The following is a 251,572-nucleotide window of genomic DNA, read 5'->3' on the forward strand; positions in this document are numbered from 1 at the left end:
ATTTTGATCCATGAACACAAAGGCTGCTAAAGACAATTATAAGAAACGGTTCTTGAACTTTGACACAGTCACCTGTTCCCCCATTCATTTATTCATTCCTGGGATAATGATTGAGAACTTACTGGACTTGGGATGTATTGATTAGCAAGATTCACACTTCACTGCCTCATAAATCTGTCGTATGGTGAGCAGACAATTAGAAAATGTAGATATAAGGGCTGTGTTGGGGATGGTTTGTGGTGCCATGCAATGCCAAGGAGGAGCACCAAGCCCAGGCATGGAGTGAGGTAGTGTTTGGGGAACAGCTTCCTGGAGAAGGAGGAACTTAGTGATGAGTTCATACTCAAGTGAAGGGAGGTCTCTAGTGGGCTGAAAGATGGAGAAGGAAGGAGGGGGATGAAAAGGTTTTCAGGCAGAGAGAACAGCATGCATACAGGCCCTGAGGACAGAGAGATTTGGCATAGCTGGGGAATTTGCCAGTGCGGTAGTGGGGGAGAATGCAAAGGATAGCAGATCACTTGTGGCTAGAGAAGGAGACCCATTTGGAGCCCAAACCAGGCAAGAAATAGCAGTGATCTGAATTAAGGAAGTGGGAATGAAGATGCCAGACCATCAGACTTGAGAGAACTTCCAACCACCATATTGTAGTCTTTATGTTAGGTAGGATCAAAGAGAATATTGGTTCCCAAGTGCCCAGATCTTTTAAACCAGACAGTTCTGCCTGGAGTTCTAATGTGTGTCCGGCTGCAATGGCAAGTGTCTCTTGGCCATAGCACTGACAGATGACACCTAACACTCACAGCCAGCGAGGAGAAGCTGGTTCTCCTCCTCTGTACCTGAGCACCTCACAGAGGGCTCATCCCCAATCCCCAGTGCAGGGTTGTAGGAAGGTTTCAGTTGTTGATTTCCTACCTCTGCCTTTTGTATTGCATTTTAAAAGAAAAGTAAATTTTGTTTAAAAGCAAACAAAATTACTGTCCTGGGATATCTAAAACTCCCTTGGGAAGTTGAAGCCCTGGGGCAGGTGGACCACTGTGAAGTTATCCAGGACGTGTTCTGTGATTATGACTGGGCTTTGGAAATAGATGCATGAAATGGAATATTAATCAGTTCCACGAATGAACGCTTCACTAGAAGGCCAGTACTATGTGCAGACTGAAACCACAAGAATCCTGTGAGTTGCCAACTCTTCTCTCAATGACAGGCAGCTGAGGACAGTGACACAGCTCCTCTCTTCCTCATTCTCCTTTCAGCTACTCCTCTTTTCCCACGTGGCATTGAGACCCTTCCTTTTTCTTTCATGCACTGGCCCAATCCTCTGCCTTCCGTCTATCACTCTCTCATTCTATATGGTCAAATGGCAACTGGGGAATTAAAAAAAATATTGGTCAAAATCATTAGCTACTGAGTCTTTTTAAACTAAATTTGTCTCAGTGGGTTTGGTTCTGGCAACACAGAAAGCAAAACATTTCATAGATTTAATCCTATTTCTTTCACAAGAAATGCGTATCTCTATACTTACTATAGTTCAGTTAAGAACCAAAACTTTCATTGATCATTTACTGTGTGGGGGGCCCTCTGCTAGACACTGGGGTTCAAAGGACAGTACTATTCCATTCTTGTCCTTTGGGAACTCACAACCTGGTAGGGGGATTACAACAACAAGTCGTCAGATCATGCACAGGGTAGGGAAGGCATTAGATGATGTTCTGCAGAAGATTCAGAAAAACCCTTTCTTATTAAATTGAAAATACTTCTGCTGAATTTTTTAGTATCAATTCCTCTTTCATTGGCATAGATAGAAGTATGTGTGTGCATGCACACATAGTTAAAAATATGATGGGGATTTTCTGAAGAAATGAAAAAAATTTGTGATAAAATAGTACTTGGGCTCCAAAGAATCCCTAATTTTCCATGATGCCCTGAAGCCCATCAGCTGCTGCCTCCATCTTGGTCTGGGAGGAGGTTCGCAGGCCCCTCTAATCAATAATGAAATCATATTTATAGACCAGTGGTGCTTCCTTTGTTTGGCATTAGTGGCCCCACAATCATCTGATGAAGCTGGAAATCCTCTCCTCAGAAAAAAGAAAATTCTCATCCAAATTCTTGCACAGGATTGGAGGAAAATTTTTCTCCTCCAAAAGTCTACATAGAATTTGTGGACTTCGTGACATCCATCCATAAAATCCTATTTAAGAACCCCTGTTCTACACTGAACTCCCAGAAGGTAGAGAACAGTTGGGGGATTATCATCATATTCACATTTTATTCCCCCCTTCTGGCAGAGGGTCTGACAAAAAAAATTGGAAAAGTATCAAATAGTAATAATAAAACTGAAATTTATCATCTGGCATTGATTAAGTGCTTACTAATTGCAAAAATTTTTCTAAGCAAAGTATAGCTAATTTAATCTTTATAGCAACCTTTGAGGTAGATTTTATTATCTCCCTTTTACAGATGAGAAAGCAGGTCAGAGAAGTTGTATAACTTCTTCATAGTATGAGCTTTGAAGTGATAAAGCAAGGTTCAGACCCTAACATTCTGACACCAAAGCTGGTGCTCTTATCAACTGTGTTAGGGAAGAAGTTAATGAATGAGTTAAAACCTTTTCCAGGTGCCTTAAACCTAGCAGACCAAGGTTTAAGTTGTATCTTTCTTTAAGTTACTTCTTAAGTACTTGCCTAAACTTAGCTAGGAAATAGTAACTCAGATTTCCTATAGTTCAAATTCACAAGAAAGGGACTTGTGCCATTCTACAGCTAAGAGAAAAACAAAAAGAAAGAATGTCATGAAATCCTAGCTTTCCCTATTCTATAGATTATGAATACCAGTAAGTTTCCTACAGGTTTTCTCATTCATCCCTTGTTATGCAGAGCAAAAAGTCTGTCCTGTGATTACCAAGGCAAAAGTTCCAAACACCTAAGATAGGAAAGTCTCACCACGGAGTTATTTGTAAAGGTGGATCTCAGATCCTTCCAAATAGACTAACATTTTCCAACAGAGAGATGCACACTATTGTTAGATTTTTGACTCCATCTTCCATCTCGATTGGTATTTTATTATGATTTGTTGCTGCCCTATTTTCCCATTTTTAGTTCTCTAACACTTTCATTTAAGTTCTCCCTAACCTATAAGCTTGATGAGCTTTCTATAAAGAAAGCAGGAATGATATTAAAAATAAGAGGATTTTCCAGGTGGTTTCTCCCAAGCTCTCGACTCTCTCGTTAGAATAAAGATTTTACAGTTACATCTGCATGGTTCTTAAAAAAAAGAAAAAGGTACGTAAAGGGAAAAGATAGAAAAGAGTCCGAGATATGTCATCACTCTTCGCCCAGCATTATCCAGATGTGCAATGGCATTAGAGAATGGTACAAACACCCATGAGGAGATCAAGGATCACTGCCCTAGAGCAGAACACTCCAACTCCCTTTATAAAAGCATCAAAAGCACCTGTCCTTCCAAAACTGATGTCCTTACAATTACCTTGTTAATTAGTTAACAAGAATTAAGGAAAGCACACAACTAATCGTTTGTCTCTAAAGAACAAACCTCTAGCTGAAATAAGACAGGAAGACAAAGCAGAAAAGTCTGTTGCATTTCATGTTGTTTTACAATTGTTCTGGGAGTTATATTTTTATTAAATTCTCTAATTTTTTATATTTGCTAATTAGATACATGCTGTCCAGTGTTTATCTATCTGTAAGTATGAACATCTGTATAGAATTGTTAAATAAATGGGCAAGTGACTAAGATTATGACACGGGCTCTGAGTGACTTCTGCTTTCAGAATAGCATTTCACATTATTTTTGGACTAAGAAAAATTAACCATGTAAAATCAGCCCAGAATGTTTTAAAATCATCTTTCTTTTGACCTCTTGTCTTGACCCACTTGCTATGGAATAGGAAAGACAGAAAATAAAATGATGCCAAAAAAAAGCTAAATATTTAAAATTGAAAAAGTACTCATAGATTAGAAAATTGATATTTAAATTACACCCATATTGATTAACCCAAGGTGCAGTTCAAAGGCAAATAATGTATCTGGGAGAAGGCATCCTGGTTCCTGAATTAGTGTCATTATTTTATATATGGAAAGATAATAAATCAATATCCTGAAGAAAAGAGGATAGTTTTCTATTTATTAGCTTTCCCATGGGAATGAATTGAACCATTCAAAGGAAATTTTGTGTCGTGCTTATACCATTAAAAGACATGCTTACCTAATTAGAGAAATCCTTCCCTAGAAGACCTATGTTACTAAGAGTGGAAACTAAATAACTAGCTCTCAGAGTAAGGCCCTCAGCAGCAAACCCACCATGTATTCATCCATCCAGAAGTGGATACCCAGATGATCTGGGCACCAGGTGCCCCTCCATGTATGAGCGATAGAGCCAGAGCAAGACAGGCGAGCCCCAGTGGGGCTGAGGTACACGTCAGGGAGATGCTTGGTAAGCAGGTCACCAGGTAAGCAAGGGAATTTCAGTAGGTGACAGGTTCTACTTGGAAAATGACACAAGATACCGGCGTAGAGTATCTAGAGGCGGATAAACTGAATTGGGCAGTAAGAGAAAAGAGGTCTCAGAAATGGGATTTGAGCTGCACCTCCAGGGTAAGGAGTCAGCTATGCAAAGATCTGGAGGAAGAACACTCCAGGCAGAAGGCAGAGCAGGTACCCAGACAATGAGGTGGGAGTGGGCAGCAGGTTAGAGGAAAATCGGAAGGACCCAACGAGTAAGCAAAGGTGAGAAGTGATGTCAGAAAGGGAGGGAAGAAACGAGAGCAAATCTCTCCAGCATGACATAGATTTTATTGATCGGCGGCTCTGAGAGAGACGACACTTGGATGTGTGGAGTCTGCCATCAGGCTCCCTGTCTCTCTCTGGGGCTCTTTAGGTTGCATTCGGCCCACCCCATACACAAACAGCCTGACAATAAGCCCTGCCCCAATGTCTCTCATACTTGCCAAGACAATGATGCTACTCACTTTTTCTACATGCTCCTCCTCTAATTTGTCCAGCTGGCTCCCTAGGCTCTGGGTCCACCACCCTGTAATTCACCCCCAGACTCTGTGGCATATCTAGCTTCAACCAACAGTGCTTTCTCAGGCACTATTTTGTCCTGGGTCTTTGATTCCAAACACCATCTGCTGGAAAAAAACACCTCTGCCATTAGCCTGGGCAAGAAGGAACCAGGATAGCCAACCCTGTCACTCAGCTCTCTGCCAAGGGAAGGTAACTGGACAGAAGGAAGACACCCCCACTTCTCCCCCACACACACACTGTAGCCTGGTGATTGCTGGATGGATGAAGGAGCTGTGGGGAGGAGGAATGACCCCCATGGAATAGAATCCAGAGCCACACGGGAGCCCAGAGAGGACAACAAATGCTAGTAGAGGCAAAGACCACGGCTGGGCCTGGTATCATCACCCTGTTCCTCTCCCCATCTGGCAGAGGATGGCACCTTCGCTGAGTGTATGAAGTCTTGTATTTTCTCTGGTAAGGCTGCTGTGGGAAGCTGTCTCCACCATTAGACTATAACTCGCAGGCACTATGCCGTACTCATCTTTGTGTCTTAAGTGGGTGGCACATAGTAGTCACTCAAGTAATATTTATTAAATAATTAGAGATATGCAATGATTTGTGCTCAACGATGTTCATCACAACATTGTAATGGATAAATCAGAAATTGCCTAAATGTTAAACATCCAAAGATAAGGTCAATTTTGGTACAACCATAATACAGAGTATTATACAATTAAAATTCTGTTTGAGAAAAACATGGATTACATAGAAAATGATTCATAATAGACATCTAAATTTAAAAGAGGATATAAAATTTACATACTAAGATAAAATTATGCAGGTGTGTGTGTGCGTGTGTGGGTGTGAGAGTAAGTGTCATATCTTCCATTTCCCCTCCAGATTTACTTATAGGGTGATGATATAGCCTGGTTTGCCTGGGACAGTCCCAGTTTATGCTTATTGTCTTGGCATTATGAGTAATTCACTCCTTCTCACTCTCAGAAGTGTCCTTATTCTCTCAGCAGATTTTTTTTTTTTTAAAGGTTTTATTTATTTATTTTTCCCCCAAAGCCCCAGTACATAGTTGTCTGTCATAGCTGCACATCCTTCTAGTTGCTGTATGTGGGACGCGGCCTCAGCATGGCTGGAGGAGTGGTGCCTCAGTGCGCACCCGGGATCCGAACCCGGGCCGCCGGCAGCGGAGCGCACGCACTTAACCGCTAAGCCACGGGGCCGGCCCCTCTCAGCAGATTTTAAAGTCATCCTTTAGCTCTGCATCCATCCGGGACGCAGAGTTGTATGGATGGTGATAGCCTGGTCTCTTGCCCTCTGGCTTCTAGCTGGGTTGGTCCAGGAGGAGCACTAGCAGGCGATTGAGACAGGGGGGAGACTGGGGAGGTGCAAGAGTTTATTCCCCCCGCTTCTTCCCTGCAAAGCCATTCTGGGCCTGTTGGATCTCTCCGCCAAAAGGCCGGGCAGCCATCTTCACACAGTTTCTCCATCTCCAGGTCCCAGGAACCTCTCTCTCTCATTACCCTCTTAGGCATCTAGATACTAACAGGCTTCCTGCTGTTTGCACTGTCTCTTCTAGTTTCCCTATAACCAACCCACATCCTTATAAATAGTCTCTTTATGAAACTCTCCTCAAATTGTCCCAATGTGAGTGTCCCATCTGTACCTGGTTGGTTGATAGAGACAGCAGCCAAGAGATGCACAAACACAGAGAGAAAGAGAGAAGAGGTCACCAAAATATTCCCAGTGGTTATTTCTATTGGGCAAAAATATAGGTGGTATTTGTAAGAAGGACTTCGTGTTTTTGTTTTGAACGTTTTCTCATTTTTCTCCACTTAGCATGTATTTAGTATCTAGAGAAATGGCACAAAATAAGGTGCAAATTAGTTGAACTAATAAATTACTGAAATACCCTTTTTCCTACCTCTAGAATCAGAGTTCATATTCCAATTTGATTCGTATTCAAATGAAAATGGGCTGCTTATGAGCATACGTTTAGCTTAAAGAGTATTGCTATTGGGCCGGCCCTGTGGCTTAGCGGTTAAGTGCGCACGCTCGGTTACTGGCGGCCCGGGTTCGGATCCTGGGCGCGCACCGATGCACCGCTTCTCTGGCCATGCTGAGGCGGCGTCCCACATACAGCAACTAGAAGGATGTGCAACTATGACATACAACTATCTACTGGGGCTTTGGGGAAAAAGAAAAAAAAGGAGGAGGATTGGCAATAGATGTTAGCTCAGAGCCGGTCTTCCTCAGCAAAAAGAGGAGAATGGCATGGATGTTAGCTCAGGGCTGATTTTCATCACAAAAAAAAAAAAAAAAAGAGTATTGTTATTATGCTTGCCACTTATTGAACCATCACTATGACATTCTTTCTATGTACATTATTTTATTTAATCCTTACAATAACTAAAAGGTAGATGTTGTTAATCCCATATTATGGAAAAGAAAATGAAAGCGCAGAGAAATTATGCCACTTGCCTAAGGCCGTGTAGGTAAGAAGAGGCAAAGCCAAAATTTAAACCCACACTCTCAGCCATCACACTGCACTTCCTCCCATAAATAATATAGACATGAACATAGACAAGTTAAAGCATGGCATAAAATGCCTTTGAGAACATACTGCTCTTTTGTTCTAAGAAAAAAGATTAATTGGCCTTTTGATTATACAAATATAAGATAAGAAAATATTCTATTCTCCTTGTCTTTAGAGATGGGCCCTGGATAGGAGAGCTATGCTCAAGGGTATACCTATTAACAATGACCTCAGAGTTTAGAGACATGGTGATAGCCAAGATTAAGGAGAAAGCCTACCATCAGGCTACCCCTGGGAGAGAACCCAGGCCTCTGAATTCCTAGAGTCCTATCTACTAGGTAATATGTTCATGGTTTCTGCGTTGTAATACACATTTGTTATTCGCAGTCTTCAGTTTATCTAGTTAAGTAGTATAGTTTGTTCTCATCTAGCCTGAGGTGAGTTAACTGTAATCTGTTTCCTCACTTAGAATAATTGGCTTAAAAGGACCAAGAGAAGGCCAGCAGGGGTGTGGAGCAATGGTCCAGAGAAGACCACTGGCTGAGGGCGGGTGACCTCCAGAACCAATCTTTGGAGCATGTACACGTTCCCTGGGGATTCCCAAGGACACATGGGGTGACAACACTGACGTAAGACTGGATTTCCTGTAGTCACGCAAGATGGCAGCTCTTGCCACGTAAATCTGGGTATGAAAAAGGAAATGTGACGTTAGTTTGTGATCAGTTTTGTGAGTATATGAATACAAGATATATATTTTTAATCTGCGCCAACCTCCTAAATCAAAAATTATGTGTCAATTTAGATTCTTTGATAATTGAGGATGGTAATGAGGCTGGACCTTTATTCAAATACTTATTGGCAGTATATATTCACCTCAGTGTCTTCTGCTACTTTTATGGCTTTAGGTTGTAAATTTGAATGTTAACATATCTGAAATTTATTTCCAAATTTTACCCACTCATCTAAATTCCATTTATTGAATCTATCTTTTCCCAAATGAATTGAGGTATCCCCTTTGTAGAACTTTAAAGTATTGTACAAATGTGTGTCTGTTTCTCTCCCAGCTTTCCTCAAATTTGTAAGAAGATTTATCTTGCAAGATGCATTTTAAAAAGAACTGTGAAGTCAGATAAGCCTGACGACTATTGTGTATAATAACTTAGAAGTTCACAATGTATATCAGTAAATTAAACATCCTGAGCTGTCCTAACAACTTTACACAGCCTATAGTCCTAGAGTTCCTCGATACGTACCTATAGACACTGCTCTAGTCTGTTCTGTTGGTTTGCCTCACTGTTGCAATACCAGTAAGAAAAAAAATATGCGGAATTATCATTGCTTTGTAGTAAATGCTACTATCTTTTAGGGAGAGTATTCCTGTTCCTTCTTATTTTCAAAATTGCTTTGGTAATTTTGAGCATGTTTTCGCTTACCAAAAAATTTAGAATAATTGTGTTACATTCTAAAATCTCCCCCATTAGTATCCTCATTATGTTCATATGACTTTATGATTAATTTGGGGTAAAATTCACATATTTAAAATAGTAAACCCTCTAATTCAGAAACTTTGTATTTCACTCAATTTATTCAACTCTGTTTTTACCATGCATAGTAAGAAATTTCAATTTTCCTCAATAAGTTCTACACATTTTTGTTATCTTAATACTAAATATTTTACATTTTAATTATTGTTATGAATGGAATTGTTTCCCATTATTTTTAGGTGATTATTGCTAACATACAGTAAATTCAATATTTTTATAACTACTTCATAACCTGGCACATTATTGAACATCCATATTATTTCTAATAGTTCTTAAAGTTGATTCCCTTAGCTTTAACAAAAGGAAAAATAATAAAGATATTTATCAGCTAATTTCCAGTATCCATGTCCATTACATATTTTTTTCTTGTCTTATTATATTGGATAGAATTTCCTGAGCAAACTTGAACAGTAATGTTGATAGTCAACACATTTGCCTTATTCTTAATTTATAGCAAGTGAATTTAGTGATAATCTATAAGCAGGGAACAAGAGGATACGATAATGATGCAGAGCTAATCTGCCAAAGAGTATGGTCCGTTTCCTTAGACTGCATGCTAATTGAATTTGCTTTACAAAGCAGCAACATTACCACTGTCGGGCAAGAAAGAACTCAACATGAGATGATTGGAAAGAACCTGAAGAGATCAAATTTTCTGATTCCTCCAGCTGCTCCCAGATATCCTCCATTGCAATTGCAAGATCCTGCATATTCAAATCTGGGCATTAAACATAAACAAAATCACTATGGTTTTTCCAATCTTACAAATAGTGCTGTAATACCTAAAAGTGCATGTACTTCTTTTCATGTGTGTCATGTATGTGTGAGGGTATGTTGGTAGGATACTAACTTGCCACTGTCGTAATTCAAGTCTTTATTTTTCCTTAACTAAGGTCAACACACAAGATCCCTTGCATATCTTATCCTCAAAATCCTTGTTAAATTTGGCCTCCACACAAATGTCAGTGTTTTATGTTAAATACAAATCTGACTGATCAGATTGCCTGAGGAAACCATTAAATACTCATCTGTCTATCGAGTTAACTTAAGCTCCTTGACTTGGCATATAGAGCTCTACATGATCTGATCCCATGTCTTGCTTTTGCTCTCAGTGTCATGCTCTGCCTCCCACCTATACGTGTAGTTCCCTGCACACATCCCACTGTTGCACACACCAGCCTCTGCTCAAGCCTCTGCTGTGCCGGGAATGCCTTCCACATCTTTGCCTACTTCTCCTATGAGACTCAGCAGAGGTGGTACCTGGTTTACGAAGCCTCTCTCACCCGTTAGTCTCCTGCCTTGGTCAAGTCAGATTAACTTTATCTGTGGTCCAGTAAGACTAGTGCCTATTTCTATCACTGCATTTAGATTGTTTTTATAAATAGGTGCTATTACATCTGTCAATTTGAGGTCAGTGACTGTCTTATTTTGTATTTGTATTCTCTGTTTCTAGCACAGTGCTTGGTGTATAGGAAGAACTCAATGCACTTCTTTTAAACTAAAAAAAGAAACAGAAACGAAAGTGTCTTACTAATAAATTATCTAGACTTATCATCTCTTTTTAGGAGTTCTCTTGCTATTTATGCACCAGGAGTCACATCTGAAGTTTTAAGATTTTATTTTTTTACAACATATGTTCCTGAAGTTTTTTCCTCTAAATAAGGTCTTAAAATGTTTCCTTGTTGACTAAATTCTTCGGGGAAATATTACGTTTGCTCTAAGTCGCAATCAAATTGCTTTACATAAAACAGAAAACTTTTTAAAGCGCTTACTTAAATAAAAAGGAATCTTTTGAATTCAGTATTCATAATATTTCATCTTAGATAGTGATAATCATTCAATTTACTGCAACCATGTTAATATAGAAAGAGTTACATCTAATTTGGGCACTAACATTCAATGGATTCTAGGAAAATAGGAGTCTATAAACTTAAAATTTATAAAGTATTTATTATGCATCATGTTTAGTGCCTTACATAACAAACTTAATCCTCAGAAAACCTCTATTCGTTGAGGGCCATTATTCTAATTTTACAAAGGAGGAAATTGAGTCTCAAAGAGGTTAAATAACTCTCTTAATGTGTATTATTCCGCTTCTTTTCAGGAGTTAGATTTGCCAAAATAAATGAGCTTGTTCATAAACATCTTCTACTTCCTCATTCTTACCTCTGAAGCCATACATCCTGCACTCTAAGTACTTACTTCCCTCTTTTTCTTTCCATTAGGACCCTTGTTATAGAGATGAAAAGGGCTAGTTTATGCAAGCAGCTACTAAGAAATCAGAAAGGAAATAGCGTTCTCCTGACTCCTTTAGCGGCAGTCACTGAAACAGTCAGTCTCAGATAATGCACTCCTTGATCCTTCCTTCAATACATGAAAGGTCTTTCTTTACCGGAAATATTCCATCTCCCCTATACAAAGCTCCAATATCGGCAAGCTTCATCCACCTGAAACATAGTGAAGAAACAGAAAGCAACCAAAAGTGCTCCGAATCTCTTTAGGGACTTGTCAAACAGAAGAAGGCACGTTGGAGTTCATTCACTTTGCTGATCTGGAAACCTCCCTCCCTCCCTCAGAGCACAGTTAGTCCTAGGTAGCATTTGCTTTTAGCAAATATCCTTATACTGTTTCAAAGTCCACTACAAATAAATAGCAGAAAATCACCACAGAGAAAAGCAGCAAGTCCTCTCAGATATACTGATAATCACAAGAAATGGCAGTGGAGAGAAAGGGAAGATGCCAGAAAACTGCAGAAGCATGTAAAATGTTAATATCTATCAGTGTAATATTTAATGAGTTTGTTTAGGATCACCACACTAGATAGTCTTTCAACTTGAAATGCTCAAATAAGGATGCTGTAAGAACAAGAACTTCTGACCAATGCTTACTGCTTGAGCTCAGGATTCTTCACACTGGTCATCCACTGGTAATGACATGTTAAAATTACAGTGACGCTGTTTAAGACCAAGTATAAAGCAGATCTTGAACAGTCCTGCAGTATTACAGGCAAGGAGCTACAGCAGATGACAAATACGTTTTAATTAAACAGGAAAGCAAATGGTCTCAAACTGAAGCTTGCAGTGAACCAAGCCATAGACATTAACTTCACAGGCAAGGTCTTCTCGAACATGGTTTACTTTTCTCCTTTCTCAAGTTTGCTGAAGGCCAAATAGCTTCCCTCATCTGTTACTGTATGCATTAAGTGTATTGTGTTGTTTTAAAATAGCTGTTTGATAGGGTGTGTACACGAGTATTTAAGTGTGTGTGTGGTGAACTAATTTTTTTGTGGCAAGGAACTACTATTGCTGATGAATTGATTTCATTTAACCAAATTAACTCTGTTACTTACATGAAAGATTAGGCACTATTATCTTCTATTGGTACGCAGAGAGTTACACAGAAGCACAGAACATACATTGAGGGCCAATTACACATGAAGAACTACCGATAATTATGAGAGCTGGTTAATATTTCTGAATTATTAAGTCTGACAGCATAATCCTGCTTTCTGTGTTGTTTAGTCTATTGATACCAGATGCTTAATGCATAGCAAAATGTGACAATGCAGCAGAAGTTAATGCTATTCTGCAAAATAAAGAAAACTACTGTGTGGAATATGAAATACAGCAGGCAGAAGCCGAAAGTTAGAATTGGTTTTAAACAAAAGGATGGCGGCAAGTCTGAAACCATATTAAACTTCAAATATTGTTTTTCTTATTTCTTTTAGCAGTGGAGTTTAGAGGGCTGCAGTTGTCGTTCACCATGACAGCTGGTTAGAGATTGCCCCTTCGCTGATCACTGTTACTGTTTCACAAAGGCCACTAATACAGTGACATAATAATACACCTTCCTGGGGCCAGTCCAGTGGTGTAGTGGTTGAGCGCACGTGCTCCGCTTCGGCAGCCCAGGGGTCGTGGGTTTGGATCCCGGGCGGGGACTTAGGCACCGCTCATCAAGCCATGCTGTGGCAGCGTTCCATACACAAAACAGAGGAAGATAGGTACAGATGTTAGCTCAGGGCTAATCTTCCTCACAAATAATAATAATAATAATAATAATAATAATAATAATAATACGCCTTCCTTCAAGTGCTGAAACTGCTGTGTATCCCTCCTGACAATTCATGTCCCCATGTCAATGGAACTTTCCCACCTGCGAGGACATTATTTTGGGGTCATGGTTCATTTTCCATCAAGCTGATGCTCAACACTCGTTCAGTGAGGGTGATGATAAGCTTTTTCTCTTAAGTACTCAAAACCAGTTTCTACAAAGCAGCATCAGAGATAACTATGCACCTGACTAAATGTTTCGTTTGGTTTTTATTTTTTAAAAATTCTAGTTATAAAATTTACTAAGTGACACAAGGGAGAAAAATTCACAAGGGCCAATTATGCCTGATATACTATATATGATTCAAAGAGCGGGTTAATATTCCTGAATTATTAACTCTGACAGTACAATCATGTTTTTTTCTTGTTTCTTCTGTTGATACCAGATGTTTAACGCTGAGTAAAATGTGACTAACATTATCTGCTGTATTTGTGGCTAGAAAACACAAAAAGTACATGGCATCATTGTGAATAAAAAGACTGACATAACATATAAGACAAAACAGTGATCTTCTTCAGGATTTTCACTCTCATTTAAAGTAGGCAAATCCTCTACAGAAAGTATGGGTAAGAGGAATTTTCTGTGACCAATGGGATTGCATTTCACCTCTTGGATAATGAAATGTGCCACTTTTGTTAATTGGTATTATTAGTCACAGAGGTGATGGGATATGATGCATCAGAGTCTGCCCACATAAACTGAAATTTCAGTTGCTATCAACCCTGATCAGTGAAATTTCTTAATGATAATAGCTAAGTAATGACATAAAATATGCTAAGTGTACTACGTGTGCTAACTTAATCTTCATAATACCCTTGTGAGGTGGGAACTATCATTATCCTCGCTTTATAGATAAAGAATAGACATAAATAGGTTAAGCAAGTTGCCCAAGACCATACAGATATTAAGTGGCAGAACTGAGATTTGAACCCAGGGGATCTGGTTTCTGAGGCCACACTCTTAAAAAACACATTAACACCATACCGCCAGTCTGCCCCCAACACCCTCATTCTCCCCTTTCCCTTACCTTCCGCTTAACTGTTGTTTAGGATGTGAAGTCATGGCTCTAGCTGGTGGGGAGAGGTAGAAAGCCTCTATCTTCTTGCTAATAGAATATGGAGATAAAAAAGATGCAACCATTATCACAGGCATACATTTTTGTATGCTCTAATTCTTTAACAATGGTTTATACCTCATGGCATAAATGAGCTCTTTCAGGTAAAACAGGATCTCTTATTTACCAGACCACTCAATTCTACTGTCATTCAATAGCTAGAAGCTTACTCAGTGATCAGATTTCAATTTTAAAAGAACCTAAGCAATCATGGAATCAGAAAATGCTGAGACCAGAGACGTCTGTAACTCGTGCCAGGCCATAGTAGATATTCCTGCATAAGTGGCAACACTGGTTATATCAGCATTTGTTTACCTTGAAATAAGAAAAACATAAAACTCCAAAGAATTCTAGGTGGCTTATATAAAAGACAGTCAAATTCCATGTTTTTTATCACTGAATATTCTATTTTCAAATTCTGAAAGATATTTTTAGACAGAAAAATAAGATTTTATCTTAGCAAAATATTCTAAAGAAAATAATTGCTTGGTAATTATAAAGGGATAATATATATATCAATTCTTGTTCAAATTTCTTTCTATGTAGTTTATAGTATTACAATGACTGTCATCAGAATTTCTTTTAGGAATAGGAATATCTTTCCAAATAGACATTCTTTGAGGGGAGGCGAGTGTTGAATTACTAAAAAGAAGGAAGAGAGAATGTATATTGAAGGACAATTAGCAGTTCCTCTCAAAATGACGCTTCTTACTCTCTCCCTTTGTTGCCAAAACGGTCCGCAAAGTTTAATAAAACTCAAGAATACTGCACGCAAGGGATTGTTTAGTGGATGTGAGCACCAAAGAAGAACTGGATTTTAGGCCACAATCCACATGATTCAGGCAGAGGTAACAAGAGCCAAGAAGCTGAAGCAGCTCCGAGGATGAATGCATCTGAGAATTTGCAGAAATCTTGAAGATGGCTTTGGATTCCTGCAGGCCAGAGAATTGAGATGGTGGAGGCAATTTCCACTGGACCGTAAGTGGTAGATGGAATCTGGGTCCCCTCATTAACATTTGGAAGACACTGCAGTTTGCATAGACAGAAGTTTTTTAGATTTGGAAGTTTTAGGGAACACAGAGAGAAAGAGCAAGAAGGGTAAACTAATTATTAAAGGTCAATGAGAAAAAGGCAAAGAAGAAAAGACTCAGGATTTTTGAGAATTGCTTCTCCATGAGAACCATTTTATTTCCAATATGTCTAATCACATCGTACACTGGGAAGCACCATTGAATTTGGGGGAGTGGTATTTTGGAATTCAGTAGAGCAGTGGTTCTTAATCCTAGATGAACATTGCATTCACCTATGGAGCTTTTTAAAAAATATTAAGGCCTGGGCCCATCCGAAACCAATTGAATCAGAATTTTCAGGACTAGGGCCTGGCATTAGTATTCTTTGTGCTGCATTCCAAGCATTGGGTGACTCTATTGTCTGTCTAGTCAGTACTGAGAACAGCAAAGTGAAGGAATGCTCTATCAGTACCACAAGTTTCCGGGGAGAGTATTAATTAGGCTTTCTCCTGATGATACTCTTGCAGTTTGAGCTGTAATTATTCCTTATTGATTACGTACAATTGTAATAGAGAGAACTAAAAACTTACCCAGATTGAGAAACTAATTTAAGAAGTTCAAACACACTTTAGTTTGCTGAAATGTTGCTTACAGCAATTTGAATATTATTTTAATTATCTGTGTCATATAAAGAAGGAAGGTGCATTGTATAACAAGTTTATACATTTGATTCTCTGATAAATTAAGACTTTTCCTGATAATGCAAATATTATCTTGTAAATTTGAATGCTTGAATCTCTGGTAAAATTAAAGAAGGGTATAATTGAAAATTTGTACAAATGCAAAACAGTTTGAAAGTAGATATCTTCTATAAGATAATAGCACAAGTAGTAGAATTTGCAACAAGAAAATAATGTTTTCTTTAGTTAAAAAATTAAATTATAATTTATCTACTTTTTATAAGCTATATTATCTAGTGCATTATCATACTAGTTGACAACTTTGGATAAGGTAAAATATTCAGATGTTTAATCTGTTCTTTCTTCTGAGGATCTTCAAGCATGTTTATGCATGTTCAAGCATGACTTCTGGCTATATTATTTTGAAGTCTAAAGTTGGATAGGGTGAGGTATATTCAGTATACTGGAAGTGATTATAAGGTACTCCCAATACATGCAGATAAAATTGTTCTCAAACAAGATAAACTAATAAAATTTCATCATTTAGAAAAATATCCTGCAAATCAAAGTCCCGAGAAACTCTTAACTTTATCTTAAAAAATATGTCCAGAATTGGACTACTTCTCAGGTCAACCTGCCACGCAACCCACCTGAGAGTCCTTGTACATTCTTACCAAGCATGCCGAGAATGCAGGGCCCTGACCACTCCTCACTCAAGATGCTTAGGATTGTATTTGCAGTGAGCAACCTGAAGGGATGGAGAAATATCACCCTCCAGGACACAGAGCAGGTTTGCTTACCGCCTACTACTATAAAAGAAAGAAATTTCCTAAGCTCAGTGTTCCTCAGCTGCAGCACATGCCCACCAATTATATAGCATTCATCTGGGCCCATCCACATTGCTTCCAAGGGACTTGGCAGGACAAGGGGAACCAACATAAACATGAAGCTCATGCTGCTTGTTATGCCATGAGTAATAAAGTCCTTTGTCTCTGACCCAAGAGTCTCATGTCTTCCGCCAGACTCTATGAAATAGTTACAGTTTAATATATTACCTTAGAAGTAGAGTAAAATCAAATCCCAGACCCCTGACACTCATCAAATACCACCCTAAACCAAGACACCATCATCTCTTACCTAGATGATTGCAATAGTTTCCTCATTGGTCTCCCTGCCTGCGGCCCTTTGTTGTCTGTTCTCATCACAATACTCGCAATGATTCTGTTAAACTTAAGTCTGATTATGTCAGTCCTTTGTGTAAAACTCTTTAGTGGATTCTTATCTTACTCAGAATGAAAGTCAAAGTCTTTACTATGAGCCAAAGGCCCAACATTATTCCTCTTGACTTCATCTCTTATTACTTTCACCCTTGTTCTATCTGAACTGTCCTCTTCTCCACCAGGCACACTCCACTGTCCCTCAGCTGTTCCCTAGGTTAGCTCCTTCACTTCCTGCAGGTATTTGCTCACTTTCTCAGGAAAGCCTTCCCTGCTCATCCTACATAAAATTCCCACAATTCTACTCATCCCTCAACATTTCATGTTCTCCTTCTTTGTTTTATTTTTTATTTCTTAGCCCTTATAACTTATTTATTTTGTTTATTGTCTGTCTCCCTCACTAAGGTAAGATATAAGATCTGTGAATGAAGGGAATTTTTAACTTCTGTATCTCCAGCATCTAGAACAGTACCTGATACATAGCAGCAATACACATACATTGTATGAATGAATGAAGAGGGCTTGTGAAAGTAATTAATGAATATATCCTAACCTAGTTGAAGCAAAAGATGAACAGAAGGATGGTAATTTATTGTTTCTAGGATCTATTGCTGCACAACAGACCATGCCAAAACTTAGTGGCTTAAAACAATGATTATTTCTCACAGTTCTGTGAATTGACTGTACTCAGCTGGACAGCTCTTGATTGGGGTCTCTCATGCGCTTGTGGTCAAGTGGAACATGGGCTACAGTTATCTAACATGGGCTGGACATTCAAGGTGGCTGACTCACAGGACTGGCAGTTGATGCTGGCTTTTGGCTGGGAGCTCAGCTGAGACTGCAACTAGAGTGCTTATCCATGGTAGCCAGGGTCTGAGAGGAGCATCATAAAAGCCAGTGTTCCAAAAGTCAAGAGGAAGAAACTGCCAGGCCTGTGAAGGGCTACATCCAGAACTAGCTCAACATCACTTCTGCTATATTCCGTTGACTGCAGTAGTCACAGGGCTCATCCAGACTGAAGGAGATAGAGATTCAGACTTCACCTCTTAACGGCAAACTGGCAAGAATAGCATGTGAGATGGAGAGATTGTTGCAGCTATCTTTGAAAAATGTAGTCTGCCACAATGATCTTCAAAGGAGAGTGAAGTATGACATTGGGGAGCACAAATTTAGCAATCTTCACATAGCCTGAGTAAGGGAAAAAGACTCTGATTTTAGCAGGAAAGAGTGTTCCATTAACTAGAAAGTTAGACTTTGTTACAGGAAAAGTTTGTGAGGTTTTTTTTCCTGGTCTAAGCGATATCCCTCCTCAAAACTATTCATTTTCCTAGTGGCTTTTCTTGTCCTCTCACGAAATCACACTTTGATTCACTATTGATAACCTCAATAGAGAGTTAAAGTATTCCTGCTTGAGAAGGAAAATTAACATATTGGCATTTTGATTCACATATCCATCTCTTGTCACTTTATTCAGTGTGAATCTACTCTAGACAATCTGATCTATTCTGATCTGAATTGCAAAATCAAATTTCTCCACTTATGAAACGAGAACCCAGTGACCCCACTAAAGAACTACCACTTTGTGAGGTGCCATATCAGCAGCCAACTTGATCTTCTATGTCATATTTATCTTACTCCAACCTAAGATTCTAGGAGTTTCAACATGTAAGTATCATTTTTCTTACAAAGTAGAGGACAATTCTATGGAAAACTGTCTATTTAGACTATAAAAAACTCTTACTGCCCTAAGCCATCTATTCATCATAGGATGTAGTCACAGTCTGCTTATATTCCACAAATCTGGTAATAGGATTTGATTTATTTAAAATTTACTTTTATTGAGTTCTTACTATGTGTAAGGCATTGTATTAAATGCTTCATATGCATTATCTGACAAGTGCATGTGTTCTATTATTCTCAATTTTTTATAGATAAAAACCAAAGCTATAGAAAAACCAAAGAACTTGTTAAAAGCCACTTGGCTAGTGGTAGATGCTAAATGGCCCTATTTATTTAATTATTTTTCCACAGACTACCTCACTTTATATTTTTTCTTATTGGCAAACCCAATGTGCAATGCTCAAGAAAATAAGAATTGATCACAAAACTATTTCACATCTATAATGCCAGTGTCCGCATTTAGTGTGATTTTATTTTACATACATATTAAAAGTAAATATATAATTTGTATATATAAATATATAACATATATTATATAGAGTATATAATTATTTATAAAATACCTATAATTATAGTATATTTAAAAAACTTAAAAATAGTCCCTAAAAACCCCAAATTAAAGTTAGCTAACTAGAAATTCAGCTTTATTTGTTGATGTTGTTTATAAAAAAGATTGAAAGAAAAAAATTCTGCTATTCTTTCATCAGAAGTAACCTATGCTTTTGGGAAGATTAGCCTGCCTAATCTATTTGATTTATATTCTACTAATTTAGGGATAAAAAACAGTTGTTTTATAGCAGTTAATTGAGCAAAGATTTGCTTCAACTACTTACTTATTAGTAGTAAAAATATAAAAGCTGTTGGAATTAATGTTATCAGTGTTCTTATAAGTCTTGACTTCCATATGTTTGGATGGGATGGGATCTGAGAAGCAAATCTGTTTGATATTTGGAAGCTCCTAGAATTCTTCCCCCGGCCAAAATGCTCTGATATTAGGTTGGTGAAGGTAGGGGGTTTCCCTTGACACAATGTACCCAACCATTAAAGATTTATTATTCATAATGCTATTTGGGGTATGTCCTTCTTCAAAAAAATGAAAGTTTTAGTAAGTTACTGCAGGTCATTAAACTTTTAACTTTCATTAAACATTTTTAACCACTTAACTTTCATTAAAACTAAGTGGAAAAGCACAAGGAATCCTAATGATCGGCTGAAGATCTACACAGTTATCCCCTGTGCCAATTCCTTGTTAGGTATCTCACTTAAACCTATAGGAACACTCTAGTAGCCCATTCTACCTCTCAACTTTGAATGAGACCCATTATTTCTGATGCATTTCCATTGATATAACTACTTCAAATAGCACTGTTTTAGTAGGATTTCTGCCTCCACATAGCTGAGATTAAAAATGAATGCCACCACCCATTTATTAGCTGCAACTCAGTTTTCAATGAGGCCTCAGAATGTTGTTACATTTCTCTTTGCTTGTTTTGCTATGTGGCATCACTTCTCTTATGAGCTCAGTAAACTGGCCGTTTTTCTTTCTTCTTCTCTATTTTCTTTCATTGATTTCCATTAATCTTTCAAAATCTAATACATCCTTCATGCCCTGAGGCATGTGACATGTATAAATATGCATTGTCATTTACCACCTTCCCCCTTTCCATTGCCTCAAAGTAAGCACTGTTTACAAATCTGACCACTTTTCAGTTATTAGGTGAAAAAATTACTTAATGATACTCAGAACACAAATATAAAAATAAGAATCCACAGAGAGATCTCATATGTATTCCATTTTATCCAGAAATGTACAAAGTGTGTTTAAACAAGTGATTCTACAAGCATTTCAAATATACAGTACATAAAGGCATGTAAACACACCACATTTGGTCAAGACTATATAGAATGATTGTGACTCAAAAATCACATTGGAAAGGTTTTAAATCTCCTTGCTCAGAAAAGTCTTCCTCCACTGATCAGCCAGTGCTTTGTGGAAATCTGGGAAAACCCAAGGAAGAGATAATGAAAATCAACAGGCGTTCTTGCGCAATCACATAAGTCCCTTTGCATCATCATCAACAACATGATACAAACAGTCTTTACATCTTCCTCTCATTGACCTTACTTGGCAGGGATCTACATTCCAACTGATGAGGATCAGTCAGCCGAAAAATATGCTTATTTTATTCCGCAGTGACCACCACTGGAAGACTTGCATGAAGATAACTTTCATCATTTTCTTGATTGCTAGTCACGCCCTGGAAGACTGAAGGAATGACTGTTTCCGGAATTCATAAGAGATGTGCTACGTGATGCTTATTTAAATTCAGGTAACTTTGTTCATCTTACAGAGAATTTACTGTGGCTATTTCACTTTGTATTTTAGGTTTTGGGCCAACCTTTTCCCCAGTCACACTGACCATGCTCTTTCCTTCTTAACTTCTTACCATGCTTAACTTATAAATTTACTTTTCCTTAAATAGCAAGAGAGGGCACCAAAGTTATACTAGTAATTGTTCTTAGTAAATATTCTTGCCTTGTGGTTCTTCATATACATATCAGCAAAATTTTGGGCAGAGCAGGAGGATTTTGGTTGCTTTTGTGGAAGACACAGAGGAACATGACCCAGATTCCCCTTCAAGGGGGATCTGCTGCCCAGCTGTGGGAAGTACGGTCAGCAACACCTTCCAGGTCTCAGCTCCTTCAGGGTCTGCCTCAGCTGCAGAGAGGTCCTCACCCAAGAGCACCCCCTTCCCAAACTGTCCAGACTCAGTGACCATGTGAGGTTGGTATATAAAGGCCTGGACAATTTGACCCAACAAAGGAAACTCTGACGGTTGATCTGTGATCCAGAGTTTCCAACAGGTTGACCAAGATTTTGTCAGTCTTATATCGCAGTTGGACTTCTTCTGCCCAAATCTGCTCGTTTCCTTTATGGGTGTTGATCCCTAATAAACACCTTGCACCCCAAACTATATTTCAGCATTTGCTTGTAGAGAGCCCAACCTGTGACAGTTATTTTAGCTGCTTCTGTCTTCATGTAACAGACACTGAAGGGACTTTTCCTGTGCCCTGAAATTGAAGATTGGGAGCAAAAGCTGAGGACTAAGATGCCAACAATCCAGTATCAAAGAATTGGGGGACCAGGCTCCTATCTTTCCAGTCTTGTTTAGAGTGACCAAACTGGCCTTGTCACATCTAGCTGTCAACCCAGGACCCTCTCTACACTAAGCCCTGTAAAATAACGGCCAGCAGGACAGGGGGAAGCATCTGGCAGGACTACTGCTTCATTAGCATCCCCTCTATTGTGAGAGAGGGGAGTATGCCCCCTACTCTAAACAGGGCACCAAGAAAATCAATCATGGAGATTTGGGATACTGGCAAAGGAAAGACTCACATCTCATTGCCCAACTGATTTGCCATTGTGCTTCTTTAATAGGGCAGGGCCACAGGAAGAGAGAGAACTGGAAAGAGGACAAAATGAAACAGGTTGCACTAACATGACTTGGTATGGCAAGGGTGTATGAGTTTCTTGTTAGTCAAATGGACACAGCTCAGGTGTCCTGCTTGGGCTATCTTCTGAGTCCCATGTCCCATCTAAGAGGGCCAGTCACCTGGAGAAAGACCTACAGGAGCAAAATCTGTGGGGCAGACCACCAGGGAAGGGGGCTGAGAGGGCAGAGTTTCTCCCAGAATATATCTTCTGCCCCAGGAGCAAGGCAGCAGGGAAACCTTGTCCAGCCCCCCAGAGGGACGCACACAAGAGCCCCACAGGAGGATCAGCATTTACACATGTTCCACACAGATGGTTCTGGTGGCCCCTCTGTGCTTACCTGATTGAACGTAAGAAGGCGATACCAGGGCCGGCCCTGTGGCTTGGCGGTTAAGTGCGCGCGCTGCGATGCTGGCGGCCCGGGTTCGGATCCCGGGTGCGCATCGAGGCACCACTTCTCCGTTCATCCTGAGGCCGAGTCCCACATCCCACATACAGCAACTAGAAGGATGTGCAGCTACGACACACAACTATCCACTGGGGCTTTGGGGGGAAAAAATAAAATAAATAAAAAAATCTTAAAAAAAAAAAAAAAAAAAAAGAAGGCGATACCAGAGTTGCATGATACGTGTGTGCTTTCCACTAGTCCTGCCCTTTTCCTGTCTCAACACTGGGGAGAAGTACAGAACTTGAGGTGGGAGTGGAGTGGGGGAAGAGTGGAGAAGAGATGTCCCAGGAACAGGCTTGTACCTCCCCGTTCATGTCCCTCAGTGGATGCCTGGTGGACCCCAGGGAGAAGGGACGAACGGAGCATAAAATCATATGTAAGAACAAAGGCTTAAATCTGATTAAACTGGTTTGGAATTTTCATGCCTTAAAGTGACACACAAACTATAAAGTTAGTGGCAGATGCCATTAAAAGACCTGAAAGAGTTTCACAGCAGCACTGCTGAAGGCAGTGACTGGAGAAAATTTAGACCATTTTCTGTTTGCACCTCATTGAGTTACCACTCTTCCATAAGCTGGGTATATTTGTTTCCAAATGATTGTTTCAAAATGTTTGCATGCCAGATGGAGATAAGTTTTCTTTGTATTGATCTACTTTCAAAGGGTTGGATTCCCTATCTTAGTCATAACTTCCTTATTATATGAAGATAGGCAACGTTGAGACATAAAAAAGAAAATACCTTGGGACACAATTACAATATATTATGGGCACTTAGAGTCACTGAAATGATTTCACGCAACTGACTGAGAGGTGTGAGAAAGAGGCCATCAAGAACTGGCTAAAATCAAAATTAATTGTCCTTCAGTGTATGGGCTAACTGTTGCCCCATAATCTTGCTTCACAGCAGCCTCAAACATTAGAACTCTGGTAAACTTTATTACTCTTACACATAACTTGCCCTCTACACTGGCCACATCTGTGACCGGAACATCTCTTAGACTACTTAACCTTTGAGAGCTCAGATTTTTTTTTGTGTGTGTGTGTGAGGAAGATTGGCCCTGAACTTCCATCTGTTGCCAATCTTCCTCTTTTTTTGCTGAGGAAGATTGGCCCTGAGCTAACATCCCTGCCCATCTTCCTCTATTTTGTATGTGGGATGCTGCCACAGCATGGGTTGATGAGTGGTGATGAGCGCACCCGGGACCTGAACCTGTGAACCCCTGGCCACCGAAGCAGAGCATGCGAACTTAACCACTACACCACCGAGCTGGCCCCCCAGAGCTCAAATTTTTTAAATGCCTTCTCTGTTTACTCTTTCTTTGCCCACTACTTCCCAGACTCTAATTTCTTTGAGTCTGCCCTTCTTCACAAGGCTTCTAATCTCCCAACATCCCTTCTTCTGGCTCAAATGCCTTGCCATCCTGTCTAGACCCAGTGGCCATTTCAGTACCTGCCCAGGTTCATGCATGGAGGTGATGACAGAACAAAGACTAAAGTTGTCCTGATTAACAAATGTAATGCCCCAAAGGAAATCCAGGTCGTGGTTAAGGCCTGGCTTTTCAAGCATGAGTATCCCCAAAGAAATTCACGTGCTATGCTAGAAGGAAAGGAAGGTCCGAGATGAACAGACACACCTTCACAGAGCATCAGTTTTACTAATAAGGGCAGGTGGAGGCAGAAAATCATTTGAGCTGAGATATTTAGAACATTATTTTCATATTAATGGTGTGAAAATTTTTCTTGATTTTGAAGTTAAAGCATGAAAAAAGCTGTCACCATTTCAGCCGGCAGGTTCAAGGCCAGCAGAAGACCACACACAGAGTAAACTTTCTTCTCTGTGTGAGAGGTGCTTTGGCAGGAAAGATTTGAGGAGGAAGATGAGGACAGATTATGTGTGTGAGGGAGAAGAGGAAAAGGCACTTGTACATGAGAACGTGGAGGATTCCATAGGGCAGTATGGGAAGGACTCACAGAGGAATCTGGGTCTAAGGAATGAGAATCTAAGGTAAAGAGAACCTGCGATCAAGATGGAAAAAGAGCAACAGTGCAAATGACACAAACTTGTATCAGTTTCCTATTGCTGCTTTAACAAATGAACACAAGTTCAGAGGATTAAAACAATACAAATTTATTATCTTACCATTATCTCACTGAGCTAAAATCGGGAAGTCAGCAGGCCTGAGTTCCTTCTGGAGACTCTCAGAGAGAATCCTTTTTAGCCTTTTCCAGCTTCTAGAGGCTGCTCACATTCCTTGGCTTGTGGCCCTCTTCCATCTTCAAAGCCAGTGATGACAATACCCTGACCTATGCTTCTGTTGTCACATCTTCTCTGACTCTCCCATGCCCCTCTTTCCCTTATAAGGACCCATGTGGTTACATTGGGCCCATCTGAATAATCCAGGATAATCTCCTCATCTCAAAACCCTTAATTACATCTGCAGAGTCCCTTTTGCCGTGTAAGGTAACATATTCACAGGTTCCAAGGAATAGGACGTGGACATCTTCGAGGGGCCATTTTTCTGCCTATCACATACAGAGAGTTGGAAGGTAATCTGGAAATACACGAATTTTGATATCGTAAAACTTTGAAGCACTAGTGCATGTCAACACTGCAGTAAGGGCTGGCAGGTGCAGAAATGTGAGGTCAATTTTCCAAGGACACATATGTAATGAAGGAGCCAGGCCCTGGGCCACTTTTAGACAGACTGCCTGTGCCTCAGGATTACAGTCTTATAAAAAGCCTAGGAAAATGTTTGAGGCCCCCTCAAAAAATATGGGCTCCAGTGTATGAAAAGAAAGTCTAAGATAAAAATTAAGATATTTTGATTAAATGTCAATAAAACATAACATCACATCAATCTCATTATTTGTTAAATTTACAATTCATAATAGTATAGTAACATTTTAAGTAATTTGTGTTTGATTTTGTCACTTCTCAAGAATTCCTAAGAGGAAACAATGATGGCTGATAAATTATATCCAATAAAAATGTAAATAAATTTCTTAAAGCAAATAATTTCTAAAACAAAATTATAAAACTTTCCATTTTTACAGCAAAAAAACACATTTTTTTAGTGGGCTGTGAGTATATTTTAATATATTTAATATGATGTGGGGTGGGTACCCCAAAAGGAAGAGTGCCTAGGACCTAGCATGGTCTTCCAGCACACACATGAGACAAAACCAGCGCTCATGGCCAGACAAATGCATCATGGAAATTCTATCACTGGGTGAACTCCCCTTAATGAAAGCTTTGATGCAATACATCTGAGGGAACTCCAGCTCCATCAACTTCCTCCAAGCCATGGAATTGTGAAAAAGGAAGTCACTCCAGCTGTCTAAATAAAGGAGGTTTGTCTTTATTTGTTTCCAAATGTTTTGACTTAGAACTAGGCATAATTAGAGAAAATGAGCAGTTCCCCCTCAATTCAATTTATAGATTAAAATAATTTACAATGACACAGCCCTGGATGTTCACAGAGCAATATAAAATGCATCATCTCATGCAACCTTCACAATAATCCAGTAAGGTAAATATTATTAGTTCCACTGTACACATGGGAAAACAGCCTCTGAAAGGCTCCTGAGTTGCCCAAGATGAAACATCTGGGAAGTTATCAGAAGCAGAATTAAATACGAGGTGTTTTTCTGCTCTCCCACAATTGGTTGATCATGTAAGTTTTTATAACCATCTCAAATTAGGGAAACACTTTTAGAGATTTAGAATTAAAGGTTATGGAAATGTACAGGAAGGCAAGAAAGAGAAATAATTAAACTTTTGAGTAATGATTCTAGACGAGTTGTTTTTGTCACTATATCAAAAATCCCAACAAAACACACATGTACACAGAAACCAAGAACAATGTATATTTCCTCACATTCCAAATCTTCTAGTCCAAATACGTGGATAAATGTGATGTGAAATAGAATACTAAGACAGATTTGTACAAACTTAATTCGATGTGTGACTGTGCCAAGATTCTTAAAACAACAGTTATGAAATCCTAATCACTATATTTCCATAGTCGTTAAAGCAGAAAGAGAAGGTTTGCAGAGAAGGCATTTCCATAGACATAATACTTAAAAAATACACACACATACACACATACGTTTATATGCCCTAAGGAATAACAGGATGTCAATCTTGTTTTTTGTATGTAGATGCAAAGAAAGGTAGAGAAAATAGCTCTTTCCCTGTAGGCACTACAGCAACTGGAGAAGGCCAAACATGGAGAAGCCACTTTGAGATCACACACGAGGAGAAAGTTCAGGGAATGGCTAGTAAGTGGCTAATTTAGGAACTAACATGAGGAGATTGGCTCTAGCATTCTAAATAACTGGCTAAAAAGGGAAAAGACCCTGGTGCATTTGTAAAGTGCCAGACGGCATATGAGTTAGTTTTTCCTCCCCTTCACCATTAGAACAAAATTATTAAAGGAAGTTGTGACAGTTTGTGTTGATGTTCAGCAAATAGTGACTTCTCTCGTTTCCCGCTGTGTGCAGGGTGCACGTCCCTGCCTCACTGGTATTGGACTTGGCCATGTGATTTCCTTTGGGCAAAGGAATGTTAGCAAACAAGACGCAAGCAGAAGGCTTGAATGTCCTGTGGGATTTGGTGACCCGATGATCTTCCACGAAAAGAAAGTTCCTAAGATTGTTTCTGCTCTCTCAGCCTGAACTTCAGAATGAGACACATGAAGAAGTTCACATGCCCTCAGAGCTGCTGGTTCAAGGAGAGCGCAAGACACATCTCTAACAGGAATCCAAAGAGCAGCCTAGGACCTAGAATCTGGAGTCCAGCTCAGCCCAGCCAACCTGAAGACCTATGAACATGAGAATAAGTTTTGCCACAGAGTTTTGGGAGGGAGTTTTTATATAGTATTATTGTAGCAAAGCTGATTAAAACAGAGTAAATATATCACTGTCAAATACTGGAATCTACTAGGAAAGAAAAATCTTATTTTCATCGTTACTCTATAGCATTGTGTGTGTGTGTCTGTGTGTGTGTGTATGCTTTGTTTATTAAAGAACACTTGCACACGTTCAATAATCTAGCATCATAAATGTGTTGAAGCAAGCTTGATGCATTGCTATTTTTAAGTCATAGAGTTGGTAAGTAAGTTTTTTAAGAACTTACCTTTAACAAGATAAACACGAGGAAAAGTAAATGTGCTTTTAAAAGTAAAGAACAACGCCCCCCACCCCCCCAAAAAGAACCCTATGCAGAGACTTCCACTTGCAGGAAGATGGAGTAGACATACTTTTCCCTCTTCCTACTGCTACATACAAGGAGGGTAAAAGATAGTAGACTAGCTAGGGATTTGGGGACCCGAAAAATGACATGCTGGTGAGTTTCCTGAGTTTTTTCTTCTTGACAGCAACCTGGAAATGTCAACAGGCACAGACCAAAAAAGCACCAAAAATGTCTGCTGTCTCTTGCTGAAGGACCAAGAAAGGGGCAGTCTAGCAAGACAGACACTTTTACACAATAAGTATTCTACCCCAGGCAAACAACACAGAAAAAATGATGGCTCTACACTATTCATGTCACCAAAGGCTGAGTGAAGAGCCTGGACTACACCCTTACCAGGCTCTAGTGAGGTGCCTCAATGTTGTCACCAGGGTGGTGTCAGAAAAAGTTGAGTAGGGAGCCAGAATTTTCATCTCCCTTAGGTAGTAACAGGGACCCTGCTCTCCCTGTGGAATCAGGAGAGATCATTAAGTATCCTAGACTTCTGTTTCCTGTCCGCATTAGGATGGTGTCAGTAGAGGTCATGGGGGGAGCAGTAACAAGGCACTTCTACCTCTTCTAGCCAGGAAGGTTTCAGTGGAGGCTCAGTGGTGAACCAGAAGTCCCACCCCTGACCAGCAGTAATAAGAAGCCATTACACCTCGAGCGTCAATGGAGGCCAAGTGAGAAACTTAGGCTTCTACTCTCAAGTGGCAGTAATAAAGCAGCACCCCCTTCTTCCTCTACTGGAGCAGTGACAAAGGAAGCAAGCTAAAACAGAAAGTTTCAATGAAATCCAGAGTCTCAAAACATAATACCCAAAATGCCCAGGTATTAATTGGAAATCATTCATCATAACAAGAACAAAGATGATCCCAGACTGAATGGAAAACACAATCAATAAATGCCAACATCAAGATGACAGAGATGTTAGAACTATCAACCATCATACAAATGATCAGTGAGCAATTAAAAACATACTTGAAATAAATGAAAAAATAGAATCAGAGCAAAGAAATCAAAGATATAAGGAGGAACCAAATGAAAATTTTAGAACTGAAAAACACCCTAAGCAAAAATTTTAAAAAACTCAATGGATGGGCTCAACAGCAAATTAGAGGGAATGGGGGAAAATCAGAGACCTGGAAGATAAAACACTAAAAAATTATGCAATATGAACAACAGAGAAAAAAGACAGGAAAAAAAAACATATCTTATTAGACCTGTGAGGCTATAACAAAAGATTCAACAATCATGTCACCAAAGTCCTAGAAGGAGAGAGGAAAGAGTGTGGAACTGAAGAAGTACTTAACGAAATAAGGGCTGAAAACTTTCCAAATTTGGCAAGAGACATAAACCTACAGATTCAAGAAACTGAACGAAGCTCAAATAGTGAATCTAAAGAAATTCACATCAGGACACATCATAATGATACTCCTGAGAAAATAAAGATAAAGAAAAAATCTTAAAAGCAGCAAGAGAGAAATGATACTTTACTTATCAGTGAAAAACAATCTGAATGACAGTATATTTCTCATCAGAAAATGCTGAGTTAGGAGGAAGTGGCAAATGCTTTTCAAGGTTTGAAAGGAAAGAATTTTCATAGTCAGCACAATGGCAGAATAGCAGTTTTATACTATCTTCCCTACAAAAGAACACCAATATTGGCAGTCATCCACAGACAAAGGGACTTTGTGTAAGGCTGGGAGTCCAGCAGAGAAGTTCCACCACACGTTTGTTGGAGAAACAAATATCCGAGACAGGACGCATTAAAGAGAGTAAGAGACGGGCGGCTCGGTGGCGCAGCGGTTAAGTGTGCGTGCTCTGCTGCGGTGGCCTGGGGTTCGCAGGTTCGGATCCCGAGTGCTCACCAAGGCACCGCTTGTCAAGCCACGCTGTGGCAGCATCCCATGTAAAGTAGAGGAAGATGGGCACAGATGTTAGCCCAGGGCCAATTTTCCTCAGCAAAAAGAGAGGAGGATTGGCAATGGATGCTAGCTCAGGGCTGGTCTTCCTCACAAAAATAAAAAAATGAGAGAGTAAGAGGAACAGTTTTATTTACCTGCATCACTCCTCCCCCCAGGGCAGCACAGCTCAGTGCCAGGAGAGACATTCTTGGCCCATGTTTTCTCCCATGGGGGAAAGTGAGAGTGTGTTAGTGAGTGCCCAGCTTCTCCAGCTGTGCAGGATGCTGCCAAAGAGGTCCACTCTTTTCTTGCCCCATCCAGAATGCCTAGCTGTCTTGCACGCCTGGGGGATGAGGAGGAGTTGGGAGAAGACCACACCAGGGCTCTTAGAGGGCATCAAAGAAATGTGGATCCTACTAATCACTTCACAGACTCCATCAGGAAGCCCACCCACAAGCCAGTGGGGATGCCTTGATTGCAGGTCCCCCTAACTGGCCCATAGGCTCCCCCAATAATCCATGTGCCTTAGCCACTCACCAACCCTGCCACACACCATAGCTGGCTCCTTGTGTGCACCCTCGAGGGCAGTGTATGGGCCTTTGCAGATGGTTAGTGAGCACGTTCAGAAAGCTGGCTCATCTCTGTGGGACTGTGAAAAAGCACACAAACTTGAGCATTCAGCACCACCCTAGGGAAAGCAAATGGGAGGCTGTCAGCACCTGGCCTGGCTTTGCAGGATCAATAAAGGGCATACAATCTTAAGAATTCCCTCCCAAAGGGAAGAAGAGGTGTGGAGCAGTCATAACCATATAAAAAGCCTCAGAATGCTTAGCAAGACTGACAGAAGACAGTTCTCTCCCTTGACCAGTAAGTAAAGACTTGAAATGCAAAGACAGCAACACATGACTCCAAAAACATGAAAAATCAAGGAAATATGACACCACCAAAGGAACACAATAACTTTCCAGTAACCACTCCCAAAGAAATGGAGATCTGAGAATTTTTCAATAAGGAATTCAAAATAGTTGTTTTAAAGGTCAGTGAGCTACAAGGAAACACAGACAGACGATTCAACAAAATCATCAAAACAATATACAAACAAAATGAGAAGTTTAACAGAGAGGTAGAAATCATAAAAAAGAACTAAACAGAAAATCTGCAGTTTAAAAATACAATGAATGAAAAAAAAAATGCAACAGAGACATAAACATAAAATGTTGGAGGAGGAAAAGGGTGAAATTTTTTATGCAATTGAAGTTGGTATCAGCTTAAAATAAACTATTATAACTATAATTATGTTTTATATAAACCTCATGGTAACCACAAAGCAAAAACCTATAGTAAATACACAAAAGATAAAGAGAAAATAATCAAAGCACACTGCTTCAGAAAATCATCAATTCACCAATTCACAAAGGATGACAACAAGAGAGGAAGAAAGCAACAAAAGAACTACAAAACAGATAGAAAATAATTAATAAGATGGCATTGTAAGTCCTTACCTATCAATCATTACTTTAAATATAAATGGATTGAATTCCCCAATCAAAAGTCATAGAGTGGCTGAATGGATGAAAAATCAATATCGAACTATACACTACCTCTAAGAGATTCACTTCAGCTTTAAGAACACACATAGATTGAAATTGAAGGGATAGAAAAAGATTTTCCATGCAAATGGAAATCAAAAGAGAGCAGAGGTAGCTATACTTACATGAAAAATAGACTTCAAGTCAAAAATTGTAACAAGAAACATAGAAGGTCCTTATATAATGATGAAGAGGTGAATTTATCAGGAGGATATAACTGTAAATATATATGTACTCAACATTGGATCACCTAAATATATTTAGCATATATTAACAGACCTGAGGGAGAAATAAACAACAATACAATAATAGTAGGCAACTCCAATACCCCACTCTCAACAATGGAAAGATTATCCAGATAGAAAATCAATAAGGAAACACTGGACTTGAACTATACTGTAGACCAAATAGACCTAACAGATATGTAAAGAACATTCTATCTAACAGCAGCAGAATACACATTCTCAAGCACACACAGAACATTCTCCAGGATAGATCATGTGTTAGATAACCAAACAAATCTTAGTAAATTTAAGAAGATTGAAATCATACCAAGCATCTTTTCTTACCACAATGGTCTGAAACTAGAAACCAAAAACAGGAGGAAAACTGGAAGATTTTCAAATATGTGGAAATTAACAAAATACTCCTGAACAACCAATGGATCAAGAGGAAATCAAAAAATATCTTAAGGAGCCAGCCCTGTGGCATAGTGGTTAAGTCCAGTGCATTCCACTTCAGTGGCCCGGGTTCGCAAGTTTGGATCTTGGGCGCAGACCTATACCACTAGTCAGTCATGGTGTGGTGGCGACCCACATACAAAATAGAGGAGGATTGGCACAGATGTTAGCTCAGAGAGAATCTTCTTTACAAAAAAAAAAAATCTTAAAACAAATGAAAATGAGAACACAACATACCAAAACTTATGGGATGCAGCAAAGCAGTTCTAACAGGGAAATTTATAGTGATAAACACCTACATTAAGAAACAAGAAAGACCCCAAATAAACAAGCTAATTTTACATCTCAAGGAACTAGAAAAAGTAGAACAAGATAGAAGCCCAAAGATAGAAGTAGAAATGATATAACAAAGATCAGAGCAGAAATAGAGACCAGAAAAACAACAGAAAAGATAAATAAAACTAAGAGCTTCTTTTTAAAAGATAAACAAAATTGACAAGTCATTAGCTAGTTTAAGGCAAAAAAGAGAAGACTCAAATAAAGAAATAAAGAATCAGAGAAAATAAATAAATAAATAAAGATAAAGAAATAAATCAGAGATGAAAAAGGAGGCATTACAACTGATAACACAGAAATACGAAGTATCATAAAAGCCTGAATAATTATATGACAACAAATTAGATGACCTAGAAGAAATAGATAAATTCCCAGAAACATACAAGCTACCAAGACTGAATCATGAAGAAATAGAAAATCTTAACAGATCAATAATGAGTAAGGAGATTGAATCAGTAATCTAAAACCTCTCAAGAAATAAAAGCCCAGAACTTAATGGCTATGTTGGTGAATTCTTCCAAACCTTCACAAAAACATTAAGACCAATACTTTTCAAACTCTTCCAAAAAATTCAAAGAAGAGGGAAATCTTTCAAACTCATTTTATGAGGTGAGCATAAGCCTGATACAAAAGCTAGACAGGGTATCACAAGAAAAGAAAATTATGGGCAAATATCCCTGATAAATATAGATGCAGAAATCCTCAAAAAATACTAGCAAACAAAATTCAACATCACATTTAAAGGACCATACAACATGATCAAGTTGGATTTATCCCTGAGGTGCAAGGATGGCTCAACATACACAAATTAATAAATGTGATACATTGCATTAACAGAATAAAAGATAAAAAATCATATGATCATCTAAATAGATGCAGAAAAAGCATTTGACAAATTTCAACATCCTTAAAACTCTCAATAAATCAGATGTAGAAGGAACACACTTCAATATAATAAAGGCTATATATGACATGGCCACACCTAACATCATAATCAATGGCAAAAAGCTAAAAGCTTTTCCTTTAAGATCAGGAGCAAGACAAGGAGGCCCACTCTCACCATTTCTAATCAACATAGTAATGAAAGTTCTAGCCGGAGCAATTAGGCAAGAAAAAGAAATAAAAGTTACCCAAATTGGAAAGGAAGAAGTAAAATTGTCTCTATTTGCAAATGACATAATCATATATATAGAAATCCAGAAGACTCCACCTAAAACTGTTAGAAACAATAAATGAATTCAGTAAAGTTGCAGGATACAAAACCATATACAAAAATCAGTTGAATTTCTATACGCTAACAACAAAATATCATAAAGAGAGATTAAGAAAACAGTCACATTTCCAACAGCATCAAAAACAATAAAACACTTAGGAATAAATTTAATCAAGGAAGTGAAAGATCTGTACACAGAAAACTATAAGACTGTGATGAAAAACACTGAGGAAGATACAAATAAAAGGAAAAATATCCCTAATTCACAGATTGGAAGTATCATTAAAATATCCATACTACCCAAAGCCATCTACAAATTCAGTGCAATTCCTAACCAAATCTTACTGGCTTTTTTCACTGAAATAGAAAAAACAATCCTAAAACTTTATGGAAGCACAAAAGATGCCAATAGCCTAAGCAGTCTTGGAAAGAGGAACAAAGCTGGAGGCATCACATTTCTTGACTTCAAACTATGTCACAAAGCTATAGTAATCAAAACAGTATGATATTGGCATAAAAATAGACAGATAGACCAATGTAACAGAATAGAGAGTCCAGATAAACACCCACATATATACTTATCAACTAATCTTTGACAAGGTTTCCAAGAAGACATAATGGGGAAAGGATAGTCTCTTCAATAAATGATGTTGGGAAAACCAGATAGCCATATGCAAAAGAATGACACTGGACCCCTATCCTATGCCACTCACAAAAATTAACTCGAAATGTATGAAAGACTTAAATATAATACCTGAAACCATAAAACTCTTATAAAAAAATATAAGGAAAAACCTGTTTGACATTGGTCTTGGCAAGGGGTTTTGGGGTACGAGCAACAAAAGCAAAAATAAAAAAGTGAGACTACATCAAACTAAAAAGCTTCTGCACAGCAAAGAAAACAGTCAAGAAAATGTAAAGACAATCTATAGAATGGGAGAAAAGATTTGTCAACTGTATATCTGATAAGGAGTTAATATCCAAAATATATAAGGAACTTATATAACTCAATAGCAAAAACGCACAAAGATTCCAATTAAAAAATGAACAAAGGAATGGAATAGATATTTTTCCAAAGACATACAGATGGCCAACAGCTACACGAAAAGATGCTCAACATCACTAATCATCAGGGAAATGCAAATCAAAACCATAATGAGATATCACCTGTCACCTGTTAGAATGGCTTTTATAAAAAAGACAACATATAACAAGTGCTGGTGAAGATGTGAAAACAAGGGAACCCTTGTACACTGTTGGTGAGAATGTAAATTGGTGCAGCCATTATGGAAAATAGTATGGAGGTTCCTCAAAGAATTAAAAATAGAACTACCATATAATCAAGCCATAACACTTCTGGGTATATATCCAGAGGAAATGAAATTACTCTCTCAAAGACATATCTGTACTCCCATGTTCATGGCAACATTATTCAAAATAGTCAAAATATGGAAACAACTTTATGTGTCTATTGATGGTTGAATGGATAAAGAATATCTATCTATCTATGCCTATCTATCTATATATATCTTAGAATAATTGAACGGAATAATATTCAGCCATGAGAAGGAGGGAAATTTTGCCATTTGCAACAACATGGATGAATCTAGAGGACATTATACTACGTGAAATTAACCAGAGAAAGATAAATACTGTATGATATCACTTTACGCGGAATAAAAAAAAAACTTGAACTCATAAAAACAAAGAGTAGAATGGTGGTTACCAAGGGCTGGGGAGGTGAGGAGATGGGGAGATGCTCATCAAAGGATATAAGCCTTCAGTTATAAGATGAATAAGCCCTGGGGATTTAATGTATAGTTTGATGACTATAGTTAATAATACTGTGCTGTGTACTTGAAATTTGCTAAAAGAATAGACCTTAAGCATTCTCAACAGATACACACACACAACGTGGAGTAATGGAAGTGCTAATTAACCTGATTGTAGTAACAATTTAACAAAGTATACATATTTTAAATTTTCACATTGTACACATTATATATATACAATTTATTTGCCAATGATACCTCAGTAAAGCTGAAAAAAGAAAAGAACTTTTAACCCAGAATCCTATAATCACTAAGAATATATTTAAAAAATGAAGGGGAAATCAAGAAATTCTCAGAAGAAGAAAAGCTAAAATAATTTACTGTCAGCAGTCCCATCCTAAAAGAATTGCTAAAAGAAGTTCTCTAAACAGAAGAAATCTTATAAAGAAGAAAACTTGGAACATAAGGAAGGGAGAAAGAACACAGTAAGCCAAAATGTGGGTAAATACAATATAATTTCCTTCTGCTCTTGAGTTTTCAAAACCATGATTGATGGTTAAAGTAAAAATTATAACACTGATGTGGTTCTAAATGTATGTATATCTAATATATAAGACAATAACATTGTGAATTATGGAGAGTAAAGGGACATAAAAGAACATAAAATTTCTGCACTTCACTCAAACTGGAATAATGACTACACCATTAGACTGTGTTAAATTATTTCTACATAATGCAATACCTAGAGCAGCCACTAAAAAAGCTATACAAAGAGGTGCAATCAAAAAATTATAGATAAATCACAATGGAATTCTAAAAGATGTTTAAGTTACCCACAGAATCGCAGGAAAAAGAAAACAGAAAAATGAAAAACATAGAGAAAGACCAGAAAACAAAAATAAACAGGCAGACTTAAGCCCTAACACATGAATACTTACATTAAATGTAAAAGGTCTAAATACACCAATTAAAGGGCAAACATTGGCAGAGTGACCCATTCCAATGGTTTATGAAAAAACCTGACTCTATTGCATGCTGTGTACAAAAAAATGACTTCAAATATAATGGTATAGAGAGGTTGACAGTAAAATGATGAAAAGATATACCATGCAAACATTAATCAAAAGAAAGCAAAAGTGGCTGTATTAGCAGCAGGTAAAGTAAATTTCAGAGCAAAGAAGATTGCCAGAGACAGAGACGGACGTTATATAGGGACAAAAGAGTCAGTCTCCCAGGAAAACATCAATCTTAAATGTGTATCCACCAAACAACAGAGCTTTAAATATGTGAACCAAAAACTGATATAATTGAAAGGACAAGTAGACAAATCCACCATTGTAGTTGGAGACTTCAACACCCCTCTCTCAACAATTGATAGGACATCAAGGCTGACTATCAACTAGGATATAGAAGAACTTAACAACTCCATTAACCAACAGGATCTAGCTGATGCTTATAGAACATTTCACTGAATAAATGGCAGATTACATTTTCAAGGGTCCAGGGATATATGCTAAGACAATATTTTGAACCATAAAACAAACTTCAACAAGTTTTTCACAATTGAAATCATATAAAACATGTTTTTAAACCACAATGGAATCAAACTGGAAATCAGTAACAGAAAAATAACAGAAAAATCCCAAACACTGTGAAACTAAACAACACACTGATAAATAATATGTGAGTCAAAGAGGAAGTCTCAGGGAAATAAAAAAAAAAATACACTGAACTGAATAAAAATGAAAATATGACATGTTAAAAATTTTTTGGGCCCAGCAAGTGTTGAGAGTAAAATTTTTGCACTAAATTCATACATTAGAAAAGAGGAAATGTCTCAAATTGATAATCTAAGTCTCCACCTCAAAAAACTAGAAAGAGAAGAGCTGGAAAACCCCTAAGCAAGGAAAATAAAATAATAAAAAGCATAAATCAATAAAATTGAAAACAGAAAAATAATAGAGAAAATCAATAAAACAAAAGGAAATAAAACTGGCCAACTACTGGTAAGATTAACAAAGAAAAAAGAGAGAAGACACAAATGAGCAGTATCAGGAACAAAATTGGGAATGTCACTACAGACTCTGAAAAAAGGATAGTAGTGAAATATTACAATCAATGCTATACACATAAATTTGGCAACTTAGGTGAAAGGGACCAATTCCTCAAAAAATGCAAACTACCACAGTTCAGTCAATATGAATTAGATAATTCAAAATGCTCTATAACTGTTAAGAAAATGGAATTCAGAATTTTAAAACTCCCAAAAGAAATCTTCAGGTCCAGAATTTTCACTGAGTAATTCTATCAAACATTCAAAGAAGAACTAACTATAATTCTACACAATCTCTTCCAGAAAATAAAACAGAATACTTCCCAATTCATTTTATAAAATTAGTATTACCTTGATACCAATACCCAGTAAAGACAGTACAATAAAGAAAACTGAAGAACTGGGGCCAGTCCCATGGCTTAGCAGTTAAGTGTGTGTGCTCCACTACTGGCGGCCTGGGTTCGGATCCCAGGCGGGCACCGACGCACCGCTTCTCTGGCCATGCTGAGGCCACGTCCCACATACAGCAACTAGAAGGATGTGCAACTATGACATACAACTATCTATTGGGGCTTTGGGAGAAAAAAAAAAAGGAGGAGGATTGGCAATAGATGTTAGCTCAGAGCCGGTCTTCCTCAGCAAAAAGAGGAGGATTAGCATGGATGTTAGCTCAGGGCTGATCTTCCTCACAAAAAAACAAAACAAAACAAAAAAACTGAAGACCTACAATCCTCGTGAATATAGTAATAAAAATTATTAACAAAATAGTAGCAACTAGAATTCAGCAATATATAAAAAGAATTATGCACCATGACCAAATGAGTTTTATTCCCATGCATGGCTGGTTTAATATTCAAAAATCGATCAATGTAATCCATATACTAATAGGCTAAAGAAGGAAAATACGTAATTATATCAATAGATGTAGAAAAAGCATTTATCAAAACCAGTACACTTGCATGACAAATCTCTCAGAAAAACAGCAATAAAAAGGAGCTTCCTTAACTTGATAAAGAGTATTTGCAAAAACCTACATTATGCTTCGTGGTGAATAATTAAATGTTTTTCTCCTAAGATCAGAAACAAGGCAAAGATAGCCATTTCACCACCCTTACTAAACACAGAGCTGCAAGTTCTAGCCGGTGCATAGGCTAAAAAAGGAAATAAAAGATGTACGGATTGGAAAGGAATAAATAAAACTGCTTCTATTTGCAGATGATATGACTGTCTATGTACAAAATTCCAAGGAATCACATGAAAAAAAAAAACCCTCCTAGAATTAACAAGAGTTTAGCAAGGACAGAGAATGCAAGATAAACATTTAAAAACCTATTATATTTCTATATAGTAGCAATAAACTTGGACACTGACGTTAAAAATGTAATACCATTTACATTCACTCAAAAAAATAAGATTCTTGAGTATAAATCTAATAGAACATGTACAGGACTTGTATGCTGAAAACTACAAAATGCTATGAGAGAAATCAATGAAAATCTAAAGCAATGGAAAGACATGTGTTCATGTACTGGAAGACAGAACATAGTAAAGATGTCAGTTTTCCCCAAATTGATATACAGGTTTAACATAATACCTATAAAAATCCCAGCAAGACTTTTTTAGATATAGGCAGAATTATTTTAAAATTATACTAAAAAGCAAAGAACTAGAATAGCTAAAACAATTTTGAAAAAGAAGAACAAAGTGTAAGGAATCAGTCTGCTTGATTTCAAAACTATTTTTACAGCTACAGTAATCAAGATGATGTGGTATTGGTGGAGGGAGCGACACACTGATCAACAGAACAGATTTAGATCCACATAAAAATGCCCAACTGATTTTTGACAAAGATTCAAAAGCAATTCAATGGAGAAAAGACAGCCCTTTCAACAAATACTGCTGGAGTAACTGGACATTTATAAGCAACAAAAGAAGAAGAAGAACTCCAACCTAAATCTCGCACCTTATGAAAAGATTATCTCAAAATGGACCAAGAATTTTAATTTATAATGTTAAACCATAAAACTTTTGGAAAAAGTCATGAAAGTAGATCTTAAGGATCTAGCACTAGGTAAAGACTTCCTAGATTTGACAGCATAAACACAATCTATAAAAGGAAAAATTGGACTTCATCAAAATTTTTAAATTTTTCTCTGAGAAAAACGTTAAAAGAATGACAAGACACACTACAGGCTGAGAAAAATTATTTTCAAAGTACATATCCAACAAGAAGCTAGTAGCTAGAATATAGAAAGAGCTCTCAAAACTCAAGAGATAAAAACAAGTAATCCAATTAAAAAACAGGCAAAAGACAAATTTTAGTGAGTTGGGGTTGCCATGACAAAGTACCATAGACTTTGTGGCTTATAAACAATGAAAATTTATTTCTCAGTTCTAGAGGCTAGGAAGTCAAGATCAAGGTGCAGGCAGATTCAGTGTCTGGTGAGACTCCTCTTCCTGGTCATAGACAGCCATCTTGCTGTGTCCTCATGTGGTTGAAAGCAGAGAGAATGTATTGCCCTCATGACCCTTATAAGTGCACTAATCCCATTCATGACGGCTCCACTTTCATGACCTCATCTAATCCTAATTACCTCCCAAATACCCTATCTCCTAATACCATCACCTGGGGCGGCTGGGGATAGGGTTTCAACATATGAACTTTGGGAGGAAACAGACATTCAGTCCATAATAAGACATGAAGAGACATTTCACCAAAGTAGACATACAGATAGCAAATAAGCACATGAAAAGATGTTCAACATCATTAGCTATCATGGAAACACATTAAAACAACAATAAGATATCACTGCACACTTATCAGAATGGATAAAATAAAAAATAAGGATTGTGATACCTCACACCTTGTTCTTTTTTCTCAGGCTTGCTTTGGCTATTCTGGGTCTCTTGTTCTTCCATATAAATTTTAGGATTCATTGTTCTATTTCCGTGAAGAATGTCATTGGGATTCTGATAGGGATTGCATTGAATCTGTAGATTGCTTCAGGTAATATGGACATTTACTATGTTTATTCTTCCAATCTATGATCATGGAATATCTTTCCATTTCTTTATATCTTCTTTGATTTGTTTCAATGTTTTATAGTTTTCAGTGTATAGGTCTTTCACCTCCGTGGTTAAATTAATTCCTAGGTATTTTATTCTTTTTGTTGCAATTGTAAATGGGATTGTACTCTTGACTTCTCTTTCTGCTAGTTCATTATTAGTGTATAGAAATGCAACTGATTTTCGTATGTTGATTTTGTACCCTGCAACTTTGGTGTAGTTGTTGATTATTTCTAATAGTTTTCTGGCGGATGCTTTAGGGTTTTCTATATATAGAATAATGTCATCTGCAAACAGTGAGAGTTTTACTTCTTCCTTTCCAATTTGGATCCCTTTTATTTCTTTTTCTTGCCTAATTTTTCTGGCTAAAACTCCCAGTACTATGTGGAATAAGAGTGGTGAGAGTGGTCACCCTTGTCTTGTTCCTGTTCTCAGAGGGATGGCTTTCAGTTTTTCACCATTAAGTATGATGTTGGCTGTGGGTTTGTCATATACGGCCCTTATCATGTTGAGGTACTTTCCTTCTAGTCCCATTTTATTGAGAGTTTTTATCATAAATGGATGTTGGATCTTGTCAAATGCTTTCTTTGCATCTATTGAGACGATCATGTGTTTTTTATTCCTCATTTTGTTAATGTGGTGTATCACATTGATAGATTTGCAGATCTTGAACCATCCCTGCATCCCTGGAATAAATCCCACTTGACCATGATGTATGATCCTTTCAGTGTATTGTTGTATTCAATTTCTTAATATTTTGTTGAGGATTTTTGCATCTACATTCATCAGCGATATTGGCCTGTAATTTTCCTTTTTTGTGTTGTCCTTGTCTGGTTTTGGTATCAGGGTAATGTTGGCTTCATAGAAGGAGTTAGGAAGCGTCCCATACTCTTCAGTATTTTGGAATAGTTTGAGAAGGATAGGTATTAAATCTTTGAATGTTTGGTAGAATTCACCAGAGAAGCCATCTGGTCCTGGAGTTTTGTTTTTTGGGAGATTTTTGATTGCTGTTTCAGTCTCTTTACTACAGATGACCAATAGGCACATGAAAAGATGTTCAAAATCATTAAGTATTAGGGAAATGCAAATCAAAACTACACTGAGATAGCACTTCATGCCCCTCAGAATGGCTATAATTAACAAGACAAGAAATAACAAGTATTGGAGAGGATATGGAGAAATGGGAACCCTCATACACTGCTGGTGGAAATGCAAACTGGTGCAGCCACTAGGGAAAACAGTGTGGCGACTTCTCAGAAGATTAAAAATAGAAATACCATATGATCCAGCTATCCCACTACTTTGGGTATTTATCCAAAGAACATGAAATCAACAATTCAAAGAGATTTATGCATCCCTATGTTCATTGCAGAATTATTCACAACAGTCAACACGTGGAAGCAATGCAAGTGCCCATCAATGGATGAATGGATAAAGAAGGTGTGGTATATATATATACAATGGAATACTACTCAGCCATAAAAAACACAAAATTGTGCCATTTGTGACAACATGGATGGACCTTGAAGGTATTAAGCTGAGTAAAATAAGCCAGACAGAGGAAGACAAACACTGCAAACAAACATGTGGATGAGGAAAGCAGATTAGTGGTTACCAGAGGGGAAGAGGGTGGGAGGAGGGTGAAAGGGGTAAAGGGGCACATATGTATGGAGATGAATGAAAACTAGACTATTGTGGTGAAGACAATGCAGTCCATACAGAAATTGATATATAATAAGGTACGCCTGAAATTTACACAATGTTATAAGCCAATATGACCTCAATAAAATAATTTTTAAAAAATAGGGACAAAACCAAATGCTGGTGAGGATATGGAGAAACTGGAACACATATATTTCTTGTGGGAATCTAACATGGTACAGCCATCCTGGAAAACAGTTTGGCACTTTCTTTAAAAAAAACTAAAAGTGTAACTACCTTATGACTCAGCAATTGCACTACTGAGCATTTATCACAGAGAAATTAAAATTTGTGTTCACACAAAAACTCATACATGAATGTGTACAGCAGTTTTACTCTTAACAGCCAAAACCTGGAAACAATCCAGATGTCTTTCAATGGCTGAATGGTTAAGCAAACTGTGGTACATCCATACCATGAAAAACTACTCAGCAATAAAAAGGAATGAACTATTGATACACACAATCAGAATAAACATCTGGAGCATTATGCTGAGTACAAAAAGCCAATCCCAAAAAGTTACATAATGTATGATTCCATTTACCTTTCTTGCAAGGAGAAAATTATAAAAATGAATGACAGATTAATGGTTGTCCAGGGTTAAGAAGGGTTAGAAGGGGGTTGGAAGGAAGTGGGTGAGGCTAGAAAAGGGTAACACAGAGATCCTGCGGCAATGGAATTGTTCTAGATCATAACTGTGTCAATGTCAATATCTTAGATGTAATATTGTACTGTAGTTTGCAATGTTACCACTGAGGGAAACTGGGTAAAGGAAACAGAGGATCTCTCTATATTATTTCTTACAACTCCATGTGAATTTATAATTATCACAAAATTAAAGTTTAATTTTTAAAAATATACGAATTTATTTAGCTATTTTTAGTCATATCTGAAACACATATTTCAGAGCCTCAAAATAGTTTTTATTTCCGCTGAAGCCCATAATGAATGAACGAGAGATCATTTAATAAATACATATCTTATACCAACTATGTGCCACGAATTGTCTTAAGCAAAATCAGAGTTCCTGCTTTTATGAATATATATATACATACATAATACACATATATATGTGTATATATATATACACTCACAAATATAAACAATCTTTCAGCATATATTGATGTTCATTTAAAACGTGTATATAATTATTTTTAATAATGATCTCTCATTTCCTCAAATACACCAGTGTTATTAATTTACTCATGTAATTAAGTTATAGCTTTTTTAAAAATTTCAAACAATACTCTTGAATTGATATTTTAAAAGCTGAGGGCAAAGTCAATGACCTTGCAAATACATAAATATTAAGACTTTAGCTTTCTAAGGAGACTAAAAAGTTACCCCAAAGAGCATTAGCATGCCCAACCTTTTAGCTGTCACACTGGTCACCAGATATTATAGGATTCTACAGTCATTACTGCTCAGGGCCATTAGGTACTATACTGGTAGGGAATTTTGTGCAAAAGATCTAGAAAGATAGATGAAGATGGAGAACAATGAATGCTAAAATTAATAAAAATATACACTCCACTTTCTACATATCTATTATTTAATCTTTAAAATATTTTATTTTGTAAAACATGAGCATGTTAACATAAAAATATTTGAAATTTTATACAAGTAACAAGTTAAAAACCTCTTATTTTCTTATTTAAACAATTAAGTCTTGGAAAAAGATATAGTGAATTGTTCTTGTGAAATATGTGTGAGACAAAAAAATAGCATTAGGCCGGCCCTGTGGCTTGGCAGTTAAGTGCGCGCACTCCGCTACTGGCGGCCTGGGTTTGGATCCCGGGCGCGCACCGACGCACTGCTTCTCCTGCCATGCTGAGGCCGCGTCCCACATACAGCAACTAGAAGGATGTGCAACTATGACATACAGCTATCTACTGGGGCTTTGGGGGAAAAATAAATAAATAAAATTATAAAAAAAAAACAGCATGGCAAAAAGTAAAAATTCTACAACAAAAAAAATTAAAGAAAGGAACAAAATAAGCAAAAATTATAGATTTTTAATTAGTTCAGAAATAATACATAAATTCAGAAAAGGAAAGTTACCTGCAATTAATACTTGCCAAAGAGAACATTAATTCTATGAAGCAAGAAGTCAAATATTAAATTATAAAACACCAGATCGATACAAAAAGAGACTCCAAAGTTAAATAAACATAAAGAATTAAGGACCAAAACATCTCCATCCAAAACTAAAATAGTAACAAGTAAATAAAACTAAAATAGTAACAACAGAAAAAAGAAAATTGATTGCTAAAAGCTTTTTGTTTTATTTTTATTAAGAGGAAAAGAAACCACTATCAGATGGGTTAAAAAAATCTATAAGATATATGCAAGTTAGTTATCTGGAGTGTTTTGATTCTGAAATGAATCCTTTCACTACACAGGACATTACTGGGACAATTGGCAAACTTTAAAGAGGTGTGGGGATTAGATGTCAGTAGTGTATCTATGTTAACTTCCTGATTTTGATAGTTGTATTGAGGTTGCATAGAAGCATGTCATTGTTTGTAGGAAATAGACACTCAAGCGTTCAGATGTGATGTGGCATAAAGTTGTTAAGTTTCTCTCAAATTATTCAGGAACAAAACATGTTTTTTGTACTGTAATTGTAATTTTCTATTAAACTGAGATTGTTTCAAAAATACTATATATATGAATGTGTATGTACAGATACATACACACATATAAACTCATTATGCATACACATACATACACATACACACATACACACACACAAACAGCAGGAAAAATAAAAAGCATTAAGATTGCCAGTAAACTTCTGAAAGAAAAGACTACTCACCTACCAGGTAGCAGGATATATTATGCAGCCATAGGAATTAGTACACTTGATAACGGCTCAGGGATAGACAAATTAACCAATGAAATAGGAATGAATGCCCAGAAAAGGACTCTTGCATATACTGAACTTTGACATGTGGCAGAATTGCCTAGGCAGATAGGGGAGGTAGGAAAGTTTATTCAATGAACGGTTCTGGGACAATTGGATGTTCAGATGGGAATTCTGGAAATGCTCCTCTGCTCTTCAAACCATCCTCTCAACTCCTCCACCAGTCCAGGTGCTTAGCCCCAGGTTTGAGGACAGCCGTGTGACCTTTCCAGAATTCCCAACCAAGTGTTTTTTGACTTGTGGTTTTCTAATTTGTTTGATTTCTTAACTGGCTGCCAACAATCAAAAATAAGATGCTATGACATAAAACTCTAGATGGCCATTTTTTTTCCTCAAAAAATCTGCAACAAAAATGAGCCTGCACTCTCACATGATGATAATGATCTGCAGCTGAACAGTGCTGCCCCATTTAGAGGGAGCATACCTGCTCCAGTTCACCAGAGAAAGAACTCCTGCACACATTTACCTTACCTGCCAGGGCCCTCTAGACACGGGAGTTTTCCATGCAGGTCTAGTCTGAAGTGTTCCATTGCCCCATATGGCAGCCATCACGTCTTTCTCGGTTTTGTCATGGTGGGTGGAAGTCAAGTGTCAGTCATCATTGCTGACTAGTATTTCAACTTTGTCCCTTTGAGAATTCTCCTTTCTGTCTTCCAACCGGATGCTCAAACTGCTTTCTTTCTTGAACTCTGCTATTAATCTATTTATTCTCCCTAAAACTTAAATGACTGATTGTATCATTCAGGGGGTGGGGGAAGGGAAGGGCATTTTTTAATAATAGTTTCATTGAGGTATAATTCATACATCAAAAATTCACCTTTTAAAGTGTACAATTCAGTGATTTTTAATATACTCACAGAGTTGTGCAAACATCACCATCATCTAATTTGAGAACATTTGTGTCACCCCGAAAAGAAATCTCACACCTATTAGCAGTCACTCCCCATTCCCTAGTTTTAAGCATTACTCCTGCTGAAGGTATTATTCTTTGGCAAGTATTAAAGTCATACAATTCAAGTATCAGACAACAGGCTCTAAAGAACTTTGGAGAGGGGGTGTTTGTTTATCTGGACGGTCTTGGTACGTATTCCTGAAATAAGACCTGTAGCATACAATTCATCTATCCCTTTCTGCCTCCAAGGCTATATCACCTAGCAGATTAATTGTAAATCAGTGAGGTTTACTTCTGATATGTGCCTTCTTCATTCCATACATCTCTTGGACTTTTCCTGGCCTTCACCTTCACGTCTGGGTACCTAGAGCACACTCCCTGACCCGCAGCCGTCCAGGGCCCTCCACTGCAGGGCTCTATTCAGATTTGTCTTCCTTCCTTGGATTATTCCACGCTCCAACACGATGACATCATCCCCACCCCCATGCCCGTGTCATTAGTGTCTCTGTGAACTGAAATAATTTAAGTGTTAAGAGAAAAGCAACAATGATTAATTTAACCATATTAAAGAAATGACAGCTAGTTGCACTTTTTAAATAGGAGTTTGAGATGTGAAATTTTAGGCTTTAGGGGCAGAATTTTATTTCTAATGAGGAAGGCATGAATAGGCAGGTTGCCAAGATCTTTCCAGGCATGAGGGACTTAACACAAGTGTTTTTTCTACCTTCTGAAGTGCTATCTAAAAAGCTAATATTTTTATGCATTTTCCTTTAGTATAGCAACATGGTATGGTAAGTTCCAAACTTTTTATTTGTTTCTGTTGTGCAAAGAGAAAGGAACCATAGGGTTGATAAAAGCAGAATTGGAGACCAAGAGATGCAGAAAGTCCTCAGCAGTGCCTTATAGGACATCTTTCTCTAATTATAAAAGTTATACTTACTCAAGAGAGAAATTTTGGATAATACAGACAAGTGTAAAAATATTTTAACCCCTTTAAGCCCCACCAGCCACTGTTAATATTTTGGCATGTTTCCTTTTAATCTTTCTTACTCTGAATATGCCAAATCCTAAAACATTTTCTCCTCCTTAACTCATATGAGCTAAATTAAACTATTAACCTTTGATATAAATACAGACCACTCACCTTAAAATTATTTATCTTAATTTTTTAATTACTTTTGATGATTTTTAAAACAAATTCAAGCTCATTGAGGATATTTGCAAAATGTAAAAATTTATAAAGAAGAAAATAACAGTCACTTGTAATTCTACTATCAAGCGATAACCACTGGCTCTCATAATTTTAATAAGTTTTTACTTTCAGCAAAGAAAATCTGTGTAGTTCCCACCCCGTTGCCTAGTGTTCTGGCTGCGCCCCCTTGGTGGCCTCTCCCAGATCACAAGTGACGAGGGCCACTCCATTCATCCAAGGCATTGGTAAGCTCCTGCCAAGGACTTTTCTCTTAACAGAATTTGGGTAAATTTTCTCAAAAGCTTGAACAAAAGAGTAAAGGGATAAGATGAAGGCATATACCTTCCTGACAACCAGAAAGCCACAGTCACATTGAATATGACTGACTTTGTTAATTCCTCTTGAAAATTGAAGTACAGACACAGACATCCTATCATTAATCCTTTGAAATAACAACTCATAAATCAACTAGGGATCAAGAACATGGCACTGTGAGAACCAATCACCTGGAGACAACAGTTACATGTCATGTCACTTTTTTTTTTTTTTTTGGTGAGGAAGATTGGCCCTGGGTTAACATCTGTTACCAGCCTTCCTCTTTTTGTTTGAGGAAGATTGTCCCTGAGCTAACATCTGTGCCCATCTTCCTCTACTTTGTATATGGGATGCCTCCACAGCATGGCTTGACGAGCGGTGTGTAGGTCCATGCCCAGGATCCAAACCCACGAAACCTGTGCCGCCAAAGCAGAGTGCGCAAACTTAACCACTATGCCACCAGGCTGGCCCCCACTTCTTTTTTTTTTTAATTGACAAAAGTGCAGAATTTCACAAAAAAGAGGGGAAAACCAAAACATCCTTTAAGAATGATGGCTTTTACAAAGTCCTAACAAAAAACATTTGGGCAAAATCCAGAAAAGCCAAGCAATTTCCTTGGCACATTTCACTTTTCACACTCCTTTTCCACAGTAATCAAGCATTCCCTCAGCTACACTCTGCCCTTAAAGCAGAATAACTTCCAGGTACCCCTTTGTCACTATAACCACGTTAACAATTATGCTCTAAGCCTGTAGCTCCCCTGGGCTCCCCTGGGAATGTTGGGTAATAGACAGTTGGGGAGAGAGGTTGATTTTACCAAGGAAATATTCAGCAATACACTATCAGTTCTGGTGCACAGAGAACTCATGGAGTTCAGCAAGAACCTGGAAGTTTTGTCTTATTTGTCATCAGTGAGATGTTAATTTCTATAAATAAAGGTGCTGTCTGTTTGACTCTTCTAAACCGTAACCTATGAAAACAAATAGATGGATTTTTCACCAAATTTTGAGAGTATATTCGGACTGGTCTGACTTAAAATATAGACTATATACTATGCACAATCACGCAAATTACATATGGGGGTTAAGAGAGCATAATTTTAAAGATTGCAATTAGTTATATTGTATACCTTTTGAAAAAATGCTTTATGTTTTAAATGAAGAGGGCTCCTAGTGTCCATTAATTCTCGAATGTGATTAATTTCAATATTCTTTAGGCCGCAGTCATGAGAAATTATACCAGACAAAAGGCAAGCTCAAAAATTAGCAAATCTTAGTTCCATATCATCAAAAGCCTGAAAACATAAATGAGAATTCTAAGGGAGTCCAAAGGTCATCTGGAAAGGATAACCTCTTGAGGGCACTCAGGAGGGGCATGTTCTATCAAGGACACTTGAGACTGATGTCCAGTGTGAGGACTGGCCGACCAGCAAGAGACAGGCGTCTTCTAGAGCAGCTGGAACTGAGGCACGACCAGATGCCCATGTGACTACACATCCGGACAGGCTTGCCACAGGTAGTTAAAAGTCCAGCCTGAGGGAGATTTGGCCGCCGCTCAGGAGAGACACGCCATGCATATTAAGATCCCACGGACAGAGAAAACAAACAATGGTTTTAAATATGAGCCTTGAATCAAGGAATATAATATCAGTTCAATGTCTGAAATTTGTCATTATTGATCAATATTAAAAGTAAAAGATTAGTGCAAAGGTTCAATGTTGAGGCCAATTAATGACCTCAGAACTACTGAAATGGTTGTTAATAGGGCAAAAAAAAACTACAACAAAATTTTTTAAATGACTCCAAGGACAAAAACATTCTATGACCATAGAGTGCAGTAAAAGGAAACCAGTGTTTTATATGCTGAATCTCACTGCTTTCCTTGGATCACTCTTCCTTTCTTAAACCTCTACAGTTCCCACAGAGCATTTCTTTCATCCTAGACATTAGTAGGCCACAAGTGTAGATGCTGCAAATTGCAGGCACTGGTTGCAAATTGATTGAGCTGTTTCTCTTTGTCATGTGCTTCAAAAGGAGAATGGCATTCACATGTGCATCATATAGCAAATGTATGTATATCTGAAAAAGATTTTTACAAAGCTGTAAATTATTAAAGCTTTATTTTAATTATTATAATTATAGAAAAATATTACAACATTGACTTTTAAATAAATTTTATATAAAGATGATTAAGGGTCTTCTCAAGGAAAGCTGGACAATATGGCTACATCTAAAAGAAATAGAGAGAGAGAGAAACAGGAGAGTATACGAGAAGAAAAGAACACAGGAGGAGAGGGGAGGGCAGGAAAGGAACAGCATTGTAGGTGCTGAATCGGAGTTTAAAAACGTAAGCTAATAGAAACTAAAAAGCTTTTATATAAGAACATCAAAGAGATACAGATTTTGGTTCATGGTTGAAAACTGGAGTGGACATTCCTACCCCCAATATACTATCTCTTTCTTCTAGTAGAAACCCGCCTCCCACTTTTTTTTTTTTTACCTTTAAGGAACTTAATTCTTTGTAATTACGGTGGTACTACCAATTACAGCCACACAACTATTCCCGGAGGCAGAAACACGACCCAAGCTACATCAACCATATTCACCCCATGAGAGATTTAAATTAGAGCAAAGATCCAAGGCATAGAAGGTGTTTGTGGCTGGATGATCCAACAGAGTCACCTCAAAAAGAAGGTTCTCAGGTGCCTGAAGCCTGAAAGCCACAGAGACACTCCGGATCTTGTCTTTCATTTTGGCAAGCTAATCTATATTCTCCAAGTGGATCTCATTTTCTTTCTTAAGTTATGGTTCCTTTTGCTTTCAGTCAAAGAGTTCTAGACCATATCTCCATGGATATAGGGACCATACCTAATTTCACTCACTATTACTTCCCCTGTACTTGGCTCTGCACTGAGCTCTTGGTAAGCATTCAGCTATTCGCCAAATGATGAAAAAACATGGGTGAATAAGTATACCCCAACTCCTAAAAACACTTCCGCCTTTATGATTTAAAGGATAATTTACACCTTAAACCCAAATACTTGAGGTAATTTCCATTAAACATCCAAAATAATATAACAGAGATGAGTTAAGTACTAATATGAAAAGTTGAATTTAAAGAGGCAAAAAACTTAGAAATAAATTTTTAAAAATGCCTTTTGTAGTTTCCACTACATGTTCTATTTTACAGAAGTAAAGTGTAATTTATGCCCAATTCCTACTTATTCTCATTGATGAAATAGCATTTTAACATATTTCTTTTCATTCTCACCTGTGCACATTATTGGATTAGCTGCATGAATTATTTTGTTTTTTCACAGCCATCAATTGACTAAGATTTATAGCTACTTTTAATTTTTTTGAGCACTGTTGTGGACTGAATGTTTGTGTTTCCCCCAAAATTCATATGTTGAAATATAATCCCCAATATGATGGTATTTGGGGGTAGGGTCTTTGGGAGGTAATTAGGTCATGAGGATACAGCCCTCATGAATGCGATTAGTGACCTTATAAGAGGCCAGAGAGCCTCTTTCCACCATGTGGGGATGCAATGAGAACTGGGCAGACTGCAACCCAGGAGGAGGCTCTCACCAGAATCTGACCATGCTGGTACCCTGATCTCAGACTTTCAGCCTGCGAGAAATAAATTTCTATTGTTTACAAGCCACCCAGTCTATACCTTGTAATAGCAGACCAAATTGACTAAGAGAAACATATAGGCCAATAATTACAAATTGGGTACATGTGTTTTGAGGCTCTGTGAAGGTTTTCTAAGAACTTTGCAGGCAGTGAGAGATTTAAGAAAATCCATTTTCATATTCTCAACTTCTACTTTTGCTAAAATTGATCTGCCTGAGAATAGGCCTGCGGTCAAGCTGTCATTTGGTTTATCTTTTCCATCTCCCCTTCTCACAACAAAACTTCCCTCATATTACGAAAGAAAAGATTGTGTTTCACCCATCCCAACTCTTATCAAAAAGTGTCCAAAGCCTTCTTCAACCAAGTCACCATAAACTTTTGGTAAAGCTTTTGTCTTTTCCTTTCTCATACATTTTTCTATTCTGGACAAAGTGGGACATTAGAAATGGAATATTTTGCCTGTGTTGGCATATTGTGAAATCAGATATATTTGTAGAGTTGGACTAAAAGAGTAGTGACAATTTTCTTTTAAAGACCTGTCTTCTTTTATCTCCCAAATTCTTCTCAAGGAAATTGTTGATGCTGAGGAAGACCCTGAGAAGAAAGCAACAAAAGTGTGTCAGTCGCAATTATTGAAGGGCACTGTAGGTTATTTCATCAGGTGAGAAACTCATAGAAAGGCTGTGTTCAATTTATCTATCTATCTATTTCAGAATTAAAAGAGTTAAGACTTGTAAAAACGCATGCTATCTTTCCCCTCGCTATCTTGTTTCCTTTCAGAATAATTTAGTCCATAAGCCAGTAGCTAGGGCAGAAGAAGATAACACAAAGAGGGAAGCAGAAGTGCAAGCCCAGTGCCGAGTATCTCAGGGGGGTGAAGAGGCATCTGCACGGGGGCCACGTGTGGAGTGCCAGAGCCACGAGGTGTGAGGAGGTTGTGGAATGGGGCAATGGCGGTGGTGGGGATGGGAGGTTGTTTACATATAGGTGGGACTGATCAATAAGTAAATATATTGAGGATGATGAGATCCAAGTTTCTCACTGTCAGAGAAGAGAGTTACATATGCACATACATTCATATGTATCATACATATTAAAATGTGCATTTCTAATTAAATTTTACTTTTCAGGTTTATCTATAAATTTCTGCAATATATTTAAGTTTCTTTGATCAATAATGTGCCAGTCATAGTTATAATGATAACAATCCAGATGAAGGAAAAATAACACTTAGGTCTTCTGGTCACAGAGAATAGAAAAAAATTAATTTCAATTTATATACATATTTTTATAGCAGAAAGATATAAAATGTGATCAATAAAAGACCTTCAAGCATAAAAATATATTATGTTAGGATAAAATTCTGTGGAAGAAATGGAATGGAAATATGAGTTCAAGGAGAAAATAGAACAATGTAAAATTTCTGGTTGTTAAAGAAGAGCTTATTCATGGAATTTTTAAATTGATGATGGTGGGCATAAAGTCACGACAGTATTTAAATTATATCAAATAGATACATTGAAAAGAACACTACAATTTTTATATCAAGTGTCAATAATTAAAATATGCCAAAAGGCACATCTTTCGAAACTATTTTAACCTATGATGAAAAAATTTCACAGTCAATTTAAAAATGAACAAAAAGGTAAAACAGTTTCCAAAATATGTTAGAGACATGCAAGCAACCCCTAAAGGTAAATATTTCATCTATGTTCTACAACTAGAAAAATAGAAATTCACAAAAATTAATGTTCCCAAGTTCACAATAGTAAGTGATGAAACTGGAGGGTCTGTTTGACTCTGATCCTCTAAATTTCTCACTGCAACTTCACTTTCCCAGATTTTCCTCACTCCACTTCATTTCCTGCCCAGCTCATCTTTCCAACTATTGGCCCAGCTGACCCATGGAGGCCCCAAGATCACCACAAGCTGCTTGGCTGCAGACTCACAAAGGCAGTAGCTGCACAGAGGCCACAGCTTCCCACAGACCTCTCCATGAGCTCTTCCTTCTTAGAGTGCACGTTGGCAGATGTGCTTGGCTTCATGGTTTCTGCAAGCTCCAACATGCCGCCTGCCACAGTACTTCAGGAGGCCTGGTTAGTGCTTCTTTCTCTGGTCCTCCAACTTTGCCTTCTGCACTTTCACTTCTCTAGCTCCTCCTACAATTGTGTAAAGTGTAATTCCTATAATAAATCTCTTAGTCTCATAATACGCATGATGACTCTGCTTCTTGACTAATGCAATTATTGTTAGCTAAAGTAATTCCAAAGTAACAGAATCTTAGTATAGGAATCTGGAATTGATTCTCTGATCTGGCTAGATTTAAAGACAACTATGATCCTGTTGCCAGCAGCAAATGGGGCAATGGTAGTCCATGACATGCAGTGGAAAAACGCTCCTTAAAGTATCACCTATAGCCACTTGGAGAGACATTGCATGTCCAAGTAGTTGCTGCCATAGAAGAATTTCGTGGAAGTAAGAGTAAAATTATCATGGATTGATTTGGTTGTTTCTAAATGTGCTGGAGAACACGGAGGGAAAAAATGAGATTAAGTCTTTAAAGTCCCAGTTCAAGATCTTAGTAGGGAACCAAAAAGCTCCTATAATGGCCCTGAAAGTGACTTTGATCTTCAGTAGCCACAGAATTGAAACTTCTAAAAACTAAATCCAAAATTTAATCCTGTGGATGGCTGAATTGCAATGCAAATTTCATTCATAACTTCTCAAGGTCTCTTAGGGAATTACTTGGAAAAGAGTGAGATCCTGAAAAGGGGGAGGAGGGCATATATGCAAATTCCAGTAAAGCTAAGGATTTTGAACACCAAAATTCTGCAGTTTCTTTTGACAATCAAAGGATGATTTCAACCATTCTCTGAGATTAGTCTCCTCTTGTCTGAAGCAACTGTAAGAGATCTCTTACTTTCAAGAGACTGCGGATCCTCCTCAAGACCTACTCCCATTACCTCTCATTGCTTCCAGCTCTATAAACAGATTCAAATCTCAGATGGCTTTAGGGGTTCAGCTACAAAGTACTATACACACCAAGGGATGGGAGGGAGAATTAGGATTATTTTGTTTTTATAAAGTATTTGCACTACCTGTAAAGCAGTCGAGTGTTATTTGCAAGTGGACTTGAATTAGTTGTAAATATATGTTGCAAATTCTAGGGCAACAACTAAACAAAGTAAAAAAAAAAAGTATAATTGATATCCTAAGAGACGACAGAAAGTGAAATCATATAAAATGATCAATTAAAATCTCAAAAGTCAGAAAAAGAGTGGAGAACAAAACAGAAACAAAGAACAAGGTCAACAAATAGAAAACAGTAACAAATATAGCAGATATTAATCCAACTATAGCAATAATCACTTTAGACCACTACAATAATGGTTGTAGCAATTAACGCACCAATTAAAAGACAGAGGTTGTCAGGGTGATTAGAAAACAAGACTCAACTCTTTGTTGTCTACAAGAAACCCACTTTAAAGATAAAGACAGATATAAATTAAAAGTAAATAAATGGAGAGAGATATATCATGCTAACACTAATCAAAAGAAAGCAGGAGTAGTTATAATAATTTCTGAGAGTGGACTTCAGAGCAAGGAAATTTATCAGGGATAAACAGGGGTATTACATAATGATCAAGGGGTCAATTCTCGAAGAAGACATAACAATCCTTAACATGTATGCACCTAACAACAGAGCATCAAAACAAATGAGGCAAAAATTGACGGAACTGCAAGCAGAATTAGATGAATCCACTATTAGAGTTGGAGACTTCAACACCCCTCTATCAGAAATGGACAGATACAGCAAGCAGGAAATCAGTAAAAACACAGTTGACCTCAAAGACACTGTCAATCAACTGGATATAATAGACATTCATAGACTAGTTTATCCAACAACAGCAGAATATACATTCTTCCCAAGCTCATATGGAATATTCACCATGATAGGCCACATTCTGAACCATAAAATATACCTTAATAAATTTAAAAAAAAAATCTTACAATGTCAGCTCTCAGACCACAATGGAATTAAACCAGAAACCAATAACAGAAAGATGGCTGGAAAATCCCCAAATACTTGGAGATTAAACAACACACTTCTAAATAACTCATAGGTCAAAGAAGAAATCTCAAGATAAATTTAAAAATGTTTTGAAGTAAATGAAAATGAAAACACAGCTATCAAAATTGTGGGATGTGGCAAAAGCTATGTTTACAGGGAAATTTAAAGCATTGAATGCATATATTAGAAAAGAAAAAAGATCTAAAATCAATCATCTAAGCTTCCACTTTAGGAAACTAGAAAAGGGAGAGAAAATTAAATCCAAAATAAGCAGAAGAAAATAAATAATAAGAATTAGAGTATAAATCAATGAAATTGAAAACAGAAAATCAATAGAGCAAATCAATGCAATCAAAAGCTGGTTCTTTGCAGAAATCAATAAAATTTATAAGCCTCTAGCCAGGTTAACTAAATAAAAAAAGATAGGATGCAAATTATTAATATCAAAAGTGAAAGAGGGGACATCACTACAGATCTCATGGACATTAAAAGAACAATCAAGAAATACTATGAACAACTGTATGCCCACAAGCTTGATAACCTAGACAAATAGATCAATTCTTTGCAAGACACAACCTGCCAAAACTCATACAAGAAGAAATAAATAATCTGATAGGAGTATATTTATTAGAGAAATTGAATCAATAATTAATAACCTTCCAAAACAGACAGCACCAGGCCCTGATGGGTTCACTGGTGAATTCTACCAAACATTTATGGAAGAAATTATACCAATTCTCTACAGTGTCTTTCAAAATATAGAAGCAGAGGGAATACCTCCTAATTCATTCTATGAGGTCAGCATTACCCTAATACCAAACACCAGAATATTTTAATGCATAGAGATCTTTGGTGTTGGGTAAGGGATCACAGTGTCCCTGGAACTAAGACAGATGGGAAACCTACTAAAGTTTTAGTTGATTTTTATAAGAAGGAAAGCTCTCAATCTGGGCAATAAAAGTTTGACTTGACTCACCATGAATTATAGTTCCTCAGCCAATTCTTTATTTGAGCCAGTTCACAGATCCAAAACTCACTGAATGACAGAAAGGGCAAGTCTCCTGAAGGAAAGATCCTGCTATATTGCCAAAAATTTATATTATAAATCTTCTTCCCAGCCTTTTTTCAAAGAGACCTACAGCCGCTGTGCTTGGTGAAAAAGAAATAACTAGACAATTATAGAAATCAAAGATTAATGGAGTTTGGCTTCCATCTCACAGTGGGCTCCCTGAATGAATGCACCCAATGGTTGTTTCCTCGTTTACAGAATGCATAATTAGGATAAACATATGCAGCAATTGGCAGAATCTCCACATTGGTTCCTTGACATGGAGAACGAGGGCTGTTATGGTAGGAAAGGCTAAATGGAAATCTCTGGAACTGCCTCTACCTAACAAAAGAATAAACCAAAAGCAATGCCATGTTTATTGAGGCATGTTAGCAGATGTTAATGCCTCATCAAAAACATAAAGAAGGCAGGAGTGGTAATTCTCACCATATCCTCATTTAATGTGCCTATGCAGACTGTGCAGAAGACAGGTCAATCTTAAGCAATGACAACAGTGTACTGTAAGCTTAATATGGTGATGATCTGAATCGCAGCTTCTGTTCCACATGTGTTTTATTTATTTTAGCACATCAACACATCCCCTGGCACACTGCAGCTATTAATCTGGCAAAGGCAGTTTGCTTTCACCTAGAAGAGCCAGCAATAAATATTCACTGTCGTGCCTATATAAGATCTCCAGCCCTTGTCATAATCACAATCCAGTCAAAAGAGACCTTTATTGTTTCTTCATTCGGAAGATAACACATTGGTCCACCACACTGTTGTTATCATGTTGATTGAACCTTGTGAGGAGGAAATTAAACTTCTCTAGACATCTCATTAGACACATGTACACCACCTTAATAGAATTTGTAGGGGTCTGGTGACCAGGGGTCAAGAAGGACAAGTTGCTATATCTGACTCCTCCTACTTCAAGAAAGAGGCACAAGACATAGCGGGCCTTTTTGGATTTTTGAGGAAACATATACTTAATTTGGGCCTGATATTCCAATCTATTTACTGAGTAACCCAGAAGGCTTCCAGTATTGAATAGGGTCCAGAGCAAGGGAAGGTTTTGAACAGGTTCAGGTTGTTATGCAAGCAGCTCTTCTTCTATGTTCATTAGACTCAACGCATCTGATGGTGTCTGAAGTGTCTATGGAAGATGGAGATGCTGTATGGAGCCACTGGCAGGTCTCTGAAGGTGAATCACGGAGCAAATCTTTAAGATTTCAGAGCAAAGCCACCATTCTCTGCATATAACTATTCTGCTTTCAAGAAACAATTGTGGCTTGACTCAGAGCCCTCAAGGAAACAAAACACTTCCATCTTGGCCACCAAATTACCATACAACCTGAGCTGCCCATCATGAACTGGATCTGACTCACCATAAAGAAATAAAATGAAATTAATATTTATTGAGTACCTACTATGTGGTGATCATCAAGCTAAATATTTTCATTTACATTTTATCTGTACAATATTCTCATGAGCTTGATCAAGTTCAAGAGCCAGATAGTACAAGCAGATGGATTCTCATTTATTAATCTGAATATTAGTGGTACTTTTTCTACTGTGTGGGTTTGCTTCACATCAGTTTTCTAATTTTCATTGATTCAACAAATATATATTGAGAATCTAATAAGTGCCACATACTCTATCAAGCATTGTGTGTACATTGGTGAAATGGACAGTCAAACACAGTGCTTGTTATCAGGGAGGTTACCAGGTATGTGTGTAAAGTGAAGATAATATTTAGCTCACTAGATTGTCAAGTAGTCATATGAAATAATGTTTGAAAATGCCTTATTGACTTGAAAGAATTATGCTGGTTCATTCTCAGACTTCTAATTACAAAACAATTATGTTCTGATTCCTGACGCAGAAATGCAGAGAAAAGTAGGCAGGTAGAATTCTCAAACATGCCTTCACTTCTGTGTGAGCATTAGAACGTTCCTTAAAGCATTACATTATGTTTGTCTTGGCATGGGGGTTGTGAAAATGCTAGAGGACAAAGAGTTTTGCTGAGACTGGCAGTGAGAATCTAGATAAGGAATAGATTTCCAGATTGCTGGGAACTGATAAAGGAGAAGCAAAAAAAAGACGGAAAAGATTTTGAGTACTGGAACACCCAAAAGCAGGAGGAAACTCTAAAAAGCGTGATTAGTCCTTGCACCTTTCTAGACCAAGAATCTAGCCTGTAAATGGTGAAGGGACAAGTGGAGAAAAGACATAGTATGTCCATAAATGGGACTCTCTGAGGCACCTATGAATGCAGAGGGGACACGTTGATATTTGTCGGTCCATATACACTCTGATTGACCAGTTACTGTCATTAGAGCATCTCTAAGAGTGAGAGAGAGGGGACACCATTCTTCTCTAATTTCCCTAACATCTACATACATTCCTGAAAAAGAAAATAATACATTTCACTTTAAAAAAATTTTAAAGTGTTGTTGATGATGATATTTTGAAAATATTACATGCTTATTGTTCAGAAGAATTTTTTCCGTAGCTTCTTGACATGGGAGACCCCAGTGGCTTGCTCAAATAAAAGATGCAAATTGAATTGCTTTGCATTACGAAAGCAGAAGCTATTTGGTATTTGAAGAGGAAAAGTCTGGAGGGAGAGTAGAATCAGAGAGACTTGACTCTGTCAAGGGAAAGAGAAAGAAATTTCCTATTGCAATGTGGTCCAGGAAGATGGGAGAACATAAAATGTCAAGGATTTTTTGTGTGGAATCCTCTGTGCTGTACAATGTGACTTCTCACAAATTTGCAGCAAAGACTTCAGTGCCAGCTGTGTTTGGGTTTGTTGCAGAAACAAGTGAAGGTACAGAGTTCTGCTTTCTGGTTACCAGTTGCTAGTCAAAACAGATCCCCTACATGCAGGTATAGAAGTTAGGAAGACCCTGGCTGATGGTGGATTATCTGTGTCTATACCCATCTTAGTTATACTTTAACCCTGGCAAGCAGACAATTAGACTGTTTTTCAGAATCATTACAAAACAATTAATTTCTTCTTGCATTAGTGCAATGCTTGCTCATAAATCAGAATATTCAAAACTTCCAGCATATGTATAGTTGCTATTAGTAATTGCTTTTACAAATGTCAAAATTTTGCAATCTTTCTTGGTGGAAAAAATGCCAGACTTCAGAGAAGAAAGGAGAAAGGAATGATCAACTATGGGAATGTTAATGATCAGAAAGCTAGAGGAGAAAATGAAAAAAAAGATTCAGAAAACCTTAGAGGAATGAATTGGACCATTTTCTGGTTGAATCTTGGACAAGAAAGAGGAGGGTGGGCAGAAAGCTGGGAACAGAGTTCACACAATGAGGAGTCAGATAGGAATGGAGAATAAAGAGTGAATGGTGTTTTTTCTAGTCTTTAAAGAAAGGTGTGGGTATGGAAGGGCCTACAGTGAATCCAAATTGCAACTAGCCTGATAAGAGGAGTGGGAGTCTGTGAAGGAAGGGGCACCGTGATAGACTGAGTAAATAAAATGTAACTTGTTAGTGTAAAAGAAAAATTGTCCCAAATCTTGTCTGCAGCAGAAACTTTTTGCCTAATGAAAGGGAAGAGCTTAGCATTCCCGAAAAATGCTCTAGTGATTTTCTGATAAAATTTCCTGAGATTTAGACTCATTTAGGGAAACTCATCTTCATTGACTGTCACCTATCAGCCAAGAGTTGAATGATTTTAAGCCACTCTTTTCCTTTTGTAGCCAATCTAACAATGGTTAACTCACGTTCTCTTTCTATAATGTTCCTAATCAGAAAACTGTCTGAATTGACCTAGAGACTTTCCTTGTTGCAATATTCTAATAAAGCTTTGACTCATAAATAGTCTAAAGTTTTTTTCTTTAACATTAGAATCGTTTGATAAACATGATTACTGTATCATCTCAGAAGCTGAAAGGCTAGTGTTACTATAACTGTGCTAGTGAGAGAAGAACTCCAGAACAAATGGAAGCAAGGATCACCACCATCTATGTGCCCTCTGCCTCTCATATAGTTCTGTGGCACTGTAGTGGACACGGCCTATTTAGTAAACACTGGGTTGTATCACCCAGGTTCTCTGTCAGGATGGGAGGACCTATGCTCCCAGCTTCTGGGAGTGTCACCAGCTGCCTCAGGAATTGCCATCAGATAAAGAGAACTCCCTTACCCAAGGTCACCCTCCCTCCCTTTCCTGAGCGCAGTCCACAACCAATGACAGGTCAATATTGGGCTCTAAAGGCCTGAACCTTCCCCCAATCTTGGGACAGTTCTGAAGAGCCATCTGAGTTCTAGATACCCTCATGGGCTGAGTCTTTTGTTGAGACTGCATCTCTGCCCAACTTCTTCCTCTGTCTGTTTCCTTCACTTTCCCACTCCTGGTGCTGGCCCCAAGAGCCTATCTTAATAAACCCCTGCACTGATCTCTCTCTCTGAGTCTGTTTCCCAGGACTTCTCCCATAATTGGCAGAAAAAGCAGAGGTGAGAGAGGTGGTGTGGGTAGATTTTATTTATGACCAGGCTCTTTGTTGCTTCTCCGAGAACCAGCCTGGCCCAATCCAAAAAAGATGTTTTTGAGTCTATAAAACTTTCCCTTAGTGAATAGGGGTAATTGCGGGGGTGAGGGTGGAGGGAATGGTTCTTATGTAAAGGAACGCTCTGAGAGATCCTTGTGCTTTCTGTCCTCAGAAATCTGCATTCAAAGGCTAATCAAGAAATGAAATGTTGGAAAAGCCAGTGAGTCAGAGACAGAGAGAAAGAGAGTCTTGAATCTTGGCATTGTTAAGTAGGGTCAGATCGTGAGAATGAACTAAGGTTTAGCATGGGATTGTGAATTTATAAGCCGGAGACTTCAAAACTCAAGTGTATATAAGTAATGCCAAGACCATTAAACAAGAAATGACAAAACTCTTGAATCTTTTCCTCCCTCTTGGAGATAATCAGAGCCATCTGTTCTACCATTTTTATAGCTGCTTCAAAATAATTATATTCAGGTCTTACCTAAAATTGTACTTTATGGGAAAAAAAAGATTTAAATGTAACAACTCTCTCTATTGTTGGGTCACTCTGTTCATTCAACAGCACTTTTTTTAATAAGCATTTTTGCCTGCCTTGTCTATATGTGTAAGCTGAGTGTTAGGTCGACACTATAAACTGGCTTTTTAGGAGAAAGGAAAACTAAGAGAAAATAAGTGCAATTGTTTAAATTGTAAAGAAAGACAGAATAAAAGGAAGCATTTGTGACTGAAGATATTTTTAGTTGGGTCCAGGGCCAGCATCTAAGGTGCCTCACTATTTACTATGTGTCAATTAAACAATAACTTTCAGGCTCACAGCAGTCTTGGGTCTCAGAATATACTATTATCACTATCTCAGCTACAATCAGAACAGCCGCCTTAAGAAAACAACAAAGTGGCACATTGTACATTTTAATCGGGCAGAAGCAATATATCAACAAGCTAAGACCTCAGCTGGGCTGAGTTTGTCTGATAAACTTACTTCTCCTTATACCCTATGCCAGTGGAGCAGAAGGTGTTCAAAAGTGAAAAAAGGGAGAAGCTCCAGATATGCTGATTGTTGTATATTTGCTCCTCACAATTTCATCCTCATAAACCTAAAGGCAAGGTAGTCCTCTACCATTTTTCAGATGGAAAACCTGAGATTAGCCTCAGAGCTAGACAAGGGCTGAGGTCGGCCAAGGTACAAAGCAGAGCCCCAACTGTGTTCATGGGCTACCTTGGTGATGGGCAGCCCATGGTAAAAACAGGATCCATAAAAATGGAGGCAAGAATGATTGAACAGATATAGTAAAGGGCTGGTGAAAGAAATCTCTAAGGCAGGCAAGATGGCAGAGTGAAAGAAGGGGTGACTTCACAGTGGAAGGTAGGAGTTGAATAATCATGGGGACCCTGAAACTCTTTGAGTCTTGGTTTTCTTTCGTATAAAAGGGAACAATAATACTTACATCAGAGATGGGTTTTGAAGATTAGATGAAACAATGTATGTAAAACATGAAGCAGTACCTGGTGCATAGCAGATCCTTTCCGTCCATGTTCCTTTCTTCTCCCATTTTCTTCTCCTCCTCTGCGTCACAGTTTTGCCCAGGGGTGGTCTTAATTCTAACAGAAAAGGATAGGAAATCAAAGTTAGTTGAGACAAAGCTCATGAGGAAGGGGGGAGAGAGAGCTGCAGTCTTTCTTTTTAGTTACAGATATGACTCAAAACGTAATCTATATTTTACGTCAAAAGTTGGTAGAACCTTTCAGGCTTGAGTACTCCAATCTGATTTTAAGAAATTCCCGATACTGGAAATAAGGATGTGTGGAATTCCACTTTGATGTGTTCCACAGTGGTACTTTCAAATGTTTCCCAACAACTGAACCCTACAATTGACCTTTTCCCCAGCACATTATTTGCCTCCCAGGAGCTCACAAGATTGAAGCCATATGGATGCACGTCCTTAAGTCCCCCCATCATTACTCCACAATCTCATGTTGACTAGCCTCTTTTCTTTCTCCTTTCAAAAGTCAATTCTTTTTAAAGTCTTCTTAGTCCCAGCTCTTTGAAGGAAGGGCCATCTCATTCATTTTTATAGCTCCAGCAGGTCAGGTCTAGTGCCATGGATGTAATATGCCCTTAGCAAAAGTTGTTGACCAAGTAGGTGGTCTTGGAGGTCTCAATCCACTGTGTTAGTTTTTTCAAAGTCGGGGCAGGAGAATTTGGACATAGATGTAAAAATGCAGGGGAAATAGTCATTATCAAAGTTTTGGTAACTTCCAAATAGGCTGTTTAGAATAAAAAGAGAAGCCCTCGAGGGAAGCAGGGCCAGAATTCAAGCCCTAGTCATAGATTAGAAAGAGGCTGACAGCTCCAACAACCTCGTGGATGAAGGTCACCTAGGCTGATAGGGGAGACTGGATTTTCATGGCTCTTACTTAGAGACTCCAACGTATTACCCTCTCCCTTTACTGCCTCTGCTTTCACTTCTGTTTTTGCTTGTATTTCTCTCTGTCCATTTGTCGCACAATCAATATTTTCTGAAGAAAAATGATTAGGGCAGTTGCTACCTATGCTGAACATACTTCCCCATCTGGATACTTCAAAGTCTAAGGGCCACCCATAACTCTTTTGGATATGACTGTTGACCCCGGTTTAATTAGTGTGGCCAAGGTACTCAACACACTAACAGTGGTAACCGATGTTGAAGGAACAATTTGTGGCTTGTTTCTAAAGGGGACTGTTGGGCAGCTAAAATTTTACAGTTGCCTTACCTGTATGTCTTATGAACTCTTGTATTGGAATTAAGCTAGAGTTGCCAGATTCAGCAAATAAAAATATAGAATCCTCAGTTAAATTAGAATGTCATATAAACAGCAAATAATATTGAATGCAATATTTGAGACATACTTATATGTGCTAAGATGGCTGCTTAAGTTCCAAGCATGGTATCCACATTCTAACCAGCAGAAAAGGGGAAAGAGGCAAAGGGCCTGTCCATTCCTGTTAAGGGCACTTTCCTGAAGCAGTACCTTATACTCAGCCTACTGGTGAGAATTTAGTCATATGGTCACGTCTAACTACAAGGAAGGCTGGAAAAGCAGTCTTTATAATGGACAGCCACATGCTCTGTTAAAAATTGAGGACTGTTTACAGAGGAGGAAGCAGGAAGTAGATATGGACAGTCAACTAGTCATCTCTGTCAGAGAAGTGATAGGGATAAAGGCATGTTTTGGAGGTAAAATAAACTGAACTGGATTGAATATAATAAGGCTGATATTGGGTTACAAAAGCAAAAGAGGAATAAAAGATGTCTTTAGATTTTTATTTCAACCAGGTCAGTTTACAGAATGGAGGTCCCTTTTAACAGAAATGGAAAACACAAGAGAAACATAAGTTCAAAACTTATTAAGTGTATACCATAAAGTGTTCTATGTAAGGTACCACACAGACAGCATTAGAATATGACACAGCTGCCAACCAAATCTAGTAGGTAATAGCAGTCTTCCTCCTTCCACTTTCTTAAGTGTGATTAACTGCAGATGTTTGCCGTTATTCACATCATGAAGTAAACTGTTTAGCATGGTGCCAGGTACATAGGAAATGTTCAATAAATTGATTAATGTTTAATATTTTTACCTATATTTTCAAACAGAAGAGTCATCCAGGAGATCAAATAGAAAATAAAAGTATAAAAGTTGAGGCTTCTTGTGAAAATTAGTGAGAGGGACTTTCTGCAGTGATTACAGAAATGCAGGCCACGGAAACCATCCTGTAAACTGGCTCTGCTGGCCAGGCAGTGATGGAAACCAATTTGCTTTCCCTTGAAGGAGACAGAGGAGCTGTGGGCTCAGCGTACCCTTTTGGATCTTCTGGAAAATTGAATCTACAACGGGAGGAAGGAGAGGCAGTAGAAAGATCCTAGAATAAAAGTCAAAGATGAAGATATTCATAAACATTAGGGTTCTAATGCTAGCTCAGCCATTCCCAGTTTTAAGGCCACGGACAGCAATGCAGTAGTAATTCAGTTATGGAGCACTGACTGAGCCAGGCACACGGAAAGTACTTTCAGCTATATTATCTCAACTGCAGGTTGGGGGTCAGGGGGATGAGGGGTAGAGAGTGGGCGCAGACAAGGTTGTCTAAGATATGGTTCCCGCCTTCTATAGCAGGAAAGACAGACTCAGAGAAAAATAACTCAGATACAGTGGAAAAATGTGATGGGGTGAAAAACAGAGAGAGTACTGAAAGTGTGGAGGAATGAGAGATCACAAAAAACGAGGTAGGGATAATTTCTAGAAGGAAGTAGGATTTGACCTGGGCCTTGAGAGGTAGGTAGAATTTCAGTGTTTAGAGGAGAGAGTAAAATTTTCAGGCCGAGGGAATATCATTAAACAAAGGTGTGAAAGGACTGACTGGGAGGGATGCACTGGCTCAAGCTATAGTGTATACAGAACTGTACTAGCCATGGGAGTTGTATGATGTAGACAAATTGAGGAGAGCTTCTTATGGCAGGTGGAAGATCTATAACTTTATCACAAAGGCAACCATTAAGAGCTTTGAACAGGGTAAATGCAGGATAGATTTGTGTTGGGAGGTGGCAAAGTGGAGGATGGGCTGGAAAGGTTAAGGGTCAGAGAGTTCTGAAGCTGTTGTAATAGTCCAGAGGACAGTGGAAATCAACTCTCGCATAAAGGAAAGAATACAGTGGTCTTGGAACAGCCTTGGTTAGAACGGTTATTAGTTATTTATCAACTGACAACCAGGTAAGTTACTTAACCTGAGTCTCATTATATGTTCTCTAAAATACTGCTAAAAACGATAAGTTTGATGTGGAGAGTAAATAAACGTGTGAAGTCCCTGGTGAACCGTCATTCCTCAGGAAAAGGTATTTTAAAAGTTTCTCTCTTATTCTTTCTAAGGACAACCTGTGGGACTTGTACCACTTCTAGCGTTGTTCTGCAATAGCTTGCTCCATCTGTCTTCCCTCTTCCTGGGCTGCGAGTCTCATCAGGACTTCTGAAGTGTCACGACCCTGGTCTCTGTATTCCGGGCCTCTGGGACGACCCTGTGCATACAGCAGGCTCTCAACAAAAGCGCGTGAGCAAAGTGCACGCGCAGGGTGAGAGAGGCGGGCGCGGAACAGGCTGGGGGCACTGCACTCCACAGGTAGCCGCCGCCCGCCGGCTCTCTGGGTCGTGCCTCAGGGAGCACCGGGCCAGAGCGCAGCGGGCACACCCCAACCCTGCTCAGGGGCAAGCGGGGTCCCTCCTCCCGAGGGGCGCGGGCGAAGGGATGAGGAACCCAAGCGACTCACTCCCAACTCAGAACAGAAACCCCCCTCCTGCAGGCCTCCAGAGCCTCGTTCTCGGGAAAGCCTAACCCCTTCCCCCCCTCCTCTGGCCCTTCTTCCTGCCCGGAGCAGCCAGGGCGCCGCTTTCCAGAAGCAGCCCGGCCGGAGGCGGTCGCGGCGCGGGGCGGTGCGCGGGGGTGGGGGCTGGGCCGGGGGAGGGGTGTCCAGGAACTTTGAGACTCGGCCTCCGGGGCCCGCGGTGACATTCCGGGCAGCGCCGCGGGCAGCCGGCCACTGGGGCCCTGACGGAGGGAGCGCAGCCGAGAGAAGCCGCCGAGAGAGAGACCCCGGGCTGCCCATCGCGGCCGCGCGCGAAGCGGACGGCAGAAGACGTGTCCGCGGGCATGGGCCGCTTCTCGCCGGAGCCGTGCCTGCTGCAGCTCCTCAGCCTCCCGGGCCTGGCCCTCGCCGCGGCCCTGCTGCTCCTGGTCCTGTGTCTGCGCGCCCAGCGGACCAGGTAAGCGCCCCGGCGGCCTCCCCGCGAGGCGCAGCGGCCCGGGCCACGCATGCGCCCTGGCCCCGCAGACCGCGCGCGACCCAGATGGCCGAGGGAGTCCCTCCGTAGGTTCGGGCGCATAGTCAAAACTTGCTGCGGGGCACCGGCGTCTTTTGGGATCGTGTGTAATGACAAAGGCTTCTGCCTCTTTCCCATACACACGCACACATATTCAAGCATTGGGACCGAATTTGGTTTGCTGCTCCAGAGTAGGTTGTACTAAGCCCTAGGTTTGCCTTACATATTATGCATCGCGCGTGGCTTCCAAGCAGACACATTTTGGTGCCTTGCTACAGTGCGTTGATGCTTTATGGCCTAGAATTCATAGAGCATTTTGAGAGGGGAATTTTCTTACATTTCGTTCAGTTAAAAGTGAGATTTTTCAGGAAAATGCCAATGTATAGTATGAACAATAACTCTGGGTGCCTCTCTGTGCCTCAGTTTACCTCACTGTACCTTATCTGGAAAAACAAAATAATAGTATCTCATGGGATTTTTGTGAATACTAAATAAGTTTACAGTGTGATTTATGCATTTGCTCTATTATTTTTATTAGAACAAAACAAAAAAATCAATAACAACAAAACCCAGAAGTGTGTCACTTCTTTGTCTGATTTGAACTGTGGAAGTAGAAACAGAAAAGTTCAAAATAAAAGCATTTACTTTGAAATCACTCTATTTTCCCTTTCTTGTGGGGTCATTTTTTCATATTACCAGGCTCTTCAGAGCTTTTGAAAAACAAGCAGGTAAGTTTTATTGAGTGGTAATTGCTATTCTGTGATGAGATCTCACATACACTCACATGCACACACACGTGTGTGTAAGTATATATACACACACATATATATGTTTATATATGTATAGAGGTGTTTGTGATATAGGTTATGTCTTAATAGTTTTGGGAAAATGGCACCATTGTACTGCATTCAAATACCTATAGACATTTCTAGAATGCCCGTGGATGAATATTCTAGAAGGGAGCTTTTGCTTTTTTTCCCATGTTAGTTTTCAGTGATCTTCCTGGAATGTGCCATGCCCTCTCCCAGGTTGCCTTTTCCAATGGCTATGCTCTTGCTTTAGAGCCCAAGATGAGGATTTAGGAGACCTTAACTTCAGTGTTATTTGATTCTGTGTAGGTTCCAGCTTCTTGTCTATCAGCAGTGTCAGCCAAAGCCAGTTAAGATGTTCTGCTAGGTATGCCTTTAAAGAAAGGTGGTAGATAAGAAGGTTATTTGTTCTACTCCCGTTTTACATGCAGAGCAGGAGTGAGAAAGCAAGCTGACTAAGGCATTCTGGATCATTGATGGTAAATGGGGGTGAGAATGTGGAACTTGTGGGGACAGTTGGGAAGGCAAAAGGGCAAGGTAAGCTTTCTCTTCCAGCATTCTGAGACCAGGCTTATCTTTTTCTCTGTACCACTAAAAATTTTTTGCTGAGATATCCATGTCATTAATTACCAATTCCTTCCAAACAGGAAGACTCTATTTAATGTTGCAAATCTACAGGGCATTGAATTCTAAAGAAGTTTTATTGGACTTTATTTTAGTGTATAAAAGCTTCATTTGTCCCAGTACCAAGAAGGTCGTGTTCTTTATTGTTACTATTTCTTATGTTTGGACATTTCACTCAGATGTTCTAGGAAAATGCTTTCTATGATACCACCAAGAGGGGAAACTATAGTTGAGTTCCTTATATATTTGTACAGATTTGTTTATGCTTACACTAATATGTTTGAATGTATGTTAGTAAAAATGTAGGAAAATGCATTCTGTGTTGCAAGCTTCTTTTTCCACTTTCCAATATATTTTAGACATCTTTCTATGTCATGTTATTGAAATCATTATTTGTAGTGATTGTATAGAGATATGCCACACACTCACAAATGCACACACATACATGGATGTCTTTGGGCTTTTGTGGAAATATTTATGCAGGATCGTGGAGTTGTTAAAATGTATGTATGCTCTTTACACTTGAATAGATGTTGCCAAAGTACTCTAAGTCCCAATTTATGTTGCTACTAATGATCTATGTAAGTACCAATTTCCCCACATCCTGTCAGTTCTGGTATAAATTATTTTAATTTCACCAATCTGATACGTAAAGAAAATAAAACTTCATTTTTATCTCAATTTCTGTTTATTTACTTTTGAGGGAGTTTGGGCATCTTTAAAGGAGATAATCGTCTCTTTGTTTCTGGGTCATTAATAATAAATGATGATTAACTATTTGTTTTTTGATCATTTTGTTGTTAGTGCGGTGGAGTGGATTGCGACTCCTAGCAACCCTGTGTACAACAGAGGGGAACCCTGCACCGTCTGTTTTCGCGCCATCCTCTCACCTTCCAGGCACTGTATCAGACAATGCTCTGCTGCTATTCATAGGGTTTTCATGACCAATTTTTTCAGAAGTGGGTGGCCAGGTCCTTCTTCCTAGTCTGTCTTAGTCTGAAAACTCTGCTGAAACCTGTCCACCATGGGAGACCCTGCTGGAATTTGAAATGCCGGTGGCATAGCTGTCAGCATCACAGCAACACGCAGCTGCCACAGTATGACAGTCCACAGCCGGTGGTGTGGTTCCCTGACTGGGAAATGAACCCAGGCCCTGGTGGGGAGAGTGCTGTACTTAACCGCTGGACCACCAGGGCTAATTTCTTGATCATTAATAGCTCTTATATAATAGGAATTGTCGCACTCTTTCGTACCTGCTGCAATTATTTTACTATTCTTAGTATTTAAGAGTTTCCGTATATACATCTTCCTTAGAAAACCCTTCTACTCTCCAATGTGATAAAAAATATTCACCACTGTTTTCCATCATCACTAATTTATTTTAAAAGGATTTTACACATACATATATTACATTTTAATTCTCATTGCATTTCTATCCTTTGAAAAATTATGTCTGAAAAGTTTGTAATATAGCACATTATAGGAATGCTGGATGTTCCAAGGTAAACATTTAAATTTTACCTACAAAATTGGTAAAATTAAAAAAAAAAAATAGGTAAAAGCCAGCTCAGAGGTCACCTGTTGCCTTTGGGCAGCTGTCATCCCATTCCACGTCTTTTGACTACAGCACTTTGATTTCCTTTTGTGAAATTGTGTTTTTCGTTATTGGATATGATCTGGTGAGACTGTCAACCACAGAAGCCAGTGCAGTACTCCTCAGGAGAGATTACAGTGGCTTGGCCTAGGGTTGTCACTGCAAGGTTGATGGGAAATGGTTAGAATCGGGATATATTCTTGGTGGTAGAGTCAACAGGACTCACTAACAGATTGAACGTGGTGCTCAGGGGAGAAGTTCAGGCAAGATATGTAATTGTGAAAGTCATAAATATGGAAAAGGCATGTAAAGTCACCTGTGTAGATTAGATCACCTGGTGAGAGAGTTTGATGGAGAAGCGGAAGGACTGGGCCACTTTCCTTACTGAAGAGTCTGGCAGAGGAAGAGGAACCAACAAAGGAGACTGAGAAGGAGAAGCCAATGACGGGGGAAGAAAACCAAGTGAATATAGTGTCCTGGAATCTAGATAGGGACATATTTCAACAAGTAGAGGGCGTTATCTGTGTCAAATGCTTCTGAGAAGTCTAGTTTGTTGAAGACAAAGGAAGGACCCCATTAGAGTTGACATGATGCAGAGTCGGTAAGATCTATACAGAGAGTTGTTGGGAGTGAAAGCCTGTTTGAAGCAGGTTGAAATGCTGTCTTACAATATATTCTAAGATTTTATATTCAGACAGGAGTGTAATTTAGTATTATGTTTCATATCCCTTAAGCCAATAATTCCAGTAATTTTATTTAAAAGAATTTCTCCTGGTGAAGTAATCACGGAGGCCCTTAAAGATTTAACCACAGCAGTGCTCATTAGGGCTGCTTAAAATAGTGAAACATTAGGAAAAAACTAGATTTCCAAAAAATATTGGTTTAGTTAAAGAAATTCTAGCATATTCCAATAATAGAAAATTATACACCCATAAAAATATAATGTAGAATGTATGAAGACATGGAAAGCCATATTCAAGATATATTAAATGAAAAGAATTATAAAACAGAATATGTTCATGTACAGGGTGTCAATGGCCTTCAGCCAAAGGCCACTAAGAACACGCCTATAGTTGAACAAGTTGAGTTAGTGCTGATTGTTATGAGAAAGAACACACACCATTACTTCTCAGTAAAAAGGACCTATTCATAGGATTTGGGCTTATGTTATATGATTTTGGGGAAAGTTCAAGGAAGGAAGCTTTTGCCCTGTTGGTAAGATACTGTGAGAAAGCAGGGGCTCTTCTATGATTGGACATCTTAATAAATCTCATCTATAAGGCAGGAGGAATGGATGAAGGCTAAATCTGTAATTGGTAAATAAGCAACAGGCACATTAGTCTTAATTAATTAATATTAATTAGCAAGGTTTGGGGATGTTTGGCCATTTTATTGATTTGGACAGTGTTCATGATTTTGAATGGATGTTTAGATATCATTATGGATTGATCTTGTTTTTGTCTTTACCCATGATGGTCACAGAGTGACTTTGTTTGATGTCAATGTTTGTGCAATTATTGTGTTCAACAGAAGAGCACAGTGTCCTGGCTTTGACTGTCAAACAAGGTCCTTGATGTCAGGGGCTGCTTTTATCTTTCTTAAAAGTATAAAAGGCTATAAGGATATACCTCATATATTTTGAGGGTAAAATTTATATGCAATGAAATATACAGATTTTAAGTGTACAATTTGATTAGTTTTCATAAATGTATATACTCGTGTAGCTGTCACCCCAGTGAAGATATGGAGTATTTTCATTTCCCTAAAAAGTTTTTTCACACCTCTTTCTAGTCAGTCCCCACCCCTGATCTGACTTAGTTTTCCTTGTTCTTGAACTTTGTATAAATGGGATTATAGAGTTTTTACTTTTGTGTATGGCTTCTTTCTTTCAACATAAAGCTTTTGAGATTCTGCCATGTTGTTGCATGTATCAATAATTCATTCATTCAGTTTCATTGCAGAGTAGTTTATATTTTATATGTATAAATTGTGGTATATATGTATTTATGTACATAATGTAGAATATATACTACATTTATTTTGTGTGTGTTTGTGTATACCACAATTTGGTTATCTGTTGTTTGTTAATGGAAATTTAGTTGTTTCCAGTTTGGAACTATTATGAATAAAGCTGATGTAACATTCTTTTATAAGACTTTTTGTGAACATGTATTTAGCTTTTTCTTGGATTAAAACCTTAAAACCTAGGAAAAAGGTTGGTGGGTCCTATGGTAAAGACTTTTATACTCACAACCACTTAGGAAAATTGCCACTTTTCCAAAGTAATTGTACCATTTTTTACACTTCACCAGTACTGTATGAGAGTTCCATTTGCTCCCCATCCTCACCCACATTCGATGTGGCCGGTCTATTGGTTATAAGCACTGTCTTTCTAGATTCTGTATCTTGTTGTCTTCCCCTGAAGAGTGTTGAGTTTTGTTTTAGTATGCAGATACATTTCTGGCTGATTATCTTGAATTTGTGGAAGCTTAATTTCATCCTTAATAATTTGAGTCTAGAGAAAGCTCAAGATATTTACCAAGCTTCTCTTCTTTGATAGGATTATTCAAACTCTCAACTCTTGCCTCCTCAAAGGTAAGCAGCAGCTGAAATCTCTGCTCTGTTCTTTAATCTTCCAGCTGATTCCTTCCACAGGGCTTGTTGAAATCTCCCCTGCAGACGCGCTCTTCCAGGGTTGGCCAAGAATTTGAGGGGTGTTTATGTGCATATTTTTTTTTAGATTTCTTTCCTTGATCTCCAGCCACTTCAGTAGCCCCCAACTCTGACCCTCAATCAGTAATATTGTAGCTTTTTGCTTGAGTTCCAGCTGTCTCCACCATGCTGACAGGGAGGGCCCTCATGCTGTCTACCATGGACTTAATTCATCATGGGTCTCTTCTTTAAGGGGTGCCTCTCCTCCAGTATCTGCCTTCTTTTTCTTGTTCTTCAGTGCCTTTAAATCGTTTTTTGTTTGTTTCTTTTATATTTTGTTACCTGTGCAAATGTTAGGTTAATTCAAGCTACTTCACCATTTCTGGAACTCAAACCCAGACTTCTGACAGTGCTTATATCTGGGTAATGTATTTTTGTGGCATGATTTTTATTTTCTTTTTTATGCTTTTGTGTATTTTTAGATTGTCATTAAGAAATGTGTTTTTCTTTTATAATGAAAAATAAATACAAAAAATACAAAAAGAATGATACATTTAAAATGAAACTTGGGGAAATTCTTTTTAAATGTTTTTAATCTTTGTTTCCTTTGGAAGAACCAGCATTTTGGGTCAGTGATAGTAGTGAGATTCTAACTTAGAAGATAGGATTTGGGTGGTGCTAGGAAACCCAGTTCATTTCCAGGAAGTCATTAATAATATGAGACGTGTTTTTTGTCCAATAATTAGATACATATGTTTTTTAAATTCATTGTTTGCTTATAACAGAATTAATATAGATACTTTCCAAATTATTGTAGAAGACAACATATAAAGGCAGAGTCTGTGTGTAGCAAGGCAGACTTGAAAGCAAACATGTCTCTATTCTTTTTTTTTTTTAATTGTGGTAACATTGGTTTGTAACATTGTATAAATTTCAGGTGTACATCATTATACTTCTATTTCTGCATAGATTACATCATGTTCACCACCCAAATACTAATTACAATCCATCACCACACACGTGCCTAATCACATTATTCTTTCCCTATCTTCCCATCCCCTGTAAAAAGGACAAAAATTAGTCCTACCATAGCAATTTAAAATAATATAAAATGGTTAAATTCTTCTAAATAAATGAAGTAAGAAGTGACACTAAATAATATATTTCTAAGAGGGAACACTTAAAACAGAATTAAAAGTTTTGTAATGAAGAGGGGAAAGTGTTTACAGAAATTATGAGGAGGAGGGGACAATAATACAGATTTTTTAATCTTACAGTTCTGGACATCAGAAGTCTGGAATGGACTTTACTGGCCTCAATCAAGGTCTTGGCAGGGCTGCCTTCCTTTTGGTGGATCTAGGAGGAATCCATTTCCTTGCCACTTCTAGCTTCTAGATGCCACCAGAATTCAAAACTCTTTTTCATACTCTGACACTCCTGCCTCTTTCTTACAAGGACCCTGTGATTATATTGAACCCACTGAGATAACTGAGAATAATCTTCCCATCTCAAGGTACTTAATTTAGTCACATCTGCAAAGTCCCTTTTGCTATATAAGGTAATATATTCACAGGTTTTGGGGATTAAGACATGGACATTTTGGGGGGATGTTATTCTTCCATACTCCTTCTGACCTCTAAAGATTTATGTCCATTTTACATCCAAAATATATTCACCCTATCCCAACATCTACAAAAGTCTCAACCCATTACAGCATCAACTCAGAGTCTAAAATCTTATCTAAAACTTGTCAGCTCAAAAGCCCCATCTCATCATGTGGGAATCTGGGTATGATCTGTTCTGGGACAAAAATTCCCAAGATCCTTGTGGGTCTCCTACGTGTGTCCCAGAGATTCACTCTATCTGACAGGAGGCTCCTCCACAGATATTTCTTGGATAGTCCTATTTATATTCCTGGCTTCTTTTGAGATGGCTCAGGTGAAACATGAGTTACATGCCTAATATTTTCAATGACTACCTAGTACTCTGTATATATGAATGAGTGTGGATGACTGAATACTCCAGCCTTTTGATTCTTCCTAGGCACTAGCAAAAACTGTTCAGCTACATCCTTGGCTTTCTCTCCAGAACACTCTTTTCTGACGGTGAATCTTCTAGTTTTAGTGTCTTTTGCAGTGGGAATGGGCTGAGAATTTCCTAAATCGTCAGTTCCTGATTTCTTTATGCTTCATAGTTCTTGCTTCCTCTGTATCTTTCACATTTTACTATAAGCAGCAAGAAAAATCTTGGCTGCTCCTTCAACACTGTGCTTAGAAATCTCCTCAGCTAAATATCCAAGTTTATTGTTTACAAACTTTGCTTTCCACATAACTGCAGGACACAATGCAGCTAAGCTTTCTGCAACTATATGGCAAGTATCCCTTTTCTCCATTTTCCAATAACATGTCCCTCATTTCGTCTGAGCCCTCACCAGCAGTGCCTTTGATGTTAATATTTCTACTTACAGTCTATGATGATGTAAGTATTCTTTACGATGATATATATGTTCTTTACCATACTTCTCATCTCCTTTGGAGTCCTCACTCGGGGAGTTAACATCCATATTTCTACTCACCATCTGTTCAAGGCAATCTAGAGTTTTTCTATCATCCTCCTCAAAATTCTCTACCCATTGCCAAATTCCAAAGTCACTTCGCATTTTTAGGTGCTTTACAGCAACATGCCACTTCCAGGTACCAAAATCTGTATTACTTTCCTATTGCTGCTGTGATAAGTTACCACAAATTTAGTGGCATAAAACAACACAGACTTATCCTCTTATGGTTCTGGAGGTCAGAGTCTTACTGGGCTAGTATCAGGGTACCAGGAGGGCTGAGACCCTTTTGGAAGCTCTAGTGGAGAACACTAGATTCTGAGAACACAACTGAACTTGCACTGGATGAAAAAAATCTTCAACTAGAAAAAGACTTCAAAGATTGAGCCCCGAAGAGGACGCCTCACCAAGTGACATTTTCTGTACTATCTCAGAGAGAATCCCCTTCTTCAGTAGGGGATTCAAAGGGTCCACAAACTCTGTGTCACTGACCAGTCTGACTAACCCATCTGAGTCATCTTCCTTAACTAGAAAATGGAAATCACAGCTACCACACAAGGTAGATGTGAGAAGCAGAGCGCATGAGAAATGTGAACACATTTTGTACAGCGAGTAGTCACTTAGAAGACAGCTGGCTTGCACCATTAGGTTTCCTTGGTACTTCTCAGAGACCCTTTTCTCCTAATTGCTGTTGAGGGTGGGGAGGGTAAGTGGCCTGGGTTTCTTCTCTCTCTTATCCGTCTCCTCCAACACACATATCCCCACACCCCAAAATGCTGTAATTGGTGGAAAATAAGATTTAAATGCTAAGATAAATTTTAGTCAAAGTAAAAATTGGATAAATTTTTTCAGTTGTAAGATATCAAGGTTATGTAGATAATGAGTTGTTTTGAAATGTTGATTGGTTGACGTGATCACTGTATCACATAAGTCAATTGTTTCCTCTTTCTAATTGCTTAATTACTCCCAAACAAGAGCCCTGGTGCTCTAGATCCCTCACATTGTTACCACTACCTAGCGAATGAGAAGAACTAGGTTGCCATCATTAGTGGATGTTTTTACTTGTTTCTTCCTCTTTTCTCGTAACAAAATATAGGAAAAGGATGTGAGCAGCTGTAAGCAGAGTCATTTTGTGCTCTAGGGTATGCTGAATTTAACAGGTGGATTTTTGTGTTATATAGAAGGTGATAGGGAGATTTCCAGACACATTTGTGGCTCTTGATTAAAGGTCTAATGGGTTACTGTGTGGTACTACACTTCCCTCATTAAGCTGCAGAGTTTGGATTGGTCTTGTTACCATTGGAACAGATTTCAGGCTTGCTTCACTGTTTTATTTTGTTAATTTATGACAAAAAAGTCCTGAAGAGAGAGAATATTCCTGTTGTGTAATTAGAGGAACATATAAGCTCTGAAAAACAAACACTTGGCTGTTTGTTTTGTGTGTCATTCAAAGTGGTCATTTAACGGGTCATGGGGAGTTCAGAACTGCTAATAGGGTCCACATTGAGGATTGCTCAATGCCGTAATCACGTTCTGCTGGTAAATCCTGGGTATCTCTTTAAATATATCATCTGTTTGCAGAAGAGAAATCAATTCAGAGTTTATGCTGGATCAGCATAAATCTCTTACCTCTATTGGAATAAAATCTTGGAGCACTGATCTTAGTAATGTGGGACCATTTATGTATGTAAAGTCACCCATGGCTCAGTGTTTCCCAACAATGGGACCTTCTTGTAGAAGGCAGTATAGTGGAAGGCGAAGAGCATGGCTACGGAGCCAGATGGACCTGGATCCAAAATCCAGCTCCACTTCACTTGGAAGGTAAAGGAAGATGGAAATGAACAATCCTGAGGCCCTGCTTTATACCAGGTTCTGTGCTTAGATGTTTTGCATGTATTATCTCATTTAATCTTCACTGCGGTTCATGAGATAAGTGTTATTAAGCTATTTTTCAGAAGAAGAGACTAACACAATCTAATTTGCCTAAGGCTGCAGAGCTACTCAGGAGCAGAACTGGGTTTTTGATTCCAGGTCCATTATAGCCATGGTAGGCAGAATAAAGCCCCTCACCCCCAAAGTTGTTCACACCTTAATCCCACAACCCGTGAATATGTTAGGTTACTTGGCAGAGGGGGATTCAGATTGCAGATGGAATGAAGGTTGCTAATCAGCTAACCTTAAAATCGGGGATTATCCTCAACTATTCGGGTGGGCCCAATATAATCACAAATTAAAACTGGAAGAGGGAGGCAGGAGAGGAGGTTGACCGACTACTGCTGGCTTTGGAGATGAATAAAGGAATCCAAAACTAAAGAACATGGGGAGCATATCAAAACTGGAATGACAAGGAAATAGATACCCCTCTAGAGCCCCCAGAAAGGAACCTAGTTCTGCTAACACCTTCATTTTAGCCCAGGGAGACCCATTTTGGACTTCTGGCCTATAGAACCATAAAATAATAAATTTGTATTGTTTAAGCCACAAATTTGGGGTAATTTGTTACAGTGGCCATAGAAAATTAACAAAATAGCCATGTCCCCCGTGCTCTTTGCATCAAACTATACTGCCTCTTACAAGAAGGTTCAGATTGGGAAAGTCTGGGACTTGGATGACTTTGCTAGTTGCCCATGAGGAGCAGGATAGAAAGTAAACATTTCTAAATACTCAGTGCCTTCATCACTGTGCTAATACATAATAATTTGAGAATTTTTGGTCCCAAACTTCACAGATTATCATGGGCTATTCAACAATGTCTCCCTTCCTTACCCATCAATTCACAAGTAAGTTTTGAATGTTTGTTATGTATCTCGTAACTCCATGAATCTTTAAAATCTTTTTGAAAATAAGACATAGGCTGTAGGCATTGAGACCCAGATATGATTTGGTCAGAAGACTTCTTGTTTCCCAGACTTAGTGCTATCTCCCCATTGCTGCTTACAGCCTGGAGGAGAAAGCTGAGGGTGACTCTGAGGGTTTGAAGGGATCTAGGGGAACCGGACACTGTACTTCACTGATTTCCCAAAAATAGTAGAGCAGAGAGAGCTGTCAGCTACAGAGGAAGGATTAACAGCTTCTTGTAGAGAGTGTTTTTGTACTTTACCCAAAGTAAAATCCCATTGAAACTACTTCAGGTTACTGTTCTGTGAAAGGCAAAGGACAAAATTATAGAAAGCTACTGTTCTGAATAAGAGAAGGTGACATCTGTTAGATAATGCATTTTTATAGCTGAAGTGCTTGTTTTTATGGCTTTGGCATTTTTTTTTCCAACACAGAAGTATTTGGGAGGGGATCATTTTTTGTCTATAGGAAAGTAGAAAGGATTAATTAAGTCTATAGTTGCTTAATACAAAAATTAATAGAAATTTTAATGAAAGTGCAACCATAATAGGATTTAAATCTATTGTCATTTCTCCTCATAATTTGATCCTAAATAGTTGATAATAATGAAGAAGAAACTTTGGAAGATTTGCTTTAGTTTAAGCACCCAGCACAGTGTCTGGCAATGCATAAGATCTGTGAATATTTTTTATAAGAATGAAGGATAAATGAGTGAATCAACAGTTTGGTATAGTAATTGTTATCAATTTCCAACATGAATATTTTAGAGTTACAGATATTGATATCAAAATATACAAATTGCATACAAAAATGATAAATCAAATGTCATACATATCAAGTTTTCTGCTGCTTTAATTAAAAAGTGAAGATTTCATAAGCAAGTGCTTTCCTATCATGAATATTTATAAATGGAGAACATATTGGTGCAATGATTATTCTTTAGTGTAAACGTAACTGAAAACATAGCAATTGGAGTGCAGTCAATTTCTAAAATTCCTGCTTCTGAGAATTCAGAGTTTAAAAATATGTATTGTTAACTTTCAGGTCTAGCTACTGGACAGGGTGCTTTGTTTAACAGATCGGAGCTCCCTTGTGAAAGAGCTCATCCTGGTTTTGGTTCATCACGTAGAATCGTACACATTCTGGTCCTTAGTACACTTAAAACGAATAAAAGTAGGATGATTATGCATAAATATTAGATCAGGTTTTCTGTTTGAAAATCCAAATTGCCCTTGTGAAAGCGTTGCTTTGTATAAGCTGTGCCTTAGAACTATGAACACGCAGACCATTTTATCCCAGGAAGACAAGTGGCTTGGTGTTCAGTCATGTCCAGTGAGGATTTAGTGCGTGACACTGTATTTTGGTGGTGCTGTCCTTCTGAGGCAGGATGTGAAGGGATTAACATCTTTGGAGGATGGAATAGCTAAACCTAAAGTTGAGCTATTCCAATATTGTTGACTATTCTATCTATTTTTGTGTATTGAGTATATAGTACTATAGAATTGTTTTGGACTTGTTATGATAATGACAGCCAACACTTCTGAGCACTTCCTATGTTCTACTAGACAGAGAGGCAAGTCCTTTATATTCTTTATTATATTGAATCCTCCCTCACAATAACTTTCCTCATTTTATTTAGGTAAAAAGTAAGTCTTATTTAAATAACAGTCTCAAAGTCATATAACCAGAATATAGTGCAGTTAGAGTTCCAATCCACAGTGTCTGACTTCAAGTCCAACCATTTAACATGGTTTTTTCTTTTTTCCTTACTCTTTTAAAATTTTCTTGAAATAATGTTCTGACATATGCACTTAACCCTTTACTAAAAATGAAAGTATTAATATCTAATACAACTTTTAAGCATTTCTATTAGGAATTTAACTGATATGAATATATACATTTGGATTTTAAAAGAAGACTATGTTAAGTCTAAAAAAAGCAGGCAATAATAGTTTGCTATCTGCCTCTGACACTAGATTGTATAAAAGTCACATTTGATGGACAATGTGAGAAAATACCTCTTTTTCCTTATCTAATTTACTGGCTTTTGCACTCACTCACTTAATGGTTCAGCAGAGGATTTGGGGTTCATTGTGTGCCCAGACTGCCCTTTGTTCAGATAAAGTAGAGAACAGGGTAGATGATGCAGGATCCTGCTTCTTATTCACCCCCCACCGGCCTTCTTTTGACGTACATGAAGCTGTGCATATTTAATGTAGACAACTTGATGAGCTGGAGATAAGTATACATCTGTGAAGCCATCACCACAGTCTATGCCATGACCATATTCATCACCTGCAAAAGTTTCCTCCCACACTTTTTATTTATGATGATGATGAGAATGCTTAACACAATATCTACCCTCTTGGCAAATTTTTAAGTATGCAATAAAGTATTGTTAACTGTAGGCACTATGCTGTTCAGTATCTCTAGGACTTACTTGTCTTGCGTAACTGAAACTTTCTACCCTTTGGCTAATACCACTCTGACCACCCCTCCCCCGCACCCCCACCAGCCACGCAGCTCCTGTTAATCATCATTCTACTTCCTTATTCTATGAGTTTGACTATTTTAGATTCTTCATATAAGTGGTATGATGTATATTTGTCCTTCTGTGTCTGGCTTATTTTACTTAGCATAATGTCTTCCAGGCTCATCCATGTTTCACGGATGGTAGGATTTCCTTCTTTTTTTAAGGCTGAATAATATTTCATTGTGTGTATATACCACATTTTCTTTATCCATTTGTCCGTCGATGAACATTTAGCTTGCTTCCATGCCTTGGCTATTGTGAATAATGCTTCAGTGAACATGGAAGTGTGGGTATTTCTTTAGGATCCGGATTTCAATGTTTTTTGGATATATACCCAGAAGTGGGATTGCTGGATCATATAGTAGTTCCATTTTTAACTTTTTGAGGAACTTCCATACTGTTTTCCATAGTGGCTGCACCAATTTACATTCCCACCAGTAGTGCACAAGGGTTCCCTTTTCTCCGCATCCTCATCAACACTTACTATCTTTTGTTTTTTTGATAATAGCCATCCAAACAGGTGTGAGGTAACATTTCATTGTGGTTGTGATTTGCATTTCTCTGACGATTAGTGATGTTGAGCACCTTTTCATATACCTATTGGCCATTTGTATGATTTCTTTGGAAAATTGTTCAGTTCCTTTGCTCGTTTTTTAATTGGATTATTTGTTTTTTTGCTGTTGAGTTGTAGGAGTTCCCTATAGATTTTGGATATTAATGCTTTATCAGATATATGGCTTGCAGATATTTTCTCCCATTCCATAGGTTGCTTTTTCATCTTATTGATTATTTCCTTTTTTGTGCAGAAGCTTTTTAGTTTGGTGTAGTTTGATTAGTTTTTATTTTTGCTTTTCTTACCTGTGCTTTTGGTGTCACATCCAAGAAATCATTGTCAAGAAGCTTTTCCTCTGTGTTTTCTTATAGAGCACCCTGCCTCTTGACACAAAGAATAGTGAGCAGACTGAGAGTCACGCCTTAATCTTTCTGAAAACTTGTAAAATTTGATTCAAGACCCCTGTTTTCAAAAGGAAAACCATGTTGAAGCAACCTGGAATTAAAGGGAAAGGATATTTTCACCCTCTGGAATCAATTAAAGACAGTTTAGTGTGTTTACCATTTTAACAATCCTTCCTCAATGGATTATACAAGCTGTTGCACGTGTCATTGCTAAAGTTACTATTGCACTTAGAGAAGCAGCGTTAAATATTGTGTGAGAAAGTATTACAGACAGTTCAAATATTACTCGATGTAGCAAAGCCTAGTGGTTCCTGATATGTCTCTTGAATGCTTCTGGGTCTATAGTGAACTTTTAATCTTGTTTTGGAGTTTGAATAACCTTTTTCACATGGACAAAGAATCTCAGATTCTTTGTATGCAGAATGTGTAACTTTGCCCTTATTTCTTTGCGGGCATACGTGCAAACTTCTTTCACTATACATGCAGTGTATGTGTGTGTGAATATATAAATGTATAAATATATGTGTGTATATATGTGTATATATTTCAAACTAGTTCTACCCTTTTTGCTTGTCAGTGTGTTGTACCATATGGTGTAGAGCACCATGCCAAAAGATAAAAATATTCCTAGAACATATGAAATCACCAGTCAACTAAAGAAGGGTAAAGACTTTTGACCACAGCATTTGTGACTCTAATGCATTTGTGGGCAACAGTACCTGGCTGAATACCCCAATTCTAAAAACAGGACATATTTTGAAGTTAAACTGGCTTTTACTCTTTAAGGGAAGGAATCCAAAAGTAGTCTTTGAAATTTTATTTTTCTAGAGGAATTGATTCAAATCAGGGTTTTCTTTCTATATTGAAATTCTCCATATTTACTTATGGAATTTTCCTCTCTTATTTTAATCTCTAGAGTTACCTTATAGAGAGGCCTTGGAGATGGAACCGTCTCCACGGCAGGTAGATGGAGTCTTGGTTGTAGATAACATGGCCACTACACAGTTTTTCTAACTTATTCCATGGATGGGACGTTTCAACCCAAAAAGAAAGGTACAGAGTATCAAATCCACAGCGTTCCTAGGGACCATGGAATAAAGTCATAATAGCAATGAGATTCAAGGCTGTATACTCCCCAACAATAAGTAATAAAGAGTTTGCAGGTGGTCTATGATATGCCTCCTTGTACTACTCAGATTTTACTCAATTTAGGTTTCAAGTAGACTCGGGTTCCTTTGTGCCACATTAAATGTTGTTTTCAACTACTTAATTAAATAAAAATAAGGAAAAAAGCTTCAGCGGTTAATTTCCTAACCAAGGATTGAGTATATTTTTTACCAGAGAAATAAACTATTACATAAAATAGAGTAAGTACTATTGCCATGAAATTTCTGGGTAACAGTTCTGTAAATAGTACTCATGTTATCTGACAAAGATCCAATCTTAACTTTTCATCTCTTCACTAATTATGATTCTTCTTCTTGTGTATTTAATCACCTTTCCTAATTGTCTTTTGTTTTTTTTCACAAAATGACCCTACCTGGGCTTGTATTTTACAGGATAGATCTATAATAGAAGAGTCTTGCTAGAGTGCGTCTTAGTGATGCCCCTCTTCACTTGATGATTTATAGTTTGAACCCTTCTATATTGCAGTTCACTTCTTAGCAGCATTTGCCTTACCTTGAGACAAACAGAGAGCTCAAAAATGTTCAAGTAAAAGTCTTATTCTAGAAGCATCTATGTATTTTCTTTGTTCTTGTGCTTTTTCCCTTGTTCACTGGAGATCTACTATAGAGCAGTTTCTTGAGTGCCAAATATAAGTTAATGAAATTGAGTAGGTGGGTAAAAATGTTAATTACACTGCATAGGAAGATATATGCAAATTGTGTTCTACTTTATAGACAACTATAATATTTTTAAAGGGCTAGTCTTTCCTTTTTAGGAGCCAAAGTGACTGATTCATGTCAGTTCCCTCAATCTGCTTTAGTGAGACTAAGATAACTCAATCCCTCTTTGAAACTCTGCATTTGCACTCTTTTAAAACAGTCATGTTTGAGAAGAAATGCTGGCCAAATAGAACCAAAAGCTGAAATAGTGTCTTTTTTTGGACTTTAAAAATTGTTACTGTCTTATAAAAAGCAACACATACCCAAGAGTCTCAAGCACTGAGTTTATATGATAAGGTAAGAGAGCCTTTAAGTATTTTAGGATGACTCAAATTTGTAGGACATCCCATGCCCTGTGTAACAAATTTAGAATTATTGTAGGTTATTTAATCACTTAAAATTGATCATTATTTGTCAACAAGTTTGAACAGTGACAGTTTTATAACTATTTATGATATGCATAGATTTATTTTCAAATCCACCTCCTTCCTTAGAATCAATTATTATCAAAAGGAAAAACAAGGAAGAAACATCACAAGATGACTTTAGAAAATGACTAGAATTTTGGCTCCATCCGGAGTATACTTTTCGCAGGGGCTCTGAAGCTTTGGTAAGATCAATTAAAGAAGAATCCATAGCAGTGATTGCTTTCCTTTCCAACTCCTGTTTCCAAGCTTTCATTGGAATGCTACAGTTACAACCAAGTGAAGAAAATAACTTAGAATACTTATCCTTATTAAAAGAGAACAACTAGAACCATAATATTTATGAAATCGGCATTAACAGAACTCCCACAGCAGAGGAAATTTCTCACTAAGTTTCTCTGAGCCTCGGTTTTCTCATCTGTAAATAAGGAAGCCAGGCTAGATAATCACTTTGGAAATGATATGATTCCACAAGGACATTGCCATTCTCAAATTACCCCCCCAAACCACATATATTTCAATTACATGTGGTCTTTTTCTGGCTGTAATACCTTTCTTTCTTCCCTTTTAGACCCAGAGTAAAAGCTCCCCCTCTCCGGAGTTTTTCCAACTCTTTCCCAGGCAAAGTTCATCATCTCCCCCAGCCTCCCCCAGCACCTCAGAATTCACATTGCATGTATTTAATTATCAGGCAACATACATCTCTCCCCAGCCAGTGTGTCATCAACTAGTATGAGAATCAGTCTGCTTTTTATTCATCTTTGTGTCCTCAGCACCTGGAAAAAAATGTCTGGTGCATTGTAGGTAGTCAATAAGTAGTACATTAATAATTAAAAAAAGAACTGTCCTAAAGTAGAATCAATGCTCATGATAATATGGAAAATAAAGCCTGTGGACAATTTCCTTTGTAGTCATTATTGGTTCACAAAATGCTGAGAAACCTGACATACACAGTTGACTATAAAGAATATGTCTCGTGGCTCTCCATAAGTTAGAGCTAAGCCAGTTATTGGAAATGCCTCTCAGACCACTTGTAAACTACAAGAGTTAGTTTTGGGGCCCAACATAATAGGATCACAAGACCCTGAATCCCAGAGCGAGTTCAGGGCCAGGAGAAACATCTCATTCCTGAAAACTGGGAACAACACTATTTCTGAGAATTAGAGAAAAGAGTTGTTTGAATGGGATTGGATAAGGTCCATTTGGAAATCTAAGCATGTTCCCAGAACTCAGATCGGAGACAAGAAGGCCATTTTAGAAACAAATTGGATGAAACTCTTGGTACAAAAACAAAATAGAAGAGGGTGAAATATTTGACCATCCATATTTACATTTGTTCAGAATACTTCAGGTGGCCATTTGGCAGAATGGTTAGGAGCAAGGGCTTTAGAACCAGAGAGATAAGGAGGAGTTTGAATACCAGCTTTGCTACTTATTTGAGGTAAGACTTTCCACAAGTTATTTTACCTCTGAGGATAGAAGTAGTTTTGGAGGCAGATAGATGAGTTTGAAAGATTTCATTGCTCAGACCTTTGAAGGAAAGCAGGTATGCACTATTCAGTAAATAGTTGTTGAACTCCTACAATATGGAAAACCCTCAGGTGAGTAGAAAGTAGAAGAAGATACCATTTCTGCCTCTAAAGGGTTTATAGCTGAATTAGGAAGACATGTACAACAAATAGGTCCCAATCGTCAAGTGTTCACACTTCCCTACTCTATTAATTCAATATTGCTTAACACTTATATTTGTCAGTGTTTACACAGTTTCTTTCACATGATCCCTTGAGGCTGTGACTTGCACTGAGAGGAGAAGCTGAGGCTAATAGACTCAGCTGTTACCACTGACATGAATTTTCCAACAATCGCCAAGGCAAAAGAAATGGATTTTCCACCCCAATCCTTATCTCTTAAATCCATTAGTCTTTCCTTTCATGTGTTCTTTTTGGTTCAATTCAACAAATATTTATTGGTTACCTACAGAGATGAGAGTCAGTGTCTGTCCTCAAGGAACCCAAAATCTATAGAGATAACGTAAATAATCCCGTAATTCCGTTACACAGTGTGATAGATAATCAGGATAGAGAAAAGCCACAGAAAAACAAGTGTTGATGGTGGGGCTAGATTAGAGAAATTCTTAGGAGTAGGAACTACTGGACTTGGTATTGGATTATATATGGATGGAGAGGAGAAGGGGAAGGTGTAAGGTGACTCTTAGGCTTCTAGTCTCAATGACTGTGAATGGGTCATTTGACAAGATAGAGATTGTTTAGAAGGATTAGATTTGGAGCTAAGAGGATGAGTCTATTTTTTGGACATACTAAATGTGCAGTGTCTGTGGGATGCACTGTTGTAGTATTATCTTTGGCCATTGTATACATGGACATTATTTTTTTCCTCAGTTCTACCTCCATGATTTTTATTGGGGCAAGGGACAGAGTGATGGGTGGGTTAGTAGAAATAAATTGGGGTAGCTGCCAGCTCAGGACAATTCTCCCAGATGTCACATCTTCTTCAGCATCTTATGTTACCTGTAAATGTTATCTGCCATCCTTTCGCAAGATGTGTCTTCTGGGCCAAAGTAATTGGCTGAAGGATAGGCATGTGACCTAAGTCTTTCACTTGAATTTTTCAAACTGCAGTTGATAGGAAAGACCGCATTCATTTATGGTCCTGGAGTTGTAAAGATGTGAGCCTGGAAATGACTAGCAGCTGTTTGCCCCATCTTGAAGGAAGCAGGTCTACATTAGAAAAAAATTTAGCAGATAAACAGAAAAAGTCAGAGAGGATAGCTGAAGATCATCCTCATTCATTCATTTGACAAATATTTCTTGAGTGTCAGATATATGCCAGGCATTGTTTTAGAGGCTTGGAAAATACCAGTGAACAAAAGAGACACACACAAAAATCTGCACTTATGGAGCTCAGGGACAGACAGACATTAGAGACAGACATTAAATAACAAAAACAATAAGTAAGTAAATTATGTATCATGTTAAGAGTAAGTGCTGTGAAAAACATAGAGCAGAATAAGAGGGATCTGGAAGTGGGACTTGCTGTAATTTCATAGAGAGTCATGAGGTTAGCCCTGGGGAGGTAATAAAAGAATTGAAGGAAGTGAGGAGGAGGAGACTGTGAATGTCAGTGGAAAGAACATTCCAATCAGAGGGAACAGACAGTGCAAGGACAGTAAGGTGGGAGCATGCCTGGTGTCTCTGAGGAACAGGAAGCAGTCGATGTTGTGGGAGTGAAGTGAGTGATGCATAACATTCTTGAAAATCAGATCAGAGAAGTAACAGGTGTCCAGGTTCTCAAGGGCCTTAAAGACCATCGTAAGGCTTTAGCTTTTATTCCTAGGGAAATGGGGAGCCATTGGAGAATTGGGAATAGTGGAGTCAGGTAATCTGATGCATGATTTAAAATGATCACTCTGGCTGCAGCAGAGTGGAAGCCAGACACCAAAAGGAGGTTAAGAAGTGATAGTAACTAGGGTCAGACAGGTTGCTGTTGGTGGAAGTGGTGAGAAGTAGTCAGAATCCAAATATATTTTGAAGGTAGAGTTGTCAGGATTTCCTGAAAGAGAAAAGTTAAGTAAGGCTCTAAGATCTAAGTAAGTAAGTAAGGCTAAGTTCTAAGTAAGGCCTCTGATCAACTGGAGGATGGAATTTCTATGAGCTGATGTAGAGAACTGTAGATGGGGTGCGTTTATGAGGGAAGATCAATGGCTCAGTCTTAAACATGTTAAATTTGAGGTTTCTAATTAGACAGCTAAATGGACAGGTCCCATGGGCAGTTGGATATTTGAGTCTCAAGTTCAGGAGAGAGGTCTGGATTGGAGATGTAAATTTGTGGGTCATTGGCATGTGGATAGAGAGTTAAGGCATGAGAGGAGATGAGATTAAGGATGGGGGGCGTAGTATAGATATGAAAGAGCAGAGGGCCAAGAACTGAGCATTGGGCACTCCCACATTCAAAATTTAGGCAAAAGAGGACTGGAAAGGGGAAATCGGTGGGGTAGAGGAAAACCTTGAGAGTGTGGTGTCCAAGTGAAGAAAGCGTGTCAAGGAAGAGAGACTGGTGAACTGTGTGAAATGCTGCTGACAGGTCAAGTAAGATGAGGACCAAGTGACTCTTGAATTTAGTAAGATGGAGATCATTGTTGATCTCAACAAGAGAAGTTTCTGTGGAGTGGTAGAGCTGAAATCCTGTTTGCAGGAGGCTTAATGAAAAATGCGAGGAGTGAAATTGAAGGCAGTGGCTGCAGATAAATCTTTCAAAAAATTTTGTTGCAGAGGGAACCAGAGAAATGGGGTAGTAGCTGGTTGGGGACATTCAATTAAGGGCATTTTTTTTTTTAGATATATGAGAAATGATAATGTGTTTGAATGCAAATGGGAATGATCCTATAGAAAGAGAAAATGATGATAGAGACCAGAGAGGTGAGAATTTCCAGAGAGAATTCCTTGTGTTAATGAGAGGGATGGTGTATTAGTCAGGATTCTCCAGAGAAACAGAACAAACAGGATGTATATGTGTGTGTGTGTATAATTATATATGTATGTAGTATATAATAATATATATACAGTATATATATATATATATAAAAGAATTGGCTCACATGATTATGGAGGCTGGCAAGTCCAAACTTTACAGGATGAGCTCTCAGGCTGAAGACCCAGGAAAGAGCCAGTGTTGAAGTTCCAGTCCAGAGGCCCTCTGCTGCAGAATTCATTCGTGCTTGGAGGAGGTCAGCCTTTTTGTTCAGGCCTTTAACTGATTAGATAAGGCTGACCGACATTATGGAGGCCAATCTGCTTTACTCAGAGTTCACCAATTTAAATGTTAATCTCATCCAAGACACCCTCACAGAAACCTCCAGAATAATGTTTGACCACATATCTGGGCACCATGGCCCAGCGAAGTTGACACATAAAATTACCCATCTCAGGCGGAATCTCCTGTGCAAGAGGAGGGTTGGGTTAGACAGGGGCACGAACTGTCCCTTCATAAAATGAGGTGGGAAGGCAGAGCGTGGGCATGCAAAGCTGATTGGTGGGTGGTTGTGGTGCTGAGAGTCTGTGAAAGTTCTCTTCAGATTACTTCAGTTCTCCCAAAAAGTAGGAAGCAAGTCGTCTGATGAGAGTGAATGTCGGGGATGAGGTGTTAGGAGTTTGAGGCACAAAGGGAAGGGAAGGTGTGAATTAGTTGTCCAGAAAAGTGGGAGAGTTAATGGAGTAGGGAAATGTAGCATGATTGCTGACAGAATTCAGGGTCCCTTGAGGTTTGGGGTCATTAATTTAAAGTGAGACCTGTCAGCAGGATTGTGTATTTTTCTTCGGCCACGTTCACTGCACAGGCTGTGTGGAGAAGGCGGGGCATCGTGCTAGTGGAGTCATGGTTTTGCCATGAGCCCCCTGTAGTGTGAGAGGGGCCAGGTGGTGGAAGGAGTGAGCCAGGGTGTGATGATGATGCTTAGCCATGGGATTCGAGCTGGGAAATGGGCAAGAGAGAACATCAGGTGGCAGAGGACTCAGAAAGGTGGAGGCAGCCAAAGGTGGATGTTCTGAGGGCACAGACCCCTGGTTCCTGTCACTTGAAGTTGAAAAAGTTCTGCGAGTTTGGGCAGAAAATATAAAGAAAAAAAGGGAAGGACCTAACTGACGAAAGTTCTGCTCTCCAAACAAGTGTAACTCTCACAGTGTATCAGAAGTACCAGAATTAAAGTGTATTGACTTAAAAATAAAACAATGCTCAGATCTCACCCCTGAGATTCTGATCCACTTGCTGAGGATTGAGGAAGTCATTATCAAAACTCCCCGTATAATCCAGTGTTCAGCCTGGGTTGAGAAAGATAGTTCTGAATCCTCTCAACTAAGGTCTTTAGATTATTTAGATGCTGCAAATTAATCTTGGAATTAAATGATCAATTAATTTTTGGACTATGTCTCCATGCTACTGGGAGATTTATGGGAGAAGGACAAGGTGTTCTGGTTTCCCCTAGATAGCTTTGATAGCTCTAGTGACCAGCAAGCAGCATGTGAGGCCTAAGAAGGCTGGCGATTGGCTGTGGGTTCATCCACAACATGAGTGACCCTAGTGTACCAGGCACCAAACAGAGGCATTGCCTCCACTCTCCAGGAGCTCACTGTGGGGTTTTTATTTGTGTTATTGTTTGTTTAAGGTTTATTGTGAGGAGTATATTGATTTTAAATATAGATTTATGGTTTAAATTTCAATTTATGATTCAGTAGTTTTATTCTTTATGGTAGTTGAACACTTTATTTCAAATTAAGGCTCCTTAAATAATTGGTGTGTAAAGTATGCCCCTTTTAATAGGCATTTATAGCAGGGCAGTAGAATATACTAGAAAGAGCTTTGGTCTGTATGTCAGCAGAGCTGTGCCCGAGTTCCATTCCTGCCCTATCCCAGCTCTGAAACTCAGGGCAAGTTCCTGACCCTCTTTGTGCCCCAGGGTCCCCATCTGTAAAATGAAGAGGACCTCAACTGTCTTGTCCCTCTCACACTACAGGGAGCTCATGGGCAAAACTGTAACTTAGTATGACACTTTCTTCTCCACACACAGCTTGTGCGGTGAATGGAGCTCTGAGATCCGTTTCAGCCCTACAGCTCTGTGACTTAAGCCATAGTTTTATTTTTCTTCCAGAAATTATTTTTGAGATGTAGTGGTGTATTATATTTTTATGACACATTGTTGGTCTCACCTATGGTTTCTGTGTCGCCCGCCTGTCAGTGGAGTATTGCATGGTGCCTGGTGGAAAACACGAATGGGCTTGATGACAATCTGCTTTCCAGTATGCCTTTTAGGGATGCATTGTGGCGAAAAGTGAGGACATCTGTATTCAAAACAATGTCGTTGAGAACACTAAACAATAAAGATGAGGTAAAGAAGAATAGTGAGAACACTGGTTCTTGCTGGATTTCAGAAAGGAAGGAGAGAGCAAGTTTCTGTGTGGTTCTGGGAAGACTTCAGAAAAGAGGTGGTAATTGTCCCAGCGTTTGCAGGATGAGCTGGATCTCAGTCTTCAGGGAGAAGAGGACTTTCCCTTGTGTGCCTGGCTGGGGTGGTGGAATGAAGGGGGAGGCAGGGCCAAGACGTGGAGGGAGAGAAGTGAGGATTATCTTTGGGGGATGGAGGGAGCAGATCAATTTGCCTTGAAGGAGCAGAAGAAAATGCTGAAACTGCAGAAAGTGTAGACCTCGAATCCCATACCAGCAGTTGACACTGCTGGTGTCCAAATATGGGATATTTGGAGCGCTCCCAAATATTAAAATTAATTCTTTTTATGAAAGGTCGAACAATTAAAATGTAATGGGGAATGGAGACATAAGAGGGGGTAAAAAAATCCTTAGAAAATTAAAATACTAAATGAGGTTTGTACATCTCTCAGAGGACACGCAGAGGATATGTGAAGGTAGTCAGTTTCTGAGCTCTCAATTTCATATACATTATAAACTTTGAATCTAACATTGATATGCTTGAGTGCCAAAGAGTCTATCCTTTCTTTTATACAATCTTCCAACTCTTATTTAATCTCACCATTGTCTCAAAGGATAAAAATCTCTTCGATGGGGAAAAAAAAGTGAGGATTCAGAATGTTTGTGTTTGTCAGGACTCCATTAATTAAGGCGCTGCATCATCCCCTCCCATGCATGTCATTAAGGAATTAGATTCCAATGAGTTTTACTTTTTAGGTTTAATGTATCAAAATATGTAATTCATTTAATTTGTTTTGTTCAATTGTATGCTGCTAATGACTGTAATAATTTAATGATAATTTAACTCAGAAGAACATTTTTAACAGAGGATGATGGTCATGAGCATTAAAACAATATTTTAAGTTTTAACACATAATATTTTTTGCAGAGATGTATAATGGGGTGATCTGTAAAAACACTGGTGTGTAGCTAATCATCCTGTGCAACTAATCTCATATAGTTTGCAGTCTGTTTTGGAAAATCCACCAGGAATTAGAACCACTCAAAGGTAGGTGATTCTTTAATTGAGGGATTTGCCTTGATTTGGTTTGGTTTTCAAATGGTCAAGTCAGGCATTTGGTTATGCCTAAAATCAAACAAACCTTTGAATTCAAGCATAGCTACCTACTAACTATACAATCTTAGATAAATAACTTAAATTCTCTGGGCCTCAGTTTTCTCCTTAGTGAATTGGGGATAATAAGACACATCACATAGCTTTGATCTGAGGAGTAAATGAGATAGTGATATGAAGTGCTTGGTACGTTTCAGGTCCACAGAAGTCTCTCAGTCAATAGTCTCTCTCTCATTATATATAAATAACTCAAGTTGATTGTAGATCAATCATTAAATTAAATGTGACTTTAAAAAGTACTGTCACTTGGAAAATTATCACAGAAAAAGGGGAGTAAATTAGTTTTTTTAAAAAATTGACAAAATATTGGAAATGCATCAGAAGAGCAAATTACAAAATAATTGCTCCTTGAAATATAAATTATACCTCTTACTTCACCTCCCCTTCTCTATTTTAGATGTTTGCATATTGTTTATGTCTGTTTACCTATCTACCTACCTGTTTATTAATGTAAGAAATACCTGCAAAATACTTATTATTCACCAAAAGTTATAACAATGAATAATAAAATAAGGAGGGAAGATGTTTTGGAGGGAAGAATACCATGGAGTCCTGTGGTTAATTTGGTTCGTAAGATTCATGCATACAATAGTTATCTGAAAGCCGATTGGAGGGATTTGAACTTTTACATGAATAATGGCCACCAAAAATGGCTTCCTCTCCAAAAGGACAAGAACTATTAAAATATGTGCCTTTAATACTATTCAGGTTTGTGCTAAAGCAAACATTTGCATTACATAGGATCATTGCATCATTTAACCAAGGTTTCAAATGCATTCTGAAAACTTAGTGAAGTAGCTTATTTTCATACCTATTTGTATTATTTTCTCAAACAAATTGCACCCAAGTGTTGGTAATTCATTGTTTTAATTTCCTTACCTATAAATTATTATCAGTGCTACAGAAATTCTAGAATTTTTGGGGGCTAGTTGTTTGGTTAATATAAGTAAAATTTGGCCATTAAACCTGGAACTGATGATGAGTCAGAAAAGAAAATCAATGTGATCACTCATGAACAGATAGGTTTATTTTCATATCATATCAAAAATAAGTTAATATATCCCCAATGATTCTTTTCAGACGTATGTAGCTTTACAAATAATTCGTTTAGATAAGATAAAATTGCAACTATAATATTCTTATGGATGCAGTAAAAAATCTATGATACTAGGTTTTTGAACTGTAATTAGGATAACTAGCATACTGTGTGACTCTCCATAAGCTGAATGTGTATGTTCTGTGCTATCATTTATAACAGTTTTTGCAAACTAAAGAAATTTTCACATTTGAAAATTTGGAAAGCGGTTCAGAATCTCAACTTTGGAACATGCCTGTCTTTCTCATTTCCTGCCTCCCTCATGAGCCCTACATTTCTCCTCACCATGGAACACGCACAGGAGCGAATGGTTTGAAGACAGTACTGTACGCAGTTCACACAAGGTCTCGTTAAGAAGATGGGACTACATCTTCAACCATATGGAGTGCTGAAATTTTTGGGAACAAACCAAAATGGTAATCTGAAGACTTATTTAGGAAACAAAACTTGTGTGACTAGAAATAGACCAACTCCTAAATATATTCTGGTTTATGTGCATTCTGGTATAAACCACATGTCACTAAGTTGGGTTTAAGGTGGTCAGCAGAGGGCAAGCATATTTTCTATCTAAAGAATGTATCCACCAGTCCAGGAACTAATTATACTCTTTTCTAATTTGATAATTTCAAGTCTTTGCTAGCCTAGGGACAAATCTATACTTATATATACATATTTTTTAATATTGTCAACCCCTTTGAGGAAATGAATGCTCATTTTAAGACAATTTTGATTATGAATTATGAGTTCATAAATCTCATTTCTACATTTTACTTTTTAAGATTATCATATAAAATATTCTCTGAAATATTCGTTGTCTCTTGGGCTTAAGCAACTGAAAATAAAATTGTAAACTCTTATTGGAATTTTTATATTTTTTTCCAAAATAATCCATGTTACCTATGATATGCAGTTATGATAAAGTGAGTTCAAATTGCTAGATTTTCACACATCAATATCTTTCTCACTAATTAGCTGCTTCATCCTGATGCTAATGATTTAATCACTCAGAGCTTCAGTGTCCTTGTTCATAAAGTAAAGAATTTTGTATTTCATGATTTCCATGACCCATTCCAGGTCTGAATTTCCATTTTTATAAAAGTCTAAGATCCCATACTCATATTTTGATCATTTTCCATATAAATGATCTACCTGTCAGGTTCTTTGTTTGCTAGTTCTGTAATTTGGCACATGGTTATTCTTTATTGCTGGTTGTTCCTTTGATTTTTTTGGTGCATTTCTTGTGTAGTTAATAGATAGAGGGGAACCACTGGAATTTATTTTTGTGAAATAGTATAAGAAGTGTAGATATTTAGAGATGTAAGTGATCGTAAACAGCATCAAGCCCCTCCGTTAAAAATGAGAAAAGTGATGGCAGATTTATTCAGGGACTTGATTTTGGTTTAGAGGGAGGATCTATGAACTTAGAAATTAACAGATTGATGACTTCTCACATTTCATTGTGTATACCCCCTTTTAGCTGTGTTGTCAGCCGTAATGTTTCTAATCTGAATGTAATCACTGGTTTGTGACATTTAAGAATAAATCTTTGATTGTGGTGAGCTAGAGCAGCTCCAGACTGTAACCAGGACTCCATCTCCTCCCTCCATCATCGAATTTAGAGCTGACCAGGCTGCGAAGGCCACCCTAAGAGGTATTTAACCTCTCCTCCTTCTCTTCCCGCAGTACAGCAGTGCCCCATGGTACTTGGTGAACCCCTTGGTCAGCATTTGTTTATCGACAGACTCTACCTTGGGCTTGTCATCCTGTAGAGGGTGGTCGAGATTGTCTGATGCCCCCGGTGGAGGCAGCATAATATGACAGAGCAGGAACTGAGGGCTCTGCCTTTAGTTAGGTGGGGGACATTGATCTCTCAGTCTCACTGTTTTAAAATGTAGGTTTTATTATTATTCAGGTATGGTGAATAATACCACACCATGGGGAGCCACGCAGGGAAGCTAGGGTTGGTCAGGAGGCGGAGAGGGCAAGGGAAAAACACGGAGAAGACACTTTATAGTGGTTTCCACAATAAAGGAAGGAATAGGTGAGGCAAGGTGCAGGTTTAGGATTGGCTAGATTGAATGATTTTAGCAGGCTCTAGGGCATAGAGGCTGCCCCTCGTTGTCTGGTAGCTGGCCCTGCAGTACTACACCTTTCATCTTCTTGCAGGTGATTCATTTATTATCTCTAGGAATTGGCTAAGCCTGGGAGGGGTTACTGTCAGCAAGGCCCAAAGACGTCAAAGCATCAAAAATATAGAATAAAAAGACACACTTAATACACTCACTAGGCCTTAGAATTTTTCATTTGAAATAATATGTCATTATAAGATTACTAATGTAGTATTAGTGGTAATCCTAATATTATTACTGAAAACAGTACTGTGGTCTATTCATTATTTCATTTAATCCTCACTGCAATGAGGAATGAGGTATGAATTAGTATATCCTTTTTACAGACGTAAAATATGAAGATAGGGGTTTATTTGCCAGCTTTACACAATGAGTAACTGTGTCTGCACTTCACCTGCCTTGTTGCATTTTTTAAAATAAAAGAAAGGGAGAACAGAATTATGTTTATTGAGTATCTACTATGTGTCAAATATCTTCTTAGGTGCTGTAGTGTGTTATGTTATTAAATATTAAATAAATAAAAAGATTTAAATAATATTAAATATTGTTAACAAAATGAATTGTGAATAAAACAATGCGAAAAGAAATCATTCTGCTCATTCTATAGTTGAGAAAACTGAAGTTCATAAAAGTAGGAAGGTTGTTTCAAGGCTACATAGCTAATAAGTGGCAGAACTGAGATCTGAACCAGCTGGGTCTGTTGGGCCCAAGGTAGCTAATGAATTTTGTGTTGAGCGTCAGCTTCAATTGGTTGATGGAGGCTATCTGAAGCAGTGTAGAGAAGGATTCCGAGGCTGTGTCTGGGCTCATTGGAAAAGAGAAGCACATTTAGTTAGTGACCTTTGTCACAGGAGTAGGGAGAGAGAGGTAGCACCCAGCCATTTATTTCTCATCCTTGAAGTAAACTCTCTTTAAAGTACCTTTCAGCTCCACAGACCTGGTATTCTAGGTAACCATGGGAATTGGTAGTGTCTTAGCCTGTGTTCCCTGAAAGCAGAGCCTTAGACACAGGCTTGTGTGCAGGAGTTTATTTGAGAATGTGACCCCAGGGAACAGGAGCAAAGGAAGGGGAAGGAGGGAACGCCAGTACAAGGGTGTGATACGGAGGTGGCCACCTCTTGTACTCAATCTAGTGTGGCCTCCTGAGAAGCTTCATGAAATGTGTCTCAGAACTAACTCTTCACGTGGGAGGATCACAGGGCCAAGACGCATTTATGCATAGACTCCCAGGCCATATGGGACCAGGCTGGTCTACGAGTGTCAACTCCTCCATGCTGCCAGGTGGCACATGTGCCAGGGTTCAGGGGGTCTTTGGGGTGTTCTCTGCTGTAGTATTAAGCCTAGGGGTAGAAAGCAAGAAGCAGGCGGTGCAGATTGAAGTCCTGTTAAGATGCACCAGAGTGAAGCTGGTAAAAGCCTACACTGAACGTGGTTGGCTCAGTAGTGGCTGGTGTGAGCAGTGGGGCTGAGGGTGTCTTGAAGTGGTATGCAAGAGGGCAGTGACCATTGTTGAGCTCCGTAGCTCCCCTAGGCCTGGGGAGACTCCATAACCCTGTTAAAGGCTATATTTATGCTAAGAACTCCTACTGACGTCTAGTCTGAAGTGCCTCCTGAACTTTCCCTCTCTGCATTCTTTTTCTGACTGATAGAAAGTTGGGCTCATAAGTATCAGTCTGTTTATAAGAAAGTAAGCATGTTGGGCATTAGTAACCCTATTTTTTTAAGTATCTATTATGTTCCAGCCTCTTTAAGCCCATGATCTCACTCAATCTTTTTTTTTTTTGTGAGGAGACCAGCCCTGTGCTAACATCTGCCAATGCTCCTCTTTTTTTGCTGAGGAAGACTGGCCCTGGGCTAACATCCGTGCCCATCTTCCTCCACTTTATACAGGACACCACCACAGCATGACCTGACAAGCGGTGCGTCGGTGCGTGCCCGGGATCCAAACCGGCGAACCCCAGGCCACTGCAGCAGAGCGCGCACACTTAACTGCTTGCGCCACCGGGCCGGCCCCCTCGCTCAATCTTAACCACACTATTGTGAAGTATTATTCTCCTGCCTTGCACCGGAGGAAACTGAGTCTAGGAGCCAAACCATTTAAGGCTGCTCCCACAGAGCAGTTGAAATTCAAACACCTCTCCAGCTGATTCCTAAGCCCATATTCATTTCACTCTGTGGGTTGGCTGGTGGGCAAAAGCAGAAAGGCCTTGGCTCTTGTTTGGCCATTGCTTGTGCTCTCACCCTGGGACTCTACAAAATGAACTCACTTCTGGGACTCAGGCCTGTCACCATCCTGCAAGTGAGTCAACTGCAGAGCTGGCGGGTCTCCATGATAGGGGCTGGAAATCCCCACTGCTTCTCTGACTCAGAGATGTGTTTTTGAACCCATGAATCTTTAATCCGTCTGGGTAAGCACAAACTGAGGTTGAAAGTTTCTAAAAACTGTACCTTTTTTCCCCAGAAGTGCTTTTTAAAGGCCACATTTCCTGTAGTACTCAGAACATAAAATTAAACAGCATGTCAAAAGTTACACAGAAAATTGGCATCAACCTCTCTGAATCTCAGTTTTCTCATTTATGAAATAAAAATGTGGATTTCATGATCTCTAAGAACCCTTCTAAGCTAAATTTTATGAGACCGAAGCTACACTGAAGCAGATTACAAGAAGCTAGAGTGCAGAGACATGCAAGGAAACTCTGTTTCCTTAGTATTTAGCACACAGTAAATCCCCAATCTGTGTTTGCAGATGACAGGTCCTCTTTCTGCATTCCTTTCCTCCTCTCCCTGGTGGTTCTTCCTCCTATCCCAGCACCTATAAATTCTGTCTCCAGAACAAACCCTGTGCTTAAAAAATGGTTGGACATTGAGTTGTACTTAGTGTGAAGGATCTCAAATCAGTATATTCTCTTGCCCAGGTGTATTTGTATATTGAGATTTGTAACTAATTGTGAAGTTAAAGAAATTGCATCTGTCAGCCAATTTCATTTTTGAAGGACAGGACTCTTCTGTGGCTCTAAAATCATCCTTTTGGACATAAAATCCAAACTGCTCATTTGGCGCACATTGTGGACCAGGAGAGAGTGCTTTCCAGTAGGGACAAGAGGAAAAAAAGTGAGGAAAAGGAGTGGGGAGCTGGATGTGAAGTGGCCACAGGCGCTACTGGGAAGCCAGACACTCCTTTCTCTGGTTGCTGCTGCAAATCCACCAGGTATCGAGTACATATGCTGGGTGAACGACATGGCTGTTTAGAGCAGGAGTCGGCAAGCTACAGCCTGCGTGCGGGCTAAGTCCAGCCAACCCCTGCGCCTCTTTCGTGTGGTGTGTGAGCTAGGAATGGTTTTTACAGGTGAATGTCTGCAACTGATCTGATGGTTGAGAACACTAACTTTGAACTTCAGTTAAGTGAAATGTTAATCCCCTCCAAAAGAATTCCATTCCTTTCATTAAGTAGGCTTGTATTACAAAAAAAAATTGTACTTAATTATTATTATTATATTTTGATTTTCATCAGTAAGAAATATGTGGAAATTTTGTCCCCCTCTTGTTATATAAATACCTACATAATATGATTGATTTTGCCTCTTGGCTCACAAAACCTAAAATATTTACTCTTTAGCTCTTTGCGGAAAATATTTACCAGCCCCTCATTAAGGGGAAAACAAACCAGACAATGGGAAGATTAATAGGGCTGTGGGAGATTGGATAAAAGGGAAACGGAGGAAAGTGAAGTGATGTTACAAATAAAATGGAAGAAGTAGAATGTTCTTTCTCTAATCATGTGAAGCACTTACATGGAATCTTTAAGGACTTGCTGGCTTCCCCCACCCCAGCAAAAATGATCTTCTATGTTAGAAGACACATGGTGTGTGCACACACACACATACACACATGGCACACGCACACACACGTACACACATGGCACACACATGCACATGCGTGCACACAACCGCAGTTGGCCTGAGTGAGGGAATTGTGACCCTGAGCCCAAATCCCAACTCTGCCATGAAGTCTCCGTGGGATTTGGTGAGTTATTTCCCCTCTGGGCTCACCACCGTGCCTTAAAGTTGCCAGTGGAACTTGTAATCGTTAAAGCCAGTCATTTTCCCACTTCTTGGTCTCCTTAAAACCTCAACTCTTGTTTCCACGCTGCTGCTCTCGGTCCTTTACTGACTCCTCTTTTGTTCTCAAATCTTCTACACAAATATAGGCCTTGCCCAAGGTTCTGTCCTCAGCTCTCTGCCTTCCTTTCCTTAGACTTTCCCTCAAAGATCTCATTCCTTCTCGAATCTGATCATGTCACTCCTTTTCATTACCCTGACAAAGGTCAGAGTATACAAGTATGGTATGCCAACGGTCTGTGGCATACAAAGCATTCATGTCTGCACCTCATCCCCACCAACCCTGAGAGATGCACACTTCTTGCCACATCTTCTTTCCATGCTTCAGCCTTGTAAACGGCTCGCCTCTTGCTTGCCTGCTTTGTCTAGTGGATCCTCAGTCTGCTCTCCTCTCACCTCTGCTGGACTAACTTCTAGTCCTTCATATCTCCATCTGCCTTGATCCCTGCCTGTTAAACAAGTTATGTGAAACATTTATACATTGTTTTAAGTTATATATCAGATTATCTTTTTGAACACTTGTAAATTACTGTCAGGGCAATCACAACTCTAATGCTAAGACATTCCCGGACACTGAGACCTCTTGCAGATCTTAAAAATGAAATTTATCAATGTAATACATCAAGTTTGCACAAATATTCCAATACTAAAAAAGAGATCCTGCTCTTATCGGACAGGCTTTTTGTAACTTTATCAGATCATGCATGTCACTCCGCTGTTTCAGACTCTCCATGGCTTCCTGTTCCTTTCGGAAGAGAGCGCACATCCTGGCTGGGGCAGCGGGGCCCTCGCAGAAGCCTCCTCCCCTCCTCTGTCCCCCTGTGCATGGGGCACTGGCCACACTGGCCTCTTTGTTCCTTGGATATGCTGAGCTGGTTTCCCTTTGCACCCTTGCTCTTTTGACTGGCGCTCGGCCCCCACATTCTTGTGACAGGCTCAAGCTTGCCATCCAAAATGCGGCTCAAATGTCATCTCCTCAGAAAGGCCTTTCCTTCCCACCCTATCTATGCTATCCTCCCACTCTGTCAGATGAATCTGTTTCATTTTCTTTATAGATTTATCATAGTCTGAAACTTTCTGGCTTATGTATTGGTGTACTTACTCTTGTCTGTTTACAGTGACTAGAATGTAAGCTTCATGAGAGCAGGAATCTCATCTATTTTGCCAGTTCTAGGCCCCTCAAGTTGTCCTGTCACATATTATTCCTTTAGGATGAATGAGCAAAAGTTAGTCCGAAAGGTGTGATTCATTCTCTGCAGGGAATGGTTGCTTTCCCTCCAAGTGAATGATCATCTTTGGTGTGACAGGGTTACATGTTTGGGTTTCAAAGAAATTCTGTGTATACTTGACTAATATAGAGAGGAAGCCAGGTTTGTTTGCAAAGCAATGGGAGCTGATGTGATACTAAATGTTTGCATAGTGCTTCAGATTTCAACAAAGCAAAACAAATCATTTTGTAGGCTCTCAGTAAATTAAAATTAAGAACAGCTCAAGAGAGTGAATATTTGACATTGTTTTTTTGTTTTGAAAAATTCCTATAATGTTTTTGTGAAAAATTCCTGTCAGTCTTTCCAAATCTGAGTCCATCATCTTCATTTTTAAAAGAGTGTTAACCATTTAAAGAGAACCATTGAATTCTGGTACATTCTAAGCAAAAGTCTTCTCTTTAAATCTTCAGTGGAAAATAACATTTCAAACACTGGAAGACCTTAGTAATTCATATTTGACCTTTACTTTCGTACACTCTCTTAACTTTTCCAGATTGTTAATCATATGTGTGTGTGCTATCTATAGGTTCTCTCAAATTTCTTCTCATCCCTTTGACATGCAACAGAAGTAGTATATGCATAGTGAATTTACCAAAGCTTTCATAATCCCTGACTAGAAAACCTAAATCAAAGTATTCAGTGAGAAGACATTGATGGGTACCATTAAAGTATAGAAACTTTTTAGATTTTACTTTCTCCATACATTGCAAGAGAAATTATAACAAAAATTATACATATATATTTGTATATAGGGTCAAAGTTTCAGACTTACATATACATATACTTACATATACAAAAAAAGACATAAGATTTTGCAGTTTCCCTTCAAATACTGTAGTGTATAATTTCACACAGAGAACATTAGAAAAAAAATATTCTCTCCTTGAGTCCCATTCTGTATCTCTTACCACCTACCTCAGCTCTACATAATATCCCATATGTCTTTCCTCATTACTAGCATATTTTAAAGTCATTAGAACTCTGTGGGTAGCAGAGATACATTGGAGAACAGCTCATAATTAATATAAACCTCCTGAGGGAACTTTAGAGTTTATCTTGATATATACATATATATACACATACATATACACACACACACAATTTATTTTAACAGAAAGTTGGACATGGCATTTAATTGTGAAAATATATTCCAAAGTATGTAGTCCTGCTTGTAAGTAAACTTCCTTTACATAATTTTTCCAAAATCTCAGCTGTGTACCATTCGTGAACTAGCTAGAGCACTGATTTGCTTACAGGACCTGGAACCTCACTCTTAAAGATTTTTTTCTGGTATACATCATGGATCAGGTAGTGGCATCTGCTGGCAATGAGTGATATTGCTTTCTAATTCTATAGGCGGCCTCATAACAATACATCCCTGGCAAGCAGATCATGGTGTTGTTTTTTTTAGAACCAACATATACATGAAAAGATAGATAACAAAACAGAGTGGCGATGATAATTTACATATAGGCTGGTGTGTGGCATATGGAAGGAAGAAAACGAACTTTTATTGTGAATTTACTGTGCCTATGTGGTGTTGTATTCTTTCACATACTGTCAGAGAGGTTAGGAGATCAGCGAGGTCGAAAAACACGCCCAGGTTCACAGGCTGGGGAAGGCAGGATTCAAGTAAAATCGGATCCTGTGGTAAATAGTTAGGGTGACCTAGTTTTTGAGGCAGAAAAGAAAAGTCTGTTTAGACAAGGATTTGGGTGACAATGAACACTCTCATGAACTGCCAGTTGTAGTGTACACTGCTTCAGTTTTGTGAAGGACAGTTTTCCCATCTGCATCGAAAGCCTTAAAAATGTGTGTGCCGTTTGACTAAGCAATTCCAATTTTAGTAATTTATCCTCAGGAAATGATCGTAGAGTGCTTAAATATTTATTAATATATGTATGCATACTATATATTATAGTTTTTACTATAATCATGAAAAATAAATGATCTAAATAACAACCAACAACAAAGGAATTATATTCATCTGTTAAAAATATGTTGTATAGGGATGTTTAATGACATGAATAAATGTTTATACCATATTATTAAGTAAAAAAGCTGGTTTACGATGCTGTAGGATGCCATTTTTCAAGTAAAACTCTATGTATGTACATGTGAGTTGTGTGGGTTTATAAAGAAGATATACCAAAATACCAACAGTGGTTATCTCTGAGAGATAAGGTGACAGATCACGTTTATTTTCTTCTTTTCCTCATCTCTATTTTATAAATTTTCTACAGTGAAAACACATCACTTTAAAAATTTAGACCAGTTTATATTTTAAGAAAAGAATTAAGAATATGGTCACAGGAAACAACTAGGGGACCCAGAGTACAGAGAGACCCAACGGGGATGGAACTGGAGAGGGACCAGTGCCTGCAGCAGGAAGCTGATGGGAAGTTGAGGGTATACAGCAAGAAGATCTGGCGTTGGTATAAGGATGGTATCCTGGCATGTCGTAAAGGGCAGGGCAGGAGGCGCCTGGCCAGATGCACGGGTAACATCAGAGATGTTTAAATGGCAGCCATGGTGCCTGGAGAGTAGCCCTAGGATATAAATCACTTTTGTCCTAGAGAAATTGGGGGACCAGGAAGAGAGCAAAAGCCAGGAATTAGGGTTAGCTCTGGGAAGCAGATGTAAAGTCAAGGCAGAGGGATATGCAGGTCCGACTCAGTATGAGGTTATTGAACAACTGTCTCAGGACTCTTCACATGTCCCCTTGATAATGCTCCAGACAAGCTTTGTTCCCTCTTCTGCCACCACACTAAAGATTTAGAGACTCATTTGTCTGCAGATAGATGAAGCATAATATCCAGTGTACTAAGGTTGCTTAAGGCTATTAATGTACTTGGAACGAGTTGGGAAACATACAAATAAAACTAAACCAACAGATGGAACCAATATCTTTTTTTTCCACTTAATTTTTCCCTAGGAAGCAAAGGCGATTAAATTCATTCCTTTGACTTCAAACATGCCCTTAAATTGGGATCATTTGCAGCATGTAGATATTTTAAACCTTGTGAAAGGTTTTGATTATAGTTTTGGAGAGAAAAAGCCCACTGGACTCGGGTCAATGGATCTGGATCCTGCTGTGCAGCCATGCCTGTCTGGGAAAGTCACTTCAGCTTTTAGATCTGTTCCCTCATCTGTAAAGTAAGATAAAAATGGAGGATCCTTTCAGCCCTGAAGCTCCAGGACTCTGGATCTTGCTCTTATATTCCTACCAATATCTTCTCTCATATCTGTCCACCCCTAGCCCCAAAATAAAGGAGCCACGAAAGGGAAGATCAGTCACAGGAGGTCAGACTGAGGGGAGAGCTGGCTCTTTTCTCTTTTCCTGGAGGATCCTCATAGACTGGCTGTATGGCTAAAAACCTAGGAGCATTTTAGCATGCATTTATTCATCTATTCATTCATTCAAGAAACAGGGAACATCTGGTTTGGTGCAAGACATTGTGCTAGGTCTTGGGTAAACAAAATTTAAAAAGATGCTGTCAAGAAACTTTCAGTGCAGTAGAGGATGTTCAATTCCCCTGCTATATATTCTGCTAGAGATTTTGAACTTCCTTCCTTTTCTCCTCCCCCTTCCACCCACACTGCTTTTAATAAGAAATATTATGATGGAAGTTGATGGAATATATGGATAGTATGGAGGTAAAAAAAAATACTGGAAACCACAGGCCTGGTGTAGGAGACAGATTCCTATACAGGCAACTAAAAATTGCCATCATATGATATATTACAGGGTGATATTCTTTGGGCCATAGAAATACAGCCACATGTACATACCTAACCTTATGTTTCCTATCCTTTTTGCAGGAGTTTCTTACATATCCAGCTTCAGGGCTCAATTAACAAGTATTATAAATCCTATATAATAAAAAGCTCCAAATTCCATCTAGTTCTTTGTGTCCTCACTGCCACTCCCTTAATCCAGTTTTCCATCATCATTTACCTGGATTACTATAGCACCTCCTAACTCATCTCCCTGCCCGCTTCAAGTCCATTTTCTATACCATAGCCAGAGTGATCTTTCTAAAACACAAATTTGATGATGTCTCTCTCCTGCTGTTGTACATTTAAAGTCTAAACCCTCAGTGCAGGTTAGGTTAACCTCTGTGCATTTACCTCTGTGCATCATTCAATATTGTAATTGCCTGCATAGTTGTCTTTCTCCTCAACTACAGAGAAATCTCTGTGAAGATGGAGCCTAGTTTATTCATCAGTAAATGAATGAGCTTAGCACTATGCCTGGCACTGAGAAGGTGCTCAGCAGTGTTTGTTTGGTGAATGACTTATGTCAGTTTGGAGGTCATATTCGGTAGAAGTCATAGTCATAGAGAAAATTTGGATATAGAAGATGCTCAGTAAAAGTTTGGTTGAATGAATAGATAGATGTAATGGTTCGTAGACTGAGAACAGGCATAGACAATAGAACCCTGAAGACTAACATTTCACTGGGTGGTAGAAGAAGGTGAATCTGTGAGAGTGATTGAAAAGACAGGAAGAGAGCGAGGAGGGAACGTGGGAGGTGTGCCACACAATAAGTGTTTCTCAGTAACTGTTTCTGTCCCCAGGGCCCAGCACAGGGGTAGGCAAATGAATGAGTGAATGAATGCTGGTCAGCAGACTTACATTCTGCAGCAAAGTGAAGACCATAGGGACTGAGATATGTTCCTTGGACTTGACAGTTAGGGGATCCTTGATAATCTATTGGATAATTACAGTTTTAGTGGGGCATTTGGTGCAGAAGCCCAGGGCAACAACTGAAGTGTGAATATAAAGGAAAGGGAGATCCTGTTTGATTGTATCTACAGGTGGGAGATACGTGAGGATATCTGCACACTGAGGGTGAAAATCTCTGCCTCCCTCTCACTGCTCACCTGGAGTCACAGCTCCTCGGCGGATGCTTTGGTCATGGGTGAAGAATACTGAATATGTGGATGAATTGTGGGTGTTTACTAGGCAGCGTCAAGTTGCCAAGGAGGTGGAGGCGAGAACAGCCTCAACATTGGCCACGCTTGGGGCCAGCACGGTGGCGCAAGCAGTTGAGTGCGCGCGCTCCACTGCAGCCGGCCGAGGTTCGCAGGTTCAGATCGCTGGCGCGCACCGACGCACTGCTTGTTCAAGCCATGCTGTGGCGGCGTCCCATATAAAGTAGAGGAAGATGGGTATGGATGTTAGCCCAGGGCCAGTCTTCCTCAGCAAAAAGAGGAGGATTGGCGACAGATGTTACTCAGGGCTGATAGTCCTCACAAAAAAAAAAAAAAAAAATTGGCCATGCTTGGCCGGCCTGAGAGACGTCTCGTAGTCTGCAGAAGAGGAGTTCTGGTGAGAAGAGGCACAGATCCTGAAATCGTGGAGGAGCTGCTGCTTCCAGTGCAAAGCACAGGGAGTTACGGGTCAGGCAATGACCTTAATTCTTCCCCTTGCAAATTTTCAGCTTTACCCAGTGGGCCACTTAATACTTTCTTCTGCTGCATATTTTCTTTGTATTTCTCTAGTAATGATAATGACGATGGTGATAATAATCAGAATGATAAGCCAGATACTGTGTTAAGTGCTTTTATAAACACTATCTAATTTAATCTACCTAATAATTCAATGATATAGATAAAAGTATTATCTCCATTTTACAGATTAGTAAAATTAGTTGAATAAATGAATATTTTCTGTTAATATATAATAAAGTCAATGACAAAATAGAATGTTTTAATAATCTTATTTTGTACTCAAATTTTAGGAATAAAATCCTTCATAAAGTGAGGGTGTATACAATATTATGGATTTATAAATGCAGATTGGGGTTAAATACATTCCACAGAGGGCAGTTGATAACATCAGTATGTCAAAATGTCCTTTTAATCTCTTCTGTGTCCTTAGAGAGTTATGATATAAACAAGTGGTATTTAGAAAAAATATATAGCATTTGATTGGGTACCTTTTCCAAAATTTTATATCTTAAGTAATGAAAAAAATTAATTTTAAATTGTTTCCTATCCTGTTTCTAATAATTTATTTTTGAAATTAAAATATTTCTCCTGGCTAATGGGTAAAATTTTCTTGCTCTTAATGTTTACTATGAAAATGCAGAAGTAAAATAGTATTGGGATAATAGCTCACTTAAAATGTAGTTATTGTTTCTTTTAAAGCACCAAAATATAAGTACATTTAGGATCAATACTTGAGTCTTCACAGCCACTGCAACCAACTGAATGAAAAATATATTTTAATATATTCTGTAAATGAGTGATGATAGCACACAAGAATGACAGTGTCTCTTGTGTTATTCCCTATGCAATTCTCAAAACTGCTTTTTCTTGTGGTAAAACAAAACCAGGGAAAAAATGCATTGCTTTTCAAGTAACCTTAAAGGCCTGCCTTTAAATAGACAACAGAAGCTAGGGAGATCAACACTGAGAGATCTTAGCTGCATTATTAGTCTACCTTTTCGTGTTGCAGAATTACTACACATAACATACATGGGGGTCTACACTACAGTTTTAACAAAAGACCTTGGCTGTACCGACTTAAGAAAGGGATTTTATTCTCACCTCCTAAATAGCTACTTCTTTCTTTTTAATTCGACTTAGATTCAGCAAGAGAATTTAAATGTATTTGAAAATTTTAGTGGAGAGAAATACTCCTTAATATCAGATAGATTAAAAAACATGCGTTGAATAGGTGACTCAGGGGCTTTCGCTAAACTGGCCATGAATGCTGAAACCATCTGTTTTTCTGGACGTTGTCAGGGTGAGTGTGGCAGAGGCAGCTGTTTGAAAAGGGACGCTTTGGATGATGAACCAGCCCATTGTTTCTAAGCAATTCACTTCCATTCAGAGGCTCTACCCAAGCGTACTATAGAGCAATCAAAATCAAACTATTGTTTGTACCAATCATATTGATCTGAAAAGAACGTGGTGGGATGACCCCATTGTAGATGCAAATAGTTGTTCTGAGCAGCTGTATGCTGGCTAATATGTACCTCAGTAGGAAACAGGCTTGAAAGCTAGAGGGCTCTCTGCACCCTACTGGGGGCAGAAAAAAGATTATACCAGATTGAACTGCAGTTTAAGGGGACTGGGGGGAATGAAGACAGGTCTATTGGTATTAGTGGTAATTTTCTCTCACAAAAAAATTGTCGACATTAACTCTGTGGTGGTAAAGCTATTTTTATATTAAAGCTTTCTGCAAACTAGAAATCTAGAATCTCCATAAAATTAGATAATGACTTAAAACTATAGCACAAAAAGTGATTTGCTTTGGTTGCAAATGTCCAGTCCTGACTAGTTTTGCAAATTAGAAAATGCACAATCTTGCCTTATCTGGAAATTCGTACACTGTTTAAAGTTTTAGAGTTTATTTACAATGCAGAAAAATGTAGAAACAATCTTGATATTGCAATATTTGCAGGAATATTAAAAAGAACATTTTTTTGTCTGAGTGGAGAGCAAATGGAAGCACACAAAATGAAAATTATACTGTTTAGTTTTTTAAAATGACCTGAATGCTATCTTTTATCCATTAACATTTAAGCTTTTTGGTTGTCCTTGTCACTTCATTGCATGCATGCTAATATCTTCTCATATAAAATTTAATCTGTTGAACTAAATGAAGGAATTAGTATCTGAAAGACATCTTTCATTAAGCAATTAACGAATCTCTCCAACAAATCTACAAAAGCATATGTGTTTATATTTAATAATTATTTGTATGATCAGCCAGTTATAACACATGCATACATTTTGTTTTAGTCGTAATATTACTACACCTACACTTATTGTCATCGTACTATGGAGGCTTAATAAAAATGTGGTTAAAACTGGTTATTTGCTAAAGAAGATATACATTTATAGTTTATTGACTCCTAAAATTCCTCTGAGATTCAGTGTAGAGCAGTGACAATGCCCTCAAGCAGAGCTTTTTGCTTGTGGATGAAATATTGCTTTATTTTGCAGTGAAAACCAGAAATAACAGGGTAAAGTTAAGACAATTTTTAGGTTTGTGGAATATGTTTGAAAGAAGGCTCAACACTATATGTGCCAACCAACTTTTATTGTCAAACATGATAAGACTTTAATTTGAGTCTTTCTTAAGAAACTAAAAGAAAATATCTTGAGTGATCCACAATTTTTATTGCTTAAATAATCATTTCCGAGCAACACTAATTAGCAGCCTACCTTGCTTCTCCTGAACATATTCAGTTGTCTTGATGTCACTGTATATATGGCATGGGGTGGAGCCTATGGAACATTTTATCATGGCAAATTCAGTCCATTACTAGGTTGGCAGGCCTGTGTAATGTGAAAGAAAAATACTCAAAGCTATTTTTCAATTAAATCTCTGATTTTTACTTGAATTGACATATGTGTGAATGGAATGGCTATGAAATATCTTTCGACTCCATTGGTTCAAACTTCTTAAATGTTTTATGTTTATATGTTTATACAATTAATAAAAATAGGCAATATTTCATTATTATAACACACAATGGAGTATATTTCCCCTCTAGTTTTCGGAGAATGAGACCAATTACAAGTTTTTTAAGCCAATATAAAGAATTTATTCCAAAAAGCAATTTCCGGGTTGTATTCCTAGTATAAGTAAACAGTTGGCCAAATTTCCCATGCCTCTCTGTAGAAATAACTATAGCTGTGGTAAGTGATATTCTGAATAATAACTTGAGGTGCCATAATGACATGTCAGCCACCAAAGAATAATTACATAATGTTCATAATACTGTACTTAACAATAGCTACTTATTACTAGATTTTACTGTGTGCCCATAGGGAAGTTCAATTTCTTTATATGGAAAGAAACAATTTACTGCTCCAAACTAATAAAATGAAAAATATATTAGTATGTGTTATGGGCTGAATCGTGTCCCCCCAAAATTCACATGTTGAAGCCCTAACACCCAGTATCTCAGAATGTGATTATATTTGGAGATAGAGCCTTTAAAGAGGTAATTAAGATTAGATGAGGTCATACAGGTGGGCTCTAATCCGATCTGAGTGGTGTCCTCTTAAGAAAAGGAATTTGGACACACAAAGAGACACCAAGGATGTGTATGCACAGAGCAAAAATCATATGAAGACACAGCAAGAAGGCGGCCATCTGCAAGCCAAGGAGAGAGGCCTCAGAAGAAACCAAACCTGCAGACACTTTTGAGGCAGGTTTTTGTATTTTAGCACAGATAAGGAAGCAGAGGCTTAAAGAGGTTCAGATTTACCAAGGGTCCCACAACTAATAACTGAGAAGCTTGGTTTTGAACCCACGTCTGTGTGTCAAGCCTTTCTCTTATCCACCATGCTGCCCTCTGTCTCAAGCAAGTAAAGAAGTGTATCAATGCCATTTAGAAAGAATTTCAGCAATAAATGGAGAACTATGAAGACTCTAAATTTTTAACCTTCATTCATAGAAAAACTAGTTAACAAAAATGGTCCATTACCCCCAAATTTTGTTAATAGATGTTAATATTACACGTTAAATGTCTCACTTTTGGTAATTTTATTTCCATGAGTGAATTTATTGGAAAAACTCACTTGTATTGATTTTCTAGTATGTAAATATTAGCAAGATAAATTACATTTCTCCAGAAGATGCTAACAGAAAGAGTTTAAGTTTATAAGAAAAATGTGTTAGAGATAGAATGTTGTAAAATAAATAATTTAGAAAATTAATAATATTTTTTAATGTACTAAATGTGTTCATAGAGAAGTTCAACTTCTTTAAATGCAAAGAAACAATTTACTGCTCTAAGCTAATAAAATGGAAAATGTATTAGTATTTGAGGGCCATGTCATTTACTGTTTTTTTTAATTGGGTTGAACTACATGTATGATTCAGAGAGTGGTTAGAAGTTGAAGCTGAGAAAACAATAATACGGTCTACTTGATATTTGCTCATATATCTTTGGGGGAGGGGGCAATAATTTATCAAAAAAACTGTGGACATAAGGATATATTTTCTTTTTGTCCTCTTCCATCCTGTCATCACCTGATATCTTAATATTTGTCAAAAAGGAAAACATGTAGGAAACTTGTAGACCTGCTGTTTATTTTTTAAACATGTAGAGAATGCTTACTTTAAGTAAGCATTAAAAAAGTAGTCGATTAAAGGTTTGAGATAGATCAAGGAAATGAGAAAGGCAACACCATGCACTCATCAGCAAATAGAACATTCAAAAGGATACCAGCAACATTCCAAAACAAGTAGGTAAAGTTGGATTTACCTCATCTGTTCCTTTGGAATTCTTATCTCCTTGATCATAGGTCAGCGTTGGCTTTTCCTAAATGATCTGCTTCTGGACTAAAAAGAGCTCTGGAAATCTGACCCAGTACTCTGTAGTGTACTATGCCAGTTGTCCAGGTGATGTCAACTTCGAAGCTTAAACCCCTGTTCTAATAATTGAAATGTCAACAGTTAAGAGTACCTGGTACTTTCCATCAGTCCTGAGTCTGTCCTTTGTTGAAGACACAATTTCTAGCCTGTAGTTTATAGCAGAGCCTTCAGGTACACATGAAAAGAAAGCAGAAACCACCTGCAGCTGACAGTATTGAGTGATTGTGGTTCATGATTACAGTACTCAATAAAATATTAGAAGATGGGAGAGTAAAATTTTCTGTGAGAGTATAAAACATAACTGTTTTATAAAGATTTAATTGTGTTTCTCCTGAGGGAAAGAACAACAGTAATGGCGTTGACAAATACTTTCCCTGAGATGTATTTATATTAATATTTTAAAATATAAAATTAACCTATAGGGCCGGCCCCGTGGCTTGGTGGTTAAGTGAGCGCGCTCCACTGCTGGCGACCCGGGTTCGGATCCCGGGCTCGCACCGACGCGCTGCTTCTCCGGCCATGCTGAGGCCGCGTCCCACATACAGCAACTGGAAGGATGTGCAGCTGTGACACACAGCTATCTACTGGGGCTTTGGGGGGAAAAAATAAATAAATAAAATCTTTAAAATTAACCTATAGAAGGCTGTTTTTCTCTTTTGATTTGACAAATCTTTCCTTGCAGATTTTAGAACTAATTAGCGTTGAACCAAATAAGAAATATAGAGCCTACTAAACAAAGCAAATTATTTCTAGCATCCCTCTTTTTATAAGGTGAAAGAACAAATCTTTGTGATTGCCCAGGAGCCATCTGGGAAACCTCAGAGATAGTTTAGATGTAAAAATTAACTTCAAAAAAGTTTTTTTGGTTAATCTAGGGTCTGATCTCGGGAAGGCAAAATCAAAAGTTGTTAGTGGAAATTTGGACATTTGATTAAGAGAGGATCATAGATGCCTGGGAAGAAAGAGTGGTATTAGCCTGGCTACTTATTAAACAAAGTGGCAATACAATATTTTTAAATAAACATAAAAGAAGGAAACAAAATTATAATGAACTCTAGCATTCTTAGAAATGAGAAACTTTCTTTTTTAATAATCAAGGATATGATAAAGTAAGCAAAAAGCATAGAAAATTGGGGCCAGCCCCGTGGCATAGTAGTTAAGTTCACATGCTCTGCTTCCGCAGCCTGGGGTTCACGAGTAGGGATCTGAGGCACAGACCTACCCACTGCTCGTCAAGCCATGCTGCAGTGGCATCCCACATACAAAATAGAGGAAGATTGGCACAGATGTTAGCTCAGGGCCAATCTTCCTCACCAAAAAAAAAAAAAAAAAGCCTGGAAAATTATTCTGATGATATATAGGTTTCAAAAATAAATAACCCTTTGCTACCTTTGATAAAGAGTGGATTGAATTTTCCACAACCAACTTGACATTTTAACAGAGAACAAAATTCTAATATAATATTTTCCAGTAAAGTATTCAAGAGTTCTTTTTTCTTATGAATAAACCCATCAAAACTGAGAAAGTTTTGCCAAAATGTTAACGTATTTCAGTGCTCATTTTCAATCTTATTATTTGCAATAATTATAAACCAAGTCAAATGAATTTTAAAATATTCCTACAATTTTCTACATGCATGCAAATTATGGATGTCTTCATTGTCCTCTTTTACATGCAGGAAAAGCCAGATACTTTACTTGAGGGCAAAACCACTCTTTTTCATTTGATAAACAAAACACATCTCATTACCTTGTACAGACAGCCTATTTCTCTACTACTGTCGCTTCTAAGATACTTTTAATCACCTATATTAATTATAATTTTTAACTAAAGTAACTTCTATTTCTCAGAAAGAACTGAGAGATAGGTAATCAAGAAAGATTTGTCATGTGCAACCTTTTTAGCAGACTAGCAAAGTTCATGAGCACACACAATATGACCCCCTACAGCCAAAAATATCCATTTTACAACCTTCTTAAAGTGGCAAATGTGAACATATTCATTAATATAACCCAGAGGTAAAACCAGTCCACAAATATAAAAATAGGAAGCAAAAATACATACATTAAAACTATATTTGAGACTAATGGTTCAGTATTCTATTGTACTTAGAAATTTCCAAGTATTTGAAGATTATCTATTAATTAACTCAATATAATATTTGTCCAGGATCTTTACATGAACTAAAGATCTTGAAAATTAGATTTAGGGCCAGCCCCGTGGCTTAGCGGTTAAGTGCGTGCGCTCTGCTACTGGCAGCCCAGGTTCGGATCCCAGGCACGCACCGAGGCACTGCTTCTCCGGCCATGCTGAGGCGCGTCCCACATACAGCAACTAGAAGGATGTGCAACTATGACATACAACTATCTACTGGGGCTTTGGGGGGGAAAAAAAACGAGGAGGATTGGCAGTAGATGTTAGCTCAGAGCCGGTCTTCCTCAGCGAAAAGAGGAGGATTAGCATGGGTGTTAGCTCAGGGCTGATCTTCCTCACACGCACAAAAAAAGAGAAAATTAGATTTAAATTGACATAGTACAGGGCATAATTTCTGTTGTCGCAAAATATTTGTCAGAATTGCAATTCAATTAACTTAAACATAATTTTCTAGTTTTCATCATCATAAATCTTATATGGGACTAATGGTAAACCATCTGATCAGTAAATCAATATTAGAAGTTTAGGAAGTTTATATTAATTCATCTCTTCATTGATATCTACAAAATAGATTGCTGGGATTTTAATTGGTATTGTGTTGAATCTATAGATCAAGTTGGAAAGAATTGATGTCTTAACAATATTGAGTCTTCCAGTCCATGAACATAGAATATCTCTCCATTTACTTAAATATTTAAATTTTTATCAGAATTTTATAGTTTTCTGCATATAGATCCTGTACATATTTCATTAGATATATACCTAAATATTTAATTTTTTTGTTGCTATCGGAAGTGGTATTGTGTTTTTCATTTCAAACTCCAATTTTCATTACAGGTGTATAAGGAAGCAATTGACTTTTGCATATTAATCTTATATCATGTAACCTTGCTTATAAGTGATTATTAGTTCAAGGATTTTTTTTTTGTTCAATTATCTGGAATTTGTACATAGAAAATCATATCATCTACAAATAAAGATGGTTTTGTTCCTTCCTTCTTCTCTGTGTCTCCCAATCTGTATACCTTTTATTTTCTTTTATGGTCTTATTACACTAGTTGAGATTTCCATCATGATGTTATATAGGAGTGGTGAGAGGGGACATCCTTTCCTTGTTCCCTATCTTAGGGGGAAAGCGTCCAGTCCTTCACCATTAAGCATGTTTTTTGTAGATGTTCTTTATCAAGTTGAGGAAGTTCCCCTCTATCATTAGTTTCCTGAGAGTTTTTATCATGATGGATGTTGGATTTTGTCAAATGCTTTTTCTCCATCAATTAATATTATCATGACTTTTCTTCTTCAGCCTGTTGATGTGGTGGATTACATTAATTGATCTCCAAATTGAACCAGACTTGCAAACCTGGAATAAGTCCCACTTAGTCGTAGTGTATATAATTCTATTTATACAGTGTTGGATTTGATTTGCTAATATTTTGTTGAGGATTTTGCATCTATGTTCATAGATGTATTGGTCTGTAATCTTCCTTGCTTGTAATGTATTTATCTGGTTTTGGTATTAGAGTGAGATGGCTTCATAGGATGAGTTAGGAAGTGTTCTGGAAGATTTGTGGAGAATTGATATCATTTCTTCCTTAAATGTTTGGAAGAATTCACCAATGATATCATCTGGGCCTGGTGCTTTCTTTTTGGAAGGTTATTAACTATTGATTGGATTTCCTTGATAGGTCTAGGCCTATTCAAATTGTCTGTTTCTCCTTTTATGAGTTTTGTTAGTTTCTGTCTTTCAAGGACTTGGTCCATTTCATGTAAGTTATCAAACTTGTGGGCTTAGAGTTGTTCATAGTCTTCCTCTATTATCGTTTTAATGTCCGTAGTGATGACCTAGGGATAGGGATCCATAGTGATGACCCCTCTTTCCTTTCTGATATTGGTAAGTGTATATTGTCTTCTCTCTTTTTTTCATAGTTAGCCTGGCTAGAGGCTTTTGATCAATGTCACTGATATTTTCCATGTACCAGCTTTTGGGTTAGTTGATTTTCTGTTTTTTCCTATTTTTAATCTAATTCATTTCTGCTATAAATTGTATTATTTCTTTTCTGCTGCTTGCTTTATGTTTAAATTTCTCTTCTTTCTCTAATTTCTTGAACAGAAAGATTATTGATTTTTCTTCATTTATAACATGTGCGTTTAATGCTTTAAATCTCCCTCTAAGCACTACTTTTGCTGCATCTCGAAAATTTTGATTTTTTACTTTTTTTCATTTTTACTTAGTTCAAAATATTTGTAATTTCTCTCAGAACTTCTCTCATCCATACGTTATATATGACCCATGTAGTATAGAAATATGTTGTTTAATTCCCAAATATGTGGAGACTTTCCAGCTATCTTTCTGTTACTCATTTCTAGATTAATTCCGTTGTGGCCTGAGAACATACTTTGTATGATTTCTTAACTTTTTTTGAAGGTGTGTTTTATGGCCCAGAATGTGGTCTGTCTTGACGAATGTTCCGTGTAAGCATAAGAAGAATGCTTATTTTGCTGGTGTTCCTTCTCCAAGGCTCTTCCTTTCTTTTTGTAGATCCAAGTTTTTGACCTATACCATTTTCCTTCTCCCTGAAGAAATTCTTTTAACATTTCTTATAAGGCAGGTTGGCTGGTGATGAATTCCCTCAGTTTTTGTTTGTCTGAGAAAATCTTTATATCTCCTTTAATTTTGAAGGATAATTTTGGTGCATTTGAATTCTGTTTTGTTTATTTTTTAACACTAAGTATTTCAGTCCACTCTTGCTTGCATGATGAGATGTCTGCTGTAATTCTTATCCTTGTTCCTCTTTAGATAAGAGTTTTTCCCCTCTGATTTCTTTCAAGATTTTCTTTTTGTCTGTGGCTTTTTTGCAGTTTGAATATGATATGACTAGGTGTGGATTTTCAGGATAACTGCTCCATGCTCTTTGAGCTTCCTGCATATGATATGGTGTCTGTCATTAATTTTTAAAATTCTTAGTCATTATTACAGCAAATATTTTTCTGTTTTGTTCTCTCTTTTTTTCTGGTACTTCGATTATGCATATATTACATATTTTGAAATTGTCTCACAGTTTTTGGATGCTTTATTCTGTTTTTTTCTTTTGCACTTCAGTTTGGTAAGTTCCACTGAACTCTCTTTAAGCTCATTGATTCTTTCCTTGCCTGTGTCCGGTCTACAGACGAGCCCATCAAAAGCATTCTTTGTTTCTGTTACACTGTTTTTTGATTTCTAGTATTTCTTTTTGCTTCTTTCTTAGAGTTTTCATCTCTGTCTGCATTATACCTCTGTTCTTAAATGTTGTGTACCTTTTCCGTTAGAGCCATTAATATATTCATCACAGTTATTTTAAACTCCTTGTCTAATAATTCCACACTGCCATATTGGAGTCTGGTTCTGATGCTTGCTTTGTCTGTTTGCGTTGTTTTTCCCCATTGATTATTAAGATTGTTTTGCACAATTTCATCTTATATAGTTTTTTATGGTTCTGCACTACTGTGCAAAGTGAAGACTGCCTATATGTGTGTGTGTGTGTCTGTGTGTGTGTGTTAAGTATTCTGGTCAAGTAATGAAGTAAGGAAGCATAGGAAGTCCTGCATTAATGTTTTTACTTTGCTTGGATATACCAAATAACGTAAAGCCATCTGAACATGCATCCTTAAATTGGCTGTCATCTTTCAGCTTCTCTTTGATTTAGTTGTGGAGCTTTCCTTCCTCAGTCACAGACTGTTACTCAGCTAGAGTTCCTTTTGTGAAGTTTTCTCTATTAATAGACCTTTTACTTAGGAAATAGTAGAAATTCCCTAAATATTTCGAAATTGAGTTTCAGTTGTTTCCCTGATTTTTTTAGAAGCATGTAATAATTCCCTGGAGTTTTCCTTACCGATAGTAATACTTATAATAATAATAGTGTCTAACATTCACTGAACATTTAGTATGTGTCAGCTTCTTTGCAGAGCACATCATATATATTATGAAAGAATATAATGCTTTTCTTCTACTCAACAAATATAATAACTTAAAATTTGAATATATCCAGAAGAAAAAAAGTCCTGTACACATCGATATTGTTGATTTAAAATATGTCTTAGATGTTTTCTCAGCTGAGGCAAAGGGCTGACAGAGTGTGGGGAAGATCTTTCTAAGATCCAGGCACTTCCCCCTCACTGCATGGGGCCAAGAGGCTCCAGTGGCCTGAGACTTGCCCTCTGGAGAAGAGCTGCAGGTGCAAGCCTCTGAAAGCACCAAGTGGATCTGAAATTTGCTTTTGTGTTATACTTACTAACAACATCCTTGGTAACTTGGTTATATGATATAAAAACTTAAATATGGCCCTAGTTTAGAAAAGGAACCAGCCTACTGCGTGGAGATACTGACAATGCATGATAATTATACTTTTCAAATCTTCCCATAGAAAACTCAATGAGCTGTATTTACTTCTTTCTGGCATTATAAAAATTATGTATCCTTTTATGTGCAGAGACAGTTCCTTGGGGATGAAGAGTTATGCATGCTCATTAACAGAAGAATAGGTACCACAGCAGGTACTGCATGCTAAACCCAAGACTTATGACCCTATTGTCCGCATGAGTGGCAAGCATAACTTCTCCATTGTGGTGGTGAATGAGAGAATGAAGAGATAATGATGATAATGAAAGAGGATCATTTAAATGTTCTTGCTCCATACTTTGGTTAAATATTCAGATACATTTCAAATTAACCATACTTCTTCAAAGGTTGGAATCCAGGTGTGATTCAAGCATTACTTTTTTGCTTAATTTCCTGTATTTTGACATAGAAGATACTTTTGGAATTCTTTCTTAGAATTGGCAAACTTTGCCCTGGCTGTGACCCTTGAGTATTGGTTTTAAGTCTTTCAGTCTAAAAAGACTATAGATTGTTCATATGGGTCTTTCTAGACTGACTTTCCCTGCCTCTGTTGACAACTATAGTAGCATAATCTTTGCCTAAAGATTTCTACTTGGTCAACTGTTCCCTTTAGTCCTTTTCAGTTTAGAAGAAGGAAGTGGTGGGACAGATGCGATCACTTTGATGTTGGAATCGTCATGATAAATATTCTGTTCAAGAATTCAGGTCTTTTGTGTGATTTACTGTTATGATCAATGTATATATTGTGTGAAGACCTGATTCATGAGAATTATCATGAAAATTGGTTCATTGGTTATATATACATTAAAAGATCTCCAATGAACAGAAAATAATTTGTGAAGAAAAAATCATTTAGGGAAAGCAATGAATGCTCAGAATTATGTCATCAGGAAACCTGGCCCACAAAGGGAAATGGTGAATTATTATGCATATTGTTTAAAAGAAATAAGAGGTGTGAAAATTTAGGCTCCAAAATTAAAATTAAGTAAAATAAATTATAAGAGACTGCATAATAGCATATTGTCTTAGATTGGCATCCTTAGAAGCAGAACCCCTGTGCAGGAGCTCCCAGGGGAACCTTGGGGAACAGGGAAAGCAAGGCAGAGAGGGAGGAAGGTGAGGAGGCGGGGCGATATCAGGCAGAATCTCCCAGAGGGTGGGCTTCAGCCTAATCCTGCAGAAGAACTCCAGAATATGAATTATATTTATATGTGTTGAAGGTTCATACTCCCTCACCCCGTGATTACTGGTTGACAGTCACAAGGTGTGTGGGAAGGTCACAGACCCTCAGGCCCTTCCCACATACGGCAACTGCAGCAAAGTGGCCCCCGGCAGCCTGAGAGTTGTCCTCTGAAGAGCTGCAGGCTTGGTAATTGAAACATCAGAATACAGATTCAGGGGTGGAGTGCATGCGGAAACGGTAAAAGGAATGGAAGGGGGTTCACCATTGTCTGCTATACGGATGATCCTAAGTTACTTAAGTAATACGAAAAAAATGGATAAAAATTCAGTGAGGATATTTCAAATCTGTGTAATTTCTCAGATTAAAGAAAATAATCAAATCAGCCATATCAGTAATTGTTGTTTGTTGCTTTGTTCTTAATCATGTAACCAACCAGCCAACCAACCCTACTATTTAATGAGCACCTGCTGTAGGCCAGGAACTATACTGGGCACTGTAAGCACATTAACTCTTTGATCCCCGGGGCAGTGAATATGGGTATTATTTCCCCCATTTTAGAGAGAGCAGGGCCCCTGCCAGACACAGTGGTATCCCAAAAATGATTGTTGAATGAACAAATGAATGAATACACTATATTGAATCAAACATCAGCTGGCTATATACCTTTATTCCATTTATCTCATTAAAATACAGCTAGTAACTGAATGGCTCACTCAAGACACAAGCGTACATCTGTCTGACTCTTAGGCCCCAGGTGTTTTAATCTGTTCCTGTATACCACGTTTCCAGAAGAAGTTGTTTTAAATACTTTTAATCTCTATTCCCAAATAATAATAACTCCTTGCATTTATACAGCACTGCCCAGTTCACACAGCTTTCCACATTCATTATCCCATTTAATCTTCACCCACTCAGTAAGGTGTAATACACTCCTTACAAATTGGGCAGCTGATGTTCAGAGAGGTTACGTAACTTATTCAAGGTCACAGAGACTGAAAACAGTAGGGCTGAAGCCAAAGCCAGCTCTCCTGACTCCAAGTCCAATGCTCTTTCCAAAATAGGAAGTTGTTTTGATTATGTACTTATTTTTACATTGTGAGTTTCCCTGTGGATTCAAAGTATTTTGTGGAACTTGTGTCATAACAGGGTCATTAGTCAATACATGTTTTTTAAGCCAATTTCTTATGAAATTGCGTTAAAATGAAGGACTTTCTGATCCCCCCAAGGTACGTATTCAGTCTCTGTAGTTTTTCAGATACACGTAGATTTATGGAAATGGTCTGTTGTTCATTTAAATCGCTTCTGAAACAACTTTGCTAATTAAAAGATGAAAAAGGGAATAAGAGAAACAATGGAGAGTTTTTGCTTTTTGTTTCTTTTAAAGATCAGAGGGCTGAAAGAAGGTTTCTTATCCTACACACTCGTTCCATAAAAGGGATATATTTTTCCTTTAGTTTCATCTCAAGAAGACAACACCTTAATTAAACTCCAGTGGGCCAGTTTAATTAAAAAATGTCAGTCAGATCCTCACAAGGGGACCAGATATCCATGAAACGTACCGTCTGTTTCCTTTGTGATTACTCAGAAATCTCTGACCCTGCACCCACCAGGAGAGCACGTGGTGGCGCTGGGCAGAGCGCGAGCCTTTCTGCAGCTGAGGGAGGAGTGGGCCTGTGGTGGGCTGTGAGGGAAGTTGGGACACGACGAAAAGAGACACCAGGTGGATCATCAGGACCCAGATTTTGAACGTTTAGAGACTTTCTTCTCTATCACTGTACTAAACTAAGGGATTCGTAGTCATAGTTTCTGTTCCCCTCGCCAAGAAGATATCTAAGTAGTTAGTTACTCCTCCATCGCTGCTCCACTTCCTTTCCCCTCTCCCTCTTTCCCTGCTTTCCTTTCTCTGATCTGGCAGGCTCAGACCCTGCAGTTTTGTGTATGTGTGAGAAGCTTTTAGTAGCTACTTCAGCCTGAACCCAGATACCCCTGTCAGCAAGGAAGCCACCTCTGTAAACCCTAGGGCAGAAATGTGAGGAGGGAATGTCATGAGGGATTTCAGAGTCACAATGTACCAAGGGCCTACTGTGGTCATTCTCTCCTGTGGCTGCTTTTAAATACGTGATTTCATTTAATGCACACTTTATTATTACCTCACTTGACACAGATGTGGAACATGGAAGTTTAGAGAAATTCAGTGACTTCCCCCAAATTATAAAGCAAGCATAAGAAGAAGCTAGGAGTTGACCTGCAAAGCTATCCATGACCTGAACAGCTTCCAACTAGACTGGCTTCTCAGCAATCTCTTCTTTATTTATGAAAGTGGCTCTGTTGTTTTAATATGATTATATAAATATTATATGCTTATTTTAAAAATTCAATATATTGGAATAATATGCTGTTTTCATTGAGGACCTTTTAAAAAAATAATTCCTTTTGTTATCAGCTAAGCTTCCACCCCCCCCTCCTTCCTGCCTCCCCATCTCCCTGCCATGCTTGTATCAACAACCTCTTACTTAGCTTTTCAAGCCTTTCTCCAAGAGCGTAAAATCAGAACAAACCTGTGTGTGTGCACACATGTGTGAATAGGGATTTTGCTATTGTTAGGTTTTTTTAAAAAGTGTTCTCTGCGTCTTACTTTTCATTCAAGAATAAATCATGGAAAAATTTCCCGGCCAACTAGTATAGCTCTAACAAATTCTTTTAAAGGTATGTAATATTCCATAATATAGATGGTCCATCGTTTTTCTGTTTTGTCTGTTGCTTTGTTTTTGCCCCAAGAAACAATTCTGTACTAAATATCTTTGGTTACATATGATTTCATATTAGTGCTTTTATTTCTATGGGATAGATTTGGGGTTGAAGAGTATATGCTTTTTTGTGTGTGTGTGAGGAAGATCAGTCTGAGCTAACATCCATGCCAATCCTCCTCTTTTTGCTGAGGAAGACTAGCCCTGAGCTAACATTCGTACCGATCTTCCTCCACTTTATGTGGGACACCGCCACAGCATAGCCTGACAAGTGGTACGTTGGTGCGTGCCCGGGATCCAAACCCAGGCCGCCAGCAGCGGAGCACATGCACTTAACCGCTATGCCACGGGGCCAGCCCCCAGTATATGCATTTTTAATTTTAATAGGTATCTCCAGATTGCCCAAGCAGTTCTAGGATGCGTGATTATGCCTTTTATCAAAAACCCATCAGATGTACATAAGAATGGATACATGTGTTCCTAACTAAAATTTGATGTTCACAAACTCTGCCTATCCCCTGTCAGATGTGTTATAACCATTTCAGCCCTGGATTAGTTACAAACTGGAATCCACAGGATCAAACTGACAACAAATTACCAGAGATAGTGTGTTTTCTTGTGTATGCCCCTACTGAGTTTCTGGGTTACTTAAAACTCACAAAAGTTCTGCAAATTTTACTTAGTGGGCATTTGGATAGCAAATTGTTGCATAGCAAATCCCTGTAGGCATTTATCTATAGAAACTCTCCCTATGATGTGTCGTTATATAATCATAGGAATTTCGAGCTAGAACTGTTACATTGATGGTTCCTCCATATCCTGTGTAGAATCTCTGTGAACCATGTCTTGATGGGATGTGCCCTCAGAGCCGAGCGTGCTACAATGTTATCTCATTGAGTGCTTTGCTGAAAGGCTGTTTCCAAAATGTCTTTCAAAATGTTCAAATTTTTAGAAAGAACAAGACATTTATTTAAATTTACTTTAAAGACCACCGATTCAGAGCTAATGATTGTATAGTTTATTAATCAAATGTATTTAGCAGGAAAAAAAGCCAGCTACAATTCACTTACAATTGAGATTTTACTCTATTTTAACGTTATTTTAATGAGCTACAGATTTGAATGTGAGCTTTGTTCATCTGTTGCTTCCGCTCAATTGCAGTTTCGCCCTAAGAAGACACAAGACAGATTGATCAGGCTTCCAGTCATTGTGAGGCTTAAATGAAGTGAACAGGGCCTTATGTTTCTAAACCAAATGAGAGGATTAAGGCAAAAAGAAAAAGGAGGCAAAAAAATTTTTGAAGTCTCCCCTCCCCCCAAAAAACACTACATCCTTTAAATCATCTGTTTGCTATTCTTAAATTTGCTGCTACAGTATCCCGGTTTTCCTAGGACAGCATCAGAAGATGACATCATAAAAATGAAAATCACGAACATCCCAGACAACTATTAGCATCTGTAAATGTAAGGGGAAAGCTACCGTCTCGTCTCATTTTTTGACACACAATAATTTCAATGCAAAAGTAAAAGTGTTTTAATTACGTTAGATTTTCTTTAGTAGATAATGTCCTTATGTCCAATTTAAAAAGCTATTTATTGTCTAATACTTTGTTAAAAATTATTCCACATTGATATGATTTATTTAAATGGAAATAAAATTTGTTTGAACTAAAAATGATTTTTGTGGTTAATATTTATAGCCGTATTTTCAGCACTGGGTATGTTTTTGAGGAACTTCTCCGCTGGGCCATATAAGGTCTGGCAAGCACATAGTGGACAGGTTTTGTTTGGCTGCTCTTGTTTTTAATTTGCAAGGTGGCCTAGAGAGGCCGTAGCTTCCAACATGCAGTTTTCCATTGTATTTCTACCTTACCTATGCTGCTTAAGATGAAAAAAGAACTTCATATCCAGAAAACGGGACTTACAGAGTGGTCTTCTTAAAGCTGTGGGAAGCTATATGGCAGCTTTGGCCAACCTCCTTAAATGAGAAATTAATCATAGTTTCTGAACTTCCATGACTCAACCTTCTGATAACAAGACAACATTGTGTACCTCCATTATGTTTTTTTAAAAAAAATTATAAATGGTTTATATTTAATGTGAGTTTCCTAAGTTAACTTTTTAGGTAAGAACAGCTTCTAATTAACAATAATCATATTTTCATGAACTAACATTCTTGGTGGAGTAATCCAGATTCTGTGAACTTATTTGAATAATACAATAAAGGAAAACATTTGCAGTAGATAATACAATATAAATATAAAGTTATTATTTTGAGTATTAGATATACTCTAGGACAGTTAAGTAATATACGTTTTTAAAACTGCAAATTTCAGTAGGAGAGCTCACTACTGAAAAATTCCTATTGCTAATGCTATGTATTATAAATATGAATCTTTTAATTGTCCATCACCTACATTTCTATGCTGATTTTGCTTAAAGTGAGACAGACCTGTTTTAGTTTTTCCTGAGAGGGTGTTGCTTATTTTAATTTGTTTCTTTCATATTGATGATAGGATAGATGTGTTAAGACCAAAATCAATATAAAATAAAGTACAGAAACTAAGGTATTAAATAAAAAAGGAGTAGAGAAACACTGTCTCTGTGTAATCCTGGCTGAGCAAAGCACAGAATTCACTAGAGCTTTGTGAGAGCCACGGCAGCTGTTTATCTTGTACTTGAGCTAGTTGTGTAACTTGGTGAATGACAGAGTTGTTTGTAATTTCAGCGAAGATGGGTTTTGTTTCATTGGTCGTTAGTTAAAGTTACTGTTGAAGTTTTAATACATTCCCTATTAAAAATAAAAACAGCCACAAAACAAAAATATGCAAGAAAATTGAGATTGACTTTACAGGTAAAGAACTGAGTAAGAATCAAGTGTTTTCCTATAGTTTGTCATTTGTGATTATATGTGATTTGTAATATTTTACATTTTGATCTTCTGTTTTGTTTGTAATAACAGATTTTTTGTTTAAAGAAAAAATTTTCTATTTATATATTTAATTTTTGATAAATTTTTTCATAAAGAAAACTATTTGAAAGTAATTTACAAATAGATTAAATTCAAAATATAAGTGAGAGGCTTTTAGCAAACTGCTGAAAGATTTTGCTGAAAAATTATATGACACTTTCATTACACAGAGACCATTATGCTAGTTATTAATTATGATAAAATTTAAAATGCATTCACATATAGTTTTATAATTACATAATTTAAAGGAATATTTTTATCACAAGAGATTTATATTTGTTTAACTAATATGTCTTTTAAAATATGCACATGACATACATTTTGGCCTCAGACAAAGATGTATGAATTAAAATTATATAATGTCATACAACCAATCTTAAAGAGCTTAATTTCCCTTTAATGGCATGTATACAACCATTGTGTGGATGTTTTTGCATTGCTTTGAGCATTACATTTTCTCTGAATTTTCTGTCTATCTAAGTAACCGTGATTGTGGTTCATTTCACTTAATGGTCATTCATATAAAATTACAGCTTTGAGAATATTATTATTTGCTTCGGCTAATACCAGTTACATTATTCTTTTATAGGACGGCTGATATTTTCACATGATAGAGATTTTCTCAGTCTCTTGACTTTTTCATTTTATTGTGTTGTTCCTTTCACTGAAAATACACTCATAATAAGGTCAAGGTGAAGTTTTCAGGCTCAAAGCTATAAGTCAATTTTCATGTTAACGATTGCAACAACCTTTGACATCATCCTTTTATTCATTCAGTTTTGCATTCTGTTATGTAAATGACCATACCTGTGTGTTTTTAAAAATCATTATTTCTAATGGGCTTATTAAAAAATCCTTAGGTATTCAATGCTTTTCTGCAAATAAATGTAAAGTGGGTGTATTGCACCTTAGATTGAAGGCCAGTAAGGCAGACAAAAGGGACACCATTGCAAATTAAACCATAAAGGTCTGAAGTATTGTTAAGAGGTTCACAGATACTATGTTCCAATCAGGCTCAATAAGGGCTGAATTCCTATTATGTTTCTAAAGCCTCCAAAAAGACATGGGAAGGGACCCAAAGTTAAAGTCGTGAAATAGAAAGTACTTAGACCAAGAGCACATGAATGTATGACTGGGTAATGGGCCTTTCATCTTTGAAATAAAAACAGTTCAGATCAATTGGAACCGAAGTTTCCCCCTTTGAGAAAGTTTATTTTAATGAGTTTCCATTTTATGCGTGGGCTGCTCTTTAATCCAGGCTGTTCCATTGAAGTCTTACCCAATGAAGATGCAAGACAGATTGTCCAAGCTTGCGGCTATTGTTAGAGGTTGATGAAGTGTATGGACCCTTATGGTTGATAACAGAAGTAGATGGTCAAAGCCAATAAATAAAACTTTAACTCTGATTGTTGGGTGCTTTATGCTGAAAGGTTTCCATTAGCATGGATCTTTGGTTTTGAAGGACTTGTGAACCCAAAGGCAGCTTGTAGCTCTGTTATACATACTAAGTCACTTAGACAAGCAGCAATCTGTCCTAGCTGATCAACTCAGTTTGGCTTTTAAAATTCTAGACTTCTTTTTGGAAATCAACACTATTAATATCTTGACAGACAATTAGCTTAGTATGTGATTCTGCTGCACTATTGATTTATCACAAAAGTGGTTTAAGGAGGAGGTAGTTTGTGCTTTGCTTTGTGGGTCTTAATAATGTAAATTTTAGAATTAAAGATTTAGTATATTTTAAGTGGCTGATATTTGAGTGTGTGGAGGAGGAGGAGATTTTACAAACAATGTTACTCATGGAACTATCTCAAGTGTAGTAAATGTTGGTTGCTCATCCAAACACCCATGGGTATGGCTAGTCCTAGCAAATATTGTGTGCTTGGATTTAAAGATGTGGGAGACTGTCAGCCTGTTGACAATGAGAAAAATTAATTTGAACTGCTGATAAGGAAGAAAAACATACACAATGAATTAAATTTAATAGACTGAAAAAAATGTCTCCAAATTTTTATTCTTCTAAATTCCACTTAATCTGATTTTTTGGGTGATGGATATGGTCATGTACCCATAGTTGTCCTAAAACCTACCCAAACTATTTTTCGTGAGTTGAAGTTCCTTGAAAATCTGCCCAGTGACATCAAAATTATACAACACTAATTTAGCACTTAAAAGCCATTGCATCCCATGACTAGTTAAATCATGATTGTTGTAGCACAACAGATGGAACCTTGGTGACCTTGAAAGAGTAATCTCCCCTCCCCCCCCATTGCCTTGCCACTAGAATGTTAGTTAGGCCCTTGAGGGAATCTACCTCATATTCATCTTTCCAGGTACCCTGAGGAAAATCCACCTCTGATATTTTTGAGGCAATGATACAGATGGCAGCCGTTAGCCCACATCCTGCATCTGCCATTCTACAAGGGACCTTACATACATGGAATGGAACACTCTGCCCACAGGAAGCTCCATCAAACTTCCCCCACCCCAAACAACTGCTATTAACTAACTTCAGACCTAGAGGTGAACATAATGGCCGCATTATGGAAAAATGGAGGCAAGATCCTGGAATTATGGCAGAATGGTATATTTTCTCCTCTTCTCACTATTTTGTAGTAAAATCTATAAGAGTGAAAAAAGTAACAAGCAAGGATAACAATGAGAGAAGTCAGAGGCAATGAGGAAATGAAGAAGGTGGGTTAGGAATTCTAGTGAGGAGAGGGCAGCATAAGTGTTGTTTGGTAATTTATGTAAATTATTCAGTGGGTGTCCTTTTATGCCTCTTTTCCTCTTTGAAGAGTACAGTATATAGTTTATCACCACGTTCACAGTTAGTGGTTTCCCATCTCTTTCTCAATAAGATTACAGTTATTTTATAGCCTCTTAGTATATTTCAATGGTGTCAGACGTTTTAAAAAATATCATCAAAATTTTCCAGCATTTTTGTCTTCCAGAAAAGACAATTTAAGTATTAAGATGCCCACTATTTTTAAAATAATGGTCTTTGAAGAGTAACACAAATCCTAATTTCCACCAAATTTCAAGGTAGGCACATTGGAAAGCAACAAAGATGCTTCCAGAATACTAGCCAGTAATTCATTGGTTGGAGGCCTTGGGAGCTATCAGGGTCTCAGGTCTTTTACTGAAGTCCCCTACTGCCATATTCCTAGATTTGGTTGTTTGATGGTTTGAATTCCCAAACAAGGAGCATGGACAGCTTTATTCATCCATAGGGAAAAAGGATTCTGCATCTTTCTACAAGACATTCTTTCTCTCTGTATCATTAGATTAAATATCTGTTTAAAATATGATCACATGTTGAGTCTATCTTGTTGATTTTTTTAACCTTTAAAAATCGCATCATCATTATATTCAGCTATTCGTCCTGAGAGTAGAGCGATGGGACATCAGTTTTCATACGGTATGTGACACGGAACCAGAAATGGAACACTGTCGTGTCCAGATCTGTCCATCACTGAGGAATGACCTTAGACTTTCTGATCAATTCTGACAAGTCACTGACAGTTTGCAGGGGAAGCACATATGTGACAAAGGACAAGCAGAGGTTTCGTGGTGTCAGCAAGGGTGTCAAAAGGTGTCAGCAAGAACCCTTTGATACTAGCTAGAAGGAGTAAAGTTGCTGACAACTCTGGTATTTGGATGCTCTTGGTTTTCTTTTCAAATGTGGCTTCAGAAAAATCACAGGTGCTCAGTCTTCCAGATACACAGTTTACTGCTGATTTAGTCAACGGCTAAATGGCAGGTCACAATGATTTGAATGCTGACATGTTCTTGATCTTTCTGCCAATTTGCTTATGAATTTGCACACATTTATTGACATAATTCTGAATCCTGGATGACAAGGGGTAAATTGATATTATTTATAAAAACCACTATTGAATTGAATTGTTTTAAAGTTATGTTTAGCATAAAAATGGGCAGTTCTGGCTCTAGTTTGAGTCTTAAAGTGTCAATGTCTATCCCTTGCACAGATGGAACAGAGGCCCTGTAGCATGGTAGTTAAGAGCTTGGGTGCTGAAGCCAGACCACGTGGATTTGAGTCCTGAATTCACTTAAGAGTTGATCTACTTTGAGCACACCACTTAACATTTCTGGGAGTCAGTGTCCTTATCTGTAAAATGAGGATAACAAGAGCTCCTACCTCCTCAGGTTGTGAGGATTATATGGGTTACTACATGTGAAGCTTTTAGAATAGGGTCTGGCATATGGCAGGTGCCATATAAGTGTTTGCAGTTTATTATGCAAACAGTGAATTATGTTGATGAATTTTTACATATCCAGTATGCAGCTTCTATGGGATAGCATAATGTAAAAAGACAAGATCCTTGAGTTTATAATTTTGATCAAATTTGGAAAAGTTTTGGCCATTATTCTTTGAAAATGTTTTTGTCTCCCTCTCTTCTCTCCTGGAATTTCAATTACTTTTATTGCTTAGACTGCCTTATATTGTCCCACAGATCATTCTTTCTCTTATTTAAATCTTTTATCTCTTTTTTTCTTCCTTTTGAATAGTTTCAATTGCTATTTCTTCAGGTTGGCTGATCTTTTCTTCTACAGTATCTAATCTAATCTGTTGTTAATCTCATCCAGTGTAGTTTCATTTCAGCTGTTTTATTTTTCATCTGTAAAATTTTCTTTTTTTTTGTATCTCCAATTTTTTTTCAAGTTCTTATTTTCTTCTATGTTCTTGAGCAAAAGGAGCATATTTATATTTGCCATTTTAACATCCTTGTCTGCTAATTTTATCCTCTCTCTCATTTTGGGGGGCATTTTTATTGATTGATTTTTTTTTTATGTGTTTTCCTTATTTGCATGTGTGATAGCTTTTATTGCATACTGGACATTGAGGATTTATTTTGGGGTGCTGAATTTTGTTGTGTTTCTTTTAATAGTGTTGGGCTTTGTTCTGGCGTGCAGTTAAGCTTCTTTGTATCAATATGATTAATTCGAAACTTTCTTTTAAATTATGTAAGGTTGGGTCTTGAAACAGATCATTTGAAAAATCTCATACAAGACACTGACAATTTTTTTGATGGTGCTACTTATTAACTTATTAATCAGCTCTCTATCCGTTCATCCAACTAATACTTTATTGAATTTCTCTGATATGGTGAAGATGAATAAGAATCCTCAAGGAGCTTACAGTTCAGGAGAGAAGATCAATAAAGACATAGAATGAGATCAGGCAGTGATATGCACTGATAGAATTATATGCAAAGTGCTGTAGAATCTGCTGATATCTTACCTTTCCTATGTGTGTATATGGATGTTCAACCTAAGTGTACTCTCTTATACTGAATTTTCTTTTCTCTTTGGTTATTCCCTCTTGGCCTCACAGTGTTTAAGAAAATTTCAGTATTATGAAACTGTATATATATGTATATATAATGAGGAGGGCAAAAATGTGTGTACTTTTCTAAAAATTCAAGGATTTGTTCAGCAGATGTGTCTTGATTGGCTGTAATGTGCCAGTTCACGGCTGGAGCTACAGCCACGAACAAAACACAGTCCTTTCAAAATGCAAATTCAAAATGCACCATCCAGTGGTGGTGATACATACCACATTACAAAGTTATGACTCTGTATTTATCTTCCTGCTTTTAAAGTCACATGATGATTCTAGCATCGAGTTAATGGTCGAAAAATTGCCCTTGGGCAGGCCAGCTTGTTCCCTGTTCTGAGCTCCAGATTTTAAGTGCTGCTGAAAATGGCTAGTTCCAGAGAAGTGTTTTAAAAAAGAATTGCTGATGTATCTATATATTTTTGTCTGTGAGAGTGCTATTTTTGTAGATACAAATTGGATTTCTTTTTTTTGGAGTTTTAGGGTATGAATTTCAAGAAGATTATTAATTGCAAAGAAAAGCCAGACTAGGAGCTACTACTACAAGTGTTACTACTACTGTTACTGCTAGCTGTGATTTCCTGAGTGGTCAACATCTGCCGATGCTCTGTTAGGTGCTTTGTGAAGTTCTTTACTTATCTCTTTTCATCCTCAAAAGAATCCTATGAGGTGTAGGATAATAATAGTACAGAATAGAAAAGTGAAGATGGCCATGAAATGATTTTTTTAAGTATTTATGAAAATGAGACATAGTCACCAAGACAGAAATAATTTTAAATCTGCATTATTGAAAGTCCTATAATAAGACTATTAGCGCACGCTACATTGCACATTGTAAATTGCAATTAGCATTGTTGAATTGATGACTGAGTAGATAGCTTTCTGAGCAAACCTTATTTAGAAGATTCGAATCAAATTCTACCTTATTTTCTAGAAGGAAGGCATATTATAAGAAAATTTGGAATTTAAAATAACCCCCACAAGTGCCTTTCTCAGAATCTCTGCCTTACTGAACGGCAAATGCCCCACTTAGCTTTCCAAAGAACTAACTAAAAGTTGGATAGGAGACAAGATTAGAATGGTCAGTGGAGATGTGCAAGGGAAAGATCCTTCTCTGCAGACCGTGGCTTCCTTCTTGAAGGCAGGGGCTTCTTTCAGAGAGTGACAGATGACAAGATCAACACTGGGCAGATGACCTTCCCTTGATACCTCACCCTCTTTTACTTTCCCAGAGAGCCATCATGATGGGCTGCTCTGCAGTGATGGGTCCTAGAGCCGTGGGGCTGCCAATCAAAAGAGACGCCAGTAGGTTTACCGTGGAGCTGTGAGATCATTTCCGTTCAGCTGTGAAGTGTGTAAAAATAGAGAGCTGGTTTGCAGTGATTCTGCTGTTCAAGAAGTTTAGCTGATCTCTCTACATCTCTGTGCTGAGATGACAGAAAATAGTACCAAAATTATTAGAGCTAAAGTTCTCTAGCACTTCTAGCATTGTCTTCTTCTGGTGGATGAAACTTTGAAAGATTTGAAAAAAGGAACTTTTACTCCACCCCTCCCCCCAGCCCCATATCTCCCCTCCCGCTTCTAAAAATACAGAACGGAAATGCACAATCTGCAATGTACTTTCTTCTATATGTGTAGTTTGTTATGATGGAGAAGGTATTTTTAAGCTGAAAAAGTTATGTGTGGTTTTCTTCTTTAAGATCTTGCAGGAGTTTTTCTACTTTAAACTACTACAAAGTAGGTATTTTCTTTTAAAATTAGGTTGCTTGAATATTTTATATAATTTTAAATATTAAGCTTAATTTGAAAGTAAGATATTTTATCTATTTTTATAAGGTGCTTTATGTTTATATACGTACATATTATATATATTTACATAAATACGTTATAAATAAAAACCTGTTATATTACATTATATTATCTATATTTTACAAAGTGTTTTGTATTTACATATTCATCTATAAATCAACCATTGATTGATCCATTGATGAAATTTATTGGGATCCTACTATGCACCAGGTACTGTGGTCCCACAGTGATATAGGAAGTAGGTTTCTGAATCTAAATTTGGTAAGTGTCCTAACTTAATCAAGTACAAAGTGTGGTACAAGTGCTAGCAGAATTCAGGGAAAAGCAAGATTGCTTCCAACTAAAATGAGAGAAATTGAGAATGTAAGAATGGTTTAAGAGAGAAAGTGTCTAACATAGTGCCTGGCATATAGGAATTGCTTAAACAGAATTTACTCCATGAATGAACAAATGAAGGGGAAATGGCATTTGACCTTGCAAAATGAGTAGGTTGGACTTGAAACAATACACCAGCAGAGGCAGCCATGTGAGCAAAGAAAGCGAGAAGAGAAAATTCATGCAAGTTTAGGGAATGGGGGACACTCGGTGTAACTGGACTTCAGGGATGAGTGATTGTGTTTTAGAAGTAGGTTAGAGCCAAAAATAGAGGCCACCTCAGACTCCACGTTAAAGAATCTGGATTTTGTGTGTACCGCGGGAAGACATTGAGAGTTTTGGAGAGAAGCAGTGAGCTGCTTAGATCTGTGCTTTACAACTTCGCTGGCGACACTGGTAGGCTAGGAGAGAATGGAGAGATTTCAGAATCACAGGGACTGGTTTTGAGACTCATTCAGTCAGTGAGATTGAATCTGCTGTGATTGTCTTCTGCTTGAACAATACCCTCAGAAAAATGAACTGAGCCACATTGTTGTTATCTGATAGGACTGTGTTTGATATGGCCTACAGAAAATGCTGCCAAATACTGTGGCATGACACAATCAGTCATGAAATCAGACTAAAATAAGTTGTTCCCAAATGGTGAAATGTGAGGTGAAATATCTCATGGGAAATAAAAATCTGCATAGTGAAACTAACTCAGAAGTTAAATCCTTTGCTATCTATCGTGCTTAATTTTCAATAGTCTTAAGAGCTTCTGAGGAGAGTAGTTTCTAAGTCAATATTTTCTTTTTTCTTCTTTGGAAAGGCCACACATTATTTAAACCACTTATCCTTTTTCTTGTGCTTATAACACAAATTATGGCTCCATCCAGACTAGCCCTAATGTATCTCACTTTTAATATCCTTCAGAACTGCTTCATTCTTTGTGAAATACACAAAGTAATGACTGTAGAAAACAGTCCAGTTTTTTATGAACAGCCTTATAAATTCCAGAATTCTAGTTTCTTAATAATTTTTATCGTTCCACTAATACATTTATATACGTTCTGAGTAGTCATGAAGGCATTACTTGAATATATGTATATATATATATATACATATATATATTCAATTCTACACAGACACACACCCCCCACCCCCACCCATACCATTAGAGTATTTTGGGGAGCAGTGAGAAGTCAATGCGTGATTCTCCTTTTTTTCACTCTATGCCTTCTATCAGAAACAACTGATAAATAAGATAGGTGACAGAAAGATGGAAATCGAATTTATTGTTCATTAAGCTGGTTGGAAAAATGAAGCTTGACATTTACTGCTGAAACGGTTTGCATAGCGTTCTCTGTTTTGGCTCTTCTTCCCAACACGTGGACATGATGCCCACCTGAGGAAATAATTGTGTCTTCAGAGCACACACCCCTTGCCAGGAGAATTGCTGTCCCCCATGGCATGGAGCTGATGGGGAAGAAGAAGAGAATCCCCCGCTGCTTCTCCTTTTTCAAGATTAGCTCCCCCCATTGGATACCATGGAGCAGTGCATGTCAGATCATTGTCACCCACAATAAGACAAGTTAGCGTTCCTTCTTTGGGGGGAGGCAAAGGAGGAGGTGATTACAGCGCAGAGGGAAAGAGCGATTGTGTTATCTAGGGGAAATCCTTCCACCTAGCTACACAAAATCAGTGGAAGGGACGTTCACTCTAACACACACACACACACACACACACACACGCATACACATATTCACAAATATCTTCAGGCTTTATTTGAAGGAAAAGCTTATGTAAATATTTTTGACTATGATTTTGGGGTGTTACTGTGATTTTAATAACTAATACTTTTAATGTTAAATATTTAATAGATCAGAATGCATATTTTATATACACATATACATTCAAGAATGCAGAATATTTTTAAACCATATCTCAAAAAATAATGAATTTATAATAAAACGTTAATTCAGAAAAGTAACAAGTTAAATTTTAAAAGTCATCATGAAAATATTAAATATGGAAATTATGGTGTTATTTCAGAAACTTTAATTGAGCTCATGATGATCAATGTGGAGGTATCATGTTTTAATAACCGCAAAATACTTTAGTCCTTCTACACTTGGTTTACCCATTTTGTTCTTAGTTCTTCTTTTATTATCTTTTTTGGAAGCTTTTCAGATGTCTTTTAATTTTATTGTATGGCGTCTCTCCAGTCACCTTCTTCTAGAAACTCTTCAGTATTTGGCATCCGATGGTTAAATGGGAGGCTATCACACACAGGATGTAAAGCGACAAACTGAGATGTCTAGGCAGCCTAGTAATCCTGATATTGACATTATAATTTTAAAAGATATTTTATTCCTACCTTTGTGTTTTGCATGGGAGACTTCTTTCCTTAAAGATTTCACGTGCAACAAAATAGTGATAAATAAGTTTTGCAAGGTACCAATGAAAAGTGGTAGGGTGTTGGCCAATTGTGAGAATAGAATAAGGATGTCTTGTTGAATAGGGTGAACTGGTAGCAGCAATGGGGACAAAGTAGAGAGCAGAAGGTGATATCATAGAACCTCCAAACTCGGTAAATTTAAGAGAGTAAAGCCAAGATTTCATTCAGATCTTTTATAATTCTAAGTGAAGTAAGTAGATTAGATAAAATTTACACTCCAGACTCAATATTTAGTTTAGATAAGATTTATACTCTGTTTTCCAACATCTGTTCTCAATCCAGATGACCTGAGATAACCTGACATACAATCGGACAAGGAAGGAAAGGAGTTCTTTTGCCCTTTCTGCCCTTAGCCGTTGCTCCCAAAGGCCTTTGTACATATTTGGATATTGCGAAAGAAACACAAGCAAACTCGAAGAGATTAGAAGGATGTGATTAGCACTTCCGATTCCCAGCGTAGTTCCCTTCTGCCTCTGTCCCCTCTCTCACTGTCCATCATACGCTGGTGTATATCTCTCTATTTCCAAGTATACTTTGGTAGTGATTTATAAAAAATAGCCTCGCCTCATTTCCTATGTATATTTACCAATAAAACCTTCTTCAGAAGTCCAGAGTTTATGATTGGTCAGAGTAGAGAGAATTTTACATTTAAGTCTTTAGAAAAACAAGTTATAGTCCAAGAAAAATGAAAAAAAAAAGCCCCTCAAAACGAACTTAATAAAAGGTCAATATTTTGATGAAATGGTTTACTAGTAGAACTTGGGAATAACTGACTATCCAATAAAGCCTTGCTATTTTAGTGATTGGGGAGACTTTTCATTTCAAATGACAGCTGAATTTCATTCCCAGTGACTAGCTTTTGACTGCAAGTCCTGTGTGCAGTAGAATCTATTGAGTTTTTAAACAGCTAAGTCTGATTGGGTTTGTGAAGTTTCTGTTCAGTCAAAAGAAAGGAAGAGGTTACTCTTCAGTACCAAATAAACCCCCTTGGGTTTATACTTTTGCCTAGAAAAGAACTTCTGCCTGGAGATGACATCAGAAAGCTAATTGACTAGTCAGTTATCAGGGGAATGTGGCCTTGAATCAGATAAACATGTTGAAATAGATAATAGACTCTGGAATTTGGGAAATAATGTTGGCTTGGATATTCATTTTGTTGGCCCCTAGGGATCCTCAAAACTAAATGAAAGTGAACTCCGTTAAGGATGAAAGTATTATCTTAGTAGAACTCTCAGACTTTCATTTTCTCTCTTGAAGTCTTGTTTGGTGCACACATATGTTGCATAGCATATGCATTTTGAGTTATTCTGGTGTAGATTCTAAATGCATACTAATGCATTATTGTTTCAAGCTGAATCATTCGGAGTTTCTAATACAAATTTTTATTCTGTGAGCTGCTAGATGGCATTAAGTAGATGAATTGCTCCATTCCATTTTTGGTTGTGATCTAAATACCTTCTTTTAAGAAAACATTTTTCTGATAATAATCTTTGCTGTCATTTCTAGAAGGCTTACTATGTGCCAGTGAGGCATTACTGTTACTGCGCTCCTTTTGAGATGCGATTCAAAGAGGTAAGACACGTGTAATGTGACAGGTGCAACCCAGGTCTTCCTTGAAAGCCTGTTCTTGGTGGTGATGCTGGACCACCTCTCTATCAAGCAACATCATTGTTTATGGGGGTTATTTTAATATTTTTAATAGGGGATGAAATGGACCTAATGAAATCCAGTTGATAAGAGTACTAGAGCTGTTATTTAGGACAAGAGTTTATTTCCATTGTCCTGAAGCAACCAAGATTTCTTGCTGCAACTTGCTTATCAGAAACCAAATAAGGGAGGGAAACTTTGATAATTACTAAACTTTGACATCTATTTTTATTCCATTAGAATTAGGATCCTGATTACCAAAGTTAGAAAGATGAGAAGTTACATACTTAAGTTATTAACAATTTCTCAGTTAGTATATGTGAAGAATAATTTTTTTGAGAACAACTATCTTCCTAGCTTAAGAGTATAAAAGAGCACCTAAATTAAAATCTTTCCGTTATACTTATTATTAGCACATTTTACTCAGTCTTATACTCTACTTTACCATTAACTCTAACCTCACCTTCACCTTTGCACTCCAAAGTTTCCTTGAATTAGGATCAAATTTACAGCTAAATAGGGTGTGCTTTTGTTTCAAAGACAATTTTACTGAATATATTTTCAGAGAGAAATGTTATCATAAGCTTGAAATTTACTAGCATTTAATTAGAGGAGTTCTTAATACTGTTTTTTCTACAAAGTATTTTTAAATATATATTTAATAAAAAATAATTCTTCTATAAATAAAAAATTTAAGGCTGATTTTAGACCTCCTGGGTTATAATAACCTGTTAGAGTTCAGAAGGCTTGTATATACACCACAGTGTTAAATGCCCCAAATATCAAAGTGCCATGTTCCTGAATTTTATTGTTCTCGCCAAATCACTGTATTATCTTGATACTTTTTAGCATTTTCAGTACAATTATTAAAACAGTTATAGTGGCTCTAAAGGAATGTAATTGGAAAAGAAAGATGACCTGTACGGGATGAAATTCTTAATTAATCTTTCACTGTTAAATTGTTCAAAATTAATCAAGTATATTGCCTATAAGATGCCAACTACACTGTACATACCTCAATGTTATCATCACCAGGCCATATATTAAAAGTTAATTTCTGATTTTAAAGTGTACTTTAACTGCAAAACCATCAATCCTAAAAAATTCCATTACCAAAAAAAAAAAATCTTATAAGACCAAAGAACATGATAGAGAGAGTACTTTGTGCTTAATGTTTTGAGATTATTTTTTGGTGTGAGCTTTGCAACATCAAATTAGGATAGTATACGTTTTTATTAAATAACTAACCCGATGTGGAGAATACTTGCTCATTCACTCATTCATTCATTCATTTATGGAACACGTATTTATTGAAAAAAGTTAGGTGTCAAGCATTGAGAATAATGACTGTGAAATGCAATAGCAGTTTTTTGGTGTATAAGGAGACAATAAACAACTTGAATTCTAATCACATTTGTAGATAAATATCCTTGGGACTATGAGAAAATTATGGAAATGTGGTCTGTCCCCCCCAACTTGTTTTGAATTATGCAGATTATACTCTCTGCTGGTTCTCAATGTTTTTACAACCCTAACGCACCAGAGTGACAAGACACACCCCACTAGACACATTTGGCCCCTAGGGCAGTGCTTCTCAGCTGGAGGGAGGAAGTCACTTGTCCCTTTGCTGGAGCTGGAGATGAGTGAAATAGTCCCTTGGCTCTCTGCCCCATTCCTAGCTTGAGAATCACCAGTAAATGTGATCATGCTTAATTACTGAGCAGGCCACAGAGCGAAATGCCTCAATACATCCAGTGCAAGGTCCATATGGTCCTAATACAGTCAGTAGGACTAGGTAAGTTTAGTTGATTTTTTCCCCATTAAATTAACTAGTTGTTTGATTTAATCACTTACCTTGACTAGATGTTTTTGTGTCCACACAGACATAATCTATGTATCAACATAAAGTAAATATATTATTCAGTTGGACATTTTGTTAAGATGTGATTCTAATCAGGGCCATTTTAAGATAAACATGTAACAGATGTTCCTCAAAGCCAGAATAGCATGAAATACTGTATTTCATTGAATGCAAGAGTCAAGAGTCCAGTCTAAGAAGCTTTGATGCTCGAGCCCTGTTGATCTTGCCAGAGGTATCAACGGCAGCCACTTGGCTGGCAGAGACTATAAGAAGCTATTTCAAAGAGGTAAGATGTAAAAAATGTGCCGTTGTTCTCAGAATCCATGAAATAGGGTAATACTTTTTCCTTAAACTTTTCTGCCTGTGTTCTGATACATACTATATTCCTAAACCTACATGTAAAACATGTAATGGTACACATCAAGAAAGACTTACATATCCATGTAGAGAGTATCATATGAATCAAATAGGGGACCTGCTGCAATGATTAAGATCCAGCTGTGGAACTGATAGACATTATTCATCCACCTAGATATACATTTTGATAGGGTATCCTGCAATACTGGTTTGATTGAATGACTTGAAATTGGGTAAAATCTTTTCTGTATTGGGCTAGCCATACAATCGAGTGGATGATGCATGAGTAGAATGGACAAGCTACTTAGTGTCATGATCTAAGGAACTCAAAAAAGTAAAATTTTTTTTCTTTCTTTATTTGAACATTATCTCAGCCTTGCCTCTTCTTTAAAATAGAAGTGCTTCTCTAAGAGTTAGTATATCATCTCCCTAACAACTTAGTATGAATTAGTATTTTTGATTGCTTTCTCTCCTGACTAGGAATGTAGAAAGAAAAATGCAGAAAACAAAAGGATAATACTGAAGAAAAACTTGAGCTATTTCTCTGGTTTGCCTAACCTCCTATTAGGACTTCATTTATCACATAAAATATTAATTTTAGAAAACCATTTTGAGAAACCAGCAAACAAAAAGTTGAAGAATGAAGATGAGGTCCGTCCATAGTTAAAATACTCATGTGATTTGAAGTGTAACGTTGGATGAGCAATTAAAATGCTTCTTAAAAAAGGCAGACTACTGCATTAATTATTAGTTCAATCTATCCTAAAGTTTCCAAAATATGCACTCTTGCTATAAAGATAAGAGGACTAGATTAAAACAATCAAATGTGCCAATGTGTTTTCTCAATAGTCATATATTCTCTTCCCTTTCTGAACGACAGAGCCAGTTGACCAAAATTATGTAATTTGGCATAGGCTGATTTCTCTTGTTCCCCCTGTTAAGTGTGAGGGTTTGTAATGCTTCATCCTTGAGACAAGGGGTTTGTCCTTATGGCCTAGCCGATGCTTAGATTTTCCTGGTTTCTTTTTTATGGTATTAAATATGATTTAGAGGTGTCATCAAATTGCATTTGCATTAAAGGAAAAAAATAAACAAGCATGCAGAGTCAGACGGTTTTATAAGAATAGTGGAGAATCATGATGTGGGAGGTTACTCTGTGCTTCTGTTACGTGGTTAAGCAATTCATGCAAATCAAGATAATTTGTCTTAGAAACTAGATGATTGTTTTTCTCCTATTGAATAGGAGCTATCTTTTATTTTGTTCAAAAATGCATTCTTACCTTATATTTTGTAGCAGAGTATAAACACTTAAAAAGGTAGAATTTTGTATTGTTGAAAGAAATGGGAGACAAAGCCCCCAACCCTTTTATAAGCCCCTTTCAACCCACCTCCAACATGGTGACATTGATACAGGCAGGGTTGTCACCCATAAATTTACAGCTTATTCCAGTCTCTTCATAAATTGACTAAATTTTTTGAAAGAAAAAAATATATATAGGTGTATAAAATGCCCAGTTACAGGTTGTGTTCTATTTAGCCCTTGATTGAAACGTATTGCACCTCAGTATCTTTTAGCTATGAAAATTATAATATGGAACAGAGATTAGAATGAAATTATCATGGCTAGAAGGCATTTACTCAGTGGTGGCAGCCACATAAACCTGGGTCCTGAGAATGATGATAATACATTAGGTTCTGCATGCCCGATATTATTGCCGTACATTATGTATGTTTCATTTATACTATTTCGCACACACCAGCAACGCTGACAGATAGGTAATTACTCTCTGCGCCAATGAACAGTTATCAGCACCACCGCTGTTTATTGCTGGAATGAAGTGCGTTTGTCAGTCAAGGTCACTTGTTTGTGTGTCCTCTTTAATAGTTCCTTCACAGTTGTTGAACTTTGCGCGCAGTTCTTATTGCAGGGTTCCTGGAGGTTACTTGACTACATAACGCGTTTCTTGTGTGATCAAAGTCACTTGTATTTATCACTTTAATTGATAAACAACTAAGTTGCAGGAAGCAGAACTGAAGATGTGAAAGAACATATTTTGCTAGTCAGCTGATCCCGCTAGGTATTCAGTAATGAATGATCTCAAAAAGATGCATTCAGCACAAACCCTCCGAGGTTGTGATACGCTGCCAGCCTGAGCTAGTGAATTTCATTTTATAACGTTAACCTTAATTTCAGCCACTGATGGATGCTGACACAATTTCATAACTACTATCGACTTAACATTTGTACCCTCTGGAAGTATTTTTCTTTGTTCCTTTCTTGTGCAGTGCAGAGGCTATTTTCATGCTTAGTATACTTATGTAATGGGATAAATGCATTTGGTTTGACTTTAAACCAGTCATGTTTATTTTTTAGATATGTGCCATTAAGCCTCCCCTTCCCATAAAAAATGTTATCAGTCTAATGCTGGTTATCATCCTTGTGTTAAAGCACTGGTCTTGTTCCAAAATGAACATTGCATGGTGCATTTTTGAGAGTAAAAATAAATTCAATGCCATTGTGGCTATCCTATGCAGCCTGTAATTTCATCTGTTATAAAATAAAGAAAATGGTTGATCTTTTTATTTTTGTTTGTTAGCCACAGTGCTTTATTAGAAACCGGAATAACCTCTAGGATACAATAATTTATCCAGTCAAGATAACTGAAGCTATTTCCTTAAGCCTGTGATCAGCTTGAGTTTGTGTGTTGGGAGATTTATACTGCCGTTGCTTATTACCAAAGAAACAGTTAAAAAGGATTTATGGTAGTGCACATTATGTGTGTGTCTCGAATTTTTGTGTATTTAACTTCTCTCCTTGCCTATCTCTGTTTTTCCTCTCTTACCATTATTGCCAAATAGAGAGAATATCTATACCTACTATTAAATGCAAATTTTATTCAGGCATTTAAGGGGAATCACATTCATTCATTAAACCCAATGATTCTTTTATTTGAAAAAATATATCAGCACATGGTAATATCACACCCTGTTTACAAGGGACTCCAGTTCTCTGTCAGTGCAAAAGTTTACTATTTCATTATTAAAGGATTAAACTATGGCAAAAGGTGCCTGGTGACCGTGAATGTTTTAGTTAATTTGATTATACCCATAAAAAAAGAATTTAATTCCATAGCAGCCACTGGGTCTTATGCCTGACAGTGTGGTTCCAATGCATTACGGGTCTGATCTTGTCCTGGGAGGGACAGAAATTGTCATTTGGGCGAGGCGTGGAGGAAGATGAGCAGTTTGGTTTACTCATGAACCCAGGTTAACACCATGCCTCGACGTTTTCAAAACGCTTCCTTTTCTTAGTTCTTAGTTACCAGAGTGTTACAAAGAAAGGGTTTTGATCTCATGTAGATAGCATAGCATTAATTACCCTGACACTAATTAAACTGCATCAAACAAATACCACCGTGTTCCTCAGGGGGACAACAGAAGGCAGTTTAAAATAATTACTGGAGCTTCATGCATGTGTGAAGTTTTCATTACTCTTAGGACACAAGCAAAAGAGATTTGATATCATTAAAATAGCCACCCTTTAGTGATTGCAACAACAACAGCAAAAAAGTGACTAAAATTTCCTTGGAGCATATTGATGTCTAAATAGTAGTGGCTTCAATCCTTGAGAATGGTAACTTTTCCTTAAGAATTGCAAGTCTGTGAAGCAGGAACAGGTGTTCCAGTTCACATTCTGGTATGATTATGTATTAGCTTATGTTTGTCAGACCATTTCATTAACCACCCACTGCTATCACATATACATATACTTTGTTCTTTCTGAACCATGAAATGAAATGCATATATCTTCACTAATGCTTGCTATCAATGTAAATGAGAAAAAGAGGCTTATTACCAATCACGGCTGCTGTGAAACCCACACCTCTGTACACTTACAGGTAATAAACATCTTTTTGTAAGTAGGACACAAGATATATTGAGTTCTGCCTATAATAAGAAATGGCGATCTTGTCCTACTTTTGTATTAATGGATGGTACTTCCCATACATATTTAGACACAATGCAATGGGACCGTTTTGAAGCAAGCTTCTTCTCTCAAAACTGGAAGTGGTCATTATTTTTGAGATCTTTTGCCATTCTGGAGGTAAGCAAATCTTTCCAGTTACAGATAAGTGGGCTTTTTTTGCAACTGGACCAGTACACTGAGTCGGCAGCCACTGTTATAGGGATTGTAGATAGCAAGGGTAGCTGTTAGATAGGACTGACGTGAAAATAGCTAAATCTTAGCTAAAGGAATTGTGTAAGTGATTGACAGTATCATGGACAGTTACAGTGACTGTGGAAGTTGCCCGTTTGATTCCTCTTTCAAGTGCCTGTGTGCCTGTTCATGCATGTGTAGCTGGTGAATGTGTGTGCACGTGTGTGCACACATGTGTCCCTGTACACATGTGCATGCGTGTGTGTGTGGTGGATTATATGTATTTTCCCCTTCTGTGTGCTGTGTATATGCACACATTGCATAGTCTATGGTCTTTACTACACAAGGTCACTTATCCTGTTTATTTCATGACATATGAGCAGTGGGAATCAAGTTGCCTGGGTTCTAACACCAGGTGCCAGCTGTCCTCCCTGAAAGGTGTTGGGAATTAAAATGGGGGAGTGGTCATTTCCAGATTTACGCAACTCATATTTCATTCGGTGAATGACGCTTTGAATGTGATTATGGAGTGGTTCTGCGTAGGCACTACTGCATATTATAAGCCATTTATTTTTTACTTTCTTCTGAAAGCAATAATTTAAGGGAATTATGCATTATGAGGGTTTTCCAGTGATTTTTTAAAAATTAAAATAATGCCAGATATTTTAAGAAACCTGGTTAGGAAAATAACACCGAATTAGTGTTGTATAATTGTCACACTAAGCAAAAAATGGATCAGAAAGGATTGTAGGAGAATAACATTTAATCCAGTTGTAGAAATTTGATGGGTCCAAAAAATATGCAAAAAATATACTTTTGTTCCTTTTTAGCCAGATGGTTTTTCCTATTTTAAGCCGATAGTATCTTCATACATCTCTCTTGAATGTCATTGGTTTTAGCTGGCAGACAGTGTCTACTATTAGAATTTTCCTTATTCCTGGATGATCTAAAGTATATTTTTGGAACATTTGGATGATCATACTGTACACCAAGAAAATTTTTTTATTACACTTAGCTCATACTCAAAGAAATGTTTATATAATTAAAAAAAAAACCTCTAAAAATGAACAATTCTTTTGACATGATGTTGACAGAAGTCACTTTGATGTAGTTTAGAGTCATGAATTTTCTATCTGTTCCATTTTTCCTGGGGCTCCATCAACTCAGACATCCTGATCTGTCATTTTGCAACTCTTTGTGAAGGCCTTGACAGATAGAGGTTTTGACAAGTGCTGGACATCAGCAGCAATGCAGAATAAGCAGTGTACATTTCTCCAGGTAAAGTGACAAAGTGTCTAAAAGCATCAGGAGAACTGTGGTCTTCAATCGTATCTAATATTATAAAGCAAGCCTCTATTTACGTTCCGTGTTTTAGTGTTGTATGGGGGCTAAGATTTAAAATTCTCTCAGAATCTAAGATTAGAAATCTTTTGCCTTATTTAGGAGTGTCTACAATAATAAGAACGTTTGGGTCACTAGAAAAATCCTTTATATTCCTATTGAGTGAATGATGGGAATAATCACATAATGTGATAGGAGTCTTTAAAACTGTAACATGCCATTATGTATTTTTGTGTGTGTCTGCAGTACTGATTTGAGTAATTCTGCTTGATTAAAAAATGCTTTCTTTAGAGTTGATAGTTCAGAGTTCAATTGAAGTGAACTTTCATTGAGCACTAATTAGACCTGTTGACAGGCATTAACTTTTCAGAGGTGTCCGCGTCTTTCTTAGTTATATCCTCTATTAATGACTATGTAATAAATGCAAACATGGTCCTGCATATTAAATGTGTTGTTCTTTTCATATAATTATTTTGTGTCTGTATGCGTTCAAGAAACAGCTGTTGAAAGTTGAGTGGGATGCAAAATGGCACAGCCTGGAGATGTTCTTGTTCATGCAGCTAACCCCTTTTTGACGTGATATCTACTGGCAGGATTATGTGGTGAATTCGACTTCTTTGACAGCCATCAGCACTACTGACCAGTGGTTTTGGGTTTTCTAGTGATGGGAAAGAGTAAGAAAGGATTCCATAGTTTAGTTTTTTCTCCTGCTGCTGGATCTAAAGCTTCTGCCAACAACCATCTAAATCAACACCATGCCAATGTGCTCTGCAGACCGAAGGTCACCCTAACATCTGGCCCCACTGTCTGCTTCTTTCAGGTTTGTCACTGGGCAGCATCTGCTTATAGATTCTTTCTCAACCTCTCTTTGATCTCTCTGACAGTAAAAAGAAGCTTCTATCACCCATCAAGTGTTAGGATTTTTTTTTTAAAAAAAACATTCAAGAGCATGGAACATTGGAAAACTGGTGGGATTTTATGTGTTTTCAGCTCTTTTTATTTTTTAAGTTGGGCATTCTGTTTGACACAGAGACATGGAGTGAGGTGATTCTACTCAATTTCCAAAAATATTGTCACAATCAATAAGTCTCAAATGTGAAGACATCTGGTTTAAGCAAGCCCTGTCTTGTTCTTCTTGGTCAGCTTTTAAAGAATAAAAAGTGAATAGTGAAAACTGTTTTTGTTTTTGTGTGTTTGTTTTGTATTAACTCTAAAGAATCAATGTTGATATCTGTTGTCTGCTTTTCTGACATTTCTATCAATGGTTACGATCTCATGCATTTTTCATCCAGCAGCTTGGAATGTAGAGGACAGTTTGGGGGTGCTACATAATCTCTGGATAAGTATTGGCGAATGTGGTCGGTGTTTGCCCATCTGAAGAGTGAAGCCCAAGTGAATGTGCTCCCCCAGCAGCAGGTCGTCAGGAAGCATGCTCTTTACAAAGGTGTGCATCTCCTGGACAAGGCACTAAAACATCCCCATCCTCCTGTAGCTCAGTTTCTCTTTCAGTCCTTCAACCCTTGACCCTCCAGATGGACTCATGATCTCCAGTCTGGAGTTCACATTGAGCAAACACATAATGAATGTTTGCTCTGCGCCTGGCGCTACCCTAGGTGCTGGGCATGCAGAGGTGGACAAAACAGACACACTTCCTATTCTCTCAGTTTATAATCTGGGTTGATAAGGGGGGCTTGGAAATTTTCAAGTCATAAAAAAACTCAATGATTCAAATTGTGTTTGACCTTCCCCAAGAATTGGCAACCCATTACTATATTTGTACGTGAGTATAATTATGATAGTTCACTGCTATGATTATAATAAGATTTTAATTCTAGTCCAAATCAAAAGCCAAAACTCTCAGGAAAAAGTTATAATGCATTCTCCAGCACCTAATACAGAACCTGCTACTCAATACACATTTGTGGGGAGAATTGGTGATTTTCTTCTATTTTCATTCATTCTCCAAAAAGACAGGCCATTTTCTTCTATTTCCTTCATCTTCTAGAAAGCTAAAGCAATAGATAAAATCTTTTTTGTTTCCTGTGTGATTTAACTTTGGGTAACTAAAACAAAAATTTATTTTTATAACATATACCACAATTTTCAATGCATTTTTACTAATTTGGCCTCATTTCTTCTTCACAAAATCCCAGAAATTTACAAGAAACTCAGAGTTGAACTCTCAAGCCTATGGTAACTAGGAGAACATTAGGACCAGGAATCTGCATATATTATTGTTGTTATTAATTTTTAATTTCTCATTTTTATTCTATAAAAGGAATTCCCTAGGAGCTTGTTCTGTCAGTTAACAAATGCTTCTGAAAGTGATTAAATAATCGATAAAATGTGAAAAGATGTGAGTGATATGTCTAAAGAAATGAGACTTTTTCATGTGGGAATCAGTCTAAATACTGTATAGTCACAAATCCGTGCTAAGTTGCAAACTGAAGGGAAGCACGCTGACAAACTAGAACTGTTTCTCCTCAGTTACACGTAGTCTGGAAAGACAGAGAGAGTCAGGGTAGCTGACTGCAGGTCCTTCTTCTGCTGACTTCTTCAGTGACTGGGAGCAAGTCACTTCAGCTCTCTGGTTCCCAGGTTTTTATTTTTTATCTATACAACAAAGTCTCAGGATTAAATGGCAAAAATAATAATTTATATCCAATTTTTTGCTTTGCAGTTTATAGAATTTCCACATACATTATCTGCTTTATCCAAAACTTTTAGTTCTAATATTTTAGGAATCTGTAATTTCCCTTTAGAGGGTGCACATTTGTTATGTTAAATAAAGCCTTCATCGCAGGCATCAGATTATAATGATTCTGTTTAATGACCTGATACCTGCTTTGGAAATAATCTGTCTGTGGAAATTCAGTCACCTAAATAGTAAGTGCTAGATCGGTAAAGAATAATCATGGCACTATTAATAAATTTAGTAATGAGTCTTCTTTCTTCTGAACATTTAACATGACAAATTCAGAAGAATGACAGTGTCCAATCAATTTTAAGAATTATGGCTAAATATAACATTTACCATAAACACTTAGATAATTTAAGAATAAAAATCTACATTTTGCATTTTCTTTGATTTGTATATAACCTCATTTGAAGTACTCCAAAAAGAAATTGTACATCAAAAAGAATTATTTTCTTTTGAAAGCCAGGTTCCAAAAGACAAACCGTTTTTGTTAACAAACCTATGAATTTACACATATTACTTTGGCCACTAGAGGGAGTCTGCAATGTCAAGTATGCCCAAGAAACCTATGAGAACCGGAAACACAGGCTGTTTTAGAGTGTTAATAACATATCCATTGTCTGCCCACAAAATTTATGCATACAAAATATCATGGTAATCAAACTTAATTTCATAGGGTCCATTATTTTCCAAAAAAAAAAAAAGAATTTTCCATCATACTTTATTTTGCTCTTTAAAAAAAATGTACAACTTTCAAAAGGTAATAACTTAAAATGCTTCCTCAAAATGACAAGAGATTTAGCAATCTGAAAGAACATGAAGGATTAAAGAACATATATTAGTGATAACCTGATCACTAATTTTCTTAAGTCAGTTTTAGTGCTGGTGAAAGAAATCATCTAAAAAGGAAAATCCCTTCTTTCTCCCTCAGGCCCTCCCCACACAGGCAGCAGCTGTGCTGGCTTTTTTCATCCTGACCTGCTGGTCTACATCACCCCTAACCTGCAGGGACTTCCTTCCAGGGTGAGAGGGTAATTGTGTCTCATGTCCGGTCAGTCCTTAGCCCCTCTTCTGAGACCGCCAAGCAAGTGGCTGTGTGTGTGTGTCTTCGCAGAGCCAGTTTATAAATGAGGAACTGAACTCAAACCACCTGCTCATTTCACCTCAGTTTCCAAAAAGCAGAGGGAGGGTGGGGATGCCATTCCTTTCTCAGTGTGGCAGGTTTTAGTCAGCAGCCTATAATCGAAGGGTTCAAATTTTTTACATTTTAGGTTTTCAATAGGGCCTCTTGGGTTCTGCTTAAATATCTTACCTTACACATTATTGACACTTGATTTGACTTACTTCTGGATTCTTTGCTTCTCATGACCCACGTGTGTGGAAGTTAGCCAGAGGACCACCACACTGGATAATTGACAATGTAGGTGCTTATTACAGATCTATATTTATATTAAGTTATGTTCTCACGTTGAGACATAGGTATCTTTTGATAGTCTAGGAGATCATGATATTCTTCCGCAATAAAACGTGGCTCAGAAGGCCTGGTGGAGTTGCCTAGCACAGTGCTTCTCAAACTACCTGTGGCAATGGACCAGTTCTTTTATTTCTTTCCCAATTTGTTGTGGATCAATACTTCTGTAAAATGCAATAAAAATAAATGACTAGAAAAGTGAAATAAAAAGCATTTGAAATACTACCTAATTTTTTATTGTTATATTCAACAGACATAAAACTGCTCTGTGAAATTGCTGCAAGAGTTTCTAAACACTTCCTCTCATTTTCTGCGTCTCATGTGGACCAGCACGCACGCGTCTAGAGGCCGGCATTTGAGTTGCTCTGGCCTGGTAGCGTTCTCATTTTTCACCGCATCTCCACACCTTCCTGACAATCCAGTTGGAGAGAAGATGGCATTGCCTTTCGGACTAATGCACAACAGCAACTTCAACAGAGCTCCTTTAGTTGGAGCAAGGGAGGAGCTGGAAGGTTTTGCTTCTGAGCCAAGTATAGGGTAGGGGTAAATAGAAAAGGAGCTGTACTAAAAATTAAAAAGCAGAGTCAATGGTAGTGCCAGTTCAATGAAAATAAGGCTTCAAATGTTTGACCCTGACCCTATAATTAAAAGTTTGTTGCAGATGATATTTTCTAATCACCTCACACTACAAAAGGTTCAAAATTAAATTATTTTTGTCTTATGAATTTGAGGCAGGAATGAAGCAATTAAAAGGGGTCTTCGTGTTCATGAAATATTCAATAGATAAAGAATCTGGAGAGCTTAGTAACATAATAGACTAAACACATTGCCTTATTTTTCTCTTTCTTTTTAGTTGCCCTCTTGAAATTGAGCTGATGGTAATTTTGTCTCCCAAGCCTCAGCACATTGAGGATAGATTAACTAAACAAACACACTGGTCTGGGAATCAAGAGACCCAGCTATCATCTTGTCACCACTTACTAGCCATCTGGCCTTCAGCAAATCACTCTGGACCTCAGTTTTCTCTTTTTAAGATGGGAAGACTATTATCTCTCTGTCTTCCTTACAGGATTACTGGGAGGACCAGGTCGATTAGTCAACGGGCTTCGGAAACTTTCAGGCATGTTACATGCACACACACGTATGTATATGTATGTATAACTATGTCTGTATATGTGTGTGTGGCATTATTCTTCATTTTTCTTTTCTTTTTTTTTTTTTTTGGTGACAAAGATCAGCCCTCAGCTAACATCTGATGCCCATCCTCCTTTTTTTTTTTTTTTTTGGCCGAGGAAGATGGGCCCTTCCTCTACTTTATATGGGACGCCACCACAGCATGGCGTGACAAGTGGTGTGTCAGTGTGCACCCAGGATCTGAACCCGCGAACCCTAGGCTGCCGAAGCCGAGCTCATGCACCTAACCTCTTGAGCCAGGGGACCAGCCCGTATTCTTCATTTTTCTTAATCAAATATTTATTTTCTCGAACTCTCTAGAAATATACGTTCTAAGTTCATTGTTAGCCCATTCCATGTGTATTTTATGGTCCTTTCTCACGCCACCCCCAGTCCACCCATAACTTTAAGTGTATAATTATTTTGATTCTTGTTTTACAAGGTAGAGGAAAGAATCATCTCCAAGGTTTTGCCTCGCTCGCCCAGTGATGCTAAGCATTGCTGGGGTGCTGAGCTTTGCAGGTCTGGATAAAAGAGAGTCCGGCCTCTGATGGCTCCGTGCTGACACACACACACACACACACACACACACACACACACACGTGCCCAAGCCCTTGACGCTCAGCTGTCTCCCTACAGCCACAGTCGCGCCTCAGATTTCTGCATGACAATGTTTACCATTCTGGTTGTGCTCCACGAACGGTCATAACAGAACTTCCTTTGGAGAACAGTGACTGCAAAGGAGAACACAAGGTCATTGCCCTGAGAGCAAAGAGGCAGGTGGCTCAAGGCTGTGACGCTTGGCAGCACCTAGTCGTGATCAGCGTCACCAATCCCTGGGGAGACAGGTATGAACCATTTGAATCTAAATATGAAGTTCTGAAAATGGAAAAGTACTTGTCACCCTAATAAACTGGAAATGTCTGTATTAGCCTCTGGAAGAGTCGCTTTGGCTTGACAACAAGGTAGAAGAATTATGGAACCTCATTCATTCATTCATCCATCCATCTATCCATTCGTGTATTTATTGAGCATCTATCATGAACCAGGTCCAGTGCTTGGTGCCAAGTAGACAGAGGCTATGAAGACATAATCTGAGTCTCTGTTCTTGTGCAAAATACAGATAATTATAATACAGGGTGTGGGAATGGCTTTAGGACATTTTTTCCCTCTTATGCTGTCTTTGAAGGTGTGTGCAGTATGAAAAGTAAAAGTCAGAGAAAGTTGTAGAAAACCAGCTTGAGTTTATTTTTACCCTTACGCATCATAGCTGTGACCCGGCTTCTACTCTCTCTTTGCTCCACTAAGACATTCTTTGAAACATCTCTGGCTGGTTTCTGTTGCTCTTAAGGAGGGCTGAGCTAATGATGTTGAGGGAAATTTCTGGCAGGCCAAAGCGTGGTCCTAGCTCCATCCCTCTCCTCCAGGGCCTGATTCTCTGCTCTGTAGTCCGAACATCTGACTGTCAGTGAATACAGACTGACCATCCTCTCGTGGGCTGATGCACACTTACAGTTTCACAAGAGACACGGGTAAATGAGAATGCCCATTTATTAATTTACAATTGGAGATGGAGTCTTTCAGAGGCATAAATACTTGTATATCCTAATCAGGACATTCTCTTATTGACATAGCGGTAACTTGAGATCACATTGGTCTTCTAGAAGCTGCTTTGTGAGAATGAAATCAGAAGTAATGGAAGGTTGATAGTCTTGGGGCTACTTTGGGCAGGCGCCTATTGTTGGTACATTGTGTATTCATTTCCATGATCATTTCTCTTCAATTATGTGAGTTTCTTTTCTAATAATGTTTTGCCCCTCTCAGACCCTAGGTTAATGCTGACTGATTGCAATCCTTTGAGGTAGAATCTAGATATCTGCACCCTGCACCTTCCAGTGTAAACACATTTGAGATATGTCAGAAAGTAGAGCTCTTTGGGTGTTCCCAATAACTCTGTGATAAGCCTGGTCAGTGTTGAGTCGTGGGTGGGAAAGGTGCTCTGACCTAAGAGTTATGAGGCAGGAGGCTTGCTCTGGCCCTGCCCCTTAGTGCAACAGTCACTTACCTCCTCTGCAGGTGGGGGAGGCTAGACTCAGGGGGCAATAAAGGCCCGTCCAGCCTTAATGCTTTGATGATCCCAAGACTGAGGGTGCTAGAGGCACACTTGTTAGTTCTTCAGGCTGCAAGAAGTGGAAGGTAATTTTTGTGCCATCATCATTTTGTTGAACATATTCTTTTATATACCTACTGTATCTCAGGCACTTGGGAGTCAGTGGTGAGCAGAAACAAGCCTACTGTGTGTAGACTTGAAAAAGACTTTGGAGGCCATCCACATTCCCCCTCTAACCACCCCCATCCCCCACCCCAGATGCCATCACAACCATATCTTTGTGCTGGTGCCTGTTTATACATGAGTCGGATGCATGTCCCAGTGGGATCGCTGCGTTTATGGTGATCTGTATCTTTTGACAGTGGACAGGAGTTAAAATAGAAGGAGATGAACATCTATGTGGCTTCTCATGTCTTTTATTTCAGAGCTTTTGGAAGAGCTGACAAGTCATTTTCTGCTGTGGTCACTAAGCCATCTTGACTTCCCTCAACTCTACTACACGTTTAATGATGGAATTTGTATTGATAAATGAGGAAATTTATACTCTTTGCTAAAGAATACAACTTTGGTAAATGTTTATGTCAATTTAGTCTTTTTGAAACGTTTTAGAGGCTACGGATGTTGATGTAGAATGTTTAAATAATACTTAAACTATTTATATGACTCTTCTCACCGTCATTAAACTGTTAGACTGCCTCCGCTCCCACCCCAGAAGAGCATTCACCCCAGAAGGTGCTCCATCCCAAGCACTGTTCATAAAACCAGGAGGGGGGATGGAGTGGTGAATTCCATGCACAGTGACACGTGTGCAATCCCCTCACACTGTGAGTATCCAGTTCCATTTCTTACTGGAAGGCATAAAACTAATTGCTTATGTGCATGTTTAAACCCCAAGAATGTCCTGGCAGAAAGTGAACGCCTGGGGATATTTGTATCCACATCCCACAGTGGAGCGAACAGGAGAAGTATTTCCAGCTAAAGGAGAAGCATAAGCCTGGAAAAATCTCTTCAATTTCCAAAATTTGTTTATATATTCTTTTTGAATAGAACAAGTCTCAAATATTTCTTCAACCACAGCTCAACGTATATATGTTATTGAAAATGCATGTCATTCCTTCAAATTTGGCAAAGAATAATACATAAGGGTTTTTTGGGGGTGTGTGTATGGGGGTGTGTGTGTGTTTAACCAGCATTTTCTAAGCAGAAAAAGAGGATCACAAATTACGAGGGCCTTAGAGTTTCTTAACTTCAAAGTAGGCTGCTAATAAGAGTAGCTCTATATTCCCCCAAAATACACAACATCTGAGTTTGTTCATTACTTTTTAAATACAGCGTTTTATCATAAACATGGGGAACGTGATGGCATCAAATAGTTGGTTTTATTTTAAAGAATATGTAGTGTTAGAACATTCTTTTAGAATTAGAAAAAAAGAGTATAATATCAAGGTGTATTTCTCCTTACTTATAAGGGGAATATATATTTTAATGGGTTAATTACACAGCTGCAATTTATCTGAGGCATTTTCCAAGAGTGGAGATGCCAGTTGAAACGCGGAATCAAATGATGTTTTTGCTAGACTATTAGCTGGTGAGGGGTTGTGTATAGTCAATAGAAACAATGGATATTTCGAACATGGACTGATTTAGTTAATAAATAATCGTGCAGAGGAGGGAATGCATTATGCTTTTCATGACTTGGGGTGTGATAATATCTCTGGATATGTGTCTGCAGGTGTCACTATAGACTACAGGTCCTTATGGTTCCAACCAATCAAGAAAGTAGGGGCTATGTGTGTGTGTGCATTGTGAGAGAATTTCAGTTATTAATATGCCCCCTCTCCTCTTTAAAGAAAGCCTAGAAATAAAATTGAATTTACCATTAACTTATAAGTATTTTGAATTTATATAAGTATTTACTTCATTATGTCTTTAAATAATGAGCTCTGGTAAGACATTATAAATATCTTATACTTTAAAGTTCGACATTCATATACATTTTAAAGAATTTATCGCAAAAAGTGTGCAATATATTTAGAAACAAATAATATTTTTAAAGGTAAAAAAAGTATGCACAGCTATTTTATAAAGCAAATTTAACACTAGGCTAGAAATGAAAGACTATTTAAACTTAATGACAAACATCTCAGAATTTATTTTTAAATCAACAATTTTTTGGCCCCCAGTGCTAGAAAAACAGAACCCCGGAAACTTGCACTATGGCAAAAGTTGGATTCATGAAAGCTGACTGGGAGGGGTGCATTTTCAAGTGAAGTGCAAACTCCTCGTAGGTGTGTCTTTCTTCATTCAGCGTATCCTCAACATCTAGAGTTCTCTCTAGCACATCGTCTATATGTAATGAATATTCTGCTAAATGAATAGGTGAATTTTTTAAAAAAAGGAAGGGAGGGAGGAAGGAAAGAAGGAGGAAGGGGCCTAGAAAATGGAAAAGCTTTACAGAAAGCTAGTTTTAAGTGCTTTTTAACATATTAATTGTAGCCACTGCAGTCACCAAGTTTCTAAAGCTTTGCCAGGGGAGGTGATGGAGACGGAAGGGTAGAAGTGCTCTTGTGGGAATTGCTGCAGAACTGTCACAGGTACAGTGATCCAGCTTGAATTTAGGGTTTTATGTGCAGACGTCTATATTATCACCGTGGCTCTCACTGAGTCAGGAAATGAGTTTTATGCTGACGGCAAGAGCTGAGAGCGTAGGGGACAATGGTTGAGCGTTATTATTTGGTACTAAATGTATTTGTCTGTATTGTGGTACAGGATGAGAGAACTCTGCAAACCCAGGAGATGGCTGGGAAGGGAAACGTGACTTGTAGGATGTTATTACTCCCATTGAACCAGCATGCCCTGTCCCCATTCCCAGTGCTAGTGGCTTGAGTTAGCCAGATGCCTCATACTAGGAGAATCTTGCAGACAACCTTAGGGGAATCCACTGGAGTGCAGGAAGTGTTTTATCTAGGGAAAAGCCCTTCAATGAATGAGCGAGGCTTTTATTATTTATTACTCCTTCCACAATGTTGAAAGCAGGTGGAGCTGTTTTCCCAGCTAAACAGAGTAACACACGCTTCAAAAATACTTGCAGAAACTTTGAATTATCCAAAGAGTAATTTTTTTAAAGAAAATTTACATTTCTTGAGCATCTGTTATATGCCACACACTTTTAGATGCTATGAAATTTGGGAGATGTTTTTGTGTTTATTTTTTTAATTGAGATATAATTCATACACTATAAAATTCACCTTTTAAAAGGGTACAATTAAGGGGGCTGGCCCCGTGGTGTAGTGATTAAGTTCATGCGCTCCGCTTTGGCAGCCCAGTGTTCACAGGTTCAGATCCCGGGTGTGGATCTAGACACCGCTCATCAAGCCATGCTGTGGCGGCATCCTACATACAAAATAGAGGAAGACTGGGCACAGATGTTAGCTCAGTGACAATCTTCCTCAGTAAAGAAAAGGGTACAATTAATCATTGTTTAGTGTATTCACAAGGCTGTGCAACCATCACTACTGTCTAATTCCAGAACATTTTCTTCACTCCCCTGTTAGCAGTCACTCCTCATTCCTCCCTCCCCTCATCCCTAGGTAATCGCTAATCTACTTTCTATCTCTATGGCCTTGCCTATTCTGGACATTTCGTATAAATTGAATCATATGATATGTGACCTTTTGTGTCTGGCTTCTTTCACTTAGCGTAATATTTTCAAGATCCATCTAAATTGTAGCATGTATCTGTACTTCATTCCTTTTTATGGCTGAATAATATTCCATTGTGTGGATATACCACATTTGTACATCCATTCATCAGTTGATGGACATTGGGATTGCTTTCAGTTTTTGGCTATTATGAATAATGCTGATATGAACAATTGTGTGCAAGTTTTTGTGTGGACATATGTTTTTATTTCTCTTTGGTATATACCTAGGAGTGGAATTACTGGGCCATATGATAATTCTGTGTTTAACTTTTTAAGGATCTTCCAGACCATTTGCCACGGTGACTGCACCATTTTACAGCCATCTTAGTGGGTGTGAAGTGATATCTCATTGTGGTTTTGATTTGCATTTCTCTAATGACCAGTGATGTGAAGCATCTTTTCTTTTTTTTTTTTTTTTTTTTTTTTTGTGAGGAAGATCAGCCCTGAGCTAACATCCATGCCAATCCTCCCCTTTTTTTTTTTATTGCTGAGGAAGACCGGCTCTGAGCTAACATCTATTGCCAATCCTCCTCCTTTTTTTCCCCCCAAAGCCCCAGTAGATAGTTGTATGTCATAGCTGCACATCCTTCTAGTTGCTGTACGTGGGACGTGGCCTCAGCATGGCCAGAGAAGCGGTGCGTCGGTGCGCGCCCGGGATCCGAACCCGGGCCGCCAGTAGCGGAGCGCGTGCACTTAACCGCTAAGCCACCGGGCCGGCCCTGAAGCATCTTTTCATGTGCTTATTGGTCATTTGTATATCTTCTTTAGAGAAATGTCTAAGAGTAATTTTGTTTGGTATTATTATGCATTTCTGAATTATTCAGGACACAAAAATTAAGGCAGACTTTAATTCAAGCCATCACTAAACATTTATTGAGCACCTTCTGTGTACCTGCTGGCGATTGCTTGGGAAGATGGCATTCATAGGTACTTTTGGTGAGATCCTCTCTGAACGTAGAAGAAATTCTGAATGCTTTGATCAGGACTTTACATATTTTTCAAAATAAATCTCTATTTTGTCTGAATTCTGCAATAAATTATATTTTAGCATTATTTCTGATGCTTAGAGAATCTATTAATTTATTTAATTATTTAACAAAACCTTATTCAGTGTTTATTATGTACAAGGCATTGTTGTAAGCACTGTAAAAATATCAACTCATCTAATCCTCATTACAACCAATAATAAATATTATTATCATCCCCGTTTTACAGATGAGGAAGCTGAGACAAAAAGAGATCAAGTAACTTGCTCAGTGCCACACAGCTAGTCAGGCAATATGGTTCTGGACCACCTGTTTTAAGCTACCGTGTTCTGCTGTTCCATTTCTGCTGTATTGTCTCACTCACATGCAGTATTTGGGATGAGGAGTATATAAGCCCAATCATGCATTCATTTAACAAATATTTGTTGAATGCCTGCCTTGTGCCAGCCACCGTTCTAGGCACTGGGAAAGAATCAGTGAAGAAATTGAGCAGAGCCCCTGCCCTTATGGGGTTTCTCTTCTAGTGGACAAGAGAGACCATATCCTGTAACCAGAAAGACCTATTATCTATGAGGTGGTGTAAAAAAAAAGTTACACAAGGTAAGGGGAGAGAGAGTAATGGGGTGGTGGAAGGAGTGTTTAGGTAAGGAGTCAGAGGAGGCTTTTCTGAGTAAGTGGAATTTGAACAGCAATGAGAATAAAGTGAACCATAAAGGTGTCTAGAAGAACTGCATTCTACACTGAAGAAATTTGCAAGTGCAAAGGCCCTGAAATCAGAACTTGATTGGCAAGCTCCAGAGACAGAAAGGAAGGTATTTTTAAAGGATTACTGGAACTGATATCTGGAGAATAAACTGTTGTGGGGCAAGCATTAGACCAGAGACAAGCTGTTGCAATTGTGTAGGGAAGGGGTGATAATGGTCTGAAGTAGGAGGGAACACTTCTTGGATTTGGAAAATATTTTGAAGGTAGGACTATATGATTTTCTGACGTTATGTGTGGTTATGGCAGAAAGATAGGAGTCAAGATTAAATCCAAGCTTCTTGGTCTGAGCTACAAGGTACATGGGCCTGCCATTTGTTGAATTATGAACACTGAGGGAGAGCATTCTTGGTAGAAAAATTAAGAGTTCATTTTGAATAGGTCAAATTTAAGATGCTATTAGGTCTCTCAGTGGGGATGTCAAATAGGCCATAGAATTAGGAGTCTGGCATTCAGGGAAGAGGTCCAGGCTGGAGATTCAAACTTAGATGTTTTGAGTATATTGGTGGTATCAAGACCCACGGAACTGGCCGAGACACCAAGCTAGAGCATGTGGAGAGAAGAGCAGAGGTCTGAAAACTGACTTCTGGGGTGCTCCGGTGGTCAGAGATACCCGGGAGGTGGGGGACGCAGAAAAGAGGCTGAGAAGAAGCAGCCAATGAAGTAGGAGCTAAATGAATAAGCAGGATGAAAAGAGTGGTTCAAGAGAAGTCGGTGAGGCATAAACTAGTCTCAGCTATAAGTCCTCCCAGGCTGTCAATGGTTGAGATGAGGAATGGGGGAAATATTATCTGAAGTCAGAAATGGGCAACTCTACTAATCTGTGTTGCTGGCAGTAAAAAACGGTTGGTGCCTTTTGGTTAGATCCCCTACTTTAAAAAATGTATGCTTGCTCACTTTTGTCTATAGGATGAGTCTTAGCTGCTTAGCCTTGCATTCCAGATGCTTCACAACCTGGCTCATCCCACCTCTTCTCTAGCTTCATCCTTCACAACCCACCTCCCCCAATCTCAGACAAACTATGTCAGTCTGGCAGTGTGGAGCTACTTCTGCCATCCCATCTGTTTGGCCCATCATTTCTTCCCCTTCATTCCCTAGTAGAAGTTTACCCATCCTTAAATGCACAGCTCAGATGGTGTGTTCTGTGGAAAGCTTTCCCCGGCTATTCCAATAAGGACTTGACTGGGCTTTCCTCCTAATACCTGTATTATTCAGCATTCTCCAGAGAAAAGAACCAATAGGTGTATATATATATCTGAAAGAAGGAGATTTTTAAGGAATTGGCTTATGCAGTTGTGGGACTGGCAAGTCTGAAATTTGCAGGGCTGTGAGTTGATGTTGCAATCTTGAGTCCAAAACCCATAGAGCTGATCGAGCAGGCCAGCAGGCAGGAACCTCAGACAGAGTTTCTATGTTGCAGTCTTAAGAAAGAATTACTTCTTCCTCAGGAAACCCCAGTTTTTGTATTAAGGCCTTTAACTGATTGGATGAGGCCCACCCACGTTATGGAGGGTAATCTGCTTTACTTAAAGTCAATTTGTTAAATGTTAATCACATCCACAAATACCCGTACACTGACATCTAGATTAGTGTTTGACCAAGCAATTGGGCACCTTAGCCCAGCCAAGTTGGCCTATAAAGTTAACCATCACAATAACTTAATACTTTCTCATTCTAAGTTTCTATTTTGGTTCCAACTCAGAGCACCATATTATATACTGGACCATCTATTCCAAACACATATCAGTTATCTATTGCTGTGTAATAAGTTACCTACTCACTCCCAACATTAGCAGCTTAAAACAACAAACATTTATTCTCTCACAATTCTGAAGGTTGGGGATCTGTGAGTAGCTTAGCCAGCTGTGGCTTAGGGTCTATCTTAAGGTGGCAGTCACAATATTGACTGGGGCTGCAGCTGTCTCAAGATTTGACTGGGTTGGAAGAATCCGCTCACATAATTGTTAGCAGGCCTCAGTTCATCACTGGCTGTTGGCTGGAGAATTTAGCTGCTTACCATACAGGCCTTTGCCACACAGCAGCTCACTTCCCCAGAAAAGTGGTCCAAGAAGGAGAGGAAACCCAAGACAGAACCCACAGTCTTTTATAACCTAATCTTGGAATTGACATACCTTTGCTTTAGTCATATGTTTGTCACATAAACCCATCCCAGTCCAATGTGGGAAGGGACTAAACAGGAGTGTGAATATCAGGAGGTGAAGATCTTTGGGGCCGTCTTGGAGGCTGGCTACTGCGAAAGGAGCACCCTGTCATTTCAGCTTCTCCCCCCACCCCCTTTATGATGTATAGCACATAGAAGATGCACTTGGTGGATGTGTGTGGAATGGATAACTGAATGAGGAAACAGACTGAATGAGGAAACAGAAATTCTGATTATATTTCCCACTAGAAAATAATGTGTAAAAGGGAGGAGTGCGAGTTTCTTTCCTAAGTTATCAGAAATGTTTTCATTGCTGTTTTACTGTCTAATTGTTGTGCCCACAAACATTTTTCAACACATATTTAAGGGTGTATTAACCCTGATCACTTTGCTTTTTGCTCCAAACAATTGAAATAATTTGCACCTGTGGTTTTTTTTTTTTTTTTTGGTGGGGTGGGTATTGGGTGACGTCTGGGTCAACAAGGAAGTAGTTTTGGGATGGAACTAGTTACAGATGAAGGTGACCTGGATGGTGTTGGTAGCAGCAGAACAGTTTAAGATGGCACGCGTGCACTGCCTACTGAGATTCTTGCGGAAAATGCGAATGGGAGGATGCTTGAGAAAACCTTACTTTCTCACAAACATAACATAGCATTATTAAATGTTGCTTTACATTTTAATTTCAATTTTAAAAGCCAGGGAAAAGTGAAAGCATATAGTGGTCAAGATGACCTGAGTCTTTCTATTGTCTTTTAATGTGCTTTGTTGGAACCATATTTCTGGCTAAAGTATTGGAAATTTGTGGCACGGGCAACTGTCACCAGCTTTATTTTCTGTTTTTAATTTTCGAGGGGCCAATGTATTGGTTTATTGTGAATTCTTATAAATTGTAGAAACTTTTATTTTCTGAATGAAACAATGTCCTCGTGCTGCAAGACACGTAAGTTGAATTTAATATTTTTAATTTAAATAAAGTAGGAATTTTTGTACTTTTCTCCTCTAGTTGCAGATCTGGGTTGGGCAGGGACTGTCACTTTCCCTCTGATAAAAGGACTAGGGACTAGTCCAGCTTATCAGTGGGAACAGCCAAAAGGAACAAGTCAGGAAAATAAGAATGTATTTGAAAGGAAGGCTCAACTGGTTAGAGACACTAAAATAAGCGTGTACATCATTGGAGAGAAAAATGAAGGTGTGATGAAGGCAAAAGTTTAAAGGAGAAAGTCACAGAATGGCTGGGAAAAGAAGAGTTGGTTTTCCTGATGAAGGATAAAATCTACTATACCTGAAAAAAACATCAGAGGGAAATGGTTTTCTGTTCCCATTAAAATAAAAATTTTTTAAATAGAATTAGAAATTAGAAAGCAAGAAAAAAATGTTGAAAAACACATGATAATTTCTATTAAAAACTGAGCCATTTCTGCCAGCATTCACTGAGTTGAGCCTTTTGCCCAAAATGCTTTTTTTAAAGAATCGTATTTAACTGATAGCAACAGAAAATATTTTCACAAGTAAGAAAATATTTTTAAAGGTTGTTTCCGTCTGTCTTCGTAGCGCAAATCCCAGGGAAGGACTCTTGCTTAGTTTGTAGGGGCTCAGGGAGCCACCTGAGGTGGTCGAGGTTACAGATGTTTGCTTAAGGTTAGGACATGTATGTATAGACTCACATGTCTTCCTTTTACAAAGGGCTTCTGTTCCCTGTTCATCAGCCCTACTCACTGGCCAATGAAGTCGCGATGATAGAAATCCCTGTCAATCGACTTCCACAAGAAGTCAGTAAGCTCTATCAAGGTAGAGACTGTTTTGAGTCAACTCTTTATCCTTCAGGCTGACTGTTGAATGAGTGAGTGAATGTGGAAAAATGGGCATTCTAGTTTGACTATCTTAATGAAGTTGAATTTCAACGAAGTTTATGAAAGCTTTAGATGTCTATGAATCATCAACTCCATACCCTTCTTGTCCCCTAGAAACTCAAAACATACAAGGACTTTCATAGATATGCAACCAAACACATTCCTAAGAGTCTCTTGCCCAATTGCTATTATACTGCTATGTATATAATATTATATATATTATACGTCACGCTTTACAGAAACTGGCACCACAATCTCTCTGCTTCTCTCTCTCTCTGACTCTCTTTCTGTAGATAGATAGATGGATATAGATATAGATAAATAGATACACAGACACACACACACATATATCTATATAATGGCCTTGCATATATATGACATTGCCGTTTAACAAAAGCAGTTTCCTCAAGTTCTATGAGTTCTGATTTCTTGGGATATGAAAGGCCTGTACAGGACTCTTCACATATGAAAGAGATCCCTTCTGAAACATCAGCTACCTTTGCATACAGACGTGTCTATCACTGTATATTCTCTACCTCAAAGCAGTATTTTTCTTTCTCTTTGGATAGAATAATCATCTATAGCAGCAGTTATGTGACCACATACTGACTATAGACATTGTTTTGCTCTGCTCTGAATATCACCACATGTCCCCCACCTCTTGGCTCATCCAAATATTCCAGAAGAATGTTCAGCTTGGCTCACTGTGGGTGAGATGCCAACCCTGGACCAATCAGCTGAAACCAAGACTGGAATATATTGCACGTGGCTGCTCCCGTGAGGATGGTGGGAGGAGTGGTTACTGGATCCCATGAGTGTCTGCTGCATCGTAACAGAGGAGCTGGTATTTTATTTGTAACTAATAAGTTGGTTTTGTTGTCACAGGAGCTTTTTTGTTTTTTTAATCAAGATAGGTACCTTCTTTGTTTTCATAACTTTTCTGGGGATAAAGAATTGATGCTAAATAAATTCTTCTAGACTAGTGACCACAAGAACCCTATAAGGTCCTGTAAGCAAAAGACCAAGGTCTGAGTCTGTTAGGAGCTCAGGGCAGGGCAATGGGTAGACTCTCAACCTTGGTGCACGCAGACAGCGAGGCTAATGAAAGACATTCCCTTGTAACATACACAAACTCTGCTTCTCCATAAGCAGCAATTTGAGCACAGCCCTGGGCTACCTGTGTGCTGGTTTTGCCGATAATTCTCGATACAGAGAGTGATGTGAAAGACAAAGTCAGGGTGAAATGAGCAATAAAAGCAAATCATACAGGTCAGAGCCTCAGTCCTAAGCATTTAGGCAGAGAGAGAGAATTTAGATAAAAGACAAAAGCTTGGAACTAGAGTGCCAAACCAGAGCAAAAATATCCAGAAAGGAGGGTAGAAACAGAATTAGCTGGAATTACAGCTCAGCCACAAGAAATCCTTCTAGGGTTCCTTTAAACCTTGGGAGGGAACCATGAAAGGCAATAAGCTGATTCAGACACCACAATAATAACAATAATAAGAGCAGCTAACGTTATCAAACAGTGTGTGCCACAATGTATGCTGACTGCTTTATAACAATGATCTCATCTGGCAGACCAGATTTTATATTTATTTTAAAATGTAGAGCCTACGATACATTTCTGTGTAAAGAAATGACGGAGTGTGGTTCCTTCTTATGCATTCCTTTCAGCACATAACCTTTGGGAATATTTTGATGAATCCTTAATTTTCTGACATGCAATGATTTTAGATTAGATTTTTTATGTGATGGTGATAGGGTTTTTACAGCTTGTCCTCCTCAGTTGCTTGAGAACGTTCTGGTGAGCTGTTAGTCCTGTACTTGTATGTAATTGTCATTTCTCTGGCAATTGGCTGATATAATCATCAGGAAATCATTGCTTTTTTTAGCCCTTAAAAATGTGCTATTTACCTCATTACTATGGTTTTTCTGTAAGAACTTTTAGTTCTTATTTAGCTGTTATTTAAATGTTACTATTACCTCTTTGACAATTTATATTCCAAAATATCGTTTTGGTCAGCTTCAAAAGGTTTAGTTTTTCCTTAGGATTTTTGATTATCCAGTGAGCCCATGAGACTGCTTTGTTCCAAATTTTAATGGCCATTTAGGGAAGGAAGCACCACTTTTTGTTTTGAATATATTTTGCCATGAGCGTATATTTTTTTCCCTGTAACTCAAAATATTGTATGCGTATTAGGCTTATAACAAACTTAATTCAAATCGTACATGTAAATATATTTTGTCTAGTGGGCTTTTCTGTTAACATTCCTGAGTTTTTGTTTTAGTATCATAATGTGCTGCCTTTTACATTGGAACAAAAGCCCCCAAATGTCGGTTCCATCAGCTGACAATACCAGTTTTGTCTCTTAATTAGAAAAGAGAATAAAGCTGTTTAGGGGTGTCAATAAAATGACAGATGCATCATTAGCAGACGGCTATGGTGGATCAGTTCTGTGCAAATACTTGGAATGGAATTAATAGGAATTTCTGCTAGCATATTTAAATCGCAAGCTTGGGGGAAGAAAGCAGTGTTTTAATGCAGTGAATTAGTAAAAGAAAACGGGAGTGAGCAACCATCTAAGACTGAATTTAGAGTGTAAGAGAAATCAAGTTGCAATAGAGAATATATTACTGAGAATTTTATATATTATTAATATATCACAAATGAGCCATTATGGGTGTTGTATGATTAATTCATTTAATAAATATTTATTGAAGGTCTACTACATGCCAGGTGGTAAATCTAATGAGAGAGTGCAAGCCCTGAGTCCAAACCCAATGTTGTCTGTCCCTTATAATTAGTAGGACAAAATTTCAATTGAATCATAAATCTCTGAATAGGTTCTTCAAAGTTTTTGCATTGGATGGTCTCACACTCTGTAAAACCCAGGTCACTCAGTGTGATTCGAAGGAGAATTCCACTTAGTCCCTATTTCCTGAATGGTTGGCAGGGTTGCTTTAGCAAGTGTAGGGAGGTGCACGTGGGTGTGTCATGCCCAAGGTGTTATATCATGTTATTCAGAGATCAGGAAGCACTTTACTCATGGGGCTAAATACTGTGCTTGTTCAATTATTATATTCCCAAGGCTTAAAATAATACTCCCATAGAGGATTAGCAATCAATATTTATTAATGAAGAGTTGAGGAAAGAATTCATATAAAACTGAAGACAAGCAATAGACTAATTGGATAAATTTTAAGAATTATCATGCTAGAAGACCTTCATTTTGTTTGAAATCTATCCATTTGCTTATTCATTCTGTGGACACTTAGAGCACCTGAGCTGTTCCACATACTGTTATAGGGCTGGGGAGTTGAGGAAGGAAACACACAGCCCCTGCCCTCAAGGAGCTCCCAGTTAACCTTTATATGCTGAGCGATTTGAGTCAAATTAGAGATCTTCCTGTGATGTATCACCCAATGATGCAGAAGATACAAAATGTCACAGACCTCTAAGGGTTGGCCTTGACGCTGCGTAAAGAGGTCATTTTCCTTGTAAATCTCTGCAGGAGAAATGTATCTGCCCTTAGTCAGGACCTAGATATGGAATATTGTGGGAATTTCAGGTGCGTCCCCTTAGGAGCTGCCATCCTCTCACTCCCCATTTCAGCCATCTCTGTTCCAGTGTTGTGTCTAGTGTATTTAACACCAGGGGGATTTTTAATACTCCTTTCTCTATAAGACAGTATCATTTAATGATAAACTATGTAACAATCAGTAATAAGTATTTTCTTAATATTTTGGTTTTTTAAATTAATAAAGAAGAAATTTCAATTTAATAGATATGATTCAAAATCAGTAAAATACTTCATGTATGAACTAAAATTTGCATTTAGCAAACAAAAATATTACATCTTGCAGTTGGCGTTGTTTCATTGTTTAAAAATTTAAGCATAAATAAAAATTCCAGAGGGTTACATAGAATGACAGAATTGTAACACCAGTTCTGTTTCTTCCCCTACAATCACTGTACTGGTATATTTATTTAGAATCTATTGTTTAACGAAGAACTATGTAGAACCACCAGCTTAGGAGACTTAAATTACATCCAAAACGAGTTTACCTCTTTCTGAACAGTTAAGAACTTACTCTTGAAATAAATGCATGTAGCTGAGTCTGGGTGTGTCAGCAGGGACAACTGTGTAACTGGTAGTTCTTCTAATTTAACTTTCAGGCAAAATACCATGTTCATGAAGGAAAATGTAAGAAAAATTTGCTAATTTGTGTAAGCCCAACAATTGCTTAGAATTTAGATCAACGAAAGATTTTTTAGGATGAGGAGTATTATCACAAACATTGTTGAGAATTTGGCTCATGGTGATAATAAAGAGCAGACCGATTTTTAGTGGTCTTGTCGTTGTTTTTCAATTCTCTGCGGAGTTCCTACCTTATTGCCTGCGCCCGGGGGGGACCCCTCCCACAGTTCTGCCCTTGGTCTGCCACTGCACTTGAACACCTGCCTCCACCTGTGGACCCAGGCCTACCTGAACATAAAACCAGGGTTTTCCTCAGGCAGACCTTTGGAAGGCCCGCTGGCCCTTACCCAGACTCCTATCTAGACCCTGATCTCTGTTTGTGGGACCATTTGACTGGTCTGACCCATATGTTCCCAGAGTATGGATCTCTGTTACTCTACCCTGGTACAACTCCTTGACTTAATTGATGTTCTAGATGTTGTAACTTGTTTGCCTGGACCTACTGTGCTAAGCTGCCCCTCTTTGCCATTATCTACACTGATCTTCCTATCTTAGTTTACTAGTCAGCACACCTCACCTTTTGCCTTTGTCCACATTCTGGCCCTGGTCTCCTTGCCTCCCTGGTGTGTTTGCTGGCCCGGCTTCATCATGATACAATCTATTTCCTTGGCTTTGTTCGTCAGCAATTGAGGAGTAGCAAATTGATAAGTCAAGGTATGTTTGTGTAGATTTCTTCCAGAAGGTCTGCAGGTAGGGATGGGGTAGAATATTGCTTTAACCAGCTCAGAGCCCTGAGAAATGCCAACTGACTGAGGTAAAGGACAATGAAAGTAACAGCTTGCCCACTGTCTCATACTCCCCCTGTGCTGTTTCACTGAAGTGACCCGGTAGAGGGCTTCCGGAGCTTTCCCTGGGCTTCTCAAGTCTTTCCTCACTCTTGCCCATTTTTCACAGTGGTGCCAGAGGGATTTTTTAAATACTCCATTTTACTCCTAATAAAAAACCTTTAATGACTTTCCACTTCCAGTCTGTTCCAGATCTTTCTAGCTGGTTTCCAGACACCAGACTGTCCTCTCTACCCTATCCTCCATTCTCTGCCCACCCCCAACCAGTTCCTGCCCCTGTGCTTGGTTTGTTCTGATTACTTCTCTTCATTCCTCTACTCCATTTGCAAAAATTCTGCTTACCCTCCAATGCGCCATTACCCTGTGATGTCTCCTCCATTCGCCTTCCTACCCCAAGCAGGTCCCTGCTGTCTTCTCTTCACCCCAAGGCCATCAATGGACACCTCTGCGTAGCAACTACTACACTGTACAGTAGTTTGATTTTTTATAACCTTCCCATATCGGCTTCAGATCTCCCAGAGGAGGGACTGTGTTTTGTTCATTGTGTCCAGTGTCTGGTAGGTTGTTGGTGATACACAGCAGATATTTTAGTTTTTTAAAAACTTTGTTAAGGAATGAAAGTTAGGCAAAAACAAAACCACTATCCTGACTTCATGAATTACTGCTCTTACTTGCTTACTTAGAGATATGCTTTGTCCCACAGTTTGGAGTGAAGATACAGGTAAAGTGGCCCAAACTGCCAAGTTTAAAGGAATCAAAAAGAATACAGACAAGCAGCCCTATGAAATTCAGTGGACTGCAACTATCGTTGTTGTACAGAACATCATCAGATACTTGCTATTCATGGTTAAGACCTCCAGTCATAAAAAAATAAGCTTTAAATTATGATCATTGTATAATGATATTGAGTCAGGGAAATTTGTGATAAAATTTGCAGATATTGATATCCAGAACATATTGTAATAGTTATAGCTATATGAAGCTGACTTATCAAAAATATTCCATTTTTCTATGATCCAAAACAAAAGTATTGCTTTATTTTTCATTAATAGTACTTCAGGTGTACATGAGTTTTAATTGGTAGTGAGTCTGCTCAGAGCTAGGTCACTATGAAAGATTCTTCTGCGTACTACATAATGTTGTAAACATTGCTTGCTTAGTTTCTGCAAGAAAGAAAGTGCCCAATTCACTTTATCTTTGCCTCTTTTCATGTAATAACCACAAGGTGAGGAAAGTAAGCTGGAGCATCAGTACCATCAGTTATTACCACCAATGTTTTAAAGTTATAATTACTTATTGATGCATTCATTCTTTCATCAAACATGTATCAAACATTTGCAATATGCCAGACACCTTGCTAGGCTTTTAGGCAACCAGGTCCAGCACAGTCGAGGGTAATGGCGTTGACAGTCAAGGAAATCTCCTCTGTAGCACAGCATGTCCTGTGCCAATGACAAAGGTGGGTACTCTCAGCTTTGCGAACATAGGCTCTTTTGAAACTGGAAACACCATAGCATGTGAGAGAAAAATGGAAATGAATTTAAAATATCTGTCTCTGTGCATTATAGCTATAGTCAGTACTCAACTGCTAAATCCAGCAAAAATTCCATTGCTTTAATTAATTTCTTTGTGCCGATTCTTCCTAGTAAGCCTTAATTTTAACAAAGTTAATTAGGTTGAAGATTAAAAATCCCATTAGTGTCGATCATTCACTTCTTGGCTCTGTCAACAAGGTGCTAAAACCTTGCTCAGTTCTGGAGGGAGGGGCGGGAGGAGGGAAGGAGCAAAAGGGAGCACTCACACTAGCTGTTGGGCATTCCTCAGGACCAGATATTTAACACTGTTTTTAAGGCTTTAGATGGATATCAGATGCCATGTCATTTTAAAGCATATTTTTGTACTTTTCCAAACATCGCTTATCTCATATCCTTTAGACCTGTGGCTGTTCATTTTCTGAGAGGTCTATGGCAATGGTACGTTTGCTGAGAAACTATCCCATCTACTCTGATTATCTAATTTGCAGGGTTGCAGGGCATGGATTTTTAATCAAGGACCTGTTTCCACTGTCACCTTGTCTGCCCGTTTATTATGGTTAAAGACTCAATGGTGGCTAATATCTCACCCAGAGCAGGAAAGAACAAACAATTATAGAATCATGAATTACCTGCTGGTCATAATTCTATTCAAAACACTGGTTTGTTTGAGTTATGCTTTCTGCTTTGGCTCCCACACCCGACTCACAATGGCAACAACTGCAGAAATTTAAACATGTATTGTTAACACTTGCTCCCAGGAAATGGCTATGGTGCTAATGCAGCAGCCACACAGACAGAAGGGGAACCGAGACCTGAGCGAGGGAGCGAAAGCCACAGGCCTAAACGAATTATCTTGTTCACAGTGGAAAGTCATTAATGGGAAGGAACCCAGAGAGGGTGGAGGTGGGGGGAAGCCATCTGAAATCAAGTTCAGACAGGAACATGGCAAGGGCATTCCATTTCCTGAACAGAGTTGAAGGCCAGGGGGAATTTGATCAAGGGTTCAGATTAGAAAAACTGAGTAAACGTTATGCAGAACAGTATTTTCCAAGCAGATTCATCTATAAACAAGATCAGGCACAGCCCCATAAAACTTGTCTTAGGACACCTGGGCCCACAAAAAATGGAAAAGCTCCAAGAGACTGGAGCAAATAAGAGGCTAGGTAGGTAGGTTAAGCCTTCAAGGAGTGTCTCTGTGTGTTTGGGGCAGAGAGGGTATGTGTAGTGGTACAGAGAATGCTCTGCACATAGTGGATCATAAGAAGGGTTGGGTTCACAGGAGAAAGGGTGATATTTTTCCTTGAGCTACTGCCTGTAAACCCCTACCATTGTTATTATTATTATTGTGTGCACAGCTTACATCAGTGTGAATAGGTGGGGCCATGGCAGGCTGACACATGAAATGCGAAATAAACAGGGTTTCCTTTATAAATGGTCCTTTGCTATAGTATCATTGAACACTAGGGCCTAGGGCAAGCTCTGTAGAGATGGTTTCCTGTCAAGAACATATTGGTAGGCTTGGGTTATCTTCATCTGGAGAATAGAAGTACCTATTCATGTCTGAAGACAGGTGAAATTTCTTCAAGTGAAATGTGTTTCTCTTTGGGCTTCAGGCTCATCATTGAAATAATGAAGGTGAGAAACAAAGTTATTTCTGTGATCCATTTTAATTCTAAAAATCTGATTCTTGACTGTAAACGAGTGTATTGTCTCTGCTTGACATATCATGGCCTTTCCATTTCCCCTCTTCTTTGCTGAAAAAAACTCTTCAAATCTATCACCTATGAACCCACCCCAAAAACACAGCCCCGCTGCTGTGGAAATCCTGTTCAAGCCTGTTGGCTGAAGTATTCTGTCTGTTTCTCAGAATGCAGTTGTTAATTAAGTCTACCTCCACCTCTTATCTCTTCACACACTCCCTATTCTGGTCAACCTCTACTGCCTATGAGAGTCTGCTTGAAAATGCTCCAAAGTACCTTCTTTGTTCACAGCATCAGCCTCTACTCATGCTCTTTGCATCACAGCTCAAGACAGGAAGGAAAGAGTTCTCAGAGTGACAACCTGCAAAGGGACTGACAGCACAGTCCTAACTCACTCAGTTAATCCTTCCCAACAAGTGGAATCATCATTTTAAGACACGGTTTCTCTACTAGAAGCTTTTGAACCTTTAAAGAAGCCAGCACTTTACCGTGCCCTGTTCTCCATCATTCCAAGTATCCTGTTCTGGAATGGCTTCACACGGGTTTGTTTTGTCTAGGCCCCTAGATCTTGAGCTGGTGGAGGGCAGGGTCGATGCCTCTTGAGGTATAACTAGAGAAACTCTGAGTCTGTCTTTCTTATGTATAGCCTCTGAAACGGGTGTTGTAATTTGCCATTGTATCTCATTTGCTTTTTGACTTGAACATGACTGCCCTGTCCATATTTGACCCACATGAAACCCAACTGAACAGAATGAATATTTTTTTAAGCAAAGTTAAATACCATTTCTTATATATCACTTGAAAACCTGCAATCCAAGAAATATTAATAAAGAACAAATGGAAGGGGGGTCACCAGCTGGTGATTGCCCTAGCTTTTGCCTACATTTGTTTTTTAGCCCCAACATACACCTCATATACTCACATTCAGAAGCTAGCTTATATGTGCTAAGAAATATAAACTTCAAGTCTGCATTCCTTGAGAGGCAGGTCGGATCTTGCTGCCCCATCTGAAATGATTGTCTGGCCCAGATCTCCCCTCATTGATCTGAGTTACAGCTTTTGGATTGCGGTAAGGTTTGGAGGAATCTCAACTTTTTCTCCACCATCTGCCCCCTCCCCTCATACACACATGCACACACATCATTCAATAATAAAGATAGTAAATGTGATTGGCCAGATAGTAGGAATCGTAGACAAGAAAGATGAGATACAGGATCTTTTCTCCCAGGTAAATAACCCATGAAGTCTGGTGGGTTTAGAGTGGGCGAGTGATTATGTGCTTTGAAGGAAGGGAGCAGGAGATGGAGGTGAGAAGAGGCAGAACAGGGTCAGAAAGAGATATTTGTTCTGCTTTGTACTTTGTCTACCAACTGTGTTATATCTATATTGTTTTCAAATTAGTGCAGGTAAAAGGAATTGCATAGCGAGAACAACTTAATCAGTCACCTCCATTCATTAATCAAGTCAGAAACAAGAGCCTCTGGCTCCAAGTGTATGTAATTTCAGCTTGGAGGAAAGACTTTCTTCTCATTAAGGTCTTAAATCCAGCATGTTTCTTAGTTACCTACAATTAGAATGGCCAATCTTCTATAAGATCATATTATTAATCGGCTCATTATTTATTCAAAATAATTTACTGCGTTCACACTATGTAAATCACTTTATACAAGCTCTATGGAAAGAGCAGAAAAAGTAATGAGAATATCCACTCCTGTTTCAGCTTAAATGTCACCACTTCAGAGAAGCCTTCCCAGACCATCCAGTCTAAATGTAGCTCTTCAGCCACTTGAGATCAAGTTTGTCTTGCTTTATCTTCTACACAGCCTTGTCACTCACTATATTTCTTTTGATTAGTGATATGTCTAAGTGATTAGTTTTCCTCTAGAAGAATGTAAATTCCATGATCACAGAATCTTAATCTTGTTCAACTCTTATATTAGTCCAGGTTCTCCAGAGAAACAGAACCAATAGGAGATATATATATATATATATACACACACACATATACACACACTCATGCACTGCATAACGACATTTTGGTCAATGACAGACCGCATAAATGATGACGATCCCATAAGATTAGTACCATATAGCCTAGATGTGTAGTAGGCTATACCATCTAGGTTTGCATAAGTACACTCTGATGTTCGCACGATGACAAAATTGCCTAATGATGCATTGCTCAGAACGTATCCCCATTGTTGAGCGACGCATGACTGTATAGATACATATATCCATACATATATGATATGTATGTAATATATGTATGTATATAATGTATTTTATTTTAAGAAGTTGGCTCACGGGATTGCAGGAGCTGTCGAGTCTAAAATCCATAGGGCAGGGTGGCAGGCCGGAGACTTTCAGGTGAGAGTTGATAGTGCATTCTTGAGGCAGGATTTCTACTTCTTCCAAGAAAACTCAGTTTTGCTTTTAAGGCCTTTCAACTGATTGGAAAAGGCCCACCCCCATTGTTGATGGTAATCTCTTTTACTTAAAGTCAACCAATTGTTGATGTTAATCACATCTACAAAATACTTTCACAGCAACACCTAGGTTAGTATTTGATCCAGTAACTTGGTACTATAGCCTAGCCAAGTTGACACATAAAACTAACCATCACACCTCTATATCTCTAGCGTTTAGCATAGTGCCTGGCACATGATGGGTAGTCAATAATATTTGTTGGCTACCTACTAATTAATTCATAGTATAGGCCTTACAAGATACCCAATAAGATATGACCCTGCCCTCTTGTGCTTATGATCAGAATGGGAAGATACATTCCATACAAGTTAATAATTAAGCCACACCATTGGGCAATGTATGATTCAGAGCTGAAATAAGTGATACTAACGTCAATGAAAAAAAAACCAACAGACTAGAAATTCAGAGAAGGCAAGATCCTTGTTAGTGGAAGGAATGAGAAAAGACCTGTTTGGGGATCTGGTTGTCTATGTCAGGTTGTTATTTCGTTGCCATTTTTCTTGTGAGATAATAACTAACAACCTGGTGGGCTGGCTTTCCCTTTGCCCTCTGTGGGTCTGTAGCTGTCTGTCTGCCGTTCACCTCTGCAGATGGCAATGGCAATGAACTGGAATGTTTTCTTGGGAGGATGTGCTGCTGTGGTTTGGTCCCTGCAGAGTGAGTGGCCCTTCTGCCTCCTTTGCTCTGTCGTCCTCTTGGACCTTGTGGGTCAGCTCTTAATTGGGTGGGGGAGGTGACTCATTTAAGCTATTTCTCACTTAGTGACTTTAGTGTTATATTTTACTGACTGTAATAAGTGTCATTTTATTAATTAGTCTGGCAATCTTTTCATCTTGAGGAAAATAGTGGAAACCAAACTTTTTCTTATTTTGCATACTTATTCAGATCGTCTGCTACAAAAGTTCTCCTCCTCAAGGAAGCTAGAAGACTTTAAGTGATCACCCCTCTATATGGTGTTAAAAGGTAAATATATACATTTCAGTGTAAATGAATAGGAAAGCTGGTGTAGGGTGAGGAGTGCTCATCACTTTGTCTCTATTGCTGTTTCTGATTCCCGAGTGAGGGGATATGTGATACGCGTATGAGACCGGAGGCCCCCTGGGGTTATGGAGAGGCCATGTGATACAGGGCAGCAGGAAGGCAAGAGTTCTAATGTCCTCTGGGCTCCACCACTAGAGTGTGGCCTTGGGCAAATCACATTATCTTGTGGGGACAAGTTTACAATGGAGTTGGAACAGCCCTTAAACATTTTGAAGTTCTGAAACACTGCTCACCAAAAATCTTACATTTAATTTTAATCTGTGAAACAGAGAAAGGCAAAGCTGGAGGCCGGAGTTCTCAGGGAGCTGTCAGGGTGTGTGTGTGTGTTAGGGTCTGAAGCCCACCAGCTACAGCCTTCCTTCCCAACCCCCAAGGGGACTCTAGAAAATCCCTAAGACTTCAGAGTAGTTTGCAAACCATAAATTCAATGAAATGGAATGATATGTTTGCCTTCTTTGAAATTCTGTGAAAAATTGTGAATGAGATAATGCATCCACATGTTTTTATAAAGTTATGTTTTCTTTAAAATAATAATTACATAAGAAATGTGAAGACATATCTTGCTATAAAAAATTTAATTGATACAGGAGTATCTAGAGTGAAAATGTGAAAAGCCCCTTCACCTTGCAACCCTCTTTCCACTCCCCACTCCTCTGCCTCAGGCTCTATTGGGAGTTTGGTTTGAAGCCTCCCAGATCTTTATTTTTGCATTTATTTTCTATATACATGAGGGGAGGAGGCATTTATATAAATTGGATCATATTAGAGCTATTATTCTATAACTTACCTCTTTCACTTAACAGCATGCCTTAGAAATCTTTCTATATCAGGAAAATATACCTAATTCTTTCAAAGGGCTAACAGTGCTAATAGTATATGAAAATTCCCATTTGCCCCATGTTATCAATAGCCCTGGAAGTTATCAATTTTTGAAGAGTCTCCTATCAGAAGGGCAAATTTGAAGTCTTCCTGTTGTTTTAATTTATTTTCTCTGATTGCTTATTCATTTGAGCACTAAATAGTGGTAAGGTAGGTTTTCCATCATCTGTTATGTTGAAGGTTGCCTAGGGTCTAAAAAGAGGTGAACATTTGAACCATGGAATCTGTTTAATAGAGCTATTGACTATTATGTTTTGTGTCCCTGGTAGGCTTTTAGGCCTTGCAACCTGCAAAGCAATTTTCTTCTGGAATCCAAACATATTTTCATGGACTCATAGTCTTTAGTGGCCTTGGGTAGAAAACGTTTTATTAATTAGAGGAAAAGTCATTCTCGTGATGAAGTGTAAATAGAATTTTAATTAATAAATGCAATAATTATCATTCCCATCTTCATTTAAATTGCCAGGTCCAGCAATTATAAAGTCCCAGTATTCTCTTTTTAACTGGCTTTTTTGGTCAATTTCCTTGTCCATTTAATAGAGTTTTTTTTTCCTTTAAAAATAAAACAAAGCAAAACTGAGTATCAAGCTCCAACTTCTTATTTCATGTACCAGTACATCAAGTAAGTTTCCACACCAATCCATCATAAGGAGGCACGGATCTCTTAAGTAAATGCCAGTAAAAAGGAATAGATTTAGGAAGATTAATAATCACTTTAATTTATAGCAGTCTTTCTCCCAAAGACGCTTGCAAAGCTTTGCAAACACTTGAACCAAAATGCAGTTTAAACCACTGGGAAACAGATATGTAAACTTGCTCAAAAAATAAAATATGAGCCTCATATAGTGGTCTTTCATATTCAGAGATGACACATTCATATTATATAGTTATCAGTTCAACAAGTTTTTACTGCATTTTATTTGTTCTCCCCAAAGCCTTATTTTTGATAGATGAGGCCTAAGATATACAGGGAGCGTCCTTTCAATATCGTGTGAGTGATGAAAGGCAAAACAAAACAATTTATCAAATCACACTGCATACATCCCTATAAATTTGGAGAGTGATGAATCTGTAGACCCATAGAACTTGGCATGTCATGTATTCATCAAAGGTAAAGCCCCAAACATCTCAAATACTGCCGGTAACAGGAAGGCTGATCTTACCCGGAAAAAAAAGCAATTACCTTCTGAAACTATTCCTGTACTGTAAGAATCCTTTGGAAGATGGAGCAGTTGTCTGTAGAGTTTGAGTTTAGAGTTGTACAGAGAATTTGATATGAATATTTCAACACAGGATGATGTCATCATATTGTTTTCTTATTTAACAAAGTTTAGTGGGTTTACAAAAACATCTACTATGTGTTATGCTATGTCTAGCATTTATAGCTGTTAATGAAGATCCAAATAAAACACTTATTTAGAGTGTAAAAAAAAAACGATTAGGTATTCATTTTTTCCCCATCCTCCTCCAAGGAACCAAAAGACAGTTATTTCTCCCATCACAGATAATTTTCAAATATGGATTAAAAACATATTGACCTGGGGCCGGCGGTGGCGCAAGCGGTTAAGTGCGCGCGCTCCGCTGCGGCGGGCCGGGGTTCGCTGGTTCGGATCCCGGGCGCGCACCGACGCACAGCTTGGCAAGCCATGCTGTGCCGGCGTTCCATATAAAGTGGAGGAAGATGGGCACAGATGTTAGCCCAGGGCCGTCTTCCTCAGCAAAAAAAGAGGAGGATTGGCGGATGTTAGCTCAGGGCTGATCTCCTCACAAAAAAAAACAAAAAAAACAAAACATATTGACCTAACTGTATTCCCCCATGGCAAGGTGCCCACCTGACACCTAGTTAGAGGTGAATCTCATCCCTCATAACTTAGTGAGTACACTAATGAATTATTGCAATGTGCTTTACTGCAAAAAGATCAGATAACAATTTTCTGTCCCTTGTATGCTTCAAGAGCTCAGGTTTTTTAAAAGTCACTATTGTCACCAAGTTCTGAAACACTTACGTTGTTTCCTGGGAGCATTAGGAGAGTGATGGCTTTTTAGGGTCCTCTGTGCCAGTCTTCAGAATAGGAGAGAATTAATCTCCAACTCCTGACTGGGCCCTCTTGTGCCAGAATGCTCCCAGGACAACGCACTTTTCTACTATAAGGTGGCCCCTGCTGGAATGTGTAATTTTGCCCAATTTCAAATTACTTAGTTATTAGGAGACCCTCACTTTGAAAGCCTTTTTTTGTTTTTCAAGTCTATAATTCCATTAACACAACTTAGCACATAGTGATGAGGTTTGGTTTTTTTTTTTTTCTTCTATTTTTTCCAGTCATTCAAAGTTTTTTCCCACCTTTGAGAATAAATAGCTATATTTAATTAAGAAAAAATATCTTCCAAATCAACCAGAAATTTTACTTTGTTGTGTAGCCTCGAATCCTGTGAGAACCTTGGCTTCTTTCAATAATATCCTGGTAACTTTGTGTTTGAGTGAGAAGCTGAGTGGGAATAAGGAAATTAGAGAGGAAACCCCTTCCTGTAGGTTGTAAAAGAAGTTAGAAGTAGAACAAATTAACATTCTAGGGTAGATATGATTTCACCTGGATTTCCTAGATTAAATAAAAATACTACCTTAACATTTTTTTAATAGCCAACAGTGATTGTTACTTGGCGGTGTGCATAATTTTTTTAAGGCAGATAATGGCTATAGAAAACCAGCTAATCATGATGTTAAATAACAGTAATAATCAATACTGTTGAACTGAAAAAACCCAAACAAATAATTGGATAGTAGACTTTTTCTCTTAAATTCGGTATTCTGGTAAATTCTGTTCATTCTCCTACATTAAAGCAGTTATAAGTTAGTGTCATCAAAACTAACCATTTTGCAGAATGCAAACACACTCTCCTCTGTGGTCATTTCAGATTTTTCTCCTTCCATTTGCATGTCCTCTGAAAGATAAGTCTTTTGGGTTATATCCCTTCTAAAATGCATTTGTGATAACATGAAAAAGTAGGCTCTCCTGACAGTAGAAAATATATTAGTTTAGCCTGAGCCCAGTTAAATTTAATGATACAAACCTAAAATAATGTTTTAAAAGAGAAAAACGGTATGTATGTGCATGTGTGTTTGGGTGTATGTATGATTATATTTATACAAGCTTGTTTCATTTTCATCAAAAACTGATACCCTAAAAACAGGCTCGTTAATTATGTATCTCTCTTATATAATGGACAGTTTTTTTTTTTAAAGTAATACATATTACTTTTAGTTTCATCTCTAAAAAGAAGTGTTGGAAAGGATTTTTGATATGCAAGATGTTGCTTGATAATCACAATTAGTTTTTAAATTGATTACTATTGTAGGCACTGTTTTTCAAATACAGTATCTCATTTAATCCTAAAAACCACCTCACAAGGATGAGTTTAGTCCCATTTTATGGAAGACTAAGGTGAGGTGTGGGGTTTAGGGAGTCTGGGTAGGAGCCTCTCCATGGTGAACCTGGGATTTTTACTGGGTCTGGCTGACTCCAGCATCTGAACTCTTTGCCCCTGTCTCTCATTGCCTTAAGTTCCCTCAGCCTCACCTCCTCCACTATTTATTCTCCAGAACAGATTTACAGTTAGTGGCAGAGGAGAGCCTACGAGTTCCCATGAGATCTGGACCCTCCCCATGTCTCCAAGTTCCTCTCCTCCAGTCCGTCCTCCCCCTCAGGGTGCTCCAGCCACAGTGTCATTAGTCCTGCCTCTGTGCCCAGCTGTTTTCCACCCCAGGCCTCAGGCACGCTTGTTCACCCCACTTGGACAGCCAGCCTGCCCGCCCCAACTCACCCTTCAGATCTGGCCCCTAAGGTCACTTGCTCTGAGCCTTTCTCCCTCACCCCCCAATTTAATTGTGTTTATTCTCATCACCCTCTTTCACAGGGCCCTGTTCCTTTCTTTCTCTCAAGTCAAAATTATATATTTTTAAATAATCTAAGTGATTTAATTTCTTTTCCCACAGTAGACTGCAAACTGTGTAGGGGACTTGGACTCACTTCTGTATCCAGAATGACAAGGACAGTGCATGGCATGGGAGTGGGACTTACATATTTGTTCAATGTGTGGACTGAGTTACGAGCTCTGACTTTCTCTAAAATAACACATTTTAAAGGTCCATTTAATGTAACTTTTGTGCTTTTAACTGGCTACAGAAGAAATACATCCTTGTTGGAAAATTGAAAAACTCAGAAAAGCACAAAGAAGAAAATGAAAATTAACCGTAGTCCCAACACCCAGAAACCATCACAGTTAATTTAACATAATGATGTCCTTCACGTCTTTTTACTGTCAGCACATATATTTACAAAGTAAATCATTTTAAACAGAGCATTAATATGTGTCTGCAGAAAGAGTACGTTAACTTTTCAAATACTTTAAATGCTTTCAAATACTTAACTTCTGTACGTTAGTGAGAGCTATTATTGTAGGACTGGACAGTCATGAAAAAAAACTGAAGAGATTGTATTAATTTTTTAAGTTGCTGTAAAGGTGAAGCGATTTGTCTAAGTTAAAACAATTTACCCAAACTCGGTTTGCCTAGTCTAGTTGATATAGCTTGTTAAATATTGACATTCTCTTTTCTTAGAATGCCTTCCTCCAACATTTCTTGCCTTTTGATGTAAAATGCCTCCTCCTCCTGAAGCCTTTCTAGATCACCTCATAAGAACATGACCCTATTCTCCAAAACTCAAGAGTACTTGATACTCTATATAGCCTTGATCTCTACTCCCTTAATCATCTGATTTTATCCCCCATCTTCTTGATAATGAAATCCTAGGGGAGGGCAAAAATCATAGCCTGACCCAGTACCTGTAATACAGTAAGCATTAAATAAATGTCTGCTGAATTGATAAATATTAATGTGTGTCCTGCTGACAGTAATGGACTAGCATCATTTTCATATATGACACATAGAAAATAATTATATAAGTTGCCAGGGTCCAATTCACTGGCCAGCCGCGTCTGGGTCCTTTTGTTTGAAGATGCCAACATGATTGGCAGTGACAAATTTCAGTTCCATGCATAATCAAGCCAAATTTCAGTTGGCTTGGGTTCCTTTGGACATTGTTCTGTGGGTATTTCAACTCTATATTCTGTCTCAATGTTTCTCATGCTTCGGTGCCTTTAGGACAGACAAGAATTTATAGATAAAGGAGGGGTGTAACAGAGGTAAGTCCCTCGTGGAGATTAGGGCCAGCTCACAGCGTTGTCCTCATCGCAGGTCCCTCAACCTTGCACAGCACCCCTTAGGTCTGCACGCATCAAGTGAAAGTCAATGAAATGTGGGTGAAAGGGCGTCAGCTTAATTGACTAACAATTCTGGGGCGTGGGTTTCCTGCAGCATCCGGCCTGAGGCTGGGAGCCAAAGCCGGGCTTCTCCCTCGGGAATACAGAGGTCCAGCCCACTCAAATCCCAGCTTCCCTGCTGTGCAGGGTGAGACCAGTTTCTTACCTCTCCAAGTCTTGATTTCTCTCTCTTTAAAAAAGGATAATGATAAAATCTACTTCGGAGGGTGATTGTAAAGATTAAATGAGATAATCCATTCAAAGCATTTAACACAGTGTCTGACATAAATGGGTTCTATAAATAACAATTATTATTATTAAAATTGAGGCAGAAGTGATAGCAGTGTGTGTGTGTGTGTGTGTGTGTGTGAGAATATATATGGCGTGGCCTAAAAAATTAGTGAACTCTTGTTGCCGGATTATTCAAATTGCAATAGGTCAGATCTCAAATACTGTCTTTGAATCCTCTCACACACACACACGTACACACACGTACACATGCACACACACGCATGCACACTCATACCCCACAGCTGACCTTGGGCATGGACGGAGTGCGTGATCTGAGACACAGCAATGAGAAACAGTGCAAGCAACCTTTCTCCCTCCCTGGCCTGAGTGAATTCTGAAACTGCCCAGCTGCAGTCTGTACTTCCAGCCCTTCTGGAGGGGGCAGAGTGGGTCTGACCAGGGAGAGCAGTGGCAGAGACAGTGCTGTTGAGAGCCAGGGAGTATAGGGCAGCCTAGCAGGAAGGATTGGGTGGTCCAGAGACGCAAGAGAGAAGCATGGTGCTTACTACGGATCCTACGCCTTCCTAGAAACATGCAATATTGGAATTAGAATGGACAGAAATGAAATTGTTGGGCCTCAGGAGGTAGGGAGGAAGCTGAGCTCAACCTCGTCTCTTTGTAGAGAAACAGTCCCTGCAAAGAAAGCACGTGGAACTTAGCAGAGCGATGATGAAGAGGGCAGTCATCACCCCTTCCCCTGTCCTGTCTATTAGACAAGCCTATGTGTTGTTCATAGTTTGGATGCCGGTCGACCCAGAATAGGAGGGAGAGCTAGAGAACCCTGGATGTGAAGGGTCACTCTGCTGGAATTATCTAGCAAAAGTTTCCTTTATATTTGCAACTTTCAGGAGTTAGAAGGGTTCCTTAGCTATTTAATGCATCTTTTAAAACATGGTGTTTAGGGGGCCGGCTCCGTGGCTTAGCGGTTAAGTGCACGCGCTCTGCTACTGGCGGCCTGGGTTCGGATCCCGGGCGCACACCGCCGCACCGCTTGTCCAGCCATGCTGAGGCCGCGTCCCACATACAGCAACTAGAAGGATGTGCAACTGACATACAACTATCTACTGGGGCTTTGGGGAGAAAAAGGGGAAAAAAAGGAGGAGGATTGGCAATAGATGTTAGCTCAGAGCCGGTCTTCCTCAGCAAAAAGAGGAGGATTGGCATTGGCTCAGGGCTGATCTTCCTCACAAACAAAAAACAAAAAATAAAAAAACAAAAAAAATACATGGTGTTTAGATCAAGGAGGCCCAGTCCACGAATGGAGAAGGAAAGTGAATCATGGCAAACCATATTTCAGGAGCTTTATAGTCTGATTCAGAAATGACTGCTGTTGATTCAGCTCCTGCCCGTTCCTGAGTGAAGCCTCCATTTATTTAGTCATTCATTCATCCAGCTTTTTTTTTTTTTTTTTTTTTTTTGAGTATTTAAGTGTAAAGCACTGTGCTAAGAGCTGGGAAAACAGAGATAAACATAAGACACATCAGTAGGCATTCAGGAATAATTAGTTGTGCAAAATGAATCAATATATGATTCCCCCATCACTGTCTATTATAAATAAGCATTTGTTATAAAATAAGGTTGCGGCCTCTCCACAACTATTTATAAAGTATCATTGAAAATAAAGTAGTAATCATCTTCCAGCAAGGAGAGCGTGGAGGGAGGAAGATCAAAAAAATGTTCCTCAGAGGAGGCTGGAGTAAGATGAGTCTTAAAGGATATCTAGAAGCTTGCCAGGTGAACTAGAAAAAAAAAATTCTGGGTATAGGGAAGCGCATGTCTCAGAAATTGCCTGTTTTCCGGAATTACTGAGTATAGGAGTAGAAAGAAGGGGACAAAAAGGAAGAGAGGAAGATGAAGTCATATACGTTGGTAGAGGCTAGGCAAAGAGAAACACAGAGTGGCAGAGGGGAGAATATAGGACTGGGGTGAAACAGACCTGGTTTGAATTCCATTGCTGCCAATGAATAGTAGCTTTGTAACCTTGGAAATCCCCTCTGAGATTTCATTTCTTCATCTACCAAAATGAAAAGCACTATCTTGTAGGGTTGTGATAAGAATTTGTAGCCATGTGGGTGAAATTCCGGACATGTGGGAAGTACTCAGTATTTCACTGTGATCATTATTATTTAAATGCCATGCTAAGGAATTTGTGCTTCATTTTGTTTGTTCCAAGGAGCCAGGGAGGATTTAATCAGTGAAGCAGCATGGTTTGCATTCACATTCTGGTTAAACAGGAAGCAAAGAATTGACTTATGATTTGGGCAAGTTGCTTAATCTCTCTAAGTCTCAGTTTGCACATCTATAAAATGGACAGTAATAAAACTTACCTTCTCACCTTATTATGAAGATTAAATGAGATCATGAACAGCGTTACTGTGCCTAACCCAACAGTAATCTATCCATACCTGTTTGTTATTACTTTTATTCTCTTTATCAGGGTGAGGTTGAAAGCAAAGAGACCAGCCAGCAAGAGGCCTTTGTTAGGGTCTAGTTGGGAAGCAAGGTAGGGCCATGTCTTATGAGATGGCCGGATGTTAGATATTTAAGAATGAAAATCAACAGGCCTGCGATTCATTGAATGTGGACGATAATCTTGCTGTTAATATTCTTTCCTTCACAACATACTTTTTCCTCTACAGAATAAAAACTATAGTTAAATTTATTTTTCTAAAGTACGCATTTCATATTAAGGGCATACATTTCCAAAACAGTCAGGTCGACATTCCCTAAATGTCCCTATTAATGAACCATTGCATTTGAGTGTCACAGCTTAAAGAAAGAGGTTACTTTGAGTTCAACAAAATTGGAACAAGTACTAGAGACCACAGTTGGATTTAATAAATCGACAGAAGTCCAGCAGGAGCTGTGACTTCCAATCTGTACCAGAGCTGCCCCCCTTTACCCTGCATACAAATTTAAATATATTAAAAGGATTATTAACAACATTAAACAGTTTAACAGAAATCAGCCTAAGCAATGCAAACCATCTGGATATAGCTAGGATCAACTGCTCTGGCTCCACTATAGTAGAAAAACAGTTTAAATCATCTCTGGTTCTCAAAAAGAAAAGGAAACAAAATTAAAACCAGCTTCCTTGCAAATAAATGGCAATAAATCATATCAGAGTTCTTGAGCTGGCAGAAACTAACTTTCAAGAACACTAAAGTGGACTTCCCTGGAAGATTTGGCTGCCTTCTTCCAAACATTTACAAAGCCCTGTTTAATTCTTGTCAGAACTTTAATCTAGAAGAAACCGACAACATTTGATCTAATCCCTCATGTTCAAATACGCCACCCTCACACTACTGACTCCTGAGAATGCGTGTGAATTTCGGTGATCTCCTATTCTTCTACTTAACGGCAATTCCCATCAAGGCTTTATCTTTTATATGGATACCCTGCATGTTGCAGCTTAAAACCACCGTGTTCCACTCTCATTTAAGTTGAGCAGCTGCAAGTCATCGTACATTGTCTTTCATATCTGCGAGCCTCTATTAAGTTTCTCCTCCATTTTCTGAAAATTTCAAAGTGTTTTTCCAACCTCTCAATTATTAGCTTCGTGAGTTTTCTCATTACATTTTCCAGATTAAACCCTGTCCTCATAGCAGCATGAGGAACTAAAATGATAGCCTAGATTCTAGAGTATTGCTCAGGAAAATGTGAGTACCCACTCACTGGTTCCTGAGTCCTTTTGGTGAGAAGGATGCTCACAGAATGATGTGATAAGCAGCCTCTGAGAGGGCTCCCAGTGATCCTTGTCTCTGCTAGTTATGCCCTGATATGTTCCCCTCCCCTTGAGTGTGGGCTGGATGTAGTGGCTTGCTTCTAGCAAATAGAAGACTGCAGACATAAAGGGATGCCACTTCTGGATTAGGTTACAAAAAGACGCTTCCACCTTTGGCTCGCACTTGCTCTCGCTCTCTTGGATCACTCACTCTGAAGAAGCCAGCTCCTATGTCATGAGGCAGCCCTGTGGAGAGGCTTTTGTGGCAAAAGACCAAGGCCTGCAACAGCCCTGCCCCATTGAGCCTTCAGATGAGACCACAGCCCCAGCCAACACATGAGTACTATTTCATCAGAGACTTTGAGCCGGAGGCCCCCTAACCCTTGCCTGGACTCTAGACCCACAGAAATGGTGAGATAATAAGTGTTTGTTGCTTTAAGCCTCTCAGTTTTTGGGGTAATTTGTTACACAACAATGATAATGAATACAAAAGGCTAAGACTATAGATTCTGGAAACATAACATATGTATGAAAATCCTGCCGGCACCATGTTTTAGTAAATGGCCATGGGCTAGTTAACTTTTGTTAGCCTCAATTTTCAAATCTATAAAAAGGCTATAATAATAATGGTATCTTCCTCATAAAGATGGTTATTTGGGCATTAATTGAGATAATGTATATAAAGCAGTTGACAGACCACCTGGCTCATAGTGATTATTTAATGAATGTTGTTTTATTAATTAATAATAATTTATTATTTTTAATGCTTATCATTTTTAAATATTGATTTTTGACTAGGGTTCTGTCCTTTAGTTTCTTCTCATAGACTCTCCATGGATGGGTCTCATATACTCCAGGACTTTACTTCTCACCTATGTTCTGATAACCACCAAGCCTCAACATCTCTTACAAACTCAAGATGTGTATTTATTGTTGCCTATTGAATACCTCTACCAATCTGTCCCACCTGCAGGTATCTCAACTCAGAAATTCAGAGTTTGGTCTCCCATTTTCCTCCCAACCCCACATTAGCTGTTACTCCTATATTCTACTGTTACTCCTATATTCTCCTACTTGGGAGGAGTCATGATCTAAGAACCTTGTCCTGAGTATGAATAGCCAAGATTTTGCTAATCTTTTAAAACAATCATTGCAAGCATACAGTGATCTATGTACAAAGATAGATTGTACTAAAATGTTAATGTGCTAAAAATTAAGAACTAAGCATCCATCAATAGGAAATCAACTAAATTATGCTCGTAAATAATAATAATTAACATTTATTTAGTCCTTGCTATGTGACAGGCCCAATTCTAAGAGGCTTATATATATCGTGTCACTTAAATCATTACAACAACCCTGTTTATATTCATTCAGTGGAATTCGCACAGCCCATTTTAAAGGATGCTACAAGTATAGATTTTTTTTATTGGTATAGAAAGATACTCATGAAATATTGTAAAATGAGAAAATAAAATTATGAAATATACATGTAATAGCACAATATTAAAACACATCTATGCATAGGTGTGAATATATGTAATAAATAGTTTTTCATTACAGGCACTTTGCACAGTTTCAATATGCACAAATTTTCAGTTACCATGATTTAGTTAAGTAACACCAGTTTCCCAACAACACAGTTGAAATGTTACTTGCTACAGTATATTACTGTGAAAAATAAAGTACAAACTTTGCTGCTAGCTCTTCGGTCCACAAATCACTATGTAAATAACAACATGATCAGTTACCAATCACATCATTTCATTCAGAGTCCATTGGTGATTGGTCACCGCACATCTGTGACTCAGTTCATGCAAATGTGTAGTTGTGTTTCCGCCTTGTCTCCCAGTGATAACTCTATGTGAAAAATTGGGTACTTGAAAGAGGGAAATGACCAAGAAAGATGAAAGTGCAGCAAAGAAACGAGAAGTGATTACGCTGGAAGTGAGATTCGAATCTAGTGGAGTAAATGGAGTCATAGAAGAAATAGCTGACCCTGAGAATGTTGACACTGCCGCCATGCTAGAGACCAACAGAGAAACTTAATGAAGGGAACTTATCAACATAAATGGGGAAAGTGGTTGTGATGAAAGGGATGATCTCCCAGGGGAAGTGACCACAACAAATAACTTACTTCACGTTAAAGGAACTCTCCGAGCGCTGAAAGCACAAAGGATAAAATTTTGGAAGCTGATCCAAACTTAGAAAGGAATGTGACAATTGGCAAGACATAGAAAAGATGCTCACTCTGTATCGTAAGTTGTATAACAAGAAGAAGAAGGCAACCACTGTTCAAACTACTCAGGTTTTTTCTGTAAAAAAAGTTACTTCTCAGTGTTTCTAATGTTTTAAATTACAGTGTGCTAAATAAATATTAATGTTACTATTTTTTCATTTCCCTATCCATTTGTAGCCAATAGTAAGAGAAATGTTAATGCTTTGACAAAAACTTTTAAAGATCACAGAATAATGATAATTTTTCCCACTGATTGTTAAGATCACTTTGCACGGTTTCATCTGGCACAGTTATGGTCCTGCACACTGAAGAGCAAGGACTGCCTGTATATATCAACAAAAATGTCCTTAGGACGTACATTAAGATGCTGATATTATTTTCAGGTGGTTGGATTACAGATGACTTTTGAATATTTCCATTTCATAATGTTTCTACAATGAATATAGATTTTTTAAAAGCTAATCTAGTTATTTGGGCATTTCTTCCTTTAACGTACATTTTTGAGCCCCTAGTAATGCAAGGAATTTGGAAAGTGCTGGACATTTAAGGAAGAAAAAGACATTGTCCTTTCCAAAAAGAAAGTCATGGAGTAGTGCAAATGTCTGCCACGTTACACGAAATTTCTACACTGCATGTCAAGTAAAACAGAGATATGAGGGAAAGTCAGGAGAACACCGAAGAGAAAGCCCTGAACTCCCTCTGGGGAGGTTGGAGAGGGCCTCAGCCTTTTTACACTCCAATATTAAAGATTTTTCCTTAAGGAAAAATGGATTCTGATTGGCTTCCACCTTTTATACTGGGAATTACTAAAACCTATACCCCTCTTTCTAGAGAACCAGTTTTAGTTCCAGACGTCACAAACAAAAAAGGCAAAGTTCACAAGGTAATGAGAAAATATACTGACTCTTTTGCCAAAAATTATTCAGATGCTTCTTTAATCTTCTTCCTCTGTCATTGAAGCTTGATCAAAGGGATCTCACAATTATTTGTCTTTGTTTTTGTTTTTCACACTGCTTTTTGTAAAAGCCAAACCTTCATAATCAAAATTTGCAATAAATAGCACAGAGCACTGAGGCAGTTTGCCCTGCTCTGGGCCTAGGGATGGGACGGACACAGATGGCTCCTGTGCCACTGGTCTGCGTTATCACTATTTATGTTTTGCCTTCCGTGTTGAGAGTTTTTAAATTAAAGTTTAATGTGTTTATGGTGGCTTCAAATTTAGTGATTTGCCAATCACATTGCAGTTGTGAAGTCACCTTATTATAAACCGACAACACCCACTAGGGACACTTCCTCACATCAGTAAATGGAATTCAGAAACAAAAAATTTGAGTACCGTATGAAAGGCTTGTGTGATTGGGCTTTTATTTTCTGGTCTTTTCAGTGAATTCTTTTTGTGAAAATGGTTTTATCTTTGATTTTTTTTTTTACCTCATTTAGAGCACTTCTTCCTTCCTGGTATATTGAGATATGGTGGTGAATGAGAACCTTCATTGGTGTCTTGGCAAAGGAGCCTCTCTGCTGTTTGCTCGCCAGCGCCTTTCTCCAGGAGGCAGCACAGCATAGACAGCTCTTCCCAAAGTGTGACGACCTACATGGTCAGGGGGCAATCGTGAGTGTGACATCAACCTTGAATCATCTTGTGAAAAGTTAGCCCCTTTGCAGTTCGCTTTAAATCTTAAGTCAAGGACCAAGTCTCTGCTCCCCACAACACTAGCCAATCTTCCTTTTTAACCAAGAACAGGCTCCGGGCTTGGAGCTTTAAGCAGCCTAGAATATCTAGCTAGAATTTAATAGCAATGCTTTGTCTTATATGATAGTGATTTATTTATCTAAAAGAAATGACTCCATTTAAAGAGAGATACTAAGTAAATAGTATGAGCAGGTGTTTCATGGATATGGCCATCAGCATATCTATCTCTCAGTAGTTGCATCTGTTAGTTTTCAGGTTAGATTATATGTGATTCACAATTATAGCTATCATTGATAGAGCCTTTATTTTGAACTTGAATGTTCCTAAATATTTTATATATACCACTGGATCCTCACAACCACCCAATGAGGCAGGAAGTATTATTAGCCCTACTTTGCAGAAAATGGAGCCAAGACACAAAGATCTAGCCCCAAGAGAATACACTGAGTATGTGGAAACCAGGAGTCAAACCCACAGACTCCACATCCTGTGTTCTTAGCCACTGAGATTACCAACTTAGGTTTTTAGGAAGCATTGCAACAAAAGCAAGCATTTGTTTTAAATTCCAGAGTCTCAATATGTTCATCCACTTCCCCCAGATTGTTTTATTTTGTGGAAATAGCTTCAGCCTTAGTCTGGACCTTGTGAGTCAAGCAGTGCTGCAGAGCGGCCTGGGAGGAAAAGGTCTCAATCTGCCGACCGCCCTGCTGGCTGGGAAAAGGGAGGAGGAGCCACATCTTCCTAGTTCTGTCAGAAGGGAGAGAAACCATTTCAGAAGAACTAGTAGATTTGCAGCGTTAAGGAGCCACTGAAAACACTCTCCAAATTGTATTTTCCCAAAGCTCAGGTGATCAGAGTACATTGTGGGTAGTCCCATCTTCCCCATCTTCCCCCACCTCAAAGACACCTTTATATATTTTTATAATCTAAGAAATCAGTGTTTGTTATTACCTTTTATAGAATCAATGAAAACTGTTAAAAGTTCCACAGATCATTGGCGTCTTCTGGGCCTAACTCCACAGCGCTCTATAGAGAAAATTCCAAGCGCGCTCTAGAATAAGGTATATTTACTTGGATGAAAGGCCCCGTGAAGACCAAACATAGAAAATTTTCTGCTGCTCTTAGTTTAAATTTTGAGTTATAAGTTTCTCAGAAGGTCCAAATTAAAAAATAAATTTCAAAGCTATTATAATTTAAACTTTAAAAAATCTTTGTCAGGCTGTTAGAAAACGATTTTACCTGTGTCATGAAGAATTAAATATTTCTATATTTGCATAATCTATTACCTTGTTTCTAATTATTTTTAGGACAGTAAGGCAGTTTATAGTAATACATCTAATTATGTCTATTTGCGTCATTTTATTATTAGGGACAGATACAATTTGAATAAATGTGACCCATATCGAGCATCCAACATATATCTTTCTTCTGGGAGTAATATTATTGGAGAGAAACCTCTGTTAACTCATGTCCTTATTTATTTTGAAATTAAATAAACTGTGAAGTAATTTTACTTTAAATATATGCACAGATTCTAGAGCATGCGGGCATGGAAGGCTGATGTTGATGCTTATTGCATTAAGGTATCATTCATATTATATTTTTAAACCTCAGATCACTTTGCAAGGCTGAGAGTTGATGGTTTAGATTATGGAATCTACTGATCCCTGGACTCTCCCATATCTCATGCAGCAGAAATTGCAATATGTATTTTTTTTTTTTTTTTTTTTTTTTTTTTTAAAGATTTTATTTATTTTATTTCTTCCCCCCAAAGCCCCAGTGGATAGTTGTATGTCGTAGCTGCACATCCTTCTAGTTGCTGTATGCGGGACTCGGCCTCAGGATGAACGGAGAAGTGGTGCCTCGATGCGCACCCGGGATCCGAACCCGGGCCACCAGCATCGCAGCGCGCGCACTTAACCACCAAGCCACAGGGCCGGCCCTGCAATATGTATTTTTAAGAGTTAAATTTTGAGAAAAGATGTATGGTATCTTCTAGATCAAACATAAGAAAATTGTTCCAACACCTCTCACTAAACACCTTTAACATTACCTTCTTGTGATATGAATATTATTATATCACAAGAAAAATAATTATTACAAAGTTGCCAGTGACTAGCAGAGGCTAGAACAAAACAGGACTAATTAAATATTCGAAGTTTCTAATTCGCAAAGATACAGAGATAGCAATGAGGGAGAGGCTATTGAAACACTGCTTAACAGGCACAGAAGTTAATGTGTTAATGACGTGTTGAGAAAGGATGTGAGTACATCCTGCCGGACTGTGAATAATCCACTCTGGGAGTCGCATGTTTGCGTGGGGATTTGAGCATAATTTTACGTTGCTAGGACTGGTACAATGATTAAGTATCATTGTATTTCTGTTGAGTAACAGTATTCCTTTGGTGAGGGTATATGGAGACCAGATACACAGGGAAGAGGAGCAGATGCATAGACTAGGGTGTTCAATTCAACAGAGTGTGATGACAAGCAAAAATGAATTACAGAAGGTTCCTGGAAAAACTAAATCAAACTAAGAAGTGAGTTACAAAGTAGAGCACATCACCCATAATAACTCCTATCATTACAGTCCTTACGGTGTGTCTTAGTTATCTTTTTGTATATACCTAACACCCGGTTCCATCAACACTGAACTCTCACAGGGAAGATCTTGTGTCTCTTATTTGTCCTTGTGTCCTTGTCACTTAGAACAGTGCCTGACACAAATTGAGTACAGAGTAATTGTTTGAATTAATGAATTGATTGATCCATTGATTAATGGGTGACCCAGCTAACTGAGATTGCTACAAGTAGCCAAAATTCATTTGAAATCATTGGCATCTAAAAGGACCTGTGGCCAGATAGTAGACAATTTCAAGATCTTCTATGACTGGGAAGCCAAATTAAGGTGACAGATTTTCAGGAATGAAAGCATGCATATTAGTATAAAACAAATATATATCCAAATAATTTATATGAAAGTTGATAATTAAATGTATTGTTACAACAACTCATTTTAAACTGTTCTATAGCTAACTGTAATTTGGGTATTCAACAAGAGGTTAAAATCCTGCTGATTTTCCCAAGGACAGATCTCTTCAAATGCATCATCAGCAGGCCTTAGCTGTACTGGGCAATAGTCACTCATTTTCTTGCCTTTCTCTGAGAAAGTAACTGAGCAATTCTCAGATATTAAAATAATGATTTCCAGCCCATAATAATAAATTGCCATGTCTGAGATAGGGGAGCAGTATATTCAAAAAAATATTCTTGGTAATTCTATGATGAATCCAGAGACAAGTACTATTGCATTAAAATTTGGGAGGAAAAAATGAAAATAGAATAATAGGTTGTGACCCGTTAGTGGGACTTGAAATGGATTTAATGGGTTCCAAGAAACATTTAAAAAGATAAAATAGAGGAGAAAATATTGGAGTACATCACACATAGTAAGAGTAAGTATTGTTTCATTACTTTTAATTGTATCTACATATCCATATAACTATACATATATATGTACACATTGTACCCATTAGATCAAAAATGTTTGCAAAACATTGGGTCTAGGCAGAGTAATTTGAGGTCTGCAAAGTACCATGTAGTTCACTAATCAAAGCAAATCTCTTTTTGTTTAACTCTCCTATCAGTCATCTTTGGCTAGGTTACACTGCAGTAACAAATAACTCAGTGGCTTACAACTGAAAGATTTATTTCTTGTTCAATCTATAGGTTCTTCGTGAGTTATTGCCTTCATTCCAAGTTCCAGATTTAAAGAGAATCTTTAATGTTGAATGTTCTTTTGACTTTTGACAATAGGAAGAGAACATAGTGGAGCCATAAGATGGTTCACAAAGCTTCTGCTTAGAAGTGGCATGCATCACTGCTCACAGTTCATAGGCTAAAAAAAGTCACATAGCTAAGCCTGGCATCAGTGGGGCGCCAATGAATAATGCCCCTACAGGGAGGAACAGTGGATATTTTGAACACTACTGCAATTAACAACAGCTCTTAAGCTATTTCCTTACAAATTTACGTTTAAGGAATATCAAGTCCTCATATTTCTTGTTTGCAGGGCTTTACTGAGATTTTGGTAAGAATTAGTTTGCCTGAGCCTTTTTGGGTAAATATTGCTGGTTCTAAACTCTAAGAACTTTGATGCCACGAATGTTTTAGTCTCCATCACTTTGCTACAAATAGTGCAGCTTTTTGAGTTGGTGGTATTGACCACTAAAACTTTCTGAGGCTCAGGTGTCCTCATCTTTTCTTTTGCTTCAGTGCCTAATTTTGACCCTGTATTATATTTTTATCAACGAGGCGTGATTTTTTAAAAAAAACAACAAAACAGATGTTAAACTAGACTAAGATTCAATTTAAGAAGTTTCTAGAAATACCTCTTAGAATCTGGAGATGGAGAAAAAGTATCCACGGGATGTAGAATTTGAAACCCTTTAGCTACCACACTGGCTGGTATCAAGTGGCTCATTTTGTTTCCAGAGAATTAATGTTGTTTCCAAAGATTAGCTCTCACATGGCTCATTCAGGTAACCAGTGTTGAATATGGAGATTAGATATTTTTTCATACAAGGTTATTACATTATAGTTTATGAACCACAGTGGCTATGTGCCAGGCTCCCTTTCAGGCTAAGCAGCCACTTTGCTGTGTTACTCCAGCTGAGTCTTTTATTTGAAGTGTTTCTTCATCTTGGCTCATTTAGCCACAAACAGAAATTGCCCTATGGGAGATAACATCTTGTGTTTATTTACTTTATAGAATTATCACTTCTGGGCTCATTGCAAGGGCAAAACATATCAGAAAAGAGAAAAATCTGATTTCAGGAAGTCAGGGCTCCCTTAACCCTGACATGTGCCTATCTTTCCTTGGATAGTGTGGGACAGAGAAGACAAATCATTGGATTGGGAGTCAGGAGACCTGGTCTCTGATCTTTTCTGCTGCTTTGTTGCTGTTCAACTTTGGGCAAGTTCTTCTACTTCTCTCATTCTGTTTCCTTATTTGTAAAACACGTGATGTGTCTCCCAAATCTCTTCCAGTGTCAGGACCCTGTTCTACTTAGGGAATTTTTCAGAAGTCATATAGATTTTTCAGCGAAATCAGTAAAGAGAGATTTTTGTTTAGAAAATATGAAAATAAAAATATATTTCTTTATATTTGGAAATGGTATGAAAATTGCCAACAATATCTAAGTTTAAACCTAATGCTTACATTCTGTTAAGTGATCCTTGCATTTTCTTTACCTAATACCAGAAATTTAAATATAATTTTTGGCATGATATATTTCTGATAATTGATATTTGAAATAACTGATAACTGATAATTGAAATATGAAATTAATCATATAATATGCCTAAGTATTTTTTCAGCAGCCTCATTGAGATATGCCTTATATACCATGAAATCCATTCAGTTTAAGTGTACAGTTTGATGAGTTTTAGTAAATTGATACAGTTGTGCAACCATCACCACAATCTAGTTTGGAACACTTCCTTCATCTAAAAAGTTTCCTTATGCCTGTTTGCATTTAATCCCTGCTCCTACCGTCAATTTCAAGGGAGAACTGATCTGCCTTCTGCTTCTATTTTTATCTTTTCTGGAAATTTTATATAAGTAGAATCATGCTAGCATTATCCATTCGCTAGTTGATAGACATTTGAATTGTTTCTAGTTTTTGACTATCGTGATTAATGCACCTACAAAAGATTCACATACAAGTCTTTGTGGGGACATATGTTTTCATGTCTCTTGGGTAGGGATAGCTAGGTTGAGTCATGTAATTAATGTGCGTGTAACATTATGAGAAACTGCTAAAGTCTTTTCCAAAGTGATTGTATTATTTTGAGAATTTCAGTTCCTCCTCATCCTTGCCAACACTTGGTATAGTCATTCCTTTTTATTTTCTCCATTCTAACAATTGAGTAGTAGTATCTCATTTTAGTTTTTAATTAGCATTCCCCTAAAGATTAATGATATTGAGCATCTTTTCATGTGCTTATTGGCCATTTGTATATCTTCTTTGGTGAAATGTTTATTCAAGTCTTTTGCCCATTTTTTATGGGATTGTCTGCTTATTATAGAGTTATAAGACATTTAATATATATGTCCCTAGTTTTAAGAGGACTTTCCCTGCCATAAGCATCTATCTATTATCTATCTATCTATCTATCTATCTGTCTGTCTGTCTATCTATCTATCTATCTATCTATCTATCTATCTATCTATCTATCTAAACTTCTTGTTTCTTTCATATTCATGCTGTGAAATAAAGCCCTCTGAAAATAACGGAATGGAAATTTTAATTCTAGGAAAGATGCAGAATGAATTTTAAATGGTCCTTAATAACCATTAAATGAATATTTTGAAGACTTACTGGTAAGCTTTCAAAGTGGTAGAATGGTCATTTATAAATCTAATAGTGGTTTCTGTTTTCTTAGTTTGTGCTCTGTTTGTGGAGAAGAGAAAACACCTTCTTTAGGTGCATAAGAGTTCTGTCAAAATCCAGGTATTTCTGAGGAAGGATGAAGAAGTATCTGAGGAAATAGGAGAGAGATGCCAGAGTCCTTCGTTTTTTACTACTTTATTCTACTGGAAGTTGAGACATCTGCCTTCTGAAGGGTGGTCTGTGGAAAGAATTTATGTTTTATTGACGTTGGTATCATTTTGTCCAAATCCTAGTTTAAAATATGGATACATTGGTGTGCGCGCGCGCGCACACACACACACACACACACACACACACACACACACTTCCTCTAATGAAAAAGAGGTATATATCAGTTCTCGCTGCCAGTTCTCCCTAATCCTCCCAGCCCGTGAAACAAGTTAATATCACTTGTGGGAGTGTTGGAGTAATTTTGTGAAATAATAAACTCTCTTACTCCACACTAGAACTTTAACTGATAACTTGGATAACTACAGAACCCATCATCTTTGCCTCTTTTCTGACTTCTAATGCCAACCTTCCATTTTGTGATAATGTCTTCTATCTATTCTCACCTCCGTAAATAGAAATGAGCTCTAAAATTGTTTATCTACAAACGTTATTCCAAATGACTTTGGCAGTAATCTCTAAAAAATTATAATTAACATGAATTCAAAATTGGTTAATGTTAACTCTTTATAGGAAATGTATTTAGATATATTTGTATACTATGTTCCATTACCAAAGTCCCTAAAGCAAAATTAAAATTCATAAAAAGATATAGCCTCATCCATTTAGCTAGCAAAGAGAGGTAGCTTGTTAAAATGACTAGGTCCCCTTCCAATCACGATATGGTGAAATCCACCAGCCCCACTGACACAAGACACACACACAGCCATGTTTTCAAATGTGAAAGAAAGTTCAGGAACTTAAAACATCAAGGAAGGCTTCCATCATGAAAAAGAGAATCCATAATAAAGAAACAGAAAAAAAAAAAAAGAGACGTGGAAGAAACAGACAATTCGGGGACAGAAAAAAAAATCCCTCTAAACTATATTTAATAGTCTTAGAGAGATAAGAGAGGAATTTGCACTCATAGAACAAGAATGGAATGCAATTTGTATAAGGTATAATCAGAGAGCACAGAAGAACTCCTGGAAACTAGAAATCTAAGAGTAGAAATAAAATAATCTGTGAAAGGGATAAAATCAAGCAAGTCTCTTCTTAAATAGAGCAAAAGAAAATTTGATGGAGAATAGGAGAGGAGCTATATGAAAATTACAGGACCATATGTCCGACCATATTGAGAGAGATTTTAGAGAGTACTGAAAGAGATTGATAAGACTTAGTGATGGGTCCATAGAAAACAAGGCAAACACAAAAACAAAGCAACTGAACACTGCCTAAATAATGATGATGGTATAAACACTGAAAATTGATTTCACAAAATAAGTGGGAGGGTGCACAAAGAGGAAGTAGCATGAGCAAGGAACATGCAAGAATTCTGTTTAAAATATGTAAAAGGTATCTTTAATAGAACTTTAGAATTTGCAAACCTTAGTGATTTCTGTATATGAATATGGTGCCATGTCTTTTGTATCCCACATTCTAATATTAATCATGATCGATTTCCTGAAGTAGTCATTGACTCCTTTTATGCAGTGACTTAAAATCACCATCCAAAATTAGGAACCAATCTTTGGAGAAGAATGGTTCTTTTCCCTTTCAAAAAGCGCTCTACCGCATGGCAAGATCAAGACGTTGCTTTTCCCAGTGCCATGTGCTGTGTTACAAATGTAAAGATACAGTTTATTCAATATTAAAATATGGTTATGAGTTATTGCATTATGAAGCAGATGTAACATATGGTCCTCAGGCTTTTCATTAATTTCCCACTTCAGCAAACCAGAAAACCCTTGAATTGCCTTTCCTATGGTTCTGATCAGCTGTGCTTGATTATTTTAGGGTTGGCCTTCAGAATTTGGAACTTTGTTTCTTCATTGGCTTGGGTTGATGAAATGTCATTTGATAACTTGACTATACATTTATATATTGTTGGCATTGAGCTCTATATTGTCATTACCAAGGCTTTCTGGGCTTGTCCTCTTGTTATAATTTAGTTTTCACAAAACCGTGGGTTCTGATTTTTGATTAAACATTTCAAAATCAAATGATTTAATGAAATGTAAGAAATGATGAGTTAATGGAATTGATATCTCTGGATATCATGGAGTCCAATCAAATCCCATCTGTAAAGTAAATTAGCAACTGATCATCTCAGAAATTACAAATTCAGTTGTATGGTTTTCTATTTTAATTAAGGAGTTGAAATAACTTTCAATTATGAATTGATTTCCCTCTTTTAGAATTGTCTAGGCCGTTTAAACATTCTTGACTGGCTCTCTCCTAAGATCCAGTGCTCTTCTGAGGCAGTTTTGTTCTTTGATTGTGTTTGCTCAGAGAATACGAAGCCTGAAAAGTTATGGTTTCTTTTAAAGTAGGAAGGTGAATTCTGGTGCCCCATCCCCACACTAGCAGATCATAGATGGCAGCCCTAAACTAAAATCTAAATTAAGCAAATAAAGGAAGTATGCAAGCAAACGAAAAAAAAATCTTAAAAATTGATACTCTATTGAAAACTCTTAGGAAAGAGAAATCAGGAGAATGCCATGATTAGATTTGTGTTTTAGATGATCTCAGGTAGCAATGTGAAGATAATAACAATAATAATAATCATAGCAGCTAACATTTTGAGTGCTTACCGTGTGCAAGTCATTGCCTTCAGTTCTTTACATGCATCAACTTATTTAATTTTCACATGGGGAAGTACAGTAGTATATCCATTTTACAGATGAGGAAGCTGAGGCAAGGATAGGTTGAGTGAATTGGCCAAAATCACCAAGCTGGTGGTAGTTGAGAGAATCTGGGATCTGAGCCTCACAGTGTGGCAAGATTAATCAAGAGGCTATTGCAACGATGCACATAAGAACAAATGAAGGCTTGACTTATACTCTACCAAGCCAGGGTCAAGTTCATAGAGAAGCAGTACTCCAGTGCTGTGGTCATTGTGGGGCCTGCTTGAGACTCAATTAAGGTTTAAATGATAGTTTTTTAAAAATATGCCATGACGTTATTTCCATAGTGCCAACCTGGACATCCCTCCCAACTGAAAAAAATAAAAGCTCCATCATAGACTTCTCTGAGTGAAATCCTACATGGATATTGTTTGGCTTCTTACCCAAAGAAGCATTTACAAATCACTCACTTGATCAAGGCATTAGTATAAATCTGCTAATGGAATCGAGTTTACAAGGCACATTCTCCAGACAAAGCTTTGTTCAGATCACGCAATTGCATACATGAACTGCCAGCTAAAGATTCAACTGAAATATGGCTTAAAGAGTTATGCTTTAGGGTGTGAAGATATATTTAGTCATGTTCATATTGGGTTTGCTCTGATTCCATGCAAGTAATGAAGAAATTTGCGACCATTCAGTATTGCTTGCTTTTACATTGCCATTACATTTAATACTTTGATCAAAAGTGCTTGAACTATGATATCTTTGCTACTGGGAAATTAAATCAAGTTATAGGTCAACTGCCATCCCGATAGAGCCAAAACATTTCAAAGGTAAAGACCTTGTTTATGACTCACAATGTTAACAGACCTTTCTAGAGTGGTTCAAAAGTTACTAAAAAGCAGAGAGTTGAATCATTGATAGACTGAAAAGTGGCGTTTTTATCCAGGGATTTTCATTTATTCTTTGTGAGGCAGAGGTTGTGTGACCACCAGACGCCAATCACACAGCACCAGTGGATTTGCAAGATTACAGGATGGCGGAAAAATGAAGGTTAAGCACAGGGTACAATAGAGATTACTTATGGTAATGAATTGTGTAATTTTTCTAGACAGAGTTGGATTAATGTTCATCCCGAAAAGAGATTACAGTGGGTCTGATTCTTGTGGTAAACAAATATTAAGCAGATCATTTATGGTCAACATATGAGTCGAGTGTCCTCAAGAATATATGATTTATCATATACAGGGGAAAGCAATTAACCTGTTCCCTAACTGTACACATGAGATGCACTGGGGTTTTGTGAGGGCGTGGGGACAGTGTGCTCTGTGCTACAAGGCTTCTTCCTCGCAGTGGAGCCTTGAAGAGACAGTCAGGGACCCCAGTTATCACAGTCCAGCAGCTGTACCTCCAGTTATGAAGAGCACTCCTCCTCCTTGTGGCTGTTACAGAAACCAACTCTGCCTGCCTCGTTAGCATGTCACCTGGACCCTGGTGGAAGTAACAGAGTATCCCGGGTGGTACCATGTGTCCGTACTTTGTACAGCTGCAGAGTCTGACCCCCCCCAGTGGCGCTCTTCATTTTCAGAGTGTGGGTGGGGTGGGTTCTGCTTGTCCTTATGGCGAATCTCAGCTCTGTCTCCACTCACCCGCCTTAGGAATGTCGCACTCATTTTTAGAATCAGCCTTTGATTCATTTGTAGAGTGTATTTTTTGCCATCAACTACTTTTCGGAAGACAGTGCCTTCTGTACATGGCTTTCATTTTAACACTAAAATAGCATTTTTAAAAATTTTCAAAAACAACAATGCACCAAGAAGGGCACATCACTTCTGTGAGATGCCTTCCAAAAATGTTATAACCTCAATCTAATCGTGAGAAAACATCAGACAACCCAAATTGAAGGATGTTCTACAAAATACATGACAAGTATTCTTCAAAAACAGAATGTTCGTGTCACGCAAATTAGAAGATACCAACAGCCAAATCCCTGTAATCTCAACACCCGGAAATAATGACCATTAACATCTTAAAGTATACCAGTCCTTTCTCTTCCCATTGATATACCCTTGTTTTTTAAAAAAATAATATATTTTGTGTGTGTATGAGGATGATCAGCCCTGAGCTAACATCCGTTGCCAATCCTCCTCTTTTTGCTGAGGAAGACTGGCCCTGGGCTAACATCGGTGCCCATCTTCCTCCGCTTTATATGGGACGCTGCCACAGCATGGCCTGACAAGCAGTGCCTCAGTGCATGCCCGGGATCCGAAGCCGGGCTGCCAGCAGCGGAGCACGCGCACTTAACCACTACACCACGGGCCCGGCCCCTAGAAAAATAATATTATGCTGTTGTGCCTGTGGTTACTTAACTGCTTTATTTACTTAAAGGTATACCGTGAACAAATTTCTCTGACAAGTAAATATTGATGGACTCTGTGAGGTGAGTGTCATTCAGCACCCCATGGTGTCTCTGTCTGTGGATGAGGACTCAGGGCGGACAATCTTCACAGCCTTCACATTGTATCATTGCTTCTCCCCACCCGTCTTCACACTGTGGAGCCCGTGGACACCATCAACTCAGTCCACGGGGGTCCTTGTAGTCAGGGGTGGCTCTGTGTAAGAGTTTAGTTCCTCATTTCATGAGACCACTCATCCCTGGAACTTGCATGAGTTTCTCTAAAGTGCTTCTCTTGCTGGAATTGAGGATGAGAAATTTCTTGAGAAAGTTTTCACACTCTGGACAAGTAGAAGGGAATATGGTATATTCCACTCAGTACCCGTTCCCCCTGCTCCTTTAAGTTCTGTCCATCTAAAGGCAGGGATATGTTGACCAGCATGTAAAAGATGACTCTCAGGCTCCACACGTCCATGGTGACTTTTGGCCCTGGAAAGAGTTCCGGGGCAGCATAAGGGGGCTACCACACAAGGTATCCAACTTATTGCCGAAGGTGAGTTCATCGCTGAAGCCAAAGTCTGCAACTTTGATGTTCAAGTCTGCATCCGACAACAGATTTTCTGCCTTTAGGTATATGGACAATACACTTGCAGTACTACACAGGGGTTACTCTCTGCTAGAATTCGCCTGGGGCCTCTTTCATGCTGCCATGATCCACTAGGCAATTGAACACCTCTCCCTAAACAACTGGCAACTACTGATCTTTTAACAATAGTTTTGCCTTTTCCAAAATGTCACGTAGTTGTAATCATACAGTATGTAGCCTTTTCAGATTGGCTGCTTTCGCTTAGCAGTATGTAGTTAAGGTTCCTCCAAGTCTATTTGTGGCATGTTAGCTCATTTCTTTTTATAGTTAAATAATATTCCACTATATGGATTTACCACAGTTTGTTTATCCATTCACCAGTTGAAGGACATCTTGATGGTTCCTAAGTTCTGGCAATTATGAATGAATCTGCTGTAAATGTTTGTGTGCAGGTTTTTGTGTAGACACAAATTTTCAACTCATTTGGGTAAATACCAAGGATCACAATTGCTGGGTCATATAGTGAGAGCATGTTTAGTTTTGCGGGAAGCTGCCTAACTGTCTTCCAAAGTAGCTGTGCCATGTTGCATTCCCACCAGCAGTGAGAGTTCCTGTTGCTCCACATCCTTGCTAGGATTTCAGGCTGTCAGTGTTTTGAGTTTAGCCATTCTCATAGGTGTGTAGTGGTATCTCGTTTTAATTTGCAATTCCCTGATGACATGTGACGTGGAGCACCTTTTTGTATGCTTGTTTGCCATCTGTATATCTTCCTTAGTAAGGTGTCTGTTCAAATCTTTGGCCTATTTTTAATTTTTTTTCTTATTGTTGACTTTTAAGAGTTATTTTTATATGGTGGATACCAGTCCTTTATCAGATGTGTGTTTTGCAAAGATTTTTCTCCTAGTCTGCAGCTTTGACTTTCATTCTCTTAACAGTGTATTTTGCAGAGCAGAATTTTTTAATTTTAATGAATTTTTTTTCTTTCATGGATTGTAGTTTTGATGTTTTATCTAAATTGTCATCACCAACTCCGTAGAATTTTTCCTATGTTATCTGGTAGGAGTTTTATAGTTTTGCATTTTACAATTAGGTCTCTGATCCATTTTGAGTTAATTTTTGTGAAAAGTATAAGAACTGTGTCTAGATTCATATTTTTGCAAGTAGATGTTCAGTTGTTCTAGCACTATTTGTTGAAAAGATTATCCTTTCTCCAATGAAAAGATCTTTTGCTCCTTTGTCAAAGATCAATTGACTATATTTGTGTAGGTCTATTTCTGGGCTCTCTCTTCTGTACCATTGATCTATTTTGTCTATTCTTTCACCAATACCACACTGTCTTAATTACTGTAGCTTTAATAGTAAATCTTGAAGTCAGGTAGTGTCAACTTCCCATTTTGTTCTTCCCCTTCAATATTATGTTGACTATTCTGGGTCTTTTCCCTTTTCATATAAACTTTACAATCAGTGTGTCAATGTCCACAAAATAACTTTCTGGGGTTTTGATTGGGATTGCATTGAATCTATAGATCAAGTTGAGAAGAACTGACATCTTGACAATATTGAATCCTCCTATCCATGTACATGGACTATCTCTCCATTTATTTAGATCATCTTTGATTTCTTCATCACAGTTTTCTAGTCTTCCTCATATAGATTTTGTACATATTTTGTTAGATTTATACCTATTTCGTTTTTATGGGTGCCAATATAAATGGTATTATGTTTTTTATTTCAGATTCCACTCCTTCATTGCTGGCATATAGAAAAGTGATTTACTTTTGTGTGTTAACCTTGTATCTTGATACTTTGCTATAATCGCTTATTAGTTCCAGAAGGGTTTTTTTGTTGTTGTTGATTCTTTGAGATTTTCTATATGGACAATCATGTCATCTGCAAAAAAAGACTGTTTTAATTCTTCCTTCTCAATCTGTCTACTTTTTATTTCCTTTTCTTGTCTTATTGCATTAGCTAGGACTTCCAGTACAATGTGAATAGGACTCGTGAGAGGGGCATCTTTGCCTTTTTCCAAATCTTAGGAGGAAAGTTTCTAGTTTCTCACTATTAAATGTGATGTTAGCTGTAGGGATTTTTATAGATGTTCTTTATCAAGTTGAGAAAGTTCTTCTCTATTCCTAGTTTGCTGAGAGTTTTATCATGAATAGATATTGGATTTTGTCAAAGTTTTTTCTGTATCTATTTATATGATCAGATGACTTTTCTTTATTCCTTTGAGGTAATGGATTACATTAATTACATTAATTGATTTTCAAATGTTGAGCCAGCCTTGCATACCTAGAATAAACTCCACTTGTTCATCATATTATTCTTTCTATACATTGTTGGATTCAATTTACTATTATTTTGTTGAAGAGTTTTACATCTATGTTTATGAGAGATATTGATCCATAATTTTCCTTTCTTGTGATGTCTGTCTGGTTGTGGTATTAGGGTAATAATGAGTTAGGAAGTGTTCCCTCTGCTTCTATTTTCTGGACTAGATTGTAGAGAATTGGTATCATTTCTTCCTTAAGCATTTGATAAAAATCACCCATGATATCATCTGGACCTGGCACCTTCTGCTTTGGAAGATTATAAATTATTGATTCAGTTTCTTTGGTAGATACATACATACTCAGATGATCCATTTCTCCTTGTGTGAGCACTGTGAAAGTCTTCATAAGGCTAGGCCCCTAGGAGTTTTTATGTCACCAATTAGACCTTGCTTAGTCTCTAGCAATTAGTCAATTATCCTTTAAGAGTGCCTACACCTAACGGCTCCAGCAGCAGCTTCTGCTCCCAGTAAGCTATGATTCTCTGTATTCACCTGTCTCTCTAGCTTTCAGGGCAGCAATTTACCTTGTGACATCAGTTCTCTGACGAATCCAAGAACAGTTGTTGATTTGCAGTTTGTTCAGCTTTTTTCTTGTGGTGAAGATGGGAGTGATGTCTTCCAAGCTCCTTACATGCCAGACCAGAAACTGAAAGTCCTGGATGAAATTTTGTCAGTTTTTTTTTTCCTTAGTTTTCCTAAATGGCTGATAATTGATTAATAATTAATTAATCACAAATTAGAATGATAAAATCAGATACTGTCTGTAAACATATCTAGATTTGTATTTTCTTTCTCAAACAATAGACATTTATTGAAGATTTGTGATTTGCAAGGTGCCAAAGTAGGGCTTATCAAGTCAAAGAGCTATAGAGAAACAGAACTTGACTGGAATCCTTTCTATCCCTCACCTATCTCAGATAGCAGCTCTTCAGCTAACCCAGGTTCTCCAATTGCTGAGTCACTATAGCCTTGGACGTCCAAGTACTTTTATTTATACAAATACTTTCAATAAACATGTCTGAAATTTCTATCCCACATGGGATGGGAAGTCCAAGGTCCCCTTTCAATACCCACATGATTCTTTATGAAGCTAAGGAGCTGGTGTTCTCAGGTTCCCAGTCTCCCCTCTATGTTTTGCCCATTACACATGCAGTCCTTGATCCTTTTACTTCACTCCATAAAGTTCCTCAGCTAGACACTGCCCTAATCCCTCTACTTTTTCAACTACCACTGACATAAGCTTGTGTGGTGTATATAATATACTTTTACTGAATGTTTTGAGGTGAAAAAGGCCATGTGGCTCCAAGGCCAGCAAACAACTTCTGAGAATTGAAGATTGGTCATGTCTGGGGGCCGGCCTAGTGGCGTAGTGGTTAAATAACTTTGCATGCTCTGCTTCGGTGGCCCGGGGTTCACAGGTTCAGATCCTGGACACACACCTGCACACTGCTTATCAAGCTATGCTGTGGCAGGTGTCCCACGTATAAAGTAGAGGAAGATGGGCACGGGTGTTAGCCCAGGGCCAATCTTCCTCAGCGAAAAGAGGAGGATTGACAACAGATGTCAGCTCAGGGCTAATCCTTCTCACAAAAAAAAAAACAAAAAAAAAACTGATCATGTCTGTTCCTATAGGCAACCCACACCCATCGTGCCGTTAGTCCCGTCACTGCCCTTGTCACAGAGTCGCAACTTACCATGATGCAACCTCACTATTTTGTTCCCTATTCTTCCACTTTCTCTCTTCGTTTCTTTTGTTCATTAATCCCAAACCCCCAAATTCCTGTTTGCAGTTTGTGCAGGGAGGTTTCATTATCTCTTATACCAGGCCATGCCCAGAGAACCTCATCATAACCAAAAATACCCATTGAAGCTGTTCTTCTACATAAAGATAGTTCTTTCCCTGCGAAGATCAGCTCTTTGCATAGCATCTTTTTGCCTGCTCACCTGAAGTTATCAAGTCCATATGTATCTGAGCATTTAACAACTTCATTTAGCCAATAATTCAAAGGATGGAGAGGTCCTTTCTTCAAATCTGAGCAACTCCATGAAAGGTATAGATAAGCAGGGAGGGTTGACAAGTGAAACTGTTCAGGCAGAGAATGGGTGAGCAAAACCACTTACATGCAACTGCTTATGGTATGTGAGTAACAGTGAAAATTAATCCTGCTCTGTGTACCAGCTACTTTCTAATGCTCTACCTCAACCTGGTTGGTCAACCTCTAAGGTTGATATTATTATTCTCATTCTCACGTGAAGAAACTGAGCATCTACATAGCTAGTGTACTGGATTTTAAATTTCGTAGTATGAGTCAGATGTGCAGAAATGTAATTTTATTTCTCTATAACTGAACTCAAATTTCTCATAAGCCCCTATTTCTGCTGAGGGCAGAAAACACTCAATATTCCCAGTGGAAAATAATTTAGTAACTTCTGATTTAAAACTTAATCTCTTTTGTATAAATGTTAAATGAGATTTAGGATTCTCCCTTCTCCTTCCTTCGTATTGCTCTGGTGAGTCCTGTTGTGCAAATGTTCATGCTGGTCATCTTTGGCTTTCTGGGGTTGCCTCCTGGCTAGAGCTTTGTGCGTGGTCCCTCCCGTTTGCATCCACTACTGAAGTGCCCTCAGTGGGTTGTAACTCCCACCTAGTTTCCCAGCAAAGTAATGCATGTGGTTCTGTGCTTCCTTGGCCCCACCTGGGCTCTCACTGAGGCTGCTAGTATGCCATGACTCAGCCGTGTCCTCCACCCACTCCTCCTCTTTTGGGATCTCCCATCCATAGCCCTGCAGTAAGGTCCCCTCTCCCCATATCCTGAAGAGCATATTGATTCTCAACTCTCAAGAGTTGTGGGAACATTTTTAGTTATTCTCGTGCGGCCATTAGAGCCAAGGAAGAACGGAAGAATAGAGAATGATTCAAGAATACAGTTTGAAGAATCACTCCGAGGCAAATTACATTTTCCAATTAAGTAGCTTCCAAAGTAAGTTAAGGAAAGGTAAAAGAGAACAGCTTCAAAAGTTCCACACTCAATAAGAAAGTTTGTTCAAAAGGTCAGATACTGCAATGCACATCAGTTGTGTAGTTTCTGTAATTTTAACCACATACAGAAGAAAATATTTACTAAATAGGAAAAATAAAAAACTATTAAGGCACTGCTACAGATATTAGGTGACCTGATACAAGTATATTATGTCTTTAAACACTTTTAATCAACACATAATTTTATTTTCTCTGAATTGATGTACACGTATAAAGGTTGCTCACCACTTACTTAGGAGGTTGTTACAATAATTTGGACTCCTAGCCTAGCATGATCACAGGAAAAATAGAAAAGAAGAAATTAACTTGACAAGTATAGATCTCCGTGGAAAGTGCTGAACTTTAAATGTCTAGGGGAACAATGTGTGACAGGTCACTAGCCAAATTTTTTACCCATTTATTTAACTAAAGGTGTAGCTTAATGATGAACTTCAAATATCATTAGAAACCAAGTATTCTATATTGGTCCACTCTTTTAAATTTTATATGCTTCTTTTGAACCAAAGAAAAATGTCTTAAATGTCTTTTTTATTTTATAGCTATTTTATGTATTTAGATTCTTCTCCACTATTTGCTTTCAGATAAATTTGGACCATATTTGACACTTTGCATAAACTTCAAGATGTGTTCTTGTCGTCTTTTAAATAGTAAAAAGGATATTTGAGGAAGTGCATATTGTTTGAGTGAGAATAAGAGGGGGTATGGATCATAGTTTTTTGGTTTTTTTCTTTTAAGTTATCTAGCGTTGCTTCAGGACCTGTTCTTTTTAAGCTTTGGAACTTGGCCATCCCCAACAAGCATTAAGCATCCTATCCCCTCACTGAGCAGTGGGCAGTGGTATTTCCTTTTCAAAGTCACAGGGCGTGAGAGAGACAAATAGCATTATTTGCACTGTGTCAGGTGTCAGCAGGCCTTTCTGGATCATTATGGTGATATCTTTCCTCCCTAAATAATTTTTACAAATATCCTGATGAAGACAGATTTCTGTTACCTGTCTTCGATGGGTCATAAGTTGAACTAGCACTATATTTTTTTCTGAAAATATGCATAGTTGTCACATGGTGTTTAATAGTTTTAAGCTTATTGCTGCCAAAATGAGCACAACTGTAAGAAATGAGGACCCTCTCATCTTTATAACAATAAAATGGCATCTTAAGGTGTTTACCTAACTCTGAAGGGGAAGTTAATATTCCCAGTGGATTTCTAATCTCCAGCTTACCCCCACCCCCTGCTGTGGAAACTCTGTGAAGGATGACAGCTTTTGACCAAATGACAGCATAGAGGATGAAATTAGTTGCATTAAATTAGAATATGACAAAAAGTCTTTCAAAATCTTTGTCACAATGCAATGTTCAAGCAACAGTGAACAAAACAGAGTAAAAGTAGACCAAGGAAGAGAGTGAATATTTTGAAAGGAAATTTCGTGAACTAGATCACTTGCCAATTTTGAGAGTCATTGCTTAGTAGAACTCGGGCTACAGCAGTTTCTAACTTGGGGATCCTACTCCACAGTCATATGTATGGTCTCTTCTTGTTTAATCTTTGGATATAAAATTGACCATTACAATATTTTCTTGGTACACTTTTATATTCCTCAAAAAAGCAAGTCTCCATTGCTAAAGGTTGCATTCAAGAAAATAATGGGGAAAAGCCTGAAGAATAAGATGCACATTTCTATGCTGTTTCCTGTCTTCCTATTTCTAAGTATAAGTGGTTAAACAACAGCATGCTAATTTACAATACACTGTAAATTAGTATAAAGGTAAATTGTCTTCTAAAAACAGAAAGCAAAGTTTTGATACCTATTTCCTTTATTTATATCACATCTCGGATTTATTTTGTTTGGTTTGTCCTTTTCCCCTGACGGATCCGATGTTTATTTTTTAAGTTTAATTCTGCCACTTTGGGTTGTGGGAAAAGAAAAGCTTCTGATAGGGTTAATCTAGCTACATAAAAGTCCATGCTGAGAATAATCATAATCTTGGTCTTTGATTAGATCTGAGCTAGTAATATCTTGTGATTAATCAAAATGGGTTGCATTGCATGTAGTATAAGTCATCTTCACAGATGGGATAGAGAATCATCAGAGTTCTCTTGAATATTTGTTTTAATCCTTTCTAGGATAAAATGGCTTTGGATTTTTTAATTTTTTTTACTTTAAATCAGAGTTCACCAAATAGATGACTAGGAAGAAATTTTGAAGTCCAGTTTTGCTAGGATTAGAGGTCAAAAAAGAAGAAACTTGTTTTTTAATTCATAGTGTTTCGGTATTTCCTTGAATATGCTTCATCTGTTAAAAATTGCCTTGTAAAATTTAGCAAATATTCCTGTTCGTTTGTAGTTTTAATAAAAAGCTTCATAAAAGAATATATCAAAATATACTTCATGGAAATAATGTTGAGGTTTTAATTGTTCTCTATAGCATAAAAGATTCTTCAAGATTATTGTCTCTCTTCCAGTTATGTAATTCCAGTCTAAGTGACATCTGATAACAAAGAGCTTCACTTTGGCAACTAAACTACCTGACATCTAACACCCCGAGCGCAGCAAGAGCTCTCACACAAGATGTTTACTGAATGCATCTGTCATTTCAGCCAGCCATGTGGGCCTCATAAGACAAAATTTCTTTAAAAAGTTGATCTCCAAAAGCTGTGAATTGAACTGTCTACCCCAGAGCCACACATAGTGGAGGCTCAATAAATACATGTGTGTAATTATATAAGAATCATTGAATAAGAGAATTCAAAGAAGCAGTGCAATTCATCCAATCCACTTCTAGACTAGATTAATAACCCACACACATTAAAATAAGAATTATTTATTTTTTATTTTTCTTCCTTTTTTTTTCCTTATAGGAGACCTGGTGAGCCTCCATTGATAAAAGGCTGGCTTCCTTACCTTGGAGAGTCCCTGAAATTACAAAAAGATGCATTAGGTTTCTTGAAAACTCTTCAAAAGCAACATGGTGACATTTTCACCATTCTCCTTGCGGGTAAGCAGCACTTCTATAAGTACCTTACATATGCCATAATTTCTTATTTATTCTTTAATGTCATATTTTTCTCTAAGCAAAATATTGCATAATTTTATATTTTTTTTATTTGTAGAGCTAATACAAAAGGAAGCTATATTTTTGAGTATAGCAGTCCTCACATTAAAAAACAAATTACAGTCATGCATCGCTTAATAACAAGGATATGTTCTGAGAAATGAGTTGTTAGGTGATTTTGTCATTGTATGAACATCATAGTGTGTACTTAAAGAAACCTAGATGGTATAGCCTACTACACACCTAGGCTATATGATACCAATCTTATGGAACCACCATCATATATGTGGTCTGTTGTTGACCCAAACATCATTATGAAGCGAATGATAGTACAGAACTCTATGGTTTGGTTTGGTTTGATTTGCTTTTAAGAATAGTTAAAAAAAAAAATAGAATGTATTAATGGACTTTATTTTGTAGAGCAGTTTTAGGTTTACAGATAATTGATCAGATAGTACAGACGGTACTATCTGTAGTACTATATATATACCCTCTTTCCCCTGATCATAGTTTCTCCTATTATTAACATCTTATATTACTGTGGTACATTTATTACAACTGATGAGCCAATGTTGATACATTATTAAAAGTCTGTAGTTTACATTAGAGTCCACTCTTTGTGTTGTACAGTCATTTGGGTTTTGACAAATGTATAATGTCATGTATCCACCATTGCAGTATCATACAGAATAGTTTCACTGCCCTAAAATTCCCGTGTTCCGCATACTCATTCCTCTTCCCCTTCCCCTGAGCCCCTAGCAACCACTGATTTAGAATGTATTTTTAATTTAAAAATGTTTGTTATGCTTCTAACTTCAATAAAATGTTTACGAAACAAGAAAAAAAAGAAACACAGCAATATTACTACATATCCCAACATTATAGGGCTGAGTAGAGAAGCCGAAATGTTCTTAGCTCATCCTCCTTTAAGCCCATGCTATCCAGCTATATCAGCTATCTATTGCTGCATAAAAAACCTCCCCCAAATTTAATGCCTTAAAACAACAACTGATCTTGCCTGGGTAACTTGTGTGGCTTGAGTCATCAGGCTGCTTGGCTGGGGCAAGACAGTCCAAGATGGCCTCCATACATGGCTGGCTGGGCCTCCTTCACCACATGATGTTTCATCCTCAAGAAGACGTCCTTACATGGTAGCTAGTGTTTCAAGAGGGTGAGAGGAAATGCTGCAAGGCCTCTAGAGGCCCAGGCTCAGATATTACAAAACCTCAATTTTAGCACATTCTATTAGTCAGAGCAAGTCACAGCCTGCCTCAGATTCAAGAGCAGGGAAATAGAGTCCACGTCTTCCTGGATGGGGTGGCAAAGTCACATTGCAAAGGAGCACATGTAGAGAGAGAGAAGGAATTTATCGTAGTCATCTTTGCACACAGTCTTCTGCATCAGCTTATCACCTGGGCTAAGTATTCCTTCTCTTCTCTTTTGTCTGTCCTGTGGATATCCCGGAAGGCTGATCTCTATAGACTAGATTATACATACCCCTTTGCCCTCTGACTTCTGGTTGGGTGTGCTGGTGGGAGGGCAGGAAAAGGCTATGTTCCAGCTCCCCATCTCTCACTGCGCTCTGATAACACAGGTCACTCTCCTTCCTTAGAAAACTGAAGACATCAGATATGATCTCACTCAGATCCCCACAAATCGACCGAATGTACCCATGTCTCATAACTGTCCTTACCACCTTTTCTTCAATTTCAAAGAATGTTCAAGATACCCATTTACATGTCCCCATGACCCTCACTTCCTTCCTCCTCTGGGCTGGCATTTCATTTTTTATTCCTCTCACACATATGTCTTCATTTTTTTCTTGGGTCCTTACCCTTAGCTTATAATCATGCTTAAGATTCTCCTATATTCTCCTTATAGTTATTTTTCACTTTTTTTTTCTCTTTTACATCCAGATTTTTCAAGAGTTACCTACATTTGCTGCCACTAGTTGCTTGTCTCCTAGAGACCTCCTGACCGTAACCAGCCTTCTGCTTTGCTGAGGTCGTTAATGGGCCCTCACCTGACTAGACCTATCTAGCTGGTTTGACAGTGCTGATCCCTCATTCCTTCTAGAAACACTCTATTCCTTCACTCTCTTGACACTGACTCTTAGTATTCATTATCTGGGTCATCTTTACACATGCCTCTTTCTTTGCTAAACCCCCTCTATCTTCCTCTATCCAGCCCTGGAATTTTATGTTCTATTCCTAAAAAGTTCAGCTAATTTCTTCATACTGTAATTACTTTGAAGTGACGTTTTGTACATAGAGCAACTTCATTTCAGTACTACCATTTTAATGTAATTGGGAGAAAAAAATGATTCAAGTGGATGAAATGTCAGCGTGGTTGAGTTCTCCCATGAACAGGCAGTATTCATTTCACTGCAACTTACTCCTTTGCCTGGCAGCTGATAAGTCTCCTTCGACAGTAATTGTATACACTCTGATTTCAGAAAAATTGCAATAAAAAAATCATACATCTTAAAAATAGAGAAATTGTAGTATATAATGTAATCTTCACAAGGCTCCCCAAAATCTGGGCTCCACTTGCCTCTCCAGCCTTGTCTCTTGCTACTGCTCGCCTTGTGTTTAATGTACCATTAATGCACTAAGTTGTTTGAAATTTCCCCCTCACACACCATGCCCTGTTGTGCCTCTGTGTTTTCTCTCCCTGTTCTTTCTGCCAGAATGCTGTTCTCTTTTTGAGTCATCCTCAAAAGATGTCTGACATGGACTCATCTTTTGAGGCCATAGTCACATATCCCTTCCTCCCAAAAGCCTTCACTGATCGTTTCCCCTCCCCTGTTAGGTTCAATGCCTCTTCTCCAGGCTCCAATTACTCCCAGTATCACAGCATTTAATAAATTGTGAATTTCTTGCTAATTCAGTTGTCTATTTCCCTTCATTATTCTCTAGCCCTTCTATTGCCAGCATTTAGTCCAGAGCTCAGCACTGATTGAGTCACAATAAATATTTCATGAGGAAAATCCCAAAACCTTAGAGCTAATAAAATACTTACTGTAATACAAATAAAGGCCATAGCTGGTGCTTCTATTCTAAGTGAGCTTTTGGCTTCATAATACAAAACTATGTTCTTCACTTTAAAAAAAAGTCACTCTTACTTTAAAAAATTAAACCTTATGTTGTAATGAGTAGATTGAACACATTATTGAAATTTTCAGTTTTCCTTGTTGATACATTATACAAAAATAACCTAAAATGATTAAGCAGAAACTTGTGGCAGATTTGAATAATTTTATTCACTTTTCAAAAAACAACCAATTTCTGCTGACACTTGATATCTTAATCTCAGATACTGAGAAGCTTGCTGGATTTCTAATGTCTAAATAATTTGACCGTAGTTGTGTTTTTGAACCCAACAATAGACAACCACCGTTGAATATGTACCACTACTTCCCTTTGGCTTCTTACTAGAGTTTGAATAAATTCCTGTCAAGAAGTCTTGTTAATGTATGTGGTTCTAATGATCAGTTTGCAAAATAGCTCATTTGGAAAATGTGAAATGAGGAACAGAGTCTTCCACCCTTGTCCCATAATGTGATTTCAGTGAGTGTATGTTCTTGGATGATGAGCAAATGATTGTCATCCCAAAAAGTCGCAAGGGACATGGATGTCATCTTAATAAAGAAATTAAAAGGTACATCTTTTCATGAGAAACCACATAAATTCATGACCTGTCGCAGAAAATAGTTCTCTAATTGGTTTTGTGTGGTGGTGCAGCGGAATCATTTTCCCTAGATGTCACCCCAGTGAAGCACCACTGCACATCATTGTCACCAGCTAGTGAAATCTCCCTAATAAGAGGGGGAGTATGGAATGTGGTCAACCCCATAAAGTAAGAGTTGGTTCATATTCCACTCTTCCAACTAATATTTCTGGCTTGAGATTTAAAAATTCTGTTGAAGAACCAGCTAAACATGGAGATTAAAAGCTTATAATTACGGAAAATTTTTTTTAAATTCAAATTTATCTCATATTCCTTGAGTGGGCATTTGTATTCCAAACAGTTGTTCTGAATTCCCCTGGGTGTGTCTCTCTACAGCACCAAATATCTGAAATGAAAACATCAAAATTCAATTTATAATGATCCGGATGTAAAACTTCTTGTGTATAAGATATCAGGGTGAATGACCTATTAGGTCAGTTTTTTTTTTTTAACATTTACTGACATACTTTGCATGATGTAGCTTCACCTTCCTAAAAGAAGTAATGTTGAAGGAAGTGAAAAGGCGGCTGAGTTAGTAAAGGATCATGTGCAGGTTGTACAGTAATGCTAAAGTTAATATCTTAAGGCCTAGTCAGCTCCCAAAAAGAGAAGAGAATGAAATTATTGGCAAAGGAGACATTAAAAATTTTGATCCAATTTCAAATTTACTGTTTAAAACGATGATTTTATATATGTATACACGTATATTGTTTTTGCAGAAGTGAGCCCCATTTTGAAATTTATATTTTAGACAAATGCAAACTCTGAAATTCTTTAAATCAATATTTTGTATCAATTGCTGACAGCATTCTTCTCTCTTTTGAAAATATGCCAAAGGATATTGTTTCTACCTTGTGATCTTTGTGAACTAGGCAACTTGCCCATTGACACTTGGCATTCGTTTACATAAAATCAAACTGGAGCAAAAGTTAATTTTACTCCAAGAATACATGGCTTTCAGAATAACTTTTCAGATTTCCTTTGTTAAGAAATTTAAATTCATTTTATGAATGTATATGTGTTTTCCTAACTGTCTGATTAAAGATTACAAAGAAACTCTGGTTTTGCATCTCACATTAGCAGATGGTGGACAGATGGTTTAAATTAATATTAATTTTGGAAAACTTAGCCTAAATTGTTTATACTGAAGATTAAAAGTTGGAAAGCCAGCTAACATCTCCAGGGTTATTAGTACTTCCAAACCCACTTGAAAAGTAAAATCCAGAAAATCAAAATATCTACTTTTAAAGCAATCCACATCTTACACAGAGAGATAGTATGTAAAACACAATGCCTCGATGTTGAAGAAAATTAAAATAAGAACGAGAAAGAGAAAATACAGATCCTGCAGTGTAAAGAGCCTTGAAAAGAGTGAGAATTTTATCTACAAACAAATTGCTTTAAACAAAGCAGTAATGATTTAAAAGAACTTATATGCAACAATTGCTTATTTAAAATATATATATATTAATAATTAGTTGCTAACCAGAACCAATTTTTCCACATTTAGCTTTTATTCCTTTTCTTTGAAATCAATCTCATTGTTTCTTCCCATAGCCTCACCCTCAAGAAGAGATGGAGAAAGACAGGGAGAGGGAGTATGTGTGTATTTGTGATGAATTGTAGACTAAAACTCTAACGTGCATGCAGCCTCTACTTCAGTGGGCCAATGGCCATAGCTCATGCTGTCATGGCTGAGTATAGTTTTGTCTTTCCACTTAGATTTTGATGAATGTAGAAAATGGGTAGAAAAAAATACAAAATATTCTCTAAAAATTGTTTTACAAACTGAGCCTTTTATACATTCTCTGAATTTTAGTGATTAATTTAAAATAACCCTAAAGGTATTCAGCAAAATCCTTTTATTTAGTGAAAGGAGAACAGTATGAATCACCACCTGTGAAAATACACAGCTTTGCCTAAAATTATATCTTTTGGAAAATAAGAGAATTGACTCGTTTTTTCAATTATTTGTCAGGCAGATGCTGGCAATTTTATTTAATTAAGCTGCTATGGCAAAGCAGGTGTCACAAAATATGCCCAAATCCAGTTGAGTCCTTTTTGCTCTCCCTAAGGAAAAAAAAAATCCAGTTTACTTTGTAGATGCAGCTTTGGGATCTGACCAGAATGAGTATCCACTTCCAGCTTTACCCTCGTTCCTAGATTGGCCCACCTTATTAAATAAATCAAGGAGAAATAGAGTGAATAAAATTCAAGCCACATGATTTATTTCTAGAAAAAAATCATAGCACATATATATTTATGTATATTAAAAACTTGTTATGTTTTAAAATTATAAAACCAAAAAGCATTTATCCTGTTTCTAGGATTAAGTTGAAAATTATTCAAAATATTCAAAAAATTGAATTCAAAGAGTAATTCAAAAAATTATCCTAAATCTTGTACCAAATTGAATTTAATTTGTGATGCTAAGTTACCGGAAATAACATGTGAGAAGTTCATCTAAGAAAGCTACACACATACATACATACACACACACACAGAGAAGAATGATGAGGTGAGGAGGAAAGTGTAGATGATCCTATAAACTTTAATGTCTAATTATTTATTGTTTTCTAGAAGACAATAAATAGGTGTTAAAATTTGTAGGATCATCTAAACTTCATGTGTATTCTTGAAAAGGAAAGGCTTATTAGATGTTATTATTGAGTACTATCTGCGTAATACTTCTAGTTAGAAGTCTTAAAACAGCACTCCTGTGAGCAGAAATCAGTACGGTGTAAAGAAGAGAACAGGGCACAGGGAGTGACTTCTTGTCAAGGCTCTGGCACTAAAAATGGCAGCACGACCTTGGCCCTTAACCTCTCCTGATTTTCTTCAGCTTTCTCAACGATAAATGCTGGTGAGGGGTGGGGCTAGAAACTCTCCAAAGTCTGCCAGTTTTGAGAGACAGACCATAGTATGACTGTGTTCCTCAGTGTGCCTTTTTATAAGAATCACTTGAGGCCCTTGTCAAAAATAGAGACTTTAGGTCCCACCTATGAATCAGAATCAGGCAAGAATCTGTACTTTTAACCAGCATCCTAAGTCTTTTAATCAGGTAAGGTTGGACAACACTGATATATGAAAAGACCAGATGTCACCACCCCAAAGTACTCTTGCTGATAACTCCAGGCCGACTGAAGCAGATTCCACTTTCTGCTTCACTTCCATTGTGTTCACATCTCTTCTTTATCACTATCCATAATGATACGATTTCTTTACATCTTTATATCTCAAGAGCAAAAATCTCCGACCAAGTATCTGGATCTCAATAAATTTTAAATAAATGCATGAATGAATGGGTGAATGCATGAATGGAATTGGAATTGGAATCCTGTTTCAGTCACAAATCAGTATGTGACCTTGGACATGTTACTAAATCTCCCTGAGCGCTATTTTCTCGTCTATGAAAATGAAAATGCTGGCATTTGTGATTTGCTGTTAGTTAGACATTCATTTGTGAGTACCTGCTTCATACCACATCTTCATTTATTTGAATTAAAATTATTGTATCCAACCAAAGCTAAGATGATACCAAGTATGAAAAAGCTCTTTACGAAGTATAAATAATCAGTAATGTAATGGCATCTTACCAATTTGATTTGTCTGTTTTCTGTTTATATTGTTGAGGGAAAATATGAGAATTGTTTAAGTCAAAAGATTCTAAGAACGTTTAAAGAATAATTTAAATATTTGGGTACTTAGTTAAAATAAAGATTCGAAAAGTAAATTATGTTTTTAAAAGTTCTTAAGAATTTCAAAATATTTAACTTCAAACTTCTAGAGTTTTTCCCATTGTCTTCCATTTTAAAAGGAAACAGGTAGTGGACCTGTGAATAAAATGGATTTTTATTAAACTTTGCACCTTTCTAGATATTAGTTATTAAAGTCTTTCTAATTTTGATTAAAATACTTTCAAATTTCAGGGATTTTTTTGTTTTGTTTTGTTTTTTGCTACCAAATGAGCTCATATTCTCATTTATTTCTTTTAGGAAAGTACATAACATTTATCCTGGACCCTTTCCAGTTCCAGTCAGTGATGAAAAATCAGAAATTAAGCTTTCGAGTGTTTAGTAATAAAATATCAGTGAAAGTATTTTCCATAAAAAAGTTGATAACCAATGATGACCTGAACAACGAGCTTCACGTCTGCTATCAACTTTTAAGAGGGAAATCTTTGGACGTACTCATGGAAAACATGGTGCAGAATATAAAGCAAGTTTTTGAATCCCAACTATTAAAAACTACAAATTGGGACATGGCACACCTGTTGACATTCTGCAGCTCACTAATATTTGAGATCACATTTACAACCATACATGGAAAACTTCTTGCTGGCGATAGGAAAAAATATATTACTGAGCTAAGAGAAGATTTGTTAAAATTTGATGATAAATTCCCATATTTAGCATCAGACATACCCATTGAACTTCTAGGAAACGTCAAGTCTATTCGAAAGAAACTTATAAAACTCTTGACGTCAGAAAACTTAGCTAAGATACGAGGATGGTCAGAAGTTGTTCAAATGAGGCAAGATATCCTGGAGAAATACTATATGCCCAAGGACTTTGAAATAGGAGGTAAGAAACTTCTGAATGATTACTTGTCTAAAATAAAATAATTTACAGTAGACCTTTGAAATAAAAAGACAAAATGGCGACCTTGAAAATTTTTATGCTCTTTCTAATTGGCTAATGATAAAATGTTTTACTCTGAAACAACCCTCTGTGATAATTGATTTTTTTTTTTTCTTTTGCTGAGGTGGTAAAACAAGATACTTAATGGTGATAATGAGACAGAGTATAACTAAGCTGCATTTACTCCTCTTATCTCTTCCCCCACCTCCCCGCCCCCCCCACACACATTACATTTTAAACTATTCTCATTAAGCAGAAAATTAGACTTCAGAAGCCTATTGGTCCTCATTAGCATGCACTGATCCTTGGCTGGGTCTGTGTCCTAACATCTTTTAATTAGCACACTGCAAATCTAATCAGTGTAATAAACGCTATTAATCTTCCTTTTCACTTATTTTCTCCCAGCACATCATTTAGGCTTTCTCTGGGCCTCTGTGACAAACACTATTCCAACTATGTTCTGGGCGATGTATTACCTTCTACGGCACCCAGAAGCTATGGCAATGCTGCGTGACGAAATTGACCATTTGCTGCAGTCAACAGGTCAAAAGAAGGGGTTTGGATTTTCCATCCACCTCACCAGAGAACAATTGGACAGCCTGGTCTACCTAGGTAATTTATTTTTATCTATTATGAAGAAAAGAAGGTACCTCTCTTCGAACTCAGTTTATCACTCAAAGCTGTTTACCAAGAGGTGGAGGACACAGCTGCCTAATTGACATAATAACACCCATTTACATCAATTATAAATTATGTAGTTTATAGCTGTAGATACTCTCATTGCATGTAAACATTAAGGCCTAGGTAATTAACTATGCAAGGTATGCAAAAGGCTAAACCAAAGCTTTGCAATTATTTGAGAAAAAGTTTATGCCTATTAAGTCATTTGATTCTGAGCATCTGTTGGTGTGTTAATGCTTTCCAAACACTGTTGCACTATCTTGACAAGAAAGGTATTTGGGGATTGAAAAAGAAAATATTTCAGAAAGACAACTTGTAAGCAAAATGTATATTTATTCTTCCCTAAAATGGTGTCTATATTTTTAGGCAGAGATTAGGATGTTTTATACAGCTTGGAGTGTATGATTCTCAAAAACATAGTAAAAGTGATTTCCACTGGAAGTTCATGATTTAAACACACTCGGAAAAAATATAAGGAAGGAAAAAAGGAAGGGAGGGAGGGAAAAGAAAAGAAAAGCAACAACTACAAATTACTCTATGTGAAATATCTATATTTTATAAAATATTCACTGACTCATGAGCTATGCATGGTCACTATTTCAAATATATTTGAGGTCAGGAGTGACTAAGTCGTTTTTCTATTTCTACATATGCCAGTGACATGAGCTTTTGATGACAGTAGATTGCATTCTCCTTTACTAGTTTTGATAAAACCACTATCATTATGTGAATGAACTTTAATTCCCAAAGTTAAATTCCATATCAATGAGCTATTCTCTATTCCTTCTGTATTGACATTTCATCCTGTGCTATCCTTTATTATACAATATTCCAAGTCCCTTTGGACAAATGTGGGAGTAAGTCTTTATATATCTCTGTTGCTTCACTCCTTTGACAAGGTAGGCAAGTATTTTAGCCCATGTTGGCCTCCATTTTTTATCTTTTAAATATGTTCCAGGTTCTGTGATGGGAACTTCTGGGAGCAAAGGCCCTACAGGTCTTGATCAGTGTTGACCACCAGCTGTCGTTAAGAAGAATGGCCCAAGTGTTCTGGAGACTGTTCCCACTGGTTAGGATAAGACCCATCAGAGGCACTAGCAAGAAGCTTGCCTGGTACTGTCAGTTGACTAGCTTGTTCAGTCAATTAGGAAAAATGTGTCACCTTGTAGTTTGCTGTTTTTAGCATACATTTTGAAAGTAATTTTATATTTTCTCGGAGAAAGAAAATAATCCCAACATTATTAAAATACAAATATTATTTTATTTTTCTTTTCAGAATTATTAGGGGACGAATGCCCAAAAGCTGCATAAAGTGCTAGGTAGTGGCCTTCACATGGATACACAGTATTTTGTGGGTAGAAGATTTATGGTTTCTATGAAGATCAAGGTTGAATTTCCAATATATTCAAGTAATTTCAATTGCATTTTATGAATCAGATGATGTATACCAAGAAGTAAAGCAAATTAACTTCAAGGAATGTGTATTTGTATTCTATACACAGTTATTACTCTTAAAAATTTAGTGAAATTCACCAACTCTCTTTTTACTCTCAACTTCTCGTTATTGAAAGAAAAAGTCATCTTAAAATTGTGGTATTGAAGCAGAGAAGTTTGAATTTATTTGATCGGAAGAAATGGCAAGTTCCAGAACTATAATGTGAGTCCATTTAAGTCCATAGCTAGCAGTTTCATCCTGGGAGCCCTCTTGAATTTACAGTCCTCTTACCACCAAGTGAACAACAACCATCCCAAGTGAGTGTAGATCCACCTGGATAAAGGCAGTGCCTTCAGCAACCTAGAACTTAGACCTCTGTTCATCACGACCTCGGTTACCAGCAGAGGCCACTGTTGTTCATTACGAGAACTTAATCTTCTAGAAAATAGTGTGCATTTTTTCTTTCACGAGATAGACAGTTTTATGCAGATTGAAGCAAATTTTTATATGAACCAGTTGCATAATAGATAACCTCTGAATCTAGTTATAGCTCAATCATCAGTATTTCTCTGTATCAAAAGAGTATGAACTATATGGACAAAGGCGAGATTTATAGAATGAAACAGTGTACCTCATGGTATGAGTGTATGTGCTTCCCCTTCTCATCTCCTTAAGGAAAGAGTTTTATGTATTCTAAGTACAATTTCTTTAAAAAAAGATGTCTTGAATTTTTATTATAAGAAAGAAGATCACAAGGATGAAATGAATGCTGCATTTTTTTTTTTTAACCAGGGAGGAGAATTTTGATAGTCTAGCAAAGGGAAAGGAGATTTTTTTTAACAGAGATTTTACATGTCAGCATACATTGATTATAAAGCGAAGTTGAAAAGGAAAGTTAGAATGACATAGAAATTGGAGTCTTATTCCTGACCAAAAATGATTTCTCTTGTTTGGAATGATCATAAATACAGAGCCCAATGGGGCACAGGTTTATCGTGATGCGAATCATTGTGCGTATATTATTGATGTTCGTAGCTCAGTGCCGTAGGCTTCTCATGTATCAAATTTCCTTTGGCATCAATATACATTTAATGTCAGCAAAAGTTAAAATGTGTAACATAGATTGTGCTTTTAAATATCAAGCCTGTTTAAGTAATTCAAAGCAATTATCTATTGTAAGAGGTGGTGATGGATTTATGCTTTTTTCCAATGCTCTTGAGAATCTTTCTTTAAAACCATTCTACTTTTGTCTTTTAGATAAAGAAAAATGCAACTTTATATTTTTATATATTTATGTAACTTATTATAAAGATTCTGCCGATCATGACCTCACTAAAATTTCATATCTATTAATGTTTAGTAAAGGTCTCTACAATTAAATTTAAATATAAACTTAAAATAAGTTAGTAAATACAAAGAGGTTCAGATGACTCGGGGCCTAAATCTCAACAGGAGGAGTTGCTGACGGAACAGAAGTTTGAGATACTCTGCTAGAAAAGTAAGAATTTTTCAGTTTTCCCAGAAAGAAAACCCTGGGGTGGAGGTAGGATTTAGAACTAGAGGTTTCCAACACAGGCAAAAGAAAAGGAGACAAGATTCTGAAAGAAGATAAGAAAAAAGATAATGCAAGAAGAGGAAGCTCGCAAAGTTGAAATTCTGATAAATGGATAGAAAACAATTTCACTGAGTCCTACTTCCTACTTCAGGTTTTACCTAAGTAATGTATATAAATAACTTAAAAAGTATGAATTCAGTAAATGTTATGTGTTGTTGTCACCAAAAAGATATTTAACCTCAATGCCCTCCCTACAATATTTATATTGTTGGCTTCATTTTCAATTAGTTGTGGACCAAGCTGGTATCAAATTCAAGTCTACTTTATGCCACACGAGTCACTCTCTGCGTGTCACATGTGAAGAGACCAGACGTACTCTAAGTAAAGCAAGTGGATTATGACTCCTGAAAGGCTCAGGTGAATTGCAGGAGCCTGATTCTGTTCAGTTACATATCCTGAAAATGAGGAGAGTTGCAGATGTGGTCCAAGTAGGGATAATGGAATAAAAGGAGGTGCTGCAAAACCAGAGCTTGGCAAAATCTGTAATACTTTTCTAAAAGGAGGAGATTGTATATTATAATAACTCGAATTATGAGCTTGCAGTGTTTCTCCAGCAAAATTCTGTAAGATTCCTCAGCCCACTGTTTGTGAGTAATTAGGGGAGGGGGAAAGAAACAGAGAGGAATGATCAGTTGGAAAAAATAAAAATTCTTTACTAACAAATAATAATGATTATTAGACATAGTCCATGTGAAATATATTAATGATTTCAATATTTCAAAGCAATTTTATGGACTTATATTGTTTAATGTGATCTTCACCAAGATACTGGCGACTGGGGCAGCTATAACTTTGTCATTATTTTTACATACGAGAAAATTCTCAGGGTGCTAAACAACTTGCCTAAGGTCGTGGAGGTAAAGGAGAGAGGCAGGACTTTAACCTGAGTTTTCTGGCCCCACCGGTGCTTTTCCCCTCAGACCTGTCTGATACCAGAATCCTTGGAGTCCTTTTTCATTGTCCCAACTGACAGGGGAGAGGAATTCTGTATCTCAGTTCATCAAAGCCAGCTATCATATGCACACGGATGAGATCAGACAATGTGGGCCAGAGGATGATGGAGTTAACTGTATTTTTAATTTCAGGATGAAGGATCATGAATGACAATATTAATAATTATTATTTTACTATGTGGCAGGCACTGTGATAACTGCTTTATGCATGTTATTTAATCCTCAAGTATTATCATCTTCATTTAATTATTGGGTAACAAGGTTCAGAGAGATTAGTTAACCAATCCAAATCATACAACTAGATAGTGGCAGAGCCAGAAATTGATGCCAGGTCTGTCTAACTTCAATGCTAACCTGTAAAAACTGTCACCTCAGAGGGAAATGCTCTAGAACAGACCAGAGACATTGACCACTATTTTTCACAGGGATATGTATCACTAATTCTCCAATGCAGTTGGGTTTGAGGGCTTAAAGGTTCACATCAGAATTGTGTGGGTGTTTCTTAAAATAAAAATAAATTTTTCCTTTTAGAATAGTTTTTGATTTACAGAAAAGTTACAAAGATAATAGAGTTCCCATATACCCCACACACACACCTTATTTCCCTTATTGTCCTTATTGTCAACACCTTACTGTGGTATATTTGCCACAATTGTGTTATTTTGAAAAAGCTCATTCAATGTTATAAAATAATTGTGTATTTGAAAAATTAAAAGTGTACATAATTTAGACAACAGTAGTAAAGTTTAACAAAATCCTCTTCCAATGGGGTTATACAGGAGACATAAATTCAACTTCATGTTAGAAACTTCTAACTGGAGGAGGGGGTAGAGGCATTTTCCACAAAGAAATCAGGTAGTGAGATTTTTATACATAATATAAGGGAACATTGATTAAAAAGTGGAAAATACTGATTTGATTGTTTATCAAATTTTCAGCTCAGCACCAAGCTAAGAGGGTAAGATAATGTAATGAATGCTGGAAACAGGAGTTGAAAGGACAGAAAGGGAAATTTAATGAGAATGCAAATTATTGTACTTTGGTCTAAAAATCAACTGTGTGAGAATAAGATGAGGAAATGTGTTGCTTAGCAGAGTAGGTCCTCAACCTTGATTGCTCATGGGAATCATCTGGGGAGCTTTAAAAATACTCACACCTCTGGTCCCACCCCCAGAGGTTCTGATTTCATTGGTCTGGGGTGCAAGCTGATGGCTTTAAACGCTCCCAGGGTGATTCTAAGGTGCAACCAAGGTTCAAAACTACTAATTGAAAGATTTTAGTTAATGCCATGGTTCTGATTCCATTGGTCTGGGATGGAGCATTTATTTTTAAACCATCTTAGATGATTCTAATGGACAGCCAGTGCTGATAACCTCTGGGATATCAGAAAGCTTAAACCAAGTCAATGTTGATATTATTTCAAAAATCTGTTGCTCATCTGTTTCCAACAAAACATTAATAGAAGTATGGTATCCAGGACTGAGAAAGTAGTTCCTCTCTACTTTTCCAACTGAAATAGCCCACCCAGTTCTGCTCACTTTAAAAGGCACATTGACTAATTGAATTCATCCAGGATGTCAAAAGACCGAAGGCCATATCATCTAGGACATACATTTTTAAAATGACATGGTAGTTGTCTTTAAATATTTTTAATGGGCTGTTACAGGGAGGAGGAATTAGAATTCTTTTTGCCTTTGTGTTTTCTAAAGGGTAGAAATTAAAGGGAGAAAAGTTTCAGCTCAGTATGAAAAATAACTTTTTACTAAAATGGACTTTCTGAATGCCATCATGGTAGTTCTCCAATCAGAAACTGTACAATATCTTCACTAGGATCTTGGGGAGCATTCCTGTTTATATGTACCTTCCAACTTTGAACTACCTAGATTGCACTGTCCATGAAGGCCAAATCCGTATGCTGTGTTCTCTGTTTCCACCAGCAGCCTTGGCCCAGTGCCCTGAGCAGAGTAAGACCTTAATAAACGTTTATTGAATATATAAATGTTGAATTTGCATTTCTATATGTTATCAGTAAACCAAAGGCCATGTCTGCAATGCAGAGTAAAAGTAGGCATTTGCACCAATTCAGGTTTATTTTTAACTTTACTTAAAATATACAGTTGTTGAGCCAAAAATTAGTTATTTTGCTTCAAATTATATGATTATTACAGTTTCTCATTTACCTTCTCACTTGTCTTGAAGGCAGTTATGTGAAAACACACACACATATCTGGAGCATCATGCCATTTCCTCATACCTTCTAGAGCCCTCTACCTCCAGATCACCCTGTCCCCCTTTCTCATCCACCTTCTTTTTAACACCACCCCAGTGTTCAGCCCCAGCACACTGCGGCAGGGCCCGGCTGTTCATTTCACTCCAGCCATCTCTGCTATCCACTGATCACCATGACTAATCAGATGGTATGACAGTCTGCACCAATCATTAAGATGACCCAAATTAACAGCCTGGCCATGTCACAGTATATTCATCCCACAGATACAGACATGGCCTAAGTGTGAGGTAGAAACTTGGATGTGCTCATTTGTGTTTGCATTGTAACGTGCGTTATTGATTGTCATAAACTGCCTCAGCGCTTTAAATCTGCAAATGAGAATCATCTGTCAATTATTACAGCCAGAATTGAGATCTGAGGGCAAAAGAGAAAGTGTGTGTGTCTTTTTCTACCAGCATTTCCTTTCATTTGCCATTTTTCTTCATGGTTACATTGTAAGACATCTTGGCTCAACACATTCTCAAGCTTTTTGCTTTAAAAGGATACTTAGAGTATTTTTATCTCCTAAAAAGAGAAACAAACCTTCCCTAGCCAGGTGAAGAAGGAAGCGCAAGCTCTGAATTGTAAGTTCCTTGTGGGAATTCTGTAACTCAGTTTCCTAGTGTATACTGGTCAGTCAAGCTCAGTTCTTAATAAAACATAGGCAGCCTTATCTTAATCACATTTGCAGTTGTTGGCACCTTGCGGTGTCTGGTGTAAATTATCCCCCAAATATTTGCCTTCTTGATAGCCATTTTTCTACAATGCGTTTAATCCGTAGTGGGTCCTATTACCTGCTAAATGTTAGTATAAATTAACAATCCATTATGCACAATAAGTTTTATAAAACATTTACAGATAGAGATCATGTTTAATTAAAATTAACTTGCATATGAAAGCCAAGGGCACTAATGATCACAATGACCTTTTATTACCTGCAGTCCCTTGTTTTGGCTGGAATGATTGACAGCTTGCTGTTTGGCTACCATGTTGAATTTCAGCTGACAAGACTTTTCATTTTAACTCAATTTGCCCGCCTATCACAAGCTGGTGGCAGGCCAGACCCAAGTCACCCAGCTTTGCCTCAGCAGCTTGCTCTAGTTCCTCATTAGTACGCATTTATTCAGTGGAAATTGGAAGACAAATGCTTGAAGGCATGTGAACTAAGTATAGCAAATTAGGTTTAAAGACTGAATATTTATAAGTATATGGAAAGTTTTTTTTTTTTTTAAAATTCTAGAGCGAATTGAGAACTGAGTGCTAGCTTTGGTATAAAAGAAAGGAAGATAGAAGGGGGGAAGGAAGATTCTAAGAATAACAATACTATAAGCTTTTTCTTTCCGTTTGGCAAATATGTAAAATCTCTCTGACAACACCTTATCAAATACCAACCTGGCCTCTCTTTCATGGAGTGCTTGCACAATGAAGTTTAGCACCTCGTGTGTGAGAAAGGGGAAAAAAATGAGGGTCATGTTCATTTGTTGCTTGGTTATCCCTTGGTATGTTTTAAATTGCCTTGTTTGTTCGGCACTAGCACAGAAACAGATGTTGCTCTAGCTTGCAGGATAATTTACTGTACCTCCTGGTGCAGCATGGAAGTCCTCCCAGGGCCCAGCTGGTCTGTCAGTGACACTGGCTGGTGTCTGCTCAACTATGACAACTACAAGTAGAGGCTGCAATTTTTTTGTTGTGCAGTTGTCATTCTTCTCAACATATAGCCCCGCCTGCATTCTTACTGGGGCTGGAGGAAAAGCTGCTGGCTTCTGTGTCTGTCTGTTGTAACGCAGAGCCACGGAAGCTCCGCTCTCCATTGTTGATAATAATGCAACTCATTACTTTTGTCGTCTAATGATTATCGGCATGATCGCTCAGAGCGAGAGCCAACCTCGTCTTGCACACATAACTGGTACTGGAAGGTAAAATAGATTTGTCATTTACGATCTGACCGCTAAGCCACACTTTGTTCCCCATTATTGTGATTCACTTCTGCATAAGATATGCTTGCCCAATTGCCATTTGTGATACTGCAGTGGGCGCAAGCTGCCATACTTCCCGTGGGCACATCAGCCAATCGGATGTGACCATGTTATTCGGACTGTTAAATGCCTGCCCTGTCACAGCAGCCACCCCACAATTATTTTGCTTTTTGTATTGCTTCTTCCCACACCCCTACTGGACTTGTTGGGTGAACAGCACTGCTACATATGTCAGCTACCATTTCACACCACAAGCTAAAAGGATGCTGTGCTGTTGTTGATCCAACAGAGCCAGCAGCGGGACATGGAAAGCCGACCCTTGCTTTTCACCATAGAAATGTTGGTCGCTGGTGTCCTGCCAGCTGAAATCCGTCGTGTCAGGTGCCTTGTGGCTATCTGCAGTAGAGTCCCTGTTCCAAAACCAAAGTTCTTTTCTGGCCTCATCACCAACAAACCGATTTGACTCTGCCTGATTATAATAACGAAGGCAGTCCAAAAGAATATGCACAGCCTCACTGTACGTCACATTGAATCACCACACTGGCCACACAGAGTTGACCGCAGCCTCATTTCTTTAGACAAATGCATGCTTGGGGAAAAACCTCCTGGGAGAAAGCACCTAAAGCTACTTGATATCCCTATGCAAGCTGTGCATAGATTTAAATTTTAGTGAAATTACATTTATTTTTATTTTTTGGCTGATGCGAGCCCTCACTGACCAGCCTGCCTCTATAATCTAATAATTGGGTACTCTGTTTTAGAGCTTCTAAACACTAAGAAACTGGGCTGTGTGTATGTATTTGTGTGCAATTCTAAATTGCAAGCCATAAACAACCATTTGTTACCATGTGAAGGGGGAAAAACACTCAATTTGGAGATCTTTTTCACATTGTTGATTAGAAAGAAGCAAGCTTTATATTCTAGGACCCATTCACGCTGGTGAAAACATAGTCAGTTTTGATTATGAAGGCAGAGATGCAGACCTAGACAGGAGCTACATACTGATATGCATGCTATCAGAATGATTTATGCAAATTATGCATATTATTCCCAAAGGAATTCCTCCTCAAACTGCCAGGATAAATTGCCGGAAATTAGCCATAAAATCTGTCGTGCTAGGAGCAAAAGGTGAAGGCCACTGGGAAAGCAAGGACATTCAGCTTCTGGAATCTTCCAGGATATGATGGTGGCTGTTACTTTCCCTGGATGCTGACGAAAATGTGATTTTCTTCTGAATCCTATAAAAGTATTTTCCCCTTGAAATTTTTCCAGCAAATGCTGACTCACATTTTATTTACAGCTAGCATAAAAGAAATTAAGTGTTAAGCTCAGAAAGCACTACTACAATTACATTACTATTAACTGCCTGAGTAGTTATTAAATGCCTAAGCCTGGCTTTAAAGAGTTTGCTGTTCTGAATGTTGGTGAAATAACCCACCAGCGGTGTACTTTAACTGGCGTACGGTTTTAATGTCCAATGTATATACCCATAGCACAGCTTTCCTGCCTTGCAAACCGTTCTTTCCTACAAAAATCCTAATTAATGACTTTCTGCCCAATTGCAATACTGTTGCCGCCTGTCTGTGAGATGCCCCAAAGCTGTCTTGGGGCCGGGCCACAGCTGTCTCACCCACCTCCTCCTCAGTCTGGCCATCCAAAGCCACCATTGGCTCCCTCTTGGTGTTCAATGGATCTGATTAGGAAAGGGTTTCCTTTTTAATCAAAGCTATTGGTAATGAGCTTTATGGCAAATTGAGAACACTTTCAGGAGGAGTCATATTTTAATAAGCTGTTGCTTGCTTGTTTCCTTCAGAAAGCACCATTCTCGAGGTTTTACGACTATGCTCATTTTCGGTCATCATACGTTTTGTTGAAGAGGATTTGACTCTGCATTCAGAGACTGGGGACTACTGTCTGCGAAAGGGAGATTCGATAGCCATCTTTCCTCCAGACTTACACCATGACCCTGAAATCTTTGAAGCTCCAGAGGTAAATAAACATCAAGCTGGTCATTGCTACTTCTTAGATACTGCAAATACATTCCCCTTCCTCATGATCTCTTTCTGTCTCTTCCTTTTGCCACCTTGTTCCAGAACGGATTTGAGATGGCTTGATGACTTCTGTTCTTCCTTCCAATGGGAACATTTTCCTATTTACTGAAGTGTTTCCTAAGGATCTCTTTTTCAAAGGTTTTTTGATCTATAAATAGAAGTATAGTGATGAAACTAAATGCTAGTTTCTTCAAATGAAATGGACAGTATACCTTGACCACCATTACCTTTAGGCCAAAATTAGGTTTTGCTTGGCAGAGAATTATTGAAAACCATAGAAGGCTAGCTATTGACAGGTGGCTTAGAGAATAAACAATGATGACTATTTTGCTAAGTGTTTCCAGAGTGGGGTTGACTGTCCCAAAGTCAAATACCATCATTGCAATAGTTAAGCCATATACTTTTTCACATTTTACTAAAGGTATATGCCCCTTTTCGATCAATTAGGATGGCATTATGAACTTGAGATTGTAAAGCTACTGCTGATAGGTGAAGCTCGGAGGGTAATTGTGTCATCTCCTTGTATTTTTTTCTGAGGCTGGAGTTAATGAATATCAAAGACTGGAAATTAATCCACCCTGGCTCATCCCTTAATACCACTTAAGAGGTTCACTACCTGCATGCAAATTGAATGCAGTCATATTCTGCCTGTGCTTCTCATGAAGTGATGTTGTTGCTGCAGTGGTTTTGTATATAAAATGCCATTTTTCAAAGGGAAATTTCTGTGCTCTTTTTGAGCAGTTCGTAGCTGAACCACTTTTAAACCCAGTTTCTAAGTTAGATGTTTGGCGGCCAGGCTGGATTAAAATATTGTTGAATCTTGGAAATTAACAAGAAGAGGACAGACTTCAAATACAATGAGATAGTATGCATTTGTTTCATCAGCAAAGGCAAAATTTTTAAGTGAAAGGAGAATGTACATATGGTTTCCATGTGTTTCAGAAGAAGAGGTATATATGAATGATGATAGCAAATTGGAAGTAGGGTATTAGTGAGTGAATGAATATTCTGCAGACAACAAGCTTTATCTCTACATTTGTAAATATCCAAAATCCCACACATGAGTAGATATTCAATAAATAGGGCAAATAAATAACTAATACTTGAAAAATATTTGAAAATTTTAAAATAATTTCATTTTTATCTACAATTTTTAACTTCTGCTGATTATTTTCATTATGTCATTATTCCACTAGTCCTTAAGTTTACTATTCATGTCACAATAGTAAAATCAACATTAAAGTTATCAACAAATACTTAATCAATGTTTACTAAATGACCACTGTTTTTATGGTACTCTTCTTTGGGCTCCTCCTATTCTCCACCCCCTGCCCCTGCCCCCAGGATGGAAAAGACCATAAGTTAGACTTTTAGGAATTTAAAAATCAAAATGAAACATTGAGGGGGCGGCCCGGTGGCGCAAGCGGTTAGGTGCGCACGCTCGGCTGCGGCGGCCCGGAGTTCGCCGGTTCGGACCCCGGGTGCGCACCGACTCACTGCTTGGCAAGCCATGCTGTGGCGCCGTCCCGTATAAAGTGAAGGAAGATGGGCACAGATGTTAGCCCAGGGCCAGTCTTCCTCGGCAAAAAAGAGGAGGTTTGGCAGATGTTAGCGCAGGGCTGATCTCCTCACAAAAAAAAAAAAAAAGAAAGAAACATTGAAAGTGTGCTGATTTATATTTTTCCTGTGGAATACTAAATAGCAGTGCCCAAACTTTACATAATAAATTAACCAATCTTAATAGTAATCAGAAGGGTTTGCCTCATACTAAATCTGTGGAGGAACAAAATTGCAATATTGTGAATACTGATTTAGCATCATTAGTAGCTCTAACTTGAGTTGATGAGCACTCTCTATTATTTACTAGACTTACCATTAGCCAATTATGCCTGACTAATGTTAAAATTAAGTAGCTAATTTTTTACCATGGTATTATCTTCTTGAAATTAGTTGTGGAATGCTGATAATTATTGGCACAGCAAAAATGATATAGTTCAGAACCATTTTTATGTGATTTGGCAAGGTCTCATGTAATCATTCATTCTATAAACATTTACTGAGCATTTACCATTATCAGGCATATAGATTGATTCCTTTTGTTCTTAACAACTTAGGATGGCAATAAGTAGATGCTATAGATGCTCATATAACAGATGTCCATCCAAAAACAACCATGCACTCACAGTAAAGAAGAGAAGAAAATTCTGGAAAATTCTGTCCTTGGCCATTTGTCATTGAGAGCACTAGTCCAGGAGCTCATCAGAGGCTCATATTCCTCACTTACCTGTCTTTTGTACCCTACAGATCCTGAATGAGAAGACTAGGCCTTAAAGATAGAAAACAGAAAATAGCTGTTAGGCCAAAAACATGAGGAAGACTAACTCTTCTATAGATAGAAGACTAACTATATAAGTATACTTATTCTTGAAGGACATAGAGACTGAAGAGCCTTAGCAGAACATAGGTTCTCCTAACCCAATGAGACATGGTTTCAGGATGTTCAAGCCCAAGAGACTCTAGAATATTATATTCCAAAAACAGGCCATGGTCTACCTTCGTATATCTCTCTATTTCTGCATCTCTCTCCTTACTTGGCCACCAAAGAGGCTCCAGATTACCGCACAAGAATCACCCTTAATCACCTCTTCTTTGCCAATGTCCCTGATTCCCACCTCATTCCTCAGAGAATTTGCCACTGCCCACCCTGAGCTTGTGTGTACCTTTGTTATGGTGCATACCACGTGGTATTTTGCAATTACTATTTTACTTGTCTGTGCTCCTATATGCTGTAAGCCCCAGAAGGGAACAAATCCTATCATCGCCTTCTCTGCATTCTCTGTGCCTAGCACAAGGGAGGGTGTCCAGAGAAGGTGAATAAATAAGGGGATGCTGGGATGGATGAATGTGCCGAAAGGGACAATACACTTTAGTTAAAATTTTAAGTCACCACAGATATTGCACATTAAAATATGTTCTGGGCCTAACTAGATCAGACAGATGAAGTGGCTTGTGTGTAAATATAGCAATACTATCAGGAGTGGTAAGAACTATGGTGAAAGGAGAGTCCAGGAGGCATCTAAGCGAGACCCTTTGGCTCCTTCTGGACTAAGCCTCAGCTCTTACAAGCATGGAGACCTGATATGGCCAAGTCATTTTTATTTTTTTTAAAAGATCTCAAGAACAGATTTCTGAGTGAAGCTTAGAATTGTTAAATGTTTGGAAAAATTAAGTTTAAAACGTGATGTGGGCTAAATAAAGTGTTTAGGGACCTAATTGGGCCTATGAGCTACCAAGATGTAACCTCTGTGTCAAGAATTATTCTTGTCCTGAATATCAGTTGTGTAGCTTACTGTAATGTTAGCCACTCAGGTGGCCCTTGACTATGTGTGACAACAAATTGGGAAGTGAAATTTAAAACAATGAGAGAGAGCAAAGGAAACACCCCTTCCCAATTCTTCCTTCCTCTCTCTTTATTAGTGTAAATGCTATCCAAGAAAGTCTAGATAATCTGTTAATTAACTAGGAATGGATAGCTTTTTAAAATTTTCTGAAGGCTTCCTCAAATTTACCTCTATCAGCCAGACTTCAAGCAGCTGGCTCTCAAATAATCAGTAAATGGTGATGATTTCTTTTCTGCCAAAATGCAGTATCCAGAACTGGAACTATGGAGAAGACCAAATCTGTTGGTTGGTTTTTCTGTGGCTAGAGATGCTAAGGTATGAAGGGAGGCTGGAAGACACTGTTGGGTCATAGGGAAGACACAGCAAACATTTAAGATGGTAACACATTGTCATAACCGTGGAGCCTCCTAAAGTAAGGAAGCAGTGAAACAACAAAGTAATCACAAAGGCATTGGAATACCCCAAGAAAACTCTGAAATTGAAAAGCCTTATTTTACCTCATATAAGTCTGCCCTACTTCTCAGAGGCATAGGAATTATAGTGATAAACAATTTGAAAGCCCTTGAAAAATTCTAAATCACTATGAATATTGTTGTATCAATATTATTTTGGTTATTGTCACTGTTCTTAAATATACTAATCATAACAAATGAGGAAATACTCTACATTTTTGTCTGTATCTCAAACTGAAATAGAAGTTGTGCCATCAGTATACTTCAAGGAAACAAAAGTATACTGAGCATCTACTATCCGAAAAGCACTTTGATAGGCATAATGAGTGACACAGAAATAATAAAGGCCTCTGTCCTTAAGAGCATCTAGTTTAGGGGCTTGGCCTTATCACATGGCTATGTTCTCATAGCCGGATGCTTCATGTTGAGATTTCTGCCATACCGGTAAATTGGCACTTCATACATAGGATGTTGGAACCAGCAGAGTGTTGGTAAACCAGCACTCTGAAAAGCCCTGATTTTTGTCAATTTTCATAGTGTAAATACTCCCACCTTGGCTGATTTCATCTTACCAACATGAAGACCCTCACAGAGGAGTTGGGAAGAAGTGTGCACACTCTCTCCAGCTGGTACAAACTGGCTACAGCACACCTCTGGTTGCAACTCATGTCATGGATATAAAAAGGAACTTCTGTACTCTGTCCTCTTGTTCCCAGGAGGACTGACTGTAAACCAGGGGCAACAGTGCAGCCCCTTAGTCATCCATTCAAAACATGGACAGTTTTTATTTCTAGGAAGTCATATCTTTTGTCTAATCTAGATTCCTATACCCAAAATGATGAATGGAGTGAATACAAGACCTGGTCATAATGTATGTCACCTACTCAGCAAGACCATGTTTTAACTTCAATGCTTCACATACAGGAAGGGCTAAAAACAATCTGTTGAACTGAACTAAATATAGTATTTGGAGGACACAAATTAGGGTGTTATACAATGTTCCTCGGTCACTTATACCAAAAATTCTTCTCTATCCAGAAAATTGTATTGTCTATCTTGATTTCTAGTGCTATTATATCATTTTCTATTTATAAACACTCAATATTCATCTATTCTTCATTCTTTACATCTTTATTTAGTCATCCAATACTCATGTTTTCTTTGAAAGCTTGAATATTGCTTTTAAAATATACTTTATTGTCAAGTATTTATTCATTAATTCAACAAACATATATGGAACCTCTGCTATGTGCATAGCACTGTGTTGGGGGCTTTGAAAATACAAAGATGAGTAAGACAGTGTGACAAGTCCAGGCTCCTGGGATGTCTTGGCTCTGCCCTCTCCTGTGGATTTGCTCTGTCTTCAGCCTGATGGCAGGGTGGCTACAGCAGTGGCAGACATCACAGTCACATATGACTAAGTCCAGACAAGGAAGAGTAATGAACCATTTCTTTTTGTTTTTCTTTCTCCACAAGAAGGAGACTTCTCTCAGATGTCCCCATAGACTTTCCCCCGGTAGCACTGATGAGATTGGTTCACACCTCCTATCCTAAATCAGTCGGAGGCCAGAGCAATGTGATTACCATGATTGGTCCCTAGACAAATCCTATGCAGGGGAAAGATGTTGAGGAATCAACACAACAATCCTTAGAGGAGCTATGGGGAGTTCCAGTGTTTTACGATTTCTCTTATGATTTCTCTATTCTCATATATTTAATAATATTGCATTTAATTGATGCTCTTTAATTGTGAAGCACCAAGGTATTATGATTACTGCAAAGAGTTTAGGTCAACATGACAAATCCCGTATTTAAGTTGTTTCACATGAGTGTATGCATCTTGAGCTTCCTAACCCTTTGTTCTATGTCACCATGACCCCAAAATCTCAGGGATGAGACTATTATACCCCTTCTCTTTTTGGCTAAAACCAGACTATATCCCTAGCAGCTGCCACAAGCCCTTCCTAATATTGGTTCCTGCTCGGGTTCTCCATGCCCTGGCAATGGAAAACAAACTGAAAAGAAATGTTAATTCAAAAATGTATTTATGCCCTTTGAGCTTCGTGGTCATCAAAGAGCAAAAGAAGTTGGGCTTTTCCCTTCTTGTTTCATAATGTAAACAGCTAACTAAGAATTTCTAAGATGTTTATTATGAGGAAATTGAATAGAAGCTGATGGAAAACTAGAGGAGGGGCGTTACAGATTGACTAGAAATTTGAGGGAATGTCAACACCAAGTGAAGGTTACAGTGATGGGAGAGCACTTGGGCATGATGTGTTTATCACTATGGCCTCTCAGAGAGCAGCACATTCACTTTCACAAAGAAGAACAGGAAAGCCGTGCCAGTTCCTGACTTATTTATGATATCAGGACACTATGAAGTCATAGCCCAAGCTAAGTTTTTCTTTTGCATTTTCTGGCTTAAACAGTGGGGCTACAGTGAGACCTTTCCTAACAAATCATTTCATGGCAAAGTTGACTTAAACTGATTTGGCCTAGGCAAGGAGCTCTTGGGGAGAGTCCAGGTCTCCTCAAATTGGTCAGTGAGAAGGAGGAGGCAGCAATACTGAACTCGAGCAAGCGGGCCTGGGCCCCCAAAATAGAAAAAGAACCCCAGGAGAGAGTGCCATATCCTAACTCTATCTGCTGTAACAAAGAGTATGTCAACAAAGAGTGTCCTCATCCATTACTAGAGGGATGAACAGATATTTTTAGTTGAGCACTGGTTAGAACCTCTTCAGGTATATCCTAGAACTCTCTGTGGGAGAATACACTTGTGTTCTAATGCAGATTAATTTTGCCACTATGATTTCAGCTTGCAAGTTGGAAGGGACAATAGAAACTACCCAAAGTGTGTTTTCTAAGCTTGAATATTTATCAAAATATGTATCATAGATAAATGAAGATAAACCCAATACTTTAAAAGGAAATGATTTTGCTGACATTAGTACTGGCATTGAGAAAATTAGATCATTTGTGGTGGATTTAGAATCTATCCACATATTGTAGGGTTTTCACTATAACCTGAAATGCTTTCGATCTGACCTGCCTCTTTGACTTTGACTTCATGTAGTTTATCAAAGTTGTGTGCTGAGCAGGTCTAATGCTAATGAGCACCAAGTCCAGAAACTACTTGGTCGTTTTCATGCATGCCATGTGCACTAATTTAATCAACGATTTAATTCACCATGGGCTGAAATAAGGTCACTCAGCCTCCTCTCGGAAACTCAAGTGAGAGTAAATTAAGATGGCAGACCAAACACCCTAGATAAACCAGTCCCATCATTTTCTGTAACAAATAATATAACTTATTTATGAAAACATATCGGAAACGCTTGCCACCCTAGAGTTACCCCAAAGAGAGTTCGTTCTAATAGAACTGTCATAGGAGAAATTCAGTACAACATCAAAAAACAAGCAAGACCAATTTTGTGGCTTAGTTCGTCTCTAGTGCTTTATGTCAATGTTATTATTTTATATCTATGTAATCCAAATATAAACACTGAATCCTAAACTTATAGTTCGCATGCATCAGTAGCTATCTGGGAAGGGATAGAGAAAAGCACATTATTAGGGATCCTCAGTTAGGCAGCCTCTGTAGCCTATAGGCTTCATTATTCCGTAGTAACAATGGTGGCATTGCAGGAGCCCTTACCTTCTGCCCAACATTGATATATCAAACGCCAGTAGCAAAAATAGAGATACTGCCTCTCTACTTAAGAAACAGCGTAGGAGAGAAATGTGAATTGGGAAGAAAAGTCATATAGGTGTTTGGATTTCACTTTGACGTGGGAGAAGTAATTTCCCAGTAGCATTTGACTTTTTTGAAAGTTCATACATGATTTGCACTTAGTCAAGTTTTACTTTCTGCTGTTTGCTGGATTAAAAGGAGCCTTTTAAGACAGGCAAGGAGAGCTGGCAACTTTGTGGACCTGAACTCAAACTATTTCATGTAAATTTTTAATTTTAACACTCTTTCTTCTTCTTTACAGGAGTTTAAATTTGATCGTTTTGTAGAAGATGGTAAGAAGAAAACTATCTTTTTCAAAAGAGGGAAAAAGCTGAAGTATTACCTGATGCCGTTTGGATTTGGAAACAGCAAGTGTCCAGGCCGATTTTTGGCAATTATGGAAATAAAGCAATTGTTGGTTGTGCTTTTAACTTATTTTGATTTAGAAATAATTGACCATAAACCTATAGAACTAAACTGCAGGCGCCTTTTGTTTGGTATTCAGCATCCAGATTCTGATGTTTTATTTAGGTACAAAGTAAAAACTTAAGGAAGCTAAAAGGAAAGAAAAGAAATCTATCAAAACTAACCTAAATGTCCTCAGCTCATCTATGTGGTTTTAATTTCTGCAAATGCAATTGCTTTGTTTGTTTGTTTAAAAGGTGCCAATTTCTATTTGATCTGAGATCAATCTAGTTTGTACTTGGGCACAAAACCCATCATAAAATGAAACAGGATGGTGGCATGAAAATGGACACCGAAATCAACATGATGATAAACTTAAAATAGCCTTTTTAAGTTTCTGCGTATTGTGATTTCCAGCTGTCATGGTAAATGTGCCTTCACATCGATAGATTTGGCACCGTGGGATTTGTCACTCGAATTCTTCTCTAATATGTAAAGATACACTTTATGTACTACTGGATATTTGTGCTGGAAATGGACACAGTCTAACAAATTCCAAGTTTTCAGAGAGGAAGGAAATTAAATTTCCATGAGATGTACTGGATGAAAATGTTCCCTTCAAGTATAATGTCGATAATATCTATGTCGCCAGGGTACGTTTGCATTAAATGAGTTTTGCAGTAGATTAAATGCTTTAGCTTCACTTCAATATTTAACCATCCATAAATGCTCTTTATTACTTTGTATACTATGGCTCAATAGAACAAAATTTCTTGTTATATAAGAACACTCCTGTTCAAGTTAGATACTGATAAGATTTATTGTATAGGAACACACAAAACCTATTATATGTTCAGCAATTGCCCTAGACATTAGTATTAGGTTTATTGTAGGAGGAAATGTTGAAATCATTACAGGATTGATTGTAGCATTTGGCTTTAGTATAAACGATAAAGGTTATGCTAGTAGAGAAACTAGATAGCAGTATTTATTATCGACATTGGCCCTTTTGGACTTGGAGTTTATTTGTATTATTTTGAACTACAACATTATGTAACGCAGTATAATTTCACATGCCGTAATGCAGCATTGTGTCGATGATTCAAAGATTTCTAATATCAGATCACCAAATGATTGTCTGGCATCCGACGTAAATGATGCTGCTGTATATAAACAGGCAAAGTAGGTAATAAGACCCAGTTAATTCATGCTGCTGTAGTTGGAACTTCTGATATTTCAGAAACGTGCTATTGTTTTTAAAAAGGAAATTGATTTTAAAAATAACATTATAAAATACTTACCATACTTAATAAGTCAATAGATTTTCTAGCATTTATTTTCTCCTTCCCGAAGTTCATGCTCTAAATGTTCCTTAGTGATGATCTACTGGTCTAAACTCTGGTTTTGCTTTATTGAAGGTGTTTTCATTTTTGCCCTCGTTCTTGAAAGATGATTTCAGTAGGCGCACAAGTCTGGGTTGACAGTTATTTCCTCACAGGACTTTGACGATATTGCATGTTCTTAAGGATTCCATTGTTGTTGTCAGGAGGTTAGCCTTTGGTCCGTTTAAATATTCAGTGGGTAGTCTGCCTCTTTTCTCTGATGGCTTTAACGTGTTCTCTTTGTCTTTGATGTTCTTACTTTCTTTCTGTTTATCCTGCTTGCACATCATGGTGCTTCTTGGGTCTGAGAATGTGTGTCTTTCATCAAGTACAGAATATTCTCAGCCAATATCTCTGAGTAGTACCTCTCTGAGGCTCTATATTAGACCTTCTCACTCTATACTCCATGCTGTCTGATCTTTTCTCCTCATATTTTCTCTCTAATTTATGTTCTAGGTTATTTCTTTAGATCTCTCTTCCAGTTTATTCTCCATACAGTGTATCTAATCTGCTCTTTAACTCATCCATTGAGATTATTTCTTCCTTCTTTTATACACCTTAGTTCATGGTACACAATTATAATTGGTCCAAGCAAGACCCCTCTGATTTTGTTTACTTATTCTATTTTAGCCCTAATTCCAACCATCATAACCTTCCCCATCATAGGCAAACATTCTAATGTGTTTGATTTGCATCTTTTTATTTGTGTGTTTTTTTTTTTTCCTCATGAGGAGATCAGCCCTGTGCTAACATCTGCCAATCCTCCTCTTTTTTTTGCCGAGGAAGACTGGCCCTGGGCTAACATCCGTGCCGATCTTCCTCCACTTTATATGGGACACCGCCACAGCATGGCTTGCCAAGCAGTGCGTCGTGGAGCGCGCACACTTAACCACTTGTGCCACCAGACCGGCCCCCTGTGTGTTTTTATAAAACATATTATCTTGGGTGCATATGTTTTTAATTTACATAAATGTATTTTCTATAAATCATATTCTTCTCAATTTTCTTGCTAAGCTGTATGTTTTTAAAAATATATCCACATTGCTTTATATATCTAATCTATTGCTTCTAAGTGCTGCATTGTATTCCATAATGTGAAGCCACCATATTTTAAGGATCTATTCACCCAGTGATGGAAACTATGTCTGTGGGACAGTTAATTTGGGGGAGATGCCAAAGCAGAACCTAAAAACCCTGCCCCCACCCATCATCCCACTGCTGTTCCCAGCCACCCTCACCCTGGGCTGCTGCAAACCCTGTCCTCACCGCCCGTCCCCCAACACACACACAGACATTTAGTCCATGACAGCCTTCATTCTCTGAGATGTTTTAGATTTGTTCTGTTCCATCCTCAGATCCTTAAGACCCTCTCTCTTCTGTGGGGTCTCCAGGGTTAATTTTGAGTCAGAGTGCCAGCTGCCAATTTGTCACCTTTCAGCTTTTCAATTCCACTGAGTTTGCTAAATTCAATGATTATGTTTTCAGTTTGAGAATTGTCTTCTGTTCTTCATATCTGCCTGGTGATTTTTGATAATATCTTTTTCTTTTTTCATACATTCAATATCCTCTTTCCTTCCTTTAAATATACTAAGAAACCTATTTTATATTCTGTATCTGATATTTGCAAATCATCAGTATTTTGTGGGTCTGATTTTGTAGTTTGTTTTTCTTTTAACTCTTACTCAAGATGGCTTATTTACTAAGCCCATGTTCCTTGGAATTTTATCTCTGGAAATTTTTTGTGTGTGTCTGTGTGAGGAAGATTAGCCCTGAGCTAACATCTGTCGCCAATCCTCCTTTTTTTGCTGAGGAAGACTGGCCCTGGGCTAACATCCGTGCCCATCTTCCTCCACCTTATATGGGACACCACCACAGCATAGCTTGACAAGCAGTACGTCGGTGTGCACCCGGGATCTGAACCTGCAAACCCCGGGCCACCACAGTGGAGCACACACACTTAACCGCTACACCACCAGGCCGGCCCTCTGGAAATTTTTAAGACCTGAGTTTAAAGTTCATTCCTCCAGAAAGAATTTGTGTTTGCTTTTGTCTGACTGCTGATGTTGCTATCAAATTCAGATCACTTTCAATTTTCAGCTTGAGTATTTTGAGAGGGGATGGGGGATGGGGATAGGAGCTACATAGGTAGTGTGGGTTCTAGCCCTAAATCAGCTACAATGCAATCCTATGATTAAGAATAGACAGGAGAGACTTTCTAGGTTTTTCCTCCTTCACCCAGAGCCATCGCTGAGACAGGCAAGTATACCGAATCTTGCTCTGTGGAGCAAGATTTCTTTCTAGTTCACCTACTAAGGATGTTGCCTTTGCAAGTTCTTGGCTTTGTGCAGAAGTCTGGGACTTCACACACACACACACACACACACACACACACACACACACACACACACACACACACTCCCAGCTTGGGCCCTAGGCTTTATCTCCTGCCTGCCACAGCATAGCCCATTCATTTTGTGCCAGGACATCTAGTCCACCATATTGCCTCAAGTGGAAACTTCCATCTTCTTAAATTCATCTCAGTAATATACTTTTGTGATACAACAGCAGAGAGATCACAGGAAATTATTCCATTCTAATTTGTTTAATTTATAATTAAAAGTGTATACAGGAATTTAGAATAGAAAGTAAGAATAAATAAAATGGTTGAGAAAATATTATATAAAAGCAATAGACAGTAGAACCAAAACAAGAGAGTTATGTGACAGGCTTAAATCTAGTAATTAAAGAGTGTTTATGAAAGAAAAGATGTCATGGAAAAATAAGTTAAAAGACATGGAATCTAGCTGTGACATAACTGGTTTGTTATCATCAACAAGTCACTATGCCTCTCAGTGTTTCAGTTTCCTTATTTGCAAAATAAAAATAGTAAGGCCTTTTCGACCAGGTTTCATTATGAAGATTAAACACAGGGAGATGTGTGAACTTATTTTGAAAAGTGTAATGCAATATGCAAAGGTAAAGTTGTAAAGGAGATACTTTAATGATGTGCCTTTTAAAAACTGTTTTTATGTATTTGTTGAAGGGAATAATTTTTTAGTCAATAGATAATTCATTATTCATTTATTCAATCAAACATTTATTTCCCCTATTCTAAATATATGCTATGTACTGGATTACCTGTCTTCATGAGCACACAATTTATTAGCGAAAACAACACAAACACAACTAATTTATTATAAATGTAGTTGTAAGTAGTAAATTCATCTCTTTAAAATTATTCTAAAATTCTGACATCACTTGTTCTAGCTAACCTTCCATCATCACTCATTCCAAAGTAGTGTTCTGTAATGAGAAATTACTCTGTGCGTAATTACACACAAGAAAACATATATATCATATATATATTTATATATATATCATATATATATCACATATATATTGTGATTATATGGTAAAAATAACCAAAACCAAATGCAGTCATTGAGGCTCCAGAATTTTTTTAAAACTGTATTTTACATACCATAGAAACCCATGTTTTTATTTTTACAGCTTCCCCTAAGTTCCACATTAAAGGAAATGAATAACTAATTATATTGTTTTATATCAATGACCAACAGAAAGGAAGTATTCAGTTAGCAAAAACTAAATGCTCTGAAGGTATTAAGAAAAAAGCTTTTTATCACTAAATAAGGCATGCTGATAAGCAACCTATATGGGAACTTTTATCTGCCTTGTTTAGGCTTTCTTGGCATACTTCATTCTATCTTCTCCATTTTATCATTAAGTTTTGGGTCACAAGTCTAAGGCAAAGGAGTTTCCAGACTCCAAATCTGCATGATTGCTTCTGTTTATTTTCTCATAAAAAAATAATTTGGGTAACATTTCCTATAAGCATCTTCTAATTTAACAGTGGAATCTTAAAACCAATTTCAAAGATCAAAGCACATTATCTTGGTTTTGATCTTAGTATAAAATAATGTTAATAATTATAAAACAAGAATTATATGCCCTTAGAATGTGCACTGTTTTGACCTATTAAATTCACCAATGTCGCAACCTATTATTTACTAGAACTGCATTATTAGGTATTCATATTCACATACTCAATTAAGAAAAAGTTAGCAAGCCAAGATTACATTCCCTGTAGCATTATTTTAAATTATAATGAGCAATCACATAAAACTCTCTGGTATTTTTCTAAAGCAATTATTACTGACTCTACTTCATAGTGTTAATCTAAATCAGTGATCATTATGTTTGAACTTTTTAGCTTAAATGTTTATTTTGTTTATAATACCTTCTTGAGTAAGATAAATTGAACTCATGAAAAGCTCTACTACACCATTTTAAATAGGAGATAATTTGGCAATACTTATGTTTAAAAATATTTTTTAGACAGAGGAGTGCTATATATTTTAAAAACCTGTTGTCCTGAATTTTTTCTTTCATATTATCTTTTGGTTTTAAAATCGTATATATGTGGTTATGAGGAAGCAAATTATCTTAAAAAGATGTTAGGTGAGAAATGCAAATACTTTGTAAATCTATTTAATTTTCTTTCATTTACAAGAATTCAATAAATCAACTTTTAAAGCACAGGTGAATGACCGTATCTCCTTATTTCCCTACGAGAACGTGTTGGGTGACAGATTTGATTACAAATAGCAGATTATTTGGGAAATAATTTTGCTGTCTGAATATCCCCACATCCCATCCCCCCCCACACACACATATACATATATTCTTATTTTCTGATACTTTCTCTAAAAGTACATCAGTTGTTATATTCAGCATGCTTTTCAATATATTTTAACTTATTTATCTGGGAAATAAAAACAGATCCAAGAAATATCAGTGATTAAGTGTTTTAATAGGTTTATTTTAAGCAGGGTGACCTTGCTAGGCTACAGTTCTTAATACCTGTTGTCATTCTGCGGAGAGATATACTGCTTAAGAACAACAAGAAATGGAAGAGAGAGCCCATTAGATGTGGTCCCTGTCTTCCACAGATCACTTTACCACAGATAATGAATGAAGCTGAATAATATTTGGACAGTATTCAGTTTATTCAGAAAGCTGAAATCCAAAAGGTAAATAAAGCCTTTAACACAGAATGCTGTTGATGAAATGAAACGTGCCCCCTTCAGTAACTGTCCAGACAGCATCACTGGGACACTTGGCTTTTCTAAGAACCACTCCCCCCAGTCATTAACATTTTGCAGGAACTTGCCTTAGCCTCTGAAGGTGTTCCTGTGCATTTGAACTAGTCAGTTCAGTATGTTTAACAGTTAGGGTAAATTATATCATTAAATAGACAATGTATGAAATAATTATCTTTGCTTTCAATTTTACTCTAAAAAACACTTATTGGGTAAATTAACATTTTGCAGAACTGTCTGGAATTAGCCATGATCATGCGAGTAATAATGTCCATTTTCTATTCAGGATATAGATGGATAGAAAAAATATTCAGTGGTTATGCTGGATGATTTGAAGTATGTTTGATATAGTTTATTGTTAATTATTTGAGGTATAATTTATGTTCTCAATTCCTAAATGTATTCATTTTTATAAGGAGAGACATGATATATTACAGACTACACAGAAAGTAAATGTTTAGAGATAGACTCACAAAGCATTTTATTTCCCTTACAATATTTTGTGCTCATAGGAGAAACTAAAGGGATATAAGTATCAGGTAAAGCTGCTAATGTCTAATGATTCGTCGTTGAGTCAAATTTAAACGCTTATAAATATTAAGTACATATTAGTTGGAGATTTTTATTTGTTTGCAAGAGAACATTTACTCCATATAAGTTTTATTTCTAAGAACTAGCCGTTGTAGTTAACATAAAATGTGTGTCATTATTACCTGACAAATAACCCACATTTTTTAGTAAATACTTTGGTCTTTTATATTTAAATGAAATGTACTTTTATCTCATAACGTCTAACTGGCCAATATATTTAAAATTTTATAAATACCTTTGTTTTATACTTTAAATGGAATTTTTTTTAAGTATTTGAAATCACTTTGAATTATTTTTACGAATTTAAAGTATACAAAACATTTCATGTTTTGAAATTAGGTAGTCAATTTTTAAAAACTTTCTTTTGAGCTAATTTTAGACTTACAGAAAAGCTATAAAACAGTATTCATTTTTAAAGAAGAGAGTCCTCAGACTAAACAATGCTTGCAAAAAGTTAAACTAAAGAGTGGTCCTAGGATTTAGCCAGTTGAAGATCTTAGGTAATCCTTCACTTTTGGTGATCCTCCACAATAACTACCCTATAGGGCCACATACTGCAAATAATAACTCAGTGGCAGAGATAATTTGAGTACGTATGTCATCCAGATCCTCCATAGTCCAAATAAGTGTTTTGTTTTCATAAAAAAAAACTTTTTTCTAAATTTTAAAAAGAGCTTACCTTGTTGAATAATTCCAGATTTTACTTAATTTCACTCTCCTGAGAAATCTACACTTTCAAGATATGTATGCCTGATGCTTCTCCCAAAGATAATTAAAGTTATTCCCTGCCCCTGCTTCCCGATACATGGGGCATTTAATAGATGGATTTCCTTTCCTCCTCCACAGCTCTTTGTGTTTCTGTGGAGGCCTGGTTAGGAAAATCATTTCTTTTCATGGAACTTTCAGGTGGAGGGCACAGGCTCAGCCTGGCACCTGCATTTTAACTACAGCTCTGCAAAGAGACGGTGCATGGCAAATGTAGCTATACTTCCCTGAACACACAGTGCATGATTTAGTGTTTTAACCAGTTAGGTACGTAATCTGGGTCTCTCCCATAATAAGATATTATTTGTCTTTTCTTTCAAAGAGTAGATAAGGATATTTAACAAAGAAATCCCTATACCAAGTTCTTCAGTAATTGCTAGAGCAGAATAAATGCATAAAATGAGGTTAGGCTATGAAGCATTTTTATGTTTAAATCTAAATTCTCATCTCTAAACATCTCTATTAACATAGCAGATTTGAGTTGCAACCATCCTCCTAATAAAATATGAAATCTTTAAGATTGCAAAGCATTTGTAAATAATGGATCCTTTAAATATCCCTGAACTTTATTCTAAAACTTAGAAGGAGAAATAATAATTGCTTTATCTAACCACTGATACCATTTTAGCATTTGATGAAGATGTTAATTTATGGTTGGTTAGCAGTTTATGGCTGCCATTAGTTTTTCAGTTTGGTCCACATTAGAAATCTATTTTTCTTTTTTATTTTAGTCTGAGACAATTATATAAAGATATGGTTATGTTTTATCTAAAATGTATCATTCTACTATAGCATTTCAAATTATTCACAGATCATAGTTCTTATATGTGCATATATGAATTTAAAAATACAGCAATAAAATGCTTGAAACAGATCATAAATTTGCTTCATATTTTATTGCATCTCTGAATCAGGTTGAGGAGACAAGGGCAACTATGGTCTTTGGGAAAGAATTAACTCTTTCCCAAGCTGGGAAAGAGAATGATATCACAGTGTGCATAATTAGAGCCAACTCCCCATCAGAGCATCCTGGTGACTAGTAAAATAGGCTTGTCCATCATATATGGGGGGGGGGGGTTACTGCAAAGTCCTTTTTCCCTTTGCAGTCTAACCTTCCCAGCCCAGTCATTTCTCTTCCAGAGCCCTCTAATCTGGATTTCTATATTGCCTGAATTAGAGAACACAGGGGAAGGGAAAGAAAGAAAAGTCACACACCCATATGCACACGCACTCAGGAGTACCTGGTAATTTTGCAATAGTCCAGAAGTCTATTAAGTCTATTGAGTCGGGTTAAGACGAGTAATTTAGAAAAAGTGGTAGAATTTAACCCAAATCAAACCTCAGGGAAAGCGAGTAAAGAAAGAGGTTCCCTGCCTTGCTAGGAAGCAAATTGCTCTTTGGGGTTTAAAGCTGGGCCGCTGTCTCAGAATTCCTAGGTTTGGAGCGGCTGCGGGGTGCTCCTGGACGAGCCTGGCATCTGCACTTGAACCCACCAGGCCACTGGGGTACAGGGGAAAACGCGATCCTTGTGCCACCTCTCAAAAGAGAGTTTGAGGTAGAACCCCTGAAGTTTGCTTTTTGTCCCAAGGAACTTGGAGGTTGGATGGCTTTGTGCCCGCAGGAGGGGCCGGAACTCCAGTCCGGGGGAAGCACTGGGAGAAGGGGTGCTCCGCGGCTGTGTACCCGGAGTCCCTCCCGGGGCGCAGCGCCAGCAGAGCAGCGCCGTGAGCGCGCATATTGTGGACGTCGTTCTGTCTGCAACCTTGGGCTGGCTGGCCTGCGGGAAAGCCGCCCCCTCCCTCCTCCTGCTCTCTCGGGTCCCCAGCAAACACCCTTGCCCTGGCCCGGGGAGAAACAGACACCTAGTTATTCCGCACAGCCTACAGAATCCTGGTTCTATACATCAATCGATCAGAAGAGCCAGAGATCCGGCAGGGAGAAAAAGACTCCTACTCTAAGAGTTGTTTTAAGTCAAACTTAAGTTACTGTCTCCTGGCTTTCCCTTCTGTTTCCCTCCTTCCATCTACAGTGCCCCAGGCCTGATTTAAAGGGCCAAATTTAAATCAACCTGCGGCTCAGTGGCTTGGCAAATCCAGGGGCATGCGAGTTATAAGCGCCAAGGCAGAGCGCGCAGGAGACGGGCTCCTTTCTTTTGCCCACACAACAAAAAATGTTAATTGATCTAAAGTTGCTTGGCACGTGGATAATTTTGTCTGACCTGCATTTTAATTAAAAGAAAACTTATTTATGTTCCTGGTGTTTATACTTTGCAATTTAATTTTGTTGAGAGGCACCATTGTGTAGCAGCACCCCTCACCCCACTTCCCCATCTGAATCGCATTCTCATTAAAGGTTTTACTAAGGAGCCTCGCCTGACCGGGATTCATTACCTCCCGCCTTCCATGAGCACACTTTCGGGTCTCCACTGGCTCTGTCGCTCCGCCCGGCAGAGCCGCCACAATGTGCTGCGAGCCGGGAAGTGAACTCTCATCATTATTTTTCAAAGTCTGGGAAGTGTATTATCCTTTTTCCTAGTGGTAATTAGTTACCATAGCATCTAATACGTAAATGTGCCCAGAGCACACCATTAACAGTTAAACGGAGGATTCAATTTAACACATGATTATATCTTTCATAAGTCATTACATTGGAAGTCAGTGCCACTCATACTGGAGGAATCTCAGGGTCCGGGGCGAGTAGAAACGTTTTGTTTCCGGCGTCCGAGACCAAGAGTGCGTGGTGAAGGGAAGCTCCTGAGCTTGGAGCCCTCCCTAGCGAGCTGTCCACAGTGAGGCTGGGTGGTGGGTGGGATAGGAGGGAGAAGAATTTAAGCTCAACTCAGGGTCTTGGAGGGGGTGCCCAGCTGCTGAGAGTGAAGAGCGCACCGCGGAGTGCGCGCGCGCGAACACGCACACACGCGCGCGCACACACACACACACTCACATGCACCTCGGGGAGGGAGAAGGAGGGGTAACTAGCAAGCTTTTCGAAGATGATCATTTGCTGGTCCTGTAGGAGTCCACAAAAAGCCCCCACGCTTCTGTAGGTGCCCAGTGTTAAGCTGGAGATGGGACCTAAATGGGAATTAGAAATTAGAGAAGGAAATTGAAATTAGAGAGGGATTCGAGAAGGAAACCGGTGGAATAAAAGGCCAAGTGGGACTCTGGGTCCTCTCTCGGCCTCGTCTGCCCACTCTCAGTTCCCTAAGAAAAGCCAGCAGCGGGGTCCGCCAGGCAAGTTGCGCTCCGGAGAAGCGCCCCAAGGCGCGGTGGGTGTAGGAGCAGGCTCAGGAGCGGGCAAGGTACTCTGGTAGTCTGGTACGCCGCAGCCTTAGGGGACAGGCCGTCTGCTCTAGCCCAGGGGCACCTCGGGAAGACCACACTGATCCCCTGGTGCTCAGTCACCCAGTCCCGACGTGGACGCTCCATACTGGAAAGACATCTGGGGCCCACAAGTGTGTGGGCCAACTTTCCAGACTGGCCCAAAATTCAGGATTCAAACATCAGAAGGAAAGCGGCCCCTGGCGTTTGCCAGGTGGGGGAAAATTTCTCTCTCTAACCGTCGGTTTCCTTCTCTAAAAGCTGCTGCTGAAGAAACTCTGGAAAGGTTGGATGAGGACCGAGAGGGCCACCTAAGTAAATCACAGGAAACCCTGCTTCTGTTCCTTTCAGATGTCCTACCTTTATTCCTAGTAGGAATAAACCTCACTAGGTTGGGCAATTCCTGGATTTGGAAAGAGAATTGATTTGTCTGAAATTATCACAATGAAAATTAATATTATCAACCCTGCTACTTTTAATGATTATACATATTTACCTGACATTTCAACTTATTCTCAACATCCTCTCCTTTCCCCCACCCCCATGCCTCCTAAGTCTCTTTCAAGGCTAAGACTGGAAAATTGAGTTATTCAGGGGTAAAAGGAGGGTGAGCATTTCTTTTTCTTCTGAAGTCCATGATTTGTTATTTTTACAATTTCTAATAATAGTTGAACAGTACAGAGGTTGCAGAGGAAGTATTTCAAGGAGGCCTTCTTAATAATGAGAACTAGTAAGCGGTAAATCTTGCAACAAATGTGTCCCCTACAATGTTAATATGCAAAAGGAAAAAAAAAATTCCACTGATGGTAGCTGTGGTTAATTCCTAATCAGAATGATGGACAGCAGGGCCAGAACAATACAAACTAATGGCTGTGTTGCTGATCACTTTGCCCCTTGATTAAAGACACCCAATTATGGCGCAGAACAGTGTCGTAATTATGTTTCTTAATCACATCCAGGAGGTTTAATTGCCTTAACGATGTGTTTCATTAAATGAATTTAGGTATTATAGTCGACAGTTTTCATACACAGTTGTTTTCAAATTAACATAATATTAGACATCGTCATGGAAATTGTTTTAATAATCATAATTAGACGCACCCAGGCTTTGTCTGGTAAATGCTGAGAGACGGGTCTCTTCCTGCCTGGGGGCTGCCCTGGTCTCTTCCCTCCCTCTCCCCCCACTCCCAGACTGGGAGGGCTCCAGCTTCAAGGCCCTTTGCTGTTATGTTTTCTGAAAAGTTACAAGTTCTGATTAATCTTTTTTGATGGCAAGTGGGGCAGAAAATATCCTCCCTCACCCCCCACTAAGTTTGATGGCATTTAGGGCTATCATTAGAGCGGAGGCTATACAGACAAAAATGCATTGAGCATACCGCCTACAGAGGAAATACTGTAACTTCACCACCACCATCTCGATAACCTCCACCACAATAAAATCAAGCCTTCTATATTTGAGAGCATTATTAAGGTCCAAATACAAGCCCATACAGACATTCTTTAATAGAATCAATGCCCGACCCAGTCCAAACATAGTCCCTAAAAATCTCATTAACAAGCAACACTAGTAAGTTTTGAAAATCCCAATGGGCATCGCTTACACTTATAATTCAACCTGCTTGATTCTTCTGTCACAAAAAAAGTGGAAAGCCTCAATAAAATCCATCCTCAGAGAATCCAAATCCATCTCTTCTCCTTGGCTTTCAGGCAGCTAGAGAGAGAAATTCTGATGAAAACTCTTTAAGAAACTTTACCTTCTTTGATGGGCCCTGGCATGGTTAACAGTGCCATACAACTGGGAAAAGAATTGCAGAGAGAGCATGGCCTGCAAAGTTCACGCCAGCAGACAGGGACTCCAGGCCTCCTCTGGGTCTCACCACTGACCCCATTTGCCTCTCCTCCAATGACCAGGCCCAGCCACCATCCTTTTAACAAGAAAACAAGTGAACTAGAGCTACTGCTAACTGTGTATCCCTACCAAAACTTTAGTTCCACCTTCTCTGAAACGCCTTTCTTTTTCATCACCTTTCAAACTAAGAATAACACAGAAGAGAGGTAATTGCTCCTTCCACAAAGCACAGCATAATAAAATGTTTGATCAAAATATTTTAATAAAGATTCTTTCTGACATAGATACACATACAAATGGTCGTACATAGCTGTCATAGTCTGATTCACCTATTTAATATATTTATCATTCTTTACACATCCAAAACCAGCCAATAGTCCACCACAGCTCCCAACTCACCATCCAACCTGACAAACTGAATTTGTATTATCTGCAAGGAGTGGAAAATAGCAGGACTCCATTTTTAAAAAAGGTTTTCTTGATTTTCATAGGATAGAAAGGCAGGCAAACAGCCATGCAAACTAAAACTGAAAGCTCACTTTGGGTAAATAGCTTCTTGCTCTTCCTTAGTTTTATTTTTTTTTAATTTTATTTTTTTTAGAAAAATAACAAAGGATTTCACACCATAGGCAAATCAAACCAGTCTTTTAACTTAAATAATTTTCCACAGGTAAAATAACTTAGATATGTACATATATATTAAAAGCAATTAAATTAGACCTTTTAAAAATGCACAGCACAGCCTGGAAAAATATTTGCTTAGCATGTTCTTACTTATAGGATCTATTGCTGTGATGTCTTTCCCTTTTAGAATGCAAAGGAATTCCCTTTCAAAAAAGAGAGCAATTCATTCATCAATTAAGAATACACCTTTCCTGTAATTTTTGGACTGAAGCAATTTATTAAAGCTCAATTTAAATACAGGGATGATGCAACTGAAAATATCCAAGTGATCTTTGATAAACCTAAGCAGCTCAGATACATCAATATGTCTCTTCATACTTGTTGGCAAATAAACCTTTTAAACACTTGGCACACAGTATAAGTTAATCTATAAAACAGAATTTTAGAGGCATTAAAAAAAATCTGCACATAAGACCCATGACCTTAACACATGATAAATACTGTTGATGTGGAAGGGTCCTTGAAGAATAACAAATAAATACTATGAATTGTTAATACATCATTGCAGAGTGGAAAGTAACAAGGTGCACATAAATATTTTTAAATGCAATTCTTTCAGCCACAGTCAGTTTTTTATATCACTCTTGCCAAAACTTTTGAGCATTTTCACGGGATTAAAGTTCAGAGACAATAAAAAATACAAGTCTTTCATAGCAACTTGTCTCTTTCTGGTTGTTTTTTTTTTTTTTTTTTTCTTTTTTTTTTTTTCCTTCACTTAAATAAGTCTACAATTCAAGTTTTTCTCCTGGCTCAGAATCAAAATTTACTTTCAAGTGCCCTTTCTGATTTGTCTGAATGAATATTCCATCCCACAAGCCACCCAAGCCCGAACTCCTCCTCTCCCTCTCAGCACTAGCCAAATTCACAATTATTAGTACGATTAGTATTTTGTCATTTAATACTCTCCACGCTTAATAACCAAGCGACTACTTCTCCACTTATTTTTAACCTTAAAGGAAAACTCTGCTTCCTCGTGGTCTAGGTTGCCACCCAAGTTGCCACTTTTCTGCGAAAAAAGACATCCATACTCCATCCCAACTCCACCTCCCTCCTCCCTCCCTCCCCACCCCAAAGACCGAGATTCTGGGGACGTCAAGGCTAAGAGTCCCGTTTGTCTCTGATAGTTCTCCTCAGTTCTCGTCTCTGCTTTGCTCTGCAAGTGTTTCACAACTAGGAGAGGACCAAAATAAAGGGGTTGGAGGGCAGCTTTTCACTTTCCTCTAGCTTTGGGGTCGGTCTTGTGTTTTTCAGGGGGGGGTGTTTAAGGCTTCTCCGTGCACTGTTTGCAGAGGCTGGAGGAGACGCTGTTGAACAGGGCGCACTTCTCCGGGCAGGAGGCGGCCGGGGGCAGCCCAGCGCTGAACGGGTAGCCGGCAGCCTGCTCGTAGGCGCCGAGCGCCGGGTGCAGGGCAGCGGCCGCCGCCGCCGCCGCCGCGGAGCTGGGCAGCGAGGCGGCCGAGATGGCCTGGCCCTGGTTGAGGTAGGCGACAAGGCGCCGCATCTCCTCCAGGGCCTGCGCCTGCATGAGGATGTAGTTCTTGGCGAGCAGCAGCGTGGCGATCTTGGAGAGCTTCCGCACCGAGGGGCTGTGCGCGTAGGGGATCACCGCGCGCAGCTCGTCCAGCGCGTCGTTCAGGTCGTGCATCCGCCGGCGCTCCCGGGCGTTGATGTTGAGCCGCAGCGCCTTTTGCTCTTTGGATTTCTTGCTGCTGCTGCCGCTGCCGCCCCCGCCGCCCCCGCTGCTGCTGCCCCCGCCGCCGCCGCCGGGACCCCCCGAGGGGGCGCCGGCGCCGCCGTGGAGGTGGGCGTTGGAGCAGCCCTCGGCCGCCTTGGCGCCGCCGCCTCCCGCGCCCGGGGAGGCCCGCGGGTCGGCGCCTCCTGCCCGCAGCACCAGCTCGCAGCGGCCGTCGCTGTCGTCGTCGGGGCTCTGCTCGCCGCCGCTGCTCTCGGCCACCGAGCCCCGGCTCGCGCTCTCGCCGTATTTGAGGCACAGGGCGGCCCCAGCCGGCAGGCTGCTCAGGCTAGGGTCGCCCCCCACGCCGGCGGAGCCCACCAGCAGCCCGGGGACGCCCACCCCGCCGCCGCCGCCTCCCGCGCCGCCGCCGCCTCCCCCAGGCGGCGGCAGCAGCAGCCCTGCCCCCTCGGGGTCAGCCGGCTCGAAGCAGCCCAGGGGCGACGAGGAGGACGACGCCGGGCGCTCCCGGGGCGGCGGCGCCAGGGACAGGTCCATGCCCGGGGGCGTGGAGCGGAAAGCCGCCTCCAAGCGCTTGGCGGTGGAGGCGCTCAGACTCTTGTGCAGGAAGAGGTCGTCTTCGCCCGCGGCGGCCGCGCCGAGGTGCAGCCCGCGCTCCATGGTCCGGCGCCGGCGCGCAGCCCCGGCCCGCCGCCGCCTCGGCTCGGGAGTCAGGCGGCGCCGCAGACGCGCCCGAGCCGGGCTCCGGGGCTGGTGCGCGCGTCGGTCCCGGTGCTGCTGGCAGCCCTCTCCCCTTCTTTTTCTTTTTCGCCTTCCCCCGCGCTCGCCGCCTCCTCTTCTTCTTCTTCTTCGTCTCCAGCCGATGGTGCTGGCTGCTGGGGCTCACCATGGGCCGCGGCCCCGCATGGTGGGAGGGTGGGCGCGCAGGGAGTGCAGCCGCCGCCGCTGCCGCCGCCGCTCTGAGCCCAGCCCCGCGCCTCCTCTCCGCACCGTTTATCTTGCTTGGATTCACCTTCAAGAGATTTCCGGACCCATCAACCAGCCGCCGCCACAGACGGGGGAGTCTTTTACATCATTATCTCTGAGTAGGTTATTATGAAGAAGACTCGCCTGTTGGGACAGCGCTTTCTACCCAATCAGGTTAACGTTTTAATTAATAGGATTAAAACGGTAACAAACAATCGCAGGCGCTATCTGGCCGCGAGTCTGAATAGTTTCATTTCCCAGGTCTGAAGACAGGCAGCAGCTAGAGCTTTATAAAAGGCGCCTGCTCCATTATTCTGCCTGCCATCTGTATACACAGCTTAGCGCATATGTTTGCAAGGCGCTGGGTCCTGTTAGTAACCCAACAACTGCCTTTAGCTTGACATGTGTGGCGACTTTCACTCATCAATGAGCACACTAAAAGCCCTACTTAGAGCCGAGGATGTTCTTTGCTCCTTCAGCAAATTGTAGATCGGCGGCGAAGCCTGGGAGTCCCGTGGAAAGCAGACGCCCCCATCCACCACACCCCACACCCACTGCCCTTCCCTCGCCACTGCTGTCTCATCTTGTGCTAAATTATTCTTCCGGGCGAGAATTATACTCCACCCCTATTCGTAGGACAACTGTGGTCTGAATTAGGAGATGGGGCTTTCGGGGGGAAGTGGTGTCCCCGTTGGCTTGCCCCAAATTCACCTAAGATTCTCAGCTAGTAAGAGAGCAAAGTGATCGTCCCCCTTGAGCACACTGCCTTATTTCCAC

The 251,572-nt window shown here is 38.2% G+C and overlaps 2 protein-coding genes across 2 annotated transcripts; one reads left to right on the top strand and one right to left on the bottom strand.

The window, feature by feature from the left end:
* The first annotated feature begins 66,558 nt into the window (after positions 1-66,558).
* CYP7B1 (cytochrome P450 family 7 subfamily B member 1) lies at positions 66,559-240,366 on the top strand. Its single transcript, XM_004435764.3, has 6 exons — positions 66,559-66,799; positions 206,895-207,031; positions 214,813-215,400; positions 215,863-216,069; positions 226,200-226,375; positions 234,283-240,366. The coding sequence occupies exons 1-6, from the start codon at positions 66,687-66,689 to the stop codon at positions 234,568-234,570; spliced, it is 1,509 nt and encodes a 502-aa protein (XP_004435821.1). The 5' UTR covers positions 66,559-66,686; the 3' UTR covers positions 234,571-240,366.
* Positions 240,367-249,215: 8,849 nt separating this feature from the next.
* BHLHE22 (basic helix-loop-helix family member e22) lies at positions 249,216-250,500 on the bottom strand. The gene has a single exon (XM_087420596.1). The coding sequence runs from the start codon at positions 250,487-250,489 to the stop codon at positions 249,398-249,400; it is 1,092 nt and encodes a 363-aa protein (XP_087276722.1). The 5' UTR covers positions 250,490-250,500; the 3' UTR covers positions 249,216-249,397.
* Between the last annotated feature and the right edge of the window lie 1,072 nt (positions 250,501-251,572).

This window comes from Ceratotherium simum, chromosome 31 (genome assembly GCF_057802395.1).
Source record: "Ceratotherium simum simum isolate JZ-2026a chromosome 31, ASM5780239v1, whole genome shotgun sequence".
NCBI classification, from domain to species: domain Eukaryota; kingdom Metazoa; phylum Chordata; class Mammalia; order Perissodactyla; family Rhinocerotidae; genus Ceratotherium; species Ceratotherium simum.

Coding starts and splice junctions, on each gene's coding strand:
- BHLHE22 (XM_087420596.1), bottom strand. CDS start 250,489: ATGGAGCGCGGGCTGCACCTCGGCGCGGCCGCCGCGGGCGAAGACGAC.
- CYP7B1 (XM_004435764.3), top strand. CDS start 66,687: ATGGGCCGCTTCTCGCCGGAGCCGTGCCTGCTGCAGCTCCTCAGCCTC. Junction 216,070..226,199: donor GGACAGCCTGGTCTACCTAG/GTAATTTATTTT, acceptor TGTTTCCTTCAG/AAAGCACCATTCTCGAGGTT. Junction 226,376..234,282: donor AAATCTTTGAAGCTCCAGAG/GTAAATAAACAT, acceptor TCTTCTTTACAG/GAGTTTAAATTTGATCGTTT.